General features: G+C 41.4%; 5 protein-coding genes across 14 annotated transcripts in view; 4 read left to right on the top strand and 1 right to left on the bottom strand.

Moving 5' to 3' along the window:
* The first annotated feature begins 1,125 nt into the window (after positions 1-1,125).
* Positions 1,126-59,222, top strand: tpp1 (tripeptidyl peptidase I). Of its 4 annotated transcripts, none has more exons than XM_069916364.1 (14): positions 1,126-1,337; positions 1,425-1,508; positions 5,737-5,876; positions 9,327-9,477; positions 12,433-12,554; positions 26,543-26,721; positions 30,957-31,155; positions 34,769-34,957; positions 36,275-36,347; positions 37,814-37,934; positions 40,330-40,488; positions 40,869-41,006; positions 47,343-47,390; positions 58,640-59,222. In XM_069916364.1, exons 1-14 carry the CDS (start codon positions 1,240-1,242, stop codon positions 58,652-58,654), a joined length of 1,716 nt encoding a protein of 571 aa, XP_069772465.1. In that variant the 5' UTR covers positions 1,126-1,239; the 3' UTR covers positions 58,655-59,222. The 4 variants fall into 4 exon arrangements, with proteins under 4 accessions (XP_069772465.1, XP_069772464.1, XP_069772466.1 ...); XM_069916363.1 differs by having other exon boundaries at positions 47,343-47,406; XM_069916365.1 differs by lacking the exon at positions 47,343-47,390 and having other exon boundaries at positions 58,640-59,221.
* Positions 43,967-152,432, bottom strand: fancm (FA complementation group M). 6 transcript variants are annotated; one of them, XM_069916355.1, is made up of 23 exons: positions 151,770-152,432; positions 139,286-139,458; positions 139,123-139,200; positions 135,424-135,582; positions 107,449-107,580; positions 104,939-105,071; positions 102,890-102,982; positions 99,612-99,710; positions 97,097-97,287; positions 89,895-90,101; positions 88,157-88,361; positions 85,294-85,445; positions 78,748-78,900; positions 70,748-72,908; positions 69,594-69,676; positions 64,464-64,529; positions 60,575-60,676; positions 58,648-58,801; positions 54,380-54,480; positions 51,728-52,285; positions 50,458-50,830; positions 48,689-48,980; positions 43,967-48,169 (listed from the first exon to the last, which is right to left on the bottom strand). In XM_069916355.1, exons 1-23 carry the CDS (start codon positions 152,335-152,337, stop codon positions 48,025-48,027), a joined length of 6,378 nt encoding a protein of 2,125 aa, XP_069772456.1. In that variant the 5' UTR covers positions 152,338-152,432; the 3' UTR covers positions 43,967-48,024. The 6 variants fall into 6 exon arrangements, with proteins under 6 accessions (XP_069772456.1, XP_069772457.1, XP_069772458.1 ...); XM_069916356.1 differs by lacking the exon at positions 64,464-64,529; XM_069916357.1 differs by lacking the exons at positions 43,967-48,169; positions 48,689-48,980; positions 50,458-50,830; positions 54,380-54,480 and having other exon boundaries at positions 52,197-52,285.
* Positions 108,211-122,617, top strand: soul3 (heme-binding protein soul3). The gene is made up of 5 exons (XM_069916366.1): positions 108,211-108,669; positions 109,357-109,445; positions 115,469-115,610; positions 116,654-116,837; positions 121,269-122,617. The coding sequence occupies exons 1-5, from the start codon at positions 108,459-108,461 to the stop codon at positions 121,438-121,440; spliced, it is 798 nt and encodes a 265-aa protein (XP_069772467.1). The 5' UTR covers positions 108,211-108,458; the 3' UTR covers positions 121,441-122,617.
* A 23,385-nt stretch (positions 152,433-175,817) lies between the features above and the next one.
* Positions 175,818-190,679, top strand: LOC138753402 (alpha-1-antiproteinase-like). 2 transcript variants are annotated; one of them, XM_069916354.1, is made up of 5 exons: positions 175,818-175,912; positions 178,405-179,031; positions 181,041-181,314; positions 181,431-181,581; positions 189,556-190,679. In XM_069916354.1, exons 2-5 carry the CDS (start codon positions 178,428-178,430, stop codon positions 189,754-189,756), a joined length of 1,230 nt encoding a protein of 409 aa, XP_069772455.1. In that variant the 5' UTR covers positions 175,818-175,912; positions 178,405-178,427; the 3' UTR covers positions 189,757-190,679. The 2 variants fall into 2 exon arrangements, with proteins under 2 accessions (XP_069772455.1, XP_069772454.1); XM_069916353.1 differs by having other exon boundaries at positions 175,825-175,931.
* A 28,312-nt stretch (positions 190,680-218,991) lies between these two features.
* Positions 218,992-220,233, top strand: part of fkbp3 (FKBP prolyl isomerase 3) — a 12,880-nt gene continuing 11,638 nt past the window's right edge. The window contains exons 1-2 of the mRNA XM_069916351.1: positions 218,992-219,236; positions 219,495-219,596. Coding sequence (XP_069772452.1) covers positions 219,132-219,236; positions 219,495-219,596 — 207 coding nt within the window. The 5' untranslated portion in view covers positions 218,992-219,131. The remainder of the gene's footprint in view (positions 219,237-219,494; positions 219,597-220,233) is intronic.

The raw sequence follows: 220,233 nt of genomic DNA, 5'->3' as shown, positions 1-220,233 counted from the left end.
ATTATAGAAAGGTGGTGGCCTGGTGGAGATGATTGGAAATTAAATATCCTCTGGTATCAGATATCCCAAAGGATCGAGAAGAAGGGAGGTGTCGTAATGCTCTTAACTAAGCATGACAGCAGGGTGATATAGGATCTAAGGAGCAAAATGTTGAATTCATCTGTCTAGATACTAGGAATAGAAAAGGAAGAAAAATCATTGGTGGGAGTTGTCTATAGGCCGTCAAATAATATTACAATGACACAGGCAACAAACCTGTGGAGGCATGTCAGAATGGAACAGGGGGGGGGGGGGGGGGTACTTTTAACTGGCACATCGATTAGGTGAATCAGGTTGGTCCAGTCAGTCTTGAGGACTTCTCCATGATGGCTTTCTTGATTGAACTCGTGCAAAATATAAGGTACTGCAAAGTTTTTTTTTAATATCATTCGATCAAGCAGGAAGGCATGGTTAAAGTGAACGCAGGTCCCTTGGAACCTGGGAAGGGGAATAGTATTGAGTCAATAACCAAGCTTTGAACAACTATTTTTGGGAACTTCCTGATGCAAAAGGGAGGTTGGATCCGATGGGAGGTTGGATCCGATGGGAGGTTGGATCCGATGGGCGGTTGGATCCGATGGGCGGTTGGATCCGATGGGCGATTGCATCCGATGGGAGGTTGCATCCGATGGGAGGTTGCATCCGATGAGAGGATGGATCCGATGGGATGATGGTTCCGATGGGAGGTTGGATCCGATGGGAGGTTGCATCCGATGGGCGGTTGGATCCGATGGGAGGTTGCATCCGATGGGAGGTTGGATCCGATGGGAGGATGGTTCCGATGGGCGGTTGGATCCGATGGGAGGATGGTTCCGATGGGAGGATGGTTCCGATGGGAGGTTGCCTCCGATGGGAGGTTGCCTCCGATGGGAGGTTGTGCTGAGCGAACTAGTGGTGCTCGTTTCCCAACCCTCTGCAGCAGCACCGTTTCCAAATGTCAGGAACATTTTTTTTAATGCAATCATTGAAAATGAAGGATTTAAAAAAAAATAAACCCAAGCTTTCAGTTAAGAAGTCGCAGCCAAGCCCCTTCAGATGAGGACCCAAAGCCCCTTTGGCAGGTCCATCTGGGCTGAGCATCGGGCCGACGGCGAGTCACCGCTCGCTCTTTTCTCTCCGGTTCGCCAGCGGGCCCATTGTTGGCCATTTGCGGCAGAGTTCGTCGTGTCAGCGAGTGCCCGGCGATCGTTGCAACCACGCATGTGTCCAGGCTGTTCCCGGAAGTATTTGCCGCGGGATTTGGGTCCGCGGTTCTGGGCTCGGCGAAGGAGCCCCCCCCCTCCGGCAATGGCACCGGGGTGAGTGACGACCTGCCAGGCGCAGCCTCGTGATTGCGGGACGATCGCCCCGACGTGCTCATTAATACTGTCTTCCTCCGGCTCCAGGTGCTTGCTCTTACTGATGGGCGTTTCTTGTTCCCTGGTCTCTTCCATCCGCGGCGCCTTCCTCGAACCAGATCAATATGTGGGGTAAGTCCGGATAGGATGGGAGCGGCAAACAGTTCGTGCAAAGTTACAACCTGACGGTCAGGCAGCATCTGTGGAAAGATCCGAGACCCTTCACTAAAACTTCGCCTGACAGAGTCTTTCCTGGTTTCCACGGGTGCGACCTGACTTCCTCAGCGCTTCAGCCTTGACGGCAATTGTTCCATCAAATTATTCGTTGGACTGTGTCATGCTAGGGATTTGTTGGCTGTGTGGTGATCTGTAATGACACCACGGGGTCACCAGGGGTCGCCCTTGTATATAAAGCAGTCCAGAGCTACAGTCAGTACAATTTAATAAACTAATATGTACACTAAGAGGTCTTGCAGAGAGACAAGACCTCTTAGTGTACATAATAGTTTATTAAAGCTGTCTTCTACTCGCACTGCTGGTGTGGTTGTTTGTCAGTACAATTTAATAAACTAATATGTACACTAAGAGGTCTTGCAGAGAGACAAGACCTCTTAGTGTACATAATAGTTTATTAAAGCTGTCTTCTACTTGCACTGCTGGTGTGGTTATTGTCAGTGCAATATGGGTTGGAGGCATTTTATAACAGTGGCTGCTGATACATCAGAACACGGATTGCGAAGGGGAAATGGGAATATTCATCTATTACGTTTAGGAAATAGATATTTCTATTATTGGACGGGAGCGGGCCTTTAAAATTGAGGCTGGGGCGCTCAAAAGATTTGGTAGCTTTTATCAGGGTGACTTTGTCTGGTGGCCGGTAAAATTGCGGTTTGCATTCCGCACAGATGGGGCGGCTCTTGTTCACTGACCTCACTTCCTCAACCAGAAATGGGAGGTTTTGGGTTTTAACGAAGTGAAACAGTCTAGCGATCCTCCCCCCCCCACCCACCCCCAGGGTGGCTCAGCTCATTGTGCAAGCTCTGCAACTCGGACGTGGGGTTAAGAATGATACACGCATCTAGGGGCTCGTTGAGTCTCCCGGGGGCAGTACAGAATGTCATAGTTAAATGTAGGCAATTCTATCCACCAGCGCAGGATTTTGTCGTTCTTAATTCTCCCCCTGTTTTGGTTATCGAACATAAAAGCCACAGACCATTGCTCCATGACGAGGGTGAAGTGTTGTCAGATAATGTCGCTAGTGCCTTACTGCTTCCACAATGGCGAGGGTCTCTTTCTCTACTGCTGAGTGTCTTACCTCTGACCCCTGTTGGGTTCGCGAGAAAAAGGCCACCGGTCATCCGTCTTGGTTTAGGGTGGCCGCCAGAGCCACATCGGATGGACCAGTTTCTACTTGAAACAGGATCGACTCATCTATGGACCGCATGGTAGCTTTAGCAATATGGTCCCTAATGTCCCTGAATGCTCTGGTGGCTGCTGGGCACAGTGGGAAAACTGAGGCTTTTATAACTGGGCAGGCCCTATCGGCGTAGTTGGGGACCCATTGGGCGTAGTAAGTGAACAGTCCCAAACATCTTTTTAGTGCTTTCAGCGTGTGTGGCACTGGGAGGTCTAGGAGAGGGTGCATACGGCTAGGTCTGGGCTGATTTCCCCATTCTGCACTATGTAGCCCAGGATTGGCAACTTCCTGGTGCTAGAGACACATTTGTCCCTGTTGTATGTTAGGTTCCTTTCCTCAGCTGCCTGGAAGAAGCGTTTTAAATTTATGTCTTGATCCTCCTGAGTGCGGCCACAGACTATCACATTGTCTAAGAAGGGGAAAACTTTCAGTTGGAACTCATCTACTATTTGGTCCATTTCTCTCTGAAACAGGGACATCAAAGGGGAGTCGCAGAAATTGATACAGCCTGCTGTCTGCCTCAAATGTCGTGTAAATGCAATCGATGTTTTTAACGGGCAGTTGGTGGTATGCTGCCTTCAGGTCTATGGTGGAGAACACCTTATACTGCACAATGTTGTTGACCATGTCTGCTATGCGTGGCAGGGGGTAGGCATCTAGTTGTGTAAATTTGTTGATTGTCTGGCTGTAATCCACTACCATGTGCAGTTTTCTCCTGACTTTACTACAACCACCTGGGATCTCCAGGTGTGGTTTGTTCTAAGGCTTGGAAGGTACAGAAAATTAACACTCTTGTTGAATGAGGTTTCAGTGCCAAGGTGGGGTTTCATTGTTGCAGTAATGTGCACACATCAGGGGACTGGTCACATGGTGAAGTCAACTGTTTACTGATACTACTAACTTTCATCACACCCACTTGCTTTAATGTGGGGGGGGGGGGGGGAGCGCAAACCATTCTACTGTAGACTAAAAGTAAAAGAGAATACTTAAGTAATGGAATACGTGCACACAATAATAGTAAGAGATGATTTTAAAGAGTTGACAAAAATGGGGATGGGGAGAGGAGCAGAGAGATTTAGATGTAGAATTATTGAATGCAAAGCCTCAGTACAGTGGTTTAAAATGCTTATAAAAGGAAGTGGTGTGTTGGGAGAGAGATGATGAAGGTTTGAGCGGCAGAATTAGAGGAAGCTGGAGAAATGGGTTGAGGTAAATTTCTTCAGGGATTTGTACATGATGGGTGCAGGAGGACCATGTGCCATTGTGACACAGTGGAACATCTGATTGTGAACGTTAGTAAAAGGCAGCAGTGTTTTATTCAGGTTGAAGTTCACTGGATGCAGAGGATTGGGGACTGGCTTTAGGCTCTTTGGAATAGTCAAATTGAGAGATCATCTTGGTATAGAACTAAATGAGTTGAGACACGGGCAGAGGATGTTACTGATTGGATGCCAGAAGATTGTGAGTGGAAAAATGCAGTGCTGGGTCCTGAGGACACTGTTGCAGAAGAATAAGTGCCACTGACGGCAAATGTACGTAGTAGAGGAAAAGATGGTTTTATTTTTGTCAGTATTTCACTGGATGATATCAGACTCCTTCTGAGCTTGGAGATAGCTAGAGAAATGTAGTTTGTTACACAGTTGAAGTCAAAATGGAGTTGAAGGATAAGTTGGAAGACCAGTTACTATTGGATAGTTTGAATGTTCTATTGAACTGGAGAGCAGAGAGGAGAAAAATGATGGGTGTTGTCTTATTAGAAGCTACAGTACAATGGGGAAGCCCATTGTAATAAGGACACAATTAAAAAGGATATCACTGTTTTGATTCAGTGACAGAAACCTCTTGGAGAGGTTGAGATGGGGAGCACCAGAATGGTGCAAATTTGGGGGGGTACAGTGGGGCTTTGGAGCAATGGATAGAGGAGTCTGGAAAATGATTTATAATCACAGAAGAATCTAGTGTATTTTATTTAGGAGGTGATATTGATCTCAGCAGTGAAAATGAAGGGTGATGAGCACCTGAGGAAAATGAGCCCACTTGCAAAACCAGTAGCTTAATGTCTCAAGAGTATAGGATATGTTGGACTCTACAGAATGTGCCAGGGATCATGGTTAGTTTGGACGGTGAGACCTTGCAGCAGTAGGTATAAATATGCATCTGTGACATCTGAAAGGCCATAAGCAATGGAAACCATAACAATAGAATTGCCAAAATTATGTACAAGTATGAAGAGTGTTCCCAGGTGGCAAGCGACTGCACAGATGAACAGCAAAGCAAATATGGTGAGGATTGGAATTCAGGCGTTGCTTGAGTGAAACGTAAAATCTGCAGAGGCTGCATCTGCAATGAAAGCACACAAATGCTAGAAGAACTCAGCAGTCCTGCAGTCCATAGGAGTCAAAGGTATAAAGCCGTTGTCCCGATGCTCAGCCCCAGATCGACCTGTCAAAGGGTCGCTGACGCTTGGCTTTGGAAATACCTGGGTCCTCAGCACATTGCCCTTCATTTGAAGGGGCTGGCTGCCTGCTTCTTAAAAACTAACTGAAAGCTTTGTTTTTTTTTTAAATCATTCATTTTAACTGATTGCATTTTTTAATGTCCCTGGCATTTGAAAACCACGCTGCTGCAGAGGGTTGGTGGGAGAATTTTGGGCTGAGCTCTTCAAAGTATGAAGGAAACTTGAAGGAGGGCTCAGGCCCAAAATATTGGTAATATATCGTCACCTCCTATGGAGGCTGAGTTCCTCCAGCATTTCCGTGTTTTTTTAAATTCTGGCGTCAGTTTCCCACTTGAACCTATTTACAACCACTTTGAGATTACTCCATCTCTTGTCGCAAGATTTCTGTCACTTTTTTTTCCCCAGCGTGAATAACTAAAACCCGGGAAACTCCTCCAGTTAAGAGTATTATAAGTTTTCCAATATGTTTGCTGCTTTTTTTACAGTCTTCCGGAAGGGTGGAAATATGCAGGACGAGTTTCAGCCACAGACCAAATCCTGCTCACATTTGCACTGAAACAACAGAATGTTTACAAGCTGAACAAAAAGCTGGACCAATTATCAAACCCAGATTCTTCCCAGTATGGTGATGTATATTTATTTGATGCTTTATGCATCAGTATTGCTGAGAGATTGGATAACTTTATTCAGTAAATGGTTAAGTTCGAATTTATTGTCCAGAGTACATGCATGGTATCACATACAACCCTGAGGTCCTTTCTCTAGGCAAGGCAAAATTTCTAATTGCCAGTGACTGTATACTCTACTCAAAGAAAGGCAAAGCTGTAAACAAATAGACTGGGCAAATATTCAGTAATTGATAAATAATGAACTAAGTACGAGTCCCTAAAGGAAGCTCTGCTGTTCAGCAATCTGGTTGAGGGGTAGCAACTGTTGCTTTGAGTCTTTCTACCTCCTTCCTGATGGCAGCAGACAGAACAGAATGGGTGGTGTGAATCCTTGATGATTGCAGCAACTCTCTGGTGGTGGCGTTCCATGTAGATCTTCTCAATGGTGGGAAGAGTTTTGCTTGTAACGTTACTTGAGTCCTAATTTCACCCAACAGGCTCTATTCTTTCAGGGGGCAGCATTGTTGCCATCTTCTACTGCTGTAAACGGGATTTGAGTAAAATTTTAGCGCATTAAAGGTAGTGAAGTGAGAATGGCTGCAAGGAATTTCCAGCCGTAGCCACTGGAAGTTTTGTGGCTTAACTTTTACCGTAAACTAAGACCTTCCTGCTGGATTAAGGATAGAGGGATTTATTATTTCCTTGGGTGATTTTGAGAAATTATTTTTTAAATGAAGTCATTGAGCAGATAGAGGAATGGAGGACAGAACCGATGATGTTGAAATTGCAGGCACTATTAGAGGTCAACGGGTTGAATATTGTGGAAATATTCTATGGTGCATCTATTTCAATGCAAGGTGTATTGTAGGAAAAGCAGCTGAGCTTAGAGCATGGTTTGGCACGTGGAATTATGACATTGTGGCCATTAGTGAAACTTGTTGCAAGGAGGGGCAGGACTGGCAGCTCAATATTCTGGGTTTCTGTGGCATGAAAGAACGGGAGGGGGGGGGAGGGAGGAGTGGCATTGCACATCAGAGAAAATATCAGAGCAGAGATAAGGTTATGATAGTTGGAGATTTTAACTTTCCACATATTGACTGGGACTCCCATACTGTAAAAGAGCTGGATGGCTTGGAGTTTTACAAATGTGTTCAGGAAAGTTTTCTAAATCAATAAATAGAGGTCCCAACTAGAGAAAGTGCAATATTGGATCTCCTATTAGGGAATGAGATAGGACAGGTGACAGAAGTATGTATAGGGGAACGTTTTCGGTTGTGTTATCATAATGTCATTAGTTTCAGGTTATATGGAGAAGGATAGGTCTGGGGCTCAGGTTGAGATTCTAAATTGGAGAAAGGAAATGAGAAAGGATCTAGAATGCATGGATTGCGATGAATTGTTTTCAGGCAAGGATGTGCGAGGTAAGTGAGGACCTTCAAAGGTGAAATTTTGAGAGTACAGAGTTTGTATGTTTCTGTCAGGATCAAAGCCAAGGTTAGAAGGTATGGGGAACCTTGGTTTTCAAGGGATATTGGGGATCTGGTTCGGAAGAAGAGAGAGGTGTAGGCAACGTGGAGCAAATGAGGTACTTGAAGTGTATAAAAAATGCAAGAAAAACCCTCAGGAAGGCTAAAAGAACACGAGGTTGCTCTGGTAGATGATGTGAAGGAAAAGCCTGAGGGTTTCTCCAGGTATATTAAGAGCAAAAGGATAATAAGAGATAAAAATGGTCTCCTTGAAGATCAGAGTGGTCAGCTTTGTGTGGAGCCAGAAGAGATAGGAGAGGTCTTAAATAGTGGGTTTTTTTCATCCGTATTCAGTCAAGAAAAGAGCAGTCATGGGGAGTAAGGAAAACAAACAGTGAGGTCATTAACCTATATAGATTAAAGAGGAGCAAGTGCTTGGTGTCTTGAAGCAAATAAGGGTGGATAAATCCCCAGGGCCTGACAAAATATTTCCTCGTACCCTGAGGGAGGCTATTGTAGAAATTGCAGGGGCTCTGGCAGAAATATTTAAAATGTCCTTAGCCACGAGTGTAGAGACAGAGAATTGGAGGGTAGCTCACATTGTTCCATTGCTTTTTAAAAAAAAAGGCTTCAAAAGTAATTCTGGAAATTATAGGCCAGTAAGCCTGATGTCAGTAGTAGGTAAGAGATTGAATATACAATTATTTAGATAACCATGGGCTACTTCGGGATAGTCAACATGTCAGGATAGTCAATATGTGATAGGTCATGTTTAACCAATCTTATAGAGTTTTTCAAGATTACCAAGAAAGTTGATGTTGGAAAGGCTGTGGATGTTGTCTAGTAAAGCCTTTGATAAGATCCTGCATGGGAAGTTAATCAGGAAGGTTAGACACTAGGTATTCATGGTGAAATAGTGAACTAGATTCAACAATAGCTGGACGGGAGAAGCCAGGGAGTAGTGGTAGATGATTTCTTCTCGGACTGTGACTAGTGGTGTGCCTCAGAGATTGGTGCTGTGACCATTGTTGTTTGACATCTATATCAATGATCTGGATGATAATGTGGTATGTTTGCAGATGACTCTAGGATTGGAGGTGTTGTGGACAGCAAAAAAGATTTTCAAAGCTTGCAGAGGGATCTGGACCAGCTGAAAAAATGGGCTGAAAAATGCCAGATGGAATATAATGCAGGCAAATGTGAGGTGTGGCATTTTGGAAGGCAAACCAAGCAAGGACATACATGGTAAATGGTAGGGCGCTGAGGAGTGCAGTCAAACAGAGGGATCTGGGAATACAGATACACAGTTTCCTGAAAGTGACGTCACAGGTGTATATGGATGTAAAGAGAGCTTTTGGCATATTGGCCTTCATAAATCAAAGTATTGAGTATAGGGATGTTATGTTAAAGATGTATAAGACATTGAGTATTTGGAGTATTGTGTGTAGTTTTGATCACCTAACTACAGGAAAGATATTAATAAGATAGAAAGAGTGCAGAGAAGATTTACCAGGATGTTGCCTTGACTTCAGGAACTGAGTGACAGGAAAAGGTTAAACAGGTTAGGACTTCATTCCATGGAGCATAGAAGAATGAGGGGAGATTTGATAGAGCCATTTAAAATTATGAGGGGAATAGACAGAGTAAATGTAGATAGGCTTTTTCCACTGAGGTAGGTGAGATATAATCCAGAGGACATGGTCAAGAGTTAAAAGGGAAACATTTAGGGGGAACATGAGCGGTAACTTATTTACACAGAGTATGGTGGCAGTGTAGAATGAGCTTCCAGCTGAAGTGGTGAATGCAAGCTCAGTTTTAACATTTAAGAAGAATTTGGACAGGTACATAGATGAGAAAGGTAGGGAGGGCTATGGACTGGGACTTAGTCAGTGGGACTAAGCAACAAAAAAAAAAATTGGTTGGGCCCAGACTATAAGTGCTGTGCTGAAGGGGCCTGTTTCTGTGCTGTAATGTTCTATAGATCTATTGCCTTGTTTTCAGGTAAATACCTGTCCCTGGACCAGTTATCCAGAATGATTCGACCTTCAGACAAGACTCTGCAAACTGTTTGGATGTGGCTGGGAAACTTTGGCGTACATAACTGCTCCACAGTCCAGACCTTGGATTTCTTGAGCTGCTTCATGTCTTCCAGGTAACAAAACAATTGGACAGTGGAATATTCATTTCCTTTCTTTGGAGGGATCCCTGATGAGTGTTAAGGGTTCTGCCTTCGATTGAGAGCTAGGGGCAATGTCTTTGAGAATGTAGGACTTTGTGTAAATCCAGCATGGTGAAACCGTTTACATTTCAATGAGCTCCACTCTCCATTGTTACAATGTTCAACTTTATTCCACCTGATCAGCTCCTTTTGTAAATGGCAGTCTTGGAGGGGTGGGGGTTCAGATTCCAGATTTATTGTCAGAGTACATGCTTGACATCACACACAACCCTGAGATTCCTTTTTCCTTCATGCCAAGCAGAATTACTACTTATTGGTAATGCAAAAATAGACTGTACCCAATCTGCACAGATAAACAAGTAAACAAACTGGGAAATACAGAGAGGAGAAAAAAAAAATAAAGTCCAAAAGTAAGAGTCCTTAAATGAGTCCCTGATTGAGTTTGGTGTTGAGGAGTCTGAAGGTGGAGGGATAGCAGCACAGGTACAACTCCTGTGGCACCTATTCCCCTTTCCTGATGGCAACAGCGAGAACAGAACGTGTGCTGAGTGGTGTGCATCCTTGATGATTGCTGCTGCTCTCTGTCGGCAGCGTTCCCCATAGATATTCTCTACGGTGGGGAGGGTTTTGCCTGTGATGTCCTGGCTGTGTCTACTACTTTTTGCAGGGCTTTATGCTCAGGGGTAAGACCGAGATGGAGCCGGTCAGCACACTTTCCTCCATTCATTTGCAGAAATTTGCCATGGTTTCTGATGTCATACCAAACCTCCACAAATTCCTGAGGAAGTAGAGGGGCTGACGAGCTTTCTTCACGATGCCTTTAGTGTGTTGTATCCAGGAAAGCTCTTCTGAGACAGTGACTCCCAAGAAGTTACATTAGCTCACCCTCTTTTTTTTTAACCAAGTGTATTAAGTACTTGAAATGCCCTGCCAGAGGAAGCAGAGTTCCCAATAGCATTGAAGAAGTGTCTTAACAAGTGCTTGAATTACCTTGACATAGGATCATTTGCTGGAAGATGGATGAATTATGGATGGGTAGGTGTGGGCCTGGTGGGATGAAGGTCTGTTTCTGTGCTGCACGATCTCAGAGCAGGAAGGACTCAGTAGGTCAGTCAGCATCCATAGAGAGAAAGGACGGCTGAGTGCATTCAGCTCCTCTTTGTTTGGTTGCAGATTGAAGCAATGTGATTTTAAAAATGGATTTAGAGAAACACTTGCTGAAAGCCAAAGGAAGAGCAAAACAGAAATGCTATTTCAAAAAGCTGACACAGCCTTTGGGCAGCATGGCTGCCTCCTGTACCACATCCATTCTTGATGTTAAAAGGGAATGTTAATTATGTTGGTAAGAAACATTTAAAGGGATAATGGGCAGATAATAGACTTTAATAGAATTGAAGGGTGTTCATACGGCCAGATCAAGTGTTTCAGAGTGAGAATCATAAAATGTAAAATCAAGAGTTGGGAGGATGATCCTTGAGGAGGACGTGATGAATAGAAGCTGCAGGTGGGAATTTAGGTTGGGATAAAGATCTGAAGATAGTTACATTGGCTAATAGAGAATAGCCGCGATGAAAAGAGCAGTTGGATTACAGATGATCAGGCATTCAACTAATTGATCATTAAATTCCAGGTAGAGTTTTTTTTTTCATTTTAACTAAAATACCAGTAATTATCCTAAAGGCAAGAGTTTTTTAAACTAATAAAATTCCTAGCTCACAATAAAAGTCAACTGTGCAGAATTTAGTGTGCGTTGAAAGTGCCACACTGGCTTGCAAAACATGGGTGCAGATGGAAGCAATCCCACTTGTGAGATGTGCTGATCGACACCGGTGACCTGGTAAGCAGCAGTAATTTGAATGTTAATATGATTTTTCAGAGGACGTGTGTTGTTATTACAGTAAAATCCCAATATCCAGCACCTACATGGATTGGTAGATGCTGGATAAGTGAGGGTTCCGATGGCTTGAGACTCTTTTACAATGCCTAACTAATACACCAGCATTAAGAATAAACTGTTTAAAAGACATTGCAATGTAAAGTCATTTGAAAACAATTGTTCTTAATTATGTAAAGTTCACTTTAATCAGGTAATTCCCATAACTTACAAAATTTAAATTCAAACAGGCACTGGCTGCTACGCTAACTGTGCCATTGTCATAATTAACCCCACCCCCCCACCACCAAGTTTACAGATAAAGCTTTACTAATATAGTTAATAATGTTCTAATAAAGATAAAGACTCTTAATAAGCAAGGAGAGGAACATACTTTTAGAGAGTCACCCCCAACGGCAACTGACATCAACTCTTCATTCTGGGCGACACCATTTTATTCAAACACAACTTTATTCAAACAGCTGCAAAGCAAAGCAGGACCAAGGTCCTCCACTGGCTAAATATTTGCTCCCATCTTCACCAAAGGTTTATGTTTTACTTCAGAGAACATTTACTTTTTAAACTTTTATTTATATTTTAATTTACTTTTACTTATTTTAATTCTTTTTATTTATTTGTTTTTGGTGGTTGGTTGAATTCTGGGTAAAAGAGGGTTTTTTTTACTGTATTTGTTTACAATTTAGTGTTTTAAAAAGATTGAAAATCAATATAACTCAATATTTTGAATACCAATAGGACAATATAAAAATGTTCCCAAGCTAAAGTAAAAATTAAAGATGATCAAGGGCATAGTGGGCTCTTCTAGACGTAAAAAGTAATGTTCACTTACTGAATGTTAGGTTGCATCTATGCCAGGGGGTAGTTGGGTTGGGGGGGGGGGGTAGTTTTATGAGCTCGCGTGTTGTGAACAACCTAAAGGTATGATCAATTTTCCTATTATTAACTCTTGGTGGTGGTAACATTTGTCTTCATAATTCAAGGACTGTTAATTAGTGCTGCATGACAAACTTGTGTTTATTTATCCTTCATTTCAGTACCGCTGAAAAACTTTTGACTGGATCAAAGTTTACTCGTTACACAAATGGCCATCAGACCGTGATACGATCTTTGGCTAAATACGAAGTCCCTGAAGGAGTTTCTGAGCACATTGACTTTGGTGAGCAATTATGACTATATCCTCGTGAGCAGTGTTGACCATTCATGTTAGATTTTGATATGTCATTCTTTCAGTAATTGTCTTAATTGAACATGTCACATTTTGGTTCGTTAATGAGAAGAGCGATTTGATCAAGGATTAGCTAATGTCTGTGAAGGATCGTTGTCAAGAATGACAGTCAATCATTGTTTTTCTTTGTATTTGAAGGGTGGATGGAGCTTCCATTTTTTTCCATTTTAACTCAAAAAATACCCAAAGGCCTATTGAAAATATTGGTAAAGAAAAATCTAAAAAGCGCATCTTTGTTTTTTTTTTAATCACTCCTCGCATATAATCAAATCCTGTTGTCTGCTCATGCACACTTTTGAAATGTTTTGTTTTCACATTAATCTGCCCATCAAAAAAGGAATATTGTAACTTGGGTTCGTATTTCCAACTCCAAATTAAGCTCCTTACTTAATTTTGTATTCTTCCATGTCCATGCAGTAGGCTTCAAACATTAATGGTTCAATTGCTTCTTTTTCAATATTTTTATTGGGTTTTTACAGAAATAGTATGTAAATAGAAGCCATTAACCAGAGGTAATATATAACAACATATACAGAAAACATTGTTTTATAAGAAAAATAAAACTATTATATAAATTCAATATCCATAACAGTCAAATGGAAAAAAGTAGTAAAACATTTAAACAATTCTAACAAATGGCTAATTGAAAAATATTTTTTTAAAAGTAAATATTATACAATAGTACAAATTCTACCTCCTTCCCTCCTGGTTATCTGGTAAGTACATATAATTTGACTTTTCTTTTTCTTTCTTTGGCTTGGCTTTGCGGACGAATATTTATGGAGGGGTAAATGTCCACGTCAGCTGCAGGCTCGTTTGTGGCTGACAAGTCCGGTGCGGGACAGGCAGACACGGTTGCAGGGGAAAATTTGTTGGTTGGGGTTGGGTGTTGGGTTTTTCCTCCTTTATCTTTTGTCAGTGAGGTGGGCTCTGTGGTCTTCTTCAAAGGAGGTTGCTGCCCGCCGAACTGTGAGGCGCCAAGATGCACGGTTTAGGCGATATCAGCCCACTGGCGGTGGTCAATGTGGCAGGCACCAAGAGATTTCTTTAGGCAGTCCTTGTAGGGGAGGAGTCACGTGATGGAGTAGTGGCCAGTCAGGGAACTCCAGCCCTCTCCAGAAAAGTTTTTAAAAAATACACAAAACACAAAGGTACAAGAATAAAAATTAAAACAAAGTAAAAGTAAAGGTGGGAAGAAAATGGCAGCGGAGAGAGAAAAGTCGAAAGCAACAGGAAGAAGAGAAGAAGAAATACATTGGAAGAAGAAGGTGAAGGCCTTACCTGTCCGAGGAGGCCCGCCGCGGAGAGAGAAGCCCGCTCCCTAAGGTCGGTGGAAGTCCCGAGCTCGGGACTACAAAAATGGCTCGCGGAGCTGAGTAAAAGTGCGCAACCACGCTTGCGCGACTCCTCGCGCGATGCGCATGAACAAAAACACACTGACGGGAGGGGGGAACAGCTGAGGAGTCGATCTCCACAGCTGAGGATGACAGCTGCAACACAGCAACAGGAAGAGAACACAGAAAACAACGAGAACAAGAAGAGAGTAAAAAGAAAACAAGGAAACAACAGATGGCCAACCCAGAGGAAGAAAAAGAAGAAGAACATAGAGAAATGGAAGAAGAGGGGAAGGATATATTTTTTTTTAAAGAATATATGGAATCAGTAAAAGAATAGCAATTACAAGAATTTAATGAAATAAAAAGAAGAATTAAAAGTGCAGAAGAAAAAATGAATAAAATGGAGATGGTCATGTCAGATATAGGAAAAAGAGTGGACAATGTGGAATAACGAGAAACAATCGTAGAAATGGAAGTAGAGGACTTAAAAGAGAAATTAGAAGAATCTAATAAAAAAGTTAGAGGTACAAGAGCTGTTAGCTCAGAAGATAGATATAATGGAAAACTATAACATCACCTACGGCTCCTAGAACGCTTCCACCAGCGTTGTCTCCGCTCCATCCTCAACATCCATTGGAGCGCTTTCATCCCTAACGTCGAAGTACTCGAGATGGCAGAGGTCGACAGCATCGAGTCCACGCTGCTGAAGATCCAGCTGCGCTGGATGGGTCACGTCTCCAGAATGGAGGACCATCACCTTCCCAAGATCGAGTTATATGGCGAGCTCTCCACTGGCCACCGTGACAGAGGTGCACCAAAGAAAAGGTACAAGGACTGCCTAAAGAAATCTCTTGGTGCCTGCCACATTGACCACCGCCAGTGGGCTGATATCGCCTCAAACCGTGCATCTTGGCGCCTCATAGTTTGGCGGGCTGCACCCTCCTTTGAAGAAGACCGCAGAGCCCACCTCACTGACAAAAGGCAAAGGAGGAAAAACCCAACACCCAACCCCAACCAACCAATTTTCCCCTGCAACTGCTGCAACCATGTCTGCCTGTCCCGCATCGGACTTGTCAGCCACAAACGAGCCTGCAGCTGACGTGGACTTTTACCCCCTCCATAAATCTTTGTCCGCGAAGCCAAGCCAAAGAAGAAGAAGAATAGAAGAAATAATATAAAGATAGTGGGCCTTAAGGAAGATGAAGAAGGCAAGAATATGAGAGAATTTATAAAAGATTGGATCCCCAAGGTCCTAGGAAGACCAGAATTACAGGAAGAAATGGAAATAGAAAGGGCACATAGAACATTAGCACCGAAACCACAGCCGCAGCAAAAACCAAGATCCATTTTAGTAAAATTCTTAAGATATACAACAAGAGAAAATATATTGGAGAAAGCAATGAAGAAAAGCCACTGGAATACAAAGGTCAAAAAATTTTTTTCTATCCAGACATAAGTTTTGAACTCCTGAAGAAGAGAAAGGAGTTTAATACAGCAAAAACGATCCTATGGAAAAAAGGATATAAATTTATGTTAAAGTACCCAACGGTACTTAAAATAGTTATTCCAGGGCAGCAGGGCAGCAAAACAGACTATTCTCGGATCCGGAGGAATCACGAAAATTTCCAGAACAACTACAAAACAGGCAGAGAGATGAAGACATGTAACGAAAGTAAAAATGACCACGAACTATATGTATGTGTGTATATGCGTATATATATATATCTATATATATAGATATATATATATAGATGTGTATGTATATATGTGTGTACATGAATGTATCCGTATTTAGAGGAAAATATATAGAGTATAGATAAGAATTAATAAGGGAACAGAGGAAGTAAGGAGGGAATTAAAAGAGTGACCTTTGTTATATATGAAAATTGAAATCTTTTCCGGGGGGGGGGGCTGGGTGGGGAGGAGTTACGGTCACTGCAAAATCAGTTGACGCTTGCGTGTGAATTCGCAAATCCAAATGGAGAGGGGAGATGTGGTTGCCCGACAAGGGATAAAGGGCAACTCAGGAGGGGGAGGGGAGAATGGGGTTAAAGAAATTTTAGATAGGAGAATAAGGGAAATGTTTGATGTTTTAGAAATGTTGTCTTATAAAGTGTTCAAAACAAGAAAGCAGAAATGGATAAGAAGGAAAGGTGATGATGAGGAAACGGAAAGGGAAGATAAACAAAGTATGAAATGGCTACGTTGAACTATATGACTTTAAATATTAACGGAATACATAACCAAATCAAAAGGAAGAAACTGCTAAATTTACTGAAAAAATAAAAAATTGATATAGCATTCGTGCAAGAAACACATTTAACTGAAATGGAGCATAAGAAATTAAAAAATTAAAGAGAGATTGGGTAGGACATGTAACAGCAGCGTCATATAATTCAAAAGTTAGAGGAGTAGCTATATTAATCAGTAAAAATGTACCAATTAAAATAGAAGAGAAAATAATAAATCCAGCAGGGAGATATGTAATGATAAAATGTCAGATATATTCGGAGTTTTGGAATTTACTCAATGTATATTCACCTAACGAAGAAGATCAAAAATTTATGCAAGATATTTTTTTGAAGATAGCAGACACGCAAGGGAACATATTAATAGGAGGGGATTTCAACCTTAATTTGGATTCAAATATGGATAAAACTGGGGAAAAAATTAACAGAAAGAACAAAGTAACCAAATTTATAATTAAATCGATGGAAGAAATGCAACTTTTGGATATATGGAGGAAACAACACCCAAATGAAAAGGAATATTCATATTACTCGGGTAGACATAAAACATACTCAAGAATAGACCTATTCCTGTTCTCAGCTCGTATGCAAGACAGAGTAAGAAAAACAGAATATAAAGCTAGAATATTATCGGACCATTCACCCTTGATATTGACAATAGAGTTAGAGGACATCCCTCCAAGAATGTATAGATGGAGATTAAACCCCATGCTACTTAAAAGACAGGATTTTAGAGAATTCATTGAAAGACAAATCAAAATGTACTTTGAAATAAATACGGAATCAGTGAAAGATAAGTTTATATTATGGGATGCAATGGAAGCGTTCATCAGAGGGCAAATAATAAGTTATGTAACCAAGATGAAGAAGGATACAATCAGGAAACAGAGCAGTTGGAAAGGGAAATAGTAAATATAGAAAAAGAATTAGCAGTGAAGGAAGATACAACTAAAAGAAGAGAATTGGCAGATAAAAAAATAAAATATGAAACACTACAAACATATAAGGTGGAGAAGAACATAATAAAGACAAAACAGAAATATTATGAACTAGGAGAAAAAACGCACAAAATTCTAGCATGGCAGCTTAAGACAGAACAAGCTAAGAGAATGGTATTGGCATCAAGGAAAAAAGACAAACAAATCACATATAATCCAACGGAGATTAATGAAAACTTCAGAGAATTCTATGAACAATTATACCAAACTGAAAACTAAGGGAAAGAAGACAAAATAGATGAATTTTTAACTAAAATTGAACTACCAAAATTACAAATAGAGGAACAAAATAAATTAACAGAACCATTTGAAATAGTAGAAATACAAGAGATAATAAAAAAACTACCAAATAATAAAACACCAGGAGAGGATGGATTCCCAATAGAATTCTATAAAACATTTAAAGATTTATTAATTCCTCCCCTCCTGGAAGTAATCAACCAGATTGACAAAACACAAAGCTTACCAGATTCATGCAAAACAGCAATAATTACAGTAATACCAAAGACAGGGAAAGATCCACTCGCACCAGCGTCATATAGACCAATATCTTTACTTAACACAGATTATAAGATAATAGCTAAACTATTAGCAAACAGATTAGCCGACTATGTACCTAAAATAGCAAATCTAAACCAAACTGGATTTATTAAAAAAAGACGAACAATAGACAATATTTGTAAATTTATTAACTTAATTCATGCAGTAGAAGGGAGTAAAGCGCCAACAGTAGCAGTTGCTTTAGACGCAGAGAAGGCCTTTGACAGAGTAGAATGGAATTATTTATTCAAAATATTACAAAAATTCAGTTTACCAGAGAAGTATATTAATTGGATTAAAGCATTATATAAGGGGCCATTGGCGAAAGTGACAGTAAATGGATATATATCAAAGCAATTTAACTTAAGAAGATTAACAAGACAGGGATGCCTACTATCACCCTTATTGTTCGCGTTAGCCATAGAACCACTAGCAGAATTGATAAGAACAGAAAATAAAATAAAAGGTATAAAAATAAAAGACAAGGAATATAAAATCAGTTTATTTGCAGATGACGTTATAGTATACTTAACGAACCAGAATTATCAATAAAAGAATTACATAAGAAATTGAAGGAATATGGAGAAGTGTCGGGATACAAGATTAACGCAAATAAAAGTGAAGCAATGCCAATCAATAATGCGGATTTCTCAAAATTTAAGAAAGAATCACCATTCAGATGGTACAAATAAATAAAAACCTCGGCCATCTATATAAACTCAATTATTATCCACCAATGAAAAAATTACAGGACGACTTAGAGCATTGGAAAGATTTACCACTAACACTAATAGGAAGGATAAACTGTATTAAAATGAACATTTTCCCAAGGATACAATACCTATTTCAGGCATTGCCAATACACTTGACAGAGAAATTCTTCAAGGAGTTAAAGAAAATAATAAGGAAATTTTTATGGAAAGGGGGGAAACCGAGGATAGCACTAGATAAATTAACAGAATGGTATAAACAAGGAGATTTACAACTGCCAAACTTTAAAAATTATTATAGAGCCGCGCAATTAAGATACCTATCAGATTTTTATCAAACAAGGGAAAAGCCAGATTGGACTAGATTAGAACTAGATAAAATAGGGGAGAAGATACCTGAACATATATTATATAAATGGGATGAAAAATTGGTACAACGTAGGAATTCTCCAGTATTACATCATCTGCTTAATATTTGGAAGAAGATTCATGTAGAAAGGAATAAAACAAATTACCAATTACCAAAACTAATACTGACGCAAAATCAGTTAATCCCTTTTACAATAGATAACCTTTCCTTTAGAGAATGGGAGAAAAAAGGGATCAACAGAATAGAAAATTGCTTTTCAGGAAATAAATTATTATCCTTTGAACAAATGAAGGATAAATATAATATAACTCACGATACAGTGTTGGCATACTACCAACTGAGATCCTACTTGAAGGACAAATTGGGAAGCAGTCTGAGGTTACCAGAGGGAAGTAATTTTGAATATATGATTACAGATACAATGATAATCAAAAGATTTATAACAAATATGTATATTAAACTGCAAGAAAAGGAGAATGAGGAAACAAATGGTAAAACTAAACAAAAATGGGATCAAGATTTAAACAAAGATAAAGAAGGAAATATGGGAGAAGTTATGCTCTGGAACTATGAGAAATACAATAAACACGTGGTTATGTATGATACAATATAACTGGATACACAGGCTATACATTACACCTCAAAAGTTAAATAAATGAGACCCAACATCTGACATATGTTTTCGTTGTAAAAAAGAAATGGGAACAACAATTCATGCAATCTGGACATGTGAGAAAGTGAAAAAATTTTGGGAAGATCTAAACCAGATATTAAATAAAATTACAGAAAACAATATACCAAAAAACCCAGAGATCTTCCTCCTAAGTAACATAAAAAACAAAGAATTTGAACTTGATTTGGATGGTGCACAATAAAGATTTGTTATGATAGCTCTAGCCGTAGCAAAAAAATATATTATGTCAGCCTGGAAATTAGAAGATAACTTGAGAATACAACAATGGTATATAGAAATGAATAAATGTATTCCATTAGAAAAAATAACATATAATTTAAGAAATAATATTGAAATATTTGAACAAATATGGGAGCCATACATGAAACACAATAGAGAAAACCTACCGGGGACATCTACCACCTAAAATAACGGAAGGAGAAGGAAATGAAAAGAATTGACTCAGTGGAATTTCTTGTTTATTTTTATTGAGTGACAACATTGTTTGACTGGTTTAATGTGTCTTAGATTCTGTACTTTAAATGAATGGGAGGGGAGGTAGGGAGGGTGGGATGGGAAGAGGTATTGGGGGGGAGAAAACGACACTGTATATATTTGAAAAGGAAAATGTATGTATCTTGGTTAATGTGGTTTATGGTGTGAAAAATAAAAAAAATTTTATAAAAGGCAGTCCTTGTACCTCTTCTTTGGTGCACCTCTGACACGATGGCCAGTGGAGAGCTCGCCATATAACAAGATATTGGGAAGTCAATGGTCCTCCATTTTGGAGACGTGACCTACCCAGCGCAGTTGGATCTTCAACAGCGTGGATTCGATGCTGTCGGCCTCTGCCATCTCGAGTACTTCGATGTTAGGGATGAAGTCGCTCCAATGAATGTTGAGGATGGAGCGGAGACAACGCTGGTGGAAGCGTTCTAGGAGCCGTAGGTGATGCCGGTAGAGGACCCATGATTCGGAGCCGAACAGGAGTGTGGGTATGACAACGGCTCTGTATACGCTTATCATTGTGAGGTTTTTCAGTTGGTTGTTTTTCCAGACTCTTTTGTGTAGTCTTCCAAAGGCACTATTTGCCTTGGCGAGTCTGTTGTCTATCTCGTTGTCAATCCTTGCATCTGATGAAATGGTGCAGCCGAGATAGGTAAACTGGTTGACCGTTTTGAGTTTAGTGTGCCAGATGGAGATGTGGGGGGGCTGGTAGTCATGGTGGGGAGCTGGCTGATGGAGGACCTCAGTCTTCTTCAGGCTCCAAGAAAAGTGCAGAGAACAAAACAAAGGACTCTACATCACCTTTGTTGACCTCACCAAAGCCTTCGACACCGTGAGCAGGAAAGGGCTTTGGCAAATACTAGAGCACCTCGGATGCCCCCCAAAGTTCCTCAACATGGTTATCCAACTGCACGAAAACCAACAAGGTCGGGTCAGATACAGCAATGAGCTCTCTGAACCCTTCTCCATTAACAATGGCGTGAAGCAAGGCTGCGTTCTCGCACCAACCCTCTTTTCAATCTTTTTCAGCATGATGCTGAACCAAGCCATGAAAGACCTCAACAATGAGGACACTGTTTACATCCAGTACCGCACGGATGGCAGTCTCTTCAATCTGAGGCGCCTGCAAGCTCACACGAAGACACAAGAGCAACTTGTCCGTGAACTACTCTTTGCAGACGATGCCGCTTTAGTTGCCCATTCAGAGCCAGCTGTTCAGCACTTGACATCCTGTTTTGTGGAAACTGCCAAAATGTTTGGCCTGGAAGTCACAATTTGACTACCATTAAAATAAACCACAAACTCACAAAACAAGATCCAAGTGATCTTATAAATTATGAAAATAATTAATAAAATGACCCCATAAATATAGAAAATTTAAATCCAGTACAGTAGAAGAACATCTCATTTTTTTTTTCTATGTTAGTTATGCCATCATATCGTATAGCCATTGAGTGTTAATCGGGGCATCAGCATTTTCCCATCATCATTATTGAATGTCTAGCAATAAGGGAGGCAAAAGATACTACATGGGATTGAAACATAGTTACATTCAAATCAGTTGTCTTAGTTGATCCAGAAAGGGCAATTATAGGATTAGGTATCAGATTCACATTGAGAACTAAAGATCTAGGGCAGTTTTTTTTGGGGTGGGGGATTAGGGGGCTTTTTAGGGGGGATTTTTTTTTGGCTTTTTTGATGGGGTGTTTCAGGTAAGTTTTAGAAGGAGCCAATTGTATTAAGATTGGGTGCCATTTGGTAAGTTATAATGAATAGTTTAAATTTTGCAACTTTTGATGTTAAGGGGTTAAACCATCCAATAAAACGGAAACGTGTTTTAGATTAAATATAAGAAGTTAAAAGTAGATATTGCATTTTTGCAAGAAACTCGCTTGACAGAAAAAGAACATTTGAAATTGAAAAGGGATTGGGTAGAACATGTAATTTCTTCTTCTTTTAATTCAAAAGCTAGAGGGGTTGCGATATTGGTAAATAAAAAAGTGTTTTTCAGTTTGGATTCTTTTTCTGCCAATGCAGGATAAGTCTTCATAGTTAAATGTAAGATTTTTTTTTTCTGAATGTTGGACATTAATGAATGTATATGCACCAAATGAAGTTAATGAAGCATTTATTTCAGATGTATTTTTAAATTAGAATCAATCAAATGAAAATGTTTTGGTAGGAGGAGATTTTAATTGTTATTTGGATCCTTTGATGGATAAATCTCCAAAAACTGTGAAAAGAACAAAAATGGCAAAAAGGTTCCTTGAGATGATGAAAGATTTGAATTTAGTGGAAATATGGAGGAAGCTAAATCCAAATGAGAAAGATTTTTTTTACTCAGCTCAGCATAATTCTTTTTCTAGAATAGACTTATTTTTGATTTCTGCGCAGTTGCAAGAGATATTTAATTATGCAGAATATAAAAGTAGATTATTGTCAGATAATTCTTTGTTGTTAGTTAAATGTTTAGTTATTGAAGTATCTGAAACAGCTTATCATTGGAGATTTAATGAGATGTTATTAAAGAAACCAGATTTTGTTAAATATGTAAGTGACCAAATTACTTTTTATTTACAAATGAATGAAGGTTCAGTACAGAGTAAATTTATTTTATGGGATGCTTTAAAAGCATATTTGAGCTGTCAAATTATTAGTTATACAGCAAGGATTAAACGGCAATATTTATTAGAAAGTTCAAATTTTGAAAAGGATATCGAAAGTTTGAAGAAAAAATTGCAGACAAAATGTACTGAGGATGATAAGATACAATTATCTAAATTTAAATTATGTTATAATAATTTACAAACATAAATATGAAAAAAAGATTTTGCAGTCTAAGCAATGTTATTATGAGTTGGGTGAAAGAGCGCAAAAGGTTCTGGCGTGGCAACTTAAAACTGAGCAAGTATCGAGAACAATTAATGCTATTAGAAAGAGTGGAGAGATTAGTTAGAAACAAGAGGATATTAATTAGGAATTTTTTAAAATTTCATAAAGATTTATATACATCAGAGGGTGATCAAGAAATTAATCAAATTGATTCTTTTTTATCAAAGTTTGAATTTGCCATTATTGAATAAGATGGATGTTAAAGATTTAGATACTTCATTTACTGATTTAGAGTTGAAGGAGGCCCTGCAGTCAAAGCCTAATGGGAAATTTCCTGGAGAGGATGAATTTACAGTAGAGTTTTATAAAGAATTTAATGACTTGTTATTTCCATTATACAAAGATGTATTGAAACAAGCAACTGAAACTGGTGTATTTCCAGAATCTTTTTCAAGAGCACTGATTATGGTTATATTAAAAAAGGATAGGGACCCCTTAAAAGTGGCTTCATATAGACCGATATTAAATGTTGATTATAAAATGGTGGCGAACATTTTAGCTAATAGATTAGGAAACTATTTGCAAAAATTGGTACATATTGATCAAGTAGGTTTTGTTAGAGGCAAATATTCAGTGGACAATAAATATAGTTAAATTAATTTCATTAATTAATGTTGCAAAACAGCAATGTAATCAACCAATGGTACTATCTTTGGATGCTGAGAAAGCATTTGACCAAGTTGAGTGGAATTTTTTCTTTAAAGTATTAGAAAAATTTAATTTTGGTCCGTTATTTAGAGGTTGGGTTAAAGCTTTGTATGCTGGACCTATAGCAAGGCTAATGAAGAATGGTCAGATTTCAAAATCTTTTAATTTATCTCATTCTACAAGACAGGGTTGTTCTCTTTCTCCTGCTTTGTTTGCTTTGGTAATAGAACTTTTGGCTCAAGCTGTTAGAATTAAAGGAATTACAGTGAGAGAAAATTAGTTTGTTTGCAGATGATGTTTTGATATATTTCACAAATCCAAAAAATTCATTTAAGTCATTACAAGTTTGGTTGAATCAATATGGTAAGTTATCAGGATATAAAGTTAATTGGGAAAAGAGTGAGATTTTATCAATAGCTGAGGAAGATTATACAGATTGTAGACCAATTACTAAATTTAGATGGTCAAGTAAAATTAAATATTTAGGAGTAGTTGTAAATAAAGAATATCAGGATTTATATAATTTAAATTAATAACTTTATTTAATAAGATTAAAATTGATTTAAATAAGGGGAAAGATTTACCACTGATTTTAATTGGAATAGTGAATTGAATAATGATGAATATTTATCCTTGAATGCAATATCTTTTTTAATCAATACTGTGCGTAATATCAAAAAAAATTTAAGGAAATAAATAAAGTAATTAGGTTATTTTTATGGAAAGGTAAATTGTCAAGAGTTTCTATTCAAAAATTAACTTGGCGCTATGAGTTAGGTGGTCAACAGTTACCTTGTTTTCAGAATTATTATGAGGCAGCGCAGTTAAAGTTTATTAATAGGTTATTTGATATTGAACAACCCCTTAGATGGGCAGAGATCGAGAGGGATCGGATTTCTGAAAATAATATTACTATTTTATTTATAAATGGAACCCTTTATTGTTACAAACATTTAAGTTACCTGTTTTACGATATATAATGAATATTTGGTATAATCAAAATTTATTTATAGGTTCTAAAGGGATAATATCTATAAAATCACCATTATATCGGAATAAATTGATTCCTTTTTCTTTACATAATCCTTATTTAAAAGAAGATTAGTTAATATATTGGATTGTTTTGCAGCAGGAAGATTCTGTTCAAGTGGAAGGTTACAGGAGAGATATGGTATTGAGTCAAATTCTTTGCTTATTATCAGCTTCATAATTTTTTGAAAAAGAATTAATTTTACCAGGTCAAATGAAATTTGAGTTATTTTTGCAGATAAAGTTTTAAAAATTTTTATTTCAGTTATGTATAGGTTGCTACAGGAGAAGATGGAAAAGGTAGATATGAATAAGGTTAAAGAGAAATGGGAAAATGATTTAGATATTGTTTTGACATGGGAAGAATGGTCAAAAATATGTGTGGATAGTGTTATAAAGTGAATTAATATCAGGTATAATATGGTTAATTATAATTTTTTGCATCAATTATATTTAACCCATGAGAAATTGAAGAAATATGGATTTAGTTTAACAGATTTGTGTTTTAGATGCGGAGAGCAAAAAGGTACTTTTATACATTCAGTTTGGTCATGTAAGAAAGTTAAACATTTTTTGGTGGAAGTTATAAAGTTTTTGAGAGATTTGTTCAAAATAGATTTGCAATTGAATCCAATGATGTGTTTATTAGGTTATATTAATGTGCCATTTGTAGAGTCGCGAATGATTAAACTGTATTCAGCTTTTTTAAGATTAGGATTAGCAGTAGCGAGAAAATGTATAGCTGTTGCATGGAAAAATTATATACAATTGAGTTTGCAAAGATGGCCTAATAAATTACAGTCATGTTTATATTTAGAAAGAATAAGTTATAATTTATGAAATAATTATTCTTTTTTGTTGATATGTGGGTTTTATATTTAAAATATATGTCTATAGAACTTAAGGAAATGCTGTAGAGTTGGCACACCAATTAGACAATATTTAATACCCTTTTTTTAAAACTCCGGGGGGGAGGGTGGGTTGGGTTTTTTTTGTTAGTAAGGGGGGAGGGGTTGTAGTTTATAGTTTTATTCATATATATTTGTTATATTTTATTGTATTTTGAAATTATTAAATAAAATTTTCCCAAAAAAAAGAGAACTAAGGATAAGGTACAAAAGATATCTTCCAAAAAATGGAAAGAAAGGAACAAGACCAAAACCCATGAAACAAAGTACCTTCTGCAGTTACACTTGTCACATTTCGAGGAAATTTTAGAGTAAAATTTAGCCAATTGAACTTTAGGAAAGTAAGCTCGATGTACTACCTTAAATTGTAAAAGGGAATATCGAGCACACAAAGAACATGAATTTACCAATTTTAAGATAGAATCCCATGTAGTATCCAAAGATGAAAGTTGAAAATCTTGCTCCCATGATTTTTTTATTTTACCCAGGGAATTATCCCTAGACTTTAATAATAAATCATACATAGCTGATATCAGCTTTTTAAAATTATAGATCTCCTTTATCATATTTTTAACAAGGAAATCTCAACACTACAGAGTTTAAAAAACTCATAATTTATAGGTATCTTAAAGAAATAATGTTTGGGTAGTTTAAATTTAAGAAATAGTTGTTCAAATGTGGTACAATTGCTAAAAAGCAATTCTTCAATAATCTACCAATGTTGATTTGGTTGGCCTCAACTTAAGTTTATCTTGCTGTGATATGAGTAAAGGATCCATTATTGTTACATAATACTACATTTAAAATGTAACATGCTTGAAATTCTTCAACTTTTGTCTTAAGGCAGACAGAAAGTCGCCATTTTGTTACGTCTCAATTTTCTACCCACTTTCTCCAGGTTATTTTATTGTCTTCTCCTCCACCCCCCTCCCCCTGCCCAACAGAACTGTGGCAACAGCAATACTTTGCATTTATATATCCATATCCCCTTTAAAACATTGGAGGTGACAAATCTTTGCTTTTCAGAGGGTGTTATTATTAAAAAATGTGTATTGCAGTTGGAGGAGTGCATCGATTCCCTGCCAAGATGGCTGTGATGAGCAAGACATGGAAATCTGGCCCGCAAATAAAAGCAAACTTTCACTTGGGCGTAACACCCAAAGTTCTGAGAAAGCGCTACAACCTCACTGCTAGTGATGTTGGCTCTCATGAGAATAACAGCCAAGCTGTGGCTCAGGTAAGGCATTGACTGAACCATTGGTAGGTTACATTCCAAATCCTTTGTAAATCAAAGTAGCAATTCAAATACTTTGTCTTGCAAGGAAACTGACCACTCCTGGGCTTCAAAACATCAGCTTCCTTGCTACAACTTGCAATATACAAACACAGAGAGGTAGACACCAATTAGAGAGCAAAAAAACATGCAGGGAGAGGGAGAGAGACTAAAGATGTGGCAGGAGATATGTTACAGCATACCTACTACATGCTTTTTTTTAAAAAAACACAAAACGCACTTTATTCCTAATATTATTTACAACAGAAAAGCTGTTTAAAGTCTCCTCCCACTCAGTGTCATATCCATATATTTCTATCACTGTACATTGTTACATTCATTTGTTTTCACACCATTGCCACCACTATTGTTAACCCCTCCTCTGTTGTTTGAGGAGCTTCCCCTTAGTCTCAGCCCTCAGTGCTCCATTACGGAAAAGACTCCAGACTGTGGTCTTTCCCACTAGCACCCTCGCATTGGCTGCGCCAAGCCTCATACATCCCTCAGTATGTAGTCCTGCCACCTGATAAATGAAATTCGGCAGCATTCCCGCACCAACATCTTCGTGTGCTGAAAGCACAACAGGTTTCAGGCAGACAAAAGTGGGTCGTTCACCGAGTTGACGGTGTTCCAGTGGATCTGGATGTCTGACTGGGTGCAGTTCTTCAATAGGAGTCTCCAGTTTCCTCCCACATCCCGATAATGTGCTGGTTAGGATTTCTCTTCTTCTTCTTTGGCTTGGCTTCGCGGACGAAGATTTATGGAGGGGTAATGTCCACATCAGCTGCAGGCTCGTTTGTGGCTGACAAGTCCGATGCGGGACAGGCAGACACGGTTGAAAGGGAAAATTGGTTGGTTGGGGTTGGGTGTTGGGTTTTTCCTCCTTTGTCTTGTCAATGAGGTGGGCTCTGCAGTCTTCTTCAAAGGAGGTTGCTGTTTGCTGAACTGTGAGGCGCCAAGATGCACGGTTGGAGGCGATATCAGCCCACTGGCGATGGTCAATGTGGCGGGCACCAAGAGATTTCTGTAGGCAGTCCTTGTACCTCTTCTTTGGTGCACCTCTGTCTCGGTGGCCAGTGGAGAGCTCGCCATATAACACTTCTAGTCCACTGTCAATTGCCCCTAATATGTCATTGAAGGGGAGAATTTGGGGGAATTGGTGGTAATTTGGGAAGATTAATGTAAAGGTGTCCTTAATGGTTGTTGTGGATTCAGTGTGCTGAAGGACCTGTTTCCATGCTCTACAACTGGTGATTTTTCTGAAGTTTAGAATGTGGATGTTGAAGTAAGAATATGTGAGTGGGGCTGAAAAATCCTGACGAAGAGCGGGGCTGGAAAATCCTGACGAAGAGCAGGGCTGGAAAATCCTGACGAAGAGCAGGGCATGGTTAGAAAACATCTGGAACCAAACAGTAAAACTCCCGACAATCCGGCATGCCAGGACTTTGGTGCCAGACTGCAGCACAGCACAGTATTATAATAAATTTTCCAGTGAATCCAGTAAGATTTTAAAGGTTCAAATGAGTTCCAGTCTGTTTGAAAGAGCATGGAAAAGAGGCCAGTGAACTGAAGGGGAGGGGCAGGAAATAGGAGCCGTTTGCTTGGAAGGGAGCACAGCAAATATTACCCACCGAGTCATTTGCTGAACCATCGAGATTTCTAAATACAGGTAGTTGAATAGTGGATTATTGGAGTTTTACTGCTGTTTCCAGTTACCTTGGTGTAGTGTGCCTTTGTCTGTACTAACAACTTGGTGTGGCGTGCCAATGACTGTACTAATAACTTGGTGTGGCATGCCCATGACTGTACTAATAACTTGGTGTGGCGTGCCTATACTAATAAATTGTACCAGGGATCATCTTAGAACACTGCAGCTCGGGAAACAGGCCATTTGGCCCTTCTAGTCTGTGCTGAAATATTATTCCACTAATTTCATTGACCTGCACCCAGTCCATAACCCTCCAGAGTCCTCTCCCATCCATGTATCTGTCCAATTTATTCTTAAAACTTGAGCCTGTATTTACCACATCAGGTGGTAGCTCGTTTCACACTCCCACCACTCGCTGAGTGAAGAAGTTCCCCCTAAACCTAAGGCCATGTCCTCTCATATTTATATCTCCTAATCTAAGTGGAAAGAGCCTACTCACATTTATTCTGTCTCTACCCCTCATAATTTTGTAAACCTCTATCAAATCTCCCCTCATTCATCAAAGCTCCAAGGAATGAAGTCCTAATCTTTACCCTAATCTTTTGCCTGAAAACTCAGCAACATCCGAGTAAATCTTCTCTGCACGCTTTCAAACTTACTAATATTCTTCCTATAGTTAGGACACCAGAACTGTAAACACTATCCCAAATTTGGCCTCACTAATTATAGATGACACTTTCTAAGTTCTAGTATTTCCCAATTTCAAAACATGTCATCTTCAAAGAGACATGAGTGACAATATTCTGAATTATTATCTTATTAATCCAATAAACCAAACTTTGTAGATGCAGCTTTTAGCTTTAATTTGTTGATAAAATGGATAAACATTTTGCATAACTTCGCAATGAGATTTTTCATAAGGATGAATGAACAAAGCGTAATATATAATATATAACGATATTCAACTTTAAACAGATGTAAGAAAAAATAGACAAAATTAAAACAAAAGACGAATTAAGATGAATTCAAAGAAAAGCATCTCGAGTTTACATCCCCTTCATAATTCTTCGAAGATTGAGATGCACGCTCTTGGTCCGCTCAGATATTATGACATATGATGTCATAGTCACTATGGTAACACTACAAACAATGCTTTTTCTTAAAGAGATAGGCACAAAATTAACTACAGATCAAAAGCAAAAGGTTTTAACCTTGACACCAATGTCTTGTACAACCTCACCGCAACATCCCAACGCCTGCACTCATTGTTTTGATTTATGAGGGCCAAGATGCCAAAAGCTTTCTTTACAACCCTGTCTACCTGTGACACCACTTTCAGGGAGTTGTGTACAGTATTTGTATTCCCAGATCCCTTTGTTCCTCCGCACTCCTCAGTGCCCTACCATTTATTGTGTATGTCCTACCTTGGTTTGTCCTTCCAAAAGCCAACACCTCACATTTCTCTACATTAAATTCCATCTGCCATTTTCTGTCCCAATTTTTTCAATTTGGTCCAGATCCCTCTGCAAGCTTTGAAAGCCTTCCTCTCTGTCGCCAATGCCTTCAATCTTAGTGTCATCAGCAAACTTGCTGATCCAATTTACCACATTATCATCCAGATCATTGATATAGTCAACAAACAACAATCAATCCCTGAGGCACACCACTAGTCACAGGCCTCCAGTCTGAGAAGCAATAATCCACTACCACTCTCTGTCTTCTCCCACTCAGCCAATTTTAAATCCAATTTACAACTTCTGCATGGATAATTAGTGTCTGAACCTTCTGAACTAACCTCCCATGTGGGATTTTGTCAAAGGCCTTACTGAAGTCCATGTAGACAAAAACATCCACAGCCTTTACTTCATCTACTTTTTTGGTAACTTCCTCAAAAAACTTTATAAAAGATTGGTTAAACACAACCTACCATGCACAAAACCATGCTGACTATCTTGGCTGTCAAAATACTTGAATATCTGATCTCTCAGAATACCCTCCAATAATTTACCTACTACTGATGTCCGGCTCACTGGCCTGTAATTTATTGGGTTACTTTTAGAGTCTTTTTTTAAACAACGAAACCACGCGAGCTACTCTCCAATCCTCCGGCACCACATCCGTGGCTACGGACATTTTAAATATTTCTGCCAGGATGCCTGAAATTTCTACACCAGTCTCCCTCAAGGACCGAGGGAATATCATTGCAATGGGTATTTTTTTCCTCCGCTACCAAGTTCACATATTTGCTTGTTTGGACCTGGTGCACTTTATTTATTGTGAATTTGATGGTGAAATGTAAATGTAATTTTAGTCATACAGCAGGCCCACAGGCCCATGCCACCCAAGTTCACCCAATTGACCAACCACCCCATACATTTTGAAGGGTGGGAGGAAACCCACACAGACATGGGGAGAATGTACAAAGTCCTTACAGTCAGTGCCATATTTGAATCCTGGTCACTTCCGCTGTCTTTAAGGAGCTTGTACATTTGACTAGACCTGTTGAATATTTCTGCTGTTTGATTGGATTTTCACTATTTTATCCTTACAGTTTCTGGAGCAATACTTTCACCAACTGGACCTTGCAGCGTTCATGCGATTATTTGGTGGCAGCTTTGTCCACCGCACTAAAATAGATAATATTGTCGGACACCAAGGATGTATAATGGCCGGTTTGGAAGCCAGTCTGGATGTGGAGTATATCATGAGTTCTGGTGCAAACATATCTACCTGGGTCTTCAGTAATGGAGGTAGATTTTCATTGAATTTCAGTTGTGACAATCTAATCAGACCAAAGTGTGGTTTTCCTGAAGTACGTACTTATAAGGACTCACTGTTTATTCAAATATCTCTCAAGTGCAGTTTGAGATTCATTGAAAGCAAAACATTCAGAGATACTGAGACATAAGCAGGCTTCTTAGCCTCGTCTGTGACATTAGCTAGTAGTTAGTCATACAGCTTTAATCAATTAAAGTTAACTTTTATCTACCATGTAATTAGCGGGTGAGATCTGAATGTAATTGAATGGAAATAATTATTTTACAACAATCTGAATCTGGTAGTGATTTTCCAAAGAGCATATTTTAGTGCTGCAAATCTTCTTGGTCTTAGATCCTTGCTATTATAGTATGAATTGATTTGCCTAGATAGCAGGCAAAACAAGGTTTTCACTGTATCAAGGTACATATGACAATAAACAACCCAATTATAGACATTTTTTAAATAAAATTTTCAAGATAATGAAAGCTACCACAAATTTCTGGAAATTGTAATTCCTGACAAATTCTACGATTATGTCACGTACACTCTCATGACTCTCTCTTCACTGAAGTGCTCGACTGCCTACTTTCAGTTCACCTCAGTGAAGAGGAAGTTTCTGTGGTGATGCTCAGCGATCTTTTGTGGAGTGGCCCACCACAGAGGCGCACTTGGAAACAACAATTTTATGCTGCCTTAATGTAGATTCTGAAATTGTTGCAATTTCCAGGATCCTGTACGTCTTTCCCCAATGTACATGGATTAGTCTGGTTTTCTTTCTTTTTTGGATGCATCCCACTGTGAAAATGTCATGAATATGATTTGCATGCAGAGGTTAAAGGCTCCAACTGAGATACAGTGATTTAGCCTTTTCTCTCTTCTGCAAAGAGGAAGTCCCTCTGATTGCACATCAGCTGAGTTTTAATGGGAAGTAATCGACAGTATTTTCATTTGAAAACTGCAGCTGAGCATAATTATCACCCCATGACCTGAACCACAAATTGAACAGCTTCTAGGACCACATGATAAATGATTGAATCACACACACATGACAAGTAGTCATTCTCCTCACATTTGCAGGTTTTAAAATTTCGTGTCCAAAAATAGATTATGGGGATCCAGTTCAATTGTTTACATCTCCCTTGCACTCTTTTTGATCACCTTGAAGATAGTTTGTTAACCAATGCTGTACATTATCCACAAGTCATCTATTCTTGGCGATACTTTGTTTACCTTAAATTTTTTCTAACTTAATCTAAACAATTTAAATTTTAAATTGTATTCACAGCACAATAGAAGCCAATTCTGGCCATTTGAGCTCTCCAATTATACCAAAATTAACCTACAACACCCTACGCTTTGGATGGTGAGGGAAGCCGGAGCGCCTGGAGAAAATCGACACAGATGTGGAGAGAACATACAAAATCCTTACAGACAGTGCAGGATTTGAATCCCGGTCTCTGGAGCTGAAATTGCATTGCATTAACTATGCCACCCACCCCTAATTGATATGCTTCACAAGTTTTCAGATTATCTGAATGATTCCATTCTACACAGTAATACATAGAAATCTGCAGCACATTACAGGCCCTTTGCCCCACAGTGTTGTGCCGGGTTAATAACCTAGTCTAACAACTGCCTAGAATTTCCCCACTGCATACCCTGTTTTCATCAGGATATTCTCATTCTGATTACCATAATCCAGCTCTCTCTCACCCCCATCCTCCCTCAGGACTTTTCTCTTTCAATCTTTTTATTGAGTTTTATAGAACAACACATTGTGTAGAGAACACATGGTTACCAAATATGAAGAATATAAGTACATTTCCAAAAATAAAACAGTTATGATATGCCCCTTTCCCCGTACAATGTTGTTAGAATGACAAAAAGGAAACCAAGAATGCTAATCCCCTACCACAAAAACCTGGGATGTTTTGGCATAAAATTAAAGGTAGAATAGCTCTGCTGAATCTATAAAACATCACTAACTGAAGGAAAAACCATACACATAAAGAAATACATCCAATGATCAAGACAAACAGATTTAATGAGCAAAAAAATAATCAATAAAAGGACTCCTTATTTTATGGTGTTAGTATAGAATGTGGAACATTCATGAATCCAGAAATGTATCTATTTCCAGGGGGGGTAGGGAGGGAAATCATCAATTTGGTCTTCACTGCCTTTTGTAGTAAAAAATTTCACAGGTTCACCATCATGCGATTGAGGGTATTTCTCCTCATTTCGGAGCTGAATATCGAAACATTAAGGCGATGACCCCTCATTCTCGGCTCCCAGTATCCTCACGGTATAGACCTCTCGGTATTTTGTGGGATGAATACTTCTGTTCTTCTAACACAGATTGTCAACACAATCTCTTTTCGTCTCACTCCCAAATTCCAGGATTCAGTCTGGTGATCATTTGTTCCACTCCTTCTGTGGCAAGTACATCCTTTCTTGGGGAAGGTGACTAAACTTCACACGATGCACCGCATCCTGTATAATTATAGTATGATATTCTGCATTCGGAGATTGAACACCTGGATCCCTTTTGTACATTAATGTCTCCAAAGCTCTCACCATTTAAACAATGCACTTTGTTTATTTTCAGCAAAGTGTTATCCACATAATATGGAATCAGTTGTATATTTGCCCTTTTACTCATCTGCTCCAAATGCCTTTTTTTAAGTTTTTTTATTTTTCACTCTATGAACTATATCAATCAAAAAACATACAAACATTTCCCTCTTAAATATACACAGTGGCATTTTCTCTCCTTTTTTATCCCCCTACCTTCCCTCCCTCCTTCCCACCCCCCTCCAAACCCATTAAACGTTCAACCTATACAATACAATAAAACCATTATGTCATCACACATTCTTCTCAATTTATCATTTTAGGGGGTGGTGGTCCAAGGCAAGCCCTCTCCTTTGTGTTCTATGTACGGTTCCCAAATTTGTTCAAATCACTTGACTTTATTTTTTAAATTATATGTTATTTTTTCCAAAGGAATACATTTATTCATTTCCATGTACCATTGCTGTACTCTCAGGCTCTCTTCTGATTTCCAAGTTGACATGATACATTTTTTTGCTACAGCTAAGGCTATCATAATAAATCTTTTTTGCGCTTCATCCAGTTTGAGGCCTAATTCTTTACTTCTTATATTATTTAGAAGAAAAATCTCTGGATTTTTTGGTATGTTGTTTTTTGTGATTTTATTTAATACCTGATTTAGATCTTCCCAAAACTTTTCCACTTTCTCACATGCCCAAATTGTATGTACTGTTGTTCCTGTTTCCTTCTTAAAGCAAAAACCTCTATCTGATAATGTTGGATCCCATTTATTTAACTTTTGGGGTGCTCCAAATGCTTTGAAGCCTCCTTGCACCTTCCTCATAATTCTCAGTCCCACCCTGTCTTGTATGGTTGGGCAATGTAGAAATATATTTACGTCATTCCTCCAAATCATTGATATGTATTATGGGAGGTTGGTGGGTGAGGGGTGGCTGTGAATGAAAAAAGGTGTGAGAAGCTGGGGCCTACACACGACTGTCTGTAATATCCCAAGCTAATATTCAATGCCTGATGATTTATACTGTACAGGAAGGCATGAGTCCCAGGAACCCTTTCTGGACTGGATTACTTTATTGAGTAATATGTCATCTATTCCATGGGTCCACACCATCAGCTATGGAGACGATGAAGATAGCCTGTCTGTGGCATACTTGAAGAGAATCAACAATGAGTTTATGAAGGCTGGTGTCCGTGGTCTCTCCATACTCTTTGCTTCTGGTAAATATTTTGATCAGAATTTGATGACCAATTGCAGCCATTCTCAACTTTTTTGGGCTATGGCCCCTTTAGGACTCTACTCAAAATTTAAGGGCCCCTTTCCCTGTGAAGTTTTGATTTCTTCCATACTTCTCTCAACTACTTTTTTTAAAATTGTTATGTGAGGTGCAAAGAAAACCAGGCTTTTACTTGAATGTGCTGTGGTCCTGTGGGCTTGGGGGCGGGGGGGGCGTTGAGTCGTGGTGGTGGGGTAGGCATAGGGCCCCCATTAAAAATGGCTGATCTACTGGATCTGAGAGTCACAGCTTCAATGAACACGGCAACCACAGTAGCTTTTGTGAATTGTAATGTGTTTGTATCATTGTATTTGCATGGGAGGACATTTCAAACATTCAATTTAGATTGTTTAGGAATAATTTTGAGATTTAAATAACAAAAATAGTGGATTTTTACTTTCATTTCACCACAACCTAACATATCATCAAATGGTCTATTCTGTGCTGAAGCAGGTTGTCAACAAAAATACAATACTGCAGATGCTGAAATTCACCGTCCGTAAAGAGCATCTTCCTTCTTTTCACACACTTCTTTCATTCAGAGTATCTTAAGATTTGTTTTGTGTTAAATCTCAGTGACCTGAAAATTAACTTTTTCAAACAAGTTTCTTAATTTTTTGTGTAAGATTCATGTAAAGATCTCACAAATAACGCTTAATCAACTTACTTTGCATTCATTACCAGTGTACTGACCAAAGGATTTCTTTTTGGAAAACTGAGGAGAGAGAGCAAATACCTGAAGTATTGATTATCAGATTTTTTGTAACCTGTTATTATATTAAAAATAAAGCAACCCCAAAAGTCCATTGGTAGAAATTAAATTGTAGGTATTTTGCTACCATTATGTATTGCAGATTGGTGCTCATTTTATATTTATAGAAAAATTGAAGTGTGTTTTAGAAAACAAATTTCAGGGCTTTTATTTTCTAAACCTTCACTCTGATGTTGTTTCAATAAAGGGTTGATTGTGATGGTGGGGTGGGTTATCTATGTCCAAATGGTTCAGGGCATTCTGCTCCTATCCTTTCTCCTGGGCAGGGACAGGAGAGGAGTTTATTCCAGAAGCCAAGTGGGACTATTGCTTCCTGATGGTGTTGTCGAACCAAGCATGCCCAGATTTAAATCCTACCTGTCAATGGAACTGTTGAACATTGAGATGGGAGATAACTGCTCAGATTGTTCTTTTAAGTTTTTTTAACAGGTGAGAGTCAGTTAAACAATTTCATCTATCACTTTAACACTTGCTTTCTGTGTGCAATAGGTGATGCTGGTGCAGGCTGCAGAGAAATTAGAAAAGGTGTAAATACCTTCAGGCCAAGTTTTCCTGCATCAAGGTAATGACTGAAATACTGACTTTTAATCAGTATTTGGTAACCATTTGCTTTCCATGATCAAATATTTAATTATGCTAGCTAATGTACTTTTTCATTGTTTCTATTTATCGAATTAAAAGTGAATCTGCTAAAACCACCTGCATTTATATAACATCACAGTCCATTCTTGCTCAGGAACTCATTTGCAATCTGGATAAAGCAGAATTTTTGAGATTCTGCTAACCTAATTCATATATTTGTTGCAAGACAAGTTTTGAAGTTATAAAATGTTGGATTACTATTAGTGATAACTTGGAGATAGCAGCAAGTCACTTCAGAGCTTTAAAGGATTGGGATCCACATTGATGTCCGCCAGTTCTAGTGTTTTGTGGTGACAAGGTGATCCACATTGATGTCCGCCAGTTCTAGTGTTTTGTGGTGATTGGGATCCACATTGATGTCCGCCAGTTCTAGTGTTTTGTGGTGACAAGGTGAGAAATCTCAGATAGTTATGATTTTCATAACATCAGAGGGAATTAAGATTAGAAAAGATCCCATCCTTCACCATAACTCATAAATTTTGCCTCTGAAGATTGGCAGAGACCTGATAGAAGGAACTAACGTGTACTGTGCTGTATTCAGGAGTCTAGAAAAACATCAGCCTGTGTCTCAAATCACTCTGAAGTGAATGGGAAAACAAAATGACTCAACATGGTTAGTGAGAGCCCAAAAACAAACCTTAACGAAGGGCCAAAAACATTTATTGCACCCTTTACTTTCTATAGACACTGCTTGGCCTGCTGAGTTTCTCCAGCACTTTTGTGTATTGCACTACAACCCCAGCATCTGCAAACTTTGCAGAGTAACTGCAACTGGTTTGTGTCCAGGTTAAAATTAGGCTGCAACGAACTGGCTTCTCCATTGCAGTTCACTTTCTTGAATACAAATCATTTGGCTTCCACACAAAGGATGATGATAGGCTAGACTTACTGGGGATTCTTGCCATCCCACAGAGGATTAATATGTGCACATTAATTGCCTAATGGTTCAGTTGCTCAGTAATTGTTTACCTGTTCTACCCCTCCAGTTTTCATAACATTTGCTGTAATAGACAGGGACCCCCTACTTCACATTAAGTTTAGCCATCAGTAGTTTTGAACAAAAGTGATGAGAAGGCACGCATGAAAATGAAAATCTGGGAGCTCTCTTTTTGTCAAAGGGATATGTGAGAAGCCCACTTTGGATATTCACATGTTTTTTTTTCAGATATCTGTAATTCGAATATAGCCCCTGTGATGTTTTATGCAAATGTATGTAAATTTCAAAATTTCCAGAAATTGTGTCCAGTACACGACACTTAAGACATTAATTATTACAAAAGAAATGAATAAAATTGTAATTTTGGAACAAGTGTCAATTGGTATTGGAATGAACAGAACCATTGAATATGATGCTCTGGCGTAATTGAATGTATAACTTTCTTTCAGTCCCTATGTTACCACTGTGGGAGGAACCTCTTTCAAGAATCCATTTCAAATTACTTCTGAGGTCACAGACTCCATCAGTGGTGGTGGATTCAGTAATGTGTTCAAAATGCCTAACTATCAGTTAAGTAAACCAGCCAGTCTTTTTAAAACAAAAAACGTCTTCTAAATCAGTTGTTTGCTTACAACAATGTGGATAAAGGTTTCACCTGAGATAGAATAAGTTGACCATGTTTCAATAAGATAGATGTCTTATACACCTCATTTTCACGTCATGATATGAGAATAAAGTTTGCCAGATTACTAATGTACATTAAATCAGAATATTCTTACTATTACTTTATTTAGTTCTAATCTGTAAAATTTTCTATTTGATGAAGTGCAGTTGAACCTAAAGAATGGACTTGTTAAAATGGTTTGACTTTAGTAATGTTGAAATGATAGAATCGTTTGAAAAGCATTATCTCCTGATACTCAAGTTTTTGGATAGAAAATATTGCTAAATTGAGGGGAGGAGGAAAGAGTGAATGTAGAAGGAAGAATAATGCTCCAAAATTGTTGACTAGAAATTGGATCAGGCAGCTTTAAAACATGAATGAGTCATTCCTACTATTATTCTTGCTCCAGTTCAGCAAATGGCAAGAAAGAAATGTGAAAAAAACAGTGCATGGGGATTTAGAAGACAATATTTCCCTTTTGGTACAGTACACTTGTGTTTCAGTTTATAAGTTTTTATAAGGTGGCATGTCAGAATCAGAATTTATTGTCATGAACAAGTCATGAAATTCAATGTTTTGCAGTAGCATAGAGCAAACATTCATATTATAACCATCTCACAACATTACTATATAAAAATAATAGGACACGAAGAATTATTGAGCAATCTGATGGCAGTGGAAAGAACCCATCCTTGTGCCATTGAGTGCTCGTCTTTAGACTCCTGTACCTTTTCCCTGATGGTAGCAGCGAAGAGGGCATGGCCTGGGTGTTGGGGGTCTTTGAGGATGGAAGCTGCTTTTTTAAGACACAACCTCATGCAGATGTCCTCAATGGACTGAAGTCTGGTGCCTGTGACGTCGCAGGCCAAGTTAACAACCCTCTGAAGTTTTTTCTTGTCCTAAGACTTGGCACCTCCATAACAGGCAGTGATGCAACCAGCCAAAATGCTCTCCACGGTACACCTGTAAAAGTTTACAAGTCTTCAGTGACCTACTGAATCTCCTCAAACACCTCACAAAGTATAGCCACAGTCGAGCCTTCTTTGTGATTGCATCAACATGGAGGCTCCAGGACAGATCCTCAGAGGTGTTGAAGTTCTTGACCCTCTCCACTTCTGAGCCCTCAATGAGGACTAGGTCATGTTCCCCTGACTTCCTTCTGAAGTTCATATTCATCTCCTTGCTGACAGTGAGCGCAAGGCTGTTGACGTTACACCTCCTGTACCCTTCCTCATTGCCATTTGTGATTCTACCGACAAGGTGAAAAATATCCAAGACATTTAGTGCCTTAGCCTTCCTGTAAACCAGACATGGTCAAACTCCTGGGTCAACTGCGGCATGCTTCCCATTTTTAAGTGGCCCAGTATGAATTTTAAAAACAAAATGGGACATGTCCCATTAGAACATAAGACAATATATACATTGCACTTCTTAGTTTCAACACTAGATGTCACTGCCATTTTGAATAACTACTAGGCTGACCATTGAAATGTTACTCAGCAATGAAAACATTTACCTCAATTGATTAAACATGGAGGGACCAAAAAGATGGAAAATAGCAAAAAGTGCTGAAGTCAAGTGTGTTTGTTTGATTTGCAAGGAATGTTAACTTTAATAACCTGTCTACATGATCATTAAGGTGGACACTTGGGCCATGAACTGTATTCACCGAGAGTTGTGGAGGAATGTTGGGGATTGCCTTGTCCCTTTCTTGATCTTTCCATTTTGCACTGCTTTTTGAATGAGAGTTTTATTGTATTTATTTAAAGAGCAGCAGATACCGAAACATCTGCAGTAATATGTGAGCACATCAATAAACCACAGTAACGTCAATAGTTAAACTGTTCAGTAGTGTTGAATAGTTATTTTCTGGTCTAAGAATGTTGTTTTTCTTGCAGTGTAACTGGTTGAAAACTGTTGGGCTTAATATTGTTCGGCCTGTGACTCCTTACATTTTTCTGTATGTGGCCCACTACCAAAAGCGTTTGGCCGCCCCTGCTGTATACACTCTTTTCGCTCTTTTAAAATCTGAATGTGCATATTATTGGACCCTATTTGAAAGTGTACACTCAGAAGTAAAAGGGGCAATCCTGATAATTTGTGCATGCTTTTGGTCAAAGGAATAATGAGGCAAACATAGATCGAAATATGACAGCATTAGTTTTAAATTTAAAAATATGAAATGAAGGCAAAGATCTGGGCATATATGTCCTTTTTATAAGATAATGGGTGAAGAAATAAAGTTTTCTCTTGATTTGATATGGTTATGGTGATCGTCTAATTTCTACTTTAATTTTACAGGCTGCTGCTGTGAAGTCCTATCTCAAAAGGATGAAATCACTTCCTCCAGGCTCGTACTACAATGCGGCTGGCCGTGCCTACCCTGATGTAGCAGCACTGTCTGATAACTATTGGGTGGTGGCCAATCTAATCCCCATTCCTTGGGTTTCTGGAACATCAGTGAGTGGAATCCATTTACACAGTTCTTAAACCTCTTTAAGAGAAAAATCACAAGTCCAGTCCTGTTCAGCACTTTTGTTTAAACAGGACATGGCCAGTTCTCATCAATGCCAACATGTTGAATCATCAATGATGTAGAATGGTGGTTCTAAACTCACATACCATCCATAGGTGCTCTGTGGTTAGTAAGGGATCACTTAAGGTGGGAGGTGAGTGGAAAAAGTTGAGAATGACTGATGTAGAACATTTGTGTGTTAGTACAGTATCTTCATTCTCATGCTCTGCAAGCTGACTGCAATCATAAAAGTATTGGAAGCCCAAATAATTGTGATTTATGTTATCCACTTTATTACAATGTATGGTTTTACTTTTCTTGACAGGCCTCAACACCAGTCTTTGGTGGGATCCTGTCACTCATTAATGATCGCAGGTTCCAAAAAGGCCTTCCAGCTCTTGGTTTCGTCAACCCCTTGCTTTACAAAATACAGAAGAATGGCACATCTGGAGCGTTCTTTGATGTGAGTTAAACAGGACTATTGAGTCAAAAGTGATGCAGTTTTTCATTGATTGATTTTGTTAGTTTTCGGTTTTTGATGAATTTCTAATCTGTCAGATGTTTCTTGTTGCTGAATCAGTGTTAAGTACAGAATAAGCTCCAGATCAAGTACTGACATGGCAGATTTGGCAACTCTGCACCTTAACCCATGCTTTTAGTTATTATACAGGCCTTTTGTATAACCCAGTTCAGTTTTGCTCAACCTTGACAAAGGGCTCAGGCCCGAAATGTTGGTTATATATTTTTGCTTCCTATGGATGCTGAGTTTCTCCAGCGCTTTCGTGTGTTACACTGGAAAATGCGTAGTTTTATGCTGTAATTGCCCAACTATTGATGTCATGTGGTGTTAGCAAAGCAAACGTCACTGTCCGTGTCTATTCATTAAACTGGCCTAGTACTGTGATAATCTGGATTTCCTCTTGAGGTGATCAATATTGAATAATATGCCTGAAAAGCAACTTCTCTGTCTCAGGCTGCTGATTGCACAGGAGGTGGCAGCATCTGAATTGGTTGTGAAATAGCTTTGGCAAAGGTAGAGAGGGAGATTTAACCCTGCATTGAATTAGTCATAGATTTTTTGGGAATTAGACTAAAGGTACATTAATAGATCCTTTTGTAATTTTCAGATGGTCAGATGCAGGAATAAAAAAATAATAATTTGAGGCATTCCATGAATAAAATAACAGTTGCAGGGAACTCAAAGGAGGGGAGCAACCAGTATCCAAGATTGAAGTTAAATGAATAAAATGGGCAGCCGACTTAAACCTGTTTCATTCCCTCTGGTTACATTAAAATGGAATGCCATGTTTTCTGCTGTTAGCACTGCTCCACAGATAGGGTCAGCGTGGAAACCATTTTGCCCCAAGGTTGTCCTATTTGCTTGTGTAGGGTCCATATATCTCTAAACCTTTCCTATCCCTGTACCTGTCACTGGGTACATGGTGGATAGTGCTGGGAGAATGCATGTCATCACTTAAATAATCCAGAAAGGTGGTGGTAATCGGCAGTGTAGGACCAGTATTAACTGCTTTCTTATTATGAGTCGTCAAATCCTTCTCTTAGGGCCTTAGTTAAGGAACTCCAGCTCATTTGGAAACTTTAAACTTTATCATCAGTAACCCTACTAACGGCTGAAAATGTTTTTCCAGTAACCATTATTTTCATGCCCATCACTTCACATCCTGGCTCAGGTGGTGGCCAGCAATGTAAATGGGTCCTTTGTCAAATATTGTCCACTTCTCTTTCAAAACCACCACTTTATTAAAAAAGAATGCTGGAAACATTCATCAGATCAGACAGCATTTGTGGTAGGGTCTTCAACCATCTCTTGGCATTTTCTGTTTTATTTCAGATTTCCAGCATTTGCAATATTTTAAACTATGAAATTATAAAACACAAAAGTCTGCAAACAGAGTGATTGAAGTAAAAGCCCAATGCTGCAGAAACTCAGCAGGTCAAACAGCAAAGATAAGAACATAAGAAATCGGGACAGAGTACCCCATCTCACCTGTTGAGTCTGCTCTGCCATTCAGTGAGATCAAAGCTGTTCTGATAGGCTCATTTCCATCTACCTGCCTTTTCCCATTTCCCTTAATTCCTTTACTATGTAAAAATCTATCCAACTTTGGCTTAAATATATTTACTGAGGTAGCCTCCACTGCTTCAAGGGGAGATTCACCACCCTCTGGGAAAAGCAGTTTCTCCTCATCTCTGTCCCCTAGTTCTGGTCTCCCTCACCAATGGAAACAACTTACCTACCTCTATCTTATCTATGCCTTTCAGAATTTTATGTGTTTCTATAAGATCCCCTCTCATCTAAATATAAATATATAGATACATAACCAACGTTTCGGGCTTGAGCCCTTCATTAACTTTCAGCTCCTACCTACATTCCACATCCCTTTTCCCTCTAAAATCTTTTGCTGTGCCATATTCCTTGCCAAACCTGGAATGAAAACCTTTAATCAGGTTTGCATTCTTGCAACATAACATAATGGTCTTAAGACCGTGTTAAATATTGGAACAGATCACTTTAACCACAGTCGTGACTAAGCTTTTTGAAACATTCATCATAGAAAATCAAAGTATTTTTTCCCCATTAAAAGCAAGATGGAATAGATTTAAGAGAGAAAGGGGATTTGTGGGACAAGTTTTTCTTTAGATAAAATTGTGGCTATCTTGAATGCACAGCCAAAGGTGGTGGAATCCAATACAATATGTGTAAGAGGCATTGAGAGATATGGCCCTAAGGCTGACAATTGGGATTAGTGTAAATGGGCAAAAAGGTCAGCAGGAACATGAGGGGCCCGAGGGCCCATTTCTGTGCTGGACGACTCTATGACAATGATTAATAGAGACATTTGAGCGAGCGTTAAAAGCCACATAGTGTTTGACTAAAATTGAGTCCCATGGAATAAGATCAGGGACAAGGATTAAGAAAATGACGGAGACAGAAATTATTTTTGCAGGCTAGACAATGACAGTGTTAATACCACTGATTTTTAAAATGAATATATTAATGACCTTGATATAGGTGTAAAGTTAAAATGAGAAAGTGTCTTTCACTGCAAAAGTAAGTTTTGCAGGAATAATGAGGAATGACAAGGTACAGGAGACATGGGAAAGTGGTCAGTGTATCTGAGCAAATCGTCTGAAAGAGGTAGTTCAGGAACAATTGCTCCCCCTCCACCATCAGACTCTTCAACAACAAACTCAATCAGAGACTCATTTAAGGAGTCTTGTTTACTTTATTGATTTTCTGTATTGCAGTCAATTTGTTATCTATTTACATGGTGTACAGTTTATTAATTGCTTGTAATGCTGAGTGTACTTGTAACAATATATCTTAAATCTGACCCTTTAAATTATTTATAATAAAATCCAGAACAATTTTATAAATTGTTCTATAATTGCAGCTATAAAACTTTCCAATTATAAAACCACCTGGTTCATTAGTAGCCATGTTCTTCAAGATTGTAACCCCAGTCTTAATCCAGCCTTCTCAGTTTAGGAGTTTTTGGAATTGACAGTAATGCCATAATTGCCAGAACATTCATATCCTGTGAATGAATAAACTCAACAATCTTGTGTATTTAAGTACAATGCAAGCCTAGAGTCCACCTATAAGTACTCAATGCATTCCTCCAAGGCCAACACATCCTGTCCCTTTGCTGTTGATCACAATTTTTTTCTTGAATTCAAGGTAGCCTGTAACCATGTGAACGAACAAAAGACATAAGGAGAATAGAGAAAGGGCGTCAAAGGGGAGCAAGATTGAAGGGAAAAATAAAGTAGACTCAAGTGCATGCCATTATCCTAAGTTGAAATCCCTATGCACAAGCAAAATAGGCCCATTAAGAGCAGTAAGCATAAAGTCTTTATTGCATTTTATCCTTACAGAAACTACCAGATTCTTTCTATCATGTATAAATACAAATATAGAGCATAAAACATTATAATACAGTACAGGCCCTTCGACCCATGATGCTGCACCAACCAATATAAACTTAATGAACAATAAAGCTTCCCTACCTCACACCCATAACCCTCTATTTTTCTTACATCTATATACCTGTCTAAGTCTTTGAAATGACCCTGTTGTACCAGCCTCTACCCCACCCTTGACAGTGCAATCCAGGAACCACTACTCTGTGTATTTTTAAAAAAATACTTATCTCTGACATCACCCCTAAAGCTTTTTTTCCTCTCAACTTAAATAGATGTCCTTTGGTATTATGCTACTGTCATCCAGGAAAAGAGGTGCTGTCTGTCCACCCTATCTGTGCCTCTCATAAGACACATTTTCCAATCCTGGTAATCTCCTCTGCACCCTTTCTAAAGCTTTCACATCCTTCCTGTAATCATGTGACCAGAACTGAACATGATAATCCAAGTGTCGTCTAATCAGAGTTTTATAGAGCAGCAGCATTTACCTCATGGCTCTTGAACTCAATCCCTGAGTAAAGGTCAACAGACCATAAGCCTTCTTAACTACCCTATCGACCTGATTTAGACCCCAAGGTTTCTCTCTTCTTCCACACTGTTAAGAATCCTACCATTTCAAGTTTGACTTTCCAAAATACATCTCTTCACATTTATCCAGATTGAAACTTCTCCATCCAACTCTGCATCTTATCTATAATCTGTTGTAACCTATGACAACCTTCTACACTATCCACAACACCTCCAACCTTCAAGTCATCAACAAATTTACTGACCCATCCTTCTTCTTCATCCAAGTCATTTATAAAAATCACAGTGCACAGGTCCCAGAACAGTTCCCTGTAGAACTCCACTAGTCACTGACCTCTAGGCAGAATACATTCCATCTACTACTAGTCTCTGCTTTCTGCATGCAGGCCAATTCTGAATGCACACAGCCAAGGTTCCGTGTATCCCGTGCTCGTGACTTTCTGAATGAGTCTACCAAGGGAGACCTTGTCAAATGCCTTACTAAAATCTTATCTACTCCACATCTACCATCATTTTCTTTTGTCACCTCTTCAAAACATCAATGAGATCATGCACCCAATGCAGAGTACAGAGGAAGGGTTTGCTGTCTCAAGGGAAAGAGTGGCCCCAAGAGGTATTTAAAACATGCTTAACCACAGGTGAGGCATTGGCAGATTACTAATGTTCTGTTTTAATAAGGTCTCCGAGACGGACATCTTTAATGGTTACTGGAAAGTATCTCAAAAGACTGGAATTGTTATGTTATGAAAGGGGTGTTTGGTTCGGTGCGGACTAGAAGGGCCTAATGGCCTGTTTCCATGCTGTAATTGTTATGTTATGATATACAAGTATTTGAATAGACAGGGACTGATGAGGGATAGCCAATGTGCATGGTGGATTACGTCTGTCCATTCTTAAATATTTTCGAGAAGATTACCAGGAAAGTTAAAGGAAGGCAGTGGAATGTGGTTTTCATGGACTTTAGTAAGGTCTTTCACAAGGTCCCTCTTGCAAATTTGGTTAAGAAGTTTGTCATTTAGTGATTGGAATGAGATGGTAAATTGGTTTAGACATTGGTTTATCAGGAGAATCCAACGAATGGTAGTAACCGATTACCTCTCTGACTGGGGCCTTGTGACCACTGGTCTGCCTCAAGGATCGGTGCTGATGCATTGTTGTTTGTCATCTCCATCAATGATCTGAATGATCATATGGCAAATTTGCACGTCACTAAGATTGAGGGTGTAGCATATAGTGAGGAAGATTTTCAAAGTTTGCAGCGCAATCTAGACCAGCTGGAAAAATGGTCTGCAAAATAACAGGTGGAATTTAACGCAGAGAAGTGCAAGGTGTTGCACTTTAAAAGGACAAACCAGGATTTGTATTCCCAGAAGGATCTGGGAATACAAGTGCCATATATACTCATTTATAGTTGAGTTTTGGGGACCAATTTTTCGGGTCAAATGTGGAGGGGGATCGACTTTTACACAGATACTATTTTTGACCCCAGTAAGTACCTGTCCTTCAAGGCAACTTCAGCTCAGATGGCCGGGGCAGGGTGACAAGTCTGCATTTGGGGCTTGGATGGGTGGGAAACAGGGTAAGGATTGCAGTTGGGAGCTCAGATGGGCAGATGTGGCAAAAAAATTAAGGGGGGGGGTCATCTTATAAACGGATATATGGAAAATATGCGATTTTTGGGCCCTTAAAGGGTGGTGAGGGGGAACTATTACATGGGTATGTTTGGTATATAATGCCTTAAAAGTGGCTTTAGTATTGTGTCCAGTTTTGGTTAAATACCAACAGGAAAGATGTCAGTAAGATTTAAAGAGTGCAAGAAAATTTACAAGGGTGTTGCCTGGACTTGAAGAGCTGAGTTAAAATATTCACTGGAGCATACAGGGAGATTTGACAGCGATGTGCCAAATTTATGGGTGGGATAGATCAGGTTGGGTGTGACAAGAACAAGCTGCCAGCAGAGGTGATGAAGGCAGATTTGATTTCAACAATTCAGAGAAATTTGTACAGGTACATGGATGGGAGGAAATATGGAGGGCTAGGGTCCAGGTGCAGGTGTGCTTCTGTGCCGTAATTTTCTATGGTTTCATATTTTTAATTGAATCGTTGCTGGATCATTGGACAATATTCTATCCAGTTTTGTTAGTAACTTGTGCCCAACAGATGTTTTCAGTTTTTACATTATGACATGGGTTTTTGAGTAAATGGAAATTGGGGTGACATCTGTGTGGTCATTCTGGAAGGTTTGCTGCATGCATAATTCCATTCAATTATTCTATGCTCATTGATGAATTCCCCAGCACTTCACTTTTTCTTTCCTTCCCCTCAGAGAACATTTTCATATGAAGGCTTTGTTGCTGCCAAGGTGCCTAAACGAGTATGTACACAAGCTGGTTAGTCTTAATGTTATGTTGTTGCATTTTATATATAGGTAACTATTGGATGCCATTATGGTTGTCTGGATGAAAAAACTGAAGGAAAAGGATTCTGTGCTTCAGTGTCTTGGGATCCTGTAACAGGATGGGGCACACCAAACTATCCAGAGCTATTGAAGATGCTTCTTGCTTAAAAAAAAATCTCTGATCTGAACAACTTGAGTGCAAAATCATATGCTGAATTTCTTCCCCCTCCAGTAACTTTGAGTAATGTGGATAATTGATTCATTAATGCTGTAGTTTGCACCATTTTTAAATGATGAAAATGTTACACAGAATTCTAATATTTGTTAGCCTCACATATTGTTAATTGATAAATATTTTAATTACAGATTACTAAATCCAAGACGCAGAATGGAATTAAATTAATTTTTTGGATCTGTCTTAGGTTTAATTAGCAACTGTCATATTGCCCAAATTAAAGATTATAGTCTCTTCCTGTTTTGAGAATGACATTTACAAGAAAGCTTTTGATTATGCGGAGGAAAATATTGTTGCAAAAACTTTATTTACATAAATTTTACATTAATCTGTACACAAAGTGCATATAAAGATTGAGTTGCCAACTAAAAATACTCAAGTTGATAAACTTTGTTTCCACTTGGTCTTCCCTGGTTGGTTGGGCAGCATGTGCAGATCAAATGAATAGTGTAGGTAACGGTAAATCTTTTCAGCTCGGTGGTTTCCAACCTTTGCTCGAGCTGCGATTTCAGTCACTGAACTGAAAGGAAAAATAAATTACAATCAGCCTCAGGTCTTTCTCATTATTACTGCTGTAACTAAATTTGGATGAAATCTATTCAACCAGATGTGAATAATGGCAAAGAGTTACAATATTTACTTGAAAATGTACTCTGACATCTTTACATTAGTCTTCCAGGCCTATTTAAACATTAAAAACACTACCTACAATGAATTTCAATTAGTTAGCGTCAGCCTTGGAACAATTATTACTTTTTTTGCAATATGAGAATAAACTTTGTGAATGTTGTATTATGAATATTTTGAAAACCAGAGTCAAGTCAACAGCTCTAACAATGAGGCATGGATGTTGATAATTTATGATCATAATACTGTACCTGTAAATCAAGGAACTGCAAGTAATGAGCTAACAAGCAACTTAAAAATATCTACAAATAACCCTGGTTTAATGTGGTTGCAATTAATTGAATATGGGGTAAATTGACATTCTGCCACCAATCATCATTTATAACCTATGAATGTCAGGAAATCACCTTACCTGTTAGCAGCCTCTTTTACAGAGCTGAACTGGTAACAGAGATTTAAAGCTGTAATATAACTGACATCAGGAATGCTGAGGTAGAACTGCAAGATATGTTGCCGGAGACCGCTAACATTTGAAGGTACAGTAATAGCCGCATTCTTTCTCGCTTCCACTCGTGCAAGTTCAGCAAGCAGACCAGCTGTTTCCTCCTGATTGGAGCTGAACAAGATTTTAATTCCAGCTGTGGTCAGAGCTGACAGCAAGCCATCATAGTATTTGGTCCTCTGGAAAGCCCTAGATGTATCTCCTGTAATTCATTGAAATGCAGAGATCAGCACAAATTGCTCTTGCCTCAAATGAGAAATGGAACAACTTTTTTGTCAGGACACTTATCTATACTGATCTTGGAATTCACTTTTTGTTTTTGCATTAAACAAAACTGGCACTTTGTACAATACATTCAAAAATCTTTAGGTGGACACCGTCTGCTACGAATGTCATAAAATAAGCCCTTCAGCCTATGCCAACTGTTACAAACTTATCTATATTAATTGTATTGGCCTGTAGCCCATCTGGTTCTCCAGATTGGGGGGGGGGGAGGTGGAGAGAAGGGGTGTAGAAAGAGAGGGGAAATTTTGCTCATCTCCCCTCTAATTTTATTTCGTAAAACTTTTGCCTTCTGGTGAAAGACAACTCTGCCATGGGAGAATTTACTTCTCATCACTCTATGCTCCTAAATTAAGTTTACTTCTACCAGAATCCACTTTGGCCTCCTCTGCTCCAAGAAAATTTAACTCCATCTAGCCAGTATCTCCTCACAAAGAAATACAGTACACTAGCCAACATCCTGATGAACATTCTCTGCATCCTCTCACAGTTTTAGTGTGAGAACCAGAACTATAAACAGTGTTCCAATTGTGTTGACATAGCTTAGTGGTTCTCAACCTTCACCACCCCCCCCCCCCTTCACTCACATACCACCTTAGTAAAGAATTACTTAGTGGCATCGGAGGAGGAAAAATGGTTGAGAGCCACTGCTATAGCTATGCCCAAACCTCTCTGCTAATGAAGCAAACATGTCTTCTTCACCTCTCTACGTTGCCTCTTTGAAGGATCTTTGTTTGCAATGGGGGAAAAGAGGGACCATGTTGTATTCCATTAACAGTGCATGTCCTACACTAATTGGACACCACCCCTCCAAGTGTATTATCTCACATACATCAAGATTAAATTCCACTTGTTAATTACTAATAGATCAACATTATAATGCAGCCCTCAACAAAACAACCTAGTTTCACTTCTGCAAATTTGGTACTTGTACATCTAAATCTTTAATGTATTGCACAAACAGCAAACGTCCCTGCAACCATCCCTGTGACTTCTAATCGTAGTATCCCTCACCCATTCCCAGGTATTACCATAATTGTTAATTTAATTGAAAGAATTATAACAAGTGTAAGTTAGTAAATGCAGTGGTGAAAGAACTTAGAATCAATTGACAGACAGTTCTCAGGAACGGAACCCGATCTTGCCTGTATTTTAATGTTCCATTCACTGGAGTGTGGAGCACATGAACAACACATAATTTTAAGCATTTTTATCAAAATAGTCTGAAGATGTGTGAACATTTCTCCAGGGTATACTGGTACAAAATATTATGAGAATTACAATAATGTCCATGCTTAATGTAAATTAAATTACACTTGATGTGATTTGTGGCTGAATGTTATTTCAGGGTCTTAAAGAAAAGAAAGATTTTGTGAAGTATCAGTCAATTCACTCACCCGGTTTTGTTCTGTCCTTTTCCACAATGACACACACGCGTTCAAACGTGGCCTGAAGATGCTGAATGCGTTCAACAAACTTGCTTCGGTTTACACTGTTTGCAAACTCCAATAAGAATTTTCTTTCTACTGCCATTCTGTTGCTCACAATATAATCACATCCATTGAGAGAACAAATTTCAGCCTTTATATTATGTTGAAATCGTAGAGAAGAAAGTAGATTTGGCCCAGAGGAGATTTCTCGAGTATCCACGAGAACTTTCAATGGAGCTATTCCAGGGTGCACTGGGTATGGATTGCCAATCAGATGGTCTTTGCACTTAGGTTCACTTGAGATTGTGGAGGTTGTGTAGTTTGCTAATGCTTGCTCCATCTTTAATAAGAAATGATTTTGTATTCCATTATTGCTATCAACATCTTTGTAAATGCTGGATCACTCTGGATCCAAAGACACAGCTTAATGTAATGCTGGTATTATTTAGAAAGGGTTTAAGCAAATCTGGTAGGAGAATATGAATTGGGTTGTTAAGTTACAAGAAAATGAGAACTTAAGATTAGAAGAGGAAGAGACACATGAGCAACAAATAGTAGTATGACTTGGCAACAGATGAAAAGGGAAGAGTGTCCAGAAAAGTGCTTGGTTAACAAGGTTGATGATTTTAATGCAGATATTGCTGAAGTATGATTTTTCAACTATACAGTTTTGGTGCTGGAGGGCTGGGAGAAATGCAGGAGTTAGACATGTTTTATAAAAAAAAGACTAAAGCTAATCCCGGCAACTGCAAACCAGTCAAAACATAAAAACGCTAATCAGGATGAAATGGTCAATTATTAGAAGCCAGGCAGAAGGATGAGGGGTGAATGTAGAGGTATAAAAAATCACAAGAGGAATAGATTAGGTGAACACACTGAGTCTTTTGCCCAGAACAGGAGAATTAGTAACCTGAGAACATAACTTTCAGTTGAAAAGGTTGGGGGGCAGTAGTGGGACAGGGAGATTTAACAGGAATCTAAGGAGTCACTTTTTTTTGTAATTAGTTACACACAGAGGGTGGTGGGTATATGGAATGGGCTTCAATAGATAGTTGAGGCAAGTACTGCTGCAATGTTTAATAATGGACAGATACACGAGTTTAAAGGGATATGGGCCAATGCAGGCAGGTGTGATGAGATGGTGAGACATTTTGGTCAATGTGGGCAAGTTGGGTCAAAGGGCCTGTTTCCACGCTCTATATAAACTCCATGTTGTATAAAAATGAACAATACTTACAACAGGGTCATTACAGTGAGGCTTAGCAGTTTGAGACTTTGTCTCAGACTTGTCTTGCAGTGCATTATATTTCACTTGTGGAGTAAGAGCTGAAGTGTGCCTTCTTGAACACATTTGCTCCACATGAAAGTCCAGAGCTTCAGACACACAAGCCTGCAGATTCAACCTGATGTCACAGCTTCTGTCTAAGGAGTAAAGATTTGAGGGTTTTTTCACATCAATTTCTGCTACTTTTTTAAAAGAGCTACCCAAGATTGGTTTTGTGGTAGATAAATTCTTTTCATCTTCTTTAGTGTGTTTACTTTTGCTGTTTTGTATCACAAATTGACTTTTGGCATTTTTATCCAGTTCTTCTTCACTGGAATCATCCACTAAAACAACACGACTTCTTTTCTTTCTGGGCACGACAACTTTGCCTTTTTCCTTTTCTGTGATTTTTGATCTTGTTCTGTGCAGAGTTAGGTACTGCTGGTTTTCTCCAATGAGATCAAAATTAACCACATCATCATCCCGAACGCAAAAACTATCTTCCAAGTAGGATTCATCCTGTTCAGGAATCTATCAACACAAGAAGCGCGTTATTACAACTGTTCAGAAGTAAAATTTATCATTATTGGGCTTAGAATGTGACACCCATCACTATTAACAAAAATAAAAATAACAATGGAAAACAAGTACAAATGTCAAAAACACCAAGTACATCATTTTAAGATTTTGAATCCAACAACATTATTATGACATATGCATAACATAAAATTAAAATACACAGTATGCCACATTTTAAATTCCATCCCTTATAATTAAATGTGATTATCTGTTAAAATGATTATACATATCAATTAAATACTATTTATAACAAATCACATTATATCTTAATGAATCTAAACAAAATGGATATTATACAGGATAATTATAATTAAACCAACAAATCCACTTAGCTAAAAGAAAAAAAAATTTAAATGTTCCCTGCTGAGATGGGGGGGAAGGGAGGAGAGGTCTTATATGCCCATGGCATCAAATACGGTAAATTCTTGTGAAAACATGTAAAACTGATGCAGTCAGTCATTATATTTCACTCCCACCCTCAACATGCCACAATATGGCCCACTGGTAAAACAGGACACATGAGAAGCATGGAATAGCAGTCTATGATGTTGGTTAATAGGTGCAATTATATGAGTACAGTTACTATTCCAAATTATGTAAAATTTAGCAGTAAGTTCACAAAAAATGTCAGTTCTACATCGAACAGCCATTATTTATTTCTGTTTCTGTACAGATGTCCAAAGCCATGTGCAAACAAAAGCCCCTTTTCCACTGCCATCCCAGTTAATTGGCTGTGCAGTGTCCAGGGAGAGGAAGCCCCATGTGGTGTTTCCACTGGGCCATCCTTAACTGAGACACCAATTGTTTTTCCACTAAACACACTCATCCCCGGGGTTTCGGTGTTCTACCTTCACCTGGAAACGAGACTTTCTGCAGTCCCCTTTCCACTGGTTTTATCTGCACATCAGCGTCACCAAATGCCAAGGATATGAGTAGGGGTAACGCCTGCGTTTGAACAGTCTTCCTTTTCCACCATATAACAATCACTATAGGGAAACAGGACACATCGACCCTTCTAATTCTCACCGATTTAAGTGAACTCCTCTAGTTCCCTCTACCTGCTCCCTGCCCATAACCCTCCAACCCCCTCACATCCATGTATTCATCCAATCTCAAATGGTAAAATTGACCCTGCTGCAACCACCTCTTCCGGAAAGTAATTCCACTCATCCACCACTCTCTGCGTGAAAAAGCTTCCTCTTATGTTACTTCTAAAGTTTTTCCCCCAAACCCTTAACTTATGACCCCTTGATCCAATCTCTCCTACCCTCAAGGGGAAGAGCCTATTCACCTCATAATCTTATACACCTCTATCAAATCTCCCCTCAACCTTCTATGCTCCAATGAATAAAGCTCCAGTCTACTCAATCTTTCTCCGTATTCTAGATACTGCAATCCAGGCAACATTTTAGTAAATCTCTGCACCCTCTCAACCATATTGATATCCTTCCTATAATTTGGAGACCAGAACTGCACACAATATTCCAAACTTGGCCTCACCCATGTCTCAACATCACCTCCTATATTCTATGTTATGATTGGTAAAGGCCAGCATACCAAAAGCCTTCTTAACTACCCTATCTACATGAGAATTCTGTCCCAGAAAATTCCGAGTTAATTCCTCAGACAAGATGCCAGTGGAAAAGGAGGTGAGGACACTCTGCCAATCCACATTAGCAACCTAAGGTTATGTTAGCTGTCCTCTGAAGATCACCTTGGAGAGCTAAACTTTGCATATTTCCCATCATTATCTGCTCTCTCAATTTTGGTAAGGGGAATGAAGGAAGAAAATGAACAAGATAGGTAGGCCAAGAAATAAAAGGATGACTAAACCAAGACCTACAATCCAATTGTAGGAATTCAAAATGGACACCAATCTGGCTATTAGTCAAAGTAGCCCATAGAAAATGAGAATTGATGACATTTTGCAGTTCTTTCTGAAGCCGAAGTTCAGGAAATTTGGTATACAAAATTCTCAAACTAGCAACCTTTCTCTGCAACTAGCTAAGAGAATAGATCTATTGAAAAAAAAAAAATAGACACTACCTGTGAAAAGATAGCCATATTATTTTTGTTATAGACCATTTTCTTCTTATAGATATTTGGGCTGCGTACAGATTTCAGGTAAATTTCTTGCATATCAACATCTGAAGAAAATATGACATATAGTTCATTAAATTTGAGAAGCACAAACCTATTAAAATTTAAATTGATGCACAAGATCCAAAATATCAAGAATGACAAAACCAAATTACAAAAGCATTTAAGGAACTCTATTCCTACCAACTCAGTCTAGAGACAAAATTTAGTGTATTAGCTTATTTTTCAAAAGTAATAGACTTTCCAACTAGAATATCCAGTATTTATTTTAATCTAAATTGAAGTAGGCTGCAGAATTCTCCAACAAATAATAATTTAATATATAATAAAAATGAAATAGGAGAGCTAGCTCTATGAAACTTAAATGCAGAATACAAACGTGCTGGAAAAAAGCTCAGCAGGGAATGCAGCATCCACAGGAAGTAAAAGGCAATTACCGTTTCCGGCCTGAGCCCTTCTACAGAAATGTTGAAAAATCAGACAGACACCCGAATAGAAAGGTGGGGGAGGAGGAGCACAGGCAAATGACAATAGATAGATACAGATGAGAGGATGGAAGGAAGCTGAGAAGTGATAGGGAGAGACGGCTAAGAAGGATAGCTCTCCAATAAAAGGAAGGGAAGGGAGTGGAGATCTGGAGAAAGGGATAGGGAAAGAGAGAGGAGGAGAGGGGGTTAAATATAAATTGGAAAAGTTGACATTGAAGCCATTTGGTTGGAGATTGCCAAGACAGAATACAAGTTGTTCCTCCAATTAAAAGGTGGCCTCAATTTGGCAGTACACGAGGCCATTGACAGACCTTAAAGTGGTTGGCCACTGGGAGGTCCTTGCTGTTGCAGAGGTCCAGCAAAGGTGTTCAATAAAGTGATCTCCAAGTCTGCATCCCAGTTCTGCTAAGTATCTTGTCTGTTACACCAGCAAGGACTTTCCAGTGGCACTTTAATTCCTCATATCATTGCCACACTGACACGTCTGTCTATGGCCTCATGTATTGCCAAATTGAGACCACCCGTAAGTTTGAGGAACAAAATCTTGTATTCCATATCAGCAGTCTCCCATAAGTATCAACATCAACTTATCCAATTTCTGCTGACCTTTCCCCCAGTCTCTCTTCCTCTATCTTCCCACCCCCTTCCTATTCCCATCGGAAAGCCATCCTTGTTCGCCCTCCACCCTGTCTCCCTATCACTTCCTGGTTTCTTTCTCTTCTATTCTAAAACCTGTACCCATCTATTAGCTCTTGCTCTTTTTATCAAGGCTTCTGCTGGATTTTCAGTAATCCTGAATAACGACTCTAGCCCGAAACATCAATGCCTTTTACTTCCTATGTATGCTGCGTGACCAGTTTCTTCAGCACTTGCACACTAGACCCCAGCATCAGCAGATTTTCAGGTATACCAGAATTTAAATGAAAATGTCTTTCTGTAAAATCAACTTTGAAATAAAATTAATAAAATTGCATTCTCAGAAATACATTTTCTGTGGCTAGAAATACAAAGAAAGGAACATGTTCCAGTGGTTCTGCTGGTAAACCCTTAAAAAACTGTGTTCTTAACGCAATGCTGAAACACAGTAATCCAATTTGGTTCTGCTTATATTTTGCAAAGAAATTGTCAGACTCTGTCTTGTTAACATAATCATACATAAACATATAACAGTTTATAGCACGGAAACAGGCCATATTGGCCTTTCGAGTCCGCGCCGGTTCACTTGAACAACTCCACTAGTTCCCCCCCACTCTCTGTCCACTCTCTGCTCCAACCTTCTCTTAAATGACAGAAAGGACCCTGCCGCAACTATCTCCTCTGGAACATGATTTCATTCTGCCACCACTCTCTGAGTGAAGAAGCATCCTCTAACATTTCTCCTAAAGTTTTGCCCCCTTACCCTTAACTTATGCCATCTTGTTCCAACCTCCCCTGCCCTCAGGGGAAAGAGTCTGTTTATGTCTAGTCTATCTATTCCCTTCATAATTTTAAATACCTATATCAAATCCCCTCTCAACTGTCTACGTTCCAATGAATAAAGTCCCAGTCTCCTTAATCTTTCTCTGTACCATAGATGTTGTAAGCCAGGCAACATCCTTGTAAACCTTCTCTGCACCCTCTCCACCTTATCTATATCCTTCCTATCATTTGGAGACCAAAACTGAACACAATACTCCAAACCTGGCCTCACCAATGCCTTAAACAGTCGCAGCATCACTTCCCAGCTCCTATATTCTATACTATGATTTATGAAGGCCAGCATACCATATGCCTTTAACCACCCTGACTACATGGGAATCCACCTTCAAGGAACTCTAAGTCACTGTAAATGTGTGGAAAAGAAAAAGTGTATATCATGGCTATTGTGATTTATGGTGTGAAAAATAAAAAATTTAAAAAAAAAAAAAAAAAAAAAAAAAAAGGAACTCTATCATAACTCCAAGATCCCTCTATTCCTTTGCATTCCTCAATGCCCTCCCCTTAACTGCATATGTCCTATTTTGGTTATTTTTTCCAAAATGTAGCACCTCGCACTTGTCCGCATTAAATTCCATCTGTCATCTTTCCAAACAAACCAAATCCTTCTGTAATCCAAGAAAACCTTCCTCACTGTCCACCACTCCCCCTATTTTTGTATCGTCTGCATATTTGCTTACCCAGTTAACCACCCCCTCCTCCAAATCATTAATATAAATAATAAACAACAGGGGACCCAGCACCGATCCCTGAGGCATACCGCTCGTCACAGGCTTCCATCCTGAAAGACAGTTGTCCACCATGACTCTCTGCTGTCTATCTTCCAGACACCTCTGAACCCATCTCATTATCTCTCTATTAATCCCTAGTGACTGAATCTTCCTTACTAACCTTAACAAAAGCCTTACTAAAATCCAAATAGATCAAGTCAACCACCCTACTACCTTCATCCACTTTTTTTGTCACCTCTTCAAAAAACCCAACAAGATTCGTCAAAGATGACTTTCCCTTCACAAACCCATGCTGGGTACCCCTGCCTATCCAGATATTTGTACATACTATCTCTAAGAATACCCTCCATAACTTTCCCCACTACCAAAGTCAAACTTACTGTCCGATAATTACTTGGTCTGCACCTTGTGCCTTTTTTAAACAATGGAACTACATTTGCAACCCTCCAATCCCACGGCACCACACCTTCCTCCAGTGATCGTTGAAAAACCACTTTCAGAGCCCCTGCTATTTGCTCCCTGACCTCCCTTAACTTCCTGGGAAAAATCCTATCAGGATCAGGAGATTTATCCACCTTTATTGACTCTAGAAGCTCCAAAACCATCTCTTTACTAATCCTATCCTTTCCATAACTAAGCCATTTGCCTCACTTATCTCACATAGTCCAATGTCCCTTTCCCTCATGAATACAGACAAGAAAAAATTGTTCAATATCTCCCCCATCACATACGGTTCCTTAACCCTCCTTTTACTATTCATGTATCTGTAAAAACCCTTAGGATTCACTTTCACCTTATTAGCTATGGACACCTCATACCTTCTTTTTGCCTTTCTAATTTCCCTCTTAAGGTTCTTTCTCCAATCTAAATAATGATCATACATCTCATCAATCTTTTGTTTCTCATATTTACCACAGGCTTCCCTCTTATCCCAAACCAACTTCCTAATTTTTCTAGAAAACCATGGCTCCCTTGAACTTTAGGTCTTGCCTTTTGGCAGGACTGGAACATAAAGATCCTGTACTCTCAAAATCTCACCTTTAAATACGCTCCAATTTTCCTCTACATCCTTTCCAGCACAAAGATCAGCCCACACAACTCTCTGCAAGTCCCTTTTCATTTCTTCAAATCTGGCCTTCCCCCACTCAAAGACCTTCGATTTTGGACCCGACCTATCCCTTTCCATAATTAAACTAAAGCTAATGGATCCATGATCACTGGATCTGAAGTTCTCCCCAACTCAGGTTTAACAAATGGAGATCACTAAATCTGCAGTGACAACAAACCTAATTTTGTCCTAAACAGATAGATGAATATAAATTGTTGGTTCTGTGTAGAATTCCCACCAGAACCTCATCCTCAGATCTTTCTAATGTCTTTGCCTCAGCTTTCTAATGATTCAGAATAAATTATACATCTTTAAAAAACACAATATCAAATAACATGGGCAGACGAAGTTCTCTGTAAATATTAGAGAATTAAGTTTTGATTTCCTATTTTAATTATTCCAGAAAGTTACCACTTGAAACTTCTGAAAGCTGGGACTCATCATTGATAAAATGTTTCAAAGAAGTATCAATAATGTGATCAGAATCATCTTCATCAGAAGATACATTTTCTGCTCCTTCTGAGGAAAGTTCAGCCTCTTCGTCGAGAAACTGTCGAGCATGATGCTATCAAGGAAAGCACAAGAATTAACAACTATATTTTTTTTTTTTAAAATCACACTTTTGTCCTTTCAAAATCCAGGATATGCAGTGTAATAAAAGAGATTCTATTGGTGATAATTCATGATCATGCGAAAGTAGATTTTTTAAAAATAAATTTGAGATATTACACTCCTACTAATCAGTGGTACACTCTTTTCAAAGAACATTTGTCACAAAAACATATTTTTAAAGCCTTGAAACTAGCCTTAGAGCTCAGCATAGCAGTAAGGGAATGTTGTATTGAGGTGCCTTCGTAAGCGTTTAGCAGTGGCTTGATCAGGCTATTTTTAAAAAACAATTCATTTTAGGCCCATGTTACTCAAAATTTTCCACCTCTTTTGCTACTGAGTTTTCTGCAATGTTGTCCAACTTAATTTTTATATAATATTTTGCAATGTCAAAATTAAAGAATGATGAAAATTACTTTTCAATGTGAAATATTGTTTGCCCTACTATTTTTATATTGTGACAGAGTATATAGAGGTGTTTGGGAGATAAATTGGGAAAGATTTGTTAGAGCAGGTCACACACAAACACTTTAAAACACAGGAGTTTTGCAGAGTGCTCACAGACTCATGATGGACTGCTATTTGAAAAAAGCAGCAATATAGCAACATGCCTGGCAGCTTTGTCTGAAAAACAGTTTGCTGTCTGAAAGAGCATGTGATCTTTGCAGGGAGAGGCAGAACAGCTTTGCTCTCAGAGTGGGAGGGAGTGAGAAAGAGGAAAGACACAGACTTCGGTTCAAGAGGGACAAGCTGGCAAGCTTTGGAAGACGGCCTGGTCAAAGGAGAGGCCTGGCTGTCTGGTGTTTGGAATAGCAGAAACAGAAAGGAACCCTGTGGTGACCTGAAAGAAAGAGGTGATCTTCTGGAGAACCCTAAAAGGGTTCAAGTTTCATCAGCAAGGCACTGGAGTGGCTGTCCTGGAATGAGAAAACTCCCTGAACACCAACAAGAACCCTCCCGAGTGGTAACCATTTACCTGTTAAGCACCAAAGTCTGGTGAACTTTCTTAATGCTAACATCTGTATACAGTTCAAGAATTGCCTGCAACCAGTGAGATTGGACTGTGAACCAAAGAACTTTTCTAAACTTATGTACACATTACACACACGTACGCTTAGAATTAGAGGGGGGTTAAGTAAGTTAAGTCAATAGAGATAAGTTAAAGTTTGATTCGGTTTTCATGTTCAAGAATAATTAAAAGCAACTTCTGTTTAAGTAGCCCTTTGTGTGGGTGCATATCTATTGCTGCAGGGTTTTGGGGTCCTCTGGACTCGTAACAATATGTAAAATAAAACTCAGTCATTCTTAATGAGCTTGCTGTTCACAAAACTCAGAAGATTGATAATCAACTAGAGCTCAAAGTCAAATGCTCCTGCCGTAAAGAAAGCCCTTTCTCAAACTTAAATCTTGTGACTAAAATCCACATTTATAGAGAATTAATTCTTTGAACAAACAATTATTTTGAAATAACTACAGAACAGGAATGTCTTCTGCTCAAGGCTATGTTTCCATGGAGACAAATCATTTACACAAATAGAATCCAATTCAAAAAGTGGTCAAGATTAGAAATGTTATAGATTTTTTTAAGAAGGAATTTTTACTTTATACAGGGACTAATTTTTGTCCTATATTTTAATATCTCCTTGCAACAGATATGCTTGCACCATATACCAAGAGCTCATTTACGGTTTCATGCAGGTAACTGAATTTGCAACTGTGATGGTTCTACCTTTCTCCAGGGACGACGAAGATTTCTGGACAACTTGGTATCTTTCTTATTCCTATTCGAAGTTCCTCTAAAGTCATCATCTTCACTATCTGTAAAACCTAACTGAGAAGGTAAATCATCCATAAATCAAGCTTCAGTTCCATCTCATTCACCCAAAGTCTTACCTGTTTATTATATCAATAGAACCCAACCTGTACATCTCACCTAGAGGTTTAATGGAGTTTCATACCATTAGAACACTTTCAACAATTCCAAAAACTTTCAAAAGGTTTTATGTTAAAAGGTACATTAATTTGCAAAAACATTATCTTGCTCTTGTGAATGAAAATGTCTTAAGTGTCAATTTTTCACAAAAGCTTTTGACAAAGATGTACATAAAGTCAGCCACCATTTACAAAATTGAGTAATTTACAAATAACGGTGAACAAACATAAGATTAGAGGATGGCTAATGATGTACTTGCATTGAAGGAGGGCTGTAAGGTCATGCTAGGGAACCTCAAGCAAACTTGTTTCAATAACTGAAGGAGATTCTGAGGGATAAGCAAGAACTGATGAAGGATGATCAGAATAGCTTTGTACATGGGTAATAATGTCTCACAAATATGTTTTTTTTTGTCTTGAGGCAAGATTAACAGGCTTTTTTCTTTGGAATGATGAGAGGTGACTTAGATGTTTACAAAGTTATGAGAGGCGTAGATAAGATGGATAGCCAGCATATTTTTCCCAGGGTGAAAGTAGCAAACACCAGAGGACATTTGTACAAGGCATGGGGAGGAAGGTTTAGGGGAAACTCCAGGGGTACTTCTGGTACAATAGGGACATTTATACAGACACATGGATACAAGAAAAATAGAGGATTGTGGGTGTGAGATAGGGCAGGAAAGTTTTAGTTTGTTAAGTAGGTTTATATAGGTCAGCACAACATCATGGGCTGAATGGCCTGTGTTGTAATAATCTATGTGGTGAAAAGAATTGACATAGGTAGGGCAATGGATAGTGTCTACATGGTCATTAGCAAGACCGTTGACAAGGTCCTCCAGGGTGGCATATTCAAAAGGTTAGATCGTAAGGGATCCAGGGTGAGACAGCCAATTGGATTCAAAATCAGCTGGGTGGAAAGAGTCAGAGGGTGATAGAGAAGGGCTGTTTTTGGATGAAAGCCAGTGATGCATGCTATGTCACAGAATTCATGGCTGTTGTCATATTAATGATTTGGAGAATAATGTGAACAAGGCTAGCAAGTTCATAGATGGCACCAAAATCGCTGATATAATGAACTGTAATCTAGGATTACAACAGGATATAGATGAATTGGATCAAGGAATTTGACTCAAGTTAAGTGTGAGATGTTGCACTTTGTTACATTAAACAAGGTTGGAAATGATACAGTATGGCTATGAACAGTGTTGTAGATCAGAGATACCTCAAGGTATTGGTACATGTGCTACTGAAGTGGTGACACAGGTAGACAGAGTAGTGAAGGCAGCATTTGGTACATTTGGTTCCATCACTCAGGGCATAGAGTTGAATCATGATGTTACAGCTATACAAGACATCAGTGAGATCACAAATGGAGTATTGTGGGCAGTTCTGGTTGTCCAGGTAAAGGATGTCATTAAATTGGAAAGGATGCAGAAAGGATTCATAAAAATGTTGCTGGGATTGGAGAGGTTGAGTTACAGGGAGAGAATGAATAGACTGATTTTTTTCCCCCCCCCTTGGATCATAGGAGACTGGGCAGTGACCTTAAAGAGGTACATACAGTCTTGACTGGCATAGATAAGGTGTATGGTCAGACTCTTTCCAAGGGTAGGTGAGTCCAAAATTAGGGGAGATAAGTTTAAAGTGAATTACAAGATTTAAAAGGTGTAAGATTTTCCGCAGAGAGGGAGGTGGATATATGAAATAACCTGCCAAAGGAAGCTGTAGAGGCACATTTAAAATAAATTTAGTTAGGTACTTGGATAGGAACAGTTTAGAGGATTATGTGCCAAATGGGATCCACTCTATAAATTGGCTTTAAACCTTTTAGTCATAGAGCTTACATCATGGAATAGGCCCTTCATCTGTCTTGTTAATGCTGACCAAGATGTTTACTTGAGCTCATCCTGTTTGCTTGCATTTGGCCCATATCCCTGCTATATCTTTCCTATCCAAGTCCATGCAAAAGGTCTTAAATTGTGTAACTTTACCTACTTCTACAGCTTCCTCTGGCAGTTTGTTCCGTACATCCAGCGTATTCTGAACGAAGAAAAAAAAAGATCATCCCCCCCAAGATTCCTTTTAAATCTCTCACCTTAAATCTACAGTGCCCTCCATAAAGTTTGGGACAAAGACACACCTTTTTCCTTTATTTGCCCCTGTTCTCCACAGTTTTAATTTCATAATCAAACAATTCACATGTAATTAATGTGCACATTCCAGCTTTTATTAAGTTAGTTGTATACAATATGGTTTGACCATGCATAAATTACAGCATTTTTTAAACATAGATCCCTCAGTCCCCATAAGGGACATTTGGCTTCACAGGTGTTTGTGAGTATAAAGGGATGTTTTTCCAAGGAAGACCCCCCACTGCTGATGACAAAAGAATTCTCATCATAATGAAGAAAAATCCCCAAACACATGTCCGACAGATCAGAAACATTCTTCAGGAGGCAGATGTGGATGCGTCAATGACGACTGTGTGCAGAAGATGATGAAAAGAAATACAGAGGCTACACTGCAAGATGCAAACCATTAGTTAACCACAGAAAGGATGGCCAGATTACAGTTTGCTAAGAAGAATTTTAAAGAGCCTGCAGAATTCTAGAAAAAGGTCTTGTGAACAAATGAGACCAAAATTTACCTGCATCAGAGTGATGGCAAGAGAAAAGTGTGGAGGTGTAAAGGAACTGCCTAAGATCCAAAACATTACCACCTTTGCCATGGTTTGCATCTTGCAGTTTAGCCTAGTTCCCTTTTCCCTGCATCAATGAAGCAATTTATGTCCCAAATGTTATAGTGCACTGAAATGAGGGGACCATGTATAAAAAGTGCTGTGATTTATGGATAGTCAAACCAAAATGCATGTAAATAACCCTGAATAAAATACGGAATGTGCACTTTAATTACATGTGAATTGTTTGATATACAAACTTAAAACTGGAGCACAGGGGGAAATAACAGGGAAAAAAAAAGTGTCTGTCCCAAACATTATGGAGGGAACTGTATGCATGCTTTCTAGATTTTGACTCCTACCCTGAGAAAAAGACAGTGTCCTTATCTCCACTCATCATAATTTCATAAACCTCAATAAAATCACCCCACAGCTCCAAAGAAAAAGGTCTCAGACTATGCAGTTTCACCTTATAACTCATGCGCTCCAATCATAAAACATTACACCACGGTACAGCCTCTTTGGCTCTCAACATTGTGCTGACCCATATATTCCTACCTAAAAAAGTTTTAAACCCTTCCTTCCTCATAACCCTTTGTTTTTCTTTCATCCACGTGGCTGTCCCGGTAACATACTCATGACTCCCTTCTTCATGATGACATTTTACCTTTTGTTCAGGAACCAGAACTGGGCACAATACTCCGTGTGATCTCACCAACCTCTTGCACTCTGTATCATGAAGTCCCAACTCCTGTACTCAGTACACTGACTGATGAAGACAAGTATGGCAAACTCCTCTTTCACCATCCCATTTACCTGTGTTGCCATTTTCAGGGAACTATCTACCTGTACCTCCAGCCTCCCTGTTCTACAAAACTCTCCATGGTCCTATCATTCACTGTGGCACTTCTGCCTTGATATCATCAACCAAAATGCAACTCCTGACACTTATCCTCATCTTCCAAAACCCATTAATATTATGTTCCATTGGAAATGTTTATTTACATACATTAAGCACTTTTCTTTGTTTACGAACAGCCAAAATAGGAGAGTCCATATCACTGGCACCGGTCACCTGCAACATTAAACAATATGTTTATTTTCTAATAATTACTAAAAATATTGCTCAGGAGAAAAATAAATAAAAATGCCTTCCACTTTTCTCAATTATGAGTGCTGCAGCTTCTTTCTTGCTTAGGCACTTTTTACTTTTTCTTTTGGCTGTCCATTAGTCGTAGGTGTGGTATTGACCCATTGAGTCTGCACCGCCATTTCTTCACGGCTGATTTACTATTCTTCTCAACTCCAATCTCTTGCCTTTGCCTCATAATCTTTAATTATGGTCCTCATCAAGACTCTATCTACCTCTGCCTCAAATATACCCAATAACGGCCTCCAGAACCATCCATGGCAACAAATTCTAGATTCGCCATTCTCTGGGTGAAGGAATTCCTCCTCATGGGAGTTTTTGTGTTCGATTGTCTCCAGTAATCATTAAAGAAAAACAATCTGTGGTCATATCTCTAAATATTGCAGGCATTATCAAGTGAATCTCGTGGATAGGGTGATGAAGAAGGCTTTATAAATCAATGTATTGAATTTGGGAATTTGGAAGTGATGTTGAGACTGTACAATGCATTGATGAGGCCAAATTTAGAGTACTGTGTGTTGTTCTGGTCACCAAATTATAGGAAGGATATCAACAAGATAGAGGAAGTGGGAGGAGTCACGTGATGGAGTAGTGGCCGGACGGTGAACTCCAGCCCTCTCCAGAAAAGTCGGGAAAAACAAAGGAAAACACAAAGGCACAGAAATAAAAGTTACAGAAAAGTGAGTATAAAGGTGGAAAGAAGATGGCGACAAAAAAAGAAAAGTCGAAAGCAACGGTAAGAAGAGAGGAAGAGAAGACAAAGGAGGAAAAAGGTGAAGGCCTTACCTGTCCGAAGAGGCCCGCTGCGGAGAGAGAAACCCGCTCCCTCAGGTCGGTAAATAATGGACTACAAAAATGGCTCGCTGAGCCGAGTAAAAGTGCGCAACCGCGCATGCGCGATGCGAATGAAAAAAAACACACCGACGGGAGGGGGACCAGCTGGGGAGTCGATCTCCACAGCCGGCAATGACAGCTGCAGAACACCTGCAGCAAGAAGAGACCACAGAAGACAATAGAAACAAGAAAGAAGAGAAGGAAAGGGCACCAAAGAAACAACAGATGGCCAACCCAGAGGAAGAAGAAGAGGAAGAGGAAGAGTACAGTGAAATAGAAGAAGAAAAGAAAGGCAAGATAAAGGATATACTTTCTCTTATTAAAGGATACATGGAGTCATTTAAAGAATGGCAAACACAGGAATTTAAGGATTTAAGAAAAAGAATAAACAACACAGAAGAGAAAATGAATAAAATGGAGATGACCTTAACAGAAATGGGAAAGAAAATGGACAAGATGGAAGAGCGGGCAGTAGCAGCAGAAATGGAGGTAGAAGACTTAAAAAAGAAATTGGAGGAATCTAATAAAAAAACTAAAGAGACACAAGAACTACTAGCTCAAAAAATAGATACAATGGAAAATTATAACAGAAGAAATAACATAAAGATAGTGGGCCTTAAGGAAGATGAAGAAGGCAAGAATATGAGGGAGTTTATAAAAGAGTGGATCCCTAAGACCCTAGGATGTCCAGAACTACAGCAAGAAATGGAAATAGAAAGGGCACATAGAGTATTGGCCTCTAAACCACAACCACAACAAAAACCAAGATCTATTGTAGTAAAATTCCTAAGATATACTACAAGAGAAAAGGTACTGGAGAAGACAATGGAAAAAGTAAGAGAGGGCAACAAGCCACTGGAGTACAAAGGGCAAAAAATCTTCATTTATCCAGATATAAGTTTTGAACTCCTAAAGAAGAGAAAGGAGTTCAATACAGCAAAGGCGATTTTATGGAAGAAAGGGTATAAATTTATACTAAAGCATCCAGCAGTATTGAAAATATTTATTCCAGGACAACAAAACAGACTATTCGCGGATCCAGAAGAAGCACGAAAATTTGCAGAACAATTACAAAAATAGACTGAGGGAGGAAGACGGGTAATGAGAGTTAAAATGATCACGATTGATATGTATGTGGGTAAAGACAAAAATAGACTGAGGGATGAAGACGGGTAATGAGAGTAAAAATGATCACGATTGATATGTATGCGGGTAAAGAGGTATAAGAGTGAATAGAGACAATGTGCATACGTGAATGTATCTGTACTTAGAGGAAAATATAGATAGTATAGACAAGAATTAATAAGGGAAGGTAATGGAATAGAGAGAATAAGGAGGGAATTAAAAGAGTGACCTTTGTGACATATGAAAAGTGAAATCTTTTCTGGGGGGGCGGGGTGAGGGGAAATAGCGGTCACTGCAAAATCAGTTGACGCTTGCGAGTGGATTCGCAAATCCAAATGAAGAGGGGAGATGTGGTTGTCCGACAAGGGATAAAGGACAACTCAGGAGGGGAAGGGGAGATTGGGGATAAATAAGATAGAAATAGGAGAATAAGGAAAATGTTGGATGTTGTAGGAATGTTGTCTTATAAAGAGTTGAAAATAAGAAAACAGAAATGGAAAAGGAGGAAAGGTAATGATGGAAAAACGGAAAGAGAAGATAAACAAAATATAAAAGGGCTACGCTGAACTATATGACTTTAAATATTAATGGAATACATAACCAAATTAAAAGGAAGAAACTACTAAATTTAAATGAATAAATGTATTCCATTAGAAAAAATAACATATAGGTTAAGAAATAATATTGAAATATTCGAACAAGTATAGGAGCCTTACATTAAATACAATAGCGAAAACCTACCGGGGACAAACATTACCTAAGTTGATGGAAGGAGAAGGAAAGAAAAGAAGGGACTCAGTAGAATTTCTGGTGTATTTTTGTTGAATGACAACATTGTCTGACTGGCTTAATGCAACCTAGATTGTATACCTAAAATGGATGAGGGGGGGGTGGGGGGTGGCTTGGGAGGAGGGGGGGGGAGAAAAAGTCACTGTATATGTGTGAAAAAGAAATAGTGTATATCATGGCTAATGTGATTTATGGTGTGAAAAATAAAAAAATTAAAAAAAAACAAGATAGAGGAAGTGCAAAGAAGATTTACGAATATGTTACCTGGGTTTCAGAATCTAGATGACAAAGAAAGATTGAGAAAATTAGGTCTTTATTCTTTGGAGCATAGAAGGTTGAGGTGGGGATTTGATAGAGGTATTTAAGATTATGAGAGGTATAGATAGAGTTGATGTGGATAGGCTTTTTCCATTGTGAGTAAGAGAGATTGAAACAAGAGGTCATGAGTTAAGAGTTGAGGGGCAAAATTTTAGAAGTAACATGAGGGGGAACTTCTTCACTCAGAGAGTGGTGGCTGTGTGGAATGAGCTTCTGGGAGAATAGTAGCGGCAGGGTCAATTTTGTCATTTAAGGAAAAATTGGATAGGTATATGGATGGGAGGGGAATGGAGGGTTAAGGGCAAGGTGCAGGTAGGTGGGACTAGAGGAGAGTACCTAGTTCGGTGCAGAATAGAAGGACCAAAATAGCCTGTTACTGTGCTGCAATTGTTATATATTAAATCCTTCTCCTAGTAACAGCAAAAGTGAACATCGGAGTCCCAAGAACATCAATTTATTGCAGTCTGATTGAACTCTGCCTCTATGCTCAGAGCTTTTGTACTTCATTTTTTTTAATTTAATCTTTCAGTATCCAATATGAACCAAAATACACTTTCAAACCTCTAATACTCCCAATTGTTAACCTTTACAGTATCATCACTTGAACAAAGAATATCAACTTCAGCTCACATTTCTTTCTCAAGAAGAAATTATACTTCATTTATGCAGCACTTTTGTCAGGTGTCATTGAGAGTGCTATGATCTATTTTAAGCAGATCTCAGACATGACATGGTATTCCTTGAAACATTAATGATGTAGATTCACCCAACTGGGTTTTTCCAATGGGTTCTGTTATGACTAAGTTGCATGAACATGAATTTAGAAGGGCATAAAAGCCTGTAAAGTAATAAAAATAAGCAAGTTTGATTTTTTTTGCACTGACCAAATCTAGAAAAAGAGTGCATAATAAAAATCTCACAACATTCAGAAATAATATCAGGAATAGCCCATGCCCACCAACCAACCACCCCCCCCCCCACCCCCGGCCTAGTAGAAAATAGGAACTTAAAAAAATTACATTAAATATTAATTTTACTCAAAGAACACAAGAAAATATGAGCAGGAGTTGGCCAGCAGGTCCCTGAAGCCTTCCCTGCAATTCACCATGTAGATCATGATTGATCTATACTGGTCTCAGCACCTTCTTTGTGCAAGTTCCCCATAACCCTCAGTCCCCTGATCTTTCAAATATTTACCTGCCCCCACTTTAAACACATCTTCAAATCTGATCTGCACCATCTTTAGGGCAGATAATTCCAGATATTTACAATGAACGAGAAATAAATCTGTATAAACCCAAGTTTTAAATAACCAGCCCATTATTTTGTAGCAATGTTCCCTGTCTGCAGAGGTTTCCTCCCACCTTTCAAAAACATACATGGTTAAATGGTGTATTTTCAGGCTCATGGGCCAAAAGGGCCTGTAAATTTTATATTTTGTGTGTTTGAATAAAGTTACTAATTCCCCTTAAATTCCAAAGACCAGTTCCAAGCTTCTGACTTCACTTGATAGGACACCTTTCATCTCAGGAATTATCTAAATCTGGTGAATCTCCTTTGTATTGTCTCTAATACTGCTACATCTTACTTTAAATGAGGGGACCAAATCTATGTGCAATATTCCAGGTATGGTCTCACTACCACCATGCACAACTGCAACAAAATCTCCCTATTCTTAAACCCCTTCACAATAAAGTTGAAGTTGCTAGGCTTCAAATTGGTCAATTAGATGGAGTACGGAACATAGGATACAGTTAACCATAATTTAGGTTAATGGATTCAAGTGGCTCAATAGCCTACACTTTTAATACATCAATATCTCAGAACTACAAATTTAAGGTAGCTTTCTGTACGTTCTTTGTTAAATGGAAAAAAACACGCAATGATGTCATTTGGTGCTAGTTAGTACACAAATCAACCTACCTTTGGAGACTCAAGAACGCAGAGTTTTATTTTTTTATTAGGTCTTCTTATAACCTCATCTTCACTCTCACTGTTGCATTGACCTGGGAAGAAGCAAATTCCCCAAATGCAAAATAACAAATGATTATTCTTAAAAATGTCTTAAAAGTATTTACATAAAGTTCAAAAAAACACTCATTGCTGCTTGATAGCATTTATTGTATGAAAATAATGTTTTAATGGACTAATAACACTGATCAAAGCAATCCGGAACCATAACAGCAGTGACTATTGGATGAATTAATTGAGTACTATTTCATCTCCATTTTGATGATTATCCCAAGTGCTTAATTCCCTTGGAATCCATTTTCTTTCTGCTCAAAGTTATATATAGGAAGTGACTTGGTAGGTTTCATCAAATGCAAAATTAGCCAACCACTGTGACAAATGTCTTGGGATGAATTTCCAGATAACTCTCTTGTGTTACTCACTTTCTCAAAAGTGGAAAGATGAACTGAAGGGTATAGCCCAGTGGTTCACAACCTTTTTTTCCCCCCTACTCATTTACCACCTTAAGTAATCCCTGAATGACCATCCTAAAATTAATACAAATCAAGGAAAGCAAAGCCGAACCCAGAGTAAGAGAGCTTTTGAAGTAGATAATTTATGGAGCTAGACTTAACGAGATGACAACGTCCATTGCAAAACTTGGCAAGACCAAGTTACTCCACCGCTTGCTTGCCATCTTTTCCCACCTATTGCAGGTGACACATATTTTTATGTAATTGCATTATGATAAGCAACATTTGTTGGTAATAACACATAAATTTGAGATGGTGCTTCAAGTTGGCAATCCGACAATATTTCCTCCTCTTCAATCAAACACATTATGGCCAAATCTTAATCATAAAGGGTGCACTTGCACAACTGTGGTTACATTAATAAAAGCAATTTTCACTGGTATCTATTTTATATTTATAGCAGAAATACAAATTGTATCAAGAGTTGAAATCTAACCTGACACTGGTTTTAAAAATAAAAGCATTCCCTGTAAAAGCTTAACGGGCAGTGAAATGGCTGACTTGATTAGTGATTTTATTTGTACTTTTAATCAAAAACTAGTAATTTTTTAAAAATTCAGAAAGTATTGTCAAATTTTAAAATGAACATCTTACCATTAATAGGTGACATAAGATTTTTGCAGAAAATATTGGATTTGTTTTCCATGAGTGACTTTTTACCATGCATTCCACTGGCATCACATTTAACAGGGGTCCCAGAATCGCTCTCGAGTGCAGCATTTTTAGAAATCACTGCATTGTTTTTAAGCAGTGGCTTGCTGGAAACAGTATCGCAGAATTTGGAAGAAGAATATTTTTTTTCTGGTGTAATAGATGCAAAGGCTGGAGAGGAAGTAAATAAAAACCCACGATCAAGTTGGCAAATTGGAGAAGACCAATCCTGTGTTGTCAAATGCTGTTCTTCATTGCAAGCCATTTGGTTTGGCCGTAAAAATGCATGTTTCAAAGATATTGGTGTTGAACACTCTCTTTTTAATTCTGTTTCTTCAACAAATAATTCTGAAGCAGTAAAATCTTGATCCATCTTTGTTCCTTCTACATTTTCAGATTTGCCTGCAAAATGCCTTGAAGATTCAGTATTTTTGTTGCAGCTAGTATTAGTTATTGAGGCATCGCTGTCTTTAACTATATCTTCCAATGAAAAGCCTAGATCAAAGTTTACTGAAAATAATTTATCTGAACGATTAGAGATGTTACTACTAACATCATTGGCAATAGATCTATACTGATCCACACATGTATTTTTAAAAATTGTTTGGCTTTGAAATGTTTTATGCAGAAGTAACTCTTGTGTAACATTGTGTTCAATTTCTCCATTTTCTGAACTTTTATTGGAGACATTTTGTATTGATTCATTCAACAAAGTGGACTGCTGTTCAAGTCCAGGGATATTCTTTCTAATTGCACCCATTTTATTGTTGGGAACACAAAGAGATGAAAGGCCAGCATGCAAAAGAGTATCTTCAAACAAGGGCAAGCTATTTTCATGCACAAATAGTTCATCCTTCATATTGATTTTGCTTTCTTCCTTCTTGTTATGACAATGTTTTGAAGGATTAAATATTTCTTCTTCACTTGTATTTAATTGACCTTTATAATCAATATTCCTATCAAATAAATCATCCCAGGAAGGGCTAGATCCTGGATTACCATGATTACTCAAGTCTTCAGAGGTCGCATTCTCTATGCAAACTGCTGATTTAATATTGTTTGGTAATGAATCATTTTTGTTGGGATTTAAAACATTGACTGGTTGTATTTTTGAAATACCTGATGGGCTCCCCTTTTCTTCAAAGTTAACTTCTTCCAAAAACAGAAATTTATCTAGTGGAGGAGATGTATTAAGAAATGATGTCACATTTTCCAGAACAGTTTCAATACTGGTGGGAATCCGCTTTATTGAATTACAATTGGGATGTTCAATGTCTAGCGAATAATATCTATTTTCTCCTCGTCCTGAATTTGAAGATCTTTGGTGCATCTTGTGGTCCTGAACTAGGGAAGATTCTGGGAGATAAAAAAGGTTGGATAGATTTATTTCGCAAACTGTTGTTGCATTTAATTGACTGTTGTGACCAGGATCAACACTGTTCAATTCATTGCAATTAAAAAGATTGCCATCTGTCATTATATCCCCCATGACATAATCATTTATTGGTTCAGCCTGAAGACAGTCTCCATTTTCTATTTTCCTTGTGCCAGCAATTTTGGATTTGGTTTTTGTTGATTCGTTTCCACAGGAATCTTCATTCAAATTGATTTTTATGTGATCCTCCAATATATTCCTTGTATCCAAATCAAAACAAGACAACTGTTGTACATTGTTACTTGTATCCACTTCAGTCTCTCCCTCCGACTGATGAATTTGTTCTTCTCTTTTTGATGCAGCACCCCTAGAGGGAGCTTCTTTACTTCTACAATTCCTAGGGACACATTCCACCGACTCCTTTGCTTCTTTGGAATTTGTTCCTTCTCCAGTAATGAAACTGTAATGGTCTTTAGTCCTCTTCATTTTACTTGAGTTTAAGTATTCATCATCTTTATCCATTAATTTCCACATATTATTTTGATTTACATTAGTATTTTTGGATTTTTTCCTCTCATGTATTGGCTTCAAGAACTGATCCACTTTACATTTTTCTCCATTAGTTACAATGGAAGTTGATGTAAATTTAGACTTTGGGGTTAAGATTGGTTCAAAAATGTCATCTTTATTTAAATAAGGCATAATTTCCAATGAATAGCCACAGTTACTCTGTAAATAAAAATGGACAATTTTAAAGGAAATATTAAATACTTAACATAATCTTCATATTACAAGATCATACAAATTGGTTGCTCAGGTTACATAATATGGATGGTAAGAATTATCTGTGAGCAGTTGAATTACCAAAACAATAAAGTCTATGGACCAAGGATTAATGAATGGGATTAGTAAAGGCGAATACTTGCTGATCAGCATAGACATGGAAAGTTGAAGGGCCTCTTTCTATGAGGAAGGCTTCAAAATAAGGCAACTGCACTACATTTTATTTTTCTTTCAATTTGTCATTTCTATGATTCCAGTTGGCTTAATTTATAGCATAACTAGCCTGTGCTCCTCCCCCTGCCATTCATTCAGGTGCCTATCTGAATTTTGCTCATACCACATATCTGTCCTGCTCACCCTGGCATATCTTTTCTTTGGCTTGGCTTCGCGGACGAAGATTTATGGCATATAGTCCACTGGAGAAATGAATGGTTAGTACGAAGGGAGATCCAAATGTGGCTATGGGGAGCGGGAACAAAGGGCCACAGCAGTTCTGTAGGACTACTTTGAGGCCACGGATTAGGGCTGTTTCAGGAACATGGGCACTTACAACAGGTACATGAACATCAACAAGTACAAGAGCTCAGTGACTGGTTAAATTAGCAAGTACATCAAGGAGATTAAATGCGACACAATCAGGGCTAACTAGAAACTATGGTAGTAAGAAGAAAGGAAGGCAAAGCACAGAGGATCCACAGGCAGCTGTGCAACACTGGCAACACCAGGCAGATGTAACAAGGTATCAAAACAATTACAAATCACAAGAACCTTGTGCCCCCTGAAGAATAGGAACCTTGCATAGCCAGGGCCAAGCTGTGGACAATGATATCCAGGGTGAACCCACACAGGCAGCGGGGCCAGATGACCGGCCTGATCGTTCTGAAGGACTGCGCAGACCAACTGAGGTCCATGCAGAGATTTTCAATACGTCATTGCAGTAGTCCATCATCATCACCATGGGCTTCAAGACAGTCACTATTATCCCACTAACAAAAAGGACAACAGTAACAGGCCTCAATGACCTCCACCATAATGAAATGCTTTTGAGTATCTGCTGAGCATCAAAACACATCCCCCAGAGACATTAGAGCCATTTAAATTCTACTACAGACAGAACCCTTCCACTGATGATGCTATTGCCTTGTCCCTCAACTCCCAACTACCTCGAGAACGGCACCACATATGGCAGGCTACTGTTCATCGACCAGCTCAGTGTTTAATACAATCATACCCCAGAAGCTGGTGGAGAAACTGTCCTTGCTGGGACTCAACTCTCTGTAACTGGATTCTGGACTTTCTAACAGAAAGTCTGGGTTGGCTGCAAAACGTTGAGCACCATCACATTGAGCACTGGCACATCTCTGGGCTGTGCGCTCAATCCACTCTTGTTCATGCTACTGACCTATAACTGCAATGCCAGATCCAGTTCCAACAGTCATTAAGTTTGCAGTTGACATGACAGTAGTTGGCCTCATCAGCCACAATTAGATGAAAAATAGAGGAGGTGGAAAATATCATGAAATGGTGCGAGAATAACTTAAATCTCAACGTGGACAAGACAAAGGAGAGATGATTGTGGACTTCAGGAGAACCAGGGACGACCACCCTCCAGTACACATTGATAGCTCGATATTAAAGAGTTCACTTCAGAAGTAACATCTCCTCAATTGTCAGGAAGGTGCAACAGCGACTCCACTTCCTTACAAGGCTGAGGTGGGCAAGACTATCAACCACCATTCTGTCAACTTTCTACAGGAGCTCGATTGAAAACATCCTGGCTGGCTGCATCACAGTTTGGTACAGTTGCTATAGAACATCAGATCAGAGGTCAATCCGCAGGACTACAAAACTGGCGGAGAGGATCACCCCTCCACCCATACATGGCTCACAAAATCAGGGAGGACCCCTACCACCCATGCACACAGCATCTTCCATCTACACCTGTCGGGAAAAAGATACAGAACTGTCAGAGCCAGGACCACCAGACTGACGAACAGCTTCTTTCCACAAGGAGTGAGAGCTATGAATGACTGTGGAAAAAACTCTCTGTCTCTACTATTTATTGGGAAGATTTAGTTTAATATTTTTACATATGTTCTGAATCATTTGTCTGCATGTGTGTTATGTCTGTACGTGTGTTTTGCACTGCTCTGCACAGTGGACCAGAGAACCCAGTTTCATTGGGTTGTACTGGTACAATCAGATGATGAACTTGAACTAAATTGGAACTTGAAGAGCTCAGGCCCAAAACTTTGGTTAAACATCTTTACCTCCAATGGACATTGCAAGACCTGCTGAGTTCCTCCAGCATTCTTGTGTTTTTACTACAATCACAGCATCTGCAGACTTTCATGTTTCACTTTAAACCTCAAGGTTATGAGAAAACTGACATAGCTATAGTATTGAAATAAAAAGAGACAAACAATCACAGATTCAAACAAAAATACAAACATTTTTTTTAGGCAGAAGATTAACAGATTAAAGAAAAAGGTTGCAAAGAAGAAAGAGACCATTCAAATCCATTTCTGCTCCTTGCAAGAGTAATGCAACTAGTATCACTCCACTGACCCCTCTTCATTGCTCTACAAATTATTTTCTTTCTATTACATTTGCAGATTTTTTTGATCCCTTCAGTACAACCATTGGCAGTGCATTCTAGGTCCCAATCACTCATGTAAAGCAGTCTTTCCTTAGATGTCATTTTTTTTGGGCAATCGTCATTCTATATTCCCTAATGCTTAACCCTTCCATCAATAAGAAGAGTTTATTTTTATTTACACTGCTTACCTACTTCACAGTGCAGGGATATAATGGTGAGACTCTTTAAGGCACTGGTGAGACCTCACTTGGAGTACTCTGTCAGTCGGAGGCTTTATTTGAGAAAAGATGTGCTGGAATTGGAGAGGGTTCAGAGAAGGTTTACTAAATGATACCATGAATGGAAGGGTTAGTACATTTGGAACATTTGTCAGCTCTTGGACTGTACTCATTGTAATACAGAAGGGGAACCTCAGAGGCATTTTGAATGCTGAAAGGCCTGGACCAAGAAGATGTGCATAGATTTTTACCATGGTAGGGTATTCTAGGCAAGGAACAAAACCTGAAGAATTAAGCGATACAAAATAAAAATCCATTCCCACATCATGTTCCATCTAGGAAAGGATAACAAGTGGTAGGAATTGATGAGACCAAGTATGTAGGAAAGGCATGCTGACCAATCTTCCAGTTCAAATTAATATTTTGGCCATTCCAAAGACTCTTTTGTACCTAATTTGCCTAAGAAATGAATAACTGCCTCTATTTCCCTCCTTTGATCTGTATTCAACATGCATTATTGATTGATACTGAACTAACCACATCACATGCATCAATTTCCTTGCCATCAGATTTGAAAGCACATTACCCTCTGTTTGTAATAAATGATGCAAATGTTATAAAGCTGTAAAAAGACAACAAATAATACAATCATTTGCAGATGTAATTCTGTTGTGTATGTTTTTCCATTTACCCTGGTAACTAAAGGTGTACCAAGGTTCAGGAGACATTTTTATGTCACAGTCATTAAATTTGGATTTCACACCTGAAAACATTCAGCTCAACCAGCCATGTTTTAATTTCATGAATTTTAATTAAAAGCAATATCCTGCTTCACACCTTACCAAACTTACCAAAATTGACAATCAATTTTTAAATCTTTTGTGTTATTCTTAAAAACTAAACATTCCAAAATAGTGCTTCTTCCAAAATAGTTTGAAAACAAACCCTGAAATCTTAGTTTAATTATGTCATAAATTTAACTTGCAATCATTTTAATAAATGTCCCTGTCAATATTTGCTTTCTTCACCAAAAATAATTCACAACTTCAGAAGAAAGTCTTTCGGAGATGGCTGTTCTCACAGGGGAACAGAAGGGAAAGGCAATATGGTCAATTTAGGTACCCACATAATTTGCAGCAACTGATCGTCTGAATCACCTTTGCTACAGTGCACATTTCAGAAAGGTATCTCTTCATTCAAGCCCATATTTTATTCATCACACTAGTTTTTGCTAAGGAATGGATCAGTGATACAAAGAGGCAAGAATGGATGTAGGACACAATTGACATTATAATATAGTAAAACCCCCTGTTATCCGGAATTCATTCAACCAGCAGCCTCAAGCAACTGGGGGGAAAAAAAATTCCAGAAAATAAAGTTTTTAAAAAGTACAGGTTTAAAATTGGTGGGCCTCACCGTTAATTTGCCAATCATGCAATATTAAGCAACTGGAAAATTTACTTATCCAGCATCCACCAATCTCTATTGGTAACAGATACCAAAGGTTTTAATGTGCATTTTTTCATTTGATGTTGATATTAAGTCATTACCTGTACCCATGGAACCTAAAAGTATATTCTTTTAATCAAATTAAAAAAGGTGACATTATTCAGTCAGACTAGGCTAAATTCAGTCCCAGAAATCTAACATACTGCCTATTTTATTACTTTATTTGCAAAATTAGATTAATTGTTTATAAATACATACAATTGACTTCTTAAAACAGCATTGAAATCAAAATGTTTAATATCCATCTACATTAGATTCAAAGATGGATAAAGCTGAAATATTAAACTTTTTTCAAACCAGCTTTCACTATACTCATGCACCAAGATATAATTAATCTGTTACTTTATTTGTTGTTTTGACTGGTCATTTTTTTGTACATGCAAAAATCAGATTTTTTATTCAAGAAAGACAAAAGCTGCAGAACCTGGAACCTTGAGCATGTCAGACAACATTCTTGCGTAGAAATGGTCAGTCAACATTTTGAGTCTGAACCCCTTATCAAAATGAGTCTCAGAGACTTCCTAGCCTGCTCTTCCCTCCAACCCAACCTTCAACACCCTGTAACTGCAGACTTGACATCTCCCTCCTCACCTTCATCCAGGGCCACACAGACCTTCCAGGAAAGGCAGAGCTTCACATGCTCATCATCTAACCTGCATTCAGGGTACCCACTTCTACATCAATGAGACCGAACAAGTTCAATTGTGTGACCGCTTTGCCAAGCAGCTTGTGGATCCAAACTTGAGCTTTCTGTAGCCAACTGTTTTAACTCCCTCAACTATTCTTACAAACACATCTGCCTTTGGCTTCCTCAAGGTGAGGCAAAACAAACTTGAGGAGCAAAATGTCATATTCCTCCTGGACTGCCTTAAACCTAATGGCAGCAACATTGATTTTTTTTAAATTTAGTTAACACCCCCATTTATTTCCATTCCTTCTTTACCTACTACTGTACTTACTTTTTGTTGCAACTTTTCTTCACCCCCCCTTTCCTAATGATTCCTATCCCGATCCTATATTTTATCATCTCTAGGCACTCCCCAGCTTCTTTCCCCTTTATACATGTTATTTTATCTTAGTCTTGATATAGGGTTCAGACCCAAAATGTTGACTCACCATTTCTACCCATGGATGCTGTATCACCTGTAGAGTTCCTACAGCAATTATTTGACTGTATCATATTTTGTCTGTTTAGTTTCATTATTTTATTTCTTTATGGAATAAAAGTAAAAACATGGGATTCTTTCAATCAACCAAGATGCATTCCTAGTAGACCAGTCGTGATGTAATCTGGAAGAAACTCAGGAGGATAGGATGACAATTTATTCTCAATTTAATAGAATATTACTGGATATCAATTCACATCTGCATTTATCCCTGTATTTTAGTTTTATTACGGGTTGTTAACTCACAATTTCTGTTCATATACTTCAAACAACATTCATTAGACTTCACTGACCTCTTCTTGCTTCATCAAATCTATCATGTCCATAATACTTATGAAGTGCTGGCAACGATCAGAATGGCCAACGAAATGGGTTGAAAGTGAATGATTTTGCCAAAGACTCCACTCTGACAGAGAAAGTTCACGGATTGTACCGTTTTCCTGTTCCTAAACAAAACAGATAAAACTAAACAACTGTACAAGTTATAGGTTTCTGTAGAATTCCAATGCTATGTTATTGTTATGAAGTTTTCACATCTTTTCTGAGGAAAATAGTAAACTACTTCAAAATGTGCAAATTTTCTGTTTTTTCCAGGAATTGTGCACTACCACTACAGCAAATACTTTTTTTTTTTTTTTTTTCCACACCATAAATCACAATAGCCATGATATACACTTTTTCTTTTCCACACATTTACAGTGACTTTTTCTCCCTCCCCCCTCCCTCCTCCCAAGCCACCCCCCCACCCCCCCCCCTCTCATCCATTTTAGGTATACAATCTAGGTTGCATTAATTCAGTTAGACAATGTTGTCATTCAACAAAAATACACCAGAAATTCTACTGAGTCCATTCTTTTCTTTTCTTCTCCTTCCATCAACTTAGGTAATGTTTGTTCCCGGTAGGTTTTCGCTATTGTATTTAATGTAAGGCTCCCATACTTGTTCGAATATTTCAATATTATTTCTTAAACTATATGTTATTTTTTCTAATGGAATACATTTATTCATTTCTATATACCATTGTTGTATTTTCAAATTATCTTCCAATTTCCAGGTTGACATAATACATTTTTTTGCTACGGCAAGGGCTATCTTGACAAATCTTTTTTGTGCATCTTCCAAGTCAATTCCAAATTCTTTATTTTTTATGTTACTTAGGAGAAAGATCTCTGGATTCTTTGGTATATTGTTTTCTGTTATTTTATTTAATATCTGATTGAGATCATCCCAAAATTTTTCTACTCTCTCACATGTCCAGATTGCATGAATTGTTGTTCCCCTTTCTTTTTTACATCGAAAACATCTATCAGATACTGTTGGGTCCCATTTATTTAACTTTTGCGGTGTAATGTATAGTCTGTGTAACCAATTATATTGTATCATACGCAGCCTCGTATTTATTGTATTTCTCATCGTTCCAGAGCATAACTTCTCCCATGTTTCCTTTTTTATCTTTATATTTAAATCTTGTTCCCATTTTTGTTTAGTTTTACCATTTGTTTCCTCATTTTCCTTTTCTTGCAGTTTAATATACATATTTTTTATAAATCTTTTGATTAACATTGTATCTGTAATCACATATTCAAGGTTACTTCCCTCTGGTAAACTCAAGTTGCTTCCTAATTTATCTTTCAAGTAGGATCTCAGTTGGTAATATGCCAGCACTGTATCTCCAGTTATATTGTACTTATCTCTCATTTGTTCAAAGGATAAGAATCTACTTCCTGAAAAACAATTTTCTATTCTTTTAATCCCTTTTTTTTCCCATTTTCTAAAGGCAAGGTTGTCTATTGTAAAAGGGAGTAGCTTATTTTGCGTCAATATTAGTTTTGGTATTTGGTAATTTATCTTATTTCTTTCTACATGAATCTTCTTCCATATATTGAGGAGATGGTGTAATACTGGAGAAGTTCTATGTTGTACCAATTTTTCGTCCCATTTATATAATATGTGTTCAGGTATCTTTTCCCCTATTTTATCTAATTCTAGTCTCGTCCAGTCTGGTTTTTCCCTTGTTTGATAAAAATCTGATAGGTACCTTAATTGTGCGGCTCTATAATAATTTTTGAAGTTTGGCAATTGTAAGCCTCCTTGTTTATACCATTCTGTTAATTTATCTAGTGCTATCCTCGGTTTCCCCCCTCTCCATAAAAATCTCCTTATTATTTTCTTTAACTCTTTGAAGAATTTTTCTGTCAGTTGTATTGGCAATGCCTGAAATAAGTATAGTATCCTTGGAAAAATGTTCATTTTAATACAGTTTATCCTTCCTATCAGTGTTAGTGGTAGCTCTTTCCAATGCTCTAAATCGTCCTGTAATTTTTTCATTAACCACTACAGCAAATACTTAGCAGAAAAATCTCTCACAGCACTTAACAAGCCTATGCAAATACAAAGCCAAACGAGGAGATACACAAATATAGAAATAAATTGAATCAAAATGAAATATTTTAGGAATGTCATTGGGCCGTAAGTAGATTTGAGAGAATAAATTTTGCAGCATGAATTTTAAGTCACTCAAAATCACAAGGGAAACAGTGAACAAACCAGAATTAAAGAAGCAGAGTCAAGTTGCAGAGTGTCGGACTCTGGCTTTACCCTCCCCTCAATTTGGTCTATGTGTCGTCTGAGTTCAGTGTGCTCGTTGAATGAAGTGATAGGAGAAGGTATTCGGTTTCACAATCAGTTTATTACATAGTACAAGAATAAAGCTTAACAGAGCTCTGGTTCAGTCGTTAGTTCATAGGTCACCTGCTCAGTGAGCTATTCCCCAAGACTGACTCCTACTGTCCAGTCTCTTCTGTTTATGTCTTCTTCTTTGGCTTGGCTTCGCGGACGAAGATTTATGGAGGGGGTAAAAGTCCACGTCAGCTGCAGGCTCGTTTGTGGCTGACAAGTCCGATGCGGGACAGGCAGACACGGTTGCAGCGGCTGTAGGGGAAAATTGGTTGGTTGGGGTTGGGTGTTGGGTTTTTCCTCCTTTGCCTTTTGTCAGTGAGGTGGGCTCTGCGGTCTTCTTCAAAGGAGGTTGCTGCCCGCCAAACTGTGAGGCGCCAAGATGCACGGTTTGAGGCGTTATCAGCCCACTGGCGGTGGTCATTGTGGCAGGCACCAAGAGATTTCTTTAGGCAGTCCTTGTACCTTTTCTTTGGTGCACCTCTGTCACGGTGGCCAGTGGAGAGCTCGCCATATAACACTATCTTGGGAAGGCGATGGTCCTCCATTCTGGAGACGTGACCCATCCAGCGCAGCTGGATCTTCAGCAGCGTGGACTCAATGCTGTCGACCTCTGCCATCTCGAGTACTTCGACGTTAGGGATGAAAGCACTCCAATGGATGTTGAGTCCCCAAGACTGACTCCTACTGTCCAGTCTCTTCTGTTTATGTAGATCAACATTGTTACACTGAACAAAAGTTGGCTTTCTTTGATAAGCTCCTTGCCTAAGATTTATCTCAAGCAATTTCCTGCTCTGCAATTATCTATGGTGTAGATCCCCAAGGCCAGAACATTCTGTTGTAGTGTAACCTTGGGGAAGAAAGTATTTTCTCTCTTTGTATTTGGAGTCAGCAAATTCTACACATGCTATAATCAGCCAACTTTTCTACATACTGTGGCTGTTACTTAATTGCATTAATATTTCCCCTAAACAGTATAATTGAAGTAAATAGTAAATTGTTACATATAATGGATTAATGAATACATAATGAATAGTACATAGGCATATTTTCCATGATTACTTAACCCCTTGGTTCCAACAAGAGCAATAGGAGGTTACCCAGACAAGACTGTGTCTCCACCAAAATTTAAATTCTCATCCACATTTTGAAATGTCAGTGTGGAATATGATATGAACAGTGCTGTGGATGAATATTTGTTGGTAAATGGGATTAGTAAAGATAAGTACTTAATAGTTAGCATGAACATGATGGATCAAAGGGGCTGTTCATGAACACAGTTCTACCATTTGAACAGCTGCGTATGGATTTGATAAACAATGAGGGTTTGGCAGCGGGTGGGCTGTGATGAAGGATGTGAAATTGGAAGCTCAGATTGGAATCTGACAACAGATCAGACTATCCAGGGATAAGGAAAGAAAGTGATTGGCCAAGAAATAGAATTTGCAAAGACAAATATAAACAAGATCATAATGGCAGAGTCCAAATGTTAGAACTGGATACTATCAAGTTACATGTGGATAATGTCACCAAATTATAGCACAAAGATGTGAAAGGAAATCAAGAGTCCATACTTGGCAGAATTCAGATTTATTGTGGGATTTTCTGGCTATGATCAAATTGCTGAAAGTGGGACAAATATGTGACTGGTCAGTGTTAGAAGATATGCAGTCAGCCATGTGGAAAAATTGAAGAGGATAATCCATCATCATGGTTTAAATACAGAGGTTTATTGTAGAGAGAAATTTCCTTAATGAAAAGCCTATAAAGAAACACCCATTTTTCAAACCATGTTATATAAATTGTCTTTTTTTTTTAAAAAGTATTAAACTTCAAATATTGACTAATATTGCCACTGTTACTCAAAAGAATTAAAACATTACTTGCTACCAATTTTCCATCAATATATACTGAACTGCTTAATGCCAGTGACACTTGCCATAGTGTTATGAGCCCTCAGGACTTAAAAACCAAAAGCAACAGAAATTCACCAAGACAATGGATACTTAATACAAAATAATAAGATCAATATTTAACTTATTACTATTAAGTTACTTAACCCTCTTCTAATTCTAAGCATGTGTGTGCACATTCAAGATGGTTCCTTTTCACTGTTCAATCATTTACTGTTCACTTCTCCAAGTTTACTGGTATTCAGGACTATGCACAGAGTCAAACAGTCATTACATTCAACAGGTTCTGGTGCCTTAACTTGAGTTGTTACCAGGAAGGAAGGTCTTTGGTGGGTGCAGAGATATATTTGTAGGACAAGCAAACTGATTTCCTTCAATCAGCAATTGAAGCGTCTTTCCGAAGAAACGTGCATTCTTTGGATTACTGCAAAGTGTTCTTCTTTTTCCCCCATTTCAGGAGAAATCCAACAACCAGCCACTACAGAGATTTCAAATAGGCTGAATTGGAACTCAAAAGCGATCTTGAAATGGGGTCTTTAAAAGGCTTTTCACTTTGCCAGCCTTTCAATGACTGCTGTAGCTTTTATCTTTTTCTCTCTTTTTGTCTCTGTAATGTGATGTTTGCTTGTGAAAAGCAACCTAAACTACCCAATCTTATTCTCCATTTTTAAACATACATTTATTAACTTATTCCATTACAATACATCTTAGGAAGCACAAGCTGCCATTAGGAGTTCCCATGTATCCAGAAAGTCAGGGGCATTGTGCAAGTAGATAATACAAATTCAATGCAATATAGAAATATAAATCCAAGACATGAAGCATGGATGAAAGCAAAATCGTTGACATGATCATAATTAGAGATCAAATAATTAATTCTATTGTTACAGAATCATTTTATTATTAATCTTTAGGGTATGAAATATATTATATTTCTTAGTAAGGTAACAGGGTGGGTTGGAAACAGGGAAACACATATACAAAGACACTTACACACAGAGAACACCATTTTGAGAGACAATGCCCAGCTGTAAATAAGCTTGTATCATTGTTTAATTGTAAGTTTGTTTGCTCAAAGAGAGCTTGATTGCTACTTCAGAACATTAAGCAGTTTGATCATTGTTATCCCTTGAAACCTGGAACAATGATGTTGCTCAGAAAGTAATCTGGCCAAACAGAAAACCATTTGCTTGTTGGCTCATCTTTCTGAAGAAAGTGAAATTTAAGAGCCACCAGTTATGTCATATCATGTGATTATGATACGGCATCTTTATTATTGAACCATTCTTCATCTAAGTCAGAGATGCAAAAACTTTCAGTGTGAAATGTAATGTGTGTTCTCCCTTTTGACAGGGAAGGAACAGTGGCTTCAAAACAAAAAAAAGGGCCACTGCAACTGTCTCTTTGTCAAAAAAGGGCAGTTCTTCATGTCCATTTGTAATGATCACTTCATTTAACCCTTGCCTGGGTTTGTGAAATCATCATGGAAATCACAAGTTCTGCAACTTCCTTGCAAGAGAGGGGAATTGAAAAAAAAAATCATTCATATGAAAAAAATATTGCTCTGAAAGCAAACTCTACAAGAATTTATGTTTGAGAACGTTTGAACAACAGTTTAAAAATTGAGTTTCAATACAAAAGATTTCTAAGACTGAACTTTAAATTTGAATCACCTCTTCAGAATTGTGCCTAAACTGTAATGGTTTTGGATCTGCCACATGCATACATCTTTACATTTGCGCATAGTGGGATTAAGTTGAGAGTTAAGTAATGTTATATTATTATTAATAGTTATTAATAAAAGTTATTGTTTTGAAAATACCATTGTCTTGTGAATTTATATTGTTGCTGGTCTAGGTCATAACATGTATAATTCTTTCCTCTCTTAATTAGATGCTATGTAACTGACTGGCTCAAAAACAACAAGCACAAGAACCAGAAGAGGGGAAAAGGGCTCATAGCCAGTGGTATTGAGAATTAATTGAAAATGATAATTTTTCTTTGTAATAATATGATAAAACTTCTGGAATTATTTGTTGTTCAAGCCACTTAATTATAAAGAGAATATCGATTCACAAAGAAACATTGTTCATGCATGCAAACAATAGAAGAAGCAAGTGCGCCTTTCAAAGGAAAACATTAAAAAACATGGACTAAGAGACACTTGCTTATGAAGGAGGATGTGACTTCAAAGACATTTCTTGTTTGTGTTACATGATTGAAAGAAACAAAAAATTGGATTCACATTACCATATTTTTTGGTTCATCTTTTACAATTTCAAATGGAAGCAACATCAATCTTGGCATTCCCAAATCATCTCTCAATCGAAATTTTCTATCCCAAAATTCTAATTCTTCTGCAGTCAATAAACCATCTTCCTTAAGCTTTGACTGCTTATTCACTGCAAAAAAAAATGTACTGATACAGAAGCAAGTTATTTTAAACAGTTTAAAAGACAAAAATCAGGATACATTCTAAATGATTTCAGATATTAATTTCTGTTCAATGTACTCCCTTCAGACAAAAATAAATTCAATAAAATTATTTTTTTTTAAAATAAAGACATTTAGTGCTAAGACTTGATGGTCAACCAAGGAAAATCACTTTTGTATCAGTAAAAATTTCAACGAGGGCAGTAACAGGAGAAAGGAATTAAGAAAAATCGCCTAATGGACCTGTTTCTTGAATGGGAATTTAGAATTTCGTTCACGTTCATTAGGTTTAAGGCAGGCATTAAACCTAATCTATTTCTCTCTACAGATGGTCTCTGATTGGCTGAGCATTTTAAACATCTTTCAATCACCAAAAGATCACAAAACCAAGAGACAAGCAATCAAAAAAAGTTAGAATTGATATTTGGTGCAAATATTAGCATCTTCTCATAAAACAGGGTTCATATCTAATTCCTAAAACTTGATTTTGCCACATACTTCAAAACATTAAATGTAGCCTGAGGAAACAAATTTGGTTAACATGGGAGCTAATGTCAAAATGGAATTTTCCCACAAAGAGAGTTCTCCCAATCACACAAAATCTCCTGCCTTAACAGACATGATCAAAAACAAATCAACTAATCTTTCTGCTATTTGTGCAATCATATGCCTGCAAATGAATGCCACTCTGAACTACACTCTTCCAGAAAATTATTGTCTGCATACCACAAGTGGCTTTGTTTTTCTCCCCGCCACCCCACTTCAGGGCACCTTTGAGTTTAGTTCTGCTCAAAATAGAACAAGGCCGGTCTCTGTGGAGAACCAGTTATTTTCCCTCTCTGCTAATGCCATTGAATACTTCCAACAGTAGTTTGGAAGAGATAAATGCCACCTTAAAAACCTTAGGATATTCTAACAAGAAGAAATCATTATTTTACCTATGCCTTGAATATCTGCAAAAAATGACAATTTTTTTTCTCAAAAATCTTATTTATGGTAAAAAGAATGATTGGGTATTTCAATAAAATGCTCACTTGTGAATTCACATTTTTGACTGATGTGAAAACATTCAAGTTGTTTGTTCCCTAATAAAAAGAGCTGAGCTGCAAGGTGACCTTGAGAAAGAAATAGCACAAATACATTCTACATGCTTATTGACTTGATGCTTTCAGACAGTGACATATTCGCTGATATTCAGAGAAGGAATACAAATGAAATTCACGTTGAAAAGGTGAAGCACATAATCTTCAGACCTCATCACAGCGTGGACCAAAGAAACAAAATCTAGAGGGGAAATGAATGATTGCCCTTGATACCAAAGCAGCATTCAAGGAGCCCTAATAATACCTCACACAAAGGAAGTCGCTATCAATAATGGAGTTCAAATCAAATCCCAAGGACATTGTTGCAGAAATTCCTCATAATAGTTTCTAAGGTGCAAACACCTTCCTTTCACAAAGTTAACAACAGGGACATTACCGATGAATGCACAATGTTCAATTGTGTGCAACAAGGCCAAAGCACATTTCAGTTGACAAGTGCAAACATTTAGAACAAAGTGATGTCCATGACCAGAAACCCAGAGTCTAATATATACGGTTAACACTGAATTATATTATTATTGCAGAGCATCGAGCACCATCAACATTACGAGCTGGAGGTCTTCAGGGATTCACTGATTTTCAGGGACAGATTTGTTGAGACACTAGACAAGCTCATGCTTGATTGTAAAGCCTGCCTCTCAAAGATGGTGTCCCTCTTTTCTTTTCCTCCTCCAGACAAAAGAATACGTGCTGACTTTTATTTTGGAAGCAGATGATCTCTTGCTCACCATACATCATTCATGTCATCAAGGAAAATATCAAACTGATTTATTTTAACATGCAATACACCCATGAAGCACACCAACTATCTTTGTAGTCATCTCGATCCATTGTGAAATGAGACCAAGGTGACTGAAGATCAAAGTCAGTTGGATGTAAACCTTTCTTTTAGACAGTTAGTGTGTGGATACACATGAATGGGTAGAAGTAGGACTAGGAATGGTTTAAACATTTTGGGAAGATCCTAGTAATTCTAGTTTCTTCTCTGCTTAGAATTCACAGCACTGAACCCATTAAACCAAGTCTTCTCTGTATTTTTTTTTTAAACCTTGAGAAAAGGCTTGAACCAGTAGTAAAAATAAAATAGTGGTATTTTTCTGGGCCAGGATAGTGTGGATCTTGGAGAGAAACATGCAGGCTTTTCCCATTCCCTCTCTGTTCATCTTGTTGAATGAAGTTGGAAGATTTGGAGGTACTGTCAGAGTAGCCTAGGTGAGTAACTTCACTTTGTAGGTGAAACACTGGCTGAGGTACAATAGTGATGAAGGGAATGGATATTTGGGTGGTAGGTGGGGTGCCAATTAGGCATGCATCTTTCTGGATGCTATCAGGTCGCAGGTGTTATAGGGGAGTCACTCTCAACATGCTGCTGACTTGCGATTTGTACAAAATGGAAAGTCTTTCATAAAATTCAAAGATCTATTGCTTCATAATTTCCAACTTTACAAACAATAAATAAAACAGATGCATTGTTCTCAGTATGAATTTGTTAATCCATTTACAAACTCCATAAAAATTCCACCCAACCGTCACACCTGGAAATCTGATGTATATTAACGTTTCTGAAAGTGCAATACCTGACTTTCTTCCTTTTTTTGTGGCTTTCCTTGATACATTATTTGGTTCATACTCTCCGGTGGTTATGTACATCTTGTGCACAGCAGGATTCAGATCACTGGGGACCATGCGTGGACTATTAGCGTAAAGGTGGAAGGACTTGTTACCATTTCCAAGAATGGTTTTGAAAATGCTCCGTTTGGAACATTGACTTTGATTGTAGGTCTGCAATTAGGTTTAAATGTTCATTAATTCAAAACAGCTTTTCAAATAATTAAGTATTTACTATTTGATCCTCGATACATTTTCCCACAAAAATACTTTTAACTGCTACTCCATCCAAAATCATTTTATTTTCTGTTCAAAGCTGGAGCTCTCTCCACAAAAATTTCAATGTCGTGATCATTATATCCCACTCTGGATCAATTTCCACCCTCCCTCCAATAATTAAATAATTTGACAAGCTTTACAGCAGCCCATACAAGTCAATTAGAAATTCAACACAACAAATTTACTGCAACATGGGTCCATATTAATTTAGAACGATTCAATCTATCAAAAGAAAAACACAAAAAGCAAAACCAAAAATAAAACAATGACTAGCTTTATCCTCACAAAAATTAAAATGGTCATTTTGCACCTGGATTTCAACAGTTCTCCTTTCATTCTTATCCAAAAATAAATTCTGGCTATGCAAAGAAAATATTCCTATACTGTTAAGATAGTTTTATTTATTTAATTACAAGGTTCACCATACAGTTTAGATCCTGTCTTTGTGAAATTCCCTTTTTGCCATCCCTGCCTTAAATGTTCTGAGACCCCCCCCCCCCCCAACCATGGGACAATTAAATCTCCACTGATTAAAGCTGGATGAATTTCAAGAATTTAATGGAATTTCAGTGCAAATCTGATTGATAAAAATGCAACCTGCTTCCAAATGTTGTTTGTGTTCAGTGCAAAGAACATAATTGCTCCAATTGGACACATTTCACCATTCATACAATGAATTTACTGAAGCATACAAGGGGAAAAGCTGAACATCCACAAGATAAAGGTATTCTACCAACTCATCCTTGCTGCACCATTCTGCTCACTAAACCGCAAAAAAAAAATTAGATCACATCTCATTTACCAGTGAAGGCACTCATCACCGCTTTCAATGGACTAGCTCAGCTTTTGGATTAAAGAAAAATGTATTTAACTATGGAGGCCTCATATCCAACACAAAATTCATGGTCTACCAGGAAGCAATGGCCCCTTCCCTCCTTTATGCTTTAAGACCCAAGCCATTGTTTTCTCTGTAAAATCTCCAAATTCACTAGAAGGAATTCTCTCCTTTAAAAATGTTCCCATTATTAATGCTTACCCAAGTTAGGGAGTCCAAATCATTCTTGTGTCCCAACAGGAGATTCCAGGAACAGACAATTTAGTCCAAAGCAGGAAAACATTTATAGTGTTTCTTTGAAGAAATGCAAGGCTAGCGCAATCTTTGGCCCAAAACCACTCAAAATGAAAGAAGGACATTCAAATTGGTATTGAGAACCAAGATCATGCATCAGAAACACAGAGGGATCCTACGCAGTAAAATGAGATATTCTCCCAAATCATCAATCCACCCACCTCATCAGCCATCACCTACACCAACTGTTTAAAAAGTCTGCTGTTCCCATACTGGCCTCAAAAGCCACAAAGCCAGAGTTAAAGTAAGTCATCCTCAATCTTAAGAAGTTGCCACCATACACATGACAGTAGACTCACCCGCTCTTCTCGCCCTTCAGCAAGGAGGACCACAATTTTACCTTCTCGCTTCCGGCCTGTTCGACCCATTCTTTGTATCATACGAATAGGACTCTTTTGAGCATCAAAGCAAATAATGAGGTCAACTTCCCCAATGTCCAAACCTTCTTCACCCACACATGTAGATACCAATACATTATAACCACCTTCACGAAAGCACTTCATTACCTAACAAGTAAAAGTTGAAATAAAAAAATTATTAAAGCTCTGGTTTTCTTTATTCAGTGTCCTCCACAATGTTTGAGATAGAAATTTTTTTCCATTCTTTGCCTCTGTTCTCCAGTTTTAAATTTATCAAACAATTTGCATGTGATTAAAATGCATGTTTCAGATTGTATTAAAGGATATTTGGGAGGAGTCACGCGATGGAGTAGTGGCCGGACGGTGAACTCCAGCCCTCTCCAGAAAAGTCGGGAAAAACAAGAGAAAACACAAAGGCACAGAAATAAAAGTTACAGAAAAGTGAGTATAAAGGTGGAAAGAAGATGGCGACAAAAAAAGAAAAGTCGAAAGCAACGGTAAGAAGAGAGGAAGAGAAGACAAAGGAGGAAAAAGGTGAAGGCCTTACCTGTCCGAAGAGGCCCGCTGCGGAGAGAGAAACCCGCTCCCTCAGGTCGGTAAATAATGGACTACAAAAATGGCTCGCAGAGCCGAGTAAAAGTGCGCAACCGCGCATGCGCGAAGTTTCGCGCATGCGCGATGCGAATGAAAAAAAACACACCGACGGGAGGGGGGACCAGCTGGGGAGTCGATCTCCACAGCCGGCAACGACAGCTGCAGAACACCTGCAGCAAGAAGAGACCACAGAAGACAACAGAAACAAGAAAGAAGAGGAGGAAAGGGCAACAAAGAAACAACAGATGGCCAACCCAGAGGAAGAAGAAGAGGAAGAGTATGGTGAAATAGAAGAAGAAAAGAGAGGCAAGGTAAAGGATATACTTGCTCTTATTAGAGGATACATGGAATCATTTAAAGAATGGCAAACACAGGAATTTAAGGATTTAAGAAAAAGAATAAACAACACAGAAGAGAAAATAAATAAAATGGAGATGACCTTAACAGAAATGGGAAAGAAAATGGACAAGATGGAAGAGCGGGCAGTAGCAGCAGAAATGGAGGTAGAAGACTTAAAAAAGAAATTGGAGAAATCTAATAAAAAAACTAAAGAGACACAAGAACTACTAGCTCAAAAAATAGATACAATGGAAAACCATAACAGAAGAAATAACATAAAGATAGTGGGCCTTAAGGAAGATGAAGAAGGCAAGAATATGAGGGAGTTTATAAAAGGATATTTGTATACTTTTTAATATTAACATGTAGAAATTACAGCACCTTTTATCCATAGTTCTCCTATTTCAGGTACAGAGCAATGGTATGTATATTAAAATAGTCATGTTTAGTACTTTGTTATTGCATACAATGACTGCTTGAAATCTGTGATTCATAGACATCACCAGGTGCTGAGCATCTTCTCTGGTGATACTCTGCCAGGCCTCTACTGCAGCTATCTTTGGTTCCTGCTTGTTTCGGGACCTTATCTATAAAACATCATGGAAGGCACTGTACATTTGAGTTTCTTCAGTGTTAAACCAGAACGATGTAATTTTGTGTTTAAATGGCTTTTGCCATTAAAGAAAAATAGAGGGTTATGGGTAGAATGGGTTTAGTACTTTTTTCCCCAAAGGAATATATGGGTTGGCACAACATCAAGGCTCGAAGAACCCTACAGCACATTATAGGTCCTATGTTCTATCCCAGATGGTATGTTGCTTCCCTGGTGCCAGGGTCCAAGATATCTCAGATCAAATTCATAGCATTCTCAGGAGGGAGGGTGAGTAGCCAGATGTCGTGGTCCATGTAGGGATCAATGATGTGGGTAGGAAGGGCGAGGAGATCCTGCAAAGAAACTTCAGGGAGTTAGGCACTAGGTTGAAGGACAGGACCTCCAGGGGAGTGATCTCAGGATTTCTACCCATGCCACAAGTTAGTGGGGTTAGAAATAGGAGGATAATGCAGCTTAGCACCTGGCTAAAGACATAGTGTAGGAGGAAGGGCTTCAGGCTTCAGGATCATTGGGCTCTCTTCCAGAGAAAGTGGGAAATGTTCTGACGGGACGGCTTGCATCTGAACTGGAAGGGGACTAATATCCTTGAGGGAAGGTTTGCTAGTGTTGCTCCAGTGGGTTTAAACTAGATTTGCAGAGTGAAGGGAACCAGAATGCCAGAGCAGATAGAGAAGTGACGGAGGGAAAGGATGATGAGAAAATTGTATGCATCATTAGAAGTCAACAGGTTGTACCTGGTGGAAATGTTCTCAGGTGCATCTACTTCAATGCAAGGAGTGTTGTAGGAAAGGGAGACGAGCTTAGAGTGTGGATTGGCATGTGGAATTAGTGAATTTACGATATTATCATCCAGATAATTGATATAGATGACCTGTGGCCATTAGTGAAACTTGGTTGCAGGACTGGCAGCTCAATGTTGTGGGCTTCTGTTGCTTTTTTCAAGATAGAACAGGGGAAGTAGCATTGTTCATCAGGAAAAACATCACGACTGTCTACTGAGGCTACATGGGTGGAGCTGAGGAACGAGAAGGGATGACCACATTCTTGGGGTTGTATTATAGACCACCTAATAGTCAGCGAGAATTGGAGAAGCAAATCTATACAGAGATAACAGACAGCTGCAGGAAACAAGGTTATTATAGTAGATTTTAACTTACCACCTATCATTTGGGACTGCCATACTGTAAAAGAGCTGGGTGGTTTGGAATTTGTCAAATGTGTTCAGGAAAGTTTTCTAAATCAATAGAGGTACCAGCTAGAGAGTGCAATACTGGATCTCCTACTAGGGAACGAGACAGGATAGATGACAGAAGTATGTGTAGGGGAACATTTTGGGTCCAGTGATCATAATGCCATTATTTTCAGGTTAATTATGAAGGAGGTTAGGTCAGGGCCTCAAGTTGAGATTCTAAATTCGAGAAAGGTCAATTTTGAGGAAATGAGAAAGGATCTAGAATGTGTGGATTGAGATAAATTGTTTTCGAGCAAAGATTCTAAATTGGAGAAAGGTCAATTTTGAGGAAATGAGAAAGGATCTAGAATGTGTGGATTGGGCTAAATTGTTTTCGAGCAAAGATGTACGAATTAAGTGGAGGACCTTCAAAGGTGATATTTTGAGAGTACAGAGTTTGTATGTACCTGGCAAGATTAGCAGGCATAGAGAACCTTTGTTTTCGAGGGTTCAGAGGAAGAAGAGAGCTGTATAACAGGTATAGGCCACATGGAGCAAATGAGGTACTTGAGGAGTTTTTAAAAATGCAAGAATATCCTCAAGAAAGAAATCAGGAAGCCTAAAAGACACGAGGCTGCTTTGGCCAACAATGTGAAGGAAAATCCTGAGGGCTTCTACAGGTACATTAAGAGCAAAAGGATAGTAAGGAACAAAATTAGTCCCCTTGAAGATCAGAGTGGTTGGCTTTGTTTAGAGCCAAAAATAGATGGGAGAGGTCTTGAATGGTTTTTCTTCATCAGAAAAAGGAGACAGAGTCATGGAAAATACAGAATACAAGCAGTAAGGTCATGGAACCTATACAGATTAAAGAGGAGGAAGTGCTTGCTGTCTTAAAGCAAACAAGGGTAGGTAAATCCCCAGGGCCTGACAAGATATTCCCTCAGACCTTGGGGGTAGTGTAGAAATTGCAGGAGCTCTGGCAGAAATATTTAAAATATTCTTAGCCACAAGTGTGGTACTGGAGGATTGAAGGGGAGCTCACATTGTTCCGTTGTTAAAAAAGTAACCCTGGAAATTATAGGCTGGTGAGCCAGATGTCAGTGGTAGGTAAATTATTGGAAGGTCTTCTAAGAGATCAAATACACAATTATTTGGATAGCCATGGACTGATTAAGTATATTCAGCATGGCTTTGTGCATGGGAGGTCATGTTTAACCAATCTTCTAGTTTTTATTTCAAGAAAGTTAATGAAGAAAAGGCTGTGGATATTGTCTACATGGACTTTAGTAAGGCCTTAGATAAGTTCCCACATGGGAGGTTAGAGAGGAAGGTTCAGACATTAGATATTCATGGTGAAGTAGTGAACTGGATTCAACAATAGCTGGACAGGAGAAGCCAGAGAGGAGTGATGGATGATTGCTTCTCAGACTGGAAGCCTGTGACTAGTGGTGTGCTTCAGGGATCAGTGCTGGGATCACTGTTGCTTGTCATCTATATCAATTATCTGGATGATAATATCGTAAATTGGATCAGCAACTTTGCAGATGACACTAAGATTATAGATGCTGTGGACAGCGAAGATGGCTTTCAAAACTCGCAGAGGGATTTGGACCAGCTGGAAAAATGGGCTGAAAAATGGCAGATAGAATTTAAGGCAGAAAAGTGTGAGGTCCTGCATTTTGAAAGGACAAACCAAGAAAGGAGATACATGGTAAATGGTAGGGCACTGAGGAGTATGATAGAACAGAGGGACTTGGGAATATATATACACAATTCCCTAAAAGTAACTCACAGGTATATAGGGTTGTAAAAAGAGCTTTTGGCATATTGGCTTTCATAAATCAAAGTACTTGGGATGTTACAATAAAGTTGTATAAGACATTGATGAGGCCAAGTTTGGAGTATTGTGTGCAGTTTTGGACACCTAACTACAGGAAAGTTATCAGTAAAATAGAAAGAGTGCAGAGAAAACATACTAGGATGTTCCTCAAACTTCAGGAACTGAATTACAGGGAAAGGTTAAACAGGTCAGCACATAGAAGAATGAGGGAAGTTTTGAAAGAGGTATTTAGAATTATGAGAAAGATAGACAGAGTAAATATAGATATGCTTTTTCCACTGAGGGTAGGTGAGATACAAACCAGAGTACATGTTCTCAAACAAGAGAGAAAGGGGAAAAGTTTAGCGGAAATAAGGAGGAATCTATTCACACAGTGGGGGTTGGAACGAACTTCCAGAAGTGGTGAATGCGGGCTCAATTTTAACATTTAAGAGGAATTTGGACAGGTACATGGCTGGGAGAAGTATGGAGGGCTATGAACTGGGTGCAGGTCAGTGGGACTAGGCCAAAAAAAAAATGGTTCAGCGCTGACTGGAAAGGCCGAAGAGGCCTGTTTCTGTGCTGTAATGTACTATGGTTTTATGGTTCTAGAAGAAGCTGCAGTTGACTAGGGAAAAGCAAATACTGTTTCTGTTAAGGGCAACAGGAACAAAACTGGAAACTTTAGGCCAGAGATCGCATCAGAGTTTAGATGCTATCAGATATACTTGCATCTGAGAAAGCATAGACTTATTAGAAACAGTCAGCAAAAGCTTTGTACTGGGGAAATCCAGTCTACGCACTTGAGGGTATTCTAGAGACGATGAAGATGACTAAAAAGGAATAGAACAGTACATGATATAACAAGGTCCCTCATGGTTGGTTAATCCAGAAGATTAAGGCACATGAAGTCTAGAGAGACTTGGTAGATTGAATTTAAAATTAGCTTATGGCAGATTTAAATCAGATTTATGAAAATGGTTCATGGGATGTGTTGCAAGAACAGACTGCAGAGGCTGCACTGTTTTCTTTAAAAAAGGCTAAGGGGAGATCTTAAAGAATTATATAAAATAATGAGAGCCTTAGACAGAGTTTAGTGAAAGTCTGTTCCCATTGATAACAAGAGGCCACATTTAAGGAATAAAGGGGAAGAAAATGTAAGAGTGATACAAAGATTTTTTTTCTCTTACATGGAATCAAGAATACATTGCATGTAGGCAACGGTAGGGAGATTCCATCACAAGCTTCAGGAGAGAGCTGGATACACATGGTGTGGAAGGCTAAGGAGATAGCATTAGGGTAGGGAACTAGCAGATTGCTCTGGTAGACAGCCAACACATATGCTAATGGCCAGATGGCTTCCTTCTGTTTTGCAACCATTCTATGACTCAAACTTTTCATGGTCACTTACAAGAAATTCCTAATTACGTGGATTTTGACATCAGAGATCAAAATGCTAAACTGGATTCAATTGAAAACTGTCCCAGTTTTTGCAGAGTTTAACTGAAGTTACATCTTATTACAATAGTGCCTTTCCAATACTATGCAATGAAAGGGTTAGTGGCAGCATGGAATTGAAACGGATTTGAAAGCAGAAAGCTAATAGTAAATAGCTTTTTAAATAAAAGATTGGCAGAAGGGAAAATATAGTTGTATTTTGATGTGCAGGATAAAATTTTCATACCTTCAGAGGCACAAAGCTTGAAAGCGCAGTAGAACTTTGAAGTTGTTAGTTTCAAACTGCATGACATAGATAGGAGAGACACATGAGGCAACCGGTGCTGGAATTTGGAGCAAAAACAACCTGCACAAGGAACTCAGAAGGTCAAGCAAGATCAGAAGGGGGGAAAATAAAAACGTGCGTTTCAGGTCAAAATTGTTCATCCAGTTTCACCATGAAAAAGGGGAGATAGCAAAGATGTATTGTACCTTGAGAGAATTGGTTGGTAAAGCATATTCCATTTCTGAACTTCATAAATAGGTGGCATCAGCTTCAAGAATAGTGAAGTTAAATTAAAACTGTGCTTAATACTCGAGTAATGAATCCAAATGTGGTCACAACACTTCAGAAATTATGTGGATGTCCTTGAAGATACAGAATAATTTCATGAAAAAGAGGGATTTCAGCACCAAGGTTTAGCTGGAGAAGTTGGAGTGGGTTTTCTTAGAGAAAAAAGTGGTTGAGAGGAGTTAATATAAAGATGTTCAAGGACAATTAATGGACAATAATTAACAAGGTCATTTTTTTGAGAAAAATGGAGTACGAGGAGGAAGTGAGGTAGATGTGGGGGGGGGGGGGTGGAGTTTTTTTTTTAACTCAATACCATTGTGATAAGGAATTTGCTGCCTGTTTAGATAGTGGAAAGAGAATCTGTGTCTTTGAGAGGAAATTAGGTAGGCATTTGAGAAAAGCTTATTTACAGGGCTATGAGGAATAAAAAGAGGATCTGAAATTAGACCAATGATGTAAATACTTGACAAAATTCTGTCAAAGACCAATGTCCTGCGATGTGAAAATTTTGATTCTATTTGCTATAGTTTGCTTTAGTAATTATATACACAACTATTATAATGTTCTTGGAAGCCTTTCTGAATTGCATAGTTACCTCAAGCTGCTCCTTCTGTGTAAACCCCTTGGAATTCTTTCCTGAAGCATGCCCAATAAATGTCATGACTTTTACAAGAGGCTGATGTTTGTTGAGCATCTCAGCAATCTCTTGAACACTGTCTCGGTATGAGGAAAAGATCATAACACGAGAATTTGTGCCATCAGCTTTTCCACCAGAAGAATTTGGACCTGGAAGAAAGAAGCCAAAAAAAAAAAATATTGAAAATATGTTTCCACTTGTGGGGAAATCTGGAAATAAGGAGCATAGTTTCAGAATAGGTGGTGGTTTATTTATGACTGAAATTAGGAGTTTTTTCTTTCAAAAGGTTGAAATTTTGCATGCTCCACCCAGAGAGCAAAGTGAGGCTGCCAAGAAGCTTTTTTTTTGGACCACATGGGAAACAGGAAATATATTACAAATTGGAAATGAAGCCAAGATTAGATCAGCCAGTCTTGCATGAAGAATCAAGGCGCCAAATGCCTGGTCATGCTCCAGTTCTCCGTTATATTACATGACCCAATTTTTCAAAATATAATTCTCCTCCTTAAATGTCTCCAATGATATAACCTCTATAGTTCTCCAAGTTATACAATTCCGATGATTCACCACCTCTGCAGGAAGAAATTAAAATGTACCTTAGTTTCTGTGATCAATGCTCCATGTTAGTCACAACTAAATAAGGAATGATTTTTGCACTGGATGGCTCACAGCTCTAGCACCCCAAGTTCAATTCTGGTCTCTGTTGCTATGATAACATAGATTTTCCCCAGTGTGTTGGTTCCCTCCCTCGTCCCAAAGATATATTCGTCCGTTCAGATTCCTTTTATTGTCATGTAATAATACATTTAAAATGTAACATGATACATTTTAACTTTTGTCTGCAGCAGAACAAAGAATCACCATGATCATTGCATGGAACCCCTAAAATAGGAGAAAGAGAAACAAGAAAGTCCAGTTATTTAATTTGCTACTATAGCAAAGGAGGAAAAACCCAACACCCAACCCCAACCAACAAATTTTCCCTTGCAACCGCTGCAATCGTGTCTGCCTGTCCCGCATCGGACTTGTCAGCCACAAACGAGCCTGCAGCTGACGTGGACTTTTTACCCCCTCCATAAATCTTCGTCCGCGAAGCCAAGCCAAAAGAAGATAGCATGTAGTAAAGTTCAGGATCTGGAGGTGGGAAGGAAAGGATGGGAACATGAAGAGAACAAAATTACTCGAGAAATGCGATTGCTCAGTGAGAAGGAGGCCATCTCAGCCAATGGAGTCTCTATCATAAGGAGAATACAGAAATATTTTACCATGCAAGGTGTTAAAATATGGATTTTAACAAATTGTTATCAAATCTGTAAAGCCAGTGGTGCTAATAATATACATCTTTACTTATTCACTTATTGTTTTTAAAACAGATCTGAATTCAAAGATGACATTTGAACACCTGACAATTGAAAGCCTCTTCCCAAATACAAGGGTCAACAGTTTAAGGGAATTCTTTTTTTTCTTTCTTTATTTCCGGGTTTTGTTTGGGGGAGGGGGTGGGATTGTTTGGAGATTTGGACAACTTGTACATTTCATTTCAATTTATGTATTTAAATTTTAAAAATTTTTTTTTTTTTAAAGTTTAAGGGAATACTCAAGTTATTTTGATGGAGCAAGCCATAGTATTCAATCTTAGTCAAAGAAGCTTGTTCGATTTCCACTGTTAATCAAAATACGTCACATCCCAATTTGGATCACAAAATAACTTCCTACCCAACCCATAATGCTGTTACACAACAGTACAAGCACAGGTCCTTTAGCCCATGATGTTGTGCCGACCTATATAAACCTACTCCACAAGCAATCTAATCTTTTCCTCCTTCACAGCTCATAATCCTCTTTTTTTTAACATCCATGTGCCCACGTCTTTTGTATGTTCCTATTGCATCAGCCTCTACCACTGTATCCATGTGAGCATCACCACCAAGAAGATTTGTGATGAAAACATACAGAATCTTAGAATGCCCAGGAAAATGCCAGCATAGCATCAGATTTTTTTTAAAAGAAACAAGCTACAGGAATACTATTTCAATTAATACCTCCATATCCTTTTAATTAAAGTTTTTTTTAAGATGCTACAGAGAGATAATAAACTTTCCTGTCAACCAGTTAAATTGAAAGATGAAACCAGGGCCCTTGTGTACCTCAGGGGAGGATAGCAACCAGAACCCTAGCCTCAGGTACCAGGGAGCTCAAAGGAAGCACTGCAAACATTATCTAGCAAGTCAGATGTCAAAACAATAGGATTTCAAATTGTCAGATAGCAGTTTATATGTTTCACATTAGTTAGAATTCTATGCAATACAACTCAACTAGAATGCAATTACTTAAGATTTCTACAAAAGATGGCATTCATACATTAATTAAATGATCTACAAACATTTTAAAATATTTTTTTTGAAACTTGGGTGAGAAAGGGAGTCATAAAATTTATTTTTTGACTTCACAACAATGCTCAAACCCACATTACCTCTGGAGGTTGCCCAGGATTGGAAGTGGTTCACTACAACTTCTTCAAGCTTTTGCAGCTTGGGGTGACTGTAGATTAATTGTTTCTCATTTTTAGATCCTAAAATAAATAATTTTTAAAATTATGAATATTGGAATAGCAGATATATCAAGAGGCTACTATATGCAAGATGCCAAATCTTCAGAACATGGTTGGATAAGCAAGTTTGTCACAGATCATAAATCTCCAATGCCAGGCAAAACAATAATTAAAAGATATTCCTTATAAATGGAAATGATGAGATATTTTACTGCCCTATACCATGTTTTCTGTAAACATTTGAAGAGAAAGAGCAAATTAAATAATTGTTTTAATGATATTGAAATGTAATGTTAAATCCACTAATATGCTCCACTGTTCCATGAGAGACAACTTGTGTATTAGAGGCTGGATTGTAACAAGAGTGAAAGCATCCCTTTCTAAGAATTAAAAGTTACATTTCTATTTTTGTGGCAAAATTATCAAAAGGAAATTATAGACATAGGAGACTGCAGATGCTGGAATCGAGAGAAAAAACAAACTGCTGGTTCAACTGGTCAGGCAGCAACCATGAGGAAAATGGACAGTCAACTTTTTAAATCAAAATGTTCAGTGCTGAAGTAGCATTTCAACCTTCCCCTCGCAGTATGGTAAAAGGAAGTGATATCTGGAACTATAATTTGGGTAGGCTGCCTAAAAATGTTTATGAGGGAATGAAAAATTGCCCATGTACATCACAAGGATCTGTAAATATAGAATAAACCAGAAGGCCCACTTTTTTTTCCAATTCTGTAATATCAATTTTTTTAAAAAATCCGTGCATTAGATTTTCCATCTTACAAGAGAGGGGATAATGAATTTAGTAGCACAAAAAGGCATTTATTTATATATCTATCTATCTATATAGTAGCTTTGCTGGCCACTCATTTTGTGTACACATCTAACATTTTCAGGTTAAGCTAATGCTCATCATCTTAAAGCTCAAGAGCTGAAAACTGCAGTATCAATCAATTAACACAAGAATTTGGAGGGGCGGGGGGGGGAAGCTGTTTCATCAGAGTAGAGAATGCCACAAAGAATGCACTGGATGCAGTAGACAAGTCCTCTGTAAGTACAAGTGTTCCTTCACTTAAAAGCCCTGTTTGGGGCCCCAGACCATGGTGAGAGGAGGCATGGTCTGGGCCCTCCAGCCAGATGGCATGAACATCGACTTTACTGCCTTCCACTAAACCTGCTTGCCTTATCTTTCTCCTCCCCCTTTCTTGTCTTCACAGTTCTTCCACCCACCCAGCCATTCCCCTCATCCCCTCATTGCTGCTATCCCCTCCCTCCTTTCTCCACCCATCATCTCTTCCCATTGCCACCCCCCTTCTTCCCCCCCCACCCCCAATCTTTTGTTCTGAAGCCTGCCAGCATTTTCTCATACTTTGATGAAGGGATCAAGCCCGAAACGTCAGTTTTGTATCTTTATCTTTGCTACATGAAGGACACTGTTTGACCTGTTGAGCTTCTCCAGCATTTTGTGTTTTTACTTCAACCACAGTGTCAACAGATTTTTGTGATTTACTTCTGACCCTAGTTTCTTTATCACAAATCTCAATTTCTTGCACCTTTGCACCATTCATTACTAGATACTGGAAAAGGTAGAATCCAATTAAATTTATTTATTTTAATTTTTTTTTAAATTAGATATTAGACATAGCACAGTAAGAGGCCATTTCGGCCTACAAGTCCATGCTGCCCAATTCACGTACACCCACCCCCCCCCCCAGTAAGTTTCGAATGGTGGGAGGAATGGTGAGAGTCCCTGGGGAAAACCCACGAAGACACAGGAGAATGTACAAACTCCTTACAGACAGCATGGGATTCGAACTCCGGGCCCGATCGCTGCCACTGTAAAGGCATTGCACTAACCGCTACACCAACTGTGCTACCCTTTAGTCTCAACAGATGTTTGATTTCTAAGTTAAATCATTGCTGGACTGTTCTTTAACTCCATTTACCCATTTCTGCTCATAAATCAGTACATTTGCCTAATAAAATCCATCAATCTCTCCTTTGAAGTTTTTAATCAATTTAGTCTCAACATTTTTTAGGCACTGATCATTCTGGAATATCAACAGACTTTTTTGAGGAGAAGTGCCATTATGCAATCTCCCATGAAATGCCAATCTCCCATGAACTGCCAATCTGTACATGTTGCAGTAGGGTTGCCATCTTTCAGATGAGCCTGGCAGTCATAATGAACTCATGGCACCATTCCAAATAATATCTACCCTTTGTGCCATAGATATTATTTATTCCTTTCTCAACACTATGGGATTTTGTTTTCATTTCACCACCATCAATGGATGCTTGCTATTAGCAAATTGGCCTTTACATTGCAATAGACACCGAGCTAACTATCGCATTGGCCGTAAAGTGCATTGAGGTATCACAAATCATCAAACTCTTTCAAACTCATTGTAAATCAACTCATTGAATGCACAAACCAGACTTTGAGGATAAAAGAGAGCAATTTATTGACATATCACATTTCAGTTGGCATATCAGTCTAATCAAGCCTAAAAGTAGAAAACAATACAATCTGTTGGAGAACTCAGTGAGTGAAATAGCAGCATCAACGAGTGAAGAAGAATGGTGGACATTTCCAGCCAAAACTCTTCATCCTGAAACATCAATCACTCTTTTTATCCTGCTGCTTGTTCCTCCAAGTTCCTCCAGCAGACAGCACTTGGCTTCAGATTCCAGTATCTGCAATCTATAGTCCCCTGTGCACTCCCATAAAAACAATAAATCCTGTTAAAACCTCAGATAGGTCAACATCTGTGATAAAGGAAGCAGTTTTGGATCTGGGACCTTTCCTGTTAGAATCACTTTCCATAGGAAGTGTTGCAAAGCTGAATGTTAAATGTTACTCTTTCCACATATACTGTCTGACCCGCTGAATTTTTTTAACATCCTCAGATTTTATTCCACATTTACAGTATGGGCCGTTTTTCAATTTTCATATTTAACTGGGTATTGATATGGTACAACACACACACTTTTTATAAAAAAGCAAGTTCTCTTAGAGCCCTGGGTAGCATTCATATTCATTTCTTGTTTTGGCAGCTTGTCATATATGCCAGCACAATAGTGAACACAATTCAAAAATTATACAAAAGGGATAAAAATGCTTCAAACCAGCCTTCGATGATACGTTAGTAAAACTGTCGACAAGTTTCTTCGTTCTTGTCTTATAAAATTCCCATAATTACCTGCTTGAGAATTTGAGAACATGGCTTGCAATTGGTCATACATCTCCATGAAAACAGCATTCTTGCAAAGTTCATTGCATACTCTGGTCATCCCTGTACAAAATCAGAGTTTGTTTGTTACTTCAGATAAACGAAGCGCTTCAAGAATATTATTTTTACTAACATTATAAACTTTCCATAAAATATGCTAACTCTGCAATCTCTGCTCAAGGGATCTATTAATATTGCGCAAATAAGAAAACAACTTTAATTCCATTGTGTTAGTTATGCAATAGTATTATTAGCGTCACATTAATAACTTCAAAGCTTGACCAACATGAACCAAAGAATAAGAGTAATATTCTGAACGATCAGAATACCTGTATCAGAAGCATTTCTAGTCTTGACTGCAGTTTTATAGAAGCCTGCATAATGTCCCCATTGACCACACAACCAAATTTAGTCATAAGCATATCACAGGCCCTTTGGCCCAACTTGTCCATGCTGACTAGGCATTTCCAATGCAATGTGTCACTCAACAATTCAGATAATTAATCCCTCAAAACATTAAGACAAATTTCTCAACTTTATCCATTCAAACACATTACTCAGCCATTGTCAGCTGTGTTCCAAGAATAACAATATTTTCTTCCCTGAACTATACACCATAAAACTATTCCCTGAGCCACATTACCCTTCCTGGCCATTTGCAAATTCAGGATTTCCACTTCAGCATAGGTTTGTAGAGAGTGGTTTGAGTAGATTTGCCAAATGTGGTCTGACATTGGACTTCTCCATGACCAGAGAAGGGATGTACATTTGTTCAATTCCCCAGCATCTGGAGATTTTCTTGCTTGTATCCGAGTGTATGTTTGTGGTAGTTCCCCACATATGCTAGGAAATTTGCAAGAATAACCTGTGCCAGGCTGGGCTTGGTGTGTGATTAAGACAAATATTAGATATGGTCACACAATAGGGAAATGGGGCCTTAGACTCACTATATCCACCCTGACCATCAAGCACCCATTTTACACTAATCTGGTTCTTTCTTCTCACAACCATAAAACTTTCCGAATACCCCTTCTACTCAGGCATGAGAGGGGAAACTGGAGGACCCAGAGAAGCTGTGTGGTCACAGACAGAATCTGCAAACCATATACAAAATCTGGGTGGTTGGAACTCCAAGACAGCATATACACTTAAATATCTAAGTGCTTTTAATGTTTCTTATTAAAAATATTAAACCATGTTCAAGAATTGTAATAATTTTACTAGTTAATTGAATGGCAGTAGGCTGAATGATCAGAATACCTGTATCAGAAGCATTTCTAGTCTTCATGCACCCAGAGGAGGAACCAATCAATGTTTTTTCCAGTAATTTTCTGGGTCAAATTTGCCTGCACCCTCCCCAAGTGAAGCAATTACTTTGTCGAATGCCCCTATCATAGTGCAAAACCTTAATGAGACCAAAGCAAGGTGGCTTGCTGCCTACCAATATATTCTGTGCCGCAACATATTTAATCAAAGTCTACAGTACTGCTTTAAGTGTTTTTGGTGAATGGATCTGTAAATTTAAAAAAAAAAACAGATGTTTGCACAGTCCTTGAATTCAATGGTAAATGTTCTATGGAACAAGCCAATTCCAACTTTGCAGGTTCTACTTAAAACTTCAAAATCACAGCCAGAAATGTCACCCATGCAAATGGAAGATGTTCTACTGCATATGAAATGCAATGAATATCCGTCCCTTAGGGTGGCACAGTCAACATAGCAGTCAGCACAGTACTATTATAACACCAGCGACAAGAGTTCAATTCCGGCACTGTCTGTAAGGAGTTTGTACATTCTCCCCGTGTCCGCGTGGGTTTCCGATTTCCTCCCATCCTCCAAAATGTATGGAGGTTGTAGGTTAATTTGGTTTATTTGGGCGGCAAGGACTCATGGGCCAGAAGGGCCTGTTACCGTGCTAGAGGGCTAAAGAAAATAAATAAATAAACTTAATGTGCAGACAACAAGATTGAATTGTTCCTTTGCTTTACAAATCCATCATTCATCTCACCATGATCTTACCTTTGGATCCATCCAATATGCCTTTAAGGTAGTTATACAAAGACCGCATTCCCATTTGTAACAAAAGTTCATAGCCATGATACAGACTAATACAAAGACCATAATCTCCTTCAACCATACCTCGTTGAGCACTCTGGCAAAAAAAAGTAATGAGAAATGAGTCAGAAGAGTGACTAGTTAATAGGTTTCATTTTATTCATAAACTCCAGCTAAATTTCTGCTATAAATATTACTTAAAGGAAAATCATCCTATTTGCTAAAGCAACACCAATCCTGTCCCAAGAGATTCTTTATATACGCTCTCTGTGGACTTCATGACAGCTTCTTTTTGAGCACAGGGAATGCTCATGTTTTCTTAGAACTAGTTGAGGCATTTAGTCGTTCGAACATACTCCACCATCAAGAGAGTGGCTAATCTAGTGTTATTTTCATTCATCATCTCCGCATTCCTCCACAGTGAAGAATTCCCAAGATACACCAACCATGAAGAAATTTCTCCAAGTTTTAAATAGCCTACATCTATCTTACTCTTATATTTTTTCACCTCTGCTCCAAATTATGTGGGCAAGAAAACTATTCTCCCTATATTCAGTCTATCAAGCTCTAAAAATTCAATATCCTCTCATTCTTCTATTCAATGTCTCCTGATACCTCAAGCCCTCCAGCCCCAAAACTGCCCCTATGAACTTTTGTTGACCAAGTCTATGGTAACTTCACTAATTCTTGGGTAAGAAGAACAAACTGCACATGATTCTAAACGACCAAAAATTGCAGCAAGATACATTTACTGCTTTACTCAAATCTTCTCACGATAAAGATGAACAAATCACTTTACTTTCTAATCGCTTGTTGCACCTGTTGGCTTTCAATTACATCCATGAAGAGAAAAAATCAAAGTTTTGGCTTGGGGTGATTTATCAAGATGAAAGGCAGAGACATATCATGCATAAAAAGCAGGGTTAGGGTGGGGGCTGGAATTAAGGTAATAGGGTACTGGACCGAAAGTAGTGACAGATAAGGGAGGAGATGGGTCGGGGAAAGAGAAGATTACATAAAAGTTTACATAAAAGTGAAATCATAACGGTTAAAGGAGAGTTGAAAATAGCAGAAATGGATAAGGATGGGGGGTTAACCAAAACTGAAAAAAATCCATGTTCAAGCTGTGAATTCAAGGATATCCAGGAGAACATGATACATTGTTCCTCAAGTTTACATTTAGCCTCACCCTGACAATGGATGATGCCGAAGACAGACTTCTGCATGGGAAGGAGAGGAGATTTAAAATGGCTAACAAATGGGAGTTCTTGTTCTCAACCACAGCTTGGCAAAGCAGTTGCCCAATTTGCACTTGGTTTCGCTGATGTAGAGGAGACCTCACTGAGTGCAGAGAATCGCAGCAAATTAGGGTGGATGAGATGCATGTAAAACTCCACCTCATCTGGAAGGTCAGTTTATGAATGAGGGGGGAGATGTAGGGGATAAGTTTTGCATATTGTGCAGTTACAGCAGGGAACATCTACAGAGGTGAAAGGAAGGGTGATCCAGAGAATCTCAACAAGAATGATCCCTGCAAAAAGGGGTGCGAAAGGGAAGGCATAGATGGGGTGATATGCCATTCAAGTTGGAAAATAATGTAAAGGCTGGTGGGGTGGAAAGTGAGGACCAAGTGAACTCTATTTTTGTTCTGTCTGGTTTGGGATGGGTGGGGAGGGGGGGAAGTGAATGAGAGCAGAAATGCATGGAATGCAATGGAGATGTGGATACAAGCTTTAATGTCAGCAATGGGAAAGACATTTCTTTAAGAAAGAAATTTGAAATCCACATACACATTCTAGTGTTCAGCCTGCAAGGAATCCTCTGTTGCACATTCACCAAATAGACACTGATGGCATACTCTTCAGCTAACTGAATCAAGACCTCTCGTCACTCATGCTCTGCCTGCTGCCCTCTCTCACTCTCTGCCCACCTTCTCAGTGAGGGAAATTCCAGGCCATTCAGTACATGATGCAGTCTTACAAATGAAACATTAAACCAAGGCCTTCCCATCTCAAGATTCATTCAATTGTCCATAATATCAACAAAGAACAAATTATTTGGTCCTTATCACATCATTGCTTACAAGGGTTTGTTGTTCATAAGTTGGTGGCCAGGTTTCTACAGTTTACAAATGTTTCATTCATTGCACAGCATCCCTCTGTCCCCAAAACAGGAATGGGCACCAAAGTGTGTTGGGAAACACAGTACACAAACAAGAAAATGTTTAGAAGTTGTCTAATTTGCTGAATAATTTCAGATTTCCAAGATCCACATTATTTCATCTTCAATATTAACCAAACAAAAGAATGTAAATTGTTATTAATATTTAAGCCAGAGTACAGTATGGGAAAAATACAAAAGTCATCGATTCATGAAAGAAAAACTAAATCCATGCAGCAACATCAAAGCTACCACCCAAATACAAAATGACAAGATAAACTAAATATTAACATTCTTAAAGTGCAGCTATTTACCACAATGTTTGCTGGAGGATTTTTTCTAAATTGTTCACGTGAAAGAATAATTTGATATTTAGTCAAATTTGCAGTATCTTTACGAAGCAAGGCTCCAATCTTGAGCAGACGTCTTGTGAATGCTTCCAAGATCTAAAATTACAGCGGAGAATATCGTTTAGTTAAAAGTGCAATTTACTTTAGTTTGGTTAGTCATAACAATATCCATTGCCAGTTGGTAAATGCTATTTGTCTTTCATCAACTCATTGTCTGTCTAGATTTATGGATTGGGGCACTCTCAGGGCGGTCAGTCAAACCACCACGTGCACATTTTTCTTTATTACCCCTGAGCCACAAATAAGATCATTAACCATCCCTGAATGTCCTGAAGAGGTATGTTGCTTGAAACCCTGCAATTCTTATGACCAGGGCATGTCCATGGTGCTGTTGGGTCAGGTGTACCATGATTTGGAATTTAAAGTTTCTTGATTTGCATCAAAGTTTCTGAATGAAAACTTTAAAGGTTAAAAATAAGCACAAAACTGGTGGGGGGGGGGGGCTCTCAGCGTTCATAAGAGGGAAAGATTCGTGACGCTTGAGGGTCGAAAGGTGACTGGCAATCTGTTCTCGCCAGTTTTCTGCTGGAGAATCCGTCTTCCGTTCGGCCAAAGATTGGGACCCCCCCACTTCGCGTGACCCAATCGGGGCGTCTGGGTGCCCGCTGAGAAAGGTAGCGACTCCTGTCCCACCACAATCTCCTGCGGGCTTGGTTCCTCCTCCTCTTCGACACGTTTTCTTTCGTGCAGACACTCGGATTGCTCGTTTTAGACCCTCCCCCTCTCTGGGAAGCGATTTGCCGCAAGCGGCTCTGGCTTGGGGTCAGCCCACTCGGAGAAAGCGCTTGCCAAATAGACAGAGCCCCCCCTTCCCCCAGATGAGCTTCACCTTCAGGAAAATGCACGGGCGGTAAACAAAACTTGATGGTGCTATTTTGCTCGCTTCGATTGATCAGGCTTCGCACTTGGGACAGATGGCGAGTCGGGGCCAGAGCGCCGATAATAGAGGCGGGCGGTCGGGTCGGATTCTCATCAGCCTGGAGGATTTGGACTCGATGACCGATGATCTCAATTCGAACACTGTTCACCACGACGACGGGGAAGGAGAAAACGAACGTGACGACGGCGATGTCTACACATTCTGGAGGGACGTCGGCCGCTGTCACCAGGTGGATGTGCCGAGAGGTAAAGAGAGACGAAAACTTTCCGACATCCCTGTGTCGGTCGCTGCTTTCAAGCGCTTCTCCCTTTCTTCCCCACCAGGAACGGTTCAATTGTAAGATGCAGTCTTGCAAAGTTGGCATAATAACTGTTGTTTTGGATCCACTACTTGTTTCCCGTTGCTAATGGCTTTTTTTTAAAAAAAAGCTTCAACAGACGCCGAGTTCTTTAAAATTATGAAAGGGTTTGATCAGTGGAGATCGTTGGGAGATCACAAACCTGTAATCCTTATAACTTGTCTTTGCTCCAGCAATGAACAATGATGAGATGGTTGGACCACTGATACAGTGAAAGGAAACACTTGGAAAACAGTGCATCAGTTTTTCTGTCGACTGAACTAAAGCAGGGAACTCGCCTTCTGTATTATCATCATGGCCTGCTGTGCATTAAACCCAATAGAGACAACAGCCCCTCTGAATAAAATCAACTCACTTTAATAGTCAGTGTGAATGCAAGACGTTGTAAAATAATCCAACAAGCGATTGTTTAAAAATTCTAGCTTCAAATGAGAAACAAACTGCAGAAGCCACTTAAAAGTCAGTAATTTAAGACAGCTTACAAATGATCAACGTTCCACAATATTTTTATTTTTGCCTGTTTATTACATTTAGCAAAGTAAACACTGTTGAAATGAATACTCTTTTATCTTAGAAATGGAAGAACCAATCCAACAGATGACCACCAATCATTCTCAAGAGAGACAAGCGGTCCCATTCACATCATTGGGTCATAACACAAAGGTAACAGTAAACACATCATTGAAGAATCATTTTAAGGGGTGAGGTAAGAAGGGATAAGAAATAATTTTGCTTCAAGCCAGAGCATAATCCTACTGATTACTCATGCTCCACTGACACAGTACTAAGTGGGGATAGTTTAAAATTTCAAATCCACATTCAATACTTGAAGGGAGGAATTGTGTGTTTGTTTCAAAAATTAAAGAGAACAACAAATATCAGAACCAAAGAAAATAAAAAGTACAGAGGGGAGCAAAAAAGTCTGCAGACACAGTGATTGAAGTAAAATGCTGGAGAAACTCAGCAGGTCAAACAGAGTATTTTAAAGTTGCAACTAGTTTTTAAACAGAGTGGAAGATATAAAGTCACATATCAACGGTGTAAGATAGGACTGATTTACACCACATCTCACCTGTGCTCATTCTTCCCTACAGACACAATAACAGTGATTATTAATTAATTTCTCACAATAAAATAAAAATTGAAAACAGCTTTTTTCCCTGCAGGTGGCTTCTCAATATAATGAACTTGAAAACCATTTTTATACATTTTATGAATTTTCCCTCCAGATTGGATTAAAACAGTCTGTATGCATATTTAAAGAAATAGAAAGGCAGAAGTAGAAGACAAGAATAAAGGAAACAATGAGGCAAAAGCAAATTTGGGTGTGACGAAGGGTGGGTCAAAGCATGGAAAACCATATAAAAGCCAAAATGTCCAAATATGCACATTATTTGCTACTCCATGGATCAATTCAGGGCGCAAATCAAAATAACTATATATAACCTAATAGGCATGGCTGGAGGCTGATCAGAGTTATGAGCCGAATGTACAAGTCTATTCAACATTTAGTAAATTTTAAAAAAGGCCAATGGTGCTATTAAACATGGATTGGTATCATATGAGAAACAACCTTGGCAGATCATTAGGTAGAATTAGGATCAGTTTGGATGAAGTTTAAAAAAAACAACTGGCAGAAAACATTGATGGGAGTTATTTATGTGCCATCAAATCATACATATTTTGGGCAAGGCATGTCATATCAGATTAGACTTGTAGATAATGTTAATACAAATTTTAAAGACTAAGCAAGTTAAATTAATAAAGTTCAAGATAAATTTATGGAATGTGCAAGAAATGGTTTTCTGGAATTATAATTATTGAGTAACCAATTAGGGAAACCATATAAAGTTTTACAAAGCTAGATTTTGAAAATTTAATCAATGAGGCATTTTCAAAAGCGCGACCATTACATTATAAAATTAAAAGCAGCTTGAAATTAGGGTCTTGAATCTAAACAAAAAAAATATGAAGGCATGGAGTGAGTGGGCACATTTTCTGTGGTTGAGTAAGGAACTAAGTTAAAAACGGCATATCAATGGGACTAGCATTTAAAAGAAGGTGAATTGCAGAAAAACGTATACAACACACAAATTCTCTTAATTATAACACTGGAATCTCATCATCAGGAAACAATGCTAAGATCACCCACATATAAAAAATACCTTCTCCAAACTCTCTTTCTGATAAAATCAAACATTACAAAAAGGGAGCCAACTTTTTCTTTAAGCACACTTTTTTTTTATTGCCAATAGTTTTCCTGCTGATTAACAAATAATCTCCATCTGGGCTGCATTGGGAGCTCACACCAAGACACAAGAGCAACTTGTCCGTGAACTACTCTTTGCAGACGATGCCGCTTTAGTTGCCCATTCAGTGCCAGCTCTTCAGCGCTTGACGTCCTGTTTTGCGGAAACTACCAACATGTTTGGCCTAGAAGTCAGCTTGAAGAAAACTGAGGTCCTCCATCAGCCCATGACTACCAGCAACCCCCCACATCTCCATCGGGCACACAAAACTCAAAACGGTCAACCAGTTTACCTATCTCGGCTGCACCATTTCATCGGATGCAAGGATCGACAACGAGATAGACAATAGACTCGCCAAGGCAAATAGCGCCTTTGGAAGACTACACAAAAGAGTCTGGAAAAACAACCAACTGAAAAACCTCACAAAGATTAGCGTATACAGAGCCGTTGTCATACCCACACTCCTGTTCGGCTCCGAATCATGGGTCCTCTACTGGCATCACCTACGGCTCCTAGAATGCTTCCACCAGCGTTGTCTCCGCTCCATCCTCAACATTCATTGGAGCAACTTCATCCCTAACATCGAAATACTCGAGATGGCAGAGGCCGACAGCATCGAATCCACGCTGCTGAAGATCCAACTGAGCTGGGTAGGTCACGTCTCCAGAATGGAGGACCATCTCCTTCCCAAGATCGTGTTTATATGGCGAACTCTCCACTGGCCACCGTGACAGGGGTGCACCAAAGAAGAGGTACAAGGACTGCCTAAAGAAATCTCTTGGTGCCTGCCACATTGACCACCGCCAGTGGGCTGATATCGCCTCCAACCGTGCATCTTGGCGCCTCACAGTTCGGCAGGCAGCAACCTCCTTTGAAGAAGACCGCAGAGCCCACCTCACTGACAAAAGGCAAAGGAGGAAAAACCCAACACCCAACCCCAACCAACCAATTTTCCCCTGCAACCGCTGCAACCGTGTCTGCCTGTCCCGCATCGGACTTGTCAGCCACAAACGAGCCTGCAGCTGACGTGGACATTTACCCCTCCATAAATCTTCGTCTGCGAAGCCAAGCCAAAGAAAGAAAGATACTGGCTGGTAATAACTTGCATGACCCAACCCTAGTCTACTTTTTGCAAATCAGTTCCCTCGGGCTGTTGATGTAAAGATTTCACATTTCAGTATTTTTTTTTGGGGGGGGAGAAGGAAATATTTGTTTCCAACTTCCAGAAAACACAGTTTATGGAGATTTTTCAACAACTGAACCCTTGCGTAACCCGAGAATCCCCTGCATTCTTTCAAGGATCAGTACACCCAACAGGTTGACAGGAGTAATTATAGAAATTATTAAATGGATAGGTTGGAGAAATGAACTGTACAGTGAAAACTGCAGAGCACCCACGTGGAGAGGTCAATCACAAATTGAAAGAACAATATCCCAAATGCTTACAAGTCAATTTGTATAAACATTGATTTTTCTCTTTCAATTTTGGCAAAACCTGGTGTTCTCCTACCACACATACCTGTCCACTGAGTTTCTTCTCCCTCGGTTCACTTTATCTCATCCCCCTTTCTACCCACCTGCTTCTATCTGCACATCAACTTTACCCCTCATCTTGTTCCACCTATCACCTTCCATGTCTTCATCCTACCTCTCCCTCACGCTGCTACATGCAGGAAATCTTTCCTCACTCCTGATGCAGGGTCTCAAACTAAAACATCAACATACTTGTATTTGCAGGCAAAAAGTGTAAGCTGCTTGACCTACTAAGTTGTCTTTTTAAAACAAAGCTGCCACGAATAGCAGTAGATCTGTTATAAAAGGAGAATTTGTAAACAAGGAAAAAAAATCAAAATGCCAAGAAAATTAAACAAAATCACTTATTTTTAGAGACAAAAACAACAAAAAAAACTACAAGCCAAGGGTGAAGCAAGGATATTGAAGTAAATCAAGTTCACATTAGGCAAATATTAAAAGCACTACATTTCCCAGAATTCTACAAATTTTACCTTCAGATTGCAGGGGAACAAATGTGATCATGCCAAGAAAGGTGTGAGTGAATAAAAAAGGAATTATCTATCTCTTCGCCTGACGTCAATTATATAGAAAATGTTGAAAACTTTGATGAAGGATGTAATAACACCAGGGCAGCATTTTTAAAGTACTTTTTGAAAAGGAAAATGTTTCCATAAAATTGATAATGTGTCAAGGAGAACAAATAAGGAGAATCCACTGGATTTTAACCATATATGGCTTTTCAGAGGGCTTTCAATTCCAACTGGTTAGAAAATAATGGATTGGATGTAATCTATACTCATATGTACTGAGAACTGGTAATGACAGAAAGCAAAGAATGGGAATACATTGGTCTTTTTTCACATTGGCAGACTATGACGTGGAGTTACACAGGGTTCAATACTTGGGCTCCTGTGGTTTGTGATCTATTCTATTATCACCAACTTGTCTCAGGGGACAAAAATATATTTTCAAATTTGATAATAATCCAAAACTACGTTGGACAGGGAAGCTGTAGAGGCTTCAAGGCATGGCATATGAAATATTATGTGGAAAAACATGAGATCATCCAGTTGGGTACACAAAACTAAAGCATTTTTTAAATTGTACCCAAATGTTACATTTAAAGGGGAGAAAGGCACTAAAAGTTGGAGCAGGCAATTAGGAAGACAAATTTAATGTTGGCCTTTCTTTCTTATGAAAGGATTAAAGTACAGGAGTTTTTAAAAAATGTTTTTGTCTTGGAGAAACCACAACTGCAGTTTTTATCTACTTAACATGACTCAAGGTTGATGCAAGAGGGCAATAATCTCAGAATAAGGCATTTAGGACTGTGATGTGAGAAATTCCTTCACTAAGAGGGTGATAAATATTTGATGTTCCAACCCCACCCTAGATCCATGATAGCTCAGCTATCATGTTCATTCAAAATAAAAATCAGTAACCTTCTGGAAATTAAAGGAATGCAGGGTGATAGAGCAGAAAAAAAGAATTCTTGTAAAAAAAAATGAGTGTGATCTTGATGAATGGCAGAGCAGACACAAATGGCTTGCCTAATTCTTAGGTGATTATGTTTCTTAAACACCTCAACCCACATTGCCAGCACTGAATTAATGTTACCCATAAAAAGGCAAATGCAAAATATTTTGCAGCACAAATTTAGATGCCCATGAAAGCACCCTCCGTTAGCAGTGGATTATAATATTGCTAAATAGTTAACATCCATTTGATCCTTTTTGAAAGAAAATTCATTCGGGAGAGGACATTGCAAGCAAGTAATTTCACAACACAAGAAGGATCTACCCAGATTACACAAAATGAGATTATTGTTCTTTACACAAGTACAATGACCAAATGTAATAATATTCTTGTTTTCTAGATCTATACAAAACAAATGGTAAGATAAATAAACCAATGTGCCACAAGAGAAAAAAAAATATTTATATTCATAATTATAGTGAATTCTGTGATCCCAATAGATTTAATCTATTCATTGTTGGTGTAGCAGTTAGCGTAAAGCCTTTACAGTGCCAGCAATCAGGACTTGGGTTCAAATCCTGTGCTGACTGTAAGGAGTTTGTACGTCCTCCCCACGTCTGTGTGTGTTTTCCCTGGAGATTCCAATTTCCTCCCACTGTCCAAAACATACTGGGGGTGCAGGTTAATTGGATGCAAGTTGGGCAGCACAAACTCGTGGACCGAAATGGCCTATTACCATGCTGTATGTCTAAATTTATAAAAAGACACTAAAATTTCAGCCAAAGGCAATAATCGCACTGCAGTCCTGACAAATGTACATATGTACACAAATCAAAGGTGTTATTGTCAAGCAAATGAACATTAAATGACACTGTTCTCTCTCAAAACAATCATCTATTTGAGAAATCCCAAAAACAGAGTAAATAAAAAACAAGAAAAAAAGTACTAAGCACCTCATTTGATATTGTGAAGTGACATTACCCAAGGAGTCACACATTTAGTTCTTCCTTCGTCTATTTCTTGGTCCATTTAGTTGTCAACAAATAATTACTCAAAACTCCAATTGCATATAATTGCACAAATGCTATATACGTTTTACAATTCAAATTCAAAACCATTTCCAAGAAAAATGAATAAAATTTATCTACAACCTTTAAAAAAAGATTAACAATTTTATGTTTGCTGATAGTTCAATGATTACAAAATGATTTGAAATTAAAATGATTAAATAAGAACCCAGGGTGTCTATATATTTGGTAAATGAGAGACAAAAAAACCTTCGGACAACAATTTTCTTTGTTGGGGGGAGGGGAATCTTAATTATTTGTCAATGCTGAAAACTTAACTAAAAGACAAAATGCCAACTATTTTAACAATTTCCAATATATGAGTAAACAAAAAATACTTAACAGAAAAATAAATTCATTTTTCATTTTACCTTGACAGGCTGATGAAACACTGTTTGAAAAGCGTCAATATGAAAAAGCCAAATGGGCTTGTGTAACTCAGTACGAATCTCGCTATGAACAGAGCATCTGCATGGGATTTATGAAATTGATGAAATACATTTGTCAGCAAAACTCATCAGGTGATCCTAAGAAATTATAATTTACAGCCAAATAAAAAAGAGATAATTAAATTTCAATAACCTTTGCATATTTGGAATGCTTATTTCACTAATCTGTACCACTTTAATTTTCTTAACATTATGTATTAAGAAAAAAAAATTCCTAAAATGTATTGATTTTGGCAATCTGCAATGAAAATGCAAAATTATATTTAAGACCATAAGATACAAGAGCAGAAATGGGCTATTCAGCCCATCGAGTCAGCCATGCCATTTAATCACATCCTGGTCCATTTCCCCCTTCCACCACTTAGCCTCACTGCCCAGCCTTCTCCCCATAACCTTTTTGATGCTCTGGCTAAACAAGAAACTATCAATCTCTGCCTTAAATACATCCAATAACCTGGCCTCCACAACCACTTTTGGCAAGAAATTCCACAGATTTACCACGGTCTGGCTGAAGAAATTCCTATGCAGACATCTTTCAATCCTGAAGTTGTGTGCTCTTGTCCTAGGCTTTCCCACCATGAGAAACAACCTTTCTACATCTACTCTCCATGCCTTTCAACATTCAAAATGCTTCACTGAGATCCCCTCCTCGATTCTCCTAAATTCCAAAGGGTGTAGACCAAGAGCTGTCATATGGTAACCCTTTCATGCCCGGAATCATTCTTGTGAATTTCCTCTGAATCCTCTTCACCATCACCACATCCTTCCTTAAATGTGGAGCCCAAAACTGCTCACAATACTCAAGTAAGGTCTCACCAGTGCCTTACAAAGCCTCAACATTACATCATTTAGTGAATTTGGTCAAGTAGAGAGAGTAAACAATCCAAGGATTACCAATGGTATTTTGTTCACTTAATTTCAATTGGCTATATAGTTAAAGAGAAAATTAATCTCCATTAAAGTACATTTTTGAAGATATTTTGCTGTACTCGTTTTTAAAAAAAGGCCTTGAGTCTTTTTAAGTGTCTCAAATATTCTAAATAAAAAGGAAGAAGGAAAAAACATAGCTGAGATACATTGCCTATAAGATACCCATTACATACCTATCTTTACAGGACTCTACCTGGGATTGACATTACCCATTGTCACCATTGTGCACACTAACCAGAACAGATCAGATCTCCTGTCTGAAGTAACCACTGCTTACTACCTTCCTGCGCAATTCCAAGATCAGGTTCCACTCCCTTTTGATGCTGAAATTGTCATAGAAGAATGGCCTGCTCAAGTCGTTTACACAAGGCAAGTTTCTTGACAACATATTATACTTGAAAGCTCTGTCCACATTACAATCTATATTACATAAATATCAAAGCAAATATTTAACAAAAAGAACAAGATTTGAAAAGGTGTAACAATGCAATTTTGAATGACAAAAATATTTTTTAAACCAAAAATAGATTTATTCAATATAAATTTACAAAAGGAAAACCATTCAAAGTCTCTTCCCACTCTTAGTTTCATATCCATACATTTCCAGCACTGTCCATTGTTGCATTCATTTAGATGTACACCACTAGTGACCTCGTGCAAGGCATGGGTAAAGCAAATGCTCAGTCTTTCCCCACAATAGATGACCTGAGAACTTGAAGGTAGAGCCTTTAGGCGAGATAGAGGAAATTTAAAAAGAATCTGAGGGGCATGGGAAAGTTAGGGCAAAGAGCCTGTTTCGTGATACAAATCTCCATGCCTTTCAGCAACATTATGATTTTGTGAAGTGTTCCCAGTTGTTATAGAAAGACCTAATCGGAAATACATGCTTGGAGATAAATGTTTCCAAACAGAGCATAATTTATGCAGGTAACACGTCACAGAAAACTGGTAAATTTTTAAGGCCATTTCAGAGAGTCCAAAAGTTGAGATGTAAAGGCAGAGAAACTCCGCCAAGATGCACATCACCTACCTTTCTGAATGTGCAGAGGTTGTCTCCGAGCCACATATTCCAACCCCTCTCTGAGACGGATAATCTCCGCAGCGCAGCCCTCCGCTGATCAATCTGAATGTACAGCCACGCTAAGCGGCTGTTTAGGGATGGGCTGATGATGCCATCAGCCCATGACCCTTCCCCACTCACCCCTCTCCCTCCAAGTCAGGGGTGGCGGGGAGTTCTCGGGGCAGCGGGAACCATCAAGGCAGAGGGAGCCATCAGGGGACGGCCAGTGCAGGCTGAGTCAACCACACTGGGCTGCTTCAGCCTTCAGGGCTGCTCTCAGCGGCTCAAAATGTGGCAGAGCAATGACCTTCTTCCCTACCCATAATCTCCCATGCAGCTGGACCTATTCTGGGATCCATAGAGAGGCTTCAGATGCGTGGGGAATTATGGGTAGGGAAGACAGCCATCGCTCTGCCGTGTATTTATGACTGTTGGATCCAGAGGGCGCTATGAGGTGCCTCTGGACATGAATGGGCTGCTGTCTGAAAGGCAACTTCCCATTTTTCTATCCGCTCGATAGCCGGTCTCAAGGCGGAGGCCCGACATGAAATTACTTTTAGTTAGCTACATAATTTTCTTAAAAGTAAATTATTTTGTAGATCAAGCATTAAAATTATCATTCATGTCAGTCAAATTAGTCCAGCAGATAGGCAAAGATCCTACTCATTTAAATGCACTTCTTTGTACACATCTATCTGAACTAGAATATTAACCCTTTCTAGAAAAAGGATAAAATAGAAAATATCAATGGAGAACAAATTTAATCTGGGGAAAAAAGGAGGATCTGCACAGAAAAATTGAACAAGCTTAAGTATAGATGGAAGTAGTTAAACAAGGAAATCTTCAGTCGCTGGGGTCAAGGGTAATATACAACAGTGCTGAAGAAACTCAGAAGGTCATGCTACAACCATTGGAAGTAAAGGATAACCAATGTTTTGGGTTGAGCCCCTCTTCTAGGTGTGAGGAAAAAAAATTCAGTCAGGTGTCTGAATATCAAGGTGGGGGAGGGAGGGGGAAAAGTGGAAGAAAGAGGTGGGGAGGAGCACAGGCGAACAAGAGGTCATAGTGGATAAAGGTGGGAGGGCAGAAGAGAAAAAAGATGAGGTGATAGGGGTGGAAGATAGCTCTGATATGCTAGGAAAGGGGTGAGAAGATAGAAAAGAGGGATTGGGAAAAGAGAGACACTCAAAGGAGGGGGTTTAACAGAAATTGGAGAAGCCATCTGGTTGGAGAGTGTCCAGGCAGAATACAAGGTGTTTTTCCACCAGCACACAACAGACATGTGGGAATGGTGGGTGGATTTAAAATGGTTGGTTACAGGAAGGTACTTGCTATTACAGCAGACTGAGTGAAGGTGCTTTAATGAAATAATCTCCCAGTCTATGTCCAGTTTCACTGAAGTAGAAGATGCCACATCAGAAACACTGAATAACCCCTGCAGATTCACAAGTGCTGCTTCACCTGGAAGACCTTTTGGGGGCTCTAAATGGTCGTGAGGGAGGAGGTGTGGAAGGATGCAAGCATGGCATTTTTTGTAGTCACAGGGTTAGGTACCAAGGAGAGATGGAACTAGATGGGCAGGCACAAGTTAAATTAAACTCGGAGTATCTAAATGAGTAAGAAACAAGAAAAATAAAGTTATAAAAAAGAGTTATGTGAAAAAAGGAAATTCAGACATAATTGATTTTTTTTTAAATCAGTGAATTGAAAAATTACGAATGGTAATTTAAAAGAGGGTTTTCCACACAAAAATAAAAAGGGTTGAATAGCTAAATACAGAGAAAACACGGGGAGGGGGGTATTAAAAGCAACACCCAGAGCCCAAGGAAAGTTCCAAGAAAACTAATTACAGGTACTCCCCAACTTGCGACCTATGTGACTTATGTCCATCCACATTAACGACCATTTGATGTTGTATAAAAACTTCATTCCCTAATTCTCTTGTATGTCCTATATTTTAACTGTATTGTGTAGTATATTTGGATTTGGACTAGTGTGGGTTGTGTATTGGTTAATGGACAGAAAACTGTTGGAATACAGATGATTTTCTAATTGAATTGCCAGGATTAGAGAGTGTCCAGGGGGATTCTTGAGGTTTGTGGGGGGGATTGTTCACAATCCATTTCAATTATATATTCAATTTTTTTTTCTTTTTAAATATAAAATTTACGTGGTTTATGTTGTATTTGACAATCTACAATAGGGATACAGGGCAAGTAAGTGCCAAAATACCTTGTTAGTCGGCGTCCCGGGGTCCATCAGCTGGGTGCGGCCATCTTTATTCCTTTGTGCATGAGGTTCACATTTTGGAGTTTGGTTAGCACATTCGAGAGTTAAGGACGCAAATTCAATATCGTTAGGGTGCTTAACTCTCATGCACGCACCAAACTCCAAAACGCGAACCCACCACCCATGCGCACATGAATCAAAATGTGCCCCAGCCTATGGACCCCGGGATGCTGACTACAAGGCAAGTACTCAATTTCAACACGTCCATTCCAAGATACAACTGATCTTTTGGTCCGAATTATAGTCGTAAGTCGAGAGTACCTGTAGATCATTTCCACTAATGGATGCTGCCTGATCTGCTTTGTTCCTCTGGCAATTCTTTGTTAGCTCAAGATTACAGCATCTGCAACTTTAGTACTTCTCTTTTGAATATATAATTGAAATGGATTGTGAACAATCCCCCCTACAAACCTCAAGAATCCCCCTGGACACTCTCTAATCCTGGCAATTCAATTAGAAAATCATCTGTATTCCAACAGTTTTCTGTCCATTAACCAATACACAACCCACACTAGTCCAAATCCAAATATACTACACAATACAGTTAAAATATAGGACATACAAGAGAATTAGGGAATGAAGTTTTTATACAACATCAAATGGTGGCGCTGCTGTAACAGCAGCACTGCCACTGGTACAGACCCAGGGAGAGCAGGGAGCCAAGACATAGCGCTCCCACAGGGTCCAACCGCCCAGTCTGACTGCCATCAGCTCTGCACAGGCTTTAAACAGCCTGTAAATGGAGCCAATGAAGGTGATGGCAGCACCTATGATGAGCAGCAGCCATAAAGGGTTGCAGACTCCTGCAAAGCAGAAGACTGACACAGGGCACTAGAAAACAGGGAGACCACACTGTCTGCAAAGGAGAATCAGAAGAGATAACCCACTGGACGGTGACCATAGCAGCGGACCAGTGAGGGGGTCTGCTGTTGGTGATTTGAGGCAAGGAACCCACAAAGGCAGTGGGCTGCCAGCAACTGCAGTTGAGGAATTCACACCGGGCTGCGGACTGCTGGAGACTGGATGAAGGGGTACTAGGTATCGGAACTGGGATGTGCGAGGGTGCCAAGGGCGAAGAAGGGCTCCTGATCGTACCAGAGATTTGATCTGCAGCTCGGGCTGTTGATGATTTGGACTGGATTCGGTGTGGCTGTGGAGGCGCTGGAGATGAATTCATAGACATGGTGATTCTGAGGGCTCTCTCTTGTGCTTCTCCTTTTCTGACTGTAAAAGGCACTTCAGGCAATTTCTGCCTTAAGGCAGACGAAAACAAATTCCATGTAATGTTGCACTGCATTACATGACAATAAATTGGATCTTGAAAAATGTTAATCCCTAAATTTGTATACATTAATTGCTTAATTTTCAGAGTTTATTACTAGAAAGAGCAACACTGCAGATTAACCATACAAAGTGAGCAATAGAAATCACTCAATTTTCTTTCTTTGCAGATCCTTTAATGGCATCACTAATGAAGAATCAATTTTACGAGAGATAAACCAACTAGCAGAGTATCTAGACACTCCTGAGCTGTACCTGTTGGAGACATTTGTTGTAGCTGGTTACAACAATCCTACAGTTCCAAACCGTCGCAATGAAATCTGGTTTATTCAAAGGCCTTGAGTAAATAATTAATATTTGGCATAGACTTGTGCAGTAGTTTATTTTGTGTAAATGTGAATTGTTATGTGATGATATTATTTTATGTAAAAGCTTGCATCATTTAAAACCACTACATGAATGACTATTATGAGATGATCACAAGTTGATATTTAAAAATACAGATTAATGTAGAATTAAGTGGCATGGTAATTATTACAATTTCCATACTTCTAAAATGGAACTGGAAATACATTTGGGATGGTGTTGAGAACCTCTCTGTCTGTGCACCAGGAGCACACACACAAGCCCTTTGTAAACAACAGAAAGCACACACCACCTCAAATTACCCACCCATTTATATTGAGATTGCAGTTCCCATGTTCACTTTGAAATTTACAAAACTGAAAATGAAGCACAACTTTTTTCACTATAACAATGTTTCTGTTAAAAAACAAATTGTTATGAAATAGATTGCTCTTATATGGTAAACTATAGAAGCATGCAAGGAAATACAGTGATGGCTGCTTTCTTGCACAAGGAGATCGTAACTTTTACTTGTCAACCAACATCTCCTGTATCATTATTAGACTTTTTGAAAACTCTTTTCTTGAATAAAAAATATCAAATGTGATATTACTGACACTGCACAGCAGCATTTGTATATAGGAGTCAGATCAGATTCTCCTCATTTTTAATAATTTCTTATGTATCCTATTAAATCACACTACGCAGAAATTGTATGCAGCTGCATACATAGCTATCAACCAAAACTTCTGAGCCAGTCAATAACTTCAATTGCTAATGTGGCAAATTGGTTACACCTTCATTCAGATTTATGAATCAAAGCTCCTGGAGAAGCATTTCTTTTAGTGAAGCATTGTGCCAAAACTGATAGCCAAAAGACATGGTCAAAAGCTTTAAGATGTCTCTCCTTGAAGATGCCCGTGTAAGTTTTTGAAATGGGGAAAGGAGATAAGAAATTTGGGCCTGAACAAATCAGATGAAAACAGTCCAGACTGAGCGTGATTAAAGTCAGGAATTTGCAAGAGGACAGGAAGATTGAATAGTTGAGAAATGGTTAGGTCATGATCAACAAGTATTTTAAACTCAAGGTATTGCTGGGTTTCAGAAATCAAACAAAAATGTTTTTGTTGCTTTATTATGTCATGATGAATATTGATTATTGTTAAAAATTGAATCAATAATAATATGATAACATTTATATCTATGATTAAAATGATCTTTATGCAGCAGGTACGTGTGTTGTCAAAGTTTATAAAGCAAGATGAATAGTTGCAAAGAGGATAAATTGTGAACAGATAAGAAACATTTTGCTCATGAATTCAAGGATGAAAGTAAAATGTTTGATTGTATCTTCAGATTATTTCCTCAATTACTTCAAAATGATCAAAATACACATTGGGAATCCCAGATCGAGTAGTCAGATGCACATAAAGCTGAATCACCATTGTTTGGAATCATTAACACCAAATTCTACAATCACAATTGTTAAAAATGAAACGTATTCTTATTTAGTAAGAACTGGGCCATTGATATAACTATGCATTCTATTAAAAGATTTTGTAACTATTATCCAATTTGCACATCAAAAATAGCCATTTGGATAACAGATATTGTTTTAAAAAATTACATTACAAAGCCATAAACTCAAAAGCGAAGAGACTCACAGCCACCACGTTGGATGCATTCAACGACTGTTTTATTAAAATTCCGCGCACGTCCCTTTAAGGGCAGCGTGAGCTCAGCGGCGTCATAACAACTGCCATAACACTGGGCAGGAAACACGGGGCAAGGGAGAAGCTGACAGTGGGGCCTGTTCGCCACGAGAGAGTGTGCTGCCACACAACCCCCCCCAGAACCGGCTTACGCATCCCACCACTTGGGTGGACGGCCTCAGCGTTTGGGCTTGGCTGTTTGAACCGGTCATGAGAGGTCCAAGTGTGCTGCCTTTAGGCAGTCTACTGTGAACAGTTCATTTTTGCCCCCAATGTCTAATGTAAAAGTCTTGCTGGACCGCTGGAGGACTTTGTACAGGTCCTCGTATGGGTGGTCCAAAGGTGCAATGTGCAGCCCGCGCCGAACAAAAACAAATTCTGCCAAGTCCAGCTCTTTGGGAAGACAGGCCGGTCGGGCGCCATGATGCGTGGGAGTTGGGGGGAGGGGGGGGGGGCTAGCGAGGCGAGCTTGCTGCGGAGATCCACCAACAGGTTTGAGTGCTCGGTCATAGAGTCGGGTTCCGGGTTGAAGAACTCACCGGGCAACGAAAGTGGTGCGCCGTACACCAATTCTGCAGATGACGTCTGTAGATCCTCTTTGGGTGCTATTCTGATGCTGAGGAGGACCCAGGGTAGTTCATCTGCCCAAATGAAGCCTGTGAGGCGAGCCATGAGGGCTGACTTCAGGTGGTGATGAAATCTCTCCGCCAGACCATTTGCTTGGGGGTGATAGGGTGTGGTGTGATGGTGTTTGACCCCCAGAAGGTTCGCCAATTAAGTCCAGAGAGCGGAGGTTAACTGGGCACCTCTGTCGCTGGTGATGTACACCAGAACTCCGAACCTGGCGATCCAGTGGCTGACTAAATTCTTGGCGCATGTCTCGGCGGAAGCCTCATTGATGGTAATGGCTTCCGCTATCTCGTGGTCCAGTCGACTTCCATGAGCAGGAAGTGTGCCTCCCTGGACACCAGCAAAGGGCCCATGATGTCAACATGTATGTGTTGGAATCTCTTAACTGCCAGATCGAACTGCTGAATTGAGGCCTGCGTATGCTGGTGGACCTTAGAGGCCTGGTACTATGTGCAGCTCCTCACCATCTTGACCACCGCCTTTTGAGCCCATGCCAAACAAACTGCTCCGCCACCATACGCACCGATGCTTCACCAAGGGGTGTGCTAGATCGTGAACCATCCTGAAGGCCCGCAGGTGAACCATTGGAAACATCGACAACTGAATGTACTGGAGGTTGAGCCCCAAAATGGCGGGCCGGAGGGCCTGCATCTCCGCATCTTCCTTCTGCGCCTGCACCAGTTGGGTGTAATTGAGGGCGAGGGCAAGGGTGTTGATTGCCAGTCGGGAGAGCGTGTCCCCCACGACATTGTCTCTACCTTTCCTGTGCCGAATGTCGGGCCGACCATGGATTCTTGGCCATCGCGAGGGCCTGCGTGAGGGGCTTGTGGTTGGTGAACGCAGTGAATGGCCTGCCCTCCAGGAAGCATCAGAAGTGCTGGATGGCTAGGTACAGCGCCAGGAGCTCCCGGTTGAAAGTGCTGTACTTGAGTTCCGGTGGGCGAAGGTGGATAATAAAGGCCAGAGGGCGCCACAGTCTATCAACCCACTGTTCGAGTACACCCCCCACAGCCATGGCTGAGGCGTCCAATGAGAGCGTGGTGTGTGCCTCTGGGCGCGGGTGAACCAATAAGGTGGCGCTAACCAGTGTGTCCTTAGTTTCCGTGAAAGCGCCCTCTGCCTCTTCTGACCAGACCAGGACTTTGTCTTCAGAGGCGATCAATGAGAACAGCGGCCCCATGACGCAGGCACCGCCAGGGATGAAACGATGATAAACGTTCACCATACCTACGAATTCTTGCAGGCCCTTGAGGGTAGTGGGTTTGGGGAACTGCCACACAGCTATGACTTTTTCTGGTGCTGGGGCAGCTCCTGAATGACGTTCAGGCGTCGATAATCCCCACAGGGTCTCCAGCCTCCAGAGGATTTGTGGACCACGTGAAGAGGGGGATGCCCAGGGCTGTCCAAGCTGCGTACGGTACCCAACTCCTGCAGGCAAGAGAAATCCTCCTTAGCTAACTGCAGCTTTTCAGGCAGAAGACGTCGGGCCTTGGTGTGCAGTGGGAGGCCTTGTGTGGAGATATGGTGATAGACTCCGTCCTGGGGCAGGGCGGTGTTGAACTGCGGCTGCAGGATGAAGGGGAACTCGTCAAGTATGCTGGAATACTCGTCTCTGGGAGCGGTGATGGTGGCTATTTCGGGTTTGCAGGCGTCCAAGGCATCGAGGCAAACTGAGTGGAACATGCAGGCGTTCACCAGGCTTTTGCCCTTCATGTCTACCAATAGACCGTGCCCTCTGAGGAAATTGGCCCCCAACAGAGGAGGAATTTATCTTTCCCGATCTGGATTTGAGCCCTGCGGGTGCCGAAAGTTTTGATGGCAGAACCGTTGGCCGCCCGCGGGGTGGGACCACAAGCTCAGGTGTGGGTCTCAAGGGCAGTTAGAGGCAAGATGCTCAGCTCCGCTCCAGTGTCCACCAGGAAATGCCAGCCGGTGGATTTATCGGTTACGTGCAGGAGGCTGTTCACGTGGCCAGCCGTCGCAGCCATCAACAGCGGCTGGCCGAGTCATTTCCCTTGTAGGAACAAGGTTGCCTGCACTTACAAGCTTGTGCCCCCCCCAGGTGGGGTGGTACTCCTCTTGCTTGTGCTTGGGGGGGGGGGGGGGCTGCAGTCAGCTGGTTCCTGGACGGGTGACCTGGCTGAGGGCAGCTTCGTTCTCTCTCTTGGTGCGCCAGAGGATGTCCATTCGGGCCGCAACTCACCATGGGTCCATGAAGTCCTCATCCGCCAGCAGAAGCTGAATATCCTCAGGCATCTGCTCCAGGAAGATCTGGAGGAACAAGAAGCAGAGCTTGTGATCTTCCGCCAGCACCTCGTCCATGAGGGTCGATGGCATTCAGTCTCCCAGCCCGTCCAGATGCAGGAGTCTGAAGGCCCGCTGTTGTGGGGAGAGACCAAATGTGCCCAGGAGGAGGTTCTTGAGGACAGGGTAGTTACCCTCAGCTGGTGGGTTGTGGATGAGATCGTCCACCCTGGCCGAAGTCTCCTCATCCAGCATGCTCACGACGTGATAAAACATCATGGCATCTGCGGAAATCTTCCTGAGGCGAAACTGTGCCTTCGCCTGACCGAACCACGTACGTGGGTGATGGGTCCAGAAGGGGGGGCAGTTTGATAGCGACGGCTTTGATCTCGGCGGGATCCATGTTGTGGGACCAGAAAAATGTCTGGGCTCCTCGGGGTCAGCAATGTAGTGGTCGCTACAGCGAAGAGACTCACAGACACCATGTTGTATGCACTCAACAACTGTTTTATTCAAATCCCGCATGGCCACCACATGCACAGTGACATCATAATGGCTGCCCGAGGCGCGCGCTGGGCTGGAAACACGAGGCAAGGGAGAACCCCGGACAGTACCATCTTCTCATGGCTGCCCTGCCAAAAGTGGGGCCGGTTCGCCACAAGAGAATGCACCGCCACAAAAACAGACTTAAGTATAAGAAAATTGCATCAATTTTTACTCGTGACTATACTTCTGTAGAATAGAGTCCAGCTGCTGAAAAGTAAATTAGAAGCAGAAGCCCCTTTCACATTTGCAACCCACTAAAGTGACTGTTCAGTGCCCTGGGATAGGAATGGGGGTTGGCTTTTCACACTTGACCACTCCTAACTGGGACACTGAAGCTTTCACTCTGGCAAAGAGCCATCCCCGGGGTTAGGGGACGTCATGACGCATCAAGTGATGGTAAACCTGCCCTAAATCCTGATTAACGCATAATGAACAAAATTAATCAAGCATAATAACATAATCAAGCTTTATAATTAAACCCTTCAGCTCCTGTTGTTGTTGTGCCAACCTATATATACCTTTATAAGGGACCATGAGCAATAAATAGTAATAGCGGACAATTTTTAAACAGGGTGGGAAAGTTGGTAGCGCTATAGCGCTTAAATTTGTATAGCATGGGAAAGTTGGTACACTATCACGTACAATTTAAACAGCATGGGAAAGTTGGTAGCGCTATCATGTACAATTTATAAATACGGTGGAGAAAAAGCAACGGCGGACCAGAATTCCATGCGACATTTCATGATACATGGAGCATTTATAGAAGGGTTTCTCTGCTGCACGACATTCAGGGAAGTCAGGTCTGTCGATGCTTTTTTCCCCACACGGTCTTTATAAATTGTGCACGATAGCACTGTTTAAAAATTGTCCTCTATTGTTGTTTATCACTATTTATTTCCTCTCTCTCCCGCTGCGACTTTCCCATGGCAAACTTTACACCTTCATTTTAATCTTTTCTTCCTACACTCATGCAAAAACTCAGGTCATTTCAATCCCACAATCCCTTTCACACTTGCCTGATTGCAACGCCGGCGTCTGCAGACACCAGGGATTGTACTTGGGGTCGAAGCCGTCAATCCCCACGTGAGATGACGTCATCTGATGCCAGCATTGAGCTGATTTTGCTTTCACACTTGCCACTTTAAAGGCCGTTTGGCATTTGATTCCTGGGATCCCTTGCAAGTGTGAAAAGGGCTATAGAGAAAAACATTTTTCCAGCCAAGAATTGGAGAATATTCCCATCATCTCACGTATATAAAAAAAATCAGTGTCACTAGCAAGGCCCAATAGGCCTCACAGACTGATCAATGTCCCAGCTAACATACTTAAAGATTGTGGGACGATCAGGAAGTTTTGATTATGACACTGTAGGAACAGAAACCTATTTCCAAGTGTATCATGCAACCTGTAGTGAAACTTGAAGATGGTGATCTAATCCATCGTTTGTCTTTGATAATACAGCAGTAGAAATCATTGCAGACAAAGCATCACTAGAGGAACTCAGCAGGCCAGACACGCTCAGTATTCGTGTGTAGAAATGCTTCAGGTGGAATGTGTTCGACTAATACTTGCGAGGGTCAGGAAGTCGCGTGAGGATGCTCGGCTCATCCCTGCTAGAGTTTATATTGGTGAAATGATTCTCCACTGAAACATCAGATTCAGAAAGGTCTTCAATGTAAAAGATGTGTGTACTGATGGGAGAATCTGTCATCAGTATTTGCTGTTTAAAAATAAGTGGGTCACACATTCTGTGAATATCCTCAGGCATCTGCTCCAGGAAGATCTGGAGGAACAAGAAGCAGAGCTTGTGATCTTCCGCCAGCACCAGCATCTCGTCTTTCAGGGGATGTTGAGCATCAAGAAAATTCCTCCTCATGGGCCAGTGGGAAAATTATTGTTGAATATTTTTAAAGCAGAAGTAAATAGGTCCATAAAAGAGTGAAAAAATACAGCAGATAAATAGGAATAATAACACAAAAAATAGAAGGCTATGGCCTACTCCCTTCTCACCTCTTCTGTGTCAATTCCCAAAACTCACTCATCTCAAAAATGTTTTTACTGCCTCTTTAAATCCACCTATAGACAACAGACTCGCCAAGGCAAATAGCGCCTTTGGAAGACTACACAAAAGAGTCTGGAAAACAACCACCTGAAAAACCTCACAAAGATTAGCGTGTACAGAGCCGTCGTCATACCCACGCTCCTGTTCGGCTCCAAATCATGGGTCCTTTACCGGCATCACCTACGGCTCCTAGAACGCTTCCACCAGCGTTGTCTTCATTGGAGCGACTTCATCTCCAACATCGAAGTACTCGAGCTGGCAGAGTCCGCAAGCATCGAATCCACGCTGCTGAAGACACAACTGCGCTGGGTGGGTCATGTCTCCAGAATGGAGGACCATCGCCTTCCCAAGATCGTGTTCTATGGCGAGCTCTCCACTGGCCACCGAGACAGAGGTGCACCAAAGAAGAGGTACAAGGACTGCCTAAGGAAAACTCTTGGTGCCTGCCCCATTGACCATCGCCAGTGGGCTGATATCGCCTCCAACCGTGCATCTTGGCGCCTCACAGTTCGGCGGGCAGCAACCTCCTTGGAAGAAGACCGCAGAGCCCACCTCACTGTCAAAAGACAAAGGAGGAAAAACCCAACACCCAACCCACCAATTTTCCCTTGCAACCGCTGCAACCGTGTCTGCCTGTCCCGCTTCGAACTTGTCAGCCACAAACGAGCCTGCAGCTGACGTGGAATTTACCCCTCCATGAATCTTCGTCTGCGAAGCCAAGCCAAAGAAATCCACCTAATAATTTAGCCTCTATATTCCACTGGCATGTAGAATTCTAGAGATGCACCACCCCCTGAAAGATATTCCCTTGCAGCTCAGTTTTAAATATGTTACTCCTCAATCTTGTAACTTGTGCATGAATCTCTCATTAGTGAAAACATGATGAAATGGTCAGTCAATGCTTCAGGAGGAATACGTTCGACTAATACTTGCAAGGGTCAGGAAGTCGCGTGAGGATGCTCGGCTCATCCCTGCTAGAGTTTATATTGACCCTGTCATGCTTACCCAGGATCTTAAAATTTTCAATAATTCATGCCTCATTTTCCTAAATCCAAATAATATGCATCTAATTTCTTTAAATAAATCAGATTAGCCATAATCTTATTAAATGGCACTAAAAGGTTGTGGTTTGTGCTTCTAATTTGTATGTTCACAAGTGAATGATTGCTTGGCAAGGTACAACATAGGCCACGAATACATTGCAGCCCTTGAATATTGTTTGGTAAAGGCAGCAAATGCTTAAGTTTGTGGAATGGTAGCAGATCAAACAAGTTCACTCATCCTGGATGAGTAACATCACCAGCATTTCAGGTTTAAGATCCTTAGAGCTGGGTAGGTCAAAAGAAAGTTGTTAATATGCAAGAATAGTTGGAACGAGAACATAGAAAAAACACAAGTTGCAAAATGCAGATGAGCATGTCCTCCATTTCTAGAGGGGAAAAAAAGAGCAAAGAAAAACAGATAAGTTTTTCCACAGATTATGGCTCACTTCAAAAATCTTTATTTCTGGTGTCAATTGCCCATCTGTGATGTTGGCTTATTTGATTTTTTAAACATTTTTCCCCCACCTCTGAGAAGGTATGTCCTGATTTATCTGCAGGACACTTCTTCCTGCTCTGCATTTTGCAATTCCTACATTCTCGTCTATATTCTCACTCAGAAAATGCTCCTGATCACTCACTGAACGTTATTTTCAGTTTATCTCCACCCTCACCAAGATTTTATCTTTCAGAAATATCCCATTCTCCACCCTCCCTGCAGCTTAAGTCTGGAGAAGCTGTGATTATAGTCAAAAACACTGAAATGCTGGAGAAACTCAGCCAGTCTTGCAGTGTCCGACGTTTCAGTGCTGAGCCCTTCCTCAAGGTATTAGTGAAAAAAGGCACACCTGAATTATAGGCTGGGGAAAAGAAAGGAGGAAAAATGGGAGGGGAGAGGAGTACAGAACAACAGGCAAAAGGTGTTAACTGGATAAGTAGAGGTGAGAAATGATTTTGGCCCTGTGAAAGGAGATAAACAGACAGCTAGAGAAAAGGAGACAGGAGGCTCTTTTAAACTGCAGCACCTGGGTAGTCCTCCTGGGACCCAGGTGCTGTTACTGGGACAAAGGTGCTGGAAGCACCTTTTAACTGCAGGAGGAAAATCGACCTGGTGATTTAAGGGGGATCCCGCCCCCACGATGATGCAGTAAGTGACATGTCATGTACTCACAGGAGCTATTGGTAAGTCTCCCTCGCTGTCCCACCGGCCATCAGTCGCCACCCCCTTACTGTTAGTCACCACCCACCATCACCACCCCCCATCAATCAACACCCACATCATCAATCGTGCATCCTCTCCCCTTAACAACTTCCCTCTACCACGAGCGTTGAGTCGTCACTGCGAAATGGAGTGGCGTTCTCAGCAGCAGCTGTTCAAAGCTCCTCCAGTCTCTCCCCCACCAATCGCAGCAGTGACCTTGCTCTTCCCCCCATTCCCCCCCAACCCGGCAGCAACCTCTCTTTCTCTCCCCCCTCCTCCCTCCCAATCGCAGCAGTGACCCCTTTCTTCCCCCCAATCTCAGCAAGCGCTGACATCACAGGAGTAACCAGGTCGGCCATTTTTCTGTTTAAGTTTAACTTGGTTCCCTGACTACTTCTAGGCTCTTTTAAACTGCAGCACCTGGGTAGCCCTCCTGGGACCTAGGTGCGATTACTGGGGCATAGGTGCTGGTAGCACGTTTTAAGCTGCTGTTTAATCAAAAGGTTTAATGGGCATTAGAGGGTGTTAACATAAACAAAGAGGCATAATCTATTGATAATATAAGAGCTGTGGGATACATACAGTAGGGTCAAAACATGCCAATGAAGAAAGAAAAACAGCCAATAATATCTAAGAACAGTAAAGCCAGTTCTGATACAGACAGAAAGCCAATGACCTCAAAGTGAAGAATTCTCCATTGTGGTTGGAATATTGCAACATGCCCAGATGGAAGACAATGTTTTGTTCCTCACAATTTCTCCTCCAACACATTTTCTTGAGATATAAAGGTATAGCTATGAGAACTGGCAGGAGCCCAAAAATATCCATTTACGGGTTATGTCAAACAATCTGTGTTTGAGTCCTACTCAGACTCATACCTTCAGCTCTTTTCTCAAGCATTTAATGACTGCACTGGTACTCAAAAGATGAACATTTCATTACTTTTGGTGACAATTCCCATCTTCACATGGTCCATCTCAACTCTTATGTTCCTTAACTGCTCTCTTTTCTCCATCTCAGGATATGAACTAGCCATCAATTACACGGCTACAGAGTCGTACAGTTATCTTGACTCTTCCCTCCCCCCCACCCCAACCCTCGCTCTGTATAAATCTCATTCCATTCTTCCAGTCATCTTGAGAAGTCTCCTTTTAATTAGACTTTACACACAAGTTGCTCTGAAACAATTTCTTTCTTTCCCTTCCGCTATAATGGATTGAGCTTTGACCATAATTCATCTACTTCCTTGTGGATAGAACAAGGAAATGTTCCAGAGTCATGTTATTTTCTTTCATTCCACCAGGTGCTGAATTCAATGAATTCCTCCCCTTCCCTTTCAAAATTTCAAAGGACCATTCTTTTCGTGACTTTGATCTGCTCTCTGTCCCCACCAAACACACTTCTTCTTACTGCACTTAGCCATGCCAACACACAAAATTCAACAACTGTCCTTTCATCCTTTCCCTTCCACCATCCAAAGAACCATGTGATCTTTCCAGGTGAAGAAGCAATTCAGTTGCATATTTTTCCAATCCAGAGAGCTGCGTTCAGTACTTGCAATATCACCTCCTCTACATTAGAGGAACTAAATGCAGATTGAGTGATTGTTTTACAGAGACCATACTTAATCAACAGGAGTTGCCTGCCATTTTAATTATCCATTCCATTCCTCCTTCCCCCCCCCCCCCCCCCACCCCCAAACCAGTCAATCTGTGGCTTTCTGCATTTTACAATTAGCACAATGCAAGCTTGAGGAACATCACTTCATCTGGCACACTGCAACCTTCTGGTTTTTAAAATCAACTTTTCTGTCTATAATCAGAACTGGCCATTTCTGCTGCAAGATGTATGACAGATCCAGTTATTCCTATCTCCAGCCAAATATTCTGAGCATATTCCACAGCCCTTTTATTAGCAATGCATTACCCTGCTTTGTCTGCATTTTCACCCTCTAACACCAAAACTCAAATCAGATCTTCCTTCAGTCTCCAATGTTCCTGAGAAAATAATCCAACCATGTCCAACTTATTTTTGTAGCTAATACTCTCTAATCCAGTCATATCCTGGGAAGCTTGTCTATATAATCTGCAGCAACCTAAATATTTTCTACAAAACTGAAATTATGCAGTACATGTTTTTTTTACTGCGCTATTCACTTGTGTTGCCACCATCAGGAAGCTTTTGGATGAAGGTATTCTCTCAGTACAATTGGGTAGAGAACCAGGGTTTAAACCCAGCAACCAAGGAATAGCGATGCATTTCCAAGCAAGATGTAGTTTCACTTGAAAAGATACTTGCAACTGGTAACGTTCCCCTGCACCTGACGCCCTGGGCACTTTTCATCAATGTTGCGGAGGAGGTATCAGAGTACCCTGAATGAGCAACAGCGGGGCATTTTATGGATGGCACACAGCCATGAGTGTGGAGAGAGGATAAATATCAAGTAGACTGCTGCCCTGGATGGTAATAACTTTCTTGATAGCTGTTGGATCCAGGGGAAGTGGATGATATTCCAACACATTATGGAAAGTTTTTGGAATGTTGGAAGGCATGTCACTCATTGCAAGATCCCCAGCCCCAGTCCTGCTCTTGTAGTCACAGCATTTTTATGGCTAATAATGGTAATTTCCACGATATTAATTGTGGAGGATGTCAAAAGTTAGTTGCCCATTCAGAGCCAGCTCTTCAGCGCTTGACGTCCTGCTTTGCGGAAACTGCCAAAATGTTTGGCCTGGAAGTCAGCCTGAAGAAAACTGAGGTCCTCCATCAGCCAGCTCCCCACCATGACTACCAGCCCCCCCACATCTCCATCGGGCACACAAAACTCAAAACGGTCAACCAGTTTACCTATCTCGGCTGCACCATTTCATCAGATGCAAGGATCGACAATGAGATAGACAACAGACTCGCCAAGGCAAATAGCGCCTTTGGAAGACTACACAAAAGAGTCTGGAAAAACAACCAACTGAAAAACCTCACAAAGATAAGCGTATACAGAGCCGTTGTCATACCCACACTCCTGTTCGGCTCCGAATCATGGGTCCTCTACCGGCACCACCTACGGCTACTAGAACGCTTCCACCAGCGTTGTCTCCGCTCCATCCTCAACATCCATTGGAGCGCTTTCATCCCTAACGTCGAAGTACTCGAGATGGCAGAGGTCGACAGCATCGAGTCCACGCTGCTGAAGATCCAGCTGCGCTGGATGGGTCACGTCTCCAGAATGGAGGTCCATCGCCTTCCCAAGATCGTGTTATATGGCGAGCTCTCCACTGGCCACCGTGACAGAGGTGCACCAAAGAAAATGTACAAGGACTGCCTAAAGAAATCTCTTGGTGCCTGCCACATTGACCACCGCCAGTGGGCTGATAACGCCTCAAACCGTGCATCTTGGCGCCTCACAGTTTGGCGGGCAGCAACCTCCTTTGAAGAAGACCGCAGAGCCCACCTCACTGACAAAAGGCAAAGGAGGAAAAACCCAACACCCAACCCCAACCAACCAATTTTCCCCTGCAACCGCTGCAACCGTGTCTGCCTGTCCTGCATCGGACTTGTCAGCCACAAACGAGCCTGCAGCTGACGTGGACTTTTTACCCCCTCCATAAATCTTCGTCCGCGAAGCCAAGCCAAAGAAAGAAGAAGAAATTGTGGAGGATGTCAAAAGTTATACCACTGAACTTTGCAATTAATTGCCATATCTTTTAGCTGCAAAAGATAGGAAATAAAACCTCAACTTGAAATACATTTTCTATTTCAAAAATTTGAAAATTATGCAACGAGACCTAGGTGTCACTGTGCACCAGTCATTGAAAGTGGGCATGCAGGTACAGCAGGCAGTGAAGAAAGCAAACGGTATGTTGGCATTCATAGCAAGAGGATTCGAGTATAGGAGCAGAGAGGTTGTACAGGGCCTTGATGAGACCATACCTGGAGTATTGTGTACAGTTTTGGACATCTTATTCAAGGAAAAACATCCTTGCCATAGAGGGAGTGCAAAGAAGGTTCACTAGATTGATGCCAGGACTTGCATATGAAGAAAGGCTGGATCAACTAGGTTTGTACTCACTGGAATTTAGAAGATTGAGGTGGGATTTTATAGAAACGCATAAAATTCTTAAGGGATTGGACAGGCTAGATGCAGGAAGGTTATTCCCAATGTTGGGGAATTTAAGAATAAGGGGCAAGTCTTTTAGGACTGAGTTGAGAAAAAAAAGTTTCTCTCAGAGTGTTGAATCTGTGGAATTCTTTGCCACAGGAAGTAGTTGAAGCCGGTTCCTTATCTATATTTAAGAGGGAGTTAGACTTGGCCCTTGTGGCTAAGGAGATCAGGGGGTATAGGGAGAAGGCAGGTACTGGGTACTGAGTAGATGATCAGCCATGATCGAAATGAATGGTGGTGTAGGCTTGAAAGGGCCAAATGGCCTACTCCTACACCTATTTTCTATGTTTCTATGTAACAGCAAAATCTTATTATCATGAATTTTACTGTTCAGCTAAGATTACACTCTAGCCAAATAATGAACAACTTTCACTGAGAATACTCACCTGAAGGTATAAAGACTGGATAGCAATCAGATCAGACCCCAAAGGAACAATGAATTTCTCAACATGTCGTTGGTATGAATAGGGCTGAACATCTATTGAATCTTCAGCCCTCACCTCCAGGCGTGCAATCATCAGGTTTGAAATGACTTGCTGTACAGCCTATCACAAGAGAAAGTTACATGATATGAGCATACCAATAGCAACAAAAAGCTGCTTTGCACTTCAACTTCCCAAAATATCTTCCAAATTGCATCTTAATCATCTGTGGTTTCTAACATCAGGTCTTGATCCTCACAACCCAGTAAGGATTGTGATTGATTAGTAAAGACTATAAATTTAATCTCATTGTTCCACATCTTCCAGCCATGTGGGAGCTCTTCTTAGAAAGTTGTGGTGTTTAAGTCTCACTCCAAACTAATAACAGATCAATTTAGTATTGAATATTTTCCATTATTACAGATGTAATCTTTCAGATAAAATAATAAATTGAAACTTTGCCTGCTCATTAAACTCCCATAAAACAGTCATGATAGAGGACAGGAAGCTCTTCTATATTCTAGCAAATATCTTTCCATGAACATCAATCCTAGAACAAATTAGTTGCAACTTTACAGACCCACACCATGCCCAGAGCATTTCACAATCTACATAGAAGTCCAAAAATCCAGACTGCTCGGGGATTGGGTTGGTCTAGTTTTTCTGGATTCTCAGGCAGTACTTTTAAAATTCAAATTTAAGGAGGAATAAAGAAAAAATGAACAGGCAAATTTTGATAGTCTATTCATTACAGCATGCTTCATTTATCAAAACAAGCAGTTTTAAAGAAAAATAAAGTCAACAAACATGGTCACTTTTTGCCACTGTCCATCTGTGGCACTTACACATGTACGCACACATGCATATAAATACCCGCTAAATTTTAAAACAGAGTTTTCAAAAATTCCGGATTCTCGGGTGGTTCATTTCTGGCATCCATATTTTTGGACTTCTACTGTACATCATTCCAATGATTTTACAGTTTGATGAGGATATTAGTATTAGGTGTACTAATAGGAATGAAGAACAAACAGAAGATCCCAATTAACCAAGATAAATACTGGCTTGGGTTAGTCATAATAACTTCCACAGGCAACAAATATACTCATTCTGCTTCCCTGATACAAGACGTTCACACATTCTTCACTCCATACCCTGAAATGCACACAGCCAGTTGCAAGCTGATGGCATCCTTCCAAAATGTTTTTTTTTTAAATATATAAAGACTCTTGCAGCTAGTTTGTTTTAAACTTAGCGTTTCTGCATTCTGTCCTTAGTAAATCATCAAGTTTACTCCCATGTTGGATGGATGTTGATCATTACCAACATTGATTAAGCTTATTTTTGACACCAGTGCTACTAAGCGTCTGTCAGCTCAGATCTACCCAAAATGTATTCATTCCCCATATGGTGCATGTGGTTCATCTCCGAATCCCTTTTGATTCAATATCTCATCTTGAAGAAAATTAATAGCTTAATAACATTAAAGCAAAATGTCATCATTCATTAAAATGGACCACACAAAAATGGTAAGGCATACCAAGAGAGCCATAGTCACTTAACTATGTTCTGCACTGCCTCGATACAAAAATCAGTCATCCTCCCATGACAGTAACAGGTTCAGAAAATATGGAAAGAAAAACTCTGAAGTTCCCTCTTGGACATTAAATAACAAAAAAAAAACCAGGAAAATTAGGCAACATTATTTATAATGCAGCTTCCAAACCTGGCACAGTTGACAAGGAAGGGCATGAACTGTTGCCCATGATCAAATTTAAAGATACATTCATTTCAAATATAACAAGCTTTAAGAAAATAAAACTGCAAATGCTGGAATCTTGAGCAAACAACAAAAAAAGCTCAAGCAACAGGCAAGGTCCCAATGTTGTTCCTTTCCTCAAGATGGGAAATAGGGATAATCCAGTACATTATAGGCCAGTGATTTTTTAAGACTGGAGAGAACTCTGCAATGGAGTTCACAGTTGTTAGTGTTTAGACTATTGGTTTTTGAGGTGTGTATTAAACTCTGAAATACACTAAACAGTTCTCATTGACTGCTCCTGGCCCGGGGCTCAGCTGCCAACGGTTGGGCTGTGCGGGCTGCCAGGGTTTGCCTGGCGACGGCAGCGGTGTGGGCAGGCCCGGTCTCGGCTGGCTGTCTCTCCCCGCGATGCGGCTGTTACCTCAGGCGGACACAGGAAGGACCTTGGGCCCCCCGGGCGGCAGTGATAGGGAAACTCTTGGAGAGGAACTTACCTTTAGGATTTACACATATTTGCAAAGATTAGGGACAATCAGGATTCCTTTGTGCAGAGCAGGTCACATCTTACAAATTTATCAATTTTTTTTAATAAAAAAGTGACAAAGATGGTTGGTGAGGGTAGAGTAGTTAATGTTGTCTGTATGGGTTTGTACAGCAGTTGACAAGCTCCCTCATAGTTGGCTGATCCAGAAGGGGAGAGATGCATGGAATCCACAGTGAATTGGTAGTTTGCATTCAAACTGGCTGGCCTGCAGAGGATAGCCGTGGAAAGGAGTTATTCTTGCTGGAGGCCCATGATAAATGGTGTTCTGCAGGGGATCACGTTTGGGACTCCAGTTGTTTGTGGGGAAAAAAAAAATTTTAATATAAAGAGCAAGGGTGGTGGGAGGGGAAAAAGTTCAGAAGGGGGAAAAGAAGTTGTATTGGACTGCAAGTAGGAGAGGTAGTTGCAGTCAGTGGGTTTGTCTACCCCTGGATAGTTTGTCACCTGAGATGGAGACAGAGGTCCAAGAAAAGAAGAAAGGTATTAGAAACTCTCCAGGTAAATTTGTCAGGGTGGAAGTTAACAGTGAAGTTAATGAAATTGCAACCCACAAAAGTGCTAGAGAAACTCAGCAGGTCCTGCAGCATTTCTAGGAAGTAAAGGGTTATCAACATTTGGGGCCTGAGCCCTTCATCAAGGTATGAGCAAAAAACATGCAGGCACCCAAATAAAAAATTAGGAACTATGACACAGACAGCCAGGCATAGCCTGGGCCCACGAATGCACCCATCATTACATCCTGGATCTAGATGAGTCAAGGAAAAGTTGTTACGGCAAGGACAAATTCCACCAAGCAGAGAAAAATGTAGTATTGGGTGACTGAACAACTTTGCATTCAGGAAAGTGGAGGCATCAGAGACCTTTTTGATGTGGAATGAATGATTATGGGGACTGAATATTCATGATGAAGATAATACAGTGGAGGCCAGAGAATTAGAATTCTCAAATAGATGAAGGGTACAAGGACACAAGTGGGAAGGGACTGGATGAAAGGGTATCAAGGTATTCGATGATGGGTTTGGTGGGGCAGGAATAGCAAGTCTGTTAAATTTGGGAAGAAGGTGGATGTGGGTCGTGCAAAGTTGGGGGGGGAATAATAAATTAGAGGAAATATTGGAAAGGTCACCTAGTTAGTGATGTCTAGGAGAAAAAAAATCTAAATCCTGTAAAATATTTTCAAATACAAAAACTGTGAAGCCTCCAAAAAAAAAATCAGAATATTCTTCAATGCTAAAGAACTTGTGCCTTCAATGTTCTCCTACAATTTGTTCCTTGTGCATTATATTTTTCTGATCTTCAGAAGAAGGATGAATTCTAATGTAATTCATATCTTGCCTTGATTATATAAGCAACTAACCTTTGCGTCCCCACCTGGCGTGGCAGTCAAAGCCAGAACACGAAACTGGCGCGTATGATTGCATAATTCCTTAACAACCTTCAATAGAAAAAGTGAAAATTATTAAAAATATTTAAATTGCAAAATGTTTCCCTCAGGAAATGAAGTAGCTAAACATCCTTACCTGGCAATAAGCATGATTTCCTAGTGCTTTATGCGCTTCATCAACCACCAGACACTTTACATCAGAAGCAGGACAAGCTCCTCGAGAAATGTCATTCATCATAACCTGGGGTGTGAGGAAGAAAACTCGTCTGGTTTTCCAAACAGTCTGGCGATTCAATGCTTGTGTATGACCTGAAGAAGTTATGAAATAGTTAATGAATACCAATTTTAGTTAATACAATTTTATAAAATTAACATTTGGCATTTGTAGGATATTGCATTGATGTTGACCATTCAAAAACCAATCGATTCAGATTCGATTCCCAATTTTGCTGAGGTTTCAAATCATAGTCACACACAGGAGAAACTAACAAAGTTCTTAGGATCTTCTTTCAGGGTAGAAATTACAAAAAAAGTGAAGATTCGTGCATGCTTGAATTGAATGTAACCTTTCAACTAGCCGTAGAACGTTTGAAATGACTGCCACTCCTCCTCTCAACAAGAAATGTCAAGTGAGTATTTTTGAGATATTATTTCAGAATGTACAGATCAAGTGACTGCTCCATATTATAAGGCAACACAAACAAAGAATGGGAGTTAATGCAAATTATTGTCTTAGATTTTCAGAAGCTTAAAAAAAGGGAAAGGGTTGAAAGAATGCTCGAGTTAATCATGGCAGGCAAAGATCATAGCTGCCAACATATTAAAGGGGCCATCTTGCCTCAGTGACACGAGCTCCCCCTTTCCAATGAGCAGAAGATACATGAGCTTGAAATTGCCAACTCTAAATTCAAGGACAGTTTCTTTTTTCCTGTTATCAGGTCTTTTCATTGGCAAACAAAAAAATCACATTTGTACTGGTTTAACTGCTCTTTTCTTTATACCTTGCAATCTTTGATTTATTCTAACTCTGAAGTTTTATTTTATTATTGCACTACCTGTTGTGTTTAGATAGAAAGGTAACAGTGACCATGATACTGTTTGAAAACTGAAAACCCCCAAGTCAATTAATGCTTTTAGGGAAAGAAATTAGATTTCCCAACCTAATTCTACCTGTTGTTAGGTCTGCTTTGTTCATGAATGAGTGAGACAAACACCAGGCTGAGTCGAAATCAGGGTTCTTTGTTCTTTATTACCGGATTGTAACACTTGCGACTAAACATGTTAGTCGGAGAATGCATTCTGCCGTTATCAGCAAAATGGTGATTTTTTATACCCTTGGATATGTGCTTAGAACATCATCATATCATTACTTGTCCAATGACTAAAACTGTTGCTATCCTTTCCCTGCTAGCTTCCTGCCTCTCAATCCATCAATGTCTCTCTTATCTTGTAAGTACAAGGATGCATTCACATCTTGTTACAGCCCTGTACATTCCCATCTCATGATGTTTTACCTAACAGGAGTACAAGGACACCTCCCCTTCTTGTTACTGCCCTGTACAGGGTAACTCCCTACACATTCCCATCTCATGATGTTTTACCTTACAATGTACACAATTCCAACTTGCAGCACGCAAATAAGGACTAATCACATCAATCATCTGTATCACAGCACAAAGGAATCAGCTGTCATCAGCTACTATGGATCCAAACTTCAGGCTAAAAGAAGCCACGCACAAATCAATTTCTCATCAATAACATCGGTAGATGCCCCATGCTCCTCAATGAGACAAAAGAGAGATGCAACAGATCCACCAGTTCAAAACTGGGTATCCAAGAGTTGTTGAGGGCTATCAACAGGGGAAACAAAAATGTTGTGTCCGTCACAATACATCATACTGTAGCTTACTTTATCCATCAATCTACCATTGCTTTCAGTACAGAAATCAAAAACTGACTTAATTAACTATTTAAATGACATCAAAACACCATTGGCATAACAAAAAACAAAGTGCCAAGCTGAAGAAGCTACAAAACAAATGCATGCATGTCAAACTGCAGAAACAGATGCAAGCTATCCCACAATGAAACATTAGCAGGAGTAGGCTAATCGTGGCTTATCGGACCAAATTTAACTCTGCATTTCAGACTTCCTGCTACAACTTTTCATCCCTTGTGAAACAAAGGCCTAACCATCCTATCTTAAAAGTTGTCAAAGAATCTGCTCTCATAATCCTTTGAGGGGGAGCATTTCATGGACTACAGCCCGGTATGAAGTGAGCAGCATTTTTAAAACACTGACCCTGGCTGGCTCCCACAGGAAGCATCTTCTCTATACTATTAAGACCCATGTGGGCCTTTCGAGTCCACACTGGTTCACTGATTTTGTGCGCCTCTTCAGGCATTGGTCCCAGTAGATCTTCATTCAATAACAATGGGCGAATTCAATGCAGGTGGAATCTTATTGAAATTGAAAGCAAGATTGTTGTCCTGGCACCACACAACCAGATTCTTTTGAAATTTATTTATAGTATCTCCATACATTCATTTCAAATTGACTTAGTATAATATTACATAATAGATACTAAATAATTTTCTAATTTTCACACCCCCCCCACCTCCCCTAACCCCTTAGGAAACCACCTTGTGGTGGTTAATTCCCAAAAACCCAAATGGGTGTGGTATAAACCACAAGTGGCATATGACTTTCAGGAGCAGAAGTACCACCCCCTCCCCCCCCCCCCCCCCGGCAGACAAAATACACGTATAAACCGAAAAATCATCATTTCTTATATCCATAAAACCCCGGTCCATCAATTTAACCAATCTTATTCATAAACTCTTTTTTTTTGAAAATCCAAACTTGATATTAAATTTTGCACCCTTTCCACCCTCCCAACACTGAGTTAAACATTGTTTACAATCAATAAAAGCTTTTTTTTTTTAACTTTTTTTCAAGTCTTCCTGAATTTCATCCACTGAATTAAAACACCTCTGAACATCCCAGTTCAACACCGAATCTTCCATTCTTCTCAGTCTCAAGTTGAATTTGTAGCTTACTTTCAAAAAGTTTTTTCAAATCTTTTAAAATTTTCTTGAACATAATTCCTTCAGTCTTGATCTTCTAAAGCATCAATGTTATTCATAAGTTCTTTCTTCTATGTTTCCCAATTTAATATCAAATTTTCCACTTTGTCAATCTTCTCAATGTTAAGTTGAAATTATTGTTTATTTTCAAGAAAAACTTATTCAAAATTTTTAAACTCTTCTTAGACATTGCTCCTTCGACTTTAATTTTATAAATCATCAATCTTGTTCATAGTTTCTTTCTACTGAGTTTCCAAATTTAATAAAGTTTCCGTTTTTTCCAATTTTCTCAATATTAAACTGATCTTGTTGTTTAGTTTAAAAAAAAACTTTTCAAAACTATTAAAATCTGTTTGCAATGTATGCATACTCACAGATAATAAATTCACTCTTCCAATATTCCATCCAAAAAAAAATCACTGATAAACCTTATTGCAGGTCAAGGAGTTCCATATATATGTTTATCTTCAGAAAATATTTCAAATATTTCAAATCAACATTCGTCGCCATCTTTCAAAAAGGAGTCCGAAATCAACTTTAATAAGTTCTGTTCTTGAGAAAATTCCAGCACCAACTCCGGCTCTGTCTGGGCAAATAGGTCAAATTTCTTCCAAAGTCAAAGAATGTAATTTTGTTCTGTATTTATAGATAATAAGTTCATCCTTCCGATATTCCATCCAAAAAAAAAAAATCACTAATAAACTTTAATGTTATCTGGATTTTTAAAACTCACGGGCAACCAATGCCAATTACTGCAATTTATCTTCATAAAACATTTCAAATCAATATTCATCACCATCTTTCAGAGGGGTGTCCAAGGCCAGCTTATCCGACAGTCTAATTAATGAGCTCCGTTCTTAAGAAGATTCCAGCCTTGACTCCGTGGTTCTATCTGGGCAAGTAGGCCGAGTTTCTTCCAAAGTCGGAGAGTGTAGTTTTGTTCTGTATTTGAACTCTATTTTCCTTAATCTTTGTTGCCATTTTAAACTAAAAACAATTGATAAACAAAACAAAGACTTTTAACAGAAAAGAAATATTCTTAAAACGGGTATTTATATAACTGCCTGGGGGAGACTGGGAAGGCACGTCCGCTCCCTACGCCATCTTGCCACGCCCCCCACAACCAGATTCTTGATCTCCATCCTGCTTTCCTCAAAGTTTTCTATTCTTTAGTTTTAGACTCCTGAATTTTAATCACAGAGGACCAAGCTCTGGAAGCTCCTCTCAAAACTATTTTGCTTCTTCAACCTTAAAACTTGCTATATCCAACATGTTGGCATTTGCCCAAATATTCTTTTAAGACCATAAAACAATAGGTGCAGAAATAGGCTATTCAACCCATCAAGACTGCCCCGCCATTTAATCATGAGCTGATCCATTTTCCCACTTACCGCCTTTCTCGCCATAACATTTGATGCCCTGCTGATCAAGAGCCTATCAATCTCTGCCTTACATACACCCAATGACCTAGCCTCCACAACTGCCTGTGGCAACAAATTCCAAATTTACCACCTTCTGGCTGAAGAAATTCCTCCACATGCATCCCTGTTTAATCCTGATGTTGTGCATCTTGTCCAAGACTCTCCCACAATGGAAATGACCTTTCAACATCTACTCTGTCTTTGCCTATCAACAATGTGGTTTCACTGCAATTTGCGTTGGATTTCACTCAAGTAAAGTGCCTTGAAACATTTTGCTCCATGTAAATGGAAGTTGGTTGCTCACTGATTCAGACCAAATTCAATAGGCTCCTTGGTGCATGATCAAGGGCATCCCTGATACAATTTTCCTCAAAATGTGTTTGAAATTTAATCCTAGTTAACAAGTTAGTCCAAAGGGTTTCATTATTAGTTGAAAATATACAGTTGAGGTTGATGCTGTCAATTAACATTGTTATTTTATTTCAGCTGTACACTTTTGCCCAAAGCTGGGCATATGCTGGCAATACCATATATACTCATATAATAGTTGAATTTTGCAGAGCAAGTTTTAGGGTAAAATTTAGGGGTCAACTATTACACACACACTACTTGGCAAGAGACATTGGTCGGGGCATCGGGATCACTGGAGGGTGAGCAGCTGGGACCAAAAATAAGAGAGGGTCAACTTTTATAGTCGATATATAGAAAATACCAGATATTTTGGGCCAAAAGTAAGGGGATCAACTTTTATGTGGTATCAACTATTACATGAGTATATTCAGTAATCAAATATTTAAAAGAGCACAACTAAATCAGGACAGTTCCCCAAATTGGACAATACCTGGAATGAAGGGAGATAGAAAGCAATTATAGACCAGTTGGTGAAAAAAAAAGTTTTTTCCAAGGAAGTGGTAACAGTGCATAGTGTAAAAATAGGTTTGGGCAAGATGAGCATGGACTTTTCACCTTTGACAAACCTATTGGTTTAAAGGTTGTGACAAACAGAATAAATAAGCCAAACTAATGGTGTATTTGGAATCTCAGAAGGCATCAAGTTTAATTATCACAAGATACCTAGTACAGTAAGAAGGGTTCTTCTGTATAGAGATTAGCAGGTTTACTTCATCTATCATACTGAGACTATCCACAAATGGGAGTAACAACACATCCTACATCTGGGCACCCTCCAACTGGATGGCATTAACATTCACTTCTGTTTTCCATTAAACGCTCCTCCTCCTTTTTCCTGGTGTTGCCTTCCTACCAGCTCTCTCTCTCCACTTTTTCCTCTGTCTCCTTTCACAGAGCCAAAATCAATTCTCACCACTCCTCTTATCCATTTAAGACCTATTGTGGGTCTGGTCTCCTCCCCAGCCAGTCTTCATTCATTTCTTGAAGAAGGGCTCAGGCCCGAAACACCAGTAATATGTTTTTACCTCCCAAAGATGCTGCAACACGTGATGAGTTCCTCCAGCATTTCTGTACATTTTTATTAAAGTTTCTATGAACTACCTTTCCAGACCATCTTGCAACGAAGAACATCTACAGATGATTACAGTAGTAGATTATAAGCACTGTCTAAAACCAGCCCAAATTAAGAGAATATCTGCCAAGATTAGTGTCCAATTGGAAAAATCTTTCCTCGTTAGGCATGTATGGAAAATATAGCATAATAAACACTAAGAGTTCATTAAATAAATTCTCATTACTCGGGATTAATTTCCACATTGTATACCAGCAGCCCATCCTCAAGATTTCTGGATATACGATTTCTATAGCAAGAGATGATTGTATTTCCTTTTAGATGGTTCATGCAAGGCAAGTGCTGCTAATGTTAACCATTCATTAATATTTAACATGTTTATACTGTACTTTCATAGACTAATGTTCAAATGTTGTAATACAAGCAATGTAAATTTCCTTTTCCCACCCACCTCCTAATATTTCTTTTGTTGAGTTCTACATCTAGAAATTCACGTCAGAAGATGTAGCAACACGTTACCTGTGCATATACTTCAGATTGCTTTGGCCCCGGGTTGGGGGGGGGGGGGGTGGCATTATGCTCAATCCTCTCAAAATACAACATCAGCTCTATGCAACACCATTATTAACTTTCAGAATTCTTGTAATTTATATTGCAGAGATGAAGAAAATAATCAGAGATGAAAATACTTTATTATTCACAGTTACATAACTGAAAAAGCATGCAGATTATTTTTAGTTTCAATAAGGCCAAACACTCAATTCAGGTAAAACATACTAAAAAGAGAAAATGCTACAAAAAGCTCAGTTCAGGGACAACGTGGAAAGAAAAACAGCTCTGATGCAAGGTCTTCTCTTCTGACAGATGCTGCCTGACCAGCTGAGTTATTCTAGCATTTTGTTTTTATTTCAGGTTTCCAGTCTCTGCAGTTCTTTGGAATAACACTATCATACACATAGAATCAAGAACCCAGTAGTTCTTTGAGATCACAAAATTACATTAAATTAAAACAAAGTACGAGAGTAAAACCTCTGTATCCAGAATTCAAGCAACCAGCAGCCTCAACCAACTGGCAAACAAAAAACAATTAAGTTTAAAAATTAAACTAAATAAGAATACACAATAGGTAAAATATGCATGTTTAAAATTGCAAAAAATAAATGTTCTCTGAAGTAGCGCATAAACCTTTGGTGAAGATGGGAGTAAATATTCAGCAGGTGAGGCAGTTAGTCAAGAGAAAGAAGGAAGCATACATTAGATTTAGGAATGATTACCAATTACAGGAATAAGGACTTTGATGGAAAACTGACAAGCTCCTGTACATGAAACATGACACCTGGTGGAGGCAAGTATGGAAATGCCATTCGAGAAAGTTAAATCCCAACTTGAAAGACAAACACAATACTGGCTGATGATTATATCTCAAGCAACAATCTTCAACATGCAAACTGTTGTTCCTTTAGCTAGTCTAATTGTAGTCCAGGAAGGAAGTAAGTCAAAAAATTCTGTGGACACCACTGTTGAAAATTAAAAAAAACAAAATACTGGAGGTTGCGAACGGGGAGGAAGCGCTGAGCGATTTCCTAACGACCAGTCTCTCCAACGTAGAGAATGTCACAAAGGGTGCACCGGATGTAGTAAATAAGTCCCCTGGATGTACAGGTAAAGTGTTGCTTCACGTGAAAGGCCTGTTTGGGACTCCGGACCACGATGAGAAAGGAGTTATGGGCTCAAGTTTTGCACCTCCTGTGGGCACAGGATAAGGTGCCGGGAGTGCGATGGGTCGGGAGGGATGAGTGCATGAGGGAATCATGGAGGGAGCGGTCCCTGTGGAAGGCTGAGATGGGAGGAGAGGGAAAAAATGTGTCTGGTGCTGGGATCCTGTAGTGTCAGAAATTCCACTGGATGATGTGTTGGATGCGGAGGCTGGTGGGGTGGTAGGTGAGAATAAGGGAGATTATATATTTGTATTATACATCTGGGGGCAGAGGGGGCCAGAGCAGATGAGTGGGAAATGGAGGAGATGCGAGTGAGGGCTGAGCTGATAGTAGTGGAGGGGAAGCCATGTTTGTGGAATTAGGCAGACATTTCAGAAGCTCTGGACTGGAAGACCTCATCTTGGGAAATGATGCAGCGGAGACAGAGAAATTGAGAGAAGGGGTTGGAATCCTTGTAGGCACCTGGGTGTGAGGAAGTGTAGTCCAGGTAGTTGTGGAAGTTAGAGTTTATAGTACATGTCAATGGAAAGTTGGTCTCCCACAAAAGAGACAGAGATCTAGGAAGGGAAGAATGTTATGGGAAATGGACCAGGTGAGTTTGAGGTCGGGTAGAAGTTGGACTTGAAGATGACAAGCTCATTGCAGGTGCATGAGACAGCCCCAATGTAGTTGTCTATATACCGGAGGAAGAGTTGGAGAATCTTGTGGAAGTTGGCCACAAAGTGAAAAGTTAACGAGCTCATCGCAGGTGCATGAAGCAGCCCCGTTGAAGATATCGATATACTGGGGGAAGAGGGGGGCCTTGCCTGTATAAGCTTGCAGCATGGATCGTTCCACTAAGCCCACAAACAGGCAGGCGTAGCTTGGACCCATGCGACTACCCATGGCTATGGATATGGAGGAAGTGGGATGAGTTGAAGGAGAAGTGATTTAGAGTGAGGATAAGTTCTGCCAGGCAGAGGAGGGTGGTGGCAGAGGGTGATTGGTTGGGTCTTTGGTCCAGGAAGGAGCGAAGTGCTTTCAGACCTCCTATGTGGAGGATAGAGGCATAAAGGGACTGGACATCTATTGTGAAGATGAGGCGGTCTGGTTCAGGGAATCTAAAGATATTGAGGAGATGGAGGGCATGTGAGGTGTCGTGGATGGATGTAGGTGGGAATGGATTGGACCAGGGGAGAAAGGAAATAGCAAAGGTAGGATGAAACTTGTTCGGTGGGGAAAGAGCAGGCAAAAACAATGGGCCTACCCGGATGGTTGGGTTTGTATATCTTGAGAAGGAGGTAGAATTGGGGAGTGCAGGGGTGGAAGAGAATGAGCTTGATAGACGTGGAGGGGAGGTGACTAGAGGTGATGAGGTTGAAGATGTTTTTGGAGACAGTGGCTTGACATGTGATGGACGGTTCGATAGGAGGAGGTGTCTGAGAGCTGTCGACTGGCCTCTGCAAGATAGAGGTCAGCGCACCAGACCACAAATGTACCTCCCTTGTCGGCAGGTTTGATGGTGAGGTTGGGATTGTTGCGGAGAGAGTGGAGCGCAGAGCATTCTGAGGAGGTGAGGTTGGTATACGAGGGGGAGATGGTAAAGTCGAGACAGTTGGAGTGGTAGGGAAGAGAGGGAGTAGGGGAGGTCGGGAGGAGAGAGGAAGTAGGGGGGCTAGCCAGAGAAGGGGATGGGGAAAAGATGAGGTCTGAGAGATGGAGGGTAGGGGATAAGAGGGGGACAAACATGTGGGTGGAGTACAGAAGGATGTTGGAGGATAGGGAAAGAGTAGTGAGGGGAATAAGAGAGTGGGATCCAGTAGCAACGTCAGGACTCTGGTAACAGTCTGTGTCGGGAGCTGGACAGTGCGAGTCAGTGTGGGAGGCTCCAGCATCATCTTCTGCAAGTCCATTGCTGGAGCAGGCAGATAAGGCATCAGGAGCTCCAGTGAGTGGGGGGTGGGGGTAGCAGTTGGGGTTTGGGTGGGAGTGGGTGGCCATGGCATCGTGAACTCCACGTCTGCAGCCCAGGTCAGTGCGCCATTGAGAGCTCCATCAGGTGGACGGCCAAGGTCATGATGTTGCCAGGATCGGAAAATACATCTTATGAGGCAAGTTTAGCAGAGCCAAGATATTTCTTGTAGGAGTGAAGGATGAGTGGAGACTTCAAGGTCTACAAGATTATGAGAGGCAGAAGACAGGGTGAACAGCCATCACCTTTTTCCCAGGGCAGGAAAAGCAAACACCAGAGGAAATTTGTACAAAGTGAAGGGAGGGAAGTTTAGGGGAGGCATCATGGGTGGATAGGCATGTGGGTAGGTATGTGGGTACGTGAGGTGGAGGCTGAAACAATTGGGGAATTCAAGAGACTCTTAGACAGGCACGTGGATGAAAGAAAAAAAATAGAGGGTTGTGGGGCAAGAAGGGGTTAGTACTTTTTTTGGAAAGGAATATATGGGTTGCAGTATTCTATGTTCTAAAAGTGAAGTCAATTGGCATCAATGAAAAAATAGTCCATGGCTTGGGGTCACATCTCGTATAAAGGTACACAGTTGTGGATGTTGTTGCAGAGCTATTATTCATGCCCTGACCCAACTGCTTGATCAATAACCTGAATCCCATTGCCAAGTTAGGTCTAGATAACATTCAGACAAAAACTCATGTGCTACAACGTTCCTAGCACAATAATGGCAGGTGACGACCATCTAAAACAAATCTAACCATCTATCCTTTAAATTGTGTAGCATTACCATAGCCAAGTCATTCATCAAATTCTGCAATGATGATACATTCAAATGGACCAGCCACATAAATAATCTGGTTACAATACCAAGTCAGAAACTGGGTGTTCCACAGCTGGCAACTCCCAACACCCTTTCTGTCTACAAAGCACAAATCTCCAACAAAACACCCTTCAATTGCACATATGTGTGCAGCAACAAGCGTATTCAAAAAGCGTGACAAAATCCAAGCACATGATTAATGCCCCATTCTCTCCATTAGCAATTAGTATCATCAAGAAAATGCACTGTTTGTAGTCAGAATTTCCTAAACTCTTGACCTCTACCAAGGACATGGACACAAGACACCTGCTGGTTTCCTTTTAATCTGTACCTCATCCTGACTTTGGACCTATTACTGCTTCCTCATTGTTGCTAGGTTTAAATCCTGGAACTACCACTTCATTAGCATTGTCAGGGTATCTTCACCTGAGAGTATGTGGCAGATCCAGACACCATCAGCATCTTAAGGATAGGCAATAAATGTTAGCTTCCCACAGATGCCAATGTGCCAAAAAAAAAGCAAAAAAATTCTAAGACAAAAGTACTATTAAAAAATGAGTCTTTATATAGAATTTTGGACCTAAACGGCAGCAATTCTTTTTTCTTGACCAGTTGAGTTCCTCCAACAGATAGTGATCCAGCAGATAGTGATCAGCTGCTAGACAACATTTGTTATTAATAAAAGAGAACGGTTTGAAAATTTCCATTCACAGCATTTTCCTTTTTGGCTCATTTCAAGGAAAACCCATGGACACCTGGAACTAGGAGTAAAACACGAAAGCCTGCAGATGCCGTAATTGAGGTAAAAACACAATAAACCATATTACCACTTACAGCACAGAACAGGCCAGTTCAGCCCTACTAGTCCATGCCGTAGCAAATCCCCACCCTCCTAGTCCCACTGACCAGCACCTGGTCCATACCCCTCTAGTCCCCTCCTATCCATGTAACGATCCAGTCTTTCCTTAAATGTAACCAATGATCCCGCCTCGACCACATCTGCCGGAAGCTCATTCCACATTCCCACCACCCTCTGCGTAAAGAAATTTCCCCTCATGTTCCCCTTATAATTTTCCCCCTTCAATCTTAAACCATGTCCTCTAGTTTGAATCTCCCCCTTTCTTAATTGAAAAACCCTATCCACATTTACTCTGTCTGTCCCTTTTAAAATCTTAAACACCTCTTTCAAGTCCCCTCTCAATCTTCTACGCTCCAGAGAAAAAAGCCCCAGTCTGCACAACCTTTCCCTGTAACTCAGACCCTGAAATCCTGTCAACATTCTCATGAACCTTCTCTGCACTCTCTCTATTTTGTTTATATCTTTCCTATAATTTGGTGACCAAAACTGTACACAGTATTCCAAATTTGGCCTCACCAATGCCTTGTACAATTTCATCATAACCTCCCTACTCTTGAATTCAATACTCCGATTTATGAAGGCCAACATTCCAAATGCCTTCTTCACCACACCATCTACCTGAGTATCAGCCTTGAGGGTACTATTTACCATAACTCCTAAATCCCTTTGTTGCTCTGCACTCCTCAATTGTCTACCATTCAATGTATATGACCTATTTAAATTTGCCCTTCCAAAATGCAGCACCTCACATTTATCTGTATTAAATTCCATCAGCCATTTCTCAGCCCACACCTCCATCCTTCCTAAATCACCTTTTAATCTACAGTAATCTACCTCACTGTCCACAACACCACCAATCTTTGTGTCATCCGCAAACTTGCTTATCCAATTCTCTACCCCTACATCCAGATCGTTAATATACATAACAAATAATAGTGGACCCAGGACCGAACCCTGAGGAACTCCACTCGTCACCGGCCTCCAATTGGACAAACAATTGTCTACCACTACTCTCTGACACCTTCCATCCAACCACTGCTGAATCCATTTCACTACCTCCTTATTTATACCTAATGCCTCCACCTTTTTTCCTAACCTCCTGTGGGGAACTTTGTCAAAAGCTTTACTAAAGTCCAAATAGACAACATCCACAGCTTTCCCTTCATCAACAATGCTGGTGTACTTTATATAGCAAAAATTAAAATCCATAACCATGAGGTTAAATGTAGGCAGGCGCCCGAACAGGAAGCCTGGTGGCAGATGTTCACACCATCTCCCATGAACAATCACCTGTCATCTCTGCCATGTGGCTCTGCGGGATGCCCATCACTTTATAACAAGCTTCGATCTGCTGAGCGACCAAGGGCTTGGTCGGGGCCATGAACACAATTTTCCCCGTGGGATACCAGCGGTAGAAGTTGTACATCAGCACGGCAGCGATAAAGGTCTTGCCCAGGCCGGTGGGCAGACAAACCAGCGTGTTGTGGAAGAGCGCGGCGCGGACCATATCGAACTGGTAGGTGCGGAGCGGCCAATTGGTCGGGTAAATCCACATGTCCCCAGAAGACAGGTCGAAGCCTGGGAGGGCAGCCCGGGATTCAGCCCGCCGGCTGCTGGAACTCGGCCCGCCGCTGTCCAGGCCCCGCTCTGCCTCGAAGACCGCCACCAGCAGCACGTCGTCATCCTCGCCCTCCTCGAAGCCGTCCTGCGCGGCCGCGGCGGCGCCGCCCGCATCTCCCGGCCGCCGTCTGCCCTCGGCCTGCAGGCCCACCTCCGGCCTCCTGTCAGCGCGGGGCTGCGACGAGCTCGACTGGGTGCCCCAGCTCTGGAACAGGGTCCGCTGCCGCCCGCCGTTCATTCGAGGACTTGCGGTTAAGGCGAATCCCGGCCGCTGGTCAACATCGCTTTGACGCTGTGGCGGTCGATGGAGCCGCGGCTCGAATCCGGCGCCTTTGCGTGACGCGCCGGGGTCAGAGGTGACCGCGCAACTCCCTGGGCGGCCCGCCCGCCATCTATGGCGCTCCTCCTTGTCCTGGGCCCATGCACAGGCTCCACCCCCCTCCGTTATATTTCCTTCCCCACTTTAAAGGCTATAATCAACCAAGTCTCTGAGAGATCATGGGGACCAGGGATGAGGATGAACATGGTACAGGATCCTCATGGATGTTCAAATCAGGCTCCTGGGTCAACTTCGTTCTTTCTTCATGTTGAGGAACTTTGGGGGGCATCTAAGGCGCTCTAGTATTTGCCAAAGCCCTTTCCTGCTCACGGTGTCGAAGGCTTTGGTGAGGTCAACAAAGGTGATGTAGAGTCCTTTGTTTTGTTCTCTGCACTTTTCTTGGAGCTGTCTGAGGGCAAAGACCATGTCAGTAGTTCCTCTGTTTGCGCGAAAGCCGCACTGTGATTCTGGGAGGACATTCTCGGCGACACTTGGTATTATTCCCTATAAGCACACCTTTCCTCAAATATGCCAACATACTTTCCACAACTGATCGCAGAATAATTACTCTCCTTCCTGGAGAAGGCATATTAAATTAATCTTTGTGGTAGGACTTTTGCTAAGTAAATTTTTTTTTTGAAAGATCATAACTGTTTTAGTGTCATACAGCATTCATTGTAAAATGTCCTTCAGCTTACTGAATCCCTGATCATCAAAGAACTAATCCGACATGTTTCAGTTTCTGTGAGAAACAGAAGTACCTTCACAGAAATTGCTCGAGACAAAAATTGAGAACAAAGAACATTTATTATACAACAATGCAAAGTTGGGTGCTTCCCCTTACCCTGGGAATACACACACACACTGGGACTCACCCAACATTTATACAGCTGATTTCAGTATAGAAGTACCCCCTCCCCCTTACATTCTTCTGCCTCCTGGATGAGTTTGGCATTAGGCAATCCTGTCTGCCTAAGTGCTGTTTCTGTGAACTTGGAGGACCAGGGGGGTATCCTGTCTGTGTCCCATCATGTCATTGTCCTTATTGACAAACCTGCCTTTGTCCTTATTTACACCTTCCCAACCCTCAGGGCTTAACTAACTCTTATATGGGGAACTTGCTGACTCTGTCTAAGGCTAGAAGACCCTTATCTTATTCAGACTAACTTCCTACATTCTATTATCTACCCTTATCCTATTCATACTGGCTTTATTCATCTCTCATATTTTCATATTAGTTTTACTCATCTCTCACAGTTTCTTATTCTCTTCTCATTCTACCACCCATCCATACACCAGGGACAATTGACAGTGGGAGGATCTGGGAATACCCGCATTCTTTTCCACTGGCATCCCAATTAATTGGCTGAGCGGTGCCTCAGGATTTGGAAGCCATTTGTGGTGTTTCCACTGAACCATCATTAACTAGTACTGGGTTTTTTTTCACCGAACACTACTTATCCCCGGAGATTGGAGAGACTACCTTCAACAGGAAATGGCCAGTTTTTTTAACTGGTTGAATCAGCCCGCCATCAGTTGGCGCCAGGGATACGAGTAAGGATAGAGGCCATCAATCCCCGGCGTGAAATAACGCTGGCGTGCTGACTGTTTCCTTTTTCCACTGGACCCTGTCCCAGTTTGTTTATTCCTGGGACAATGTGCCAATGAAAAAGGGGCTACAAATGCATTCTGCAGTGCATCCTTCAAACTACATGAAGCATTTTGATATACACAGAATGCTGTGATAATGTATTGCATTTTTAACCAGCTTTTTTTATGATAATGTTATCATTGTTTGGGAATGTAAACTACACCTTTAGAGTTCTTTGACCTTTATCTCCACCCACACTGATTTTACTTTCTGTTTCTGTTCTTCTCAGCCAAGATAATTCTCACCACTGCCTTTTTTCCTACCTTTCCCACTGCCAACTGTTGGACTCTGGCTTTAATTTATTTACTCTTAATTTAGTCTATGTGTGAACTGAGTCCAGCGCGTTCGTTGAATGAAGTGATAGGAGAAGGTATTCGGTTCAACAGTCAGTTTATTACACCACACAGCACAGCACAGCACAAGAATAAAACTTAACAGAGCTCTGGGTCAGTCTGTTAGTTCATAGGTCACCTGCCAGTGAGCTACTCCCCGAGACTGACCCCTATTGTCCAGTTGGCACAGTTTATATAGGTCAATCTTATCACACAGAACAAAAGTTGTTTTCCCTGCTAGATCTTTTTGCATAAGGGTTATCACAAGTCATCTCCTGTTTTGCAGATTTCTGGGGTGTAGCATTCCCATGTTAATCCTCCAGGCCAGACTATCCTGTTGTTTAGATCTGAAATTAATTCATCCCCAGATATTTCTAATCACCATTCGGTCCCTGTCTGGCCAATTTCTGCTGTTCTCTTTAACACCTCCTCGTGCCTTAATCTTCCTCCTAGACTGGTTTTCCATTCCCTTTGATTCTTGTGGGCCATTCTTTGTTCTGATCTGGCCTGTGTCTCCTGTGCTACTTCCCACCTCCTTCAGTTGAGCATTCCTCCTAAATCGTTTTATGCATATCCTCTCCCTGTATCTTGGGAGCAGCCAATTTTGTTCAGCCAACTTTGCTCCATGCTGTGACAGCCACTTAGCCACATTCCTCTTTCCCTGACTCATGCAGTACAAATAAACTTATTGATTAATCATTTATTTCATACTGTTTTAACCCCTAGATTCCAACAGTCCCCCTTTTGGTCTCATGAAAATGAGACCAACCACCAGTTAACTTATTAGATAGAGAAATCCGGGTTACATGCCAGGGTTGGCATTTCTGATCCCTTGTAATCATTACACTCTTGAGAGGGCAGTAGGGACAAATACATGCCTTGGGGTCTGGGGATGTCTCTCTGTGACAGCGCTCGTTGAATGAGGCACTGGAGGCAGGGAAGGATGCATGGGATCAGAATCAACGCCAAAACCACAAATCCAGCAACTAGCACTATAGTATGTATCCATCCCCAGTCTCCAGAGAACAAATTTCCCAGCCATGCGCTGCCCAAGGGTCGCCAGGTCTGAACCGGGACGTGAGCTAATTTGCGAATACCTGAAGAAATCTCCTTTACTGCTTGCCCATTGTCATCGATTTTTAAACAACAATAGATTCTACCATCAACAGTCCCCGGAGTCCAATATGTTCTTTAAAGGGACCCATTCAGAAAGTTCTGAGTCCGTAGTTGCTCACAGGTTCTCAGTCGCCGCCGTACGAATCTGTTCCAGTGTCCGTGCTGGTGGGTCCGTGGCTGCACACTGACTCCAATGATACCACGTCTCGCCTTTTCCCTGTAGTCGAACCGCATGGGACGTCCTCTCCACCCCTCGGTAGGGTCCTGTCCACCTGGGCTCCGACCACTTTCTCTTGATGACCTTTAGCAGAATCCACTCCGCGACTGAAGGTATCGGTGTTTCCCCTTCTCTGTTGTGACTTGTGACCTGTTGTGAAAAATCTGACACCAGAGCCGTTAGTTTATCATAATACAGCTTGCATCCCATTGAACTTACCTCATTCTTCGTAGTCTGACTTCCGGCTCCCGGTCCCGGGAACTGGTGCCCCGTTCGTAGTTCATATGGAGTGAATCCTGTCACAGAACTTACCGAACTCCTTATTGACATTAATGCCAGAGGCAACGCATCCACCCAATTTAGTTTGGTCCGTGCCTGTACTTTCCCGATCTTACCTTTTATTGTTTGGTTCATCCTCTCCACTATTTTCTGCCATGTTAATGCCTTCATGGGTAAACGTAACATTTGGAGCATTCAGGATCTTTTCTAGTCTCGTCTGCCTTAACGAAGTCATTGTAAATGCTGTGGAGCTCACAAATGCTACAATACTATGTGTTGTTAATACTGTCAGGCCATGTCCCATTACTATGTGTGCCACCTTTTGTAGAATCTTTGCTACTCCTGCTGCATGTCTTGTACATGGTGGGTGTCTGTCTTCCGTTGGGTCTAGTGTGATACTCCCATACATGAGCACACATCTTCCACCCCCTTTTTTCTGAAAAAGAACACCATCAATTGTGTGTGCTTTTTCAGAAACATCCAAAAAGAAAGGTAGTTTATAATTTGGAATCGCCAAATCTATAGCTGTTGTAAGAGCTTGCTTCAATAGAATAAAACTCATCTCAGCCTGTGCAGTCCAATCAAGTGTAGCTCCCAGATTCCTCATCCCCTGCTCATTCACCAAAGTTCGCAGTGGATGTGTCAACTCACCATACGATGGGATAAACTGCCTACTATAACCTAACAAACCCAAAAACAAAAGCATCTCCTTTACTGTCTTTGGTTTTGGATGATGTAGTATTAGTGTTTGATGTGCCGGGGAAATCCCTGTGCCTTTCGCTGAGACCATTCTCCCTAAAAAGGTGACCACCTGCCTGCAGCATTGCAGCTTTGAGCGAGAGACTTTAAAGCCTGCCTTAAACAGCTGCACTAGCAGGAGACAGGTGGCCTCCAAACAGGAAGCATGATCAGGTGCTGCTAATAGGATGTCATCTACATACTGGATCAGAACTACCCCACCTGGCAGTGCTAGCCCCCCCAGCTGTTCTTTCAATACCTGATTAAAAATTCCTGGAGATAAGATAAAGCCCTGCGGAAGCCTAGTATACCGCAACTTTCTTCCTCTATACGTGAATGAAAACACATCTCTTAATGGTTCTGCCAGCGGCAAGCAAAAGAAAGCATTCGCTAAATCAATGCAAGAGAACCACTTGTGGTTAGGGGTTAAAGCAGTCATGGCAGTATATGGGTTTGGTACTGGAACTGTGGGTGTTCTCACAATACCATTGATGCGCCTTAAGTCATGGGCCATCCGATATTTGCCCGTGTCTTGTTTAGGAACCGGTAAAATGGGTGTATTCCAACTAGAACGCGAATGTTCCAACACCCCTGAATACATAAGGCCATCAATGGTCTTTGCCAAACCTTCCTCAGCTTCAGGTTTGTGGGGATACTGCATCTGCCAAATAGGGGTGTAATCTGACAGTTCGAAGGTTATGGGATCAACCTGCTGACAAAAACCCACATCTGCTGATCCCACTGACCACAGGTTCTCAGTCTAGCATAGGGGCTGAGTCGGGGTGATCCATCTTCTCCCTACCATGAAATCGTTCAATCTGTCTATGCTCAAGGAGGACTTGATCATATGTAATGGACCAAATTCTGTATGCCTGAGCAGATGAGGAGAACTGCACTGTCGGTATTTGGGTGTCAGACCAGTCCCTTAGGGACTTCAAGTTCCGACACATCGGTCTCAAATCTTTTGCCTGATGAGTAGTGCCAATTGCAAGGGTGACATGAGGAATGGCCTCACCTGCCATCTCATACCATTCCAGCTGTTCAGATGTCAGTGCCACCGCAGCGGCCACTCCCTCCTTTCCTATCACTATGTAGTCCGAATTAATTTCCCATTGCCTGCCCTCTACCTCTTCATAAAAGGCATGCTGATACATTTCATCCCCATCCCTATCGTAAAAGAGGGTCATATGGGGGGGTCCGAGGGAGGGGTATACGGGTGTAACGTCTGGATCCACGGCTTCCATTGATTATAAAGCTTTAGCAGCCCTCCCTTCTGTGGGTCCTCTGGTTGCAACAGCCCCCAGTAAATGTCAGCCCATAGTCCCTCCGATGCGGATCCTCCAGCTGCCGCCAACAACATCTGAGAACCGGAATGCAGTGTAGTTACTGAACAGTTCATAGAATATCCATTTGGAAAGGTGACCTCTATTCCGCTGGGTCCACAAAGGATCGATGCTCCGCACTTGACCAACAGGTCTCTGCCCAAGAGATTGGTAGGGCACCTGGCTGACAAAATGTACTGATGTGTAAAAGTCTGTCCTGCCACAGAAGTGACTAGTGGTGTAGAAAACGGCAGATGTTCTGGTGTACCCGAGAACCCTATCAGCTGGACGCTAGAGGATGATGTTTTATCTTGGAACTCAGCGCCAGTGAGTGTTGAAAACCTGGCTCCTGTATCCACTAAAAACGATACTTTCATGTCCATGACTTTCATCTGCAGGAAAGGGTCTGCCAACCTAGCCTGCTCGTGGGTACTCGGGCTCTGTCACTGTGGGCAATATTGCTCCTCCTCTGTCAGCAAAGGGAATTGTCTCCTCGGAGCTAGAGCCGCATAGGGTGCCTGATGTACCAGGGGTGGCACTGACGATCTCTGGGGCTGGACCCAAGGCTCCTGTTGTGGTGGTCCATAGCCCCTTGCCCCCGGGTCCCGAGGCTCCCAAACTAGGGGACAGTCTCTCTTCAAGTGTCCTGGCTGACCGCATCCAAAACATACGGCTGGCTGCCTTCGTGGAGCACTCCGAACTCTCCCTCTTACTCGGAATCCCCCCATTGGACCTCCCATTCTGCCCCCATCGGTGGGACCCGGTGCCCAATATGGGGCCGGGTGCCAATTAGTATCATTCCCTTGTGGTGGCTGCGGTGGCTGCTGAATCATCTGGTTCGCACCCTTTGAGGAAATCTTTTTTTCCTCATTTGCCTTTTGCCTAGCCTCTGCCAATTGAAGCTTAAGGAGTTGCCAGACTCCGTAGTTTGTTTGTCCTCCTTTTGCTTAGCCCTGTAACGTTTCAGGTGATGGGTCAAATATTTTTCCCATTGCTCATTCGAGCAGCCAGGAATATCAGGGTTATTATCTAACGTCTCCCTCACAACAGCTGGCAGTCCGCTTGTTACTGCAGCCCTAAAGAGAGTAGTCTGCAAGGGATCTGCGGCCGGGTGTACTCCTGCTTTATTGGTCCAATTCTCCTTACACTGACTCAAAAAAGTAGAGATCTCCTCATCATCCTTTATGGAAAAAGTCAGGGACTGCATGACACCGGGGGGAACGGGAAACTTATCCCGCATTGCCCCTCCTATTGCCGTAGCATGGTTGGCAAATGGCTCAGCATCGAGGCACCTAGTGATTCCTGCGATCATTTCTACCTGCTGAATCTCCCACAGCCCAAGCTGTTTCCCCAATAATGCTCTCCAATCCCCTATGGCTATCTTATGTCCCATCGTAAATTGGCAGAACTTTCCCATCCACGCTCCACCTCCCTCAGTCGGAGGTGGCATTTTGTCCAAAATACAATTCATGTCAGTGAATGAGAAGGGTTGATACCTTTCCCCAATTTGCGGACCCTCATAAATTAGCGGCATCTGTCTATATCTTTCTGGAAGCCGTACTTCCCCCCTTTCCCGCAACGCATATCCCAAAGGGAAGCGAGGGTTCTCCTGACCCTGTCTTCTGTGTGTGATCATGCTTCCCTCTCTGCTTCTCCTAAGTACAGTAACAGCCGGATTTTTTCAAACCCTCGTGGTACCTTCCCCTGACTCTGAAGCTCTTTCCAAATCTGTTCGTACCGTTCCCTAGCCTGTCCTTCCTCTCCCTTCGGTCATCCTCCCAGTAATTGATTCCTTGTATTTTCCCACTGTCTGTCTACAGATGGGGGAACTCCTCTGTCTTCCCCGAACTCTTGCCCTACATCCCTTATTACTCCTTCCATCTCTGTTCCGATTTTTATCCCTTTAGACCTCGTACTCCCTGGCTCTCTCTCCTGGTAGGATTTTGACACCCTGCACTCTACTTCGCCCCTTTCCACGTTATATAACCACCAGATGACCAGCAGCTCCCTGAAAACAGGTGTTCCCCTTCAGGGATGATCAGAGAGAGAGAGCCAGGTGGGGGATTATGTGTCTCGTGGTTGTGTGAAGTGTCTATTGTTTGTTTTGTGGTTAGCTTGTTAGTTTCCCCCTTTGTGTGAAATGTACATTGTTTGTTTTGCGGTTAGTCTGTGTACACTGATGCCTCACTGTGTGACTGCCTATCCCCACTGTGTTTCCCTGATCCGTATTCTAAATACCTTGCCTCTATGCCCTCTCTACCCTGTAAAACAGTACAATCTGTAACCTCTGCTACCCCTTTTTCAGAAGTACTTAAAACATCGAGAGTAATACAGTGATATACACAGCAACAATACCAGCGTGCATGAAAAAACAGTTAAATGCCGAACACCTTATACAGATACTTATTACTATTATGGTACACGATTCTTAAACAAATGCTTATTACACACTATAGAAACAAATAACTATAACACAATACACCTTATACGGATACTTATTATACACTACTATGGTACACGATTCTTAAACAAATACTTATTACACACTATAGAAACAAATAACTATAACACAATACACCTTATACAGATACTTATTATACACTACTATGGTACACGATTCTTAAACAAATGCTTATTACACACTATAGAAACAAATAACTATAACACAATACACCTTATACTACTTGGCCAAGTGTCTAAATCTACCTCTCGAGATTGCTACAAGGGGCTCCAACCCCGTTCTACTAGAGGGACCTCAACCTCCTTAGAGGGATTCCAACCGGACCTCAACCTCCTTAGAGGGATTCCAACCTTTTCCTAGAGGGACCTCAACCTCCGTAGAGGGATTCCAACCTCCTTTTCCTAGAGGGACCTCAACCTCCGTAGAGGGATTCCAACCTCCTTTTCCTAGAGGGACCTCAACCTCCGTAGAGGGATTCCAACCTCCTTTTCCTCGAGGGACCTCAACCTCCGTAGAGGGATTCCAACCTCCTTTTCCTAGAGGGACCTCAACCTCCGTAGAGGGATTCCAACCTCCTTTTCCTAGAGGGACCTCAACCTCCGTAGAGGGATTCCAACCTCCTTTTGTTTTATTCTTGTCTTTAACTAGGTCTTTTGCAGAGTAGTGACAACGCACAATTTTATCTTTGCCAATAGCAGAACTTCGTTTGAACAGGCGTCTGCTTACCTCACTCTGTTGAATGGTCACTTGTTGTTATCATCACACCACAATCGACCGGTGTTTCGTATCTTTTCTTCCGTCACTTCTCCATCTTCATCACGTCGGGGTCACCAAATTGTTGGACTCTGGCTTTAATTTATTTACTCTTAATTTAGTCTATGTGTGAACTGAGTCCAGCGCGTTCGTTGAATGAAGTGATAGGAGAAGGTATTCGGTTCAACAGTCAGTTTATTACACCACACAGCACAGCACAGCACAAGAATAAAACTTAACAGAGCTCTGGGTCAGTCTGTTAGTTCATAGGTCACCTGCCAGTGAGCTACTCCCCGAGACTGACCCCTATTGTCCAGTTGGCACAGTTTATATAGGTCAATCTTATCACACAGAACAAAAGTTGTTTTCCCTGCTAGATCTTTTTGCATAAGGGTTATCACAAGTCATCTCCTGTTTTGCAGATTTCTGGGGTGTAGCATTCCCATGTTAATCCTCCAGGCCAGACTATCCTGTTGTTTAGATCTGAAATTAATTCATCCCCAGATATTTCTAATCACCATTCGGTCCCTGTCTGGCCAATTTCTGCTGTTCTCTTTAACACCTCCTCGTGCCTTAATCTTCCTCCTAGACTGGTTTTCCATTCCCTTTGATTCTTGTGGGCCATTCTTTGTTCTGATCTGGCCTGTGTCTCCTGTGCTACTTCCCACCTCCTTCAGTTGAGCATTCCTCCTAAATCGTTTTATGCATATCCTCTCCCTGTATCTTGGGAGCAGCCAATTTTGTTCAGCCAACTTTGCTCCATGCTGTGACAGCCACTTAGCCACATTCCTCTTTCCCTGACTCATGCAGTACAAATAAACTTATTGATTAATCATTTATTTCATACTGTTTTAACCCCTAGATTCCAACACAACCCTCCTAGAAACGACCTGGTTAGCCGTTCACACTGGACACACTGGTTCATGTGGATATCTCGAATCCAGTGTTGATGTCCTGAGTGATGTATTACATACTCACGGGGCAGTGAAATCATAGCGGAAATAAAGCATATAAATGCTCAATGTATAAAAGAGCATGGGAAAATACATGCACAATTTAGTAATACTTATGCATGCAATATTTAAAAGACTGTTGGAAAATCTATTGCAGTGGGCTTCAGACTGTTCAAACTTGGGAATTGAGAGGACATTAGGCTGAGCACTAATGAATGTTCTGTGATTATACTGGGTAAAGAAGAATAACATAACATTTACATTGTATTATAAGTAATTTTGAGATAATCTGTGATGTAATCACCGATACATGCTGACAGCCCTACCAGTCGCCCCACCGGCCACCTGTGAAATATAACTACACTAATATTAAAACTACCAGAATGACGCACGCACGCAGGCACTGACTTTACTAATAGTATCTGGTAGAGCTGGTTGGGATCTTTCACACTGCTAAATTACCTGCTAAGGACCCTCTAAATTGTCTGGTTCAATCCACTTTATTTGACAGTGTGGACTTAACCAGATAGCAGGTACCTTGAATGTTTATTTCTTGGCCATCATGCAATAACATCTTGTAAAGGCTGACAGATTAATTTATCATTAGTTCACTTAATTATTATGAAAGCTCTGTGCCTAACAATTACATGGTTACCTCTTCTTTAACATGTTTGATCTCTTTCTCTGGGACACTTTACCTTTCAGTATGTATTTTTAATGCAAACCTAATGCCCCACCTCAAGGCAGCAAGCAATGACTGTAACCTGTGCAATACACAAATGTGCTGGAATAACTCAGCAGATCACACAGCATTCATAGAAACTCAGAGTAACTAATGTTTCAGACCTGAGCGCTTCATCAGGGTATGAGCAAAAATAGACAGGGGCCTGAATATAAAAGTATGGGGACATGGAGGAAGGAGAGGTGAGGAGGGATGAAGGGGCAGGGGAGGTGCACAGGCTAACAGGTATGAGGTCATAGGTGGATACAGGTGGGAGGGTAGAAGAGAAAAAGGCTGAGATGTGATGGGAGAAAGGGGGTAGCTCTTGGATCGGAGAGGGAAAGGAAGGGGATGGGGAGCTGGAGAAAAGAAGATGGGGATAGAGAAAGAAAGATGTGGGGGAGATTTAACAGAAGTCAGTTTTTATACCATCTGGTTGGAGAGATCTGAGATGAAATATAAGGTGTTGTTCCTCCAATTTGTGCGTAACCTCGGTCTGGCAGTGCATGAGGCCATGGATAGACATATCATTGTGGGAATGGTGTGTGAAATTAAAATGACTGGCCACTTCTCAGCTCTTTTCTACCCTCCCACCTGTATCCACCTGCTGTTGGTGGTAGTGTGAATTATATATTTGTAGAGGTGTGACCGGTGCATTAAATAAACTCTAGGAGACATTAGGAGCTTCAGAACATGTGTTAACACTTTATTGAAAACTTAGTTAAATCCCAAGTGTATTTACATGTACAATTTTGTCATTGCATCTCACATTCACACATTTTACATTCTAAAGTACAGCAAAAATACAGTTATACCATACTAATGGATATTTTTCCACCATACTTTCAGGGAGAACATTCTGTATTGCTGCATAATCTTCTCATGTTTGCTCTGGTTTTCAATTATATTAAATTTGCATCCTCTGCTTAACAGCTCATCTGCCACTGGAAACAAATTCTCTTTATTTACTCTATAAAAGCTGTTTGATTTTGAATTATTCCAATAATTTTCCCTCCAACCTTCTGTGATATTCTTGTATATTGCTATGTAAAATGCCATGTGATCAGTCATGGCTTATCCATGCATATACTGCAATATGCCTTCAGAGTTGCTTGCTGCTGGAGTGGAATAAACTTCTTTGGTCAAAGCTCCTATATTCATCAGCTATAACAGTCAGCAGAATCTTCCAGAGCCCTAACAGAATTTAATAACCACACTTCCTGCTCCAAGGCGAACAACCTCATCTTCTATACTCCCTCCACATTTCTGAAAACTCTCATTTCTAGTACCATTTCAGTAATATCGACACTCTTCCTTAATGTTTAAACATTCTTTCCAGTTTTATGTCTAGAAATGGACATATCATCCAGCAGGGGTCTAATGAGTGTTTTGAAATATTTAGTATAATTTCCTTAGTGTATTCTCAGTTAATGCTTATGAAGACAAGAGTTCCACAAACAGTGCCCTCCATAATGTTTGGCACAGACACATTTTCCTTTATTTGCCCCTGTCCTCCACAGTTTTAAATTTGTAATCAAAAAATTCATGTGATTAAAATACACATTCCAGATTTTATTCAAAATTATTGACATGCATTTTATTTTGACCATGTAGAAATGACAACACTTTTTTATACATTGTCTCTTCATTTCAGGACACCACAATATTTGAGCCATAGCAATGGTGTTTAATTTTGATTTAGACATACAGCACGGTAACAGACCATTTCAGCCTACGAGTCCATGCCTCCCAATTTACACCCAATTGCCCTACAACCCCTGGTGCATTTCAAATGGTGGGAGGAAACCGGAGTGGTCCGGATTGCTGGTGCTGTAAAGGCGTTGCACTAACTACTCTGCCAACTCTAGTGCTCTAGATTGAAGTAGTCACACTTAGTATTTTGCTGCATATCCTTTGCATGCAATGAATGCTTTTTTAAATAAATTTTTAATTAATACTTCACCATGAACCACGACAGTAACAATATATTACAAATATTTAGTATTAAAATATACACAGTGACATTTTCATTTTTCTCCCCCTTCGAACCTGGTGGTGCGAGTCTTGGGGCACTGATACCTCTTTCCAGTGAGCAGAGGTGAGCGGCCCGGTGAGGTGAGCGGTCTGGCGAGCGGCCCGGCGAGCGAGCGACGCGGCGAAGGAGTGGGACTTCCAGGCTTTGGCTCAACAGGCTTAGGCGAAAGCAGGCAAGGAGAAAGGTAAGCAGCATTATTTTAACTCAGTCATGCCTATGGGGTTAGTGCTTTGTACTGGGTGTCAGATGTGGGAACCATGGGTGAGATCCACCCTCCCAAATAGCCACATCTGCGTCAGGTGCACCGAGTTGGGGATCTGGAGCTGCAGCTTGAGGACCTGCGGCTGGTAAGGGAGAGTGAGGAGTTAATAGATTCAACTTTCAGGGAGATAGTTACCCCGAGACCCGATGTGTCAGGTAAGTGGGTAACTGTCAGGGGAGGGAAGAAAAATGCCTGGAAAATGGAGAGCACACCTGTGACTACCCCTCTCAGCAACAGGTATATTGTGTTGGATGCTGCTGAGGGAGATGACCTGATAGAAGCTGGCCGCAGTGACCAAGTCGCTGGCACTGAGCCTGGCACAGTGGTACAAAAGGAGGAATGCAGTGGTCATTGGGGACTCCATTGTCAGAGGTACAGACAAGAGATTCTGTGAGCCAGATAGGTATACCCACATGGTGTGATGACTCCCTGGTGCAAGGGTACGGGATATCTCAAATCGGGTCCAGAGTATTCTAAAAGGAGAGGGCGAGCAGTCTGATGTCTTGGTACATGTGGGTACCAATGACATAGATAAAAAGAGGGAGGAGGTACTGAAAAAGGATTACAGCAAGCTAGGACAGAAACTAAGAAACAGACCGCCAGGGTGGTGATCTCTGGATTGCTACCTGTGCCAAGTGCAACTGAGGACAAAAATGGAAGGTTAAGAAAATGAATGTGTGGCTGAGGGGCTGGTGTAAAAGACAGGGTGTTGGCTTCTTGGACCATTGAGATCTCTTTTGGGAAAGGCATGACCTTTACAAGAAGGATGGGTTACACCTAAACCCAAAAGGCGTCAATATATTGGCAGCTAGGTTTGGTACAGCCGTCGGATGGTGTATGATAGGGCAAAGGACAGGAAAGATAAAATAGGAAAAGTTAGGTTAGGCAGTGAAAGTAAAAAATCAGAAAGAGCAAGGAGGGTGAAAAAAGCAAATCTGAAGGCTTTATATCTTAATGCAAGAAGCATTCGGAACAAGGTAGATGAATTGGCTGTGGAAATTGAGACAAACAAATACGATTTGATTGGGATTACAGAAACATGGCTGCAAGGTGGGTAAGCCTGGGAACTTAACATTCCGGGGTATACAATATTTAGGAGGGATCGGCAAGAAAGAAAAGGGGGTGGGGTAGCATTGATGGTGAGAGAAGGGACCGACACGATTGATAGGAAGGATATTAACTCGGAAGATGCGGAATCTATATGGGTAGAACTGAGGAATAGCAAGAGGCGGAAAACGTTAGTGGGGGTGGTATATAGGCCTCCAAATAGTAATGTAGAGGTGAGGGAAGGCATAAAAAGAGAAATTAGAGAAGCGTGCAATGAGAGAACAACTGTCATCATGGGAGACTTTAATTTACATATAGATTGGACTAGCCAAATTAGTAAAAATACTGAGGAGGAGGAATTCCTTGAATGTTTATGGGATGGTTATCTAGACCAATATGTCGAGGAACCAACTCGGGAGCAGGCCATTTTAGACTGGGTATTATGCAATGAAAAGTAGCTAATCAGCAATCTTGTTTTACGAGGCCCTTTGGGTAGGAGCAATCACAATATGATCGAATTCTCACTCGACATGGAGAGTGAAGAAAAGAGAGGGCAACAAGCCACTGGAGTATAAAGGGCAAAAAATCTTCATTTATCCAGATATAAGTTTTGAACTCCTAAAGAAGAGAAAAGAGTTCAATACAGCAAAGGCGATTTTATGGAAGAAAGGGTATAAATTTATACTAAAGCATCCAGCGGTATTGAAAATATTTATTCCAGGACAACAAAACAGACTATTCTCGGATCCAGAAGAAGCACGAAAATTTGCAGAACAATTACAAAAATAGACTGAGGGAGGAAGATGGGTAATGAGAGTAAAAATGATCACGATTGATATGTATGTGGGTAAAGACAAAAATAGACTGAGGGATGAAGACGGGTAATGAGAGTAAAAATGATCACGATTGATATGTATGCGGGTAAAGAAGTATAAGAGTGAATAGAGACAATGTGCATACGTGAATGTATCTGTACTTAGAGGAAAATATAGATAGTATAGACAAGAATTAATAAGGGAAGGTAATGGAATAGAGAGAATAAGGAGGGAATTAAAAGAGTGACCTTTGTGACATATGAAAAGTGAAATCTTTTCTGGGGGGGGCGGGGTGGGGGGAAATAGCGGTCACTGCAAAATCAGTTGACGCTTGCGAGTGGATTCGCAAATCCAAATGGAGAGGGGAGATGTGGTTGTCCGACAAGGGATAAAGGACAACTCAGGAGGTGAAGGGGAGATTGGGGATAAATAAGATAGAAATAGGAGAATAAGGAAAATGTTGGATGTTGTAGGAATGTTGTCTTATAAAGAGTTGAAAATAAGAAAACAGAAATGGAAAAGGAGGAAAGGTAATGATGGAAAAACGGAAAGAGAAGATAAACAAAATATAAAAGGGCTACGCTGAACTATATGTCTTTAAATATTAATGGAATACATAACCAAATTAAAAAGGAAGAAACTACTAAATTTAAATGAATAAATGTATTCCATTAGAAAAAATAACATATAAGTTAAGAAATAATATTGAAATATTCGAACAAGTATAGGAGCCTTACATTAAATACAATAGCGAAAACCTACCGGGGACAAACATTACCTAAGTTGATGGAAGGAGAAGGAAAGAAAAGAATGGTCTCAGTAGAATTTCTGGTGTAATTTTGTTGAATGACAACATTGTCTGACTGGCTTAATGCAACCTAGATTGTATACCTAAAATGGATGAGAGGGGGGGGGTGGGGGGGTGGCTTGGGAGGAGGGAGGGGGGGGGAGAAAAAGTCACTGTATATGTGTGAAAAAGAAATAGTGTATATCATGGCTAATGTGATTTATGGTGTGAAAAATAAAAAATTTAAAAAAAAAGAGAGTGAAGAAATTAAAACCAAGACTAAGGTCCTGAATTTAAATAAAGGGAATTATGATGGTATGAGACGGTGGTGTTTATGGGGGGGTTGATGGTGGATAGACAATGGAAAGCATTCACAGATCTAATGGAAGAATTGCAGAAATCGTTTATGTGCGTTTTTGGCATAAAAATAAACCAAAAAAGGTGACTCAACCGTGGATAACAAGGGAAATAAGAGACAGCATTAGGTCCAAAGAGAGAGCATATCAAATGACCAAAAAAAGTACCAAATCCGAAGACTGGGAACAGTTCAAGATGCAGCAAAGGAGGACAAAGGGATTAATCGAGAGGGTAAAAATAAATTACGAAAGTAAGCTTGCGGCAAACATAAAAACCAACTGCAAAAGCTTTTATAGATATGTCAAGAGGAAAAGATTGGTGAAATCCAGAGTAGGTCCCTTGCAGTCAGAATCAGGGGAATATATAATGGGGAATAAGGAAATGGCAGACCAATTAAATTCTTACTTTAGTTCTGTTTCCAAAAGAGAGGATACAAATAACCTCCCAAGGATGTTGGGAAACATAGAGACTAAACATAGGGAGGAGCTGAAAGAAATCAGTATCTCTAAGGACATGGTCTTGGGGAAATTGAAGGGATTGAAGGCCGATAAATCCCAAGGGCCTGATAATCTACATCCTAGGATACTTAAGGAAGTGGACATTCAGATAGCAGATGCTTTAAGAATTATTTTCCAGAACTCGATAGACTCAGGATCGGTACCCATGGATTGGAGGGTAGCTAATGTTACCCCACTATTTACAAAGGGGGGTAGAGAAAAAGTGGGGAATTATAGGCCGGTGAGCCTTACATCAGTAGTGGGCAAAATGATGGAATCCATTATTAAGGATATAATAGCGGAGCATATGACTAGCAGAGAAGGGATCGGACAGAGTCAACATGGATTTACAAAAGGTAAATCGTGCTTGACAAATCTATTGGAATTCTTTGAGATGGTGACAGGTAAAATAGATGGGGGAGAGCCAGTGGATATGGTGTACCTGGACTTCCAAAAGGCCTTTGATAAGGTCCCACATAAACGACTGGTATGCAAAATCAAGGCTCATGGGATTGGGGGCAAAGTACTGATGTGGATTGAGAACTGGCTGGCAGATAGAAGACAGAGAGTTGGGATAAACGGCTCATTTTCTGAGTGGCAGGCGGTGACCAGTGGGGTGCCACAGGGATCTGTACTGGGACCCCAGCTGTTCACAATTTACATTAATGATCTAGATGAGGGGATTGGATGTAATATCTCCAAATTTGCAGATGACACAAAGCCAGGAGGGGTTGTGCGCACTGAAGAGGGGGTCAGAAAGCTCCAGTGTGATTTGGATAAATTGGGGGACTAGGGAGATACATGGCAAATGCACTACAATGTGGATAAATGTGAGGTTATCCACTTTGGTAATACAAACTGGAGGGCAGATTACTATTTGAATGGCAATAGATTGGGAGATGCGGAAGTGCAGAGAGACCTAGGGGTTCTTGTGCACCAGTCACTGAAGGCGAGCATGCAGGTACAGCAGGTGGTTAAAAAGGCAAATGGTATGTTGGCCTTCATATCAAGAGGGTTTGAGTATAGGAATAGGGATACCTCACTGCAGCTGTACAGGGCCTTGGTGAGACCCCACCTGGAGTATTGTGTGCAGTTTTGGTCACATTATCTAAGGAAGGATGTTCTTGCAATGGAGGGAGTGCAGAGGCGATTCACCAGGCTGAGACCTGGAATGGCAGGAATGACTTATGAGAAAAGATTGTGCAATTTAGGATTGTACTCGCTGGAGTTTAGAAGATTGAGAGGGGACCTCATAGAGACCTATAAAATTCTGGCAGGACTGGACAGAATAGATGCAGAAGGGAGGTTTCCAATGGTGGGGGTCCAGAACCCGGGGCCATGGTTTGAGGATAATAGTCAAACCATTTAGGACCGAGATGAGGAGGAATTTCTTTACCCAGAGGGTGGTGAATCTGTGGAATTCATTGCCACAGAGAGCAGTAGAGGCAGGTTCATTGAATATATTTAAGAGGGAGTGAGATATATTTCTTAAGTATAAGGGAATTCGGGGTTACGGAGAGAAGGCGGGGATGGGGTACTGAACTTTTAAGATCAGCCATTATCTCATTGAATGGCGGAGCAGGCTCGAAGGGCCGAATGACCTACTCCTGCTCCTATCTTCTATGTTTTTCCCCCCACCCTCCCCACACCCTATAACTTAAAGCAGGAAATGAAAGAAAGAAGGAAGAAAAAATAAATAAGCCATAGAAGAACACAAAAGAAAAGAAAAAGAAATTGTGTCATCCAATATTTCATATTTAATTATTTTCATACTTGTAACCTAACACTTCAAGAGATGGAGGTCTGAAATTGTCGGTTTCTAATATACTCTATGCATGGTTCCCACATTTGTTCAAAAAGAGCATATTTGTCTTTTAGATTGTAGGTAATTTTTTCCAATGGAATACACGCGTTCATTTCTATGTACCGTTGTATTTTTAAGGTTGCTTCCGTTTTCCAAGTTATCATTATGCACTTTTTTGCTGCTGCGAACGCGATCATAATGAATCTTTTTTGAACCGTCTAATTTTAGACTCAATCCTTTATCTTTTATGCTGTTTAGCAGGAAGAATTTTGGATCTTTTGGTATCCTATTTTTTTTGTAATTCTATTTAATATTAGGTTTAAAAGCTTTCACTTTTGTACATATCCAAATTGTTCCAATTTCTTGTTTACAGCAGAAGCATTTGTCCGATATTGTTGGATTCCATTCTTTTAACTTTTGAGGTATAACATATAGTCTATGTCACCAATTGTATCGTACAAAACCGAGTATTTATTTTATTAATCATGGTACCTGCACATAGTTCCTTCCTTCTTTATTCATATATTTAAATCTTTTTCCCACCCTTGTTTGGGTTTATATATAGCTTCATCATTTTCCTTGTATTGCAATTTACTCTACATGTTTTTGATTTTTTTTTACTATCGCTGTGTCTGTAATTAAGTTTCCTAGCAGCTACTCTCAGGTCATCTTAGACTAGTTCCCAACTTTTCTTTTAAATAAGTTTTCAACTGATAGTATGAAAATATTGTACCATGTGATATTTCATATTTATTTTTTAACTGTTCAAATGTCAATAAATTATTTCCCAAAAAGCAATCTTTTATTCTTTTAATTCCTTTTCTTGCCCATTCCTTAAAAAATAAATGGTCTATTATAAAAAGGAATAAATAGGTTTTGTGTTAGTAACATTTTTGGTACTTGATAATTTATCATCTTTCGCTCCAGATGTATTTTCTTCCATATTTTTAGCATATGATGTAGTATTGGTAGATTATTATGTGCACCAGTTTCTCATCCCATTTATAGAGTATTCCTAGGTTCAGACCTTTTCAGGGACCTGAATTACTGTATTTATAAGGTTCAGGGACCTTTTCTCCTAATTTACATAATTCTATCTTGAGCCAATCCGCTTTTTCTCCCGTCTGATAAAAATCTGATAGATATCTTAACTGTGCTGCCCTGTAATAGTTTTTGAAATTAGATAGCTGCAATCCTCCTTGTTTATACTGTACATCCATGTTAATTTTTCCAAAGCCACTCTTGATTTTTTACCCTTCCATAGAAATTTTCGTATTAATATATTTAATTTCATAAAATATTCCCCTGTCAAAGGAATTGGTAGTGTTTGGAATAGATATTGTAGCCGTGGAAATACATTCATCTTTTTTTTTAAAATTTTTTATTTTTCAAACCATAAATCACATTAACCATGATACACACTTTTTCCTTTTCACACATATACAGTGCCATTTTCTCCCCCCCCTCCCTCCTCCCATCCCACCCTCCCTACCTCCCCCCTCCCGTCCATTTAAAGTACAAAATCTAAGATACATTAAACCAGTCAAACAATATTGTCATTCAATAAAAATACACAAGAAATTCCACTGAGTCCATTCTTTTCATTTCCTTCTCTTTCCGTTAATTTAGGTAGTGAATGTCCCCGGTAGGTTTTCGCTATTGTGTTTCATGTAAGGCTCCCATATTTGTTCAAATATTTCAATATTATTTCTTAAACTATATGTTATTTTTTCTAATGGAATACATTTATTCATTTCTATATACCATTGTTGTATTTTCAAATTATCTTCCAATTTCCAGGTTGACATAATACATTTTTTTGCTACGGCTAGAGCTATCTTAATAAATCTTTTTTGTGCATCCTCCAAATCAATTCCAAATTCTTTGTTTTTTATGTTACTTAGGAGGAAGATCTCTGGATTCTTTGGTATATTGTTTTCTGTTATTTTATTTAATATCTGATTTAGATCTTCCCAAAATTTTTCTACTTTCTCACATGTCCAGATTGCATGAATTGTTGTTCCCATTTCTTTTTTACATCGAAAACATCTATCAGATACTGTTGGGTCCCATTTATTTAAGAAATACATTCATCTTGATGCAGTTTACTCTCCCTATTAGAGTTAGTGGTAAATCTTTCCATTTCTCTGTCTTCCTGTATTTTCTTTATAATAGTTGGTAATTTAATTTATGCAAATGATTTAAATTATTTTCTATCCTGATACCTAGGTATCCCTTTATCATAGTTTCTTTTCATATCAGCTCTGACAATGGTTCTATAGCCAAAGCAAACAGGGAAGGTGATAATAGGCATCCCTGTCTTCTTGGCCTACTCAATTTCAAGTGGGGTCTGAAACATATCCATTTGTTACCACTTTTGCCAAAGGACCATTATACAGTGCTCTAAATCCAATTAATACATTTTTACAGTAATTTGAATTTCTGTAGTACTTTAAACAGGTAATTCCATTCCACCCTATGAAAAGCTTTCTCTGCAACAAGAGCCAGTACCACAGTTGGTGTTTTATTTATTTGTGCTGTATGGATTAAATTAATAAATTTACAGACATTATCTGCCACTCTTCTATTTTTAACAAATCCTGTCTGATCTAGCATCACTAATTTTGGTTCACAGTCTGTTAATCTATTCGCTAGTAATTTTGCAATTAATTTATAATCTGTATTTAGTAAAGATATCGGTCTATATGAAGCCGGTGTCAACAGTTCTTTTCCTGTTTTTGGAATTACTGTGATTATTGCCATTTTACATGAGTCAGGCAAATTCTGGGTCTCTTCCACCTGTTTCATTACCTCTAAGTGGGGCAGAATTAATAGATATTTGAATACCTTATAAAACTCCGTAGGGAATCCATCTTCGCCTGGTAATTTCATTAGTGTATCATGTATTTCTGTAATTGTCAGGAGCTTTAGTAATTTATTTTGATCTTCCAATTGTAATTGGGGTAATTCAACATTTGACAAAAATTCACCTATTTTGACATTCTTTCCTGGGATTTCAGTTTGATACAATTGCTTATAAAAATGTTTTAAATTTCCATTAATCTCTAATGAGTTATATGAGATCTGTTTATCCTCCTTCCTTGTTGCTATGATAGTTCGTATTGCTTGTTCTGTTTTTAGTTGCCAAGGCAATATTTTGTGGGTTTTCTCTCCTAATTCATAATATTTTTGCTTTGTTTTCATAATGTTATAACCTTTTTTCTATAGTACAGTTTTTGTTAAATTAAACTCCTTATACTTTTTTAAAAGTTCGAGGCTTATATCTAGTTTATTAGTATGGATCAAGGTTTCTGATGTGTCAATTCTCTGTGGGCTCTGTCAATTTCTATTTTTTCTTGGAGTTCTTCTACTCCCAAGATCTGTGGGATCCATCTTTTTATAAATCCTTTTATATCTGCACCTTCTTCACTTCTTTCAGGCCCACTATTTTTATTTTATTACTTCTGCTGAAATTCTCTAAAATGTCAATTTTTTGGACCAATAAGACATGTGTCTTCTTAATCTCCTTATCTCTATCTTCCAATTTTCTCTTAACTCATTCACTACCTTCCATTTCATCACCTCACTTTCTCATTTCTGTCATAGGATTCTCCATTCTTTGTATTTTACATCTGTCTCTTGCATGGTTTTTTTTTAATAGTACTGAATTCAGCCATTATTGTTTCCTTTAGAATCTTTATCTTCCTCTTGATTTTCTTTCTCTTGCTCCATTCCTTGGCTCCGTGTTGATTTTGCTTCCATCGTTGTCTTCTCCATGGCATCTCCCATTATAGAGTCACCATCTTGCTGTCGGTGTCCATTCCCTTCGGTGTCCTCTTTAGTATACATACCACGCATGCGCACTGCCATTTCTTTTTCAGGCTCCACAAGCCAACATTCCAGACCACCCTGGGGGACATCGCCGCCGAACTGCCCGCTTCGCATCTCAGGCCATCCTCTTTGGGAGAGCTCCGGTTCACGGACTCTGGTAAGGCCTTCCTCTTTTCTTTCCTGGTGATTTCTTCACCTCTTCTTTGCTTGCCTTTGTAGTCATTCCTTCTTTGGAGCCATCCTCAGGTTTTTATACTTTTTATCTTGCAACTTTTTTATGTTTTATTTTAATACCTTTTTTTTCAACTTGCTCTGTGGTTTTCCCTAACCATGACTCCTTGAAGTCTGTGATTCAAAGACATCACCAGGTGCTGAGTATCTTCTCTGGTGATGCTCTGCCAGGCCTCTACTGCAGCTTTCTTGTTCCTGCTTGTTTCGGGGGCTTGTCCCCTTAAATTCTATCTTTTAAATCCAATTGGATTCAAAAATGTTCCAATTTTTAGCTTTGAAAAATTCCTTTGTTGCTTTAGCAGTATGTTTGGAATCATTGTCTTGCTATAGGATGAAGCACCATCCAATGAGTTTGGAGACATTTTCCCAAACCTGAGCAGATGAGATGTTCTATTCACCTCAGAATTCATTTTGCTACTACCATCAGAAATTACATTATCAATGAAGATAAGTACACCAGTACCTGTGGGAGCCATACATATCCAGGACAGAACATCCCTGATGCACCATCAATCACTCAGCAAACTATTGTGGAAAATTCAATAGGCTTTAATTCACTTGAGAACATAGCATATCCCTACTGTTCAATTGGCCTGCACTGAGTTGCAGGGCGCTGTGGAACAATCACCTTTATATGGGAGCCTGAGGGGAAGGGTCACAGGTACAACTGCCCAATGGGTGTGCCTGTAATTATACATTACAATGGTTTGCCACAATCCCCACCACCATGGTTAATTTTGCTCATATCTGTTTACAAGACCCTTTTGCAGAATTCTGCAGGCCCTTTTAAATACTCTTGGCAAACTGTAATCTGGCCATTCTGTTTTGGTCGCAAACATTATGGAGGGTGCAAAACCTTTTTAACAATCTTCTCAACACATCCCTGCTTCTTTAAGTTCTGTCCCTGCATCCCGGAGCCATTTGCAGTATTCACACACAATCTTATTCAAATGAAAACTTACTCTAAATACATTTGGAGAGTAATTAAAGTAAAGTAATTTCCAAAGAACAAAAGAAAGAAGTTATAATAAAACACTTTCCAAAATTACAGCAACTGTTATTCCATTCAAATTGTAGAGTTAAATATTGATAATTAATAGAAAAAAAACATTTTTGAAAAGTAGTTATGTGTATCATGTAAACAACAGTACTGTTGACTCTCTGTCAGTGACCTCCATACCAAGAGCCAAGAGTCCAACTATTTCACAACTATTCATCTTTTTTTATTTAAAAGCAAGCAGTAAATCACAAATTTCAGATTGCTAGTTACAAGAACAACTAAAAAGTGGGTTCCAAAGCTGCTGGTAAAGTATTGGATAAAATATTTTGTAGTTCATTTGAAGAAGTCAGAAGAGTTATTTTTGAACACCTTTATAATGAAAGTTGTTTGTGTCATTGGTCAAATTAGTGAAGGTGATATTTCAAGTATGCAAATCAACCAAAACGAATGTTCATGTGCAAAATACTAGTTGAATGTCATTCGCAGAAACATTTTAAATAAGTTCCAGAAGTTGTGCTATGAGCTGCATAACCACAGAATGGCAAATGGGGTTGACACCACACAATGCTCCCAGCTTTTTGCTTAACTCGAGTTGCTGCCTATTGAGAGAGAAAAGAAAGCCATCATGTGAAAAATAGTGTGTGTACAGTATATGTGTGGGTGTTTGGAGGAGGGTGGTAGTTTTGTGTTTCACTGAGATTGTGTCAGATCTTCTGACTTAGGATGTTGTTATATGCACTTAATAGATTTGTTTCACAGGTTATTGTGGAGTCAATAGAGTTTGAATGTTTCTTGCAAGCCAATTGAATAGAGTTTGCATGCGTCATGTACTTACAGAACATACAGGCAGGAGAAATGGGCTGGAGCATTCTAATTCCTGCTCAAATCTGCATCCTTTGCAACCATAGAGTATAGATTTTTACTAATTGGACAAGGTTTTGCTAAAACAGGGCAATGGACTATGTTTACAGGCAATACAATACATTAATGGCATAGTGTAGAGTAGCCTTTCTTAACCTCTTTTTGGTTATGGCTCCCTTAGAACTTTGCTCAAAGTTTATGGGCCCCTTCCCTGTGAAGCAGTCGTTTAGTTGGTCTCTTCTGAACTTTTCTCCCTCTGACTAAATAAAAAAGATAGGATTTAACTTTGTAAAGCACACCCCCCCCCACTTAAATGTACTGTGGCCCCCCATTAAGAATGGTTGATATAGTGTACAGTCAATAGAGAATCTCTAGATTTGGTGAACAGTGAGACTATGAATGAATACAAAATATTTCTAAACAATTTGGAAAGTCGAGCAACAACAGGTAAAAGATGATTTGGAGTGGATGTTTTCAGTTAAATTAGGCACAGAAAATTGGTTTAAAAATAAGTCGGGAATATAAAGTAAGAAAAAAGTTGCAAAGCAACCTATAAAAAAAAAACTAATGTATTTCACAATCTTAAAGATTGAAATCATATATTTGGATATGTTCCCTTTCTGAGCAAGTGGCTGATTGGCTACCATTAATACATAATAATTGTAAAAGTACATTTGCCATTAATTGCTAGCATTAACTTTAGCATTCACGCACAAATGCAGCAACTATAGATATAAGAGAAAAAATAAGAATGAAATGGTACTTTTAAATATAAATTACCTGGCAATGTAGTGGTTCACAGGGCATATCTTCCTCCCCGCAAGCAGCCAGCTAATTTCATGTTAATATTGTTCTCGGCTCTGGATCATGTTTGCCATAAAGTATGGTTTGAATATTCCTTTCCTGGCCCAATATTTTTTGCAGGGATAGTACATTTTTTCTCATAATTGATGTCTTTATTTCTTCAACTGGAACTAAAGAGTGTAACTATTCAGTAGTGTGGAACTGTGTACAAAACGACACCAATCATTGATAAGTTTGCACAAGTTTTGCTCTACTCAATGAGTGTCATTTTCTTCTTCATCTGATTATTTTTTAAATAAAATATGGCTCAAATTTGTGCCATGTCTGCAGTAGGTGCCACTTTTGTGATGCTGATACTCCTAAAATAAAAACAGCATTAACAGGAGCTTTACATCACTCCACCAACAGCCTTGTCAAAAACCTTGAACCGTTACCCCACCCACCCATTTAAATCAATGGCAAGATGAATGGACATTATCGTGATCGATTTAGCCACTTTAGTTAAGGCAAAATAACAATGGTGGGTTCAATATATTTAGCGCATCCATACTGATTGTAGTTTACTGTTTAAATTAACCATATAACCATTTACGGAGCGGAAACAGGCCATGTTGGCCTTTTGAGTCCGCACCAGTTCACTAGAACAACTCCACTAGCTCAAACCTCCCACTCACCGCCAATAACCCTCCAACCCTCTCACCTCCATGTACACATCTAACCTTCTCTTAAATGACAGAAGGGACCCTGACGCAACTATCTCATTCGGAATTCATTCCATTCTGCCACCACTTGCTGAGTGAAAAAGCAACCTCTAATATTTCTCCTAAAGTGTTGCCCCCTTACCCTTAACTCATGGCCTCTTGTTCCAACCTCCCCTGCCCTCAGGGGAAAGAGTCTGTTTATGTCTAATCTCTCTATTCCTCTCATAATTTTAAATAGCTCTAAGTTAGTAGGTTGTACATATTTCTTTTAATTCAGGGTGCAGTCTATCTGATGGGAGATGGTTTCTAACCTTGATCTTCATTAAACAGAATGTAAGAAAAATAATTTACAAATAAGACAGGAGAAAGATTCTATATTTAAATATTCATATTTTCCTTTATTTGAAACAGGAGTCAACTGGTTAAAAAAAATTATGACGCTTCCAGTGATTTTGCTGTTAATTGTAAGCTCATTAACTGGGTCAGAAGCTTCTACCATGAAGAAGAAATATCATGGCCATCACGCTGTTGCAGCGGTTACTTCAGCAAATGTTGATTTTGCTTTTAATCTCTTTAAAAGAATTGCTAACCAGAGCACGTCTAACATACTGCTTTCCCCTTTGAGCATTTCCACGGCTTTAGCCTTGCTATCTCTGGGGACCAGGTCTACAACTCGTGAGCAGCTTTTCAAGGGTCTTCACTTTGAAAATATGACGCAAGAACGAATAATCCAAATGCATAAAGGATACCAGCAACTTCTACAGGCTCTGACTGCAGAAAACAGAGAGATGCAGTTGCTTACAGGAAACTCTCTTCATATTCAAAGCGGCTTTGATGTACAGCCAAGCTTTCTAAATGAAACAAAGAAGTTTTACAATGCAGAGGTTTGTTTTTTAGATTTTAAACAGGATCCCCAAAATGCTAAACAACAATTGAACAATTACCTGAAAAAGATGACAAAGGGAAAAGTTAAAGACATGTTTACCACAATTGATCCTTCAACCAGACTATTACTTATTAACTACATATTTTTTAAAGGTAAATCAATCTTTTTTAATATTATATGCCATTTGTTGAGAGTGCTTATTAGAACTTATCTTGACTTTACAAAATAATATAACAAATAATTTTATCCAAAAGTATTGATGTTTAAATGTTAAACATAAAACCTGCTCAGTAATTCTAACCATGGTGCGATTTAAAAAAAAGGAATCATATTGCAATGCAACTTCTAGAAAATATTTAGGTTCATTGTTATTTGGAATATATTTTATAGTCTTATTGAAAAAGTGTCCTAATAACCTAAAACCAATGCAGTGATTTTTTTTTTAAAGGTACCTTTAATTCATTTAGAATATCCCAAAGCACTTTAGACCCAATGAAATACCAAGCAGAAAGGAGGTACAAGATGAGTAACCCTTATCTGAAATGCAAGGGACCAGCAGAATTGGACATTTTGGTGCCCGCAGTCTGGCACTGGAGATTTTGGCAAAAAAAAAGAAACTTTTGTAGTCCTTCAATCATTTTGGCACCCACAGTTTGGCACTGGCCTGGCAACCTCTGGCATTACAGCATTGCTTGAATCCTGGCATTTCAGAAACTCCCTACCCCCCAGGAAACCACTCCCTGATGGCAATTGCAACAGCAAATCTAACAGTAGTTGTCATGCATAATATTGCAGGATATTAATTATATGTATGCTTATGCAAGTTTCTTGTTAATAACACCTATCTGCGCCCTATCACTTGTACTGAAAGTTGTGATAATAGACTGCTCTGTTTGGTTAACTTTCGATTGTTTTATCACAATTTCTTGTTAAAAGCTGTGTGAACGATACTGCAGAGAGAGAACTTGTGGCCGAAAGAAGTGCTACTCTTGCACTTACACCTGCTCCCTCGCCACTATTTGAGGTCCCAAACAGCCTTTCTAATTGAAAGCAATGCTTAATTTTGAACTTGTAGGGGTCATTTACTGTATCCAGTGCTCCTGATGCAGTCTCCTCTACATTGGTTAGACTGGATGTAGACTGGAAGATCATTTCATTGAGCACCTTCACTCTGTCTGCTGCAAATGCAGGGACCTCCCAGTGGGCCAACCACTTCAATTCCACAAACTATTGCCACACTGACATGTCTGTCCATGATCTTATGAATTTCAAAATCGTGATCACCCGCAAATTGGAAGAACAACACCTTATATTCTGATAGCAGTCTCCAAACTGAAGGCATCAATATCGACTTCTTCAATTTCCATTAATTCCTTCTCCGCTCTCTCTCTCTCTCGCTCATTCTTCTGTCTCCTATCCTCCAACTCTCCCCTCCTTCCCTTCCTTCTTCTATCAGAGAGCTATCTTCCTTAGCTCTCTGCCCTTTCCCCTATCACTCCTCTACCCTCCCACCTGTTAGCCTGTGTTCCTTCCATTTCCCCTTGCCCCCCCTCCCCACCCATCTTTTTATTCAGACAATTGCCTGATTTTCGGCACTCCTGAAGAAGGGCTCAGGCCTGAAATCTTGACTGCCTTTTACTTCACATGGATGCTGTGTGACCTGCTCCGTTTCTGCAGCATTTCTGTGTACTGCACTGGACCCCAGCATCTGCAGATATTCTCATTTGCCCTCAGTATTAAGATAGCAGCTCCCTAATTTGCCAATGCAGGTGCAATTGACTATGAATTAGAACTCTTTTCTTCCACACAAGCCCTTTCATCCAAGTGTTCATTGCTCTAAGCAAGCAGCCTTGTGCAAATTAACACATATCTCAGTTGAAGTCCAGAGATTATGATCACTAAGGTTCTACATTTTTAATTCTTGACCACTTTTCAAACAAATGGATCCCTGATAGAACCCAGTCCTTCCCTGTGGTCTGTCAACAACAGCTTTAGTGGACATAGATCTCGGGCCATTGCAGAATGTCAGATCTCAGGGTAACAAATTACTGTGGGTAATAAAGATTAACAATGATCTCCAATGTTTACCTTTTCTGTAACTCCTGACAGTCAGTGAGAGTGAACTATTGTTACCAATCTCTGTTTTATTCACATCTGACAGGAAAATGGAAGAACCCATTTGATCCAACACGTACTACAGAAGCGGATTTTAATGTAAATAAAACCACGGTGGTAAAGGCTCAATTTATGTACCAAAAAACTAGATTAAATAAAATATCTGACCCTGATATTTTCAGTATCATAGTTAAACTTCCTTACCTGGGAAATGCTTCATTGATTGCCATTCTACCCGCGGAAGGAAAACTAGAATATGCAGAACAAAATCTTTCCAGAGAAAAATTTGAAGAATGGCTTCAACAACTGGATTACAAGAAGTAATTAAAATCTCATTCTCAACAGTCAGTTTAATTTATCTTTAAATTGTCTACATAATTGACATGTGCTTAAAAAAAATGTTTGTGCTTTCTTTCTTTGAAACTTTGTGGAGCAGGAAAGAACAAAGGATATTCTTTCCAAAACTATCATTGTCAAATTCATATGAATTGAAAAATATCCTCCCAGAAATGGGCATAAGAGATTTATTTACTTCTGATGCCAATCTGCTTGGGATAAGTGAAAACGAAAATCTGAAAATTTCAAAGGTAATTTGTTGGATTTGCTTGTGATGTTGCCAAACATTCTCTACTATTCCAGCTAATGGATATTTGTAACATGTCTACATTGAGTTCTGTTCAAACAGCAATAATAATTACTCTACATTGAATTATTTAAATCAAACATACTGCTCTGTAGCCTTGTGGTAAACGGGTGTGAATGATCTAAATCCACAATACCATAATTCCTGAATAAAAGGTACAATTCTGGGGCAAAACCAAAGCAAACTCTTCATGGAATTCAGCAGTCGAGCAGCATTCTTGATGTATCGGGTTGAGTCCCTGTATCAGATCTAAAAGTGGAGAGGGAAGATAGCCAATATAAAGAGAGGGTGCAGGGTGAGGCAAAGCCCAATATGTAATAGGTGGACTGAGGAGGGTTGAGAAGGATAAGCAGATGGAGACCAGGGGGGGAGGAGTTGGGACAGAAGCAGACAAGGAAAAAAATGAGGGGGGGGCGAGAATATGGGGGGTGGGGGGGAGATAGAGACCAGAGTGTGATGATGGGGGCACAAGGGCTGAATCTCTTGTGAAGAAAGGTATACCTGGAACCATTTAAGGGAAAAATGGGCAGATAGAATCAAATGGGAGAAGGAATGCAGTGGGTGAAGTGTGTGGGTAGTAGGTGGATGGAACCAGGAGGGAGAGGGAGGTCAACAGAATTGGAGGTGGAGGGGTGGGCAATGGGGTATCAAAGAGGGAAACCAAAATGGAAGGACCAAAGCTGAATTGGACGATCAGAGAGCAGTGATTGCAGGAGGTAACGGTTTCCTGAAATTGGAAAATAGTGTTCATCCCACTGAGTTGTGGATGAACAAGGCAGAATATGAGGTGCTGCTCTTAATTTAATTTTGGGCCTTTTCATTCCTGTCATTACAGAGATGAGGAGCAGGCTGGTAGTTCCAAGGTATTGCAATGACTGGCAGCTACCTGCCAATTCAGGATATTCCAGTGATTTGGAATTAAAGATGATAGAGAAGATTTTAAATCTTAAACCAAATTCTAAAAAGTTGTTATCATTTCTCTATGTGTTATTATTTGTGTCTAGTGGTAATTCCTTGGAAACGATGGATGCAAGATTTTCAACAAGAATTTTCTGATGATACATGGGATCCTTTCTTGAAATTGGTTAATTCATCTTCTCTATGTGCCCGACATTCATTATTGCAACTTAAAGTAGTACATCGAGCTTATTTTCCAAGTTCAATTGGCTAAATTTTATTGTAATTTCTTGTCAAAGTGTGTTACTCGTAAGACTGAAGAAGGTACATTATTTCATATGCTTTGGTCATGTTCCTTGCTTTCCAATTATTGGGAAAGTATCTTCTGTACCTCATCTTTAGTTCTTAATCTTAATTTGGCTCCTAATCCTTTTTGTGCTATATTTGAAATAAATAAGTCAGCTGATTCAAATTTGTCTGGGCTACAATCCCATGTAGTTGTCTTTGCTCTTCTTATTGCCAGAAGAGCTATACTTATGAGATGGAAGGATGCTGTCCCTCCAACACAGACCCGATGGTCTGCTTGCCTATATAAATCAATCCATAGAGTATAGGAGTTGGGAAGTAATGATGAAACTGTACAAGGCATTGGTGAGGCCAAATTTAGAGTACTGTGTGCAGTTCTGGTCACCGATTTATAGGAAGGATTTTAACAAGATAGAGAGAGTGCAGAGAAGATTTACAAAAATGTTTCCTGGGTTTCAGCATCTGGAATACAAGGAGAGATTGAGCAAATTAGGTCTTTATTCCTTGGAACGTAGAAGGCTGAGAGGGGATTTGATAGAGATGTTTAAGATAATGAGAGGGATAGATAGAATTGATGCGGAAAGGCTTTTCCCATTGAGAGTAGGAGAAATGGATACAAGAGGTCATGGGTTGAGAGTTGACAGGCAAAGGTGTAGGAGTAACATGAGGGGGAACTTCTTTACTCAGAGAGTGGTTACTGTGTGGAATGGGCTTCCAGGAAAGGTGGTGGAGGCAGGGTCAATTTTGTCATTTAAGAAAGAGTTGGATAAGTATATGGATGGGAGGGGGATGGAGGGATATGGGCAGAGTGTTGGTAAGTGGGATTAGAGGAGGGTACTTGGATCAGTGTGGACTAGAAGGGCCAAATTGGCCTGTTTCCATGCTGTAATTGTTATATGGTTATGTGATGGCACTCTTGACGGAAAAAAAATTAGACACTTTACTAATGTAATGAACCTTAATTTTCTAAATTTATGGGGTCCTTTCTTTAATTATTTTCAGAATTTATAAGATTATTGGATCCATTTTCAGTTGTCCTTTCATATATTACTGGAACATAAATTTTTAATCATAACTTCATAAGGGAAGGATTAGATTATTAGAATAGTTTTTGTTTTATATACATTTTTTTTGTTTCTTTTTCCAGGGCATTGCAGTTACTGGGAACTGCCTGTTAGTTACATGAATTGCCAGAACTGGGAGTTGCCTGTTAATTTAAGATCTCCAGGAGACTTAGAACTGCTTCTTATTTCCAAGGCATTTGCAGAGTACAATATGATTGAGTTCAATTTGAGAATTAACAAGGAGAATCTGAAGTCAGATGTATTGATAAATCAGTGGAGTAAAGGGAATTAAATAAGAGAGAAATTGGTCATTAGATTGGAAGGGGGCACTAGTAAGGAACCCACTGGATTTCTGCAAGAAATGAGGAAGGTGCAGAATAAATACATTGTAGCCTTTGTGCTACACAAGCATGGAGAAGAACGACACACACACCAAAGCCTTGGAAAATGAGACTGGTTTATTGTTTTGGCCATTGCGCTTACATCAGGGCCCCGTGTCATCAGAGTGCCGGCCTGGGATTGGTCGGTGTTCCTGCCAGAGTTCTCCATCATCCTGCCGTGCAGAGGTCACCCCCAGGTTCGCGCAGTTTTGTGTGGGCTGCTACATGCCCCCCCCCCCCCCTCAGAACTGGCAACTAGGCCATTGTCTGTAGCCTTGGGTGATCTGCCCCTGCATCGCAGGGGAGAGGAGTGGAAACCGGCTCGTTACAGTCCAGATATGCCGGTTTCAGGCAGTCGACAGTAAAAGTCTCTTTCTTACTGCCGATATCGAGGACAAAGGTGGAACCGTGTCCCTGATGACCCTATAGGGCCCCTCATAGGGTCATTGTAGGCCAGTGTGCGCCTCTTCTCACTAACAAGTCTTTAAGTCCCTAGGGATGTTATGTTGGAGCTGGCTGTGTGGTGAGGGTTGCCGTGGGACCAGGGACCCCAGTTTTCACTGCAAGCTCTCGAGGGTTGCCGTGGGGCCTTCTGGGCATTTTTAGGGGACCAGGAACTCCCAGGAATGATCAAAGGTGCGTCATAGACCATGTTCACCACCGAGGCATTGAAGTCCTCCTTCAGCACAGTACGAATCCCCAACAGGACCCAAGGTAGTTCATCCACCCAGTTGGGACCCTTGAGCTGGGGCATCAAGGCTGTCTTGAAGTGCCTGTAAAAGTGCTCCACCAACCCATTGGCCTAAGGGTGATATGCTGTGGTGGGTTGGAGCTGTGTCTCCAAAAAGCTAGCCAGTGCTGCCCACAGCCCAGAAGTGAATTGTGCCCTCCCAATAGAGGTAGGTCCTCTGAGACCCGAATCTGGACACCCATGTGTCAATGAGTGGCTTGGCGCAGGTTTTTGCAATTGTATTGGTCAGTGAGACCATCTCCGGCTACCTCGTGGAACGGTCAACCATGGTCAAGAGGTATCTACCCATGGAAAACTGGTAACAGCTCCACTATGTCGATGTGTACATGGCTGAACCTGCCCCGTGCTGGCTCAAAAGTCTGTGTGGGCGCTCTGGTGTGAACCTGCACTTGGAGGACTGACAGTTTGTGCAGGTTTTGGCCCACTGGCTGACCTGTTTACAGAGGCCATGCCAGACAAACCTGTTAGCCACCATTTTGACCATTGCGGTATCCACCAGGTTGTAGTTGGTATTGAAAACCTGGCGCCTCCATGCAGCTGGAAAGGTGGTAGAGCGGGGGCTACTGGTAGAGTCGTCGCACAGCAGTATCAGTTTACTTGGCCAACAGTTATGTTCTCCACTCTGAAACCAGAGATGGCTGTCCTATATGCGGGGATCTCGGGGTACCACAGCTGCGCTTTGGCGAGGGCCACGTACTCGACCCCTTTGGTCAGGGCATGTACTGACTTGATTGCAGAGCATGACAGAGCATCAACTACCATGTTGCTTTACCCCGCAATGTGCTGTACGTCCATGGTAAAATTCAGACATGTATACACCTCTCTGTTGACAGCTGACTACGGGTCCGATACTTTGTGGAAGGCGAAAGTCAGTGACTTATTGTTGAAGACCTTGAATTGCCAAACCTCCAAAAAGTAACAGAAATGTCTTACTGCAAATAGCTTTCGGTCGAACTGTTTTTGAGCGCAGGGCGGGGGGGTTCTGAAGGTGCCTGCTGAAGAAGGCCATTGACCCTCAATGAACTGTTCCCATTTCCTTCTTACAGCGAAAACATCTATCCGATAATGTTGAAACCCATTCTTTTAATTTTTGAGGAGTGATATATACCCTGTGTAACCAATTACACTGTATCATGCACTTCTTTCTTTGGCTTGGCTTCGCGGACAAAGATTTATGGAGGGGTAATGTCCACGTCAGCTGCAGGCTCATTTGTGGCTGACAAGTCCGATGCGGGACAGGCAGACACGGTTGCAGGGGAAAATTGGTTGGTTGGGGTTGGGTGTTGGGTTTTTCCTCCTTTGTCTTTTGTCAGTGAGGTGGGCTCTGCGGTCTTCTTCAAAGGAGGTTGCTGTCCGCCGAACTGTGAGGCGCCAAGATGCACGGTTTGAGGCGATATCAGCCCACTGGCGGTGGTCAATGTGGCAGGCACCAAGAGCTTTCTTTAGGCAGTCCTTGTACTTCTTCTTTGGTGCACCTCTGTCACGGTGGCCAGTGGAGAGCTCGCCATATAACACGATCTTGGGAAGGCGATGGACCTCCATTCTGGAGATGTGACCTGCCCAGCGCAGTTGGATCTTCAGCAGAGTGGATTCGATGCTGTTGGCCTCTGCCATCTCGAGTACTTCGATGTTAGGGATGAAGTCTCTCCAATGAATGTTGAGGATGGAGCGGAGACAACACTGGTGGAAGCATTCTAGGAGCCGTAGGTGATGCCGTTGTCATACCCACACTCCTGTTCGGCTCCGAATCATGGGTCCTCTACCGGCATCACCTACGGCATGACCTCATAAGGGCTGTCATAAAGAGGCTGAAGTGGTCGGCGAACAGCATTATGTTGACCAAATGCTTGTGCAGTGTTGTAAATCATCACATGTTCACTGTGGTTCATTGTCCATTCAGAAATCTGATGAACAAGGGGAAGAAGCTGACCCCAGGTTCCTGTACCTTCTTCCTAACGAACACAGAGTGAAGAGGGCATGGCCTAGGTGATGAAGGTCCTTGAGGATAGAGGCTGCTTTCTTAAGACACCGCCTCTTGTAGATGTGCTCGAGGGAGTGAAGACTGGTGCTCATGATAGCTCTGGCCGAGTTAACAACTCTGGAGTTTTTTCTTGTCCTGTATCTACCAAACAATGATGTAACCAGTCAGAATACTCTTCATGGTACACCTGTAGAAATTTACAAGAGTCTTTGGTGACATACCAAATCTCTCCAACTCCTCACGAAGAACAGCCACTGGTGAGCCTTCTTCATGATTGCACCAACATGATACCTCCAGGATTGATCTTCCGAGATGTTGGCACCCAGGAATTTTAAGATCTTACCCTTTCCACTGGTGACCCCTCAATGAAGATTGGTTTGTGTTCTCCTGATTTCCCCCTCCTGAAGTCCACAATCATCTCCTTGGTTTTGCAACTGTTCAGTGCAAGGTTGTTGTTTTGATACACCCAACCAGCTGATCTATCTCACTCCTTGAAGCATGAACAATTATGCGAAGTCTGAAGTTGCTGAGACTGAAGGATTTTATTTGCAAGAGATGGAGAGCATCCCTGAGTTGGTCGCTCACACTGACCTGGACTCAAACTGGGGGCAGGCTTGTGGCATGACAGCCTTTATGGGAAAGAAAGGGGGAGGAGTCACGATCCGGCCAGTGAGAGCAGGGTCAACCAGGAAAGGTCCAGACATTTACATAGGGCAAATATATGTAATAGTGGTTTCACTACACTCCTCTATGCTTTCTCATTGCCGTCTGTGATTTTGCTAATGACCGTGGTGTACTGCACTGAGAACTTCCTAGCAGGACATAGGTAGAAGCAGAACAACAAAGATTATGAAAAACAGAGAATATATTGGATTGCACTGTGGTCTGACAGGCTCCTTCTTTTCAAATTATACAATTATAAGATATACATTATTGGTTTCCACATCAAACTTTTTCCAAACATTTTCAACCAATTTAAGGACACATGTTCGTGGCAATAAACCTGATTCTGATTCTGATTCTGATAGGCCTAAAAATGTTACAAAGTGAAGTTCTTTCTTCTTTGGCTTGGCTTCGCGGACGAAGATTTATGGAGGGGGTAAAAAGTCCACGTCAGCTGCAGGCTCGTTTGTGGCTGACAAGTCCGATGCGGGACAGGCAGACATGATTGCAGCGGTTGCAGGGGAAAATTGGTTGGTTGGGGTTGGGTGTTGGGTTTTTCCTCCTTTGCCTTTTGTCAGTGAGGTAGGCCCTGCGGTCTTCTTCAAAGGAGGTTGCTGCCCGCCAAACTGTGAGGCGCCAAGATGCACGGTTTGAGGCGTTATCAGCCCACTGGCGGTGGTCAATGTGGCAGGCACCAAGAGATTTCTTTAGGCAGTCCTTGTACCTTTTCTTTGGTGCACCTCTGTCACGGTGGCCAGTGGAGAGCTCGCCATATAACACGATCTTGGGAAGGCGATGGTCCTCCATTCTGGAGACGTGACCCATCCAGCGCAGCTGGATCTTCAGCAGCGTGGACTCGATGCTGTCGACCTCTGCCATCTCGAGTACTTCGACGTTAGGGATGTAAGCGCTCCAATGGATGTTGAGGATGGAGCGGAGACAACGCTGGTGGAAGCGTTCTAGGAGCCGTAGGTGGTGCCGGTAGAGGACCCATGATTCGGAGCCGAACAGGAGTGTGGGTATGACAACGGCTCTGTATACGCTTATCTTTGTGAGGTTTTTCAGTTGGTTGTTTTTCCAGACTCTTTTGTGTAGTCTTCCAAAGGCGCTATTTGCCTTGGCGAGTCTGTTGTCTATCTCATTGTCGATCCTTGCATCTGATGAAATGGTGCAGCCGAGATAGGTAAACTGGTTGACCGTTTTGAGTTTTGTGTGCCCGATGGAGATGTGGGGGGGCTGGTAGTCATGGTGGGGAGCTGGCTGATGGAGGACCTCAGTTTTCTTCAGGCTGACTTCCAGGCCAAACATTTTGGCAGTTTCCGCAAAACAGGATGTCAAGCGCTGAAGAGCTGGCTCTGAATCGGCAACTAAAGCGGCATCATCTGCAAAGAGTAGTTCACGGACAAGTTGCTCTTGTGTCTTGGTGTGAGCTTGCAGGCGCCTCAGATTGAAGAGACTGCCATCCGTGCGGTACCGGATGTAAACAGCGTCTTCATTGTTGGGGTCTTTCATGGCTTGGTTCAGCATCATGCTGAAGAAGATTGAAAAGAGGGTTGGTGCCAGAACACAGCCTTGCTTCACGCCATTGTTAATGGAGAAGGGTTCAGAGAGCTCATTGCTGTATCTGACCCGACCTTGTTGGTTTTCGTGCAGTTGGATAATCATGTTGAGGAACTTTGGGGGACATCCGATGCGCTCTAGTATTTGCCAAAGCCCTTTCCTGCTCATGGTGTCGAAGGCTTTGGTGAGGTCAACAAAGGTGATGTAGAGTCCTTTGTTTTGTTCTCTGCATTTTTCTTGGAGCTGTGAAGTTACAATCTATTTAAACTATTGTTACTTTAAAACTTAATGTATTTTAAAACTTTTATTTCTTTAGGTCACTCATGAGGCTGCGCTGGACATTGACGAAAAGGCCACAGAAGCAGCTGCAGTCACTAAAGTAGAATTTATTCCATTGTCAGCGTGGCTTTCAGTCAGATTCACTAGACCATTCCTCTTGATCATTTATGAGGAAAATACAAACAACATCCTCTTCCTTGGAAGAATAAGAGATCCATCGATAAAATCTTCTCCATGAACCGAAGTTGTATCTGGAAGAATTCAGGCTACTCTTCAATTTTAAGGTTTGAGGTATTCGATCCATTATTCTGGTACATCACCTTGGTAATTATTTCATTATTAATTTCAGAAACTGGTGGGAATATACAAGAGATCCATCAACTTCCGTAAATCATATTAATGCGTCGCAACACCAGAATTAACCACATTGAAAAAATTTATTTTACTGAACACCTTTTGGAGCATTAAAGCATGTACAACTGAAAACTGAAAATTAAATAAACATTTCAATGGCTTCAGGAATAATGATGAGAAATTAGTGGCAAATGCTTAAAATTAAATCAATAAAAAGTGAGATGATTTTTGAAAAGAAATCTTAGAGATTGAGAGATCCAGAGTACACTCAAAAGCTAAGTGACACAAAAAAATATTAGCACTTTGCATGCTAATATTTTCCCAGTGGGTCACAACCATTTTTTTTCCCCCACTAACATACCACCTTTAGTAATCCCTTACTAACCACAGAGCACCTATAGCATCCTATACCATTCCTAAAAGATCAGGTTAATTTTCTCTCCTCGAATGCCGCAGTTCAATGTTATAAATGGAGTACAATATTAAGGTGTGTTTCTAAAATCAATATTCAGACTAGAATATGACAAAATATCCAAGATATCCAAGTCATTTGTCGATTTTTTTTCAAATTTTGGTTTATTAATCAACTGATTTAAGTAATTATTACTTGGAGAAAAGTTCAAGAGGCCTACTAGATAATAAAACACAAGATGGTGTGTCTCCATTTCTTTTATAGAATTGGTTTTCTGTCTTCAGAGTTTAGCCTCAGAAGATGGAAGTGTATTATTGATCAGTAATATTCAACATTTCATATTTATCAGCCACTATTAATATTTTATCAGTGCTCAATAAATGAAATTATCTCTATTCTTGCCGGTTTTTGATACATTCCAAACCATTTGTGCCAAATTTCCTCTTAGACCATCCTCACCAAGTTATTAGAACTGAGGCAAGTACGCATATTCATAAACCTCAACGTGCTGCCCATCTCTTCGATGACAGTGAAATAAAGTAGAGCGTTCTGCAACTGTTCAGATCTCTGCCACAACTTTCATGAAAAGAATTGTTTAATTCGCTGTCTGCCATTTTCCATCAATTTTCTGCAAAATTATGACAAAACGTCAGAATGATCCCCCTCACTGCTTCATGGCTGAAATGCTAAAGACTCTGTGCATAAAGCTGATGCTTTCAGTTAATGATGACTCTCCTTTCACTCAAACAGTGTGTGTGGTGGGGCGGAGGGGGGGGGGGTGGTGTGAAGCGGTTTGTCAATGATATCACTCAATTGCCAATTCACTATATTCCTGGTTAACAGGAGGAAATTTAATCAGTCACAGTTACAGGAGGAGGAATGGAGCTGGTGGGATTATTCTCCTAAGAGCAAGCATGGACCCAATGGGTTTAAAGCTCCTGTGTTGTAATTGAGGGACTTGAAAAGTTGGGCCTATTTTCATTAGAAAAGTACAGATTTTCTAATTATTTTAAATCTATTTATCTATGGAATAAATAGATAGGGAAACAATTTCAATCATTTGTGAGTCTTGAAAGAGGAGTGAGGGATGAGGTTGTGAAGTAATTGTCTTCGTTTGTCAATTATACAAAGTTTTAATTTCCTCTTGATGCATAGATGCAAGTTTCTCAACCTTCCTTCACTTTCACCGGTGATGGGCCAAAGGTTCCCAGATGTCAGTGGGAATGTTAGACTTTAAATTTAAATTTAGACATACAGCAATGGCAAAGGGCCATTTCAGCCCACGAGTCGATGCTGCTCAATTTACACTCCCGGATTGTTTCAAATGGTGAGAGGAAACTGGAGCCCCCAGGGAAACCCACACAGACACGGGGAGAATGTACAAACTCCTTACAGACATCACTGGATTTGCACCCCAGTCTCGCTCACTGTAAAGGTATTGTGTCAACTGTGCTGGAAGCTTTGAATATTGCTCACTGTTCCCCCATTAACCTCTTCCCATGACAGAACTCATAGGAAGTTTTGGATGTCTGATGCCAAAACATGTGAATGACATGCCGACTCAGAGGAGCCTGGCTATGCTGGCTTGAGGGGAAACATACTGTAGATGATGGTTCTCCTTTCAGTGAATTTGGAGGATTTTCTAGATTCAACACAGGCTGTACCTTTCCATTGCCATGAGATGCCCACAGCACTTTGCTTAGGTCTCAGAAGCAAGACAGAGGCCAATGCTCACTCATCAACCATGAGTTTCATGCCAGGTTGGATCTTGATTTTCAACTATGCTCTTCTTCATCAACCTCCAGTTTTGCTGGTACACTGAAGGCAATGGCGAATTTCTGCCTTCAGTATTTGCCTTCGCCAAGAGATGGCTTCTAAGATATACAAAGTGATCCATACTTTCCTTTGGCCTGCAGTTCACCTTTATTGTCTGCAGGCATTACCATGGAGTGGAGGATTGCAGTTATTGTGCATAAAGCCCATCATCTCATGTGCTTCAGTGAATTAGAGAGATAAATTTAAGGAGTTAGGAAGGAGGCTGAAGAGGTGGTAATTTCCTAGATTACTCCCAGTGCCAAGAACTAGCATAGGTCAGGACACAAAGATAGCTCAGATTGAGGAGATGGTCCAGGGGACAGATTTTTAGTTCTTGGAACATTGGAACCTTTTCTGGGGTAGGGATGACCTGTACAAGTGGGACGGGTTGCACCTGAACTGGAGCGGAACCAATATCTTGGCAGAGAGGTTCGCAAATGCTGTTGGGTGCATAGGAGGGTTTGAACCAGATTCACAGGAGGCCGGGAATCAAAGTGAAGAGGGAGAGGAAGGGGATGGTTAGCACACAAGTAGAGATAACTGGTAGGGAGTTTTTTGTGGAAAGGCAGGCAGTCAGGGCAAAATTGCAGCCAGTGGAATGAGTTGCAATACAACAGGCACACAGAGTCAAAAAAAAGTAACAAATACAGGACTGAAGGTTTTGTATTTAAATGCACACAGCATGAAAAAGTGGATGATCTTGTAGTACAGTTACAGATGGCCGGGTATGATGTTGTGGCCTTTATGGAGTCGTGGCTAAAGGATGGATGTCATTGGGAGCTGAATGTCCAAGGATACACAGTGTTTTGAAAGGATAGGCAGGTAAACAGAGGGGGTGAGTGGTTCTGTTGGTAAGGAATATCTTAAATCATTAGATAGAGACGACATAGGATCAGAATATATAGAATAAATGTGGGTTGGGGTAAGAAATAGCAGGGGGAAAAAAGACACTGTTGGCAGTTATATACAGACTATAACCACAACGAGCAATGGAGGTTGGCTGTGTTGAGCAAGGAATGTGAAAGAAATGAGCCGAGTCCAGTGATGTCAAAGTGCAAACTCTTTAACTCAAAAAACCCAAAAAAAAAACCATCATTCAAACTGTGGTGCGCTATTAGCCAGAATCAGACACATACAAGGTAAAGACTGTACAACAGGCTTTAATCCACAAAGACTTCCACAGAGCCAGGCTGACTGTAGCTGCAGTAACTCTGAGTGAGCTTCGGGAGTCTGGCACAGGTTTATATCCCGGAGAGTGATTAACACCCGATGGGCTGGGGCTTGATCCCTTCAGGCTGACTGATTGACAGCCGGCCAGGTGTTGTCCTGTGCCCTTACACTTCTGCAGGTACAGAGGTTTCCCCTGCAGTAGGCCGGTGGTGTACCATCACATTCATCCCCTTCTTTAAATTGTCCCGGGTTGGGGGGGGGGGGGGATGGTGCGCGCAGTAACAAGAAATCATACCCACTATACACACACAATATTTACAGGTTGAGATGGTCCGGCAGCTGTTGGGGTCTCTGTGACCATTGTAGGACTGGCTCCTGGTCACTGGTTGGAGGGGAAGTGGGGAGGCTGGCGGCAGGGGTGCTGCACGGAGGGGTGGCCAGCGTTGACATATGAGGGTGATATTGGATGGGTGGGGGGCAGGTTCATTTCTCTGGGCTGAAGCGGGCCCCTGGTGGTCAAGGAGGTCCTGCATGCCCCATAGCTGCCTGATGTATGCCCGGTCAGCGTCGTCTTGGGCTGGAGGATGGCGTGGTGTGGTGGGTGCTCCTGTTGGTGCCAGGTCCCTGGTTGAGACGGTGACCTCCCTGCCACTGCCAAACCTAACATAGGTGTAGTTGTGGTTTGCATGTAGGAGGAAGATCTGCTCGATCAGGGCTTCGGCCTTGTGTGTCCATACGTGCTTATGCAGCACGTGTGCCATGCTGGGAGGGACATTCCCGTCACCGACTTCCTGGAGAATGAGAACAGATGTTCGTGAGGGGTCTCATTGGTAGCTGTGCACAGAAGCAACCGAATGACATGGAGCGCCTCAGGCAGGGCATCCTGCCAGTTCTCCATGGCCCACGCTTTTGACCTGAGAGCCAGGAGGACTGCCTTCCAGACCACTCAATTTTTGTGTTCCACTTGCCCATTGCCTCTGGTTATAGCTCGTTGTGCGACTGGTCATGATTCCCCTCACTGTCAGGTACTGGTACAACTCGTCACTCATGAAACTAGACCCCCCGGTCGCTGTGGATGAAAGCGGGGTAGCCAAACATGGTGAAGATCCTCCCCAGGGCCCTGATAACAGTGGCCATGGAGGTGTCCGGGCAAGGGATAGCGAAAGGGAAGCGTGAGTACTCATCCACTACCGTGAGGAAGTAGATGTTTCGGTTCATGGAAGGCAGGGGCCCTTTGAAGTCCTTGCCGAGATGCTCGAAAGGCCGAGTAGCCTTTACAATATGGGCTGCGGCGGGTGAAAGAAACAGGGTTTACATTCCGCGCAGACCCGACAGGCCTCGGTAATGTCCCTGATGGTGTACGGCAGGTTCCAGGACTTAATGAAGTGGTACAACCTGGTGACACCCGGATGGCAGAGGGACTCATGCAATGCCTGAAGCCTGTCATCGTGCATAGACGCGCAGGTGCAAGAGAGGGCATCGGAGGAGTCGTTAAACTTCCCGGGGCGGTAATGGATGTCGTAACTGTAGGTTGCCAGCTCGACTCTCCAGCGCAGGATCTTGTCGTTCTTGATCTTGCTCTTGTGGGTAGTGTTAAACATGAACGCCATGGCCCGCCGGTCCATGAGGAGGGTGAATCTCCTACTGGCCAGGTAGTGGCACCAGTGGCGGACCGCTTCCACAATCGCCTGGGCCTCCTTTTCAATGGCGGAATGCCCTAACTCAGAGCCAAGGAGAGTCCAGAAGAAAGTGACAGGGCGCCCCTCTTGGTTGAGGGTAGAAGTGAGGGTACCTCGGAGGCATCGCTCTCCACCTGGAAGGGGGAGTCCTCATCCACAGCCTGCATCGTGGCATCTGCGATGTCTTGCCTGATGCGGATGAAGGCTCCCTGCGCCTCAGGTGGGAGGGGAAAAGTTGCAGCTTGGGCCAGTGGGCGGACCTTGTCCGAGAAGTGAAGGACCCACTGCGAGTAATAAGAGAAAAGGCCAAGGCACCTGTGGAGGGCCTTTAGTGTGGGGGTGGGAAAGGTAACTCCATTAATGGGCGTATCCTTTCTGGATATGGGCCAATGACTCCATGGGCCGCGATGTACCCCAGGATGGTGAGGCGGGTGGTGCTAAACACACACTTCTCCTTGTTGTAAGTGAGGTTCAGCTCCCCGGCCGTCTGGAGGAATTTTTCCAGGTTAGCATCGTGATCCTGCTGATCACGGCTGCAAATAGTGACATTATCTAGATACGGGTATGTTGCCTTCAGCTTTTGCTGGTCTACCATGCGATCCCGCTGGAAAACAGAGACCCCGTTCGTGACCCCAAAGGGAACTCAGTGGAACTAGTACAGACACCCATCCACCTCAAAGGTGGTGTAGGGCTTGTCCTTCGGGTGGATAGGGATTTGGTGATATGCTGACTTCAGGTCAATCGTGGAGAAAGCCTGGTAGCGGGCTATTTCGTTGACCATGTCAGCGATCCTCGGCAGGGGGTAGGCATCCAGCTGGGTGTACCGGTTAATGGTCTGGCTGTAATCCACAACCATCCTCAACTTACTTCCCACTTTGATCACCAGAACTTGGACTCTCCAAGTTACTGGGCTCTATGACACCTTCTGCCAAGAGTCACCGCACCTCCGCCTTGATGAAGTCTCTGTCTGAGGTGCAATAGCGCCTACTTCTGGTGGCGATTGGCTTGCAGCTGAGCGCAAGATGTGGGAAGAGTGCTGGTGGGGTGATACGCAGTGTGGAGAGGCCGCAGGTTGGCCAGGGCTGGTAGGTTGGCATGCTGTGTAACGTGGTGGAGGTTGGAGCCCCCTCGAAGGCAAGGGTGACACTCTGCAGGTGGCACTGGAAATCTAGGCCCAGGAGGACTGGGGCACAGAGTTTGGGCATGACCAGGAGCCTGAACCCTGTGTAAGTCTCCCCTCCCACAGTTATATTGGCTGAGCAGCACCCAAGGTTACCACAATCTTATCCTTGGCGGCGAGGGCGATCTAACAGGTGGTGGGGTGGACTTTTAATTTGGGAGTGGGCCACGCTCGGGTGAATGAAGCTCTTGGTGCTGCCACTGTTGAACAGACACTTCGTTACCTGCCCATCATAGAACGCCCGAGGTCGTGAGGGATGTCCCTGGTCAGCGTGTGATGGCCAGGAGTCAGAGTCATCGCTCTCCGGTTGTGCGCAGTGATTTATGGCATCTAGAGTCATGGGGAGCATCAGTAGGGCGGCCTGGTCATCGCCTATGTTGACCACGTCGTTCTCAATGTTGTCGTGGGCCCCTCCATGTCAGCCCAAGATGGCGGCGGCACGTGGGGGCCTGCTACGTAGCTGGCCTCCTTCCCCAGCCACGTTCATTGCGCCGGGGAAGTGACATCATCACGGCCAGTGGCAGTGACATCATTATGTTAGACGGACGTGACATAAGGCCGTGAGCCGGAAGTGACGTCACTATAGTTCCTGGCGAGGGCAGGGGCTGGTCCAGGTGCTTGGGGCACACACTGCAACAGTCGCTGGTGAGGCCAGATGTTGCACTATTGAGGTTGGGGAAGGCGGAAGTCGAAGCGGGGACAATGGCGCCGCCCAGCATGCGTACGTGGAGGGGTCTACAGGGGAAGTGGGGAGGTCACAGAGGGCCGCTGAGCTGCCAGTTGGTTTTGAGAGGCACACTTTAACAAAGTGGCCTTTCTTGCCATATCGGGAACAATACTGGTTCCTAGCTGGGCAGTTTTGACGCGATCGTCAGTCTGACCCATACCAGGACCCACAGTACTTAAAGGGGCACCGGGCACCTGCCGCAACGATGTTTTCTTCCCCAGCTCAGTCTGGGGCTGCAGCTGCAGTGTGAGAGGGCCATGAGGGAGCCTGGGGGACCCTGGAATCGGAGGCTTTGATGTGTAGAGCTGCCACTTCCAGGGTTTGGACCACTTCCACTGTCTTGGTTAGGTCGTAGATATTGTCTTCCAGCAGCTCCTGCCAGATGGCCCTTGGGTGTAGCCCTCAGACGAAGGCATCCTGGATCAGCCTCTCGACCTCCTCTGCACCTACCCCAGGTTCAGCCAGACACGGTCGGGCCAACTCTCGCAGGTGTCCCAAGTAAGACTCAGCTGTCTCCCTGGGTTGCTGGGCTCAGGTCTTGAGGAGGTACCTTGCACAGACCGCATTCATAGGGGGCTTGTACAAGTTCTCGAGAGTGTACATTGTGCTCTTGTACGTGGAGCAGCTTTTGGTTGCCTGGAACGCGTGGGGACCCAGCTACTGGAGTAGGACCAACCTCTTCCAATCTGAGTCCAGGATGCCGCCTTGATATAGGATGTGCTTCAATGATTGACTCGACCGCGTGCTACCAGATCTGGAGGCGTGTCTGGGCTTCCGGGTGGCATCGGTCAACTTCGAGGCTCCCTGCACTCAAGAGTTTTTTTTTTTTTTTTTTAATTTTTTTATTTTTCACACCATAAATCACATTAGCCATGATATACACTATTTCTTTTTCACACATATACAGTGACTTTTTCTCCCCCCCCCCCCCTTTCCTCCCAAACCACCCCCCCACCCCCCCCCTCTCATCCATTTTAGGTATACAATCTAGGTTGCATTAAGCCAGTCAGACAATGTTGTCATTCAACAAAATTACACCAGAAATTCTACTGAGTCCATTCTTTTCTTTCCTTCTCCTTCCATCAACTTAGGTAATGTTTGTCCCCGGTAGGTTTTCGCTATTGTATTTAATGTAAGGCTCCTATACTTGTTCGAATATTTCAATATTATTTCTTAACCAATATGTTATTTTTTCTAATGGAATACATTTATTCATTTAAATTTGGTAGTTTCTTCCTTTTAATTTGGTTATGTATTCCATTAATATTTAAAGACATATAGTTCAGCGTAGCCCTTTTATATTTTGTTTATCTTCTCTTTCCGTTTTTCCATCATTACCTTTCCTCCTTTTCCATTTCTGTTTTCTTATTTTCAACTCTTTATAAGACAACATTCCTACAACATCTAACATTTTCCTTATTCTCCTATTTCTATCTTATTTATCCCCAATCTCCCCTTCACCTCCTGAGTTGTCCTTTATCCCTTGTCGGACAACCACATCTCCCCTCTCCATTTGGATTTGCGAATCCACTCGCAAGCGTCAACTGATTTTGCAGTGACCGCTATTTCCCCCCACCCCGCCTCCGCCAGAAAAGATTTCACTTTTCATATGTCACAAAGGTCCCTCTTTTAATTCCCTCCTTATTCTCTCTATTCCATTACCTTCCCTTATTAATTCTTGTCTATACTATCTATATTTTCCTCTAAGTACAGATACATTCATGTATGCTCATTGTCTCTATTCACTCTTATACCTCTTTACCTGTATACATATCAATCGTGATCATTTTTACTCTCATTACCCGTCTTCATCCCTCAGTCTATTTTTGTCTTTACCCACATACATATCAGTCGTGATCATTTTAACTCTCATTACCCGTCTTCCTCCCTCAGTCTATTTTTGTAATTGTTCTGCAAATTTTCGTGCTTCTTCTGGATCCGAGAATAGTCTGTTTTGTCGTCCTGGAATAAATATTTTCAATACCGCTGGATGCTTTAGTATAAATTTATACCCTTTCTTCCATAAAATCGCCTTTGCTGTATTGAACTCTTTTCTCTTCTTTAGGAGTTCAAAACTTATATCTGGATAAATGAAGATTTTTTGCCCTTTATACTCCAGTGGTTTGTTGCCCTCTCTTACTTTTTCCATTGTCTTCTCCAGTACCTTTTCTCTTGTAGTATATCTTAGGAATTTTACTACAATAGATCTTGGTTTTTGTTGTGGTTGTGGTTTAGAGGCCAATACTCTATGTGCCCTTTCTATTTCCATTTCATGCTGTAGTTCTGGACATCCTAGGGTCTTAGGGATCCACTCTTTTATAAACTCCCTCATATTCTTGCCTTCTTCATCTTCCTTAAGGCCCACTATCTTTATGTTATTTCTTCTGTTATGGTTTTCCATTGTATCTATTTTTTGAGCTAGTAGTTCTTGTGTCTCTTTAGTTTTTTTATTAGATTTCTCCAATTTCTTTTTTAAGTCTTCTACCTCCATTTCTGCTGCTACTGCCCGCTCTTCCATCTTGTCCATTTTTTTTCCCATTTCTGTTAAGGTCATCTCCATTTTAATTATTTTCTCTTCTGTGTTGTTTATTCTTTTTCTTAAATCCTTAAATTCCTGTGTTTGCCATTCTTTAAATGACTCCATGTATCCTTTAATAAGAGCAAGTATATCCTTTACCTTGCCTATCTTTTCTTCTTCTATTTCACCATACTCTTCCTCTTCTTCTTCCTCTGGGTTGACCATCTGTTGTTTCTTTGTTGCCCTTTCCTCCTCTTCTTTCTTGTTTCTATTGTCTTCTGTGGTCTCTTCTTGCTGCAGGTGTTCTGCAGCTGTCGTTGCCGGCTGTGGAGATCGACTCCCCAGCTGGTCCCCCCTCCCGTCGGTGTTTTTTTTTTCATTCGCATCGCGCATGCGCGAAGTTTCGCGCATGCGCGGTTGCGCACTTTTGCTCGGCTCTGCGAGCCATTTTTGTAGTCCATTATTTACCGACCTGAGGGAGCGGGTTTCTCTCTCCGCAGCGGGCCTCTTCGGACAGGTAAGGCCTTCACCTTTTTCCTCCTTTGTCTTCTCTTCCTCTCTTCTTACCGTTGCTTTCGACTTTTCTTTTTTTGTCGCCATCTTCTTTCCACCTTTATACTCACTTTTCTGTAACTTTTATTTCTGTGCCTTTGTGTTTTCTCTTGTTTTTCCCGACTTTTCTGGAGAGGGCTGGAGTTCACCGTCCGGCCACTACTCCATCACGTGACTCCTCCCACTCAAGAGTTTTTCCATGGCAGCCGTGGGAAAATTTTGTTGATAAATTGTGGTGCGCTCTTAGCCAGAATCAGATACAAGCAAGGTAAAGACTGTACAACAGGCTTTAATCCACAAAGACTTCCACAGAGCCAGGCTGGCTGCAGCTGCAGTAACTCTGAATGAGCTTTGGGAGGCCGACGCAGGCTTATATCTTGGAAGGTGATTTACACCCGACTGGGTGGGCCTTGATCCCTTCAGGCTGACTGATTGAAAGACTGCCAGATGTTGTCCTGTCCCCTTACATTCCTGCAGGTACAGAAGTTGCCCCCTGCAGTAGGCCGGCGGTATACTCCTGCAGGTACAGGTGTTGCCCCCTGCAGTAGGCCAGTGGTGTACCACCACACAAACACCCATGCCCTTTCCCTTTAACCCCCACGTCCTGCGAGGCTGAAGTGACATGGGCTTCCAGTGTGAGACTTGCCTCGCAATCTAAAGTCCCACTAGATGCTGTCAGATGCTTTCCTGTTCGTGACTGCTGGGGCCAGTTCGCTCACTGCTTTGGTGAGCCACGCTGTGTGAATACAACGCTACAAGACCTCCAAATAGTGACTGGGATGTGAACAGCACATTATAACAGCAAACTTTCTTAAATTTAAATTTAAATTTAAATTTAGACGTACAGCACAGTAACAGGCCATTTTAGTTCACAAGTCTGTGCCGTCCAATTTACACCCAATTAACTTGCTTCCCCAGAACGTTTATGAATGGTGGAAAGAAACCGGAGCCCCCAGGGAAACTCACGCAGACATGGGGAGAACATACAAACTCCTTACAGACAGTGTGGGATTCAAACCCTGGTCCTGATCACTGGTGCTGTATAGGTGTTGCTCTGACAACCGTGCCACCCTTGCAAGGATAGTGTTATGGTAGTCATGGGGCATTTTAACATGCAAGGAGATTGGGAAAATCAGGCTGGGACTGGATCTTGAGAGAGAATTTGTAGAATGCCTACGAGGTAGCTTTTTAGAGTAGCTTGTTGATGAGCCCACTGGATTGGTGTGTAATGCACTCGAGGTGATGAGAGAGCATAGGGTAAAAGAACCATTAGGGGGCAGTGATCACAATATGATTGAGTTCAATTTGAGATTTAACAATGAGAAACTGGCCAAAGTCGATTGGAAGGGGGCACAAGCAGGAAAGGCAGCAGAGCAGCAGTGGGTGGAGTTTCTGTGAGAAATAAGAAAGATGCAGGTTAGATACATAACAAAAAAAAAAGGAAATATTCGCATGGAAAAATGTAATAACTGTGGCAAGTTAAACAGAATGTATAAGAAAAGATGTGGCACACAAGGAAGCAAAAAGTAGTGGGAAGATAGGGATGTCTTTAAAATCTTGCAGAAGGTAACTAAAAAAACTCAAAAGGAGGGAAAAGATGAAGAATGAAAGTAGGCAGGCAAATAACATCAAAGAGGATACTAAAAACTTCTTCAAGTATTCAGAGAGTAAAAGAGAGGTGAGAGGATCTTAGGACCACTAGCAAATGACACTGGAGAAATAATAATAGGAGATATGGCGATGGCAGAGGAACTAAACATGTATTTTGCATCAGTCTTCACTGTGGAAGATATTAGCAGCATGCCAGATGTCGAAGGGTATCAAGGAAGGGAAGTGAGTGCCGTTATTATTTCAAGGGAGAAGGTGCTCAGAAAGCTGAATGGATGGATAACTCTCCCAGACTAGATTGGGTTCTGAAAGAAGGAGCTGTCGATATTTTGGAGGCATTGGAAATGATATTTCAGGAATCAGTAGATTCTGGCAGGGTTCCGGAGGACTGGAAAATCACAAATGTTACACCACTATTCAAGAAGGGAGGGAGGGAGCAGAAGGAAATACTAGACAGGATAGCCTGGGGAAGGTGTTGGAGTCGATTGTCAATGAGGTTACAGAGTACTTGGTGGCACATGACAAGATAGGACAAAGCTAGCATGGTTTCCTGAAGGGAAAATCTAGTTTGACACACCTATTTGAGGAAGTGACAAGCAAGTTGGATAAAGGAGATGCAGTGTATTTGACTTTGACTAAGTGCCGCACATGAGACTACTTAACAAGATAAGAGTGCAGGAAAAATATGAGCATTGGCTGATTGGCTGGAAGCAGAGAGTCAGAATACAGGGATCATATTCTTGTTGGTTGCCGATTGCTAGTGGTGTTCCACAGGGATTGGTGTTAGGACTGTTTCTTTTTATGTTGCATATCAATGACTTAGATGATAGAATGAATGGCTTTGTGGCCAAGTTTGCCGATAATATGAAGAAAGGTGGAGGAGGGAGGAGTCACGTGATGGAGTAGTGGCCGGACGGTGAACTCCAGCCCTCTCCAGAAAAGTCGGGAAAAACAAAGGAAAACACAAAGGCACAGAAATAAAAGTTACAGAAAAGTGAGTATAAAGGTGGAAAGAAGATGGCGACAAAAAAAGAAAAATCGAAAGCAACGGTAAGAAGAGAGGAAGAGAAGACAAAGGAGGAAAAAGGTGAAGGCCTTACCTGTCCGAAGAGGCCCGCTGCGGAGAGAGAAACCCGCTCCCTCAGGTCGGTAAATAATGGACTACAAAAATGGCTCGCTGAGCCGAGTAAAAGTGCGCAACCGCGCATGCGCGAGGAGTCGCGCATGCGCGATGCGCATGAAAAAAAACACACCGACGGGAGGGGGGACCAGCTGGGGAGTCGATCTCCACAGCCGGCAACGACAGCTGCAGAACACCTGCAGCAAGAAGAGACCACAGAAGACAATAGAAACAAGAAAGAAGAGGAGGAAAGGGCACCAAAGAAACAACAGATGGCCAACCCAGAGGAAGAAGAAGAGGAAGAGGAAGAGTACAGTGAAATAGAAGAAGAAAAGAAAGGCAAGATAAAGGATATACTTTCTCTTATTAAAGGATACATGGAGTCATTTAAAGAATGGCAAACACAGGAATTTAAGGATTTAAGAAAAGGAATAAACAACACAGAAGAGAAAATGAATAAAATAGAGATGACCTTAACAGAAATGGGAAAGAAAATGGACAAGATGGAAGAGCGGGCAGTAGCAGCAGAAATGGAGGTAGAAGACTTAAAAAAGAAATTGGAGGAATCTAATAAAAAAACTAAAGAGACACAAGAACTACTAGCTCAAAAAATAGATACAATGGAAAACCATAACAGAAGAAATAACATAAAGATAGTGGGCCTTAAGGAAGATGAAGAAGGCAAGAATATGAGGGAGTTTATAAAAGAGTGGATCCCTAAGACCCTAGGATGTCCAGAACTACAGCAAGAAATGGAAATAGAAAGGGCACATAGAGTATTGGCCTCTAAACCACAACCACAACAAAAACCAAGATCTATTGTAGTAAAATTCCTAAGATATACTACAAGAGAAAAGGTACTGGAGAAGACAATGGAAAAAGTAAGAGAGGGCAACAAACCACTGGAGTATAAAGGGCAAAAAATCTTCATTTATCCAGATATAAGTTTTGAACTCCTAAAGAAGAGAAAAGAGTTCAATACAGCAAAGGCGATTTTATGGAAGAAAGGGTATAAATTTATACTAAAGCATCCAGCGGTATTGAAAATATTTATTCCAGGACAACAAAACAGACTATTCTCGGATCCAGAAGAAGCACAAAAATTTGCAGAACAATTACAAAAATAGACTGAGGGAGGAAGATGGGTAATGAGAGTTAAAATGATCACGATTGATATGTATGTAGGTAAAGACAAAAATAGACTGAGGGATGAAGACGGGTAATGAGAGTAAAAATGATCACGATTGATATGTATGCGGGTAAAGAGGTATAAGAGTGAATAGAGACAATGTGCATACGTGAATGTATCTGTACTTAGAGGAAAATATAGATAGTATAGACAAGAATTAATAAGGGAAGGTAATGGAATAGAGAGAATAAGGAGGGAATTAAAAGAGTGACCTTTGTGACATATGAAAAGTGAAATCTTTTCTGGGGGGGGCGGGGTGAGGGGAAATAGCGGTCACTGCAAAATCGGTTGACGCTTACGAGTGGATTCGCAAATCTAAATGGAGAGGGGAGATGTGGTTGTCCGACAAGGGATAAAGGACAACTCAGGAGGGGAAGGGGAGATTGGGGATAAATAAGATAGAAATAGGAGAATAAGGAAAATGTTGGATGTTGTAGGAATGTTGTCTTATAAAGAGTTGAAAATAAGAAAACAGAAATGGAAAAGGAGGAAAGGTAATGATGGAAAAACGGAAAGAGAAGATAAACAAAATATAAAAGGGCTACGCTGAACTATATGACTTTAAATATTAATGGAATACATAACCAAATTAAAAGGAAGAAACTACTAAATTTAAATGAATAAATGTATTCCATTAGAAAAAATAACATATAGGTTAAGAAATAATATTGAAATATTCGAACAAGTATAGGAGCCTTACATTAAATACAATAGCGAAAACCTACCGGGGACAAACATTACCTAAGTTGATGGAAGGAGAAGGAAAGAAAAGAATGGACTCAGTAGAATTTCTGGTGTATTTTTGTTGAATGACAACATTGTCTGACTGGCTTAATGCAACCTAGATTGTATACCTAAAATGGATGAGAGGGGGGGGTGGGGAGGTGGCTTGGGAGGAGGGGGGGGGGGGAGAAAAAGTCACTGTATATGTGTGAAAAAGAAATAGTGTATATCATGGCTAATGTGATTTATGGTGTGAAAAATAAAAAAATTTTTAAAAAAAAGAAAGGTGGAGGAGCAGTTAGTGTTGAGGAAACAGGGAGGCTACAGAATGACTTAAGCAGATTAGGAGAATGGGCCAGGAATTAGCAAATTAAATATAATGTTGAAAAAATAAATTGGCAGACTATTTTCTAAATTAAGAGAAAATGGAAAACTCCTAGATGCAAAGGATCTTCAAGCAGGATACCCTGAAGGGAAATGCAATGGTGACGAAGGCCATTGCAATCCTCAGTGGCGTATCTAGATAAAATAGCAAGCACTGAAATCACACCACCCCCCCCCCCTTTAAAAAACTGCACATGAAGTTGACAGTTGGGTGATTTTAACACACAGTTGGGCTGGCACTAACCGTTACACCAACCGCTCCGCCCAACATATCCTTGTAAATTTCACACATTGCGTTGTAATTTATTGGAAGTAAACCAGTGGATTAACTCCCACCCAGGCCCCTAGGTTGAGCTTTAGTAAGGAAAAGGCCCCACCCTCCTCTCGCTCTCTCCCCCACCCCCCCCCACTGCTCCCTCCAGGCTCCCCCCCTCACTAACAGAACCCTCAATTGTGAACCACACCACAGCACGTTGAGATTTATTATTCCCAATCACCAAGATGTGGAACAATTCAGGCTCGAGCCCGCATTGAAACAACCCAAGCTTCATGTTTATTACCTTCTGAGCCTGGCTGGAAGCAGTAGCCTCCACAGCAGGACCCACAGCTTCTATGCTCCTGATAACTTTGGGTCGGTCAATTCAGAATGTCCTGGGTCGGCACCTCACCAGGACACTCTGGCATCTCATCGGGCCGCATTGGCCTTCGGGGCCTCTTGGGCATTTCGCTGAGGCAGTGGCTCAAAGCGGGATCAATGGGCAAAATGACCATCTTGCCCCACACAGCTGGAACCACTCTGCATTTCCATGGCGTTGGAACTGGCAGAGCGGATCCAGCTGGTGGGGGATTATGGATAAGGAAGATCGCCATTTTTCCCATTGATCCTGCATTGAGCCGCTGCCACCACGAGGTGCCTGAGATGCCCCGAAGGCCTAAGTGGTCCGATGAAATGCCCCGAAGGTCTAAGTGGTCCGATGAAATGCCCCGAAGGTCTAAGTGGTCCGATGAAATGCCCCGAAGGCCTAAGTGGTCCGATGAAATGCTGGAGGCCAGAGCGACCCAGTGAGGTGCTGGAGAGGAGCTTCGGTGAACTCCAACAGCACTGCACCCCTGGCTGGGATGAAATACATTCACACGCCGAACTGGTACATTTAACAATCAAATAAAATCAATACAATACAAATACTCCTTGAATCAGGCACACGGCTCTGTACTACTACTAGGAACTAGGGACACTAATTAAATGCTCTCAACCCTTTGACAGTACAGTGCACATCTTAATACCAACAACAACTTACCAACAATTTCTCTAGCGGCGAGCGCTGTTCCACGGTTCTAGGCCCGGAATGAAGCAGGGTGGTCCCAATGGCAATGAGGGTGATTCAAGCACACGTGGTGCCCTTTATTGTGCTGGCAGGCTGAAGGGTCTAGCCCAGGTCATTTATGGGAGTCCAGTGGCTTGGTGCCAGCAAGGTTAAACCAATTACAACACCCAATGGCCCAAAGCCAAGTACAGATAAGCTAGGGACCCCAGCTCAGGTAATTTAAGGAGGACAATGGCTCAGTGCCATCAAGGTTAAGCCATTTACAAAGGCCAATGGCCCAAGGCCAAGTACAAAGGTATTTAAACTGATCAATGCAAGGTGTGCACTTAATGGATGGGGCAGGGCCAAACCTTGACTGGCAGTGCTGAGTATTGCTGTACAGAGTAGTGAAATGGTCATTCAGTTCTTTAAATTATATGACCCTTTTCAGTCACACACCAACATGCTTTTAATTCACATTTTAGAGATGATACAGAGTACTCTGTCTGTGTCACCAAAATTATTCTCTGTGTTTCCAAGGCACTGGCACTGGGACTGGCAGAGTAGTTCCAGCTGCATGAGGGGATTATGGGTAAGGAAGACCGCCATTTTGCCCATTCATCCCACATTGAGCTGCTGCCGTGGCGAGGTGCCTGAACTGGATGCAGTCCCGAAGCAACTTGATGAGATGCCAGCCCAGAGCGGTGCAGTGAGGTGCAGGAGCGGTGCTCCTGGGTGCTCTAGTGGGAAGGAGAATCTGTGTTGGGCAAGGGGCTCGTATATTTTACAGGCAAGGCAAGGACAGTGCCCCGCCCCCCCCTGCAAGTGCCACCTTGGAACCCTGGCTGCCATACCCTAGATATGCCTATGTCAATGGTTCAAGAGGAATAGGATATATAAGGCAGTGATGAGAGCTTACTTGGAGTATTGTGAGCAGTTTTGGGCTCCTCATTTAAGAAAGGATGTACTGATGTCAGTGGCAGATTAACCATTAGGATGAGTAGGCTGAAGCCTAGGTGTCTGGAATGTAAGGAGACCCGTCAAACAACAATAGAAATGTTATTTTAACAATGCCAAAGGGAACTAATCCACACTATTAAAGGTTTTTTTTAAAAATTGCAACAACTTCTAGCTTTCAACGTTCCTGTCTATTAGCTTTCACCTATTCACTGAAATAAAAAAACAATAGGCCCACTCAAGGCAGCGGCAGCGGCTCAATGCGGGATCAATGGCCGTCTTTGTTACCCATAATCCCCCATGCAGCTGAAACCACAGTGCCTGTGCCAGCGCCAGGGAAATGTGCATGCCTGTTGTGACAGAGTATTTAGAGGTGGCGTGGGATGAATTGTGAGACAATGGCCCATTGCCAAACACAGAATTTTTGCAGGACTTTTGCAGAAAGAGCAACGAAGTTGCAGAATACAGCTGGCCCGGGAACGCATGTGATCTTTGCAGGCAGACTCAGAAGAGTTTTGCTCTCTGAAAGGGAGGAAGTGAAACAGAGAGAGAAAGAGTCACAGAAATCAGTTCCAGAAGGACAAAGCTGGCAAACTTATGGAAGGCTGCCTGGTCAAAGGAGAGGACTGGCAGTCTGAGGAGACCTGAAAGAAAGAGGATCATCTGGAGAACCCTAAAGGGGGCAAGTTTCGTCAGCAAGACTGATTGGAAAGGAATCAGGTGCAGATGTTCTGGAACAAAAGGAATCTCTCTCTGAAAACCAGCAAGAACCCTCCTGAGTGGTAACCCTTTGCCTGTTAAGCACCAAAGACTGGTGAACTTTGTTTATGCTAACTTCTGTGCACAGTACAAGAATTGCCTGCAACCAATGAGATTAGACTATGATCCAAAGAACTTTTCTAATCTTAAATATATGTTACACACACCTGCACTTAGTATTAGAGGGGGGATTAAGTAGGTTAGGTACATTAAGTAAATAGGTTAAGTAATAAGTTTAATTCTGTTTTCTTGTTCAATTATAATTAAAAACTACATTTATTTAAGAAACCCTGTGTTGTGGTACATATCTATTGCTTCTGGTTTTTGGGGCCCTCTGGACTCCGTAACACTGTCTTCGCCTTCCTTCTATCCATAACTATGTACCCAATTGTTGTTATATCATCAATTCCAACAATTGTAATCATAATGCAGGTAAGTATAAATAACCCATCAGGAAATTTTATTTTCTATTCAAATACAGTTGCACAGGGGTTGGAATAATGGAAAACTAATGTTAATAAAATAGTTTGAACTGATTTGGCCTTCATATTTCTTTGAAATAAATAAGATAAAATCCACTCTTAACACTAGTGCTGCGGTGGGCTACACTAGCTTCAGTTTTTTGGCTTCACTTGGTTTTAAGGAAACAGTAATATGGTCGTGAACAGTGATACGTCGGCTGACTTCAATGACGGATCCAGCTTCATATCAATGGTTCTGTTGCTGTTCAGTTTCAAGAGGCAGGAAATTTAATGTGCAAACCACATTTCTAAGGTAAAACTGGGGCACAATTGCTATTTTAACTTGAACTTGTTCAGTTTGCAGGGGCCTTCTGAATGAACGTGGCCCCTCCCTTCATCACCTCTCATTGGCTGGTCGAGCTCACCTTCCATTGGCTTGCTGCCCGGTAGATCACCAGGTGGCCAGTGATGCGCATCTGCTGTTAGGCTATGCTGCACGCAGCCTGGGCAGAGCAATGGGTGGGTGAGTGAGGGAGGGAGGGGGAGAAGAAGCAGCAGCGTGTGCCAATGCGATGCCTCTGGTACCGTCACGGCTCGGAGTGGGGTCACCACTCAGCCCCGCCAAATGGCAGGTTGGCCTTAAAGTGTGTTTGTGCCGCTAAGGAGGGAGGGAGCGAAAGAGCCGGGCGTGGAACAGAAACAGTGAAGATGCGGGCCATGGGGTCGGGGGGGGGGGGGTGGAGTGGCTCCTGCCAGGCCCTTGAATTGATAGTGCCTGTGGAATTGCACCATTTAGCACTGATTAGTGGTGCTAGAGAGGCATCTGCAGGTACAGCCTAGGGAAGGGGGTCAGCAGGGAGAGAGGCGGGCTGGGACAGAGAGAAAATTGGTGCAGCATCGAGAGCTTGATGTATTTTTTAGTTGGTAAAGTTATCTTCGTGCAGTTGGATAACCATGTTGAGGAACTTGGGGGGGTATCCGAGGCGCTCTAGTATTTGCCAAAGCCCCCCCAAGTTCCTCAACATGGTTATCCAACTGCACGAAAACCAACAAGGTCAGGTCAGATACAGCAATGAGCTCTCCGAAACCTTCTCCATTGACAATAGCATGAAGCAAGGCTGCGTCCTTGCACCAACCCTCTTTACTATCTTCTTCAGCATGATGCTGAAACAAGCCAATAAAGACCTCAACAATGAAGACGGTGTTTACATCCGGTACCGCATGGATGGCAGTCTCTTCAATCTGAGGTGCCTCCAAGCTCACACCAAGACACAAGAGAAACTTGTCCGTGAACTGCTCTTTGCAGACGATGCCGCTTTAGTTGCCCATTCAGAGCCAGCTCTCCAGCGCATGACGTCCTGTTTTGCGGAAACTGCCAAAATGTTTGGCCTGGAAGTCAGCCTGAAGAAAACTGAGGTCCTCCATCAGCCAGCTCCCCACCATGATCACCAGCCCCCCCACATGTCCATCAGGCACACTGAACTCAAAACGGTCAACTAGTTTACCTACCTTGGCTGCACCATTTCATCCGATGCAAGGATCGACAAAGAGATAGACAACAGACTCACCAAGGCAAATAGCGCCTTTAGAAGACTACACAAAAGAGTCTGGAAAAACAACCACCTGAAGAAACACACAAAAATCAGCGTGTACAGAGCCATTGTCATACCCACGCTCCTGTTCGGCTCCGAATCATGGGTCCTCTACCGGCATCACCTAGAACGCTTCCATCAGCGCTGTCTCCACTCCATCCTCAACATTCATTGGAATGACTTCATCACCAACATTGAAGTACTCGAGCTGGCAGAGTCCGCAAGCATCGAATCCATGCTGCTGAAGACTCAACTGCGCTGGGTGGGTCACGTCTCCAGAATGGAGGACCATCACCTTCCCAAGATTGTGTTCTATGGCGAGCTCTCCACTGTCCACCGAGACAGAGGTGCACCAAAGAAGAGGTACAAGGACTGCTTAAAGAAATCTCTTGGTGCCTGCCCCATTGACCACCGCCAGTGGGCTGATCTCGCCTCCAACCCTGCATCTTGGCGCCTCACAGTTCGGCGGGCAGCAACCTCCTTTGAAGAAGACTGCAGATCCCACCAAACTGACAAAAGACAAAGGAGGAAAAACCCAACACCCAACCAATTTTCCCTTGCAACTGCTGCAACCGTACCTGGCTCTCCCGCATCGGACTTGTCAGTCACCAACGAGCCTGCAGCAGACGTGAACATACCCCTCCATAAATCTTCGTTCGCGAAGCCAAGCTAAAGAAAGAAGAAAATTATCTAAAGGATGAGTGTCAGATGATTGGACATGGGTGCAATTTCAGTGCTTGCCAATAGGCACTATTTCTGTAGATACGCCACTGGGTGGGTCTGCATAGCCCACAAATGCCCTCCCCATGACGCTGACCATAGCTGCCCGGCTGGTATTTAACCCACCACTGACTGACATTAGAGAGTTTAAAGGAGGTTCACCAGGATGATTTCAGGATGAAAGGGTTATCATATGAGGAATGTTGGACAGTTTTTGGCCAGTACTCATTGGAATTTATGAGGATGAAGGGGGATCTCAGTGAAACATATCAAATGTTGAAAGGCAAGGACAGAGAAGATGTAGAAAGGTTCTTTCTCCGAGAGGGAGAGTCTCGGTTAAGAGGGCACAACTTTTTTTTTTTATTTTATTTTTTATTTTTCACACCATAAATCACATTAGCCATGATATACACTATTTCTTTTTCACACATATACAGTGACTTTTTCTCCCCCCCTCCCTCCTCCCAAGCCACCCCCCCCCCTCTCATCCTTTTTCGGTATACAATCTAGGTTGCATTAAGCCAGTCAGACAATGTTGTCATTCAACAAAAATAAGGAGGGCACAACTTGAAGGGTGTCTGCTTCGAGATGTGGAGACATTTCTTCAGCCAGAGGGTGGTGAATATGTGGAATTTGTTGCCAGTCGCAGTTATAGAAGCTAAGTCATTAAGTGTAATAGGTTCTTGACCAGCCAGGATATCAAAGGTTATGGGGAGAAGGCTGGGCAATGGGGCTGTGGGAAAATGGATCAGCTCATGATTAAATGGCAGGGCAGATTCGATGGGCTGAATAGCCTATTTCTGATCCAACATCCTATGTCTTTGTATCTGATGCCTTATGAGTCAGTAATGGCTCAACTGCTGAGATTCAGTGAGAATCACACTGAAGTGTAGTTCCCATTAGTTGATCAATTTTCCAATGCTTCTCAACACTAGCCCCAGTTACATGGAAAATTTTTAGGTGTTGAAGGTGCTTTAAAAAAAAAGATTGAAAATGGTGTTGAGTTAATAATGCAGCCATTTCTTGATACCGATCTTCACTGAGATTGGCTCTACTGCAGATCCACTACTTAGTATTATAGCTTCCATAACCTGATGAAGCAAATGTAAAATGAAAGTGAATCTCATGGGCATATGATGTTGAGGAAAGTGTTCCACAGTCTCTCTCATTATAGTGACTAGCACAGCTCCCAGTGGAGACCTTGGAAAGTATGCTTCCAGATGGAAAAAAAATGCACTGCATGGCAATTTAGATGATGAAATTTCCTGTGCAGAAAGCATCAACAGTCCTGTAGTTACCACAGTCAGATATAAAACATTCTTGCTGTAGAGTCTCTACCTTTCCAGAGGTGATAAGAAATAGCATGTTGGTGCCTGCAGAAGAGGTCCAGTGGTAAACCAATGACCTAAAACACTTAAGGTGGTTGGAGAGGACACAGCAAACACAGCAACTCACTTCTAGCTGTGACGCGAGAAGATTTTGCAGCACCCTCAAGGTCATCTACAACGCAGATCCCAAGTTACAATCCCACTGAGAGCATGGGATAAACACATAAGGGACAGCAAGGCACTAAATGTCTGATAGAACGAGCACTTGGATAAGCTCACCATCACAATTCTGCTCTTGATGTGAGGGCCCTTGACTGCATCTGACAGCACCCTACTCCTACCAGACTTGCAGCACTTTTGATTGACAAGAGGTTAACAAGAATAACAATCCCTTGAATGAACAACATCTTCAATGAGAAGTTTCAGTCATTAGTCCCTGATCTGATTGTGCTGAGGAAAGAATGCCATGGGACCTCTGAGATTTTGTAATCCTGATCCTCTTCATGAAACCAAGAGACCAGCGAAAGGTTCTCAAGGGTGAAGAACACACAGGCAACGAGCTTTTGCAGACTTGAGGTGAGGAACCCACACAGGCGGTGGGTTGCTGGTGACTGCAGTCAAAGGACTAACACCAGGCTGTGGCAGAAAAGACTGGTTGAAGGGGTATTAGAACCAGTATGTAAGATAGTGCCAAGGGCACCCTGGACTTCCTGATCGTGTCAGAGGTTTGGATCTGGAGCTGAGGTTGCTGATGGCTTGGACTGAAAGCTGTGTGGCCGCAGGGCCGTGGAAGCACTGGAGGAAAATCCATGGACTCTCTGGAGGACTCTTTTTTGCTTCCCTTTTTCTGACTGCATGGGGCACTGGGCAATTTCTACTGATGGGAAATCTTCCCGTAGACCAAGGGAAATTTTGTGTAATACCACATTTTCTGTTTTATTACATGATAATAAAATAATTTTGAATCTTGAAAGGGAACATGATTTTGTTTGCACCTAAGGACTTCCAAAGGGATCTGCTATCTGCAGATGGTGGAATGTTGAGCAAACAATGAGCTGCTGGAAGAAATCACCAGTTCAGGCAGCATCCATGGGTCAGTCAACGTTTCGGGTTGGGCTTCCTTATCAACCATGTCCTGATAATGGGCCCAGACCTGAAACATTGACTGACCATTTCCATCCACAGATGCTGCCTAATCCATTGAGTTTCTCCAGCAGCTTATTGTTTGTTCATGGAAGGATGTTTCATAGCAACCTGAACAACTTTTAAACTACCTATTCATTCATTGTCTGAGCTTTTAGAACTGTAGGGAATTCAAACAAAGCTGGAGGAGGCGGAGCCTGAGCAGGGATGAGATGGAGCTTGGGATGATGAGGTGATGCCTGTGTTGGGAGGAAGAGGAGCCTGGGCTGATGAGGTGGGGCCTGTGCTGAGAGGAAGACCCTGGGCTGATGAGGCGGGGCCTATGCTGAGAGGAAGAGCCTGGGCTGTCGAGGCGGGATCTGTGTTGGGAGGAGGAGGAGCCTGGGCTGATTAGGTGGGGTCTGTGTTGGGAGGAGGAGGAGCCTGGGCTGATGAGGCGGGATCTGTGGTGGGAGGAGGAGGAGCCTGGGCTGATGAGGCGGGGCCTATGCTGAGAGGAAGAGCCTGGGCTGTCGAGGCGGGATCTGTGTTGGGAGGAGGAGGAGCCTGGGCTGATTAGGTGGGGTCTGTGTTGGGAGGAGGAGGAGCCTGGGCTGATGAGGCGGGATCTGTGGTGGGAGGAGGAGGAGCCTGGGCTGATGAGGTGGGGCCTGTGTTGGGAGGAGGAGGAGCCTGGGCTGATGAGGTGGGGCCTGTGCTGAGTGAAAGAGCCTGGGCTGATGAGGCAGGGCCTGTGTTGGGAGGAGGAGGAGCCTGGGCTGATGAGGCGGGGCCTGTGTTGAGAGGAGGAGGAGCCTGGGCTGATGAGGTGGGGTCTGTGCTGAGAGGAAGAGCCTGGGCTGTCGAGGCGGGATCTGTGCTGGGAGGAGGAGGAGCCTGGGCTGATTAGGCGGGGTCTGTGTTGGGAGGAGGAGGAGCCTGGGCAGATGAGGCGGGGCCTATGCTGAGAGGAAGAGCCTGGGCTGTCGAGGCGGGATCTGTGTTGGGAGGAGGAGGAGCCTGGGCTGATGAGGTGGGGCCTGTGCTGAGTGAAAGAGCCTGGGCTGATGAGGCAGGGCCTGTGTTGGGAGGAGGAGGAGCCTGGGCTGATGAGGCGGGGCCTGTGTTGAGAGGAGGAGGAGCCTGGGCTGATGAGGTGGGGTCTGTGCTGGGAGGAGGAGGAGCCTGGGCTGATTAGGCAGGGTCTGTGTTGGGAGGAGGAGGAGCCTGGGCAGATGAGGCGGGGCCTATGCTGAGAGGAAGAGCCTGGGCTGTCGAGGCGGGATCTGTGTTGGGAGGAGGAGGAGCCTGGGCTGATGAGGCGGGATCTGTGGTGGGAGGAGGAGGAGCCTGGGCTGATGAGGTGGGGCCTGTGTTGGGAGGAGGAGGAGCCTGGGCTGATGAGGTGGGGCCTGTGCTGAGAGGAAGAGCCTGGGCTGTCGAGGCGGGATCTGTGTTGGGAGGAGGAGGAGCCTGGGCTGATGAGGTGGGGCCTGTGTTGGGAGGAGGAGGAGCCTGGGCTGATGAGGTGGGGCCTGTGCTGAGTGAAAGAGCCTGGGCTGATGAGGCGGGATCTGTGTTGGGAGGAGGAGGAGCCTGGGCTGATGAGGCGGGATCTGTGGTGGGAGGAGGAGGAGCCTGGGCTGATGAGGTGGGGCCTGTTTTGAGAGGAGGAGGAGCCTGGGCTGATGAGGTGGGGCCTGTGCTGAGAGGAAGAGCCTGGGCTGTCGAGGCGGGATCTGTGCTGGGAGGAGGAGGAGCCTGGGCTGATTAGGCAGGGTCTGTGTTGGGAGGAGGAGGAGCCTGGGCAGATGAGGCGGGGCCTATGCTGAGAGGAAGAGCCTGGGCTGTCGAGGCGGGATCTGTGTTGGGAGGAGGAGGAGCCTGGGCTGATGAGGCGGGATCTGTGGTGGGAGGAGGAGGAGCCTGGGCTGATGAGGTGGGGCCTGTGTTGGGAGGAGGAGGAGCCTGGGCTGATGAGGTGGGGCCTGTGCTGAGAGGAAGAGCCTGGGCTGTCGAGGCGGGATCTGTGTTGGGAGGAGGAGGAGCCTGGGCTGATGAGGTGGGGCCTGTGCTGAGTGAAAGAGCCTGGGCTGATGAGGCGGGATCTGTGTTGGGAGGAGGAGGAGCCTGGGCTGATGAGGTGGGGCCTGTGTTGGGAGGAGGAGGAGCCTGGGCTGATGAGGTGGGGCCTGTGCTGAGTGAAAGAGCCTGGGCTGATGAGGCGGGATCTGTGTTGGGAGGAGGAGGAGCCTGGGCTGATGAGGCGGGATCTGTGGTGGGAGGAGGAGGAGCCTGGGCTGATGAGGTGGGGCCTGTTTTGAGAGGAGGAGGAGCCTGGGCTGATGAGGTGGGGCCTGTGCTGAGAGGAAGAGCCTGGGCTGTCGAGGCGGGATCTGTGCTGGGAGGAGGAGGAGCCTGGGCTGATTAGGCAGGGTCTGTGTTGGGAGGAGGAGGAGCCTGGGCAGATGAGGCGGGGCCTATGCTGAGAGGAAGAGCCTGGGCTGTCGAGGCGGGATCTGTGTTGGGAGGAGGAGGAGCCTGGGCTGATGAGGCGGGATCTGTGGTGGGAGGAGGAGGAGCCTGGGCTGATGAGGTGGGGCCTGTGTTGGGAGGAGGAGGAGCCTGGGCTGATGAGTTGGGGCCTGTGCTGAGAGGAAGAGCCTGGGCTGTCGAGGCGGGATCTGTGTTGGGAGGAGGAGGAGCCTGGGCTGATGAGGCGGGATCTGTGGTGGGAGGAGGAGGAGCCTGGGCTGATGAGGTGGGGCCTGTGGTGGGAGGAGGAGGAGCCTGGGCTGATGAGGTGGGGCCTGTGCTGAGAGGAAGAGCCTGGGCTGTCGAGGCGGGATCTGTGTTGGGAGGAGGAGGAGCCTGGGCTGATGAGGTGGGGTCTGTGCTGAGTGAAAGAGCCTGGGCTGATGAGGCAGGGCCTGTGTTGGGAGGAGGAGGAGCCTGGGCTGATGAGGCGGGGCCTGTGTTGAGAGGAGGAGGAGCCTGGGCTGATGAGGTGGGGTCTGTGCTGAGAGGAAGAGCCTGGGCTGTCGAGGCGGCATCTGTGCTGGGAGGAGGAGGAGCCTGGGCTGATTAGGCGGGGTCTGTGTTGGGAGGAGGAGGAGCCTGGGCAGATGAGGCGGGGCCTATGCTGAGAGGAAGAGCCTGGGCTGTCGAGGCGGGATCTGTGTTGGGAGGAGGAGGAGCCTGGGCTGATGAGGTGGGGCCTGTGCTGAGTGAAAGAGCCTGGGCTGATGAGGCAGGGCCTGTGTTGGGAGGAGGAGGAGCCTGGGCTGATGAGGTGGGGTCTGTGCTGAGAGGAAGAGCCTGGGCTGTCGAGGCGGGATCTGTGCTGGGAGGAGGAGGAGCCTGGGCTGATTAGGCAGGGTCTGTGTTGGGAGGAGGAGGAGCCTGGGCAGATGAGGCGGGGCCTATGCTGAGAGGAAGAGCCTGGGCTGTCGAGGCGGGATCTGTGTTGGGAGGAGGAGGAGCCTGGGCTGATGAGGCGGGATCTGTGGTGGGAGGAGGAGGAGCCTGGGCTGATGAGGTGGGGCCTGTGTTGGGAGGAGGAGGAGCCTGGGCTGATGAGGTGGGGCCTGTGTTGGGAGGAGGAGGAGCCTGGGCTGATGAGGTGGGGCCTGTGCTGAGAGGAAGAGCCTGGGCTGTCGAGGCGGGATCTGTGTTGGGAGGAGGAGGAGCCTGGGCTGATGAGGTGGGATCTGTGGTGGGAGGAGGAGGAGCCTGGGCTGATGAGGTGGGGCCTGTGTTGGGAGGAGGAGGAGCCTGGGCTGATGAGGTGGGGCCTGTGCTGAGAGGAAGAGTCTGGGCTGTCGAGGCGGGATCTGTGTTGGGAGGAGGAGGAGCCTGGGCTGATGAGGTGGGGTCTGTGCTGAGTGAAAGAGCCTGGGCTGATGAGGCAGGGCCTGTGTTGGGAGGAGGAGGAGCCTGGGCTGATGAGGCGGGGCCTGTGTTGAGAGGAGGAGGAGCCTGGGCTGATGAGGTGGGGTCTGTGCTGAGAGGAAGAGCCTGGGCTGTCGAGGCGGGATCTGTGGTGGGAGGAGGAGGAGCCTGGGCTGATTAGGCGGGGTCTGTGTTGGGAGGAGGAGGAGCCTGGGCAGATGAGGCGGGGCCTATGCTGAGAGGAAGAGCCTGGGCTGTCGAGGCGGGATCTGTGTTGGGAGGAGGAGGAGCCTGGGCTGATGAGGTGGGGCCTGTGCTGAGTGAAAGAGCCTGGGCTGATGAGGCAGGGCCTGTGTTGGGAGGAGGAGGAGCCTGGGCTGATGAGGCGGGGCCTGTGTTGAGAGGAGGAGGATCCTGGGCTGATGAGGTGGGGTCTGTGCTGAGAGGAAGAGCCTGGGCTGTCGAGGCGGGATCTGTGCTGGGAGGAGGAGGAGCCTGGGCTGATTAGGCAGGGTCTGTGTTGGGAGGAGGAGGAGCCTGGGCAGATGAGGCGGGGCCTATGCTGAGAGGAAGAGCCTGGGCTGTCGAGGCGGGATCTGTGTTGGGAGGAGGAGGAGCCTGGGCTGATGAGGCGGGATCTGTGGTGGGAGGAGGAGGAGCCTGGGCTGATGAGGTGGGGCCTGTGTTGGGAGGAGGAGGAGCCTGGGCTGATGAGGTGGGGCCTGTGTTGGGAGGAGGAGGAGCCTGGGCTGATGAGGTGGGGCCTGTGCTGAGAGGAAGAGCCTGGGCTGTCGAGGCGGGATCTGTGTTGGGAGGAGGAGGAGCCTGGGCTGATGTGGCGGGATCTGTGGTGGGAGGAGGAGGAGCCTGGGCTGATGAGGTGGGGCCTGTGTTGGGAGGAGGAGGAGCCTGGGCTGATGAGGTGGGGTCTGTGCTGAGTGAAAGAGCCTGGGCTGATGAGGCAGGGCCTGTGTTGGGAGGAGGAGGAGCCTGGGCTGATGAGGCGGGGCCTGTGTTGAGAGGAGGAGGAGCCTGGGCTGATGAGGTGGGGTCTGTGCTGAGAGGAAGAGCCTGGGCTGTCGAGGCGGGATCTGTGCTGGGAGGAGGAGGAGCCTGGGCTGATTAGGCGGGGTCTGTGTTGGGAGGAGGAGGAGCCTGGGCAGATGAGGCGGGGCCTATGCTGAGAGGAAGAGCCTGGGCTGTCGAGGCGGGATTTGTGTTGGGAGGAGGAGGAGCCTGGGCTGATGAGGTGGGGCCTGTGCTGAGTGAAAGAGCCTGGGCTGATGAGGCAGGGCCTGTGTTGGGAGGAGGAGGAGCCTGTGCTGATGAGGCGGGGCCTGTGTTGAGAGGAGGAGGAGCCTGGGCTGATGAGGTGGGGTCTGTGCTGAGAGGTAGAGCCTGGGCTGTCGAGGCGGGATCTGTGTTGGGAGGAGGAGGAGCCTGGGCTGATGAGGCGGGATCTGTGGTGGGAGGAGGAGGAGCCTGGGCTGATGAGGTGGGGCCTGTGTTGGGAGGAGGAGGAGCCTGGGCTGATGAGGTGGGGCCTGTTTTGAGAGGAGGAGGAGCCTGGGCTGATGAGGTGGGGTCTGTGCTGAGTGAAAGAGCCTGGGCTGATGAGGTGGGGCCTGTGTTGGGAGGAGGAGGAGCCTGGGCTGATGAGGTGGGGTCTGTGCTGAGTGAAAGAGCCTGGGCTGATGAGGCAGGGTCTGTGCTGAGAGGAAGAGCCTGGGCTGATGAGGCGGGATCTGTGGTGGGAGGAGGAGGAGCCTGGGCTGATGAGGCGGGATCTGTGGTGGGAGGAGGAGGAGCCTGGGCTGATGAGGCGGGATCTGTGGTGGGAGGAGGAGGAGCCTGGGCTGATGAGGCGGGATCTGTGGTGGGAGGAGGAGGAGCCTGGGCTGTCGAGGCGGGGCCTGTGCTGAGAGGAGGTTGGGGTGAGGGTGCCCCCCTCCCCCCCGCCGCCCCCCCTCCCAGTGGCCGCTGGGTGGCGGTACCGCAGCCTTGCGGGCTGTCAGGCTGGCAGAAAGCGGGCGGACGGACGCTCGGTCATGGCCGCGGAGCCGACGAGGCAGTGGAGCAAGGAGCAGCTGCAGAGCGACGATGTGACCAAGAAGGAGATCATCGTGTTCCTGCAGGAGAACGCCTCGGAGCAGGTGAGTGGGTGCACTGGTTGCGGAGCGGCCCCCCCCCCCTCCCCCCGCCCCAGGTCTCCGCCACCTTGTGTGGCCTTGTTGTGCGAGCTCGCAGTTGCTCCCTTCTGTCCCACGCTGTCCCGGTTGGAATGGTTCATGGGGCGGTGGGGCAGGGTTACCCAGCATCACGGCAGGCCGTCGTTCTCAATGCAAAACCAGTTTGGTTTCTATGTGGAGAACTTTAACCATTGAACGTGTCTCTGTCTTCTTTTTAAATAGTTTCTAAGTGAATTTAATTTGATGGGAAATGTCAAGAGTGTTGCTAAGTCTGCAAAGAAGGAGAAGATGATAAAGGCGTACAATCATCTTTTTGAAACTAAGGTAAAATGTGTGTTGATGTCCACTTTGTTTGTTTAAACATTATTTCATCAGTGACTTGGAATTTCTGGTTTGCAAACTTAATAAAATATTCATGTTGGATGCATCAAATGCTTTGGTTGATGTACTAGTTCCCCGAGACAGTGATGTAATGTTTGACTTACTTGGAATAAGCTTGCAGCTTATTTTTGACTTAATGAAAGGAAATAATAAACACGTGAAAAGACTTGCCCGTTCTACTTCTTCGATATAATTGCGATTTTAGATGTCTCTCTCTCTATGTAAAATAACTACTCTACCCATCAACTGTCTATTCTCTTAGAAAACTTAAAAGATGAGTTCACAAATGATCAGAAAAAGAAATAATCTAGAAATTTCCTGTTGACTCCCGTCAATCGTCTCGGATTGTATTTGCTCGAGTTCAGAAGAATGAGAGGAGATCTTCTAGAAACATATAGGATTATGAAGGGTATGGATAGGATAGATGTAGGAAGGTTTTTTGAGCTGGCGGGGGAAACTAAAACAAGAGGACATAGTCTCAAGATTTGGGGGAGTAGATTTAGGACAGAGATGAGGAAAAATAGTTTTTTCCCAGAGAGTAGTGAATGTTTGGAATTCTCTATCCAGGGAAGTGGTTGAG

Source organism: Narcine bancroftii, chromosome 2 (assembly GCF_036971445.1).
Source record: "Narcine bancroftii isolate sNarBan1 chromosome 2, sNarBan1.hap1, whole genome shotgun sequence".
Lineage (NCBI taxonomy): Eukaryota > Metazoa > Chordata > Chondrichthyes > Torpediniformes > Narcinidae > Narcine > Narcine bancroftii.
The sequence above is the reverse complement of the archived record's forward strand: the minus strand, read 5'-3'. Positions and strand labels throughout refer to the sequence as shown.

Bases quoted from the DNA above. Each gene is read 5' to 3' on its own strand.
- tpp1 (XM_069916362.1), top strand. From the start codon at position 1,240: ATGTGTCCAGGCTGTTCCCGGAAGTATTTGCCGCGGGATTTGGGTCCG. The intron at 1,338-1,424 runs GTGAGTGACGAC...CTCCGGCTCCAG, and splicing joins CCTCCGGCAATGGCACCGGG to GTGCTTGCTCTTACTGATGG. The intron at 31,156-34,768 runs GTAGATTTTCAT...TATACTGTACAG, and splicing joins CTGGGTCTTCAGTAATGGAG to GAAGGCATGAGTCCCAGGAA.
- soul3 (XM_069916366.1), top strand. From the start codon at position 108,459: ATGGCGAGTCGGGGCCAGAGCGCCGATAATAGAGGCGGGCGGTCGGGT. The intron at 108,670-109,356 runs GTAAAGAGAGAC...CTTTTATCTTAG, and splicing joins CCAGGTGGATGTGCCGAGAG to AAATGGAAGAACCAATCCAA. The intron at 115,611-116,653 runs GTGATCCTAAGA...CTATCTTTACAG, and splicing joins TTGTCAGCAAAACTCATCAG to GACTCTACCTGGGATTGACA.
- fancm (XM_069916355.1), bottom strand. From the start codon at position 152,337: ATGAACGGCGGGCGGCAGCGGACCCTGTTCCAGAGCTGGGGCACCCAG. The intron at 135,583-139,122 runs GTTAGTTGCTTA...CTCTTGTGATAG, and splicing joins CGCCAGGTGGGGACGCAAAG to GCTGTACAGCAAGTCATTTC. The intron at 48,170-48,688 runs GTAAGGTGATTT...TTTTCCTTTCAG, and splicing joins GTAAAAGAGGCTGCTAACAG to TTCAGTGACTGAAATCGCAG.
- LOC138753402 (XM_069916354.1), top strand. From the start codon at position 178,428: ATGACGCTTCCAGTGATTTTGCTGTTAATTGTAAGCTCATTAACTGGG. The intron at 179,032-181,040 runs GTAAATCAATCT...CACATCTGACAG, and splicing joins TAACTACATATTTTTTAAAG to GAAAATGGAAGAACCCATTT. The intron at 181,315-181,430 runs GTAATTAAAATC...TTTGTGGAGCAG, and splicing joins CAACAACTGGATTACAAGAA to GAAAGAACAAAGGATATTCT.